Below are 281,370 nucleotides of genomic sequence, written 5' to 3' on the forward strand. Positions count from 1 at the left end.
TACTCCCCAGAGGAACCTTCACCCTCACCAGTGTTCAGAGCTAAAGAGCGAGATGCACTCGGGGGAATCCTGCACTGCCTGCCTGGTCCTCCTTGTCTGTCTGGCAGTCACCCATTCCCTCTCTGCCTGCACGTTCTTCAGCAGCGGGGTGACCACCTCCTGAAACGTGCTATCCACGTAGCTCTCAGCCTCGTGGATGCACTGCAGTGACGTCAGCTGTTGCTCAAGCGCCAAAACCCGGAGCTCGAGCTCCTCCAGTTGACAACACTTCCTGCACCTGTGGCTGTCCAGGACACGGGCAGCATCCTAGAGTTGTCACATGGCACAAGATGTGCAATCGATGGGACTGAGGTGCTTTGCCATGTCTCTATTTATCCAACTCAAATTAACAGAAATAAACTAAAGACTTTGGGCGCTAAATTGGGCCATGTAGCACCTGTTGTTTTGGTGCTACACGGCCTCGCCGACATCCAAGATGGCGTCTTGGATGCAGACGCATGTTTCCAGCATGACGTGCGCCGGACGCCATCTTAGTATAGGAGTTAGTGCAGGCGCAGATTACGAACACTGGAATCATGTAAAGTGAGGAGAAAATGGCTTCAATCAGTGTGCAATGCTGATTTAAAGTGATAGACACCATTTTGGGACTTTATGCTCAACTCAACGCACAGTCTTAACCCCGACCATCTGAACGTGTCTTAGAGTGCCTGGTGGACCCCCCCACCGGCACTATTTAAAGGGATCATGCAGGATTTAAAGGTTAGTGGCTGGATTATTGCTTCTGGCTGCCAAGACATTTGTAACGGTTTTTGGATGTCTCCTAGACTTCAATACTGGGACGTGAGGACAGGACGTGCAGGAGTAAAGTTAGAAACGTTCCTACACGCAAAGGGTGGGAGACATTTGGAATACACTTCTGCAGATGGCAGTTGATGCTAGCTCACTTGTGAATGTTAAATCTGAGATTGATAGATTTCTGTGTACCAAGGGTATTATGGGATATGGGGCTAAGGCGGGTATATGGAGTTAGGTCACAGGTCCACCATGATCTCACTGAATGGTGCAACAGACTTGAGGAGTTAAATGCCACTGCCACTGGCTGACTCCTGATATGCGCCACCTTATCCTGTAAGAAAGCGAGATGTGTGTCTGGATGATGTGCCTGTCATGTTGAATAGCTGCCGGTGTGTGTGGTCTGAGAGTTGTGGGTGGGCAGCTTGCAACAGTGGTAATGTGTAAGGGTGAGAGGAAGCATCTGGTTGGAAGGGTTGAGTACTGATGGAAAGAGTTTGTTGGTATGTGGGTGATGGGGGGTGTAGTGGGTGGTGCAGTTGGTAGGAGACACCACTTGACAGTTGACCTCACTCACCTTGACCACGAAATTCCTCTCTGCACCCCCCCCCCCCCGCCCCCCCCCCTTAGGCAGTCAAAAACTAGTCCAGGATTGACCACACTCATCTTACCTGGTATTTTACCTTCCTTTTATAAGATGTGATCTCCACCTTACCGAGGAACTGGTCCAGTTCTCTTTTGAAGGTTTTCATAGAATTAGCTCTCACCGCATGAACTGGCAATTTGTTCTAAAGGTCTACTATGCTCTGGGAAAAGAACAGCTGCCTAACATCTAACGTAGCCCTACCCTTACTTAATATATACACATGACTCCTTGGTCTTTTCAATCTATGAAATTGAAATAATCTATCAATAAGAATACAATCTAGTCCTTTAACTGTTTCATATAACTCTGTCAAATCATCGCTAAGTCTACGCATCTCTAAAGTGAAAAAGCTAGGGGGAAAATTTGGTTAAGGGTCCGTTCTGGGCGATGTGCTAACACCCCGCACCCGACGGACCCTGGGCAGGCAAGACGCAAGTTTGGTCCCAAGGGAGCACTTACCTGCAATCGGAGTTCCTTTCCAGGCCTTGCACATGGAATGAATGCAATTCACACTTTCCACCACCAGAGGGAGCTCCATCTCTTAAAGGGAAGATGTTTCTTAGAAAGCTCTTAAAGGTAGCTGGTACCTCTTATTTGCTGAAAATAACAGTCTACTGTCTGCATGGAGTCTGAACAGAAATCAGACATTGCATACATAAAACACAGATGCAGATCCCATCCCAATGTTTACACACTGATGAGTTATATTAAAACATTGAATAAAGGTTGCGCATTACTAAATCCCACATCCTCCAATCTGCACACCAGACCTCACCAATCTGCCGATCTGAGTTGGTACCAGGCCTGCGAGAGTGCATGCACCAAGGCTCTCTGCTGATGCACTAGAGACTTTGGTGCAAGAGGTGGACAGAAGGAGGGACATCCTATATGCGCAGTTGGGGGGGGGGGGGGGGGGGTAGGGGGCAAGAGGCCCTTCAGACATATACTCAAAAGACAGTGGGAGGCAGTGGGGGACAAAGTCAATGCCAGGCGCACAGCATCATGAACATGGATGCAGTGCAGGAAGAAGTTCAATGCTTTGACATGAGTGGTCAAGGTGAGTGAGGTCAACTGCACCACTCACTATACCCCCCCATCCCCCACATACCAACAAACTCTTTCCATCAGTTCTCAACTCTTCCAATCAGATGCTTCCTCCCACCCTTACACATTACCACTGTTTCAAACCGCCCACCCACAACTCACAGGTCACACACATTGACAGCTATTCAACCATGACAGGCACATCACCCAGGCACATGCCTCGCTTTCTTGCAGGAGAAGGTGGCACATTTCAAGAGGCAGCAAGTGGCAATGGCATTTAGCCCCTCGAGCCTGTTACACCATTCAGTAAGATCATGGTGTACCTGTGACCTAACTCCATATACCCGCCTTAGCCCCATATGCCTTAATACCCTTGGTTCACAGAAATCTATCAATCTCAGATGTAATATTCACAAGTGAGCTAGCATCAACTGCCATCTGCAGAAGAGCATTCCAAACGTCTCCCACCCTTTGTGTGTAGAAGCATTTCCTAACTTCACTCCTGCACGTCCTGGCTCTAAATGTTAGGCTATGTCCCCGCGTCCTAGTATTGAAGTCCAGGAGACCTCCAAAATGGTTACAAATGTCTTGGCAGCCAGAAGCAATAATCCAGCCACTAACCTGTAAATCCTGCATGGTCCCTTTAAATAGCGCCGGTGGGGGGTCCTCCAGGCACTCTAAGACGTGTTCAGATGGTTGGGGTTAAGACTGTGTGTTGAGTTGAGCGTTAAGTCCCAAAATGGGACTTTAAATCAGTGTTGCACACTGATTGAAGCCATTTTCTCCTCACTTTACATGATTCCAGCATTTCTTCCCTGCGCCTGCGCACACTCCTATACCAAGATGGCGTCTGGCGCATGTCACGCAGGAAATGTGCGTGCGCATCCAAGACACCATCTTGGATGTCAGAGAGGACGTCTAGCGCCGAAACAACGGGCGCTACACAGCCCAATTTAGCGCCCTAGGTCTTTAAGCCTCTCTGAGTAAGTAAGGTTTTTTAGGCTAGGAATCATTCTTTTGACCCTCCTGAACTTTTGCATAGCGTCTATAACACCTACCATATGAGGGAATCAAAATTTGTGCTTTGTTTTATAATAGAAGTCCTATTAATACAACCTAATACCCTATTTGCTTTGCCTACAGTTTCTGGGCATTGGTGATAGAATCATAGAATCATAGAAAATTTACGGCACAGAAGAAGGCCATTTGGCCCATCATGTCCGCGCCGGCTGAGAAACAAGCCACCCAGCCGAATCCCACTTTCCTGCATTTGGCCCGTAGCCCTGCAGGTCACAGCTCTTCAGGTGCATATCCAGGTATTTTTTAAATGAGTTGAGGGTTTCTGCTTCTACCACCCTCTCAGGCAGTGAGTTCCAGACACCCACCACCCTCTGGGTGAAAACATTTTTCCTCATTTCCACTCTAATCATTCTACCAATCACTTTAAATCTATCCCCCCTGGTTATTGACCCCTCCACTAAGGGAAATAGGTCCTTCCTATCCACTTTATCTAGACTCCTCATAATTTGTACACCTCAATCAAATCACCCCTCAGCCTCCTCTGTTCCAAGGAAAACAACCCCAGCCTATCCAATCTGTCATCATAGCTAAAATTCTCCAGTCCTGGCAACATCCTCGTAAATCTCCTCTGCACCCTCTCTAGTGCAATCACATCCTTCCTGTAATGTGGTGACCAGAACTGTACACAGTACTCAAGCTGTGGCCCAACTAGTGTTTTATACAGTTCCAGCATAACATCCCTGCTTTTATATTCTATGCCTCTGCTAATAAAGGAAAGCATTCCATATGTCTTCTTAACCACCTAATCTACTTGTCCTGCTACCTTCAGGGATCTGTGGACATGCACTCCAAGGTCCCTCACTTCCTCTACACCTTGCAGTATCCTTCCATTTATTGTGCATTCCCTTGCCTTGTTTGATCTTCCCAAATGCATTACCTCACACTTCTCCGGATTGAACTCCATTTGCCACTTTTCTGCCCATTGATATCTTCCTGCAGTCGACAGCTTTCCTCCTCAACCACACGGCCTATCTTTGTGTCATCCGCAAATTTCTTAATCATGCCCCCTACCTTTAAGTCCAAATCGTTAATTTATACCATAAAAAGCAAAGGACCTAGTACCGAGCCCTGCAGCACCCCACTGGAAACAGCCTTCCACTCGCAAAAACACCCGTCGACCATTACCCTTTGCTTCCTGCCACTGACCCAATTTTGGATCCAATTTGCCACATTCCCTTGGATCCCATGGGCCTTTACCAATCTGCCATGTGGGACCTTGTCAAAAGCCTTGCTAAAATCCATGCAGACTACATCAATTGCACTACCCTCATCGATCCTCCTTGTCACCTTCTCGAAAAATTCAATCAAGTTAGTCAGGCACGACCTCCCCTAAATAAATCCATGCTGACTGTCCTTGATTAGTCCATGCCTTTCTAAGTGACAGTTTATCCTGTCCCACAGAATTGATTCCAATAATTTGCCCACCACCGAGGTTAGGCTGACTGGCCTGTAATTACTCGGTCTATTCTTCGCTCCCTTTTTAAACAATGGTACAATGTTATCAGTCCTCCAATCCTACGGCACTACGCCTGTATCCAGTGAAGTTTGGAAAATGATTGTTAAAGTCTCCGCTATTTCCTCCCTGGCTTCTTTTAACAGCCTGGGATACATTTCATCCAGCCCTGGTGATTTATCCACTTTCAAAGATGCTAATCCCCTTAATACTTCCTCTCTCACTATGTTTATCCCATCCAATATTTCACACTCCTCCTCCTTAACTTGAATCCCTGCATCATCCCTCTCCTTTGTGAAGACAGATGCAAAGTATTCATTAAGAACCATACCCACATCTTCCATCTCCACACATAGTTTACCTTTTTGGTCTCTAATAGGCCCTACTCTTTCCTTAGTTATCCTCTTGCTCTTAATGTATTTATAAAACATCTTTGGATTTTCTTTGAATTTACCTGCTAATATTTTTTCACGCCCTCTCTTTGCTTTCCTAATTTCCTTTTTAACTTCACCCCGGCACTTTGTATACTCCTCTAAACTTTCAGTAGTATTGAGTTCCCAGTGTCTATCATAGGCTTTCTTTGTCTGCCTTATCTCACCCTGAATGCTTCTTGACATCCAGGGGGCTCTGGATTTGGCAGCCCCTCCCTTTTTCATGAACCTTTAGAGAATTGTGAACTATAACACCAAGATCCTTGTCCTGCTTAACTGATTACAGTTGTGTTCCATGTAAAGTGTAAGTAGTCTTGGTGTTACTCCTGCCCAAATTCATAACCTAGGTTAATGGTTATCTAGGTTATTTAGATTAAACCTTTTGCCAGAATTTGGCCATTTCCCCGAGGACATCTAAATCTGGCAGAGATTTGTTCTCCTCCACAGTCCTAATACTTGCACAAATTTTTGTATCATCTGCGAACTTGCGGACCATTCCCCAGCACCCACACCTAGATCATTTATGAAAATGGTAAAGCACAGTGGCTCTAACACCAATTCCTGGTAATATCGCACTCCAAGCAGATCCACAGCCATCAATAACAAGTTTCTGCCTACAGGAATGTAGCCAATTCTTAATTCATTGCGCAATTTCCCACTAATTCCACAAGATTCTGTCCTGTAGAGTAACCCCTTGTGAGATACCTTATCAAATGCTTTCTGTAAATCCAAGTAGACAATATCCACTGGGATACTCTCATTCACTAACCTAGGGCACGATTTTAACTGCAAAGTCCGGGTGCGTTGGGAGCGGAGGGGGCAAACAAAATCGGGCATTTCTGGACCGGGAAGGAATCCCGGCTCCAAACCGTCGAAAAACGCGTATAATCCAGACCCACCTGGGCAATTAAAACCAGCAGGACGATATTTAAAGTATTTAAAGTACATGAAATCTACATTAATGTACTTAATCATGCTGGTAAGTGATTTCAACGCTGTCTCATTGTCTTTCCCGTGCTGTGTGAAGCACGTCATCTTCACACAATCCTGAATGTTACAAAGACCCAGGTGAATACCTATATGACCGTCACTGCACTTCAAAAGCAGTTCATTAAGTGAAACACTTTGAAGTGTTTCTGTGAAGGTGAAAAGTGCTGTATAATTTCAGGTATTTGTTTTACCTCTGTAGACGTGCTGGTATCTCCAGAAATGCCGACACTTGTGATTTTGTTAACGATTTAGGTGGGATGCAGCCGGCAGCCATTTGGCCATTTAAATCCTTGTTTGACAGATGGGGATAAAAGGTGGAGTTATTGCAGCAGGTCACTCAGTTCTCTCAGACAAACTTTTGGCTGGGAGATAGAATCATAGACTCATAGAAAGGTTACAGCAAGTAAGGAGGCCATTCGGCCCATCGAATCTGGGCCGGCTCTATGCAAGAGCAATCCAGCTAGTCACACTCCCCCGCCCTATCCCAGTAGCCCTGAAATTTTTTTCTTTTCAAGTCCCTTTTGAAGGCCATGATTGAATCTGCCTCCACCACCCCCACGGGCAGTGCATTCCAGATCCTAACCACTCAATGTGTAAAAAAGCTTTTCCTCACTTCACCTTTGGTTCTTTTGCCAATGACCTTAAATCTATGTCCTTTGGTTCTTGACCCTTCTACCAATGGGAACAGTTTCTCTCTATCTACTCTGTCTAGACCCTTCATGATTTTGAATACCTCTATCAAATCTCCTCGCAACCGTCTGTTCCAAGGAGAACAACCCCAGCTTCTCCAGTCTATTCATGTAACTAAAGTCCCTCATCCCTGGAATCATTCTAGTAAATCTCTTCTGCACTCTCTCTAAGGCCTTCATGTCTTTCCTAAAGTGCGGTGCCCAGAACTGGACACAATACTCCAGTTGTGGCCGAACCGGTGTTTTATAAAGGTTTATCATGACTTCCTTGCTTTCGTACTCTATGCCTCTACTTATAAAGCCCAGGATCCCGTATGCTTTTTTAACCACTTTCTCAACCTGCCCTGCCACCTTCAACGATTTGTGCACGTATACCCTCAGATCTCTCTGTTCCTGTAACCCTTTTAGAGTTGTGACATCTAGTTTATATTGCATCTCCTCGTTCATCCTACTGACATGTATCACTTTGCATTTTTCTGCATTAAATTTCATCTGCCACGTGTCCGCCCATGCCACCAGCCTGCCTATAGCCTCTTGAAGTCAATCACTATCCTCCTCACTGTTCATTACCCTTCCAAGTTTTGCATCATCTGCAAATTTTGAAATCGTGCCCTGTACACCCAAGTCCAAGTCATTAATATATATCAAGAAAAGCAGTGATCCCAGCACCGACCTGTGGGAAACACCACTGTACACCTCCCTCCGAAAAACAACCATTCACCACTACTCTCTGTTTCCTGTCACTTAGCCAATTTTGTATCCATGTCACTACTGCCCCCTTTATCCATGGGCCGCAATCTTGATGATAAGCCTAACATGCAGCACTTTATCAAACACCATTTGAAAGTCCATATATACCACATCAACTGCATTGTCCTCATCTACCCTCTTTGTTACCTCATCAAAAAACTCAATCCGTGCCGGCTTTCCCTAATCAATCCACACTCATCCAAGTGACTGTTAATTCCGTTCCGGATTATCGTTTCTAAAAGTTTCCCCACCACTGAGGTTAAACTGACGGGCCTATAGTTGTTGGGTTTATCCTTACACCCTTTTTTGAACAAGGGTGTAACATTTGCAATTCTCCAGTCCTCTGGCACCGCCCCTGTATCTATGGATGTTTGGAAGATTTTGGCCAGTACCTCCGCAATTTCCACCCTTACTTCCCTCAGCAACCTAGGATACATCCCATCCGGACCGGGTGACTTATCTACTTTAAATACAGCCAGCCTTTCAAGTACCTCTTCTTTATCAATTTTTAGCCCATCCAATAGCTCAACTATATCTTCCTTTACTGAGACTCTGGCAGCATCTTCCTCCTTGGTAAAGACAGATGCAAAGTATTCATTTAGTACATTTGCCATCTCCTCTGCCTCCAAGAGTAGATCTCCTTTATGGTGCCTAATCAGCCCCACCCCTCCTCTTACTATCCGTTTACTGCTTACAAGCCTGTCGAAGACTTTTGGATTCCCATTTGTGTTGGCTGCCAATCTATCCTCATACTCTCTCTTTGCCCCTCTTATTTCCTTTTTCACTTCCCCTCTGAACTTTCTATATTCTGCCTGGTTCTCATTTGTGTTATCAACCTGACATCTGTATATGCCCCTTTTTTCCATTTCATCTTACTCACTATCTCTTTTGTCATTCAGGGAGCTCTGGCTTTAGTTGCCCTACCTTTCTGCCTCCTGGGAATGTGCCTAGATTGTACCCAAACCATCTCCTCTTTAAAGGCTGCCCACTGTTCAATTACAGTTTTGCCTGCCAATCTTTGATTCCAATTTACCCAAGCCAGATCTGTTCTCATCCCATTGAAATTGGCCCTCCTCCAATTAAGTATTTTTACTTTAGAGTGGTCAGTGTCCTTTTCCATAGCTATTTTAAACCTTATGATACCATGATTTCTGCTCCCTAAATGCACCCCCACTGACACTTGCTATACTTGTCTCGTCTCATTCCCTAGAACCACGTCCAGCAATGCCTCCTTCCTCGTTGGGCCGGAAACATTTTGGTCAAGAAAGTTATCCTGAACACGTTTCAAAAATTCCACCCGCTTTGCCCCTTATATTATTATTATTATCCCAGTCTATATTAGGACGACACCACACAACCCTGCCACGGTAACCTCTGCAAGACATGCCAGATCATCGACACAGATACCACCATCACACGAGAGGACACCACCCACCAGGTACATGGTTCATACTCCTGTGACTCGGCCAACGTTGTCTACCTCATACGTTGCAGGAAAGGATGCCCCAAAGCATGGTACATTGGCGAGACCATGCAGACACTGCGACAATGGATGAACGGACACCGCGCAACAATCGCCAGACAGGAGGGTTCCCTCCCAGTTGGGGAACACTTCAGCAGTCAAGGACATTCAGCCACCGACCTTTGGGTAAGCATACTCCAAGGCGGCCTTCGAGACACACGACAACGCAAAATCGTCGAGCAGAAATTGATAGCCAAGTTCCGCACCCATGAGGACGGCCTCAACCGGGATCTTGGGTTCATGTCACGCTACACGTAACCCCACCAGCGAACAAATGTTATCTGTTTTTAATATAACGGGTCATTTGCTGTCTTTCTCTTCCTTCCGGATGTTTCTATGTTTCTGCCTCTCTCTGGTTTTTTTTTGTGGTTTGTATATTCGGTGGCCTTATAGGTAACACCTCTCTGTCTGCACACTGTGATTGCCTTGGCAACGGGCAGTTGGAAAGACTATCTGTAATCACCAGGTATTGTTCTGTGATTTATAAATGCGAAGGGTTCAAGGATTTCATTTCCACAACATTCACCTGAGGAAGGAGGAAGCCTCCGAAAGCTTGTGAATTTCAAATAAAATTGTTGGACTATAACTTGGTGTTGTAAAATTATTTACAATTATATTAGGATAGTTGAAGTCCCTCATTATCACTACTCTATAGCTTTTTCACCTCTCTGTAATTTCCCTGCAAGTTTGCTCCTCTATATCCTTCTCACTAGCTGGTGGCCTATAGAATACACCCAGTAGTGTAATGGCACCTCTTTTATTTCTTAACTCTAACCAAATAGATTCTGTCCTTGACCTCTCCAGGACATCCTCTCTCTCCAGTACTGCAATATTCTCCTTAATCAATACCGTCACCCCCCCACCCCATCCCTTTCTTTCCTTCCCTATCTTTCCTGAACACCTTGTATTCAGGAATATTTAGTGCACAATCCTGCCCTTTTTTGAGCTAGGTCTCCGTTATCGCCACAACATCGTAATTCCCATGTGACTATTTGCGCCTGCAGCTCACCAACCTTATTTACCACACTTTGTGCGTTTACACACATGCACTGCAAACCAATCCCAGACTTTCTTTACTCTCTCCTAGTCTGACCTCACCTAATACTGTACTATATCTTGCTCTAGTGCTATCCTTCTATCCCGATCCTTTGTGTCCCTTGTTTCTCCTGTCCAATGCTACATCCTGGTGCCCATCCACATGCCAAATTAATTTAACACCCCAGCCACAGCACTAGAACGTGATACCAGGAGTACTCCGGAGATTACTACCTTTGAGGTCTTGCTCCTTAATTTCTTTCCTAACTCCTTGAACTCTGCCTGCAGAGCCTTATCTCTCTTTCTACCTGTGTCGTTGGTACCGATACAGACCATGACCTCTGGTCGTTCACTCTCCTCCCCCACCACCCCCCCCAGAATGTCCTGCAGCCGCTCAGTGACATCCTTGACCCCGGCGCCAGGGAGGCAACATACCATCCTGGAATCACGTCTGCGGCCGCAGAAACGCCTGTCTCCTCCCCTAACTATTGAATCCCAATTCACTATTGCTCTCTTGAGCTTTCTCCTCCCCCCCTGTACAACTGAGTCACCCACAGTGCTATGGACTTGGCTCTGGCTGCACTCTGCAGAGGAACCCTCTCCCTCACCAGTATTCAGAACTGAATACTGGTTAGAGAGCGAGATGCACTCAGGGGACCCCTGCTCTACCTGCCTGGTTCTCCTTGTCTGTCTGGTGGTCACCCAGTCCCTCTCTTCCTGCACTCTCTTAAGCTGCGGGGTGACCACCTCCTGCAACGTGCTATCCACGTAGCTCTCAGCCTCACGGATGCACTGCAGTGACACCAACTGCTGCTCAAACTCTGAAATCCGGATCTCAAGCTCCTCCAACTGACAACACTTCCTGCACCTGTGGCTGTGCAAGACACGGGAAGCATCCTGGAGTTCCCACATGACACAGGCCATGCAATCGATGGGTGTGAGCTGCCCTACCATGCCTCGATTTATTACATTGTTTACTAAACAAGATCTTTGTGTTGTTTAGACTGAAAATTCTTGGTTTCCACTCAGAATAGTTCTGTTTGCACATATTTACCTACTTTTTGGACCCCCTCAAATTAACAACATCAGGATGGAGGGCGTAATGGCTGCATTCACCAGTACATCTGAGGAGGAGGAACATCACCATCCTCGCCAGGCACAGCATGCATTTCCTCCACTTGTAGTACCACAACATAGAGGTGCACACAGGGACCTGCACAAGAGCAGAGAGGGAAACAACAGAGGGACTGACGTTGCAGGAGACACTACCCTCGTCAGAGGGTCAACAGACCAAGGCTGAGTTCCTGGACCTCTCTGAGGAGCAGTGCATAGGGAGACTGAGAGTCAGTCCCCAGGTGGTCGCAGACATCTACGGCCTTCTTCGTGTCGAGCTGCTCCCGGCTGGGCCTGGAGGCATTGCATTGCCTATCGCAGTTAAAGTGACCACTGCCCTCAACTTCTTCGCCTCTGGATCATTCCTGGATGCCACCGGTGACATCACGGGGGTCTCTCAGCCGTCTGCCCGCAAGTGCATAAGACAGGTCACCGATGGATTGTCTCGCAGGATGTCCAACTATGTCAACTTCCCATGAGCGACCTAAGCCAGACGGAGAGGGCAGTGGGTTTCTACTCTCTGGCTGGCTTCGCACGGGTACAGGGTGCAATCGATTTCACACATATAGCAATTCCAGCACCTCCACACAAGCCAGGACTGTTCATCAACAGAAAGGGGTATCAATCCATCAACGCCCAGCTCGTTTGCAACCACCGGAAAAGATTTCTTCACATGTGCGCAGATTCCCTGGCTGCTACCACAATTCATTCATTCTGAGGGAATCCAACATCCCGGCCCTCTTCCACACACCAAACAACCTTAAAGGATGGCTCCTCAGAGACAAGGGATTTCCCCCTACACACGTCGCTCTTGACACCTGTGAGAAACCCCATCAGCAAGATATAGTGTCGATATAATGACTGTCATATCACCACCAGACCCATCATTGAACATGCACTAGGACTACTGAAGATACGATATCGGTGCCTGGATCAGTCTGGGGGAGCACTTCAATACGCACCAGTGAGAGTGGGTAGAATTATAGTTGTCTGTTGTGTCCTGCACAATGTGGCACAACAGGGAGGGTTACTGGTTGATGAGGCTCCATGCCCACATCCAGCATCCACGTCTGCCATCAACATTGAGGAGGATGAGGAGGAGAATGAGAAGGAGGAACCCATTGGCAGAGCAGCGGCTCACCTGGCTGCTCGTGAGGCCAGGGAGTCACTAATATTTGAACGATTCTCTTAAGGACATCTGTAAAGTGAGGATAGTCCAGTCCACAGACCACCTAGAAAGAGCAGCACCGACACCAGCGCTCCCCCACCCCCTGCACAAAACAGTCCTACAACTACACAGACACCCACTGTAAACACACCCGCTGGGTAGCATCAAGTCTTGCTGTTCATGATGAAGCACATGAAAGGGCGCTTTCACAAAAAGCAGTCAAGAATGGGCAAGACGTGGAAGTAGTGGTGAGAATGCTAACATTTAATGTGAATGGCTCACTAAGGTATGACGGTGCACCCTCAGAGGCTGGGAGCTCCTCTGAGGAATCGCCCTCTCCCATCACTGCGGTCGTTGAAGGGTCAGGAAGAGAACAGAAGGGAATATTAAGTATCATCACAGATGTATCATGTTGCGATGAGCATACTGAGGTGTTCAACATGGCTAGCGTTGTTAACATCAATTCATATTGTGTGTGATGAATGTTAAAGTTGTGTCACCAGATGTTTGTGGGGTGCCAGTCTTGGCGTCCCCGACGGACAGACACTCGAGGGTGCGGCTTATCTCCAGGACCTCCTCCTCCGCCTCTGTGAAGACCACTATTTATTGCAGCCCTCCTCCAGTCCTCACCCTCTCGCATGCATTTTGTGCTCTCTTCTCCTATAAGGGGAGAAAGTACAGATGTGTGAGTGAGTGAGGGTGAAGTGGTCAGCCGATGAATGCATTGCTTTGGGTGAGGCTGACCGTGAAAGAGGTGCATCAGAGGGTGAGTATCAGACAAAGATATCACATTGGATCAGGATTGGGTTGAGTGGTAGTGGTGGGTTCACAAATGGGGAGGTGAGGAAGTCCTCAGGAAGTGAAGGTAAGTTGAGGATGAGCCTTCAGTGGGTGTGAGGAGTGATGTGATGGAGTAGTCTTAGCAGTGCAGAATGATGTGAGGTGGTGGGGTGATGTGCAACACGGAATGCAGGAGAATCAGTAAGTGTACTTACTTTTGCTGACCTAGTTAGGTCATTGAAACGCTTCCTGCACTGGACCCAGGTGCAACAGATGTTGGTCCTGCTGGTGACCTCCTCTGCCACCTTGAGCCAGGCCTGGTTGTTGGCAGAGGCAGGGCATTTCCTCCTGTTGGCCGGGTAAAATAGTTCCCTCCTCCTCCTCACCCCAGCCAGCAGCACCTCAAGTGAGGCGTCACTGAATCTTGGAGCTGGCTTGCCCCTGTGCTGCTCCATTCTGTGTCCTTGCTCTTTGCTCCAGCAAAAGCCATTGGTGCAATGGCCCTTTAAATCCAGATACTCCAGCTGACAGCAGGAATGCAGGTGCACAGTCCACCCACTGCGCAGCTTTCGGACGGCAAATCCGGAAACAACATTAAGGGCCATCAATTAAGTCACGATCGGGTGGGGAACGGTAAGATTTTATTTTTCGGGTTACCCGTGCGCCCATTGACCACTCCCCACTGCTACCATCCCGCTGGCATTTTAAAATCGTGCACCTGGTAACTTCTTTTAAAAAATTCTAACAAATTAGTAAGCAAAGTAAAATTAGCAAATATCTTGTTGTTAAATTGACTCCTAAAAATGTTTTATATGGGTTATTTATTAATGAGCTTCATAATGCCCCTTATGTGAATGGTTGTATCATGTTAGTGTTAAAAACGGACTCAGTATTGTATTTATAATTTGTTATGTACGTTCTACATTACAGAAATACCTAGGTCAAGCTTCAATAATTCATGAGCACAACCTGTAACCATGGAACTTGCATGGCAACTAATATGACAGCCAACAACAAAACAACATATTACAGTAGGATGCAGCCAACTTTCAATCCCTTTAAAATTTCATCTCCTTCAGCTTTCAGACTCTAGGCAATTGCCAGCAGTCAAGTACTGGAAAAAATCTGTTTCAATTTAACTCATTTTATAACTTATTTTGTTTCTGTGCGTACGTGTTTGTCTATGTGTATGTGTATGAATTAATTGCTCTCGAGGTAGTACAAAGAAGGTTCACTCGGTTAATCCCGGGGATGAGGGGGTGGACATATGAGGAGAGGTTGAGTAGATTGGGACTCTACTCATTGGAGTTCAGAAGAATGAGAGGCGATCTTATTGAAACATATAAGATTGTGAAGGGGCTTGATCGGGTGGATGCGGTAAGGATATTCCCAAGGATGGGTGAAACTAGAACTAGGGGGCATAATCTTAGAATAAGGGGCTGCTCTTTCAAAACTGAGATGAGGAGAAACTTCTTCACTCAGAGGGTGGTAGGTCTGTGGAATTTGCTGCCCCAGGAAGCTGTGGAAGCTACATCATTAAATAAATTTAAAACAGAAATAGACAGTTTCCTAGAAGTAAAGGGAATTAGGGGTTACGGGGAGTGGGCAGGAAATTGGACATGAATTTAAATTTGAGGTTAGGATCAGATCAGCCATGATCTTATTGATTGGCGGAGCAGGCTCGAGGGGCCGATTGGCCTACTCCTGCTCCTATTTCTTATGTTCTTATGTTCTTAATTGTCAAAATGACTGATAATTTCCATTGCCAGCCTTGTTTTGTTTTATTGATTTATTCATTAATATTGGTTTAAGAAAAGATCATTAACACCTGTTGTATTATGATTTTATAGATTTATATAATACATGGTTGTCAGGCTAAGGGTTAAAATTACAGGACAATAAGAAAAATGTCAAAACCATCATCTAATGAAATATTGCTTTCTTGAATGCAGCTGGATTCTTCAGCAATGGATGCATTTTTTTGGTTTCATTATACATATGCTTTGCTGATCTGATGGCACAATTTGTAACAGTGGCGAGGTGAGGGAATAAAATAGATAAAGTTGAGGTAAAAAAATTGTGCAAGAATACTGGAAAAGGAATGAAAAGAAAAAAGGGGGAAAGGGGAATTAAAATTAAAAAGTAGAGATTTGAAAAACAAAGTTCCTGAAAAAGCAATAAGTGAAATGGCATTTCCTCAACCAGGTACTAGGGATATCAGAGGAAACCGGGATCGAGGTTATTCGGCACATTTTGTGCCAGTCCAAAGAATTTTGGCTTTGCAGTGCACAAGAAGGTTAATTTTGTGAATTAGTATTCCCGATGCAAAGATTTGTGTGGGGGGTGTACATTTTGGGAATTCGGTGATGGAGGTCATTGTGCCCCACAGGACTTTCCATCCATTAAAATAAATGGATGGAAAATCCTGCAAGACGTGCTGAACTCTGTGCCTAAATTTGTAAATCCTGCTCTAAAATTTACAAAGCAACAGCTTAATCTTTAAAATTAAAGCTTAAAGAGATAATGATTGGTCCACTGTACAGTCTTTATGTTTTGATTCTAGCAATTTACCAATATTAAAAGTTTCACAAAGATTCTGGAGGAAAAATTCAACTCACAGCCCTCTGTTTTACTGGCATAAAATCAGCATACATTTCACATCGTGATCACTCATTCTCAAGTGACGCCATATTGACTTGAGCAACTTTTAGTCGTCCAGGGCGCCCGTCTGAAAGCAGAGGGGGCCTAATAAATATATGCAAATTAAGTTCCTGCGCTTAAAACCTGCCCATAAAACCTTGGCGACAACAGTTGGGAAGGAGGTTGCACCAGTGTTATTTAAAGGGATCCTCAGCTGTGTTCAGGTAAGTCTCTGGTTAGTCGTTCTAGACTGCTTGTGGACATTTAGGCCTATTTCTGGCTGTGTTGGCTGCTGTAGTCGAGTTTAGAAATGATGGAGAGTTATTTTTTGGAGCTGCAGAACAATCTCTGCCCAGGGGCTTGTGCACAAAGTTACTCCTCCAACACGGGTGTGCTGTTTGGTCTGCCATTGGGGCTGGAGGATGAGGAGGATGAAGAGCAGCAAGTCAGAGTGCAGAGACCTGCAGCTGCTGGGAGAAGAGGGTATTGGAGGGGAGGATGAAGGACGTGAGTGTAAAGGAACAAAACAGCTCACCTCCAGTTAACTGAGGAGCAGTGTGTCCAGTGAATCTGTTTCATTGGGGAGGCTGGGACAGAGCTATGTCACCTGTTGTAGCACCAGCTGCAGCCCAGCACCAATCACACATTTCATTACCTGTGGCTCTGAAGGTTACTGTGGCTCTGACTGTCCAGACCTCAGGGTAATTCCAGGCTGCAACAGATGACATTAACAACATCAGACAATTTGCAGTGCATTGCTGCATCAAGCAGGTGATGATGTGCTCCTCATTAAAAAATACAAATTCATCGGGCTCGATTTCCCCGGGAAATTGCGGGTGGGGTGGGGGCGGGGGGGGCTCCGAAAACCAGGGAAATCCTGTTCGGGTTCGAAGTTAAATCACAAAATCAACCTACCTTTCCACCCTGCTCCGAGGTCTGATGTTTCCCTCTCTGATCTCCCCCTCTTCAACACCCCCCCCCCCGATATCCCCCTGATCTCCCCCTCTTCACCCCCCCCCCGATATCCCCCTGATCTCCCCCTCTTCACCCCCCCTTCGATATCCCCCTGATCTCCCCCTCTTCACCCCCCCCGATATCCCCCTGATCATCCCCCTGATCTCCCCCTCTTCACCCCCCCGATATCCCCCTGATCTCCCCCTCTTCATCCCCCCCTATATCCCCCTCGATCTCCCGTTCTTCACCCCCCCTCGATCTCCCGTTCTTCACCCCCCCTCGACCTCCCCTTCTTTACCCCCCCTCGATCTCCCCTTCTTCACCCCCCCCCCGATCTCCCCTTCTTCACCCCCCCCGATCTCCCCTTCTTCACCCCCCCCCGATCTTCCCCTCTCCTCTCCTCCCCCCCGATCTTCCCCTCTCCTCTCCTCCCCCACCCCGATCTTCCCCTCTCCTCTCCTCCCCCCCCGATCTTCCCCTCTCCTCTCCTCCCCCCCCGATCTTCCCCTCTCCTCTCCTCTCCTTCCCCCCCGATCTTCCCCTCTCCTCTCCTTCCCCCCCGATCTTCCACTCTCCTCTCCTCCCCCCCCGATCTTCCCCTCTCCTCTCTTCCCCCCCCACCGATCTTCCCCTCTCCTCTCTTCCCCCCCCCCCGATCTTCCCCTCTCCTCTCTTCCCCCCCCCCGATCTTCCCCTCTCCTCTCTTCCCCCCCCCCGATCTTCCCCTCTCCTCTCTTCCCCCCCCCCCGATCTTCCCCTCTCCTCCCCCCCCCCTCTCCGATCTTCCCCGTTCCAGCCTGTCAATCAGGCTGGCTGCTGGGCATGAAACCCGGAGGCCATGTTAATCACCATCAATTACACTGCGATCGTGTCGGAAACAGTAACTTTTGTTTATTTGGTTTGCCACGTGCACTTTCACCCTCGCCTTCCCCCCACCACCACCTCTGACAACCCACCAAAGGCTGCATAATTGAGGGCCCCGCAGTATTGTGGATAGAGGTGACCACATACTCCATGACTGACTGCATTGTTCCCATACCCTTTGTGATGACCCACATAAGCTGGAGGTGGACTCCTTCATACTGTCCAACATTGTGTGTAGACTCGCTGATGGGTCGTCCAATAAACTGCGAAGTTGCTGGTGCATACCCATCAATCTTCTTCTATAGGCTGAGTCCTGAAGTCAACATCGGTGCCCTCCGGCAAGCTGGCTCCTGGGCTGTTCTATCCTTCTGCTCTTGCTCCTCCGCACTTGGGCTCAGTGAATCTCCCAATGCAGACGCTTCTAACTGACCTCCTAAACTATATGGGATGCCATTTTCTGAATTGATGCTTGCAAGGGTATGACTCCAGGCGGGCTGTCCTCCTCGTCCTCTGCTACAACTGGGCCCATTACATGTGATGGACATGGAAAGGGAAGAGGGAGACAAGGGTTTGCAGTTAGTGACAAGGGTTAGCTGAGACAGATGAGTGGCAGCTCAAAGCAACATCACCTTGTTATGCAGAGTGTGTAAGGGTGAGAATTCAGTGAGAAGAGAAAAGGACGGTAAGATGCTCAAACACAATGTGGAGCGTATCCTCCAACCTCGCCAGTCGCAACACCCTTGGCGTGCCCACTGCCCAAGAGTTTCAGTGCAGCCTCTTCCAGTGGGCACAGGACTTATAGGGATGGCAGCCCTCCTCCTGGCCTCGTCTGCTCCCTGGTATTGTGTGTCAGCTTGTTCTGCAAGAAGAAAGGGAGTGTGTTAGTGTGTGGCTTGCTGAAAGGTTGTAGAGATGTGCATGTCAGGGTAGAATAGTGTGGATGGTGTGTGAAAGATACCACAGGTGTGGGGAAGTGATGGAAGTAATTTGAGGACAACAGGAGGTGTACTGTGTGCAAGTAACCGCAGAAGATGGTTCAGTGAAGTGTGCTGCTGTGATTGAAGGAGGGGGATGAGAAGCAGGGAAGGGAAGGCTTGTAAGTGCTGGGGCCACAAGTGATACAGGGCTAAGCAGAGAGTAAGAGAGATGTAAGTAGTGGTCTTACCTTAGCAGTTCTGGTCAGATCATTGAATTTCTTGTAGCATGCAGTTGGGTCCTGAGCAATGCTCCTCACATTAACCTGCTCTGCCACTGCTGACCAATGCTGCCGGGCTATTTGCTTTGGCACTTTTCTCTCGTCAGCTAGAAAGAGCAGCTCTCTCCTCCTGGTCAACTCTTCCACAAGGGTCTCCAGAGCAGTGTCTGAAAATTGGGCCGCACTTATAGAGCTTCTTCCAGCGCCATTATCACTTCATCATGACCAAGAGCTATGATTAAAAACAGCCAAAGTGCTCCTCCCCTTTAAGAGGTTTCAGGCTGTTTTTAAACAGCATCACTGCCACCCGATTTCCCAACCCCCAAGTGATGAGCTGTCAATAAACAGCATGAATAGCCCTGGCAGCTCACCAATCATAAAGAAATGAGGCACGAGCCAAATTGGTACTCGTGCCTCTCACCGACGTCATTGGGCACGCATTATTGGCCGGGATGCTGATTTTCAGCGCAAATTGAATTTCTTCCCCTATGATACCAGAAAGCAGAGTTGAGTGCATGTGTTTAAATAATCATCAGTGCCCTGTCTTGCCCTGACTATGAGTGCAGAACCTGTAGTGTACACTGCTTTAAAAGCATGTATCAGTGTTAAAAGCTACGTGTAGTCTCAAAGTGTAATGGTTTCTGTTAACCATTAACAGAATGGTACCACCATTTAAGGCATCACTTCAGTTTGATATGTGGAATAGGGAGTAAAAATGTTTGATATTACCAGTAAAAACTAAAAGAATTGCATGCAGTCTGTGCATTGTATGAAAGAAAATACAAACAGAACTTTCATATTCTAAGCATAAGGTATTACAATGACATTTGGAAACAGGGTGGCTTGGTAGACAACCACTAGTTATACAGTTCATTGTTTCTGATAGATGGCATAATTAGTGCTGCCATTTGTTTAAATCTTGCAGTTTTATTTATTGTACTTACAAATGGTGGAAGGCAACACATTAAATATATAATTCGAATGGTGAATCCATGTGCAGCTTTTGCCTCTGTGTGGCAGTTTGGAGCCACTGCATTTTACATAAAGATTATCTGGAATAACTAAATAGGAGATGTGTAGTCACCAAATGGTGTATTCCGTCTTTGGTTCCTCCAGTTTTCTCCCTTTTACATCCCTCCTCTCTTAAAAGAGTGACTCCAGGTGGGATACAGGTCCAAAGGTGTGGACAGTTTTCTGGTACCTCGAACAGATAGCCATTCTTCATATATGAGCGTAGAATTATATGGGCTGTAAATCTGCTTTCAAAAGGAGCTGAATGATAATCAGTAAATAAATGAGGATCGATCTGAATGATAAATTCTCTTCTGAAAACTATCTTTCACTTTCTTTTTAAACAAGGATTGTAGACTATTTCTATGTAGCAGCATACAGCCTCATTGTTATTCATCATGCCACACTCAACAGAATCATGGGACATTAAGCATTTTCTTGTGCTAATGATTACTAAAATGTATTATTACAGATTACTCAGACTCTCTGAAGTGTTTTGTAGCACAGCTTAGATTGTCTATGTGCCACAAATCACTCAAGGTATTTGATCGAGGTACTACAATGTTGTAGTTACTCTTGGCACTGGCAGGACTGAGACACATTAAACAACAGCACCTGACTCATGCTAGCAGGGTTATAATAATCTGTAGCAATATGTTCTTGAACTCACACACACATGCTTAAAGTCACACAGTGAGACGCTGCGTTTTAGAGAAAACTGGAATGCCCATTGTGTCTAATTGCTTTATTGGACACATACAGTTTCATCCGTTTTACCCAAGGGGGGAGTGGGTCATTCATACTAATAAGTAGATTGGCTATTAACTTTCAAAGTACAGTATAAAGTCAGGTAGGATGAAGAACTACTGAGGGACTTTCTTATGCTGTGTAGTTTCTGGTACAAACATTGTTGGCTCTGTTTGAAGCTGTATGAATGGATAGCTTTCTGGTAAAGAAATTCTGGCCCTGATATTTCCGAGGAGGTGGTGAGGATGTGGGGGAGCATGATAGCTCGGGGAAAATTCAGCAAGGCCGGGGACACGGAAGTCATGCCAAATTTAACAGCAGGACCTTATTATAATTTTTTTCTTCTGTTTCCCGCCCGGCAGCTGACCAAATCAACAGGCTGGCCAGCTACTGGGTGGGAAAACCAGCGGCAGGAGGCCACAGGTGGAGACCCTTAGAGATGGGAGGGGGAAAGGAGCAAGAAATCAGGGCTTGGTGAGGGGAGGTCACCAATCGCAGGAAGGAGGGAGGGAGAAATTGGGGCTTGCGGGGGAGGGGGAGATCAGTGATGAGACTGGCAGACTGGCTTCATCCAATACAGCTGGAGGCATTTTCCAGGATCAACTACATCAGATACGGACTGACACCACAAAGAACAGTGTTTTAAATAGAACTAATGTTAAATGAAGATAATGTACTCTCTCTCTTTATTTAAAATAGTAATAATTTGCTCCATCTGAATGAGGCTAAATAACTTCTGTTTTAAATAGAATTTATAATTTATATATAGAATCAAAAAATGAAAATGTCATTGCTAGATCGTCTTCATAAGAGTGATTAAACAATATTTTCCACCATATCTCAGGATTGTATTACTTTCTGACTTCTTTTATACTTATCAATGCTGGGTAATGAACTGTATTTCTGTGTGAGCACCTCAAGCATTCCCAGGTTATGGATAGCCCTGGATAGATGCAAAGTAAAGCTCCCTTTACTCTGCCCTTATACCGTGCCTTAATCCTAAACATATCCTCCATTAAGCTAGTGTGCCATTTCCATCCCCCGTACTACTTGTTGTTTGGCCTTTCTGCATAAGATTGCTAATTTATAGTTCCAAGTTATGACAATTTGTGCTATGGGCCCACACACATTAGGAATTGGGCTGCCATTATTCATTGTATCAACCAGTCCTCAATTGCACCATGTCTAAAGTAATGCAAGATCAGAATTCGAATCTGTTTAATGAATATAATAAATGGAGATGTGTCTAATGTGTTCCCTAAGCTGCGTATCTTGAATATATTGTACTCCCAATATCATATTTGATCAGCGTATAATAAAACAGCGAATGTGACAAACAGTGAGTTATCCAGAATACTTAGAAGAAGCTGTGGAGGAGAGAATTTATTTTAAAAAGCAAGGAAGATCTTGGTAACTCACACAATAATCATCAAAACCATCTTCACAAGTGGAATGAATTCAATTTTCTGCCAATTATTTAGTTTCTACCAACTAAGAGTGGAGATGGCACTTTAATTCACCCCCGTAGATCATATGAGTTGTTCCCTGTCTCTCTCCAGAAAGTAGTGTGTATCTTTTTGAAAATCTCCATGGTAGAATTAAGGTTAAAGGTCATTGTGGTACAACATGGAACATTTTGCCGAAACAAGACACAGAACTAAGATAAATTGAACTGATAATAATGTGTTTTCATTCTGTACTTGAAAACCTCTTGCATTGTGCCTTTATATTGAGTTGTAGAACTAAAACGTCCACCGATCTAATGAGGGAATACATACCAATTTGGGCAGAGATAGCCCTGTGAATTTCTGCTGTAGCTGTTGTGGGCAGTTAGTGCAGATATAGTTCTGATTGTTACATCAATTCAACACATGGACTAAATTCTCTGTTCAACAGATGCAATATCACAAAAGGTTGGTCCATATTTTCACTGGCTACACAAGGTCTATAAAAAAGCTATGAGATGGCATGTTTGTTTCTTAGAAGCTAAAAGTAAATATGTTTGTTATTTAAAAGACAAAACCATTGCCTCGGGTTGAAATTCTCTCCACTAATTTTAAAGAAAGAATAGCCTTGAGCAAAAGGTGATGTGTGCCAGTAGTCATCCATATCTAATGTTGCTCTGAAGATTCATGCCCCTCCATATTGTAAGGGGTTTTGTTTCCGGGGCTTATTATAGGTCAGCCAGTTATGTTTTCCTGAGCTGCCCTGCCCGCCGTGCGGTTTTGAATCGCTTTCCCCTTCCTGATTCTGAGCTCAGGACTTATTGAGCGGTAATAAGGACAGACGAACAGACCAGTGGATTGGTGCAAGGAAAACCAATGTTTATTAATAAGAAAACTAAAACTACAAGGTAAACAGTATTATACAGAAGATAAAAGGAATCGCTATGGATGCAATACAGTCTTACACTTAACGGGGTGGAAGAAACTGACACATCGAGGGAAAATTCTAAAATCACAGTTTTAGCAATACCCCTTTAACTCCCACCCTTACACCTAGCTAGGTTGTCTTGTGACAGCCAGAAAAAAAATAATGCTCACCGATGAAACAGATGAAACGGCCTGGCCCCTGTGTCCTGCAGCTGTCGTCGACACGTGGTTGCGATGTTTACTGGACGGCCTTCCTTCTTGGTTGCTAGCAGGCAAGCAGGACACTGGACCGAAGCGAAGAGAGAGAGAGGTTCTGGGACGCCCCAGTTATACCCTCCTGGTAACAGGTTATTTTCGCGCCTCATCAGTTTGCTCCATTGCTTCTTCCGATGGGTCATTGTTAATTCCGATTTTTAAAGCTTGTCACACAAGGCTCCCCTTTGTATCCAATGTCCTAGGTGTTGATGGGCTTTGCTTTAAAACAAAGGCATGGCCCTACCATGTCTGGAGCAGTTACCTCTTTCAATGGCCTGTGAGTGTTGACCACCTGCTGTCGGTTTTGCATTAAAACAGAGACGTGTCTGAAGCAGTAATTCTCCCACATTCCATGTGTGTGTTGTGGATTCGTCTGGTGACCTCTCACCTATCCTTCCATCTTAGGATTTCAGTCAATGGCCAAAGTTTTTCCATACTCAGGGAAAAAGTGAATTTCTTTAGGGTTTTTCTCCGAGTTTTGGGGGATCTGTGAATTTTGAGAATCTTACACTATATAGCAAATATCAGCAAAAAGATTTTTGTTTGTTAAGGCATTGTTAAGGTAATTGATGACGAATTTGTAGAGCAATCTACTGTTGCATAGTTAAATCTAAAAGTATTTTACTCCAGTTTAGGCCTGGAATTATTGAGCATAAAGTTTGAAGTATCACCGCAGGCAGAGGCAGAGGCTTAGGAGCAGTTCTTGGATTCAATTTGTTGGCCAGAAATTGAGCATAATACATACCGTGAGGAAGAGGAAAAACACTAAAGAACGAAAGAGTTGATTTTTAAGCTCGTTAGTAAACTGATGGCTATTTCAATCTTATCTAGACCCAAATATAATGGGCTGATTTCCAACTGCAGAGCCCCCCCTCCCTCCCTTTCTCTTGCCTGAAGAATGGGTGGCCGACAGTGTAAAATTGGGCAGGGACCTCGGCCGTCTCCTGGACACCCAAGGCCCATCTGATGTAATTTTCAGATGGGCCTGTAAATGGGTGCACCACACACCTGCTCAAAACAAGTGGGAGGCTGCTTACGGTAGTCTTAGGACCCTGTTTGCAATTTTCAGCTAGTAATGAGCGGAGAGTTTGCCGCATACATTTGTACCAGACAGTAGGTGACCTTTCTAACAGTCCTTAAAGGGACCACTGGAGGTCACTCCAAAACAGCTTGGAACTTTCTCAGGAGCAATTTTTGTGGAGCCAGGAGGAGCTGGAATGCCGGCCACTGGGTAGGAGCCCACGTGAGACCCTCACTCCTTGGAACCCCCGCTATGTGCCTTCCCCCCAAAGTACCTCCCCACTTTTGTATAACTGATTTACAGCTCAGCTGGCCCATGGAGCCACTGGATTCTGCACCCCCCCCCCTCAACCCCCGATGTGGCCAGCTGTCCACCAGCACCCATTGAGCAGCTCACCTGAATTATGCTGCTGAGGCCTGAACTTAAAAATGGTTCGGGCCTCCCAACGTTGGCCTTAGGCAAACAATGTGGCTGCTCCACCAACTTCATGCCCATTTTGGACAGAAGTTAAAAATCGCCCCCTACGTATTTTCATGACTGGTTATGGAACTAGCTCTGTGACCCCATATCAACTTTCATACTGTAAAAATATTTTAAAGCTAGTTCAGCATTTCCAATTAAAACAATTGATGCAAGTTCTGAAAGCAGTGGTATAAGTGCCATTTCTGGCATTCATATTTCCAAACAAATTCAATGCTTGGTTATAAAAGGAAAGGGCTGCAGCATCCAATGAGAACAAGTTTTGAATTAAGTTCTGTAAAACCTGATCAGGTCTATTTCTAGGTTACTGAGCTGGACTAATTGTGTTCACAGAGTTTTAAGAGGACAAAATAAATCTTACTGCTTCTGGATGGTAGATTGTTAAAGTCAGTAATGACAAAGTGATCTAAGTACTGAAGCTAGGAGAGCCTGCCATGAAATATTATAGTTGGTGGGTAGAGACAGAAACCGGGGCTTCATTTCATTTCCAAGTTAATAAAGTTTGTCTGTACAGTAAACAAAAACCGTGTTAACAGCACACATCCCAGACATTTACCAAAGGACTCAAAAATTAATATGGGAGATACTAATCCTCCTAAATCTGCCAAGGGCGACACAAATATGAAAACTGTAAATACAGGATTAAAGCTTCTGATCTCCTAGTCAAGCTGCCTCCCTTTTCATATAACTTTTCCTAGTCCAAAAATTTTGGACAATTTAAAAATGGTCAATTCTTTGAAGACTGATCGCCACATGATGGCATCAAATACACTGGTGGTAGAAGTTCACACCAGATAAGCCCCTGTTAACCCATTCAACAAGTGATAAAATAAAGTGATAATATTTTTCTGTGTTAGGTTTTAAATGTTTTCAAAATAATCTTTCTTTCAATTAGTAACTGCACCATAAAATCCTGAAGTTACTATTATTGATTCTATAAAATAAACATCTAGGTTTTATTTTGCAATTTTGTCAGACTGGAAAGTAAAAATAAGGAGGTTAAAAAATAAAAATTCCATAAACTCTGTAGTACGCTGCAACCAACATTATTCATACTCCAATTATCTACCTTCATGACTACCTGCCAAAATTTTCACAGAACGAAGTGATGCATTTTGGAAAGATAGAACAAGGAGAGGCAACATAAACTAAATGGTACAATTTTAAAGGGAATGCAGGTACAGAGAGACCTGAGAGTTCACTTACATAAATCTTTGATAAGGCTATTAAAAAAGCTTATGGGATCCTTGGCTCTATAAATAGAAGCATCGAGTACAAAAGCAAGGAAGTTATGCTAAAACGTTATAAATCACTGGTTAGGCCTCAGCTAGAGTATTGGGCTCAATTTTAACATTGAAAAACAGGTGGGTTGAGGAGGGAGGGCATTGAAAATTGCCACCATTTCAGACCTGCCCCCAACCCGCCCATTTCCGGTCTTCACCGGGGCGGGCGACCAACCCACTCCCAGGAGGCAAGTCGTGCCTTAAAACCTTTAAAGACGGCATCAGGCCTCCATTTTTCTGGACTTCCCGATTTCAACCCCGGGAAGCTGGGATTCCAGGGCCTTCTGTTTTACGCTCGTGAAAGGAGGCGAGAAGGCCTGAGACTATCAGGTAAGTGCCTAGAAAGGTACAGCTTGTGGGCCCGGAGGAGCAGGTGTGCTTCCCCCAGGCCCAAGAAGCTTACCTGCACCGACCCCCACTCCCCACCAATGATCGCGCACACCCGACCCTCAATCATGGATCCAACCCCACCCCCCATTTGCGGATCCTCGACCCCCAATTGCAACGCCTCGACTCCCGATCCTCCCCCCATTCCATTCCTCCGATCCTCCCCCTCTCCCGACCCCAATTCTCCCCCATTCCGAACCTCCCACCCCCGACCCCCGGTCCACGCCCCCACTCCGATCCTCCAACCCCTGATCCTCCCCCTCGACGATCGCAGACCTCTGCGATGACCCCTGATCCCGACACTCCCTCCCGTGACTGACCCCCGATCCAATCCCCCTTGACTCAAGACCCCTGTGCCAACCTATGCCCATCCAAACCTCCCATGCTCACCCATGCCCCCCCCATCCATACAAACAAAGATATACCTGCAGACTTGCCTGAAGACGTTCTTTCCCTGGCTGGCCTCCCATCCGTCTGAGACCAGCCTGTCAATCAGGCCAGTCAGTCGGAAGGAAAATCGACAAAAAAAATAAAAGATGTCCCTACGTCAAAATCGTAAGGACGTCCGGCAAACCCGTACTAATGGGTTTCCCGACCTCAATTTGCATCCCCCCCCGGCCCCGTTCCTGGCTCCGTTTTAAAATTGAGCTCATTGTGTCCAACTCTGGGTCCCACATTTTAGGAAGGATGTCAAGGCCTTGGAGAGAGTGCAGAGGAGATTTACTAGATGGTACCAGGGTTCAGGGACTTCAGTTATCTGGAGAGACTAAAAAAGCTGGGATTATTCTCATTAGAGCAGGGAAGGTTAAGGGGAGATTTAGCTTGGGAATTAAAATTATGAAGGGTTTTGATAGATAGGGAGAAACAGTTTCCACTGAGGGGAGATGAGGAGAATTTTTTTAATGCAGCGAGTTATGATCTGGAATGAACTGACTGAAAGGGTGGTGGAAGCAGATTCAATAATAACTTCAAAAGGGAATTACAAATATACTTGAAAAGGAAAAATTTGCATGGCTAAGGGGAAAGAGCAGGAGAGTGTGATTAATTGGATAGCTCTTTCAAAGAGCCGACACAGGAACAATGACACTATGATTGTATGATTCAAAGCCCTGTGCAAGACGTCCTCATCGTACAATCCACTAGCACCAATCTCCTCCTGTATGACCAAACTCAGTGCTAATAACTCAAAGGAAAATCAAGTGGTGCATGGAAATTTTAGAGGGGAAGCAAAAAAATGGAGTTAGAAAGCTAAGAGTGGGTATGAGGAAAGAATGCCAGGATATGTAAAGGGAAATTGAAGTCAATGGGAATTGGGGAAAACTGTCCAGTGGCTGGAGTCATATCTAGCACAAAGGAAGATGGTAGTAGCTATTGGAGGCCAATCATCTCAGCCCCAGGACATTGCTGAAGGAGTTCCTCAGGGCAGTGTCCTAGGCCCAACCATCTTCAGCTTCTTCATCAATGACCTTCCCTCCATCATAAGGTCAGAAATGGGGATGTTCGCTGATGATTGCACAGTGTTCAGTTCCATTCGCAACCCCTCAAATAATGAAGCAGTCCGAGCCCGCATGCAGCAAGACCTGGACAACATCCAAGCTTGGGCTGATAAGTGGCAAGTAACATTCGCGTCAGACAAGTGCCAGGCAATGACCATCTCCAACAAGAAAGAGTCTAACCACCTCCCCTTGACATTCAACGGCATTACCATCACCGAATCCCCCACCATCAACATCCTGGGGGTCACCATTGACCAGAAACTTAACTGGACCAGCCATATAAATACTGTGGCTACGAGAGCAGGTCAGAGGCTGGGTATTCTGCGGCGAGTGACTCACCTCCTGACTCCTCAAAGCCTTTCTACCATCTACAAGGCACAAGTCAGGAGTGTGATGGAATACTCTCCACTTGCCTGGATGAGTGCAGCTCCAACAACACTCAAGAAGCTCAACATCATCCAGGACAAAGCAGCCCGCTTGATTGGCACCCCATCCACCACCCTAAACATTTACTCCCTTCACCACCGGCACACAGTGGCTGCAGTGTGTACCATCCACAGGATGCACTGCAGCAACTCGCCAAGGCTTCTTCGACAGCACCTCCCAAACCCGCGACCTCTACCACCTAGAAGGACAAGAGCAGCAGGCATATGGGAACAACACCACCTGCACTTTCCCCTCCAAGTCACACACCATCCCGTCTTGGAAATATATCGCCATTCCTTCATCGTCGCTGGGTCAAAATCCTGGAACTCCCTAACTAACAGCACTGTGGGAGAACCTTCACCACACGGACTGCAGCAGTTCAAGAAGGCGGCTCACCACCACCTTCTCAAGGGCAATTAGGGATGGGCAATAAATGACAGCCTCGCCAGCGATGCCCACATCCCATGAACGAACAAAAAAAAGAAAGGATTTTATAAAAACAAAAAAAGTAAAAAATAACTAAAGAAAAGGTAAGGTAGTTTCAAGATATAGGTAATCATCTTACGGAGGATCAAGGAATGCTACAGCTACTAAATTAGTACTTTGCCTCAGTTTTCACCGAAGGTTGTTGTAGTGGGAATGAAAGGTACAAGAAGAGGACCCACCGTCAGATCAGGACATGACTCAGGTAATCCCAGTTCAGTTCACCCTGCAAATACTTCTTCACCGACACCCAGAAACTGGTGCTCAAGTTGGCAGAGCTGTCTCTCAAAATAGTCAAGCAACAGCCAGACATAGTCGTACTCACAGAATAATATCTATCAGTCAACAGCCCAGACTCCTCCAGACTTTCAAATAGCAGAAGTTTTGACCACAATCTTTCAAACTTCCTTGGTTATGGAAGTTGTGTCAGAGAGCAGGAGAGTTGCTATTGCAACACCTGTATTCAAAAAGGGAGAAAGGGATAAACCAAGTAACTATAGATCAGTCAGCCTAACATTGACAGTGGGTAAGTTTCTAGAGTTCATAATAGAGGATAAAATTAATATTCACCCAGAAAAATATTAATTAATTAAGGGCAGCCAGGATTTGTAAATGACACGACATTTCTGACAAATTTAATAGAGTTCTTTGAGGAACTAATAGTGTATTGAAAGAGGAAATGCAGTAGATGTTACGTATATTGATTTTCAAAAGGCATTTTATAAGGTGCTGCATAGGACTTCTGTCAATAAAATTAAAGTGCGTGATATTAATGGAAGGTGACAGAATGGAAAGGATAGGAAACAGAGAGTAGCAGTTCATGGTTGTTTTTCAGACTGATGGGATGTAAATAGTGGTGTCACCCAGCGGTCAGTGTTGGGACTATTACTCTTCTCAATGTATATATAAACGATCAGGACTTGGCTATGGGAGCACAATATCAATATTTGCATATGACAAAAACTCAGGGAGGGTGGTTAATTGTAAAAAAACCGTGTGACTTACTTCAGGAAGACAAAGAAAGATAAGAAAGAAAGAACTTGCATTAAATACTTTAAGGAGTAGAAATTCATTTAGGCCAGTTTTCATGTGCCAAATAGGTGCAGAGATCCCTGCACCCGAAAACGGAGGCCTGAGTATCATGAGAAATTGGTCCTTGGGCAGCATCTAAATAATTGCGGAAACTTCCTGTCGTGCCTCCACAGGTAGCTTGCCTGACTGAATAAGTGAATTCTGTGCCACCTGTTTCCTCAGGTAAGTCCCGGGGGGAAGGACAGTGGAAGGGGGGCCAATCGTGGCTGGCAGCAGCACTCAGGAGTGTTATGGAGCTGGGAGGAGCACATCTGTTCCTCCTGGCTCCACATCAAATTTTTTAAAATTCAATTTACAAATTTAAATTAAAAGCGCTGCACATGCTCAATATACTGATTTAATATAAGGGTCACAATGGGTTCTCATACCTTGCCTGACTTGGTAAGACCATTGAACTCTTTTCTGCACTGCTTCCATGCGTGCAGTATTGTGGAAGTGGCAGCCACACTGGAGGAAACCTCTTCCCATTCCCTGGGCCATTCTTCTTTGAGGCAGTGAGTAAGTGCCAAAAAGTGTACTGTTCCCCTTCCTTTTCCTCACTTCTTCAATTAGCATTTTTTCTGCCTTGGAGAATCTGGCCACTCCTTCCAAACATTGTTCGTGCCAAGCAAGCTTGCTGCTTTGCGGTTTTGTTACGGATGTCTTCCCCTTTAAGCTGCCATAAATCTTTAAATTCTCAAGCAGTTCATGATTTCTTGCCCACTTAATGGGCAACCTCACAATGAGATCATTCTCTATACCAGAAGCTTGCCTGTTATATGGTAACTCGGCTTGTCCTAGAAATTTAGCCAGAATCAGCACATTATGAGCTGGGTGACCATGATTTATGCATCACCTAACTTACGGTTGGGTTTATACCCAATTGGAAGCTCTTAGCCACCGGGGACCACTGGATATTAATTAGGATCAATTATAAACCCTCACCATCACTGCCATGCCAACTAAGATCAGCTAATTCAGTCCCAGTTAGAAACTGGCACCTAAGCCTTCAGAACAGCTCAGTAATAATGCCGCCATAAACCTTGCTGTAACTCAGCCATACAAAGTCCAGTGTTTGCTATTTGTATACTTCGTGTGGTTTCATTTTGAATGTGAGAATGGAACACCTATTTACTTAGCACCTAGTACCAACACCAGATTAGGTAGAACATTTGTCAGTGCAATTGAATGCTCAATTTCTATTAATCAAAGAAAGTGCTTAACATAGTTTCAGAGGCTCACTTATTACTGCTCAAATATGATTATTTTCCATTCCTCATTAGCTACCTTTACAGCTTCTGTTCATGAAATTGGCTAATTAGATACAATTATGCTAAATTTGGAGGTGCTTTTATACCACGGGAGCCTAGTTTGATAGTCCCCAACTCATCACTTTGGATATCTAACATCAATTGCAGAAAGGAGGCCGTCATCCCATCTCTCTAAAGATGTTGCTTCCTTAAAAACACAGCAGCTTTCAAGAGGGAAGAATCTTATCCTCTATCAATCCTCTCTGGAAAATTTGGAAATATTCCGTGAAGCCTTCTTTAGTATTTCTGCTATTTTTCCAAATCCATTGCTTGGCTGAAATAAACAATGCTGCTTTCATATCAGCTTTTATCAGGCCTCACTTTTTCTGTCCCGGAGAATCAGGCCACTCCTTCCAAACATTGTTCATGCCAAGCAAGCTTGCTGCTTTGCAGTTTTAAGTTACGGATGTCTACGAAATGGTTCTATAAAATGTGATGAAGCTTTGAAACCATTTTTGAGTCATTTGAATTCCATTATTTGGAGGCAAATTAAATGGATTAACAAAGACAGGTACAAACTACTCTATCCATTTTCTTACAGTGGATAGTTTACATCCAGTCTGGCATTCCTGATTCTTTGAATGTAATTTATCTTCCACATAGTTTAGGATAGTTTAGGAAGTTTAGGAAGTTTTGTACTCTCTGAAGTCATGTGATTTTTCCCAATCATGCTGCATAAAAGCTCCACCATGTGCCAGTTGAGTTCTCTTTGATGGAGGAAGGTTGTAGTTATAGACTGTGATTACACAGTAAAGAACATTTGGGATTTTCCACTTATTCATAGTCAATTGACAGAAAATCTAGCCAAATTTGTCAGAATTAAATAATAAATCAGAGCTTGAAACAATGGGCAAGGAGGGTGGGGGAGAAGAGATATATGAAGGATAAACTGAGGATGGATAATCTTGTTTTCCTTCCGCATGCGTTCATGCTCTGTATACCTCAGAATTATGCTACAGCAGTGCCAAAAAATGAGTATAAATTGACCATATTTAATGTTAAGGTCTGCCCCATTAAAAACTATTCTTCAGTGCATTCAATCGTGCATTGTAAAAACATGAAAGTTCTTTCTTGTGGAAGATTCAGAAGTGACTTCTTGTTGTTGGCCCATAAAAATGGTCACAGTGACTTGCTATCACCCGTTTTACACTATTGCACAAAATCAAGATCAACCTCAAGGTTTGTTAGAACATTTTTAGTAAAGTCTCACTTCACTTTACACCATGATGTGGAGATGCCAATGATGGACTGGGGTTGGCAAATGTAAAGAATCTTACAACACCAGGTTATAGTCCAACAATTTTATTGCTGGACTATAACCTGGTGTTGTAAGATTCTTTACACTTTACACCAGTCACAATATAACTACAACCAGTCTAAAGGGAAGTTTTAAAAGTCCTTTGGACTACTTGAACACTCAAAAATATTATAAAATAAGTTTATAGAGTGTAAACTGGGACCATGACATGGAGACATAATTTGAATTGGAAAAATTGTCCTTGCGTTGCTTTTTTCCCCACTTTCCCCCCTTCTTCTCCCGGAGATGCTAACTTAGATCCCTGGCTATGGAATGGCAGAGAGTTGACAGCGTAACTTGGATCTGCTGCTTTCCATCATCTCAGCAGTACTGGTCTCAAAACAGTCCTTGCAGTACAGAAATGCCGTATTTAGTGCGAGACAACACCATAATAGAATATTCTCATTAAAATATAGGCTAGCGTAGAGAAGGTGCTAAACATTCCAGCTTCAGGCATTTTTACGAGATCCCCTTTATTGTAAAGAAAACATATATTTTACACAAGTTTTCATTGTTTTATAAACATTTTAATACAATGTGTACCTCAGTCAGATAATATTTTCTGAAATATAGTAAGAACATTTCTGATACTATATAGATTATTGCATAACTACAGTTTTGACTATGTGCTCAATTCCTAATAAAGTGTTTGTATCTAAATACATTTGACATTATTGTAATAAATGTGCAAAATCTATCAATATAGTTATTGATTTGGTAAAGTGTTGTTTAAGATACAATGTCACTATGCTATTGTTTGCCGCCTTGTTGGACTAGGCTCCCAATTTTTCTCCAAGCTGTCTGATCAGTTCAGCCAGATCTTCTGTGTTTTGTGATTTCTCTTCAAGGAGTTCATATCGGAGACTTGAAATGTCTTGTTTGATTTCCTTGAGTTCACCTTGGAAATAACAAAAAGCAAACAAATGAACAAACTAAAGAAATTTTGCAACAGAAATGATTTTGAACGGAGACTTTGGAATTAAGATAATAAGGATACAAGATAAATACAATATTGAATAAAAATAACCTCTGCTCAGGACTGAAATTCACAAACACACGCTCTAGTTCTAAGAACCATACACTGATAACAGCTGTTCAAAAAACTAACTGTACCCTGGTAACATAAAATAAAAGCCATCATAATAATATACAATCTACTTGATCATCCCTTTTAGACTAATCTATTAATTATTTTACTAGTTTGTCCTTTTGCTACTGTAAATACTATAAAATCATAAGTCTAGCACCTATGAACTCCCCCCAAGAGATACTGATGTGAATATTGGTATTTAAATTTTCTGCCATTTCTTGAAATGTTTTTCCAATGGTAAAGGAGCTTTCTCCTCTCAAGCTACTTGATGTACAGTTTTTGTCTTTCTTAATTTTTACAGTATGATTTTATTTTGTTTAAAGTTTTGGGTGAATTTTGTGCTCATGAAGGTGAAATATGTTAGTGCTTGGGAACAGAATATTTTTCTTCAAGTACTCCCAGTTCAGGTACAGCACTATTAGGTGCAAACAAAATCTTGCTTTACTCTTCTCCAAAAATGTGCCTAAGACCCAGTCAGAATGACACTCCGACTTGCACCATTATGACACTTTTCTACTTCTCACACCAGCCATCCTTTTGGCTTCTCTGTTGCTGTGGGCCCATGACCATTGGGTACTGAATTAAGACTGTGCAAATCTATTTCCCAAAAAGTAAGCAGCTCTTTAGTTTAATATACTGTCTAATTTGCAGCGAGTCTATGGCTTAGTGGTAGAATTCCTGCCTCTGAGTCAGAAGGCGAAGGGTTAAAGGCCCCCTCCCCCCACCAGACAACCCCAGTGAGTGGACACTAATATGGTCTCTAAATACTGTGTTGGCATCCAGCAGAGTACTTGCATCTGGATGGAGTGACCACTTTCTCAATGGTAGTATTCCCGCCTCTGAGTCAGAAGGGTTGGGATCAGGCCTCACTCCAGAAAACCCCAGCAAGCGGAAGCCAAAGTGCCGGCTCTGAGTATTGAACTGAATCGCATATGCGATTTGAGAACCTCTCATTCACTCACTCACCTGACGAAGGAGATAATCTCCGAAAGCTTGTGATTTTAAAATAAAATTGTTGGACTATAACCTGGTGTTGTAAGATTCCTTACATTAGTACAAACATGTATAAGTACAATAAAATAAACTCAAAAATTTCCTGAAAGAAATGACTTTAGAATTAAATATTGATGTCATTTACCCAGACGATTCTTTATCCTTCTCCCCACAGTCTATGTTACTTTATTTTGGATAAATTCAGCCTGTTCTATTTCACCAGATGAGAGATGACGGCCCTGATATTAGCGGGGAGGCAAGTTGGCAGCAGCGGGGGGGGGGGACTGGGCGCGTGGCAAATACGCATGAACCAAATTTACCATTTCCGACGAGATCGCACATTGATTGCTGATGATTAATGTCCTCCCTGTGTTTCACGCCCGGCAGCCAGCCTGATGCCATCAGGAGCTGCAATGTGAGGGGGGGTGGGGGGTTAGGAAAGAGAGAGAGCCAGACGTCATCCAGCGCTGGACTGGAAGACCGGTGGGGGGGGGGGGGGCGGTGGGGAGGAGAGAGGAAGACCGGGGGTGGGGGGGGAAAATCAGGGGAGAGATCAGGGGAAGATCGGTGGGGAAAGGGGAAGATCAGTGGAGGAGATCGGAGGGACATGGGGGGACATCGGGATGGTGAAGAGGGGGACATCAGAGCGGGAGACATCGGACATCGGAGCAGGTTTCAAAGGTAGGTTCATTTAGTGTTTTCACTTCATCATTGCATTTTTTAAAATTTAATTTATTTAGTTTCTTTCTCCCTGATCCGGCCCTTCACGGTGGGCAAGCCGCCCAGGTAAGTTAAAAATCTTTCTAATCACTTACTCTGTCACAGGTAAAGTGCCTTAAGTACCTCAATGAGATACATTTGGCTCTTTAAACTGTCATCCTGCCGGCTTTAATTGCTGGCGGGACTTCCGGTTTCGGGTTGTCCGCACGCACACAGGTGGGTCCCTGGGAAACTCGGAAGCCGGCGGGTTGGAACCGGCTTCCGAACCCGAACGGGATTTGTGCGATTTTCGGAAACCTCCCCGCCCCCAACCCACCCGCAATGCCTCCAAAAATCACCCTCGACATGTTCCAGCAATGTTCCATGACTTAACCGTAACAAGGTTTTCAAGCAAAAACGTTTGAAGTGGAGCATGTTATTCAGAATAACAAATTATAAAACTTTTTTTTGGACTAACAGATTGTGGGCTGTTATTTTGCATTACTCTGGGTCACGTATCCCATCTGGAATTTTTCACTTGGAAGCTGTGGAGAATTATTGTTGTACTTTTGGTGAGAAACTGGAATGTTATGAGCTGAATTTTTCCAGAACAGCTTATATTGAGGGGACTGTGTTGGCAAGATAAGCAGAAATTTTTAATGTATATTTATCACAAATCTATCAACCATTCCTAATGTACGAAGATGACTCCAACTTACCTTCATTGACTTCATCATTTTCCCTATCCATTTGTGCTTTCAGTACATATCTCTTGATGAGACGTTTCATTATTTTCTGGAGGAAAGAATTAAGGAGCCTGTTACTGAACTATGAAGTTCTGGCATGTACTGCACTAGACGATCTGACGGCATAGCATCAAAACTGGCAGTCCATTAATGTAGTTAGTCAACTAACATCCAATTTGCCAATCAGATTCTAAATACTGCATTTATAGGTTAGAAATTATATAAGTCTAAGTTTTTCTTCAGCAATCATATTCACTACATTTGTATAGCAGGAAGTTGTGCAATTCCAACTGCAGCTCCAAGTACAGTAAAAAACTGTCCCATTTATAACATAATCTAACACCTTTCTAACTCAGTCAAATGAAATGGGTATCAGAGACTCATACAATTTAGTCAGACATCAAGACCCTGGATACCTGCAATGTGTTGGGAACATCTAGAGTGGTAGGTGAAGGCAGAAATTGGGACGGGGCCCTGTTACACTGGATCTTTACCCCATTTACCCTGCTGCTGACCCATAGTAGCCTCAAAGTCAGTGACAAGGAAAACAATGCGATGATGAACACGTAATCTGTGCTGATCACCAAAAGAAGTGGTATTAGCCTCCATTTCCATTGGCTGTGCTGCCTTTCAGGGCAATATAATTACTTGCCACCAGAGGCAGCCATGATTTCTTGTTGGGGCAGGGGGAGTGGCCGAATTGCTCAGGTTTATTCTATACAGGTCTGCAAAGTATTTTTTATGCCACTCCCCTGTACAAAATCTCCATGGCCACTGTGGAAAATAGAAGCCCCCAGAAAAAGGTAATTATGGCTGATTTTTCTGGGAAGAGCATCCAGCGAGCATTCATTCCCCAGGCGCTAAATACAGGAAAAAGGATTGGAGATTGGCAATATGCTCAGGAGTTCTGGGACTACTCCCAAAGGGGACACTGACTGCCTGCTCCTGCAGTAGATGCATGGTTAAGGCAGAAATTTAAATGAGGTGGGAGAGGATGCTCCTAGCCCTCCCTCCTCGTTCTTCTCGTTGTATACTGCTGAGAATCCATTCTGAGGGGCAGAAGCAGCCAAAAGGCCCCAAACCAAGACAGCCATTGCTGCTGCTCCAAGCCTGAAGCAACAGCCAACTTTGCTGCCCTACTTTCAGGTGCTGGGCCCTGCTACAGTGTGGGCCTGCAATGACCTGGTGTACCAAATTTGGGCGTCCTGAAGCCTGCTCAGGTGTAGCACACTTTGGGTACATCGCGTTTGTCCAGTGGCCAGACAGAGGCAATCAGGAAAACCAGCCGCATTGTTTGTGACTTTAAAACAAATAAGTGTGCGTAAGAGCACACATGCACATTTAAATATGGAAATAGTGTTGCAGGAACCGCCCTACGATTTAATAGAACCATCTTTACTGCATTAGAAGCTATGGTCATTCTCACATAACTGCTTTCTGAAGTAGGCCTGCAACATAAATGCAGTGTAAAAAATAACCAGACCACTCAACTAATCCCTCGTTCTGCATTTGAAAAAGATCAACAACAATAGAGATTACACATTTTAAAATAAAGGTAAACAATTTTATTGCAATTTCTCAAAATACTCTCATATAATAAAACGTAACAACTCATTTGGCAAGATTCAGCTTTAAAGTGAACAATAACATTTTCCTAAAAGTGTAATTTATCCACCATTAAAAAGGCTTCATGGATAACTACATTGTATTTTTACAGCAGTCCAAAGGTGGTCTCAGAATCATTAAATTCAGAAAGATCTTCAGCTTTTCTCATTTCTTTTTCAATTCACACTTTGGAATAAATCCACTTCCACCTTGTTGTACAATTATGCCACAGATCACGGTAACCTAGCATGCTCACTTTGCAACGAGTTAGACAGACTTCTTATTACAGAATGTCTTCCAATAGAAGTAGTTGTGTAATGTTCCGGACTTGTGGTGTTCTGCAGCTCACGTCATTTACTTTGCAGAACAGATTTCACAGCAATGGTGACAACAGAGAAAAATCTTGCATGCGCATGCAATTGTTTGAAAGTTGTGACTTTCATTTCTGGCAGCAGAATTTACCCAATATCTGGGGGAAGTGTATAGAAGCCAGTACAAGACAAACTGCACTGTCAGCCTGAGCAGGCAAGCTGAGCAATTAGCCTGCCTCTGGCTACAAAAAATGGCAAGAGGTGCCAATAATGGCAGCATTTATATTTACCCAACAGTAGTGCTCCAGAGGAGCCTGGGGAAACCATCTCTTGGTGTATTGCTTCACACTCCAGAGGCGACAAGTGTGCCTTCTTTACATTACAGTCCTGACATCAATATTAAGGAGGCACAAGGGGGGTTAAATTGGTTAACCCCTGAAAACGAGCGCTGGGATTGCAGTGCGCGATTAATCCTCGCCCGGTCGTTGAAATGCAGGCAGCACGTAACATTCATGGTGTCTGATGATTTCTATGATTGCTGCGTACAGCCAGCGCTACCTGCATTGTTGGTTGGCTGCAGGAACCAATAAGGGGCTCCGATATCGGGAGTGGCTAGCACTACTTAAAGGCAGCCTGCACCTTTTAAAGGGGAGGTGCACTGAGGAATGGCTGGGCCTGCAAGAGAATGTGCACCAAGATTCTCCAACGACACATTAGAGGACTTGGTGCAAGAGGTGGATGCACGGAGAGGCATCCTTTACCCACAAGGGGGCAGGAGGCCCTCCAGACACATACTGAAGAGGCAGTGGGAGGCTGTGGTGGATAAGGTGAATGCCAGGAACATCGCATCATGCACATGGATGCAGTGCAGGAAGAAGTTCAATGATTTGACACGCGTTGTCAAGGTGAGTGACTTCAACTGTCAAGTGGCATATCCTACCAACTGCACTACTAGCCTCATCCACTGCTCCACACACTACACACCCCATCACCCACCTACCAACAAACTCTTTCCATCAGTAAACAACTCTTCAAATCAAATGCTGTATCTCACCCTCACACAGTACCACTCTTGCAAGCCGCACACCCACAACTCACAGGTCACACACATTGGCAGCTATTCAACCATAACAGCCACATCACCCAAACATCTTGCAAGACACTTACTGACACACTTCCCTCTTTCTTGCTCATAGCAACAAGCAGCAGGAAAGACCTGGGGGAGGACAGACATGCCTACACGTCCTCACCCCCATAGAGGAGACAGTACTGGCCATCGTCCGGTGGGCCCTGGCTATGGCTGTGGCCACTGGTGCTGCTGGAGGTATCGATGATGAGGGTCTCTGCATACCTAATCCTCCTTCTCGCTCCCCACTTCTCCCTCGTCCCACAATCTTTTCTGATTCACGTGCTGCAGATGGTGTCAGCACGCACGTCTTACTTTCTCCTCTCCCCTCACCACAACTCAATCCGTGTCCCTTTTCATTGCAGATACCCAAGAACTGGAACTGACACCGTCAGAGGAGGCAGAGGACGAGGATAGTAATGGACACATTGTCATTCAATCTTACACTCACAGCCACCAGCTCAGAGACTGACACTGTGCGTAGTTTAGAGGCTAAGATAGAGGAGGGATCTGTACAGGGTGAGACAACGGGCATAAGTGTGCAGGAGCCGGGGCAGGGGAATGGGTACTGCAGCTGCCAGCTTGCCGGAGGGCGAGGTCGCACATTGATTCTGCAGCCAAGGATCATAGAATCATAGAAGGTTACTGCACGGAAGGAGGTCATTCGACCTATCGAGTCCGGGCCGGCTCTATGCATGAGCAATCCAGTTAGTCCCACGGCCCTGCCCTATCCCCGTAGCACTGCAAATTTTTTCATTTCAAGTACTTATCCAGTTCCCTTTTGATTGAATCTGCCTCCACCACTCCCTCGGGCAGTGCATTCCAGATCCTAACCACTTGCTGTGTAAAAAAGTTTTTCCTCATATCTCCTTTGGCTCTTTTGCCAATGACCTTAAATGAATGCCCTCTGGTTCTTGACCCTTCCACCAATAGGAACAGTTTCTCTCTATGAAGGTGAAAAGTGCTGTATAATTTCAGGTATTTGTTTTACCTCTGTAGACGTGCTGGTATCTCCAGAAATGCCGACACTTGTGATTTTGTTAACGATTTAGGTGGGATGCAGCCGGCAGCCATTTGGCCATTTAAATCCTTGTTTGACAGATGGGGATAAAAGGTGGAGTTATTGCAGCAGGTCACTCAGTTTTCTCAGACAAACTTTTGGCTGGGAGATAGAATCATAGACTCATAGAAAGGTTACAGCAAGTAAGGAGGTCATTCGGCCATTCAGCCCATCGAGTCCGGGCCGGCTCTATGCAAGAGCAATCCAGCTAGTCACACTCCCCCGCCCTATCCCTGTAGCCCTGAAAATTTTTGCTTTTCAAGTCCCTATTGAAGGCCATGATTGAATCTGCCTCCACCACCCCCTCGGCAGTGCATTCCAGATCCTAACCACTCGCTGTGTAAAAACGTTTTTCCTCATGTCACCTTTTTGGTTCTTTTGCCAATGACCTTAAATCTATGTCCTTTGGTTCTTGACCCTTCCACCAATGGGAACAGTTTCTCTCTATCTACTCTGTCTAGACCCTTCATGATTTTGAACACCTCTATCAAATCTCTCAACCTTCTCTGTTCCAAGGAGAACAATCCCAGCTTCTCCAGTCTAACAACGTAATTTAAGTTCCTCATCCCTAGAATCATTCTAGTAAATATCCTCTGCACCCTCTCTAAGGCCTTCACATCCTTCCTAAAGTGCGGTGCCCAGAACTGAACACAATTCTCCAGTTGTGGCCAAACCAGTGTTTTATAAAGGTTCATCATGACTTCCATACTTTTGTACTCTACGCCTCCATTTATAAAGCCCAGGACCCCATATACTTTTTTAACCGCTTTCTCAACCTGCCGTGCCACCTTCAACGATTTATGCACATATACTCCCAGATCTCTCTGTTCCTCCACCCCTTTTAGAATTGTGCCCTCTAGTTTATATTGCCTCTCCTTGTTTTTCCTACCGAAATGCATCACCTCACAATTTTCCGCGTTAAATTTCATCTGCCACGTGTCTGCCAATGCCACTAGCCTGTCTATAGCCTCTTGAAGTCTATCACTTTTCACTACCTTTCCAAGTTTTGTGTCATCCACAAATTTTGAAATTGTGCCCTGTACACCCAAGTCCAAGTCATTTATATATATCAAGAAAAGCAGTGGTCCCAGCACTGACCCCTGGGGAACACCACGGAACACCTCCCTCCAGTCCAAAAAACAACCGCTCACCACTACTGTTTCCTGTCCGTTAGCCAATTCTGTATCCATGTTGCTATTGCCCCCTTTATTCCACGGGCTCCAATCTTAATAGCAAGCCTACCATGTGGCACTTTATCAAATGCTTTTTGAAAATCCATATACACCACAACAACTGCATTGCCCTCATCTACCCTCTGTTACCTCATCAAAAAACTCTATCAAATTGGTTGAACACGATTTGCCTTTAACAAATCCGTTCTGGTTTTCCTTAATCAATCCACACTCGTCCAAGTGACTGTTAATTCTGTCCTGGATTATCATTTCCAAAAGTTTCTCCATCACCGAGGTTAAACTGACTGGCCTATAGTTGCTGCGTTTATCTTTACACCCTTTTTTGATCAAGGGTGTAAGATTTGCAATTCTCCAGTCCTCTGGCACCACTCCCAGATCTAATGATGATGACTTCAATGGGCCAGGCTGAAGGGTATACACAACCAAATGCTTCGTGCACTGGAAAGCCTGCCAGAAAGCCTGCGCACCATGTCAAGGAGCACGAAGGAGTCCAGTTCCAACTTGGCGCAGGGCTTTGTGCAGAGCTTGGAGCCCATCCTTTCCCACATGGAACGGGTGGTCACCTCCATCAGCACACCTGTGGAACCCACCATGATACAGCGTCTAATGATCGATGTCACAGCTTCCATTTCAGCACAAACATCTGCCATTCAAGGTCAGACTGCTGCGTTTGGAGCTCAAGACTGCTGCTGTCATGGCTCTGGGTTCCACTGTGGAACGAGACTTCTAGGGCATCACAGCAGTCCAGCAATCTGTTCTCCAGCGGATTGCTGAGGCACCGCCCCAGGAGAGTGGCAGTGGCGCCATGGAAGATGAACCTAGAAACATAGAAAATAGGAGCAGGAGTAGGCCATTCGGCCCTTCGAGCCTGCTCCGCCATTCAATATGATCATGGCTGATCCTCTATCTCAATACAATATTCCCATTCTCTCCCCATACCTCTTGATGCCTTTTATGTCTAGAAATATAATTAGCTCTTTCTTAAATATATTCAGTGACTTGGCCTCCACAGCTTTCTGTGGTAGAGAATTCCACAGGTTCACCACCCTCTGAGTGAAGAAATTTCTCCTCATCTCAGTCCTAAATGTCCTACCCCATATCCTGAGACTGTGACTCCTTGTTCTGGACACCCCAGCCAAGGAAAACATCCTCCCTGCATCCAGCCTGTCTAGCCCTGTCAGAATTTTATATGTTTCAATGAGATCCCCTCTAATTTTTCTAAACTCGAGTGAATAAAGGCCGAGTCGACCCAATCTCTCCTCATACGACAATCCTGCCATCCCAGGAATCCGTCTGGTGAACCTTCCCTCTATGGCAAGTATATCCTTTCTTAGGTAAGGAGACCAAAACTGCATACAATACTCCAGGCATGGTCTCACCAAGGCCCTGTATAACTGCAGTAAGACATCCTTGCTCCTATACTCAAATCCTCTTGCAATGAAGGCCAACATACCATTTGTCTTCCTAACTGCTTGCTGCACCTGCATGTTTGTTTTCAGTGACTGGTGTACAAGGACATTCAGGTCCCTTTGTACATCAACATTTCCCAATCTATCACCATTTAAATAATACTCTGCCTTTCTGTTTTTCCTTCCAAAGTGGATAACTTCACAGCTATCCACATTATATTGCTTCTGCCATGTATTTGCCCACTCACTCAACTTGTCTAAATCGCCTTGAAGCCTCTTTGCATCCTCCTCACAACTCACGATCCCACCTAGTTTTGTGTCGTCAGCAAACTTGGAAATATTACATTTGGTTCCCTCATCCAAATCATTGATATATATATTGTGAATAGCTGGGGCCCAAGCACTGATCCCTGCGGTACCCCACTAGTCACTGCCTGCCACCCCAAAAAAGACCCATTTATTCCTACTCTGTTTCTTGTCTGTTTACCAATTTTTAATCCATGCCAGTATATTACCACTAATCCCACGTGCTTTAATTTTGCACACTAACCTCTTGTGTGGGACTTTATCAAAGGCCTTCTGAAAATCCAAATAAACTGGTTCTCCCTTATCTATTCTACCAGTTACATCCTCAAAAAACTCCAATACGTTTGTTAAACATGATTTCCCTTTCATAAATCCATGTTAACTTTGTCTAATCCTATTATTATTTTCGAAGTGTCTTGTTATCACATCCTTTATAATAGATTCTAGCATTTTCCCTACTACTAATGTTAGGCTAACAGTTCTGTAGTTCCCCTGTTTTCTCTCTCCCTCCTTTCTTAAACATTGGGGTTACATTTGCTACCCTCCAATCTGCAGAAACCATTCCAGAATCTATAGAGTTTTTGAAGATGACAACCAATGCATCCACTATCTCTATAGCCACCTCTTTCAAAACCCTGAGATGTAGATCATCAGCTCCTTGGGATTTATTGACTTTCAGTCCCATTAATTTCTCTAGTACTATTTTTTTACCAATACTAATTTTTTTCAGTTCCTCATTCTCATCAAACCCTTGGTTCTCTAGTATTTCTGGGAGGTTTTTTGTATCTTCCGTGAAAACAGACACAAAGTATTTGTTTAATTTCTCTGCCATTTCCTTATTCCCCATTATAAGTTCTCCCGTCTTTGTCCGTAAGGGACCCACATTTCCCTTCTCCAGTGTTTTCCTGTAGAAGACTTTTCGATTTCCTTTTATGTTGGCCGCCAGTCTATTTTCATACTCTCTCTTTGCCCCTCTTATTTCCTTTTTCAATTCCCCTCTGAACATTCTATATTCTGGAGGGGTGGGGGGGTGGCAGTATTGATTAAGGAGAATATTGAAGTATTGGAGAGAGAGGATGTCCTGGAGGGATCAAGGTCAAAATCTATTTGGTTAGAGTTAAGAAATAAAAGAGGTGCCATTACACTACTGGGTGTATTCTATAGGCCACCAACTAGTGGAAATTATATAGCAAGCAAATTTGCAGGGAAATTACAGAGAGGTGCAAAAGCTATAGAGTAGTGATAACTGGGGACTTCAACTATCCTAATATAGACTGGGATAACAATAATAATAAGAGGCACAGAGGGGGAGGAATTTTTGAAATGTTTTCAGGATATCTTTCTTAGCCAGCCAAACAAGAAAGGAGGCATTGCTGGATTTGGTTCTAGGGAATGAGGTGGGCCAAGTGGAGCAAGTGTCAGTGGGGGAGCATTTAGGGAGCAGCGATCATAATATCATAAGGTTTAGAATAGCTATGGAAAAGGACACGGACCACTCTAAAGTAAAAATACTCAATTGGACGCGGGCCAATTTCAATGGGATGAGAACAGACCTGACCCATATAAATTGGAATCAAAGATTGGCAGGCAAAACTATAATTGAACAGTAGGCGGTCTTTAAGGAGGAGATGGTTCGGGTACAGTTTAGGCACATTCCCACGAGGCAGAAAGGTAGGGCAACTAAATCTCTGGATGACAAAAGAGATAGTGAGTAAGATGAAATGGAAAAAAGGGGCATATGACAGATGTCAGGTTGATAACACAAGTGAGAAACAGGCAGAAAATAGAAAGTTCAGAGGGGAAGTGAAAAAGGAAAGAGGAGCAAAGAGAGAGTATGAGAATAGACAGGCGGCCAACATAAAAGGGAATCCAAAAGTCTTCTATAGGCATGTAAACAGTAAATGGGTAGTAAGAAGAGGGGTGGGGCCAATTAGGGATCATAAAGGAGATCTACTCGTGGAGGCAGAGGGGATGGCCGACGTACTAAATGAGTACTTTGCATCTGTCTTTACTAAGGAAGAAGATGCTGCCAGAGTCTCAGTAAAAGAAAATATAGTTGAGATACTGGATGGGCTAAAAATTGATAAAGAACAGGTACTTGAAAGGCTAGCTGTACTTAAAGTAGATAAGTCACCCGGTCCAGATGGGATGCATCCTAGGTTGCTGAATGAAGTAAGGGTGGGAATTGCGGAGGTACTGGCCATAATCTTCCAAACATCCGTAGATACGGGGGTGGTGCCAGAGGACTGGAGAATCGCAAATGTTACATCCATGTTCAAAAGAGGGTGCAAGGATAAACCCAGCAACTATAGGCCAGTCAGTTTAACATCAAAGGTGGGGAAACTTTTAGAAACGATAATCCGGAACAGAATTAACAGTCAGTTGGAAGAGGGTGGATTGATATGGGAAAGTCAGCACAGATTTGATAAAGGCAAATCATGTTTAACTAAACTGATAGAGTTTTTTGATGAGGTAACAGAGGGTAGATGAGGGCATGCAGTTGATGTGGTGTATATGGATTTTCAAAAAGCATTTGATAAAGTGCCATATGGTGGGCTTGCTATTAAGATTGCGGCCCATGTAATAAAGGGGGCAGTGGCAACATGGATACAGAATTGGCTAAGGGATGGGAAACAGAGAGTAGTGGTATTGTGGTGTTTTTTGGAGGGAGGAGTACAGTGGTGTTCCCCAGGGATCAGTGCTAGGACCACTGCTTTTCTTGATATATATTAATGACTCGGACTTGGGTGGACAGGGCACAATTTCAAAATTTGCAGATGACACAAAACTTGGAAGGGCAGTAAACAGTGAGGAGGATAGTGATAGACATCAAGAGACTATAGACAGGCTGGTGACATGGGCGGACACGTGGCAGATGAAATTTAACGCAGTAAAATGCAAAGTGATACATTTCGGTAGGAAGAACAATGAGAGGCAATATAAACTAGAGGTCACAACTCTAAAAGGGGTACAGGAACAGAGCGATCTGGGGGTATATGTGCACAAATCATTAAAGGTGGCAGGGCAAATTGAGAAAGCAGTTAAAAAAGCATACTGGATCCTGGGCTTTATAAATAGAGGCATAGAGTACAAAAAGTATGGAAGTCATGATGAACCTTTATAAAACACTGGTTCGGCCACAACTGGAGTGTCGAACCAGTGTTTGTGTCCAGTTCTCGGGACTGCACTTCAGAAAAGATGTGATGGCCTTAGAAAGGGTGCAGTGGAGATTTACTAGAATGATTCCAGGGATGAGGGACTTTAGTTACATGGGTAGACTGGAGAAGCTGGGGTTGTTCTCCTTGGAACAGAGATGTTTGCAAGGAGATTTGATAGGGGTATTCAAAATCATGAAGGGTCCAGATAGAGTAGATAGAGAGAAACTGTTCCCATTGGCGGAAGAGTCAAGGACCAGAAGGCATAGATTTAAGATGATTGGCAAAAGAACCAAAGGTGATATGAGGAAAAACTTTTTTTTACACAGCAAGTGGTTAGGATCTGGAATGTACTGCCTGAGGGGGTGGCGGAGGCAGATTCAATCATGGCCTTCAAAACAGAACTGGATAAGTACTTGAAAGGAACAAATTTGCTGGGCTAAGGGGAAAGGGCGGGGGAGTGGGACTAGCTGGATTGCTCTTGCATAGAGCTGGTGCGGACTCGATGGGCCGAATGGCCTCCTTCCGTGCTGTAACCTTCCTATGATTCTATGATTTTGTTGACAAAAATCTGTCGAGTTCCTTCTTGAAAAGCATTAAGGTTTCTTATGCCACCACCCATGCTGGTAATCTATTTTTTTTTCAAGGCATAGCCAGTTAGGTGCCATTTACAGATGCAATTGTTACAATGTAATAACCCCATTAAATGATTAAAACAATGGCAAAAGGCCAGGCTATGTCAAATCCTACTTTAAATCCATACCTCCCTCTTTTGGATGAGATGTTAAAACAAGGCCCCATCTGCCCTCTCAGGCGGATGAACAAGATCCCAGTACACTATTCGAAGAAGAGCAGGGGAGTTCTCCAGGTATCCTGGCTAACACTTATCCCTCAAAACAACATCATCAAAACAGATTATTTGGTCATTTACTTCATCGCTACTTGTGGGACCGTGCTGTGCACAAATTAGCTGTCATATTCCCCGACGTTACAACAACGACTAAACTTCAAAAGAAAATCCTTGGCTCTAAAGCACTTTGGGATATCCTGGAATCTTGAAAGATGCTTTATAAATGCAAACTCTTTCTTCTTTCTTTCTCTTTAGATTGGCAGAGGTAATTGCACTTGCAGTAGGGTTGGATTGCATTACTAAGAAAATTCATATTTTTATTTGTATATATAAAAATGAATAATCAAAAGTATATGCATTTTTTAAAATCAAAATGAAGTTTGAGAATGTTGGGGGCTAAATTGGGCCACGTAGCGCCCGTTGTGTAGATGCTACGTGGATGCCTAAGGACCGAAAATGGCGTCCTCGATGCGCGCACACACTGGCAGCTATTCAACCATGACAGCCACATCACCCAAACATCTTGCAGGACACTCACTGACACACGTCCCACTTTCTTGCAGGAGAAGGTGGCACATAACAGGAGGCAACAGGCGAGAGTAGCTCCATGGAACATGAACCTGCTGTCCTCTCTCAGGATGACAGCATTCCTGTCCCACCCCTGCCACTCCATCAGTGCCCTTGCTGTTGCCTGTCAGCTAGCCAGCCCACTCCCTGTAGAGTATTGAAATTTTATTATAGGAAAATAGGAAGACAGGAACAGGAGTAGGCCATTGGTAAAGGCATTTGCGCATGCGCAGTTAACGAACGCCAGCAGCATGTAAACTATGGAGATTATGCGGTAGATCAGTGCGCAATGCTGATTTAAAGGGACAGATGAGATTTTGGAATTCCACACTCCAGCCAACCTCGCACAGCTTGGAGGACCCGCCCCAGCAGCACTATTTAAAGGGATCATGCAGGAGTCACAGGTTAGTTGCTGGATTATTACTTCTGGCTGCTGATGCATTTGTACCTGTATTTGGAGGCCTCCTATACTTGAATACTAGGACTAGGGGACATAGCTTAAAAATTAGAGCCAGGACTTTCAGGAGTGAAGTTAGGAAATGCTTCTACACGCAAAGGGTGGTAGAAGTTTGTAACTCTCTTCCGCAAATGGCAGTTGATGCTAGCTCAATTGTGAATTTTAAATCTGAGGTTGATTGATTTTTGACAACCAAAGGTACTAAGAGAGATGGGGCTACGGTGGGTATATGGAGTTAGATCACAGATCAGCATGATCTCATTGAATCGCAGAACAGGCTCGAGAAGCTAAATGGCCTACTCCTATTCCTATCTTCCTATAATAAAATTTCAATACTCTACAGGGAGTGGACTGGCAAGCTGACAGGCAACAGCAAGGGCACTGACGGAGTGGCAGGGGTGGGAGAGGAATGCTGTCATTCTGGGAGAGGACAGCAGGTTCATGGAGCCACTCTCACTTGCTGCCTCCTGTTATGTGCCACCTTCTTTTGCAAGAAAGCGGGACGTGTGTCAGTGAGTGTCCTGCAGGATGTTTGGGTGATATGACTTTCTTGGTTGAATAGCTGCCAGCGTGTGTGGCCTGTGAGTTGTGATTGTGTGACTTGCAGCAGGGGTAATGTGTGAGGGTGAGATGAAGCACCTGATTGGAAGAGTTGAGTACTGATTGAAAGAGTTTGTTGGTATGTGGGTGATGGGGTGCGTAATGCATGGAGCAGTAGATGCAGCCAGTGGTGCAGTTGGTAGGAGATGCCACTTGACAGTTGAACTCATGCACCTTGACCACTCATGTCAAAGCATTGAATTTCTTCCTGCACTGTATCCATGTTCGTGGTGCTATGTGCCTGGCATTGACCTCGTCCCCTACTGCCTCGAGAGCATATGTTTGGAGGGCCTCTTGCCCCCCTGCGGATATAGGATGCTCCTCCTTCTGTCCACCTCTTGCACCAAGGCCTCTAGGGCATCGTCAGAGAACCTTGGTGCATGGTCTCTCATAGGCCTGATACAAACTCAGATCGGCAGATTGGCGGGGTCTGGCGAGCAGATTGGAGGATGTGGGATGTAGTTGTGAGCAACATTTATTCAATATTTTGAAAGATCGCAACAGTTTGTAAACATAAGGATGTGACCTGCATCTGTGTTTTATGTGTGCGATATCTGATCTCCATTCAGACTCCGTTCAGACCCGTATCTTATATTTTGAAAAAACAAGAGTCCCGCAAACTTTGAGCAGCCAAATTGTTGCTCATTTAAAATTCCAGAGTTCCCATCATCACCATGCTGCACTATATTGCAGCACAGATTCACTTCACTATTGACTTCCACTACTTTCTGCAGCCACAGTGCACCTCCCCTTTAAGAGGTGCAGGATGCCATTAAATAGGGCTAGCCGCGCGCGATATCTGGGCCCCCTGCTGTTGAGCAGCCACTCAACAGTGCAGGTAGGGCTGGCTGCACGCAGCAATCATGTAAAACAGCAGGCAGCATGATTGTTCGTGCTGCCTGCCTCTCAATGACTGGGCATGGGTTAATCGCACACCGCGATCCCCACGCCCGTATTTGGGGGTTAACCAACTTAATCCCTGTTATGTCTGAAATGCAAAGATAATGCTTCATTGTAAACACTGCTTCCCTGCTATTATGTATGCAAATAGCTTTCATTAATATATGCAATTGATACAGTCAATCAAAAGATGACACTATCTGCACCAAGTGCATGGAGAATTAGCATAAAACTATAAATGACTTTTTTTCTGTAAATGAGAAAACAATTTACATATTTATAAAACAGCTACATGAATACATGAAGACAATAGATTAAACAAGGGATGGACTTGGTCTGCACCTCATGCAGATAATTCCTAATATGAACAGGAGGAATATGTGCTCTACCAAGCACTGGCTAATTGAGACAATCATTTTACAAGAGGTGCTGGCTATAGGCATTGTTGTGATCTTTATTTTTCTATAGTAACGTAGCCAGTCAGGGAAAACTGTCGCTATGTTCAATAGATGTGCAGATTTTCAAATTTTTTGTGCCTAAATATATAGGGAGAGAACCAGATGTTTCTTTTTTAGTGTTGTGCATTGGTTCAAGTGGAATTTATTAAGAAGGAGTACTCACTCTCCCATCCTGTGACTCTGCCCCAATAACCTTTGACCCCCACCCCCAGAAATATTTACCTCCTTCAATCAGTACCTATCACTTTCAAATGTAATGATGAATGCTTGGTGCATGCAGCTGAAAGCAATTGTTACAGAAAAAATTTGTATGGTTTAGCAATTCTTAACAGTATTTGAATCTACATGAAAGGGCTGAGTGGAGTAAGATTGTTTACACTGCTGATTCATAACAAGGTAACCCCATCATTGAAGTACACATGCAATATTGCTAATATGCAAAATGAAAAAAATCATTTAGTGGAAAGAACAGAATGGATGGGCCAGATATAGCAGCACCTATGGGTATTATTTATATTTTATATTGCCTCCTAATTGGTTTAAGTATGAAATCAACCTCACACCTAGCAACAGGTTTACTTTATATAAGGGTGAATTTAGAGGGCAGATTTCAGCAATTTTACTCTGTCATCTGGTGGTTTGACTTAGTTTTCTGTGGGTTCGCCTGAACACTGAGGATTAATTCTTAATCATTCCTGCTGTCCGCTACAAACTCTACTGTGATGGACATGTAATGAAACAAAGAATAAAAATATGCTCCTTCTTACTTCATGTATTCCTATTATCTCCCTTTACCCAAATGTAATCACTCGAGTGTGGGCAAAGCCACTGGATGTGAGCCAGAAGCAGGAGCAGTGAGGCCACCAGGTTGCACAGAGAACTTCTAAGAGGGGGCAGGCAGGTGCTTCGTTCACCAGCCCCCCTCCAACCCAAAGTCACTTTTAAAAGCATGTCTGGTAGGTTCCTGGGTTCTCTGGAAATCCTGTCAGATACACCACTTTATTGTGTAGTGAGTACTGCATGAAGCAGGCGTATTTGCTGTACAGGGTCACGATGCCATATTCAAATTGCAATATGGGACCAGAAGCCAAGAAGATTAGATCCAATACAGTCTTCTGCCAGTACGGCCTGTTACCTCCCCCCTCCCCAAAACAGCACCAGGGCATCGCTCCAAAATCCCCTAGTCTGCGGGGTTGATGCCCTAGTGGTGCTGACACTGTTGTGAGCACCTGCCCCAATGTGTAAATGACCCTATCCGTAGGATTTGGTGCCACCAGAATTTCTGGATTTAAATATGTTTATAGATAATTGTAAGAATGGTAACACTCACAACACTCACTCAATCCACTTACTGGATTTTACCTACTTGGTATGGTGTTGGTGAATTTCTGACGCTGTGTAAACTGTGATCTTCAGTACTTCGAATACTTGAATGTTTGCTGTGCCTGAGCTGAGGAGAAAAATAAAATGGCTTGAAAATGGCAGAATATAGCTCTGAGGTCTCATTATTTCAGTTTGCTCAACAAACTTATTGTAAGTCCTGAAATATCCATCATGCGATAACTCAAACTGGATGGATATGTTGTGTGCACCTTTTCCAAAAGAAATCCTAATAGTCCCAAGAGAGGTGGTAGTGGAATTGTTACTCATGCTGTCTCCAATCCTAATTTAATGCATGCTATTCTAAGGTTTAAATAGATCACAGTCTACTGAGTCAGGACCAGACTTGAGTCTATATTCATGTTTTGATCAGAGAGCTGACTTTTCTATAGTTAAGGTAAGATCATCTATTCTTCCTTTTATTTTATCTAGGATAAAATAAGTCCAACCATCTCTCCTGAAGAAGAAGGACTTCCGCCACCTTCTGAGGGAAACTAGGGATGGACAATAAATGCAGCATCACCAGTACTACATTGCAGTGAGTACTGTATGAAGCAGGCATATTTGCTGTACAGCATCACAAGGCCATATTCAAATGGCAATGTGGGACTTCCCAGAAAGGGAGCAGAAGCCAAGAAGATTGGATCAAATACAGTTTTCTGCCAGACCAGCCTATGACCTCCCCACCCACCCCCTCCCCAAAACAGCACCAAGGCTTCGCTCTGAATACTGGTGATGCTGCATTTATTGTCCATCCCTAGTTTCTCTCAGAAGGTGGTGGAAGTCCTTCTTCTTGAACTGCTGCAGTCCTTGTGGTGATGGTACTCCCACAATGGTGTTAGGTAGGGAATTCCAGTATATTGACCCTGTGATGATGAAAGAACAATGATATATGTCCAAGCTAGAAAGGTGTGTGAAAAGGAGGGGGACTTAGTGGTGATGGTGTTCCTATGACTCCTCTGGTCCTACTCAGTAGTACAGGTCACAGGGGAGGAAGGTGCGGTTAATCCAACCATGGTCTGTTCCTGCAGTGCATCCCATAGATTGTACATACTACAGCCACAGTACACCAATGGTCAAGGAGCTGGATATTGAGTGCAGTAGCATTGACACTGATCAGGAGAATTGCTCTGTCCTGGATAGCGTTGAGCTTCTTGAGTATTGTTGTGGCTGTACCCATTCAGGTAAGTGGCCTATTCCATCACACTCCTGACTTGAGTTTGTGGATGGTAGACAGAATTTGTGGGGTCAGGAGGTGAGCCACTTGCCTCTGTCCTTCTCTTGTAGCCACAGTGTTGATATGGCTGGTCCATTTAAGCTTCTGGTCAGTGATGACCCCCAGGATGTTGAAGGCAAAGGTCTTAGCAACGTTGGAGCTATAGTCAGGAGAGATGGTTGGACTTTCTCTTGTTTGAGATTGTCATTACCTGGTATTGATGTGGTCCAATTGTTACCTGCCACTGGTCAACCAAAGCCTGGATATTGTTTAAGTCCTTTTGTAGACAAGCATGGGCTGCTTCATTATCAGAGGAGTTGAGAATAGAGCTCAACACTGTGAAATTGACAGTAAACAGCCCATTCCTGATTTTATGATGAAAGGAAAGTCATTGATGAAGCAGTTGAAGATGGCTGGGTCAAGGAACTCCTGCAGCAATGTCCTGGAGCTGCAATTTTTGGCCTGCGACAATCACGGCCATCTTTCATTGTATCAGGCATTACTCCAGTCACTGGAGAGTTTTCCTCTTGACCCCCATTGACTTCACTTTGGTTAGGGCTCTTTGCTGCCATACTCAGTCAAATGCTGCCTCTATGCTGAAGGCATTCAGCTCTTGCATCCATGTCTGGATCAAGGCTTTGATGAGGTCTGGAACAAAGCAGTTTTGGCAGAAACCAAGCTGAGTGTCAGTGAGCAGCTCGTTGGTGTGTATATAGATGCTAGTGTTAAAGCCGTACAGGAAGAGCTTGGCTAGGGGAGCAGTTAGCTCTGGTGTATCGATCGTCAGAACTTCAGTTGGGATGTTGTCAGGACCCATAGCCTTTGTCATGTCCCGTGTACTCATCTGTTTCTTAATGTCATGTGGAGTGAAACAAATTAGCTGGACACTGGCGTCTATGATGGTGGGGACTTCAGGAGGTGATTTTTAGATCATCCACTCGGCACCACTGCCTGAAGGAGCTTGTGAAATTTCAGCCTAGTCTCTTGTACTCGTGCAAGGCTCCACCATGGTTAAGGAAAGGAATGTTCATGGAGCCTCCTCCTTCTGTTAGTTGCTTGATTATCCATCATCATTCTTGACTGTCTGTGATAGGGCTCGGCTCTGATCTGTTAGCTGTGAGACTGCTTTGCTTCTTTTGGTGTTTAGCATTCACTTAGCCCTGTGGTGTTATGGATAGGCTTCACTAGGGTGGTGCCTCAGTCTAAGGTTCTCCTGGTGCTGCTCCTGAAAAGCCCTTCTACGCTCCCCATAGAATCAGGGTTGGTCTCCTGGCTTGATGGAGATGGACGGATGAGGGATTTGCCAGGCCATGAGGTTACAGATTGAGGTGGGAGACAGTTCTGCTGCTGTTAATAGTCCATTGTGCCCGAGGCTACATAGTTTTGGACTGCTGGATCTGTCCTCAGCTGTCCCATTCAGAACCGTGGTAGTGCCAAACTACATGATGAATGCTTTCCTCAATATGGGGACGAGACATTGGGCATGATTTTTACTTAGACCAGAGAAGAGAGAGGCTGGGTAGATTTTCACGTGGGAAACCCGGAAGTGAAGTGAGCGTGTCGGAATCTGCGATCGCAACCAAATTGAAGGCAATTAATTTTACTTCCGGGTTTTGCGTCTCCAAGCTGTGCAGTGGGTGTAATGCACACTCATAATGCAATCTGAAGTCCACTATTTAAAGAGCCAATGAAAAAATGGATTTTGGAGGAAAAAGCAGGAAATACTGGAACGGCTTCAGGAGAGCACCCAGGTTTAATGATGGTTCACTGGAAGTACTTCTGGGTGCAGTGATAAGGGAGGTCATTTACCTAAGTGATAGGAGGAAGAAACCTAGTTCTACCACTAAGAAGGCATGGCTGGAGGTGGCAGAAGAGTTGAGCAGCAGGAGCACAGTGCCCAGGTCTTGACTGCAGGAAGCAGCTTAATGACCTAACCAGGTTAAGAAAAGTGAGTACAGTTGCTAATTCACCCACGTCCTGTGGTGTACAACACTCCCCTCTCACTCCGTCTTGGAAAGCCTACTCCATCACAATACTCCTCACATCCACTTAAGTGTCACCAGCAACCATTCTTCTCTTTCTATGCACTTGCCCACCTCCCCATTTATGCACCACCACTGCCACTCACCCCAATCCTTATGCAATGTGACGCATCTATATGATAGTCAGCCTCATCCAATGCACTGCATCCATCAGGTGAATACGGCATCTTCAGTCACTCACAGGTTTGCTCTTTCACCCCTTGTAGGAGAAGAAAGCACAAAACGCAAGGGAGAGGACGAAGACTGGAGGTGGACACCACAAATAGACCAGCTCACAGAAGCGGAGGATGAGGCCATGGAGATAAGGTGCAGCAAGCAGTTAGGAAGACGAATGGTATGTTGGCATTCATTGCAAGAGGATTTGAGTACAGGAGCAGGGATGTCTTACTGCAGTTGTACAGGGCCTTGGTGAGACCACATCTGGAGTATTGTGTGCAGTTTTGGTCTCCTTATCTGAGGAAAGATGTCCTTGCCATGGAGGGAGTGCAACCAAGGTTTACCAGACTGATACCTGGGATGGCAGGACTGACGTATGAGGAGAGATTGGGCTGACTAGGCCTATATTCACTAGAGTTTAGAAGAATGAGAGGTGATCTCATCGAAACATATAAAATTCTAACAGGACTAGACAGACTAGATGCAGGGAGGATGTTCCCGATGGCTGGGAAGTCCAGAACCAGGGGTCACAGTCTCAGGATACTGGGTATGCCATTTAGAACAGAGATAAGAAGAAATTTCTTCACTCAGAGGGTGGTGAACCTGTGGAATTCTCTACCACAGAAGGCAGTGGAGGCCAAGTCATTAAATATATTCAAGAAGGAGATAGATATATTTCTTAATGTTAAAGGGATCAAGGGATATGGGAAAAAAGCGGGAACAGGGTACTGAGTTAGACTATCAGCCATGATCATTTTGAATGGCGGAGCAGGCCCGAAGGGCCGAATGGCCTACTCTTGTTCCTATTTTCTATGATTCTATGATTCTATGTTGTCGGGGGGAAGTTCACATAATTGGACGCCCTGACAAACAAGCCGTCCATCATCTGCCTTATACACTTATGTGCAGACGATTAAGCCACCCTGCAGATATCACCAATGGTGCCCTGGAAGGACCCAGAGGTGAGGAAATTGAGGGCAGTGGTTACTTTTACTGTGACAGGCAATGCGTGGCCACCAGGTCCAGCAGTGAGCATTTCTTCCTCAAGGAGGCTGCAGATATCTTGCGACCTCTTGCCGAATCAATCTGAGCCTGTGTAGGTTCTGCTCCTCAAAGGTCCTGGAAGCTCAGCCTCTGCCTAAACACCCTCTCATGGGGGTAGTGCCTCCTGCAATCTCGGCCCCTCTGTTGCTCCCCTCTCTGCTGTACTTCAGGTCCTTGTTGCGCACCTCTGTCTCGTGCACCTGCAGATCCCAACACAGCATGATGTGGCTGCCCTGGATGGTCATTTTCCTCCTCCTCAGATGTCCTCTGGAATACATCCATTGTACCCCCCCATCCTGATCTTGTCAGTTTGAGAGGCTTCAAAGTTTTCCTAAAGCTGTCTCAACACAAGAACTCTCAGCCAAACGTTTGCCTGAGAGAACTGAGAGACCAGCTGCAATACCTGAGCTTTTTTTGAGATAGGTCGATCACAGGGTTAAAGGGTCAAACCAACTTCTGCATGAATCTCGCCTCCGTGAGATTCAGAAAGCCATGAGAAACCTGTGCAGGTGAAGTAAAATCTGTTTCTGGTTCAGAATCAATTAAAAATTACCTAACTCAAGCAATTCAAGTAGGTAAATTGCCCAATTAACGATCTGCCCACCAGCATTAATTGGGGACGCGACTTCCTGGTTTCAGCAGCCCATGCGTGTCCAAACACGCCACCACACTGGAAAAAGCTGATATTTTTACTTCCCACCCGCCCCAAACCCACCTGTTCTTGGGGGTTAAAATTACTCCCTTTGTCTTCCCAAGGTCTTTGTGGTGCTCACTCCTATCAATGCCATCATGGACAGACATGTCTGTGACAGTTAGATTGGTGAGGATGAAGTCAAGTAAGTCACTTTCTCATGTTGGCTCCCTCACCATCTGATACAAGCCCAGTCTGGCATCTATGGTAACAACACTCTTGTGCAAAAAATCCCTCCCCAACTCGAGATTAAATTCACAATAGTCCCATTTCATTCTGCATTTAATCTTAATATAGTATTGGCTCTAACTGTCTCACTTTGTGTTCAATATTTGGAATTACTGCATATTTATTTATGTTTATTGTTTCACCTGAGTACGAAGAATGATAGATTCCCCACTTCAATCTTATTATGTGTACATTATTCAAAAATTGTTGACAAAGAAACATCCAGTGAATGAATTAATTACTTAAACTTTACCTTGTCCATTTCTGCATCTTCCTGATACTGTCCTTTTCTACACCTCAAAAGTCTGGTCAGTGATCTTTTAATTCTCAGCAGGAGATAGAAGAAGGACTTAGGGCTTGGCACCAAGTTAAATGGCACTGCAAGTGTCCGTCCTTCTTCAAAATAGGAAATCCATAGTTTGGCTCTGGCAAACTTCCATTCCACATCAGCATCGTCCTACAAAAATCAGGAAAATTAGGTTTATAATAAAGGAATAGAAAAGCACTAACATCCAACTGTGTGATGTGTACAGGTGTGTCTCACGGGCAATTTAAATGCAGAGACCAGAGACCAAGAAGTCTGGACTGAGCAACTGACATTCTTGTGTAGTTATCAATCCGCACAAATGGACTTTACTGTTGCTATTAAGTCACTTCCTATTAAAGTGCACAGTTAGCAGTAATGATTACAGTCTACTGTAATATCCAAGATTACCATGACTGGAGTCTCAAAAGGTACACAAGTAAAGCAATATTTGAAGTTAGTAATAGTAATATTCACAGTAATAGTAAATCTCCTGTGGTGCTACTCATGGCATCTCTTCTGTCCCTCTAATTTTTGTGCATCTTTGATGCTGTCCCCCTTAGCTTTGTGCTCGTCTCTCTGTCCCCTTCTCCTATCTCTGCTTCTTTGTAAGTTGATCTGTCGCTATCCTACAAAGCCTCTACCTGCCCTACTTTTTTGTCACCAGACTTGTTCTCCCATCTCTGCCCCTGTGTTTTGTCTGTTATCTCTCTCTTTCTTCCTCCTGACCTTTTTTTCAAGATGTCTGCGCCTCCATAACAACATCGACATTTGGTTCAGGATGCTCTGACTTTTTGTTGGACATCTCTATCTGTTGGCCAAATGGCTGAAATTAAATACAGGTGATGAAGCTGGGACATGGCCAGTAGGGCAAAATAAATTCCATTTTGTTTGGCTTCTCAGCCAAAGAAAAATACAATGAAACATTTTTCCATCCCCGAGTGAGAGACTGAACGCAAAAGTGGGCACTCATGATCAGTAAGTGGGATAAAAAAAGCCAAGTCTGTGGCCAGGAACTTGGGAAGAGGGGTATCCGGGTGAAAAAAAAGCAGCAGATTTTCAATACGGCCAGCAGCATTCAGGGAATATGGGGTAAAATTAAGGGAGGGCGAGAAAACATTATGGCCAAGAACCTAGGCAGAAGGCCAGTGGGGGTGGAAATAAACAGCACAGGTTCAATGCAACAGTGGCATTCGGGAAAAGATGGGGGATGGCCTGCAACCCGGGAAAAAGGCCAATGGGGCAAAAAAAATGTGGATGAACGCATTCAGGAGAATACAGGACAGTATTAGGTGACAGAGAAGATGGCGCAGTAGGGAACCTGAGAGAAGGCCAGCAAGGCTGAAAAAAAGCAGCACTGGTTCAAGATGGTTGGTGCATTCAGGAGAGGATAGGGCAGTATTGGAGATGGAGACGAGGGGGTGGCATTTCATACTATTTTTTAATCTTGTTTGGTTCTAAAGGTGGATTTAGTATTTTTCCTTTAGGTGTCCCTGTCACGTAACGTTACCTTCACAGTGGGGCCTACAGGTGTGATATCTTTGGAATATTGAGACCACTCACTTTTTTTTTAATACGCGATAGATATTGAAACGATTTAAATTACGTAATTTTGTTTTAGAGTTCAGATAACAGTTCTAAGCTATTCAAGCTTTGGTCTTACACAGTTAGAAATTTGTCTTTGGCGGCAGTGCAAAACAGGTGGCATCGTATGGACAACCTGTTATATGACCCGCCCGCTATTATAGTCAATGCAACTGACTATTGGACGGGGCGTGTAACCGGCCTGTTTCGCACTGCCGCCCAAGACAGATTTCTACCACATGATATTTTTGAACTCATTCATTCCTTTGTTACCTCCAGACTCAACTATTCCAATGCTCTCATGGCCGGCCTTCCACCTTCCACCCTCCGTAAACTTGAGCTCCTCCAAAACTCTGCTGCCCGTATCCCAATTTGCAACAAGTCCCGTTCACCCATCACCCTGTGCTCGCTGACCTACATTGGCTCTTGGTCTGGGAACACCTCAATTTTAAAATTCTCATCCTTGTTTTCAAATCCCTCCATGATCTCGCCTCTCCCTATTTCTGCTACCTCCTCCAGCCCTTCAACCCTCCGAGATCTCTGCGCTTCTCCAATTCTGGCCTCTTGCGCATCCCTGATTTTCATCGCTCCGCCATTGGAAGCCATGCATTCAGCTGATTAGGCCCTATGCTCTGGAATTCCTTCCCTAAGCATCTCCACCTCGCTACCTATCTCTCCTCCTTTAAGTTGCTCCTTAAAACCTATCTCTTTGACCCAGCTTTTGGTGACCTGTCCTAATATCTCTTTACGTGGCTCAGTGTGAAATTTTGTTTGATAACACTCCTGTGAAACACCTCGAGATGTTTTACTATATTATAGGTGTGATATAAATGCAAGTTGTTGTTGTTTGTTGCGCTGTTATCTGTCCTGAGTATCCATTATCATATCTCCAATTTGTGCCAAATCAACAAATCTCAAATGGAGTGGCAGTGCAGGTGCTACATGAAGCTTCGGTGTCCAACGTGAAGGATGGGAAAATCAGACAGGGTTCCTGCTCTTCATTGATTTCCACCAACCCTTGCTGGACGTGCGTATGTGCAGATATTGGGTGAGGATAGGATTGGCCTCGGCTGTGGCTATTCCAACATTCAATGTCAAGGCTCACACATGAAGAAGGACTTCTAGGTGAGGCCCCTAAGGGCAATCAATGCCCTTGGAATTGTCCCTACCATGGAGTTAGCACCATTCGGAGTGGAAAGGAGGGGAAAAGTACCAAGAAAAAAAATACATTTTCCATAGAACTCTCTGGTAATTATCTATTAATTATTTCTCAATAAATTTGCAATATTAACATTAAAATGATCAATTGATCAATGTGCATGTCTTCACACACCAATGACATGGAATGTATTCATACTGGCTGCTGCCACTGCAAATAAAAATGATGGAAGGTGAATAAAATCACTACCAAAGTAAAACATTATAAATTAGATTAACTTAGTGACAACAAGTATTTTTATGCAACTAGCGTAAACTTTATAAGCTCACTGGTATTAGTTTAAATAAAAGAGGTAAATTTTGTGCTTCACTCCCAACCGAGTCTAAAGGAAAAAATATCTGCTTTACAAGTTCTTGCTGGGCTCAGTTTCCTTTCTACCTTTCTTCAGAACAGACTGCCTTACTCTCTACTTCAAGGCTGCGAAACTTCAGTCAATGGGACTTTTTATTTTCCTGCAGCAGTCAGCCTATCACTCACTGAAAAAAACAAGCAAATCACTTTAGAGGTGCTTTTTGATAATTGAGCAGTAAGTCATCAGAGTCATCAGGAAACTATGGGGGAAAAATTGGACACGGGCCGTTTTCGGGCGGGGAAAGCGTGATGCACTAGTACCCTGTGCCCAATGGCCCCTATGCAGGCTGCACATGAACTTCGTGCTGCCTGTTACATACCATGATATCTCCGTACAGCCGGCGCTACCCGCGCTGCTGAGAGGCTGCACGGAGAATGAGGAAGTTGGAAATGGGACGTGCACAGCGCACGTCATCGGCAGCCTGCACCTCGTAAAGGTGCAGGTGCACATTTCAAATGGCAGAAACACAGTTCACTAAGAGGAAGGAAAGATGGCCGCAAGCGTAGCAGGACCGGCGCGAGAGACGGCTCCACGCTTCTCCGATGATGCACTAGAGGCCCTGGTGGAAGGGGTCGACGAAAGGAGGGCCCACATGGACGCGCAGGGTGGCAGGGGACCATCCAGACTGCAGCTCCGCAGGCATTGGCAGGCTGTGGCGCAGGAAGTCAACGGCAGGAGCTTTGCACCACGCACGTGGGTCCAGTCCTGAAAGAAGTTCAATAATTTGACACGAGTGGTCAAGGTGAGTGAATGCAAGTGTCAAGTGACACATCCAAGCAACTGCGCCACTGCTCCATGCATCACAACCCCCCGTCACCCACCCACCAAACACTGCCCATCCATATGCAATGCTGCACTCAGCATGCTGCATCTCACCCACACATAGTACCACACAACCACCACTCACAGGTCACACACAATGGCAGCTATTCAACCGCGACAGGCACATCACCCACACACCTTGCAGGATACTCACTGACACACTGTCCTCTGTTTTGTAGGAGAAGGTGGCACAGAACAGCCGGCAGCAGGAGAGGCCTGAGGGTCGACGGGGACGCTTACACATCCTCACCCCCCTAGTAGAGACAGTGCTTCAGATCATTGGGCGGGCCATCGCTGCAGCCATGACAACATGCCGCGCTGGAGGTCCTGATGAAAGGGGTCTCTGCATGTCTAATGCTCCTTCTCGTTTCCCACATCTCCCTCCTCCCATAATCTTTTCTGACTCACATGCCGCAAATACTGTCAGCACGCACGTCTTACTTTCTCCTCTTCCCGCTCTACAACTCAACCTGTTTCCCTTTGTCATTGCAGATACCCAAGAACATGTGGCGGCACCGTCGGAGGCGGAGGAGTGGGGGGACACTGAAGCCGCACCGTCACTCGATCTGACACTTGCTTCCACCAGCTCAGAGACTGACACTGCTCGTCCTTTAGAGGCTAGGTTGGAGGAGGGATCTGTACGTGGTGAGGCACCGAGCACAACTGCGCAGGAGCAGAGGCGGGGAGAACGGATACCACAGGTGCCAGCTCACCGGAGGGCGAGGTCGCTCACTAGCTCTGCTGCAGAGGAGTCAGATGAGGACTTCGATGGGCCAGGCTACAAAAGTTGGCTGATGGGCGTACACCATCAAATGCTTGGGGCACTGGAAAGCCTGCGCGCAATGAGAGGGGGCATGGAGGAGTCCAGCTCCAACTTGGCACAGGGCTTTGCGCAAAGCTTGGCGTCCATCCTTTCCAACATGGAACGAGTGGTCACCTCCATCAGCATACCTGTGGAACCCACCTTGATACAGCGCCTGATGACTGATGTCACAACTTCCATTGCAGCACTAACATTTGCCATCCAAGGTCTGACTGCTGCATTTGCAGCTCAGTCTGCTGCCTTGGAAGCTCAGTCTGCTGCTATCGTAGTTCTGGGGACCACTGTGGAATGGGGCTTCTAGGGCGCAACAGCACTCCAGCAATCCGTTCTCCAGCTGATCACCAGGATTGCTGAGGCGCCGCCCCAGGAGTGTGGCAGTGATGCCATGGCAGTTGGACCTGTTGTCCTCCTCTCCCTGCCACTCCACCAGTGCCCCTGTTGTTGCCTATCGGCCAGCCAGGCCAAACTGCTACAGCCCATGCTGAGATGGTGCCGGGCCCTCCTGGCCCAGAGCTGCTCAAGGTCGTCCTCCAAGGCCATCAGCAAGCTCCTCTATTGAAGGCCAGCAGCCTCCCACCACCCATGCTCCAGCTACTGGGGAAGCTTCTCGTAGGAGCACTAGGATAGGTGAAGGCACACGGACAACAGGCACTAAGGGAATGCAACAAGGATGAATAGCTCTGTTCTGTTTCCATAATTTCATTTATTCATTGATAAATGTGACTTTGAATTTGCATTTGATGATTTTTATTTGTGCGATGAGCTGAGGGGGAAACTAATGTGCAATCAGATGGAGGGCAATTTGATTGTCATCTGGGAGGGGAAAAGTGGGGAGTGTAGGAATGTTGGTGAGTTGGGAGATGTAGTTGACATTATTGATAGCGGGCACGGATCAGGCGAGCACGCAGAGCCCTTGCAGAAAAGGCGTGTCGTTCCTGTTGCACCTTGCGTCTTCCTTCACTTCCTCTTCTGGCACCTCCTCCTTCTCCTCCTCAGCCTCTTCCTCCTCCTCCTCCTCAGCATCTTCCTTCACCTCTGGCTCAGGGTCTTCTCCAATCATTGGTGACAAAGGCTGGTCTCTCATTATGGCAAGGTTGTGCAGCATGCAGTATACCACCATTAATCTGCCCACCCACTCAACGAAGTACTGCAGGGCTCCTCCAGACCGGTCCAGGCAGCGGAAGCATTGTTTGAGGAGGCCGATGGTGCGCTCCACGATATTGTGTGTGGCAGCATGGCTCTCATTATGGGCCTGATGTGCACGTGTGTGTGGGTTCCTGACCAGAGTCATGAATATTGGCGTGAGGGGATAGCCCTTGTAGTCCAATAGCCAGCCTTTGATTTGCCGAGGCGGGTGAAAGATAGCTGGCACGTTGGACTGCCGCGTGACGAAGGTGTTGTCACTGCTCCCAGGGTAGCGGGCATCGACCTCCATGATCCGATGCGTGTGGTCACACACCAGCTGCACGTTGAGGGAGCGGAAGCCCTTTCGGTTGACAAAGATGGCCGAGTCGATGTGCGGGGCATGTAGGGCAATATGCGTGCAGTCAATGGCACCCTGCACCATGGGGAAGCCAGCAATGCGGACGAACCCCCCGTGCTCACTCGTTCTCCTTGACTCTGTTGAGAAGGAAGGTGATGAACCTGTTCCTCATGTGGTACAGTGCGTCTGTGTCCTCCCTTATGCAGCAATGCACTGCGTACTGCGAGATGTTGCACATGTCACCAGCAGAGGCCTGAAATGATCCTGAGCCGTAGAAATTCAGTGCCACGGTGACCGTCACAGCCACAGGCAATGTTGTCCTCGCCCTGCTCTGAGGCTGCAGTTGTGGCCACACCAGCTGACAGATCTCGGTCACGACTTCCTTGGTGAACCTCAGGCATCAGATGCAAACCTCCTCGGTCATGTTGAGGAAAGAGAATTGGTCCCGGAAGGCCCTCATTGGATATGACCTCCTGCTCAGTGCACTGCCCCTCCTCGTCCTCCCTCTCCTCACAGTTTGACCTGCTCTGCGTGGCCTCTCTGCATGCTCCCAGTCGTGCTCAATGCCCAGCGGTTGCCAGGAATGTTGTTCAACCATGGTTGCAACTTTCCGAACCGTAAGGCAGTACCTGCCAAACCACTCTCAAATGTACTCTAGCAACTCTCAGTAAGTATAGGGAGCTTCTAAAAATACTTCCTATTCCACCAGCAGCCAGAAGCAATAATCCAGCAATTAACCTGCAACGCCTGCATGGCCCCTTTAAATAGTGCTGGTTGGGGGCGGGTCCTTCAGGCACTGTAAGACACGTTCAGATGGTCGGGGTTAAGACTGTGCGTTGAGTTGAGCGTTAAAGTCCAAAATGGTGTCTATCACTTTAAATCAGTGTTGCACACTGATTGCACGCATTCTCTCCCTACTTTACATGCTTCCAACGTTCGGTATTTGCGCATGCACTAACTCCTATACCAAGATGGCACGTCAAGCTGGAAATGTGCATGTGCAGCTAAGACACCACCTTGGATGGGGGAAGAGGCCGTGTAGCACCGAAACAATGGGTGCTACGCGGCCCAATTTAGCGCCCTATATGCTGCATAGCTATTTAAAATCAATGTTTTATAGGTGAAAGAATATGCTTAATGAGGGAACACTGCTTCATTTGTGGGGTACACCAATACAGGTACATATTTTTCCATTACATTGCTGAGACAAAAACATAACAGCAGTTGCTCTTTATTGGCTGAACTCAGCCCCCAAATCCCATTTTAGTTCATAGGTCTTGATTCATAGAATCATAGAAAGTTATGGCACAGAAGGAGGCCATTCAGCCCTTGGTGTCCGTGCCAGCTGAAAAAGAGCTATCCAGCTTAATCCCCCTTTCCAGCACTTGGTCCGTAGCCCTGTAGATTACAGCACCTCAAGTGCACATCCAAGTTCTTTTTGAATGAGTTGAGGGTTTCTGCCTGTACCATCCTTTCAGGCAGTGAGTTCCAGACCCCCATCACCCTCTGAGTGTGAGTGAAAAAATTTCTCCTCAGCTCCCCTCTAATCCTTCTACCAATCAATATAAATCTATGCCCCTTGGTCACTGACCCGTCTGCTAAGGGAAATAGGTCCTCCTTACCCACTCTATCTGATCCCGTCATAATTTTATATACCTCAATTAAATCACTCCTTGGCCTCCTCTGTTCCAAAGAGAATAACCCCAGCCTATCCAATCTTTTCTCATTGCTAAAATTCTCCAGCCCTGGCAACATCCTCGTAAATCTCCTCTGTACCCTCTCTAGTGCAATCATATCTTTCCTGTAATGTGGTGACCAGAACTATGTGCAGTACTCAAGCTGTGGCCTAACCAATGATTTATACAGTTCTAGCATAACCTCCCTTCTCTTATATTCTATGCCTCGGCTAATAAAGGAAAGTGTCCAGTATGCCTTCTTAATCACCTTATCTACCTGTCCTGCTACCTTCAGGGATCTGTGGACATGCACTCCAAGGTCTCCTTGTTCCTCTACACCTCTCAGTATCCTCCCATTTATTGAGTATTCCCTTGCCTTGTTTGCCCTCCCCAAACGCATTATCTCACACTTCTCTGGATTGAATTCCATTTGCCAATTTTCTGCCCTCCTGCCCAGTCCATTGATATCTTCCTGCACTCTACAGCTTTCCTCCTCACTATCAACCAACCATGGCCAATTTTTGTATAATCTGCAAACTTCTTGATCAAGCCCCCACATTCAAGTCCAAATCATTAATATATTCCACAAAAAGCAAAGGACCTAGTACTGAGCCTTGTGGAACCCCACTGGAAACAGCCTTCCAGTCATAAAAACACCCGTTGACCATTACTTTTTGCTTCCTGCCACTGAGACAATTTTGGATCCAACTTGCCACTTTTCCTTGGATCCCATGGACTTTTACTTTTTTGACCAGTCTGCCATGTGGGACTTTGTCAAAAGTCTTGCTAAAATCCATATAGACTACATCAAACACGTTACCCTCATCGACCCTCCTTGTTACCTCTTCAAAAAATTCAATCAAGTTATCAGACACAAACTTCCCTTAACGAATCCACGCTGAATGCCTCCTCCCCAAAAATTCACATCTAGTTGCTATTGGCTCTTGAACCCCTCCTAATTTATAGAACTCTATGATTCAGAGCCAAATAGTTACATGCAAATGTACTAACACTGAGAGCTGTTCTCTATATTAATTTGTGTTAGCAATTGTTTTCTGGGACATAAATAGATTTCCTTTCTGCACAAAGCACCATTCTGGGGGTTTTTCGGAAACCTAAATAATATCCCTAAGTTAACCGATCTCAGCTGAGGTGGAGTTGGAGTTCTATCGTTGACCTCAATGCTCCTGAACTAGGGAGGGGAAAATCGGTCAGTGTTCTTTAGCAGAATGCTATGTAACGACCCCTACTGGAAAGTGTGCTTCATACATATCAACCCAGAGTACTAGCAAAAGTTGGTCAACAGCTTCACAAAAACAGACAGAACCCCAGAAAAACTAATGGCTCAAAGGCCTTGTGACACATGAAGATGAGGCACTGCACTGAAAGCTCATCGGGACATGGGCAGGGAACAACTTAAGCTGCAGCTAAACCCAACATTCAATCAGTTTTATTGTAGTGGGAAAATCCTAAAGTATATAAAAGAGCAGTTGGCAACAATGGTGAAGATAGAAACTACTGAAGGGGAATATGAGTGCTGAAGGTGTCACATTTATTTTCTAGGAGATCCGGGAGCATATTCCCGAAGAAAGGTATGATTTTCGATACTTTATATTGTGCATTTCCCAGCATTTTGGAGCCAGCTGTAATTCTGCCTTTCAAGTCAAAAATAATTTTTCTGGAAGGGTTACAGATATTTTAAATATTTAAAAAAAAAGATATATTGATCTCATTACACTTTATAATGTAATGCCAAAATAAAATAGGTTAATGCTAGCCATTAAAATAGCACATAGAGGAATCTAAAGACAAATCTGTTAAGCATTCATCCACTATTACTTCAAACATTAATTTTTGGCCTACATTGCTTTCTTGAAAATGTTTATTTTCTTCCACTATATATAATGCCATCATTAAAAAAAGTATAGTGCCTAGAAATATAGGCCCCGATATTACCAGGGAGGCAGGGTGGCAGCGGGGGGGGCGACTGGGCGCGTGGGTGACCCGCCCAGTAAAATCTGTCCATTCCCCACGCGATCGCGGGTAAATTGAAGCCATTTACCATGGCTTCCGGGTTTCCCGTCGGAAACCTGCGCAGCGGGCGGACTGCGCACCCGCATTACAGGCTGTCAGCTGGAGGAGCTCTACTTAAAGGGGCAGTCCTCCAATGCTGGTCCTGCAACAAAGAACCAAAATTATAGAATGGAGCAGCCCAGGGGAAAGGCTGCTTCCAGATTTACTGATGCTTCACTCCAGGTCTTATTGGATGGGGTGAGGAGGAGGAGAGATATTTTCTACCCGGTGGATGGGAGGAAGTGGCCTGTCTCTGCCATCAAGAAGGCCTGGCTCGAGGTGGCAGAGGAGGTCACCAGCAGGAGCAACATCTCCCGCGCATGGATCCATTGCAGGAAGCACTTCAATGACCTAACTAGGTCAGCCAAAGTGAGTACACTTACTCATTCTCCTACCCTCTGTCTTCCACATCACCGCTCCCACCCCACAACTCCTTCTGCACTGCCAACACTACCCTATCACATCACTCCTCACACCCACTCAAACCTCATCCTCAACTCACCTGCACTTACTCACCTCCCCAGTACTCATCCCACCACTACCATTCAACCCAATCCTCATACAATGTCATGGCTCTGTCTCATACTCACCCTCTGATGCATCTCTTTCACGGTCAGCCTCACCCAAACCAATGCATTCAGCGGTTGGCCATGTCACCATCCCTCACTCACGCCTCACTACTTTCTCCCCATATAGAGGAGAGCCCAGAATGCACGGGAGAGGGCGAAGACCGGAGGGGGGCCGCAACATCAGGTCGTCCTCATGGACGCGGAGCAGGAGGCTCTTGAACTAAGCCGCACCCTCGAGTGCCTGTCCGTCGGGGACGCCGAGACTGCCACCCGACAAATGGCCGGTGACAGAACTTTAACATTCAGCACTCACAATAGCAAATGATGTTAACATGCCTTGCCAGCTTCAGCACCTCAACATCTGTCATCATGCTTAATATTGCCTTCTGTTCTCTTACAGGGCCTTCAGCAACCGCCGTGTCGGGGGAGGGCGATTCCTCAGAGGACCTGCCGACCTCTGAGGGGGCACCGTCATATCTGAGCGAGCCATCCACCAGTGCAGATACACACACCTCGGTGGGTCCCTGTCCTCATTTAGTTGGGGTCGCACATGGTGAGTCACCACACACATGTGAGCACGAGCAGACACTGGTGGTAGGGGCAGCTGCGGAGAGTCCTCAGTGGGAGCATTCTTCCCCAGGCTCTACTCAGCTGGACACAAATGCTGAACACTAGGTGCCATCCTTTAAAAGAAGAATGATCGAGGAGCAGCAGGACATTTGCGAAGTGCTGGAATAGGTGCCACGCGCACTCTCCACAATCGCGCAGAGGATGGAGGAGTCCAACTCCTGCATGAGTGGAATGGTGGCACAGGTATGGGAGGGAATCTCCAAGATACCATCACAGGAATGTGAGGGCATCTCTGAGATATTGTCGCAGGTAAGTGCGGGAGTGTCTGCGATCGAGGGAAGGCTAACCTCCATCGAGCTTCAAGCACGGCTCACCAATGAGTCCATTGAGGCCCTGACAACGGCCCTTCGGACTCAGTGTGAGCAACTTTCTGCCGCCTTAAACAGGCAGGCAGATACACTAGCACTGGCATTACAAGGCTTCACACATGTCCTCCAAACTGTCGTCCAGCAGGGTGGTAGGAGTAATGTGGGCCTGGCCCAGGAGAGGGATGATGGTGAAAGGGGACATGGAAGTGGGGACGTCACTCGAAGTGCTCCCACATCTCACCTGTTGCCCCCCTCTCAACCAGTACCCCCAATGCTGCCTCCTCTCCAGGTGGTTGAGTCTGCCCCTGCACAGGTGCAGATGGGGCAGTCTTTGGAGGGGCCATCACGGACACCGAAACACAGAGGGCGTAGGCTCAAAGCATCTAAACAGTCAGGGCATGAACAAGAGCAACCTGCCACTACTCTGCTGCAGCCACAGGGGAAGCACCAAGTAGGAGTAGTCGGAACCGTAAGGCAAAGGTTTTGTGAGCGCAAAGGGGATGCACAAGTGTGTTTGACGTTTTGTCATGTTTTTTATTTATCTTTGATTTTTGTTAATGGCACATTAAATATTATTATTGTCACCACTACTGCCACGTCTTGGCTATTCTTGACTGGCTTGTGTAATAAGTCCCTTTCGTGAGGTTCACCGTGAATATCTACACTTGATGCCACCCATTGGGTCACCCTACAATGGGTGTACGTGTAGTTGCACGACTATTTTGTGCGGGTGCCTGTGGCGCAGCACTGTGGTGTGGAGCTCCACGTGATGGAGGTGGACGGTGTGCCTGGCGAGGCTGGTGATGTTGCTCATCCTCAGATGAAGTGATGAATGCAGCGATGGTGCCCCCCCTCCTGACGGTGTGAGTTTGAGGGGGTCCGCAAAGTAGGTAAATGTGTTTGCACAGCAGAGTTTAGGGTATAAATTAAGAATTTTGAGTGGAAAGACAAAGGTGTTGTAACCAAAACTTTGTCTGAAGTGACAGATTGCCCTGCTGCAATAAATGAGGTTTTCCCCCCAACCGTCAAAAAATCCTTTGCATCTCCCACTGGCTGCTGGCTGAAACACGTCTGTTCCAACAGGGAGTGTTTCCCACAGCACGGGAAACAGGCTGATGATCCTTCAAAATTGCACCCCTGCCAAAATCTCCACACAATGAGGTCTGTCAAGTACCTCAACTAGCTAAATAAGTATTTAAATTATCATCCCGCCATCTTTAATTGCCGGTGCGAGTCCCGCATGCGGGAGCTGCGCGCACACCCAAACGGGTCATTGGGGAACCCGGAAGTGAGCAGGTTGGAGCCGGGCTCTGAACCTGCTCCCGGATTCCGCCATCTTAGGAGCCCCCCCCCCCCACCGTCCCCAACGCACCCGCTCGGCCATCCGAAAATCGGCCCCATAGTTTCCAGGGACAGGCACCGGGAGCTGAATTTTATGCTCTTCAAACAACTGATTGCTTCAGTCTGGAGGTGCGTATTATATTCTTACTGATTATTAACGCCAGTGAGGACTCTTTCATAAATAAAAACAGAAAATGCTGGAAAAGCTCAGCAAGTGAGGCGGCATCTGTAGAGAAAGAGAAAGAGTTAACGTTTCAGGTCGAAGACCTTTCGTCAGAACTGGAAGATGTTAAAAGAGTTAAAGTTTTTAAGCAAGTACAGAGCCGGGGTGGGGGGGGGAGGGAGGAAAGAACAAAAGGGAAGGTCTGTGATAGGATAGATGGCAGGAGTGATTAAATGACAAAAAGGATGATGGTGCAAGGCAAGAAAGGTGGTAATGGGACAGGTTAAGAAACAAAAGATTGGTCAAGAGTGGCTGTAAATGGCAACAACAGAACCATTACCAGCACCTGCTAACCGAAGAAATGGGAGCAGTGGTTATGATCTGAAGTTATTGAAATCAGTGTCGAGTCTGGAAGGTTGTAAAGTGTCTAAACGAAAGATGAGGTGCTGTTCCTCGAGCTTCCGTTGAGCTTCATTGGAACAGTGTAAGAGGCCGAGGACAGAGAGGTCACAGTAGGAGTGGGCCGGGGAATTAAAACGGCAAGCGACCGGCAGGCCAGGGTTACGCTTGCGGACAGAGCGGAGGTGTTCAGCAAAGCGATCACCCAGTCTGCGTTTGGTCTCCCCAATGTAGAGGAGAGTGCATTGTAGACTCTTTCCCCTGTTACTCCATGACAATAAAGGGATCTCAACCATATGTCCATAAACTAATTAAAAACAGCTAAGTTACAAAACAGAACTGGGCATTGCAGCTTACACACAAACAAGACAATTGTCTGCTGCAGCCGCTGGAGCACCCCCAAGGTCTCGATGAAGTAGTCCTGGACAGAGGTGACTGACAGAGTCAGTGCCAGCAGCATCACCCCCAGGACCTGGGTTCAATGTAAGAAGAGGTTCAGTGGCCTCACGAGCGCAGCAAGGGTAAATACAGCTCTTCACCTCCCACTTGTCTCAACAGCACCTGCAACACTCCTTTCACCTTCTCACCCAGCACTCCAACAATTCCCTCCCTCCATCACATCCTTCAGCATATAATCACAAGGGCACACTGCAACACCTCTCTTTCTCATTCCAAACACACTCAACTCTTCCTTTGCTCTCTTCACACTGCACACTAACACCATTCTCATCTCACATCCTACCACTTGATTAGCCATCAACACCTTCCAGCACTCCTTCCTCATTACACACACCGCATGAAATGACCATCACATTATGCGATGGAGAGTACCAAAATGGGGGGAGGAGTTGCCAATTTCATCGCCATCCTAAGCAGAGCAAGAAGCCCTGGAGATCAGGCCTAGGCAAAGCATTGGAGAAGGCAAGGCTGGCAGCTTACCTGAGCAGGGTGTCTGTATATTATTTGTAACCCTTCGTTCACCTCAGCAAATATTCAGCAAGCTTCACAACTTTCAGCTGCATTCTCAAGACAAATGTTTAGTTTTTATCTGCCATCCTAACTTTTGTCCCTTTTCTCTTTCTCATAGGTCTGTCTCGACAGCAAAAGCCTCATGGAGAAGACAACTTGAAGGAGGACAATCCTCCTGAGGAAGCAATGTCAGGCACTCCATCCCTCCCAGGTACCAGCTCAGATATTGGCACTCTGTGTGGGTTAAATCGTGAGGCCGAGGTATCTGCATGATGTGAAACACAACACTAATGAGAAGCAGCAGGTACATGTAGCAGGGATAGCCCAGGAGACAGCTCGCCTGAGGGCATGGTCCTCTCCCAGCTCTGCTGAGCTGGACAGAGATGACTACATCAGGAGCCCAGCCATGAAAAGAAAACTGCTGGCCTCACACAAGCAGCTATATCAAGTAATTGATGGCCTGCTAAGGAGTTTCAGCACTGTGGCTGAATGTATGGAGGTGTCTGCTTCCAGCCTGTTTGGTGTCATATCTCATGGCATAAAAAGATAAAGAATGGTCTTGGCTAACAACAATGGTGGAGCCAAATGGCCAACTCCTGTTCCAGGCCCGAATTGGACTTATAGCCAACAAGTCTGAAAGCTGTCACGTAGCCTGCTTAGATCAAATCCACCAACTCAAGCTAACAAGTTTAATTAATGTTTTTTTCCAGACAGTTTTGCAACCATCTTTTGAGATCAGAAACTGGTGTTGGAAAATTGCAATCTCTGCCCATAATGAGTGAACAGACCGACCCATGCAGCACAGCACTATCTGGATGTCTTTCTACTGTCAGAAACAATTCAGACATGCAGTCTAAGGTCCTAACTAAAAGGTGCTTGAGGATGTTTTAACCTAATTTCTACCTGATAAATGTATCCAAAAGCACTTAGATGCTTCTGAAAAGTTGCTGATGATTTTTCACCATTTTCAAAATGATGTGAACTTACCTTCCCATCGACTCCACCCTCCATTGATATCTCCATGATGTGAACTTACCTTCCCATCCACTCCACCCTCCACCGATATCTCCATGATATGAACTTACCCTCCCATCGACTCCACCCTCCATTGATATCCCCATGATATGAACTTACCCTCCCATCGACTCCACCCTCCATTGATATCCCCATGATGTGAACTTACCCTCCCATCCACTCCACCCTCCATTGATATCCCCATGATGTGAACTTACCCTCCCATCGACTCCACCCTCCACCGATATCTCCATGATGTGAACTTACCTTCCCATCGACTCCATCCTCCATTGATATCTCCATGATGTGAACTTACCCTCCCATCGACTCCACCCTCCACCGATATCTCCATGATGTGAACTTACCTTCCCATCGACTCCATCCTCCATTGATATCTCCATGATGTGAACTTACCTTCCCATCCACTCCACCCTCCATTGATATCCTCATGATGTGAACTTACCTTCCCATCCACTCCACCCTCCATTGATATCTCCATGATGTGAACTTACCTTCCCATCCACTCCACCCTCCATTGATATCTCCATGATATGAACTTACCCTCCCATCGACTCCACCCTCCATTGATATCTCCATGAAGTATGCAGGGAGATTTCCCAAACACTCAGATTTTCTGATTAGGATACAATGAATCGTAGACCAGCTATTTACATATGGTGTCACTACCATTTAGGAGTGTTAACAGATAAGTCAGCCATCTTCTTTTTCATTATACAAGCCCTAACAATCCATTACTGGATTACTTTTACCACGCACACTCCCCCCTTCCACCCAACAAAAAGAAAACTGCCTACTGGCAAGGTCAGTTGTGGCAAGAAAGAACTAAGTACTTTTTAAAAATAATTTGTAAACTTAATTTACAGTTTTTAAATATATAATAGCTTCAAGGGGTAGGAAAAAGTGACTTTCAAAACTTAGGGTAGAAATAATAAATTAGAGGGAGTAAATAAAATATGGTAAGATCAGAGTCTAGAGTCATTTGTGTGACCTGCATGATGTGAACCTTCCTGGACTCACATACCATGCACAATGAATAGATATGTATGAAGTATGCGAAAGTTGCACTTCTCGAACAGGAAGTTGCACAGCTAGAGAGTCAACTGGACACACTCTGCAACATTCAGGAGGAAGAAAGTTTTCTGAAGCAGGCGATCCAGAGGGTGATAACCCCATAGGTTGCTAGGAGCAGAGAAGCTGGTAAGGGAGACTGGGTGATCATCGGCAGACAGGGCAGAAAGCGACAAGTGACAGTAGATAGGGGATTATCTGTGCCGCTGGATTTGCCTAATAGGCATATCTGTTTTGGTACCAGTGATGTGGACTAAAGTGCGACACAGAGGAGGGTAACCATGAGCACTGGGAAGCGAGTGGTTACCCATGGGGGAATAGTACAGGTAGTAAGAATAGGTGAGTGGTGACTGTGGGGGATTCTATAGTCAAAGGGTTAGATTTTGTTTCTTTGTAGAGTTTTGAATGGTATGTTGTTTCCCAGGTGCCAGGGTTTGGCACATCACGGAGTGAATACAAAAGGTTCTAGAATAAGAGGTCATGCAGCCAGAGGTCGTGGATCATGTGGGAGCCAATGACATAGATAGGAGTAGGTTTGCAGTTCTGCAAAGGGATTTCAAGGAGCTAAATTCTAGATTAAGAAGCAGAACATCCAAGGTAGTAATGTCTGGATTACTTCCACTACCACATGCTGGACCAGACACGGAGAGAAAGATTAGGATTGTCAACTTGTGGCTGGAAGGATGGTGTAGAAGGGAGAGATTCAAATTCCTGGGACACTGGCACCCATGACCTTGCAGAGAAGATAAATAGGGCAAATAGGACAGTGGAGAAGGATTTAAACTAGTTAGGGGTTGTGGGGGGGGCGGGGGGGGGGGGGAAATCCACACTAAGTCAAGAAGTATGAGATAAAGACCAGTCGTACATATGAGCAGGGTGAGGACAGTTACCCAGATAAGAGTTCTGTACACAAGCACATAGCAAATGAAATAAAACAAATGAGTCGGAAGCACAAGTTCAGCTCAAAGGGTACGATGTAGTAGCCATTACAGAGACCTGGCTGCAACCTGAGCATGATTGGGAGTTAAATATTCCAGGCTATAGAATCTTTAGAAAGGACAGGGAAATTGGGAAAGGAGAAGGAGTAGCAATGTTGATAGAAGACACAACTATCACAATAGAGAGCAGGGATTTCAGTAAGGATGTAAGACTCTAGTAGGAGTTGTCTACAGATCTCCTGATCTCCTGACAGTAGTTGATGTAGTGAAGGAATATATACATATGGAGATCAGGGAAACTTTTAGCAAAAACAAAGTGGTTATAATGGGAGATCTTAATTTTCATGTAGTCTGGGGAAAGCAGAACAGCTCAAGTAGTAAAGGTAATGAATTTCTAGAATATATTCAGGACTGCTTTCCAGAACAATGGTTTAGAACTGTCAATGGAACAGACCATACAGCATTTAGTGATGAGTAACAATCCAGAATTAGTTAACAATCTGATGGCAAAGGACCATTTTGCAAATAATGACCATATGATTGAATTTGATATTGGGTTTGAGAAGGAGAATGGAGAGTCACAAACCAAGGTTTTAAATTTAAGTAAGGCAAACTTCGAAGGGATAAGAAATAAATTGCTATTGAAATAAATGGGCTAACACCACTAGTAAAGTTGCAGAGAAAAGAATTTTGAATAAGCATACTAATCATAAAATTTACAGTATAAAAGGAGATTGTTCAGCCCATCATACCTGTGCCAGTGGTAACCCTTCAAAGCTGTTTCTAGTTGAAGAGCTAGCAGCAGCACAGACATATTAAATTTCCATATTAAATCATAGTATCCCACAGCATAATGTCAGAGCCATTATCTTAGGATTTTTCACTACAGCATCCAACAATAGACTGTTTTTACCAATAACATTAAACTTAAAGCAATTAAAAAAAACTAGAACTTCACCTCAATCTCCTGAAAAGAGCTATTAATCATCGCAATCAGCATATTTAGAAGGACAATGACCATTGTCACATGATATACGCCATACAAAACGTAGCCAATGTTCTCAATAAATTTGTGTCCATAATTGATGACCACAGACTTGACTTCTGATAATCCAAATATAGCCCAAAACAAGGTTTTAAAGCTTTCTTCAACACTGAAAGAAAAGCAAGAAGAAATAAAAAACACAATTGGATCCATTTGCATATCAATTCAATAAACATTTCTTATAAATTTCAAACTTAAAACAAAAGTTATTTGCAATATTGTTTAGGTGAAAACTGTCTGTTACTTGCCATTAATACACAGCTTTAATTTTATATCTGACTAGAGAAAATATGTGTGGGGGACTTTTACCTTGAACACTCTCATTCAAATTACACTTTTCTGGCTTCTAATTTGGACCCGTCTTACTCCCCTCTGGCTTTTTTAACATCTTTTCACAGCCTATGTGAGATGATCTTTTGACATCATCCAGCATTTTTGACATTTTTCCAGCGTTCGAAAAAACTTTTCAAAAACTATTAAGTTTATTGACTGCCTCACTGTATTTGATCTGTGATTTTCTTTACCTGTTGCTCCCCCCTTCACTCTTTGTTTTGGTCAGTCCTATGGGCTCACTGTCTTTGTTAAGTGCAAATGAAGGGTTTCTATCTAAAATCCATTTTTTTTCTTTTCAGATGTTGAGAGACCTGCTGTTTATTTCCAGCATTTTTTGTTTTTATTTCAAATTTACAGCATTTTCTGTTTTTCTCTATATCTTTGAATTTTATTATGTACGATATCAGCACTCTTAACTTTTCCTTCAAAGGATTTGATAGGGTAAAGAGAGAGAAACTATTTCCTCTGTTGGGGGAGTCCAGAACAAGGGGGTACTTTTTTTACATTTTAATTTACTCTTGGTGGTAAATTAAGTCATCCAGTGGAAGATTAGATGTAATTATGCAAATTAAATAGCTCAACAAAAGTACATGTCTCTTGACATTCAGTAATGAGTTAGACTTTATTTCTGGTTCTGGTAACACAAACAAGAGGCTATGTAAAATCCCACTAATGTGGAAGTTACATTTTTTTGAAGCATGATCTTTATACTTTCAACTGAGGAACTTATAAAGCTAAATCAGGAAATATTATGGACTCACAAAGTCACATGGCTACACCAACCAAGTGTTAAAATGCCGAGGATAAGCCTGTATGACAAAATAGCTTCCAACACCAAGCGGGATGCAGAGGGACTGCAGAAAGTTTGTTAATAACTAAATACGGGTGGAAGGAGAGATGCTAGCCCTTCATAAAGTGTCATGAAACAAGGCTTTAGGTTTAGTCAGGCCACTCCAAAAATTACCCTTGCTGGCGCAAATAAAGTTGATTGCATAGTTGCATACATTGAGAGAGGAGGAAAGCACGTCCACTCAGTCCGGTAAATTGTCTATATTTTGCACTGCTTTGGCATTCCTTTTAACCCTGGTTGTACCACCAACAGTTAACTCATCAAGACATGATCTTGTTGCCTGGGCAATGAAGTGGTAGTTTGTCTTTAACATGAGAAAATCACTACGATACACAGTGAACATAAGCCACATCAATCTGCTTCTTACAATTTTAGCACTAGGTTTATTACTTGACAGATTAAAGTGTAATATGATCCAGCGCTCATTAATAATGAATTCAGCCTTTAAATAATCTAAAGATGGCAGAAAAGATTGAGGATGAATGGAATTTCTCAATGTTAATCAACCAGTCTTTGTTTAATAAAGATGAGAAATTGATGAGTCTGTATAAGGACACAAAATAGGAGTGTTAGATAATTAAATGTTGGCCACTTAATCTTGAACACAGATGTGTTGCTACATCTGGGTACAACATGTACTGTACCAGGAATCTCCTTGTCATGGTTAGGGTAATGCATGTTTTAGTCAAAGTTTTGACATACATAAGTGATGCTGTCATTTTCCAACATAAATTGCTGCTCCAGAATGCTGTTTTGTGTGCCACAAAATCCATCAAGATACATATTTGTCTTGGCTAACATCTAACACACAATTATACAGAAATTGTACAAATAACCTGAAAGCCTTTCTGGAGTAAAAGCAATAAACAGTGACTGTTTCAGAGTAAAATTAAAGTATGTGGGTCAAATTCACTCAGCTTCCTTCCTCTATACCAATTTACAGTAATTAATGGAGTAAATTGTTTTCCTTTTATTTATGTGTGAGAGTATAAAAATCACATTTCCTCTCCGTCCCAGACTATTACCCACAGACAGAAAGGTGAATAGGCAACCTGTTCCCCGTCTCCAACAATGCATCTCTGAACCAACCATGGATAGTGCAAGTGCAGCCCAGGGGAAACTGTTTCTCCGATTTTCCTTTCCTATCGCAGGAAGGAGCTGATCTCCCCCCACCTCCCCCCCCACAACTCATATTCTCAATATAGAGGAGATCAGGAATTCAGCAGAATGAGCAGATTGAACCAGTGGGGTCAATTTTCACTTTTGGCTGACCAACTGGCAGAGTGCGCCAGTCGCTCGCCTGTACCTGTGGCAAAGAGGCGGCCATGATTTTGATGCACCAGCTCCATTTACATCACACCAGCAAACTGCAGAGCGCCGAAAGGCATACCGATGCAGTTCGCCCAATGTTGCCTTGGCTGCTATCAAGGTAAATGAGATGGGGAGGGCATACACTCCGACTGTTTCCAACCAAAAATGGTCTTAGGACCCCGATTTGCATATTAAAATGAGCCTGCCGCCTGAAACAGGCAGGCGCTTTGGGCACTCTTTCAAAGTGATGCCGACTGCATCGTCAGGGTTAACGGGGCAGTAAGACTACTGACCTCATTTTGATGCTGATACTGCCCAAGGCGAAACAAATTAAAATTGACCCCAGTGTCTGACCCTTCTGTGGTACGGTGTGTTGGTGTTCCAGTGCACTGTGTCATTGCACTGCCCTACAAAAGGAGGAAATTAAGTGACTCTAATTTATTAGAGACATTTTAAATCCCACGAAGCAGGTGAATTTTTAGACCCACAGTGGGTGAAATTGGTCTTTGGCAAAATCACGAAACGGGCGATAGTAAATCAACAACCTGTTTTACACTGCCCGAAGTTCAAAAATCGGGCATGGTGTAAAATGGGCTGCCGATCGCCATCATCCATTTCACGATTTCACCGAAGACCTATTTCACTCCATAGATTGAGGTAAAGCACACATCACTTAATTTTTATAAATAAACAGAAATGCTAATAGCCATTTGAAATTAATTTGAAATACAGTACACACAATGCTGACATTCTGCATTTCATTTGCATCACACACTTATCATTCTGGATTGCATGCCATTTCTACATGCAGAGATGAGCACTATTTGTATTTATCACATTTGATAGAAAATTAAAGTCTGGGAATTCCTGCTGACATTACAATGAATGCAAATGCTACTTATGGGTTAAACAGTGGCAATGTAAGAAGTGTCTCATTATTGCATGCTGCTAAATTACTGTCAGGAAGAAGTGGCTTTTCAAAGCTATATTGCTCAAGTCATGCATCAGCCTTGTTGAACTCATTAATGCTCACATAATTGGTGGTTAAACCAAGCTTGGAATGTTTTACAAGCCTCACAATTTGCAAATAATTGCATTCCTAACCCTCATTTAAATCTGTTCAGCAGAGGCGGCACATTACTTGGCTATAATGACAGGTGATCTGATAAACAACTGAACTATTAAATATTTTATCTGCAGAGGGCATTGGATACAATGCTCCACTAACATTGCGATTGGTTAAGGAGCATCAGCAAAAGGAGTAAAGGGCTGCCCACAAGGTCCCGCCACTACCCAATGCATTAGATCTATCATTCCAGGCACAGCTACCTGGGAGTGACTGAAGAGTAGTGACTTAGGAGGCTGAGACTATGGCACCTTTCATGACCTCAGGACATCCTAAAGTGCTCGAAAGTCAATGAAGTACTTTGAAGTGCAGTCTCTGTTGTAATGTAGCGAAATACGGCAGGCAATTTGTGCACAGAAAGGTAACCATAATGAGATAAATAACCAGGAAATCGGTTTTTAGTAATGTTGGTTGGGGAATAAATGTTGGCCAGGATACTAGCAGAACTCCCCTGTTCTTCTTTGAATAGTACAATGGGATCATTTTTAAAAATTCATTCATGGGATGTGGGCATCGCTGGCGAGGCCAGCATTTATTGCCCATCCATAATTGCCCTTGAGAAGATGGTGGTGAGCCGCCTTCTTGAACCGCTGCAGTCCGTGTGGTGAAGGTTCTCCCACAGTGCTGTTAGGAAGGGAGTTCCTGGATTTTGACCCAGTGACGATGAAGGAACGGCTATATATTTCCAAGTCAGGATGGTGTGTGACTTAGAGGGGAACGTGCCGGTGGTGTTGTTCCCATGTGCCTGCTGCCCTTGCCCTTCTAGGTGTTAGAGGCCATGGGTTTGGGAAGTGCTGTCGAAGAAGCCTTGGCGAGTTGCTGCAGTGCATCCTGTGGATGGTACACACTGCAGCCATGGTGCGCCGGTGGTGAAGGGAGTGAATGTTTAGGGTGGTGGATGGGGTGCCAATCAAGCGGGCTGCTTTGTCTTGGATGCTGTCGAGCTTCTTGAATGTTGTTGCAGCTGCACTCATCCAGGCAAGTGCAAAGTATTCCATCACACTCCTGACTTGTGCCTTGTAGATGGTGGAAAGGCTTTGGGGAGTCAGGAGGTGAGTCACTCGCCACAGAATACCCAGCCTCTGACCTGCTCTTGTAGCCACAGTATTTATATGGCTGGTCCAGTTAAGTTTCTGGTCAATGGTGACCCCCAGGATGTTGATGGTGGGAGATTCGGTGATGCTAATGCCGTTGAATGTCAAGGGGAAGTGGTTAGACTCTCTCTTGTTGGAGATGGTCATTGCCTGGCACTTGTCTGGCGCGAATGTTACTTGCCACTTATCGGCCCAAGCCTGGATGTTGTTCAGGTCTTGCTGCATGCGGGTACGGATTGCTTCATTATCTGAGGGGTTGCAAATGGAACTGAACACTGTGCAATCATCAGCGAACATCCCCATTTCTGACCTTATGATGGAGGGAAGGTCATTTACATCCATCTGAGAGGGCAGACGGGGGCACGGTTTTAACATTTCATCCAAAAGATGACACCTCTAACAGGACAGCACTCCCTCAGTACTGCACTGAAGTGTCAACCTAGATAATGAGCGCAAATCTCTGGAGTGGGGCTTGAACCCATGACCTTCTGACTCAGAGGCAAGAGTGCAAACACCTTGGCTCAGTAGAAGCACTTTTGGAGGCTGTGACAGAGCTATGCCATTTCAATGACCATCTCCAGACATGATCAACCATCCATGTGGCACTGTAGGTGCCTGTCAATCTCATTATGGCTCTCAATTTTTATGTGTGGGGGTCCTTCCAGACTAGCATTGATATCATAGGTAGTAGTAGTGCCGGTTTGCTGTCCACATGTGTATCAAGAAGGTGACACATTATTCAGCAAGGTCAACAACTTTATTACTTTTCCTACTGACCAACAATACCAGCATGATAAGGCAGCACAATTCTCCAGATTAGCTGGCTTCCCAAAAGGGTAGAGGGTCATTCATTGTACACATATTGCAATTGGGGCCCTTGTACACAATGCTATCTCCTATATGGCTTTTATTCCATCAATGCGCTGCCTTGTGACCACCAGCACAGGATCATGCAGATGAATGCCTGCTTCCACAGAGACTCCCATGCTGCCTTCATTTTAAAGCAATCATCAGTGTCACCCTAATTTGAAGGGGGAAGGAGAGTAGAAGAATGGCTCAGAGGCCATGATGATGGCAACAGTTTCCTTTAAGTTTGGCAGAAAAAAATTAGCTCAAAGTGTAATGTGCTTTTTTTAAAATTTAATCACTCAAAACAAATATTCTGCAAGGTATACATTTTAGTTTGTATTTAAGTGAGGAACTCATTTCAAGGATGTAATTATATTAAATTTGTTTTGGCATGGCTTGTGACACTCTTCCATCAACCACAGAAAGAAGCAGGGCACAGGTACAACAGGCTCCTGCTACCACAAGAATGATTATCGAGTGGGATCTTGAAGTAGTGCTTCAGCTGTCTCAATAGGTCAGAGGGCACATAGTACTCACCAGAATCTCAAGAATAATCTGCCTCATCACTTCAGTCTATAAACAGGCCTCATTTGGAGGAGGAACTGCAGAACCCCAAAACCATTACAGAACAAGAGGGCAGCATAACAATGAGGAATCAGCTGCTAAAACCACCACTACAGTAAGGAAGACTGGTGCATCAGGCACTAATTCAAGACAACATCTTCCAATAAGTGCTTGAGCAGCTCAATGTCTTTAACCTGCTATCCATGTATGCAAAATAACCATCTCCAAATCACCTTCTCCTATATAGTTCCTCAAATGCCATTTATTCCCACCTTTTCCTGTAGTCTTGCATTATTCTAACCAATGATGTATAAATACTCAGCACAACTTTCAAATTATGTGCAGGCATTTCTTTCAAACATTGTGAGTTCTGTGAATGTCGACAGGTTGATTAGCAACAATGCTTCCTTTTCACTTGCGGGGCTTTTTTTGAAGCAGGCGACCCTTCAACTGCAACTTCTCAGAGATTGTGTATTGAAAGGACAAAGTGTGCTGGCTGTCTGTAGGGTTCCATTGCCAGCCTGCCTGAATTCTGGCTATTGTAAACAATTTTACAACACCAAGTTATAGTCCAGCAATTTTATTTTAAATTCACAAGCTTTCGGAGGCTTCCTCCTTCGTCAGGTGAACGATGTGAAATTCTGGCTGCACGAGGTATGCATTCTGATGGCTATACATCGGAGTCAGCCACGTCTGGTACTGCTCTGGCTGCCTGCTCCTGCCTGGGTTTTCAGATGTTGGTTGTCACTTGGATACATCATGGACTAGATGTGGTGCCATCCTGAGAGCCAACTGCCAGATCCGTGCCTGCTATACACATGCCCTGCTACTGGACACTCCCTCAACATGTCACTGATCTGTCTGTGAGTGAAACTTTGAGCGGTTACGAGGTCTGTGAATCCCTGCCTTAAGATTTATGAATATCCTCTCCAAGCTGACAAAGAAAGAATCTTTGGATTGGAGCTCAAGGCCTCCATAGCAGGTGTGCAAGCAATCATGAGATATAGTCCCACTGTGCCCATAGCCTGCATTAGTGAGTGCTTCACTACAGATGTCACTGAAGGCGTCATGCACTCCATGGCAGACTGCAGTGCCGACAACCATTTATCTATGACTATACAGATCCTGGAAGTGGACGCCTTCGTATTCTTCCTAAGACCTTGTTTTGCACAGATGCAAGTAACCAAGTAATGTAAGAAATCATGCTCAGACACCAATCTCTGTTTATAAGCAGGTCCTGTGAGGCCTGAATCGCTAGGTACTACAGTAGAGCCAGGAACCATACTGGATCACCAGCAACAGGTGCCTGGTATTGAGCAACCAACACTACATGTTTCTCCTCACTTGTGCACTGTGACTCATCCCACACTTTTTCTCAACCTCACTATCTAAAGCTTCCAGGGTGTATGTAGGTGCACTGGTGCTTGGGAGAGGTGGTGAATGTAGCTTGGGGTGCCGTGAGGTGTGGGCTTCCACGGTGACACTGGCTGTATCTTCACTCCTTTCCTTTCCTTCATTCCTGGGAAAAGGCAAAAGAACAAAATGTGAAAATGGTCAGCACACCAAACTGAAGCACTATTTTCATTGTGTGGCATTCTCTATGATGCTAATCAATTTGAGCATGTACCTGTAACTCAGTAGGAGAATGTTATATATGAATATTATTGTACCAGCCATGACTCTGGGGGAGCCTCCAGCTTTGCTGAACCCCATTCTCAATATCCTCCAGGATAGTTTCTTTGACTTGGTCAAGAGCTTGTTTTCCTCTTCTACCAGGGTAGCACAGCTCCCACTGATTAAAGACCATCTCATCCTGCAATTTGAAGATGATTTAAGTACAGAAAGTAGATAGATCAGTAACAATTTCATGACCTGTACATTTTCAGTGGCACATTGCATGTATCCATTAAACTGGCATCACCCTACTAGGCTGACTTACCAGCAATAATTGTCCAGCAATGCCTCGAGTTTAAAATTCTCACCCTCGGTGTTCAAATCCCTCCATGGCCTTGTCCCTCCCTATCTCTATAACCTCCTCCAGCCCTACAACCCTCCGAGATCTCCACGCTCTTCCAATCCTGGCCTCTTGCGCATCACCGATTTCCATCACCCCGCCATTGGCAGCCGTGCCTTCAGCTGCCTAGGCCCTAAGCTCTGGAATTTCCTCCCTAATCCTCTCCACCTCTCCCTCTTCCTTTAAGACGCTCCTTAAAACCTAATTCCTTGACCAAGCTTTTGGTCACCTGTCCTAATATCTCTTTATGTGGCTCAGTGTCAAATTTTGTTTGATAATGCTCCTGTGAAGCACCTTGAGAAGTTTTACTACGTTAAAGGTACAATATGAATGCAAGTTGTTGTTGAACCCCAGTTAAGAATTGGTGCTGTGCACACAGATTAGCTAATGCATTCATAATTGTATTTTTTCCAAACATAAACCATTCTGTTATGTTAAGCATTCATTACTCTGTTTTCTTATCCCTGCACTGCACTGCACTTCTTAACATCTTCAGGATGGTCTGCATGGGGAAGCAGGAGTGGTTGAGAAGTTTGGAAGAGCTACTGGTGCATATTAGGCACATTAATAACACTGCCTTACCTTAGCAGAATTCTTGAGTTCTACCATCTTCTTTCCCATATCCTGCTAGCTGCTGTGGATTCTGGAAATAACATTCACCTACTGTGCGATTTCCTCCCATTCTGCTGCACCAGGTGCTTCTAGGAAGCAGAGGAGACAAGTTGTCCATTCCATAGATGATGCAGTGCGTCCAATGATTGGTCATCAAAACGGCACTTCATTTGCTTTCTACACTCCACAGTATAGGAAACCTGCAGAGTTAACAGCTGGCCTGGTCTTCCAGATACTATTTGAAGGGTTCACATGGCTGATTAGCACTGTTAAAAGATGCTGGCCTAGACAATTGATCCTGTCACTCAATGGCATGGTCTACTCTGTGGTCATCCTGGCACCAGCTATTACTCAGTTAGGAAAGCAGTAAAATCATGGCTTCAAGGGTACACTTAATTTTCTGGAAAATCTTGAGCTATCATCACTTAATCCTTTAAAATGCAAAAACAGCAACTTAGCCTTAAAAGCCAACTCTTCGATCACCAACACAGCCTTCGGCTCAAATATCATCTTGTGTAGCTAGCTTGGATCAGTGATGTGCAGGAGTGATACACAGCATGACACAGATTGTACAAATCTGAATAAATTTACAATATTTACTTAGTAAGTACTATAAGTCAGGATTATGCAATGTATCATAACAATGTGAAATATTCATGTAACCATGGCTAACAGGATCAACTGACTCAATTTTCTTCCAGTTTTCTCCCCATCACTCATCAAGGCACTGATTCTTGCCATGGGGTGTTTCCATGGGGTAGACCAACCTCTGATACCTCACTCAAATGGCAATCCTTCATGTGTGAGCCTAGACAGTGAGTATCCCCAGACTACTGAATCAAAGAACCAAATGAAACCATTTAACTGTCTTTACAAATTATTATAGTAACCTAGAGCTTTAAGAAAAAAATGGTTACACAGGAAAATTATCTTAAAGTGTAATGCTTCAATAGCCTGCACCAGAAATTTTACAATCCTCTTTGGAGAGAAACTGTGTATCTTCTTTGGGCTCTGAGATAATAAAAATTATTATTTTTTCTCAATTTGAACCAAACTTGCTTTAAGAAAATAATTAAATATATACAACATATATGCAAATGTAAATGCTAATCCTGGTCAGTAAACTAGAGTTCTAACTGGCCAAACTTTTAAGCAACATTTTTTTTTAAGAGAGAGGAGTTTTAATAGACGTACAGGTACATGATAATCTTATTCATTATCTAAAAGGTTTACAAATACAAATATGGAAACAGTTCATTGAAAGCACTGAAACCTGTGCCAGTACTTACGTTGTAAAGGCATTGTTCTGTTTTGCTCCAAGGTAGTGTGAATAAAGATTAAACATTCCAATCATGAAGGCCACAAAAACCATGATGAATATGACCATGAATTTGAATATGTCTTTCACGGTTCTTCCTAGGGATATTTGCAAAGGCCCAAAGCTTTCATTGGCTGGAAGAATGTATGCAATTCTGGAGAAGCTCAGCACAACTGCTATTGCATAGAGGCCTTCTGATATAAGTTGGGGATCAGACGGAAGCCATTTCATTCGAGCTGGAAGAAATGTTTAAATTACAGAACATTAATTCTGCTACATGTCACTCTAGGAACAGGAGTAGGCTATTCAGCCCCTGGAGCCTATTCCGCCATTCAATTAGATCATGGCTGATCTATATCTTAACTCTATCTACCCACCTGGGTTCCATCAACTTTAATACCCTTACCTAATATAAATCTATCAATCTGAATTTTGAAATTTTCAATTGACCTAGCCTCAACAGCATTTTGTGGGAGTGTGTTCCAGATTCCCACTACCCTTTGTGTGAAAAAGTGCTTCCTGACATCTCCCCTGAATGGTCTAGCTCTAATTTTAAGGTTATATCCCCTTGTTCTGGGTTTCCCCTCCAGAGGAAATAGTTTCTTTCTATCTATCAACCCTCTCTACCCTATTAACTCCTTTAATCATCTTAAACACCTCAATTAGATCACCCCTTAATCTTCTATACACAAAGGAATACAAGCCTAATCTATGCTAGGCAGATTCAAACATACCCCATAACCTACCCTTATGTTAACAATATGAACTCAAATCACACTTTTTATTTTTGGTGAGGTTACCAGTCTATTTTATTTTTCAAATTGCAGTATAGCACACACACAAGAAGCAACTTATATCTGAAACTTTTGTCACGCTAATACAAATTCTTCCACCACAGCTACATGATACATGTTCAGCTATTAGCAGATAGAATGGGCACATGTTTGTCATTGTTGGGTAAGTTTTGGGAAGCTGTGCTCGAGAGGAGGGCTACAACACTGTCACACTGATTCGCCAAACTGCTCTCCCTGAGAGCACAGCTCCCCACTGGGAGCACAGAATCAGTGAGCTTATTTTTGTATGTATTGCTTAAACTTACATCTGAAAACTACTTCCTTGTTTTCATAATAAGATGGCACATAACAAAAGGGAACAATTCCCATTTAGAGGACAGCTCAGAAATTACAAGCTTTTGACTGCCTTTGAGGAAGCCACCTTAGATGTTTTTGGCAATGAGAGGATCTAGAGTAGGAGATGAAGCTGTAGCCATCCCCCAAGTTGAGGGCTACTAATAACCTGTCTTGTCCCTTTTCTCACTCACAGACACACAGGCACAACAACACCACGAGAACATCACATACAGTATATTGCAATACAAGCTCTGTTTGAAGGTGTCTCTTGGAGTCAACATTATAGCATATGTTCCTCTTCTGTTATTGAACACCTGGAAGAACAGGCTGTCAAGTACGACCAGGGTCCAAGCAAGCCGGCATGTCTCAGCACCGGTAACATTGATGTTACTGTTATTAATGATCGCAAGCACCAGCAGAGCTACACACACCCTGGAGGATGCTGATAATAAGCTTGAGGAGGTATCACCAGGTGTCTCCCAGTCAAGAGGTAAGAGAAGTAGGTGCCAAAGGAAAAGCAGGGACCTGATGAACATATGGCCACATAGATGGCATCAATGACAACCTGTAGGTTGGGAGTTCCAGTAGTGTGTTGAAACTGGGCAGTACTGTGACACTTGTGCTGCTATTCAGTGGGAAAGGAGGATGAAAGAGTTGGCCCTATTCAAGATTGTCACATGTTTAATTATCTGTGGGTTGCAACTTAGATGATGATGCAGATGCTCCCTTTGTTAGTCTGGAAGGATACAGAAGCATAAACGTTGAGGCTGAAGTTCAGCTTGATTGCCACTGGAAGTGTAGTTCTTATGGTCCATTGAAGTCAATGAAAAGGCAAATCAGGCAGGATGTATAACAGGCGGCCAATCGCTATCGCCCATTTTTCGCCCCTGCTGAGATTGAATTTTACCCCCCTTGAAACCTCTGTCATTGTGGCCAATAGTTATTCTAGGATCAAGATTTTGAAAGATAATTACGTTTCTTGGGAAAACTCTTCTCTGTGTGCTGTTGGTAATAAAATTATAAACCAGTTTACAAAGAACAAGTTTACAATTTCATTACATGTAACGCAAAGAATCTTCCCTCCCTCCATGTCTGATCTTGATTATATGGATGCTCTTGTACTTCGATGTACTTTTTGATTCAAGACTTTGAACTTCAGATGATTTTTCACTAAATATTGTGTTCAATAAACAATAACAGTTCTAACAAACTGGAAGGAAAATGGAGTTGTGGCTCCTCCCAGCACTGGGAAGTTAGGGATACAAGGCAAAACCCGAAAGGAGAGAGAGAGAGTTTTGTGTTTGGAGATTTGTTTGGAAGAAGTTGAAGACCTTGATATCCAGTGTTTATGTTGGTCTACACACTCCACCACCCCCCACTTTTCCAGCAACGTGAAGTCCAAAAATTCAATATATTGGGCCAGATGTTGCTGGAGCAGGGCGTCTAACAGCATCTGCCATTAATTAGTCTTGCACCTGCACCCTTCAGCTCAAAAAAGTTTTGTCCACAAAGTTGCTGAAAGTATGAGCTGATAAAGGCGAATCGAGGGAAACAGGGCATCTGGCACCTGAGTGAACAAGGCAAGCAACAGGGTATCTCCTCAACCATTTAAGGATTGGGAAATAAACACAGGGTAAATTAAAGGGGGTGAATTCAATGTCAAATCAGGTACAGAAAGAGAAATAAAGAGCTCAATTTAGGGGGCAACTGCGGGTGTGTTGGAGCTGTGTGGCTGGCGGGCGACCCGAAACTGGAAGTCCCGCCGGCAATTAAAGCCGGCGGGATGACAGTTAAAGAGCCAAATGTACCTCATTGAGGTACTTAAGGCACTTTACCTGTGACAGATTAAGTAACTAACGATTTTTAAACTCGGCTTGTCCACCACTTCTGATACACGCTTGGCGAAACCAGGCATGAAGGGCTGGATCAGGGAAAAAGAAACTAAATAAATTACATAAAAAAACCATAGAAGGAAGTTAAAACACAAAATGAATCTACCTTTGCACCCTGCTCCGATGTCCGATGTCTCGCTGTCCAATCTCCCCCACTTCACCCCTCCCCCCAATGTCCTCCTCTTCACCCCAATCTGCCCCTCTCCCCCCAGACCTTCCCCTCTCCCCCCCAGATCTTCCCCTCTCCCCCCCAGATCTTCCCCTCTCCCCCCCGGATCTTCCCCTCTCCCCCCCGGATCTTCCCCTCTCCCCCCCGGATCTTCCCCTCTCCCCCCCGGATCTTCCCCTCTCCCCCCCGGATCTTCCCCTCTCCCCCCCGGATCTTCCCCTCTCCCCCCCGGATCTTCCCCTCTCCCCCCGGATCTTCCCCTCTCCCCCCCGGATCTTCCCCTCTCCCCCCCGGATCTTCCCCTCTCCCCCCCGGATCTTCCCCTCTCCCCCCCGGATCTTCCCCTCTCCCCCCCGGATCTTCCCCTCTCCCCCCGGATCTTCCCCTCTCCCCCCGGATCTTCCCCTCTCCCCCCGGATCTTCCCCTCTCCCCCCGGATCTTCCCCTCTCCTCCCCGCCCCCAGTCTTCTGTTCCAGTGCCGGATGATGTCTCACTCTCTCTCTCTCTCTCTCCCCCAACCCCCCTCGCGTTGCAGCTTCTGACGGCGGGTAGCCTGTCAGTCAGGCTGGCTGCCAGGCGCGAAACCATGAGAGGACGTTAATCATCAGCAATCAACATGTGATCACGTTGGAAACGGTAAGTTTTGTTTATTCGGGTTTGCCATGCGCACCTCCCCCCCCCACCCCACCACTGCCTACCCGACACCATTTCAAAATCGACCCCAAAGAGAACGAAAGAAAGATTGGATTGAGAGAGCGAATAAAAGAGATAAAAAGGAAAAGTAAGAAAAAAAATTAAATTTAAAGCTTGTACATTTTTAAAATCGCCCTGAAAAATTCAAAACCTGAAGGAATGTTTACCTGAGGAAGGAGGAAGTCTCCAAAAGCTTGTGAATTTAAAATAAAATTGCTGGACTATAACTTGGTGTTGTAAAATTGTTTACAATTGTCAACCCCAGTCCATCACCGGCATCTCCACAACAGTGAGGCAGACAATGAAATGCTGTTTTCGCGAAGCTAACCGTGGAGCGGCGCAACCCAGACAGCAACTTTTGGATATTGGCATTTAACCGTGCATCTGCCCCTCGCCTGAACTTGCTGCATCATTTGCACATAAATAACGGCGAGCGCCATTAGCCTCACTGTTATTTTGATAGCAAATTCTGACTCGTTATTTTTCCCATAAGGAAGTAGTAAGTGATGCAACCTGCTAATGTTTCCTCCCATTTTTGCTTCTTGGGTCTTTTGCATCACGCACCCAACCCTGGCCAGGAGCATACATGAAGACAAAGATAAGAACTGAGGAAGCCATTGGGACGTTCAAAAGAAGGTAACGGTGTCTAGGTAGGTGGCTTGCAATATATGCCAAGCACTGTTTCGTGAATTATGGTAACATCTTGTGTGATTCACAACTTCGTAATCAGGAAAGGACTGATAGTAGATGTCCAAGAGGAAGCCCGAAGTCTGAAGATAACACAGTTGATACTGAAGACTTGACACATGAAGAACAGGAAGTAGGTGCAGTGACAAGAGCTGTGAGACAGTTGAGAGACAGTCACATTTGGCAGCCCTTTACAGATGAACGGAACACTACTGTTTGAATGTCTCAACCCATCAAAGATCTGCTTCCTCTCACCAAACTGTCTATGGTCTCAGTAAAATCCTTGCTCCTCAAGGCTAGCCATCACGTCCTATTCCTGGTTCTCAACATCAGCACATTCCCTGTCTTACAAGGAAATCAAACAGCAGTCCTTACATCAGATATTCCAGCGATTTATTTTAACTATTTATGAATTACTTGGTTTTGTCACCGTGCACACCCCTTGTGACCATGCTAGCTTTTCTCTGCTCTATTCTAACATTTTTTTCTACGTGTCACTTGAGGGCATGGGGTCTGAGATGTAGACAACTGCTGCAAAATATTACGAGCCTTTTGGGATGGAGTTGGCCTTTCTCTGAGGGCCCCCAACTCCTGGGATGGACATGAGACAGGCTGACCCTTTGTCATGGGATCCTTGGCAACCTAGTCTTACAAAATTAAAGGCTTCAGTCAGAGCTGATGAAGTGCTTCTCCGTGTTGCAGCCATGACGGAAAGCCGCCTCTGAGCGTGAGCACCGCTTCATCACTGGCTTGTGGGAATAGGATTCTGGTTATCAGTGATCAGTGGGAGATCAGACCTCATGGAATCAAAAAGATTCTTTAATCCAAGAGTAAGTCAACCAAATATCCCTTAGTACCTCCAAGATGTTGCCATGTATATTTTTTAATCTAGTTACCATAGACCTCCAGAACCTAGGATATGAGACTTTAATATGCTAGTATGCATTATAGGATGTGAGACACTTTACATAACTGCTACCAAGTGACTTTACTTCTGGGACAAGGAACATGGTGCCATGTGATACTCTAAAGGGCAATCCTTGACTATTTTTCTAGGGAATACTCATGTGCTTCTCTATGATTTGGTTATCTGCCCTATCATTCATCTGAAAACACTCTTTGGCTGACCTAGTGAGGTCATTAAACTTCTTTCGCCATTGCAAGGGGGTCATTGGAGCTATGGGGGTTCCACTCAAAGCCACCTCCTCAAGCATGGCCAGTGCTCCTACATGTGATGGCTTCTTCCTTGGCGCTCCAACTATTTCATCATTCCTTTCTCTAATTTGAGCCAGAAGTACTTCCACATCAGCTTCTGAGAAGTTAGATGCTTGCCTTTTTTTTCTTCTTTAGCCTTTTCAGTACCTCTCCTAAGAACTTGCTCAACTTTATAATTGCATGGACCCTTTAAAGATGGAAGTCACACCTTTGCTCTGCCCCCTTCCTGAACTTTCCCGGTTCACCCAGCAAATCTGGCTCCCTGCCGGCATGACCCTCACACTTGTACTGCCAGCATTATTTAAATAAGCTGACCCACAATTAACATGGCAATAAAACGTGCTATATTATGGATGTACTCCCCGTTAAAGAAACAGTTTGTCACAACAACAGTGACAAGCTATTTTTAGTACTGAGATAGTAAAATCACCATGTGAGGTATCACATGTTCTGCCACTCTATGAAACCATGAAATTGGGGTTTTAATGTATACAAGGCATATTCCATATATACTTCAACAGGAATTTTTTACCAATATTACTAAGTTCTATTCTTACAGCAATTTTAGGTAACAATTAGTAAGATTCGATTAAACAATAAAGGACCTGACTACTTGATTTATGTAGCTACTGAGCAAATTAATCAGCATAATAAAGACTGATAGTAAAATGCATCAAACTAACCAAAGGTGTAGTACTCTATTTCTGTTGGAAGAGTCACATTAACTAAATCCATTTTGATTTTTTCATCCACAAAACTCTGTGCCTTGGAGGCATGCCAAAAGGCCATAAATCGTGCTATGAATGATGCTGCAAAGATGGTTAACATTCCAAAGTCCAATAAGTTCCATAATTCCAGTACATATTCCCTGGGGCCTTGTGACCACATTTTTTTACATTCTGACCAGATCATCCCTGTGGAAAGGAAAAACAAAAGATTAACTTTGTCCATTTATAAATTACAAAATATGGGATTGTGTTAGGTGACGGATGTGTAGAACGGTGGGTTGGAGTTGAAGGAGAGCCATGCACCTTATCGATACATCACTATTACCAACCATTTTACAGTTCATATGTAAATACAGACTGTCAGTAACTGTTGAAAACACTTCTAACATACATAAAATAATCCACCAGGAATGAATGTCATTTCATCTTATGTATTTTGAACTTTGATTAATTTTAATAACTCTTCACCTACATTTAGGTAACTGAAGTCCCTCTAGATTATATGGGTGTATAGGCAATCTCTGGAACAGCCTAATGGCATGTCGTTATTTTTAGCTGTGACAGAATATAAATGGCATTTCCTACAGCACAAACAGCACTCCTCGACTTACATGAAAGTCCACGTGGCAGTGATACTCAGTAGTGGTGCTGACATGCTGCACTTTGAGTTGCAATTCATTTTCTTACCTTCCTGGGAAAATAAAACTAAGACTGGCGAACAGGCATGTTGTTTACACGTCACCCACCAACTCAAAATGGGCTAGTTTTAAAAGAACACAAGAGTTATATTATGAAGCAATGTGAAAAGAATATTACACTGTTTCTGTCTTTTCAATTTCCAAGTAATTAAAAAATATATACTTTGGGCACCCGAAGGGAAACTGCATTTACTTCATCACCCTTCAACAGATCTGTGACCTCCCACATTGAAATCTAAATGGGGTATTAGGGGAAACAGTTGCAGGCAGATTAGTCTGATATCAAGGCCTGTATGAGCCAAATCTTCATCCAGTGGAATGAGCAAAATTGATGGAACTCCCAGCAGCACCTCTATTCCTCTGGCCTCAATTTCATTCATGTCATCTGGTGCCGAGTCAGGAAGTGCAGAACTTTGGTGTCCTGTTTGACCTCAAACTCAGCCTTCTCCCCCACACCTGCTCTATTACTAAAACTGCTTTCTTCAATCTCTGCAATATTGCCTGCCTCTGCTTCTATCTCTTTTATTACACCCCCGAAACTGTTTGTCCATGCTTTCATCACCTCAAGGCTTGACAATTCCAACTCTTTTTTAACTGACCTCCCTGCATCAACCTTCCACAAGCCTCATCTTATCCAAAATGCCACAGCCCACATCCCCACTTCCACTATTGCATCATCCCGTCCTCTCCACTGACTTCTTGCATTGATTTCAGAATGCTTGTTGTAAGAGAATTACCTACAATTTTCCTCAAAAGTCTGTAGTCAGACTGAATGCTGGGAAAAGAATGTGCTGATGCCAATTGAACCATGAAGGCTTATACAAACAAAACATTTCCTACTAGAGGTTGAACACAAGCCATCAAGACCACAGGCCCAGAGACAGCTCGCTAAGGAGGATATAAAGATGTCCTGCATAGACCTGAGAGGCTAGGGAGTAAACGAGCGACCTGCCATGTCTAGGTGGTGGTGCTTCTTTGATTTGGAGGTCATCAGGTGTACCTCTGTGTGAGGTGATTGACACCAAAAGGTTTGAACTATTATAACGCATGTAACATTCAGATTGGTCAATATAATTGAGGAGATTTCTTTGGAAATTAAGGATATATAAGAGGGTGTGTTTAACACTAAAGTTTTTATGGAGTGAATTTCTGAAGGGGTTCTCCCGCTCGTCCATCGGAACTTCGGCAGAAGAGCTGGGGAATCCCCAGAAAACAGCATTTTCCAGGGTTCCTGCAGAGTTATGGCAGATGTGTGGGAGAAACCAGAGACTCTCTTAGATCTTAGTTGAGTTCCAGTTTTTTTTTTAGTAACACTTTTAATAGTTGCCGCAGTAGAACATTTAGGAATTCTTTGTCTGGTATATGCAGAAGGATCTCTATAAAATGAAGAGGTGCAGCTCTGACAGAGAGAGAGAGAAATGTTAAGACTGTATGGCTATACCAGCCAGATACAGGCAAATTTAAGTGTGTCATTTAGATGTACAAGCATCCCTGAGATTAATCCTCTTTACCCATCCTTCATGTCCAATGTATCACTTTCTTCTTTATTGTAAAGTGCCCTGAAACATTTCCTGTATGTGAGGGGTTCCAAATAAATGCAAATTGTTGTTGTAAAATTATCAGCTTTTATTTCATGGCCACTATTAGCTCGAATATTGCAACAGCAATTCCTTGAAAATGACTCCTGAAATTTGAAAAGCAGAAGTATTTTTTTCTTAATATTAAGAAACTCAAGTGAAGAGTCAAGGTCCACAGTACTGAACACGACCAAGGTCGAAAACAGGAGAAGATAAGATAAATCAGGAAGTTGTGGTCAGGTGACACCAAGCTTGGGTTTTGAAATACTGTACATTGCAAAAGGAAAGAAAGAGGTTCCATGATAAAAAAAGACTAAAATTGTTATCGCTACAGAGGAAATCTCATGAATTATGGAACTTCTCTGCATTTCTCAAGTCATACTCAATTACCCCCATATTATTTTTCTTTGCAATGTAAATATGGTCCAGTTGCAAATTAAACTTCAACTAAAGTAGTCACCTAATATGATATTACTGCTTTGATGGTACTCAGCTTGTCTCATAATCATAAGTGTATGTATTATTAATATCTATGATATATGACTGGTTACTTTAAAGTGTTACTATAGGTTTAATATCACTGGGTGGGGTAGAATCCACATCGTGTAGAAATTGCTTTGTGGGTAAACCAGGTCCACAGACAACACAGACACATATAGTTGCCATGACACTCGTTGGACTTGATATGTTAACATCTTTTAATTGCAAAGCCGTTCGTGCCGATCTCACCAGAAGCAGCTTCTGATAACTATCTGCATAGTTATGTCTTTTGAATCTGGCTGATTGTCAGCTTGTCCCTTCGATTGGCTGGCAGCAGGTTTCTGATCTCGAAGGGCTCATGATGGACAGCCACAAGCTACTGATTCTGATGGATAAATGAGGCAGTCTTTCCCAGCTCATTAGTTTATCTGGGTTCCTTGAAAATGAGATGAATGGATGAAGACTCCATCGTGGTTAGGTGAAACTAATATATAAGTTTTATATTGTGGCGCTGGTTCTTTGTATTCAAGAAAGAAAAAGTAAAAAATTTCTGCAATGAAATGAAATCTGCTGTATTGACTTTATGCTACTGTTTAATCATTAATTTCCATAAGCCCAAATTGTATTTTATAGCTGAAGTCGCATAACTTGATAGTGTACTTATTCTTCCACTTTCTGAAGATTAAAATAACACAGGGTGGTTGGGGGGTGGGGGTGGAGTGCTGAATATAATGACAAGAATTCTGTTCAACTTCTTTGCAATATTACAGTACCAGATATTGTATATATAAAGTCTATTTCAGTTCATTGGGAGCAAGGGTTCTCTTACGGGTAATCTTTAGTGCTAAGCATGTTAAATATCTGCGTAAAGCTTCACAATATAACAATCTCCTTCATGCAGGAACCATCACATGCTACCTGATCAAGTAAGTCATAATATAATAAGCCAGGTAACCTAAAAATGATAGTGTTTTATATTTTCAATTTACCATGACTCTTAAATTTACCATGTTTATCCTCTAGCTATTTTAATATAGGTACTAGCCATAAGCCAACAGAATTAAATGCTACATTTTCTCTAGAAAATCGGTGCAGCTTCTGACTTTTATAATTATAGAATTAACATTATTGCAGTAACAGTAACAATTCCCATTCTATAGTAAATCTATCAATTATCGACATCAGAGAGCTTACCAGAATTTACCAGCTTTTATCAAAACTCTTACAAGGTCACACCATTTGATCCAGAGATGAATTAACATTCCCTGTAAAGCTACCACATGAGCCCCCACTAAAAATTCCACATGTTGGGATAAACCAGGGTATTGTTTTTTTTTTAATTGGTAGAGTTGGGCTACCCACATATCAAATTTAGTGTCCTACCAAATTATTGCTAGCTGAATCATATGTGATTGCATTGGCTGTACTTCTGAAGCCATTATAGATCCCCAGAGAGAATACAAGGAGCACATTTTAATAACGGTCACTCTCTGAAAACTGGAACAGACTTACCAAAATGAAGATTCCCACATGCTAAAATGTAAAGGCCAATTAGATTTCTAAAATTTAAAGTTTACTCTAACATATTTTATTAGCCTGGGATATTGTGACTTTATACCTGCACAAACTAAGTAGGTGCAAGATAGGTAATAATCTTCCCCACAATAATCATTTCAGCTCATCCTTTCTTTCCCCTCTTGTCTTTCCACCCAAAAAAAGTAGTCTTCAAACCATCAAGAAAAGACTGCCTCTGATTCTCAGCACAGGTGACTTTTTTGTCTGTTTAAAAGTGAGTTTTGATGTGAACAAAAGTACTTGAACAAGACCCAGCTGCGTGAGCAAATAACTAGGGCCCTGAAATTCCATGCTGTTTTCAGAATTTCTGGGGCCTAAAATTGGGGCAGCAGCTGTTTCCCATGGTTTTCTGCCCCAAAAACAATGTGTCCCAATTCGTGACCCACCTGCCAAGTCCCCATTTGAGCCTGATTTGCATATATTAAAATGAGGGCCAGTGGGACTGCAGCCCTGAACTTCCGGAAGTTCCACTCTCAATGAACTATGGGTAAGTTAGAATGGGAAATATAAGGAGCATTTATTGCCAGGATCAGCTGAGATTAATGGAAGTGAGGAGCTTTTGAGCCTAAAGACTGCTGAAAGTTTGAGCACTGTTCACTGCAGCTGGGAATGAGGTTATTGAGCAATTTTTGCTTTGAGTCTAGACAGCGTGGTACGTGCTTCTCACCGCCTCTGACACTGAGAACACAGATATTTTGTCACCCACCCCCACAGTGAGAGCTTCTTAGGAGCAAGTAAGGGATTCCCAATGGGTATACCTTTGTATCCCATTTTCATGGAGGAGGAGGAAGAGCAAGCGAGGATGGAGGAAAGGAGAATGAGGCAGCATTTGAGGACGATGCATCCTTCAAGGTATTACCACCCCCCCCCCCCCCCCCACTCCAAAGAATATGCAGGAAACACATTTCCTATGAAAATTTAGTGAGGAGCTGTGTATTGGAAGAATACTCTTCACCAAAGACGAAGAAAAGGAGCTGCGCCAGCTCCTGCATGGAGACCTGCAGCTACCGCTGTCTGCCCACACTTCTCTGGTTGTGGCTATGACAGCTACGATTGAAGTCACTTTTTATGACACCGGGTCATTTCTAGCAGTTCCGGGGATCTCTGTAATATCAGCCATGGTGCCATTCAGGTGCATATTCATCAAGCGGCTGACAAATTTTTCTGACCAGCTGGGGAATTGCCTCACAGCAAAGGGAGCAACAATATAGGGCCATCCAGTTTTACAGGATTGTTGGCATTTCCAAGGTGCAGGATGCAATAGATGGCACCCACATTGTTTTGTGAACTCCCACCATCAACCCCCTCAACTTCCTCAATAGAAAGAGCTACCACTCACTAAATGTCCAGATCAAATGTGATGACATGGATAAAATCCTCCACCTCAACACAAAGTTTGCTGCAAGTTGTCACGATGAATTCACCTCTCCAAGAAAAATAATGTGAAGAAATGGCTGCATGCATTTCTTGGCGGTTTCCTCTTATGGAGTTCCAGCAATTTCTCTTTGCTGAATCTCCTCGAGGAGGGTTTGGAGGTCTGTCTTGTTGAAACTGTGCTTTTTCTGTGCCTCTTTGCCATGCCCTGCTCTCTTTGTTAGCACTGTATCACATTTTCCAGTGGAAGACATTTCTTTTTTTAAAGTGGCACAAAATTACACATGAGCCATCCAGTGCAAATGTGGCACAATTTGTCACATGGAATTTTAGGGCCAAACAGTTTATCTGAAGCCTGCTCTAACTAATACTCGACAAGCAATCATCTAAAAGTCAGCTGTGACTTAGAATGGATGCATCTTCCCTGAATATATAAATCTATTCATGTAACAATTTGGTTGTGAGGTGCTTTTATTTCAGAATACTCTGGGGCCCTTAATTTTCAGAGCAATTAAGTTTCACATTTTGCAAATTTAAATAAATTCCCAGCGATTAATTACATTTCACAAATTAAGTTTAATGTGAGCTTTACAACCAACTGAAGTATCATTAAGTTGTTGCTGATATTGTTGCTGAGAAGAGTGATTTCTAATAGCATGGCAGTGCCACTAACAGGATTTTAGCAGTAGTACAGCCCCGAGTTTGTTGCAATATTGATCCATTATTTTTTTTGGGGTGCTCATCCCTTCATCAGAAGCTACTACCTTTAATGTTTCACATAATGACCAGTAAGGCTAAATATAACTGAACAGTTATGATTTGACAAGGAAGAACTCGACAATTTTCTCCACCTCTCCATGCCCCGGCTTCCTCACTCCGCCCTCTCCTCCCCTGAAGATGCAGACTCCTAGCTGACTGATTTTCTCCCCCCTGATCCAGAGACATTGAGGCCAACTGTATCACTCCTATCGCTGCACCAGCTGAGATCAGGTAGCTCAAGACAAACCAAGCACTGCAGCTGGGAAACTTCTGATCTGTATTGCATACCTACTCACTGAATAAATTGCAACTATGCACCTGTCAGTATCGAGCTAACCCTAGACAATCGATCCCCTCACCTCAACACTAGCATTACAACTCCTCCTTCTTTGGTGACCCTGAACTTGCAGCCTTCATTTGAAGACAGCTTACCCAGTTTATCTCCAAGAATGAAAGCTCTATCGCTTCCTCATCGTTGCTATGGGAAAGCGCAACCATAGTCCTCAGGGACCACTTAATGCTCCCAGCCAAAAATTGTAAGAGGCTCCAAACTCAGAAGGACCTGGAACAGAGGACGGATGAAGTAGAATCCCTTTCACAAAAGGCTCCACAAGTCAAATGCTGGAAGAGCTTTACCCAGGTGAAGGGAGAGTTAATCAACCTACTCTTTGCAGGCGTTGAACGAAGGCTCCATTACACCAAGGCTAAATGCTGCCAAAAAGTGCTCAAACCAGTAAAACTTCTAACATGTACCCTGCGCACGCAGACACAATAGAACCATTGCCTCAATCCTAAAATCAGATGGCTACAGCACCAGTGACTCCACTGAGATAAAGAAAAAGTTTTTCAGGTGCTGTGTTTCCCTCTACACTCTGAGATGCAGGCCACACAACAGGAAATGGTACTGTTTCTTGCCAACCTCCCATTCCTCCTCGTAAAGGAAACCTCACAGGTGCTAGATGTCCCACTCTCAGCTACTGAAGACCAAAAAGATGTCACAAGTCTACAGTCCAGCAAAGCAAGCACAAGATGCCTATCTCTTGCTCTGGTCTAAGATAGCCATTATGTATTTCGGATTGTAAGTTAGGCATATTAGCTATGACAATATCATAGAGTCATAGAGTTATACAGCACGGATAGAGGCCCTTCAGCCCATCGTGTCCGCGCCGGCCATCAAGCCCTGTCTACTCTAATCCCATATTCCAGCATTTGGTCCGTAGCCTTGTATGCTATGGCATTTCAAGTGCTCATCCAAATGCTTCTTGAATGTTGTGAGGGTTCCTGCCTCCACAACCCTTTCAGGCAGTGAGTTCCAGACTCCAACCACCCTCTGGGTGAAAAAGTTCTTTCTCAAATCCCCTCTAAACCTCCTGCCTTTTACCTTGAATCTATGTCCCCTTGTTATAGAACCCTCAACTAAGGGAAAAAGCTCCTTAGTATCTATCCTATCTGTGCCCCTCATAATTTTGTACACCTCAATCATGTCCCCCCTCAGCCTCCTCTGCTCCAAGGAAAACAAACCCAATCTTCCCAGTCTCTCTTCATAGCTGAAGCGCTCCAGCCCTGGTAACATCCTGGTGAATCTCCTCTGCACCCTCTCCAAAGTGATCACATCCTTCCTGTAGTGTGGCGACCAGAACTGCACACAGTACTCCAGCTGTGGCCTAACCAGTGTTTTATACAGCTCCATCATAACCTCCTTGCCCTTATATTCTATGCCTCGGCTAATAAAGGCAAGTATCCCATATGCCTTCTTTACCACCTTATCTACCTGTTCCGCCACCTTCAGGGATCTGTGAACTTGCACACCAAGATCCCTCTGACCCTCTGTCTTGCCTAGGGTCCTCCCATTCATTGTGTATTCCCTTGCCTTGTTAGTCCCTCCAAAGTGCATCACCTCGCACTTTTCCGGGTTAAATTCCATTTGCCACTGTTCCGCCCATCTGACCAACCCATCTATATCGTCCTGCAGACTGAGGCTATCCTCCTCGCTATTTACCACCCTACCAATTTTTGTATCATCAGCGAACTTACTGATCATACCTTTTACATTCATATCCAAGTCATTAATGTAGACCACAAACAGCAAGGGACCCAGCACCGATCCCTGTGGTACCCCACTGGCCACAGGCTTCCAGTCACAAAAACAACCTTCGACCATCACCCTCTGCCTTCTGCCACTAAGCCAGTTTTGTATCCAAAGTGCCAAGGCACCCTGGATTCCATGGGCTCGTACCTTCTTGACCAGTCTCCTGTGGGGGACTTTATCGAAGGCCTTACTGAAATCCATGTATACCACATCCACTGCATTACCCTCATCCACATGCCTAGTCACCCCCTCAAAAAATTCAATCAAATTAGTCAGACATGATCTTCCCTTGACAAAGCCATGTTGACTATCCCTGATTAATCCTTGCTTCTCCAAGTGGAGACTAATTTTGTCCTTCAGCCCTTTAAGGAAAATCATACATCCTTCTCAGCATAATTAAATATAAATTAGTGAAAAATAAATTGAAAACTGATTCAAAAGAACTTCTTTACACGAAGAGTGATAAATGTTTGGAATAATTTGTCAGCTAGAAGAAAAGAAATGGAACATTAGGGACTTTCAAAATTCAGCTGGATGTTAGAATTAGGGAGCTGGAAAGTTGAGCTTCGTTGGACCAAAGGTCGATTCTGCAGCCACACAACACTGGTAGTGGAGGGAGTGGATAATGATTCCACTGGCAGGGTCGCCGATTAACCCGACTGCTTTGTCCCGCATAGTGTTGAGTTTCGTAAATGATGTGGCTGCACCCATCCAGGTGAATAATGAGTATTTCATCACACTCCTTACTTAAGCCCTGTAGATGGCAAAGGACTGCTCTTGTTGTTACTGTGTTGGTATGCCTGGTCCAGTTAAGCTTTTGGTCAATGGTAACCCTCCACCTCGCCCTGCACTCTCCTAGATATGGATAGTGGAATTATCGGCAATGAAGAAGGTCAGGGACAGACACTGGAATAGTTTGGCTAGTTCTGGTGTGCAGGACTTCAGCACTACAGCTGGAATAGTATCAGGTCCTATAGTCTTTGCTGAGTCTAGTGCACTTAGCTACTTCTTAATGTCACATGCAGTAAATTGAATTGGCTCGACACTTGCATCTATGATGGTGGGAACCTCAGGAAAAGGATCATTCATTAGATGACTTTTGCTGAAGAGATATCCAATCCCATATCCTTTCCATCATAAGGCTTGCCTATTTCCACTTTTGTAACATTGCCTTTGGCGGCTGTGCCTTCACCCTGTCTAGGCCTTACTTTATGTAATTCCCTCCCTAAAACTCTCTGCTCTTCACCTCCCTCGTTTCCTTTAAGACCCTACAAAAACTTATCTCTTTGATCACGCCATCTCGTATCTTCTTCTTTGGCTTGGTATCAATTTTTGTTTGATTGTGCTTCTATGAGACACCTTGGGACTTTTTCCTACATTAAAGGCACTACATAAATGCAAGTTGTTGTTGTTATTAATTGATCTCATCTTCCTTCCCACTTTTTTAAGCATTGGTGATGTCCTCCACAATGACTTTTAGCTCTTCACATAGGTTTCTCAATAATAAAAGAAAAGTTCTATTGAGAGCTGAGGCCAACTATGCAGCATTTAAAATGGCAAACACCTCTGCTAATGCAGGTTCTTCTGTTTCTGTGAAGGTGCGGCCATGCAAGTTGTTTATCATTCTACACCTTCTACATCCCTAATAGAAAATTGCTTTACTGGCTTTACGTTGCTCAGTTTGTATTAAAAAGCTTTGATAATGAAGTTCAATGTGTCAGGTTCTGATGTGATGAAAATCAAAATGAATTCCTACCTATTACCCAGGAAACAATTAAAAGTTCCATCCACGTGAAGCCAGTTGTTTTCATTCTGAAGAGCTGTCTAGGGTGATCTGTAATCGACTCATTTGGCAGGAGTTTGGTGCCTTCAAATCTGTCAGCTGCATTCATGATCAGCAGGCCAAGAAAAATAGTGAAAGAAGCTCCATGTGCCACAAATTTCATAAATGGTGCTCGCAGGATCTTCCCCAGCTGCAACACCACAAAAGATGTTCACAGTTTACAGCATTGTTCACCTCACTAGTAAAAAAAAAACAATCTTAAAAGAAAACCGGAAGATCTCAATGAAACAAATCTCAAGGTTCTAAGAAAATTGATGTAGAGATCTGCCTTGCCATTGTAATTATGTATCATTGGATGCTCATTTTCCTCACTAACCCCTGCAAAACATTTCATTTTTACGAGCAATTCTCTGTTTTTACAACCTTTCATTTTGTGCGAGACTCACTCCCTTTTACTGACCTCCTTGTGTATCCCTGCAGATAGACCTATTCTTTATAGTCTGCCCTTTATCCACTGATCCATTTTATTGCATCATAAATTTGTAATCGTAATTTATGGTTTGAATATTGCTAGATCAAGATATTTGATAGTTTGAGATATTCCCTCCCAAATACAAATCGGAGTCGAGCAAAAGCTACAAGCATAAAACATTACCAATCAAATTCTATTGCCCAGGGAGTGATATATTGTAGCTTGCAATAATTGGAAGTCATGATAGAGCCAGCAATAATTAGAGTTGATGCCTGCTTGTACAATAGCAAAACACTACTGGTAGAAATGCAGTAATGGTAGAAGGCTGAGGGAAATATGTGGAACGATCAGTAAAGAGGGTAAAATAAATAAATGAGTGCTGCAGTAATTAACTCTCAGTCAAATAAAATTGACTTGCCTCCTATGAAATACTTTATTTAAATATTCAAGTATCTGCTAAACGAAACACTGGTGTAAGAGAAGTATCAAATTTAGCCAGTAGTGGATTCCAGCCCGAGCTAAAGGCAGAAAATGCACAAGCAAATCATTGCAGAGGTGGAGACTGGGAAGGATTATACTCTTGTTATATATCCATAGCACAACATTCTCTATTGGAAATAAAACTGGAACCTTTACACTCGATCGGGTGGGGTCGCTCCCCCCACCCCCCTACTGAGAAGAGCTTTTAAAGTTGAAGATGACTAACCTTGCTGTAGGGCGCAATCCAATAGCACAAGGCCAGGAATGGCAGGCCAATGGCTACAGCAAGCACTACCAGAAACTTGGTTGCTATTGGCTGCTGACGTAATCCTGAGAGATTTTCGTACCAGATAGACAGAAGCTGCTGTTGACAGTTCGGATGAGCTACAAACTTAAAGAGGAATTACAATAATATAAGTTAGAAATCAAAGTGAACGTTATTAATGAAACTAAAAAAAAGTTTAACCTTTTAAATATGATGCAATATTTTTCTTACTTTTTCACCAAACAGATGAGTTGATAAATTTATTAATGGTGTAATCATATAAAATCACAAAAGTGTTAATGGTGATTGTTAAGGCAAAATATTTTAATTCCGAAAACTTGAAGGTGAGCATTTTTCAAATTGGCAACCTTTTTAGATTAGGTTACTCTAATGTTTGCAAAAAAAAAAAATCAACATTTCAAAACCTAGCCATTAAACTGCTAGCAGTTCCAACAAATTCCAAACTGCCTGTAGAAATATAGGTGAACTACTTTACATTTTCAGCCGATACAAAGTGGCACTCCTGTACAGTTGCACCCTTGACCTGTCCCTCTGATTCAGCTCCCTTATCCTCCATCGCAGCCAGGAATAAGGGGATTCCTGGGGCAAAAGTCATAAATGACTGGCTTTGAGCAGGATAGGATAAAGGGGTTGGAAGGTCAGAGGAAATGATGATTGATCCTTTACAGTTGATATGCTAATACTATATCCTGCAGGTAACAGAGGTGGGCTCATTATAATGAAGTGAAGAATAAATGACAATAGGGACACTCAAACAATGGAAACAATAGCACAGCTATAGGCCTCAATATAAACATTGAACGATGAATGCCTGTGTTATAGAGGGTGAGCACTCCATTTGGCGTCCAAAATGGCAGGGAGGGAAGCGGAAGTCACAGCAAATGATGTCATCCTTGAGGAACTGACACTTCTCTGACATGGCAAAACAGAGGGTGGAAAATTGCACTGTTGCATTCTGGGGCACTACTCCAGAGTAGCGTGATCCCATGCTGATTTCAGTCCCACTTCCACTCTTTCTCCCATGTGAGAAGAACAGAAAGCCCAGGCCACTGTGCCTACAGTTTCAGCCTCCAATCCAATATCTAGTGAAAGATTTTTATCTTAGAATCATAAGGGGCGATTTTCTCCCTGTTTTTGAGAGGGACCAGGGTGGTAGGAGGTAGAAATCCAGGGCACTACTTACTGCCTCATTCCCTCTCATGTCCAGCCCAACGCAATTTGGGAACAGGTCAGGAAATGGGAGAAAGCCTACCTGAATAGGCAAATCAGGATCCTACAATGTATGTAGGACCCCAATGCAAATTTCAAGTACCAATGGATGTACAGGGTCCTAACCAGTGCTCACAGAGTGATGATAGGCAGCATGTCGATGTAATTAAAAAGTTGTAAACAATTTTACAACACCAAGTTATAGTCCAGCAATTTTATTTTAAATTCACAAGCTTTCGGAGGCTTCCCCCTTCCTCAGGTGAACGATGTGAAATGAAGTCCTCAAAATGAAATCGCACTTCATTTCACATCGTTCACCTGAGGAAGGGGGAAGCCTCCGAAAGCTTGTGAATTTAAAATAAAATTGCTGGACTATAACTTGGTGTTGTAAAATTGTTTACAATTGTCAACCCCAGTCCATCACCGGCATCTCCACATCATAATTAAAAAGAGGCCTCACCATAAAAATAGTACGGGCCTCTCACTGGTACCTTCAGGTGGGTAGTGTGATTGAGCTCTGCGGGCACCCGCAAGATGTGCACCCAATAGGATTAGTAATCTGAAAATTGGCCTAATGGCATGTTACAGTATAAAATGGACCATTTGGTCCATTGAATCAGCACCTATGTATTTCTCTACATGAGCCACTGGGTATAATCACACTCTCTGTTCAATCCTCATACCTTTTAATATTTTTCTTTTTCAAGCTGCTATCTAATTCAAATATCTGTTACTAATTCATCCAAGTCTGTGTATGAATTCATCCATCACAGTTTCTATTTCTAGGCTGATTACTTAAGTGTAATCATGTAATTAAACACTACAACAATAATCAATGAACTTTTTAAGTATTATCTGATTGATTCTTACTAATCCGATTGTTGCATGGATTTTAGAGGTAACAGTCTACAGCAGTACAATATTACTGCACACCAATATAATGAAATATTTAAACCTGAAGTATAATTTTATTTTATTCTTTGATAACAAGATGGGCTACCTAGTCATAAAATAGAATAGCCCACCAAAAGAACAGGTATCAACCGATCAAATTATCATAAAGCAACTCATTCAGTCTTTCTCCTCTCCCACTTCTACAACGCATAACAACCTTCACATATTACATACTTGTATTATGACATTTTACAGCGTGTATTTGGTGTACACATGTCAAAGTTCCACTGCTAGAACAATACAATTAGTAAAACTAGTCTCATTAGATGAAACAATTATGTATTTCTAACTTAAAAAAAAAACACAGGCAGTCAGTTAAGTTTCTAAAATTTGAAGCGTCATAGGCTTATTTATATTTCGCAGCCTCAGATTGAGCCTTGTGGATTACTGTCTTCTTGTTTCACCACTGAAAATAGTCGTTTCAAAATCCTGTTATTCTGCTCTAAAAAGGTAAAGTCAAAATAAATTCACGATTGCACAGAAAAATGTGATTAAATAAAAATGTATATTACAGAAGCATATTAAATTAGATTTTTACAATGCTTCATACCTTTTTGACCTCACATTTAATGGCCAATTTTAGCCGACTAAGGCTCGGCCGAAAATGCAGGTTACTGTTGGGAGTGATCTCCACAGTCCCGTTCAAAATAGCTTCTACTTCTTCAGTAATCCGGCACAAGTCTAGAAGTCCAACAACAAAGTCTTTGCATTGCATAGATAACTTTTTATAATCGTTCTGGAAAAACACAAATTTGAAGCAATTAAACTGTAAGGATCCTTGACTTTAATACTCAAGCACACGTACACTTCCACTGATACAATGTTAGATTTATAGATCCTGAAATTTCCCAGCACATGATCCCAGAGGTTATACTGGAGATTGTACCCGCCGGTGCCCTCCAGTCCCGACCCGGCTGAAGTTCACAAGGTCAGTGAGAGGGCACCTAATTTGCATGCGACCAATGGGCTGAAGCGTCAGGACAAGCATATCTCCAGCACCCACCTGCCCCATGCAGCCAGAAATTCCACAGATTATATATCGTAGATTATGTAATGATTCTATGGTTGCTATTTTAGAAATGATACTTTTGCCCACATGTATATCTTATAGCGTTTTTAAAAGAGTATTGAATGTTTAAAGGCATAGCAGGAATAAAGTTTTTTTTCATTCGTTCATGGGATGTGGGCATCGCTGGCGAGGCCAGCATTTATTGCCCATCCCTAATTGCCCTTGAAAAGGTGGTGGTGAGCCGCTTTCTTGAACCGCTGCAGTCTGTGTGGTGAAGGTTCTCCCACAGTGCTGTTAGGAAGGGAGTTACAGGATTTTGAGCTAACGACGATGAAGGAACGGCGATATATTTCCAAGTCGGATTGGTGTGTGACTTGGAGGGGAACGTGCAGGTAGTGTTGTTCCCATGTGCGTGCTGCCCTTGTCCTTCTAGGTGGTAGAGGCCGTGGGTTTGGGAGGTGCTGTCGAAGAAGCCTTGGTGAGTTGCTGCAGTGCATCCTGTGGATGGTACACACTGCAGCCACAGTGCGCCGGTGGTGAAGGGAGTGAATGTTTAGGGTGGTGGATGGGGTGCCGATCAAGCGGGCTGCTTTGTCCTGGATGGTGTCGAGCTTCTTGAGTGTTGTTGGAGCTGCACTCATCCAGGCAAGTGGAGAATATTCCATCACACTCCTGACTTGTGCCTTGTAGATGGTGGAAAGGCTTTGGGGAGTCAGGAGGTGAGTCACTCGCCACAGAATACCCAACCTCTGACCTGCTCTTGTAGCCACACTATTTATGTGGCTGGTCCAGTTAAGTTTCTGGTCAATGGAGACCCCCAGTATGTTGATGGTAGGGGATTCGGCGATGGTAATGCCGTTGAATGTCAAAGGGAGGTGGTTAGACTCTCTCTTGTTGGACATGGTCATTGCCTGGCACTTATCTGGCGCGAATGTTACTTGCCACTTATCAGCCTAAGCCTGGATGTTGTCCAGGTCTTGCTGCATGCGGGCACGGACTGCTTCATTATCTGAGGGGTTGCGAATGGAACTGAACACTGTGAAGTCATCAGTGAACATCCCCATTTCCGACCTTATGATGGAGGGAAGGTCATTGATGAAGCAGCTGAAGATGGTTGGGCTTAGGACACTGCCCTGAGGAACTCCTGCAGCAATGTCCTGGGGCTGAGATGATTGGCCTCCAACAACCACTACCATCTTCCTTTGTGCTAGGTATGACTCCAGCCACTGGAGAATTTTCCCCCTGATTCCCATTGACTTCAATTTTACTAGGGCTCCTTGGTGCCATATTCAGTCAAATGCTGCCTTGATGTCAAGGGCAATCACTCTCACCTCACCTCTGAAATTCAGCTCTTTTGTCCATGCTTGGACCAAGGCTGTAATGAGATCTGGAGCAGAGTGGTCCTGGTGGAACCCAAACTGAGCGTCGGTGAGCAGGTTATTGGTGAGTAAGCGCTGCTTGATAGCACTGTCGACGACACCTTCCATCACTTTGCTGATGATTGAGAGTAGACTGATGGTGTGGTAATTGGCCGGATTGGATTTGTCCTGCTTTTTGTGGACAGGGCATACCTGGGCAATTTTCCACATTGTCGGGTGGATGCCAGTGTTGTAGCTGTACTGGAACAGTTTGGCTAGAGGCGCGGCTAGTTCTGGAGCTCAAGTCTTCAGCTCTACAGCCGGGATGTTGTCGGGGCCCATAGCCTTTGCTGTATCCAGTGCACTCAGCCATTTCTTGATATCACGTGGAGTGAATCAAATTGGCTGAAGACTGGCTTCTGTGATGGTGGAGATATCGGGAGGAGGCCGAGATGGATCATCCACTCGGCACTTCTGGCTGAAGATGGTTGCAAATGCTTCAGCCTAGTCTTTTGCACTCACATGCTGGACTCTGCCATCATTGAAGGATGGGGATGTTTACAGAGCCTCCTCCTCCCGTTAGTTGTTTAATTGTCCACCACCATTCACGACTGGATGTGGCAGGACTGCAGAGCTTTGATCTGATCTGTTGGTTGTGGAATCGCTTAGCTCTGTCTATAGCATGTTGCTTCCGCTGTTTAGCATGCATGTCGTCCTGTGTTGTAGCTTCACCAGGTTGGCACCTCATTTTTAGGTATGCCTGGTGCTGCTCCTGGCATGCTATTCTGCACTCCTCATTGAACCAGGCTTGTTGGTAATGGTAGAGTGAGGAATATGCCAGGCCATGAGGTTACAGATTGTGCTGGAATACAATTCTGCTGCTGCTGATGGCCCACAGAGCCTCATGGATGCCCAGTTTTGAGCTGCTAGATCTGTTCTGAATCTATCCCATTTAGCACGGTGATAGTGCCACACAACACATTGGATGGTGTCCCCAGTGCGAAGACGGGACTTCATCTCCACGAGGACTGTGCGGTGGTCACTCCTACCAATACTGTCATGGACAGATGCAACTGCAACAGGTAGATTGGTGAGGATGAGGTCAAGTAGGTTTTTCCCTCGTGTTGGTTCGCTCACCATCTGCCGCAGGCCCAGTCTGGCAGCTATGTCCTTCAGGACTCGGCCAGCTCGGTCAGTAGTGGTGCTACCGAGCCACTCTTGATGATGGACATTGAAGTCCCCGACCCAGAGTACATTCTGTGCCCTTGCTACCCTCAGTGCTTCCTCCAAGCGGTGCTTAACATGGAGGAGGACTGATTCATCAGCTGAGGGAGGACGATAGGTGGTAATCAGCAGGAGGTTTCCTTGCCCATGTTTGACCTGATGCCATGAGATTTCATGGGGTCCGGAGTCAATGTTGAGGACTCCCAGGGACACTCCCTCCTGACTGTATATCACTGTACCGCCACCTCTGGTTGGTCTGTCCTGCCAGTGGGGATGGTGACGGAAGAGTCTGGGATGTTGGCTGAAAGGTATGATTCTGTGAGCATGACTATGTCAGGCTGTTGCTTGACTCGTCTGTGGGACAACTCTCCCAATTTTGGCACAAGTCCCCAGATGGTCGTGAGGAGGACTTTGCAGAATCGACTGGGCTTGGTTTGCCTTTGTCGTGTCCAATGACTAGTGGTCCGATGCCGGGTGGTCCGTCCGGTTTTATTCTTATTATGACTTTTTTTAGCGAGATTTTTACAACTGAGTGGCTTGTTAGGCCATTTCAGAGGGCAATTTTAAATCAACCACATTGCTGTGGGTCTGGAGTCACAAATAAGCCAGACCGGGTAAGGGCGGCAGGTTTCCTTCCCTGAAGGACATTCGTAAACCAGATGGGTTTTTACGACAATCCGGTAGTTTCATGGCCACCCGTTACTGATACTAGTTTTGTTTTTAATTCCAGATTTTATTTAATTAATTGAATTTAAATTCCCCAGCTGCCGTGGCGGGATTTGAACTCATGACTCCGGATTATTAGCCCAGGCCTCTGGATTACTGGTCCAGTAAAACACATAGGGGGAAAAAAGTTGGATAGGGGCCGTTTTTGGGCATAGGTAGCGTGATGCGCTATTACCTCCGCGCCCAATGGCCCCTGTACAGGCAGGTCGCAAGTTTCAACCCACCCGAGGATTTACCTGCAATCAGCGTTCCATTCCAGGCCTTGCACGTGGAATCAATGCAATTCTCACTTTCCACCACCAGAGAGAGCTGAATTTCTTAAAGGGAGGATGTTTCTTCAAAATCTTTTAAAGGTAGCCGGTACCTGTTACTTGCTGAAAATAACAGTCTACTGTCTGCACGGAGTCTGAACAGAGATCAGACATAGCACACGTAAAACACAGATGCAGGTCCCATCCCTATGTTTACACACTGATGAGTTATGTTAAAACATTGAATAAAGGTGTGCACTACTAAATCCCACATCCTCCAATCTGCACGCCAGACCTCACCAATCTGCCGATCTGAGTTGGTACCAGGCCTGCGAGAGTGCGTGCACCAAGGTTCTCTGCTTTTTTTTTTATTCGTTCACGGGACGTGGGCGTCGCTGGCGAGGCCAGCATTTATCGCCCTTCTCTAATTGCCCTCGAGAAGGTGGTGGTGAGCCGCCTTCTTGAACCGCTGCAGTCTGCGTTTATGCACTAGAGACCTTGGGTGCAAGAAGTGGACAGAAAGAGGGACATCATATATCCGTAGTGGGGGGTGTGCATGAGGCCCTTCAGACATATACTCAAAAGGCAGTGGGAGGCAGCGGGGGACAAAGTCAATGCCAGGCGCACAGCATCATGAACATGGATGCAGTGCAGGAAGAAGTTTAATGCTTTGACATGAGTGGTCAAGGTGAGTAAGGTCAACTGTCAAGTGGTGTCTCCTACCAACTGCACCACCCACTACACCCCCCATCACCCACATACCAACAAACTCTTTCCATCAGTACTCAACTCTTCCAACCAGATGCTTCCTCTCACCCTTACACATTACCACTGTTTCAAGCTGCCCACCCACAACTCACAGGCCACACACACTGGCAGCTATTCAACCACGACAGGCACATCAGAAGGACACACATAGAAACACAGAAAATAGGAGCAAGAGTAGGCCATTCGGCCTTTCGGGCCTGCTCCACCATTCAAAATAACCATGGCTGATCCTTTACTTCCTTGGTTAATGAATGGTGGTCGATGTTTATAAGTAAATATACACGTGAACTAATCTCTTCTATTAGCCTCGTCTACTCCTCATCAACTACACCTGCATCTTTTAGCAGGATTTTTAAATGTTGACAAACGGTGGGCAAATTTTCTATGTAACTTAAAGACATTTTTTTTCTCTCTTATCCTTATTGCCTGATGCCTAACACGCTGGTGAGAATTATTAAGGGGATACAATAATGCCCTGACTGGGTAAACTGCAAATCAAACGAGATCCTAAAAATGATTGCCTCATCGTATTCCACGTCAATGCCTTTTTCATGGAAGTTCACGAGAGACCACATCCGTACTTATAAAATGGCTTATTCCAACTATCTTACATGGAATTACTACTCTCGAGTGACCTCAAGGTGTTGTCATCTCCAAACCTAAAACATGTAGAACTTTTATATTCCTTAACCTTGCATCGATCCTCATTGTTTAGTGACTCAAGATAACATTTTAACCAATCTACCCGCATACAGTTGAAGTAAATGCACTAACACCGCACAATTAAAGGAATCTGTGACTACTGCATTCATCACATGATTAAAACTCAGTGGCCCCGATATTAGAGTGGAGGCGGGATGGCAGCGGGGGAGGGGTGTGAATCAGCGTGAGAGTAACCCGACCAATAAAAAATGTCCGTTTCCCACACAATCGCGATTCAATTGGTGCCACTTATCGTGGCTTCCGAGTTTGCCGTCCTAAAGCTGCGCAGCGGGCGGACTGTGCACCCGCATCACAGGCTGTCAGCTGGAGGAGCTCCATTTAAAGGGGCATTGCTCCAATGGCTTTTCCTGGAGCAAACACCCACACAGCACAATGGAGCAGCACCGGGGCAAGGCTGCTCCAAGATTCAACGATGCCTCACTCCTGGTGCTACTGGATGGGGTGAGGAGGAGGAGGGATTTGTTTTACCCGGTGGATGGGAGGAAGTGGCCTGCCTCTGCCACCAAGAAGGCCTGGCTCGAGGTGGCAGAGGAGATCACCAGGAGCAGCAACATCTCCTGCACCTGGGTCTAGTACAGGAAGCTCTTCAACGACCTAACTAGGTCAACCAAAGTGAGTACACTTACTCATTCTCCTTCGCTCAGTCTTCCACATCCCCGCCCCTAACCCCCAACTCATTCTGCACTGCCAACACTATTCTATCACATCACTCCTCACACCCACTCAAACCTCATCCTCAACTTATCTGCACTTCCTCAGCACTTCCTCACATCCCATTAGTCAACCCACCACTACCACTCAACCCAATCCTGATCCAATGTCATGGCTCTGTCTCATACTCAACCTCTGATGCATCTCTTTCACGGTCAGCCTCACCCAAACCAATGCATTCATCGGTTGGCCACTTCACCATCACTCACTCACACATCTGTTCTTTCTCCCCTTCTAGAAGAGCACGCAAGAGGGTGAGGACTGGAGGGGGGGCCGCAACTAGTCGTCGTCCTCACAGACGTGGAGCAGGAGGCGCTGGAGCTCAGCCGAACCCTCGAGTGCCTGTCCATCGGGGATGCCGAGACTGGCACCCGACAAACGTCCGGTGACACATTTAACATTCATCACACACAATATGAATTGATGTTAACATGCCTTGCCATCTTCAGCCCCTCAGTATACTCATCGCAACATGACACATCTGTGATGATGCTTAATATTGCTTTCTGTTCTTTTACAGGGCCTTCAGCGACCGCTGTGACGGCAGAGGGCGGTTCCACAGAAGACCTGCCGGCCTCTAACGGTACAATGTCACATCTTAGCGAGCCATCCACCAGCACAGATACTCGCACCTCGGTGGGTCTTAGTCCTCAGTTAGTTGAGTTGGCACCAGGTGAGTTACCACACACGTGAGCATGAGCAGACACTGGCAGCTGTGGAGAGTCCGCGTCTGTGGGAGCACTCCTCTCCAGGCTCTGCTCAGCTGGAAGCAGATGCGGAACCCTGGGGACCATCCTTTAAAAGGAGAATGATCGAGGGACAGCAGCACATTTGCGAGGTACTGGAACAGGTGCCATGCGCACTCTCCACAATAGCGCAGAGGATGGAGGAGGCCAACTCCTGCATGAGAGGAATGGTGGCACAGGTATGGGAGGGAATCACTGAGATACTGTCACAGGAACGTGAGCAACTCTCTGAGATACCATCACAGATAAGTGCGGGAATGTCTGCAATGGAGAGAAGGCTAGCCTCCATTGAGCTTCAAACAAGGCTCACAAATGAGTCCATTCAGGCCCTGACAACGGCCTTTCAGACTCAGGCTGAACAACATTCTGCCGCCTTAAACAGACAGGCAGACACACTAGCACTGGCCTTACAAGGCATCACACATGTCCTCCAAACTGTTGTCCAGCTGAGTGGTAGGAGTGATGTGGGCCTGGCCCAGGGGAGGGATGATGGCATAAGTCATAGAGTCATAGAGTCATACAGCACGGATAGAGGCCCTTCGGCCCATCGTGTCCGCGCCGGCCATCAGCCCTGTCTACTCTAATCCCATATTCCAGCATTTGGTCCGTAGCCTTGTATGCTATGGCATTTCAAGTGCTCATCCAAATGCTTCTTGAATGTTGTGAGGGTTCATGCCTCCACAACCCTTTCAGGCAGTGAGTTCCAGACTCCAACCACCCTCTGGGTGAAAAAGTTCTTTCTCAAATCCCCTCTAAACCTCCCGCCTTTTACCTTGAATCTATGTCCCCTTGTTATAGAACCCTCAACGAAGGGAAAAAGCTCCTTAGTATCCATCCTATCTGTGCCCCTCATAATTTTGTACACCTCAATCATGTCCCCCCTCAGCCTCCTCTGCTCCAAGGAAAACAAACCCAATCTTCCCAGTCTCTCTTCATAGCTGAAGCGCTCCAGCCCTGGTAACATCCTGGTGAATCTCCTCTGCACCCTCTCCAAAGCGATCACATCCTTCCTGTAGTGTGGCGACCAGAACTGCACACAGTACTCCAGCTGTGGCCTAACCAGTGTTTTATACAGCTCCATCATAACCTCCTTGCTCTTATATTCTATGCCTCGGCTAATAAAGGCAAGTATCCCATATGCCTTCTTTACCACCTTATCTACCTGTTCCGCCGCCTTCAGGGATCTGTGAACTTGCACACCAAGATCCCTCTGACCCTCTGTCTTGCCTAGGGTCCTCCCATTCATTGTGTATTCCATGTCCCCTTCCATAAGGGGACATGGAAATGGGGACACCACTCAAAGCGCTCCCACGTCTCACCCATTGCCCCCCTCTCAACCAGTAACCGCAATGCTGCCTCCTCTCCAGGTGGCAAAGTCTGGCCCTGCACAGGTGCAGGTGAAGCAGTCTTTGGAGGGGCCCTCACAGGCTCCAAAACTCAGAGGGCCTAGGCCCAAAGCATCTAATCAGTCAGGGCATGAACATGAGCAACCTGCCACTACCTCTGCTGCAGCCACAGGGGATGCACCACGTAGAAGTAGTCGGAAGAGAAAGGCAAATGTTTTGTAAACATGAAGGGGATGCACAAGGGTTTTTGACAGACTGTCATGTTTTTCATTTATATTTGCTTTTTGTTAAAATCACATTATTATTATTGTCACCACTGCTGCCATGTCTTGGCCATTCTTGACTGGCTTTTGTGATCGGACCCTTTCATGAGCTTCACCATGAACGGCGACACTTGATGCCACCCATTGGGTCACTTTACAGTGGGTGTATGTGTAGTTGCAGGACTGTTTTGTGCAGGGAGGGGTGTGGGGGCTGGTGTGGGCGCTGCTCTTTCCAGGTGGTGTGAGGACTGGACTGTTCATAATTTCTGATGTTAGGAGAACCGTTCACATATCAGTGACTCCCTGGCCTCACGAGCAGCCAGGTGAGCTGCTGCTCCGCCCATGGGCTCCTCCTCCTCCTCCTCTTCAATGTGGGTGGCAGATGTGGATGGGGCCTCCTCAAGCCGCACCCCTCTCTGTTGTGCCATGTTGTGTAGGGCACAACACACTACTATAGTGCGTCCCACTCTGTCTGATGCGTATTGAAGCGCTCCCCCAGAATGATCAAGGCACCTAAATCGCATCTTGAGCAGCCCTATAGCATGCTCAATTGTAGACCTGGTGGCGATGTGGCTGTCATTGTATCGACGCTGTTGCTCAGTGATGGGGTTCCTCAGAGGTGTCATGAGCCACGTGTGCAGGGATATCCCTTGTCCCCGAGGAGCCAGCCCTTAAGGGTGTTCGGTGCGTGGAAGAGGGGTGGGATGTTGGATTCCTGGAGGATGAAGGAATCGTAGCAGCTGCCAGGGTATCTGGCGCACATGTGAAGGAATCTTTTGCGGTGGTCACAAACGAGCTGAGTGTTGATGGAGTGATAGCCCTTCCTGTTGATGAACAGTCCTGGCTCGTGTGGAGGTGCTCGTATTGCTATATGGGTGCAATCGATTGCACCCTGCACCCGTGGGAAGCCAGCCACAGAGTGGAATCCCACTGCCCTCTCCGTCCGGCTGAGGTCGACCCTGGGGAAGTTGATGTAGTGTAAGGCCCTGCGAAACAAGCCGTCGGTGACCTGCCTTATGCACTTGTGTGCAGACGACTGAGAGACTCCGGCGGTGTCCCCGGTGGCATCCTAGAATGATCCGGAGGTGAAGAAGTTGAGGGCAGTGGTGACTTTGACAGCGACAGGTAAGGAGATGCTGCTCGGCCCAGCCAGGAGCAGCTCAGCATGAAGGAGGCTGCAGATGTCTGCGACTACCCGGTGACTGACTCTGAACCTCCGTATGCACTGCTCCTCAGAGAGGTCCAGGAAGCTGAGCCTCAGTCTGTAGATCTTGTGGCGAGGGTAGTGCCTCCTGTGACATTGCTCTCTCTGTTGTGGCCCTCTGTGCTCTTGTGCAGGTGCCTATGGCACAGCACTGTGTTGTGGAGCTCCAAGTGGCGTAGGTGGATGCCGTGCCTGGCGAGGCTGGTGTTGTTGCTCGTCCTCGGATGTGGTAGTGAATGCAGCCATGGCGCCCCCCCCATCCTGACGGTGTGAATTTGAGGGGGTCCGAAAAGTAGTTAAATGTGTTTGAACAGAAAAATTTTGAGTGGAAAGTAAGAATTTGCAGTGAAAACACACAGATCTTGAAGCCAAAACTTTGTCTGAAAGAACTGAGTGCCCTGCTGCAATAAGTGACCTTTTCTCCCCATCTGTCAAATAAGCATTTGAATGTGCAACTGGCTGCTGGCTGAAACACGTCTATTGCAACATGGAGTGTTTCCCACAGCACGGGAAACAAGCTGAGGATGCTTCAAAATCACACCAATGCCTCAATGTGGAGAAAACTAAGTAGTTCAACTACTTAAACTATCTCATCAACCGTGTGTCAAGTATCATCCCACCGACTTTAATTGCTGGTGGGACTCCCACATTCGTGAGGCATGCACGCACCCAGCCACGAGAGTGGGGAACCCGAAAGTCTGGGGGTTGGAGCCGGGTTCCAAACCCAATCGGGATTTCCCCGATTTTTGGAGCCCCCAACGTACCTGCAATTTCCCTGGAAAATTGAGCCCCTTGTGACCAGTATAATCTTTTCATATTCATCATTATCTTCAACCTCTTCCTCATTATCCTTATCATAGAAACATAGAAACATAGAAAATAGGAGTAAGAGTAGGCTATTCGGCCCTTTGGGCCTGCTCCACCATTCAAAATGATCATGGCTGATCGTCTAACTCAGTACCCTGTTCCTGCTTTTTCCCCATATCCCTTGATCCCTTTGGCATTAAGAAATATATCTATCTCCTTCTTGAATACATCTAATGACTTGGCCTCCACTGCCTTCTGTGGTAGAGAATTCCACAGGTTCACCACCCTCTGAATGAAGAAATTTCTCCTCATGTCAGTTCTAAATGGCATATCCCGTATCCTGAGACTGTGACCCCTGGTTCTGGACTCCCCAGCCATCGGGAACATCCTCCCTGCATCTAGTCTTTCTAGTCCTGTTAGAATTTTATACGTTTCGATGAGATTATCTCTCAGTCTTCTAAACTCTAGTGAATATAGGCCTCATACTTCAGTCCTGCCATCCCAGGAATCAGTCTGGTAAACCTTTGTTGCACTCCCTCCATGGCAAGGACATCCTTCCTCAGATAAGGAGACCAAAACTTGACACGATACTCCAGATGTGGTCTCACTAAGGGCCTGTATAACTGCAGTAAGACATCCCTGCTCCTGTACTCATATCCTCTTGCAATGAAGGCCAACATATCATTCACCTTCCTAACTGCTTGCTGCACCTGAATGCTCGCTTTCAGCGACTGGTGTACAAGGACACCCAGGTCTCATTGCACCTCCCCTTTCCCAATCTATCACCATTCAGATAATAATCTGTCTTTCTGTTTTTATAACCAAAGTGGGTAACCTCACATTTATCCACGTTATACTGCATCTGCCATGTTCTTGCCCACTCACCCAACTTGTCTAAATCACATTGGAGCCTCTTTGCATCCTCCTCACAGCTCACATTCCACCCCAGCTTTGTGTCGTCTGCAAACTTGGAAATGTTACATTTAGTTCCCTCATCCAAATCATTGATATATATTGTGAATAGCTGGGGCCCAAGCACTGATCCCTGCGGTACCCCACTAGTCACTGCCTGCCATCCGGAAAAAGAACCGTTTATTCCTACTCTCTGTTTCCTGTCTGTCAACCAATTCTCAATCCATGCCAATATATTCCCCCCAATCCCATATGCTTTAATTTTGCACACTAACCTCTTCTTCAGAATTACTTTCTTCATACGTCATTTCAAAGACCCTGCGTCTTTGCTCTGGGCAATTTGCCTCATAATGATACTTAGATTCACATCTAAAGCATCCACTGATTTTTTCCTGGGCATTCCTGGGATTTATTCACCTGTTATTACTGTCCCATTTTTGTCTTTTTGATATAACTGGATTTGCTCCACCTGCTTTCATCACCAACCTGGCTGTCTTTAATCCTTCCATTATATCTTTTGGTGTCCATACTTAAGAAAAGACATACTTGCTCTCGAGGCAGTACAAAGAAGGTTCACTCGGTTAATCCCGGGGATGAGGGGGTGGACATATGAGGAGAGGTTGAGTAGATTGGGACTCTATTCATTGGAGTTCAGAAGAATGAGAGGCGATCTTATTGAAACATATAAGATTGTGAAGGGGCTTGATCGGGTGGATGCGGTAAGGATATTCCCAAGGATGGGTGAAACTAGAACTAGAGGGCATAATCTTAGAATAAGGGGCTGCTCTTTCAAAACTGAGATATGAGGAGAAACTTCTTCACTCAGAGGGTGGTAGGTCTGTGGAATTTGCTGCCCCAGGAAGCTGTGGAAGCTACATCATTAAATAAATTTAAAACAGAAATAGACAGTTTCCTAGAAGTAAAGGGAATTAGGGGTTACGGGGAGTGGGCAGGAAATTGGACATTAATTTAGATTTGAGGTTAGGATCAGATCAGCCATGATCTTATTGAATGGCGGAGCAGGCTCGAGGGGCCGAATGGCCTACTCCTGCTCCTATTTCTTATGTTCTTATGTTCTTATCTAGTAATTTAAAAGCTAATACCAATCCAGGGATTCCCATTTAGAACTTTGTCAATCTTTTGTACAATTTGTTGAAGTCCATGATATACTCGTCCATTGAATTGAGGCAGATTCAATCATGGCCTTTAAAAGGGAACTGAATAAGTACTTGAAAGGAAAAAATTTGTAGGACTACGGGAAAGGGCGGGGGAGTGGGACTAGCTGGATTGCTCTTGCATAGAGCCGGCTCAGACTCAATGGGCCGAATGGCCTCGTTCCATGCTGTAACTTTTCTATGATTCTATATCGACGCCTACATCTGGTCTCTTGAAAATTTTGAAACCTGGACTGGCGTCTGCATTTAATATCTGGAACATTTCAAAACCTGGTAACCGTCGAATCTTCCATTCTGTGTGTCACAACGGAAGATCCCATTTGTTCCATGCAGGCTGAAGGGAATGTCCGTTTCCCCAGGATTTTTTTTTTAAGGCAGCAGACATTTGATCCAATAGGGTCTCCTTTTCCGAGAACTGGACGTCAGTTAGGACCAGTTGCCTGTCCATATGAGACACCTTAGCGCAATCTAGTGATTTAAACGCTAGTACCGATCCAGGGATTCCCAATTGGAATTTTGTCAACCTTTTGTACAATTTGTTAAAGTCCATGAAAGACTCTTCCGTTGAATGACCATCCGTTTTTCGAAATCTATCAAATGCTGACCGGGCCTCATAGGCACTTAACAGGTCATCTTTATTGTAGATTTAACTCAGAAATTCTATTGGAAAGGTAAAACCTTCATCATTATCCAAAAGATCTGCATCCATCTCAGAAAATACCTTACTTCTATTTTACTTTGTCCAGGAAGTGACAACACCAAGGCCATGCCTTGTTTTCCCTTTGGTAGAGTACTAACCCGTGTCTACATATCAACCTCATTCTTCCACTGGTTATACAGTTCAAACTCTGAGAAAATCGGAGGGAAATAGTTCCTCAACGCTTTACACTTGCTTTCTGCCATTTTCGACAATGGTCACTAGGCTTTCAAGTTTTATTTCAAGTCTAAAAAAAATGTAGTTTCCAACTTCCACCTTTAGGCAACCATGTTATAAATTGGATGACCAGGTGGTGAAGGATAGAATACTAGAGCCACATTACCCCCATTAAAAAAATCTAGTTGCTTCCAAGCCTTTATTCACAGAGATCCACATTACACCCACACCACACCCTAGATCAGCTCACTTATAAATGGATACAAGAGTTCCCAATTGATACGCACCACCTGAAATAATTAACACTAATTGATATAAATCACATGGATACAATTAACAATAGTGATTGCTGGACTGCTGTTGGACACAAAGCTGCGAAATGAAAAGAGCCAACCTAGATTTCTCACACCAAGCTAATAGCAAGGACGTTTGTTTGGAGAATCAGTAGCACAAAGCCATTTCCTAACACTCAACAGCAGAGTGCACTGCAGCACCAACGTGCTTGACTTCTGTGTCACCTCCACATATTATAGTTAGAAATATTTTACAATCTTTATCATTAGTTACATTACATTAATGTACTGTATATAACCCAAGGGCAAGATGAATATTGCTAACCCTAGTTTACATGAACTGCCCATTTTCAGAATCTCCTTAGCTACACTTTGCAAGATTAAATATGCTTAAGTATGATAATGACATTTCATGCTTCACGCAGAAGATTTTTTTAATGGGGGTAATGTGCAACATCGTTGCTTGGACGGTAATGTGGCGTAGCAGATCGCCCAGCCGGTACAGCAGATCGCCCAGACGGTACAGCAAATCGCCCAGACGGTACAGCAAATCGCCCAGACGGTACAGCAGATCGCCCAGCCATAATAGCAGATCGCCCAGACGGTATACCAGATCGCCCAGACGGTCATGATAGCTAACAGTCAACTGAGTGAGCCGAGCTCTGTTCTTTACTTACCGGGTGCACTCCCAGGCTGCTGTTGCAATCATCAGCCAGAACTGGCTTTTTAAAGGTTGCACTCTAATTTCCACACACCCCAGCATATTACAACATCAAAAATTTGCATTTATATAGCGCCTTTAATGCAGTAAAACATCCCAAGGCTCTTCGCAGGAGGATTATCAAACAAAATTTGACAACGAGCCACATAAGGAGATATTAGGACAGGTTACCAAAAGCTTGGCCAAAGAGGTAGATTTTAAGGAGCGTCTTAAAGGAGGAGAGAGAGGTGGAGAGGTAGAGAGGTTTAGGGAGGGAATTCCAGAGCTTAGGAGCTAGGCAGCTGACGGCATGGCCACCAATGGTGGAACGATTAAAATCAGGGATGCACAATAGACAAGAATTGGAGGAGCGCAGAGATCTATGAGGGTTGTATGGCTAGAGGAGGTTGCAGAGATAGGGAGGGGTGAGGCCATGTAAGTATTTGAAAACAAGGATAAGATTTTTAAAATCAAGGCATTCCTGGACTGGGAGTCAATGTAGGTCAGCGAGCACTGGGGTGATGGGTGAATGGGACTTGGAGCGAGTTAGGATACGGGCAGCAGAGTTTTGGATGAGCTCAAGTTTATGGAGGATGGAAGATGGGAGGCCAGCTGGAGGTGCAAGTAGACGGTCTTGGTGATGGAGCAGATATGTGGTTGGAGCTCAGCTCAGGGTCAAATAGGACGCCAAGGTTGCGGATGGTCTGGTTCAGCCTCAGACAGCGGTCAGGGAGAGGGATGGAGTCGGTGGCTAGGGAATGAAGTTTGCGGCGGGGACCTAAGACAATGGCTTCAGTCTTCCCAATATTATACTCCCGTTTGACACAGGTTTTACAGCAATCACTATCCAAAGGATATGCAAATGAACTGACCCGGGAAATTCTGATGTAAATACCCCTCCAGACCATAACTCATTTTCATTGGTGTAAAGCAGTTCAAAGACTCGCTTAGTGCTGGTGGTCAGAAGGTGCACCTGTTGACGTAGTGTAACCTTAGACATCTCAACAAACAAAGCACCTATGGACAAAGTATAGATGGGAGAATTGCGATTCTCAGTCTATTTGAATATGGAGTTATGGAACATATACATGGAAAATTACTGGAACAATAATAGCTTGGTGCGCATTAGGATTCAAGGCTATGATCTAGTCATATATATGTTTCTACATTGTATTGGAAATACATTAAGTACATCAATTGCCCAAAGATATCAAGATTCACTCTAATATTGCAATTGCAACCTCACTATTTGAATATTTACCAATTTATTGTAGAACTGAGGTATATGTATCTCCAGTCAAGGCAGTAATTATATAAGCAGTTGCTAGCACTGACGTATAAAATAGGTTCTTTTGACATGCAGAAAATAAGTTTGCATATTGCAGAATTATTGGTTGATTCTGATTACTATTACCTTAGGATTTCCACCCACTATTGATTCAGTACAAATAGCAGGAGGTCACAATACCTTTTTTTAAAAGCTTTAACTCACCTTAAATTCCTTCTCAATATTGGCCAGCACACTGAGCTCATTACTGAGCTCCAGAGCTGAAAGTACTGGGTCCTCACTGGAGAGTGACAAGTAGGCAGGGCTTGCTAAGCCTCGGTAGGCATTTATTCGAGATCTGGAGTGGCTAAAGGAGTCATTCAGCTGATTCTCAGTACACAACTTGCATTTGCAAAAATAGCTGTGGGGCCGGTCAATACGGGCCCCCCTTCTCAATAAGATGTGAACTATTTCATATTCTTGACAATGAGCTGCCAGGGTGATCGGAGTGACATCGTGGGAAAACCTGGTACCATCTTCATCATAGGCATAAAAATCATCGTACTCTGGTTGATATTGCTCTGGACTCACAGCCAGCCTATGTTTTGCAGCAAACAAATGATGATTCAAGATGGCCTCCACTATGCGCACATATCCCTTACTGATGGCCAATAATAAACCATCCCCAACACGTGACAGGTTATCAATCTTCAGCAGAAGCTCTATGACCTCTAAATGCTCATTTGCTACAGCCAATTGCAATGCATTCTGACCCATGTAATCAACACAATTCACGTTGAGTGATTGAGATTCTTCCAGCATCCTTCTGACCACAGGAACGTTTCCATATTCCGCTGCATCTAGAAATCTTTCTTCTTCAAGAGTTAGGTTCGTGGACCTATCATTAAACATGTAGGCTGGCCCTCGGAATGCCTGTCTTCTTCCTTTTTGCACCGTCTGCCGTCGTGGCCTGTCCCCATTGAAACGACTGCTAAATAGGGGGGGAAATATTAGTTAGATCAGAAAGATAGTTCACATCATGATCACTTAACATGCCTAATTAATGAAAAATTTCAAAATCCATTATTCACTTACATTTCTGTGTGAAATTTCAGAAACAACACAAGATGAAAGAGATAGCGACATTGGCAGTTCATTAACAAAGAATGCCCAAATTACTTGTGATGAATTATTACAAGGTTTGTATTATTTTTATTTCACTATTACAGCCTTAGTCATTTTATGTACACAAGAAATTATTCCATGAAGTATTTTATGAGGCTTACAAAACTAAGACGACCAAGTGATCATATTTCTGGCCAAGTTCTAAATTATGTACTATAACTCTTTCATCAATTTACAAAAATGGGAATAATAATGAGACTGCATGATTTTCACTAACAAATATGAATCAAGCCATGCCAATCCTTTCTATCTAATGGACCATGTATTGTTTCCACAAAACTAAATTTTTTTGCCCTAATATGACCACCCTGAAAATGGCATGGAACAACTTACCACCCTGTTGCTGCCATTGCTGTGGGCATCTCAATTTTGTCAGGGTCCTTTGAATAGGTGGCCCAGGCAGACGTCTGGAGAGGGCACACAGCGGATTTACATATTTAAATCAGGGTCCTATGATGTCAATAGGACCCCAATGCTATTTTAGGACTGAACTGGACAGACAGTGCGCTGTGCTTGCTCTGCCCAGTATCAGCTGACGGCTAGGCCAAGGAGGAGCTAACAGGTAATTTTCACCTTATTTTTATGGGAGGAGCAGGAAAGATGCCCTAGGCTCCATAAAACCAGCCTGGGCTGCTGCCACTTCAGCTTCCTCCTCCCGAGATCACAGCCCCCTCCACAGACCTATCTTCTTCCGCCCTGGAGGCCAGCACAGCCGACCAATATTGCAGCGGCCTGGAGCCTGTGCGCTCTCCCGCAGCACTTGATTTCCACCTACAGCCCACCAGCCTAATGAAGCCCTGCACTCAAAATGGTCTGGGCCTCCCTCTGGGGCTATCGGTCGGCCAGCCATCACAGTCCACTGGCCAGCTGCCCGAGGTCCGTTTGGGGGGAATAAATTGAAAACTCTTCCCATAGAAAAGTTCAAAACCTTTCCTGAAAATGTCTTTCTATTCGCAGAAAGATGTCCTGAAAACCTGCTTCTAAAAGCTATCCGGAAACCACCTTGATGCAGAAACTTGACCTGAGAAACCCTTTTTTGTCTTGCAAGAACCCTGACCTAGTCACTAGAGACTAGCACCAGCGATTAATTCAGAATTGAGTGAACTAAATGAATTAAATTAAAATTCTGCCAAATTTCATTTCCGATTCTGGTTGGCGCAGTGTATGCATATATCCCACTACTGTGCTCATCTATAATTATCATGACAGGCAGCATCTTAAGTCAAAGATAGGATAACAATTTATTTGGTTATTTTAATATTTTTTATATCTAAACTAAAAGACATATCTGATTCCTAACAGTTTGTTGAAGAATGCTGTTCCTTTTTAATTTAAAGCCAAATGTATTCATTTTCTACGTTAATTGGCCCAGAACTTGCTGGAGCCGGGCATCTCGCAGCTTGCCCCATTAGTTAGCCTTTTCTCCTTTCCCTTTGAAAAATTTTTACGCTGCAATTTGCTGGAAGTGCGAGCTGATAATGGCAACAGGGCAGCTGGGACCTTGGTGAATGATGGGACCAACAGAATATCTCCTTAACCAGTGAGATTTAATGATTGAGAAAGAAACAGAAAAATGGCAGAGAAGGAAATAGGGTGAATTAGAGTCAAATCAGGTACAGAAAAAGAAATATAGAGAGGGAAAGAAAGATTGGATTAAGAGAGAGAGAAAAAGGGAAAAGTAAGAAAAAAAAGTTTCAAATGTTAAATTTTAAAAATCTCTAACAACAATTTGCCAGCTGCAGAAATAAGACTCCACGATTTCAATTGTTCCCTTTATGGGCTGGAGAGGATAAATCGTGTCAATAAAATGGTACTTACACTGTCAAATACCAGCCCTAACTTTCTGCAGCGAGTTTAATTGGTAATTAGAGCGCAAATGCAGCAATTTCTTGAAACTCACGGGGAGGTTGATGGCAAGCTGCCATTTTTGTGAGGCTAATGGTGGAGCAGTGCAAATTGTCCAGCAATTTGTGGCGATTTGCAACTCAGAGGGGTATCTCTTCCTTGCCCCAAATTGCTGGACGATTTACACATTAATAACAGCGTGCGCATTAAACTCGCCATTATTTTGCCAGCAAATTCTGGCCCAATCAAATGTCCATGCTCAGTGTACATTTATTTCAACAGCTGCAGCACGACAGCAACTTGCATTAATATAATAAGTTTAATGTCCCAAGGCACTTCACAAAGGGGCTGGGAGGAGAAAAAAATAAAGTAGGAATAGACAAGGCAATGGATGCCAAGCCATAGAAGGGGAAATTTGCAGGATAACTGGAAGTTTGGCCAAAAACAATGAGTTCATGAAAGTTTCTAAAAGGTACAGAAGTGGCGAGAAGTGGGAGGGAGTTTCAAATAATAGGCCAAGGCAGCTTAAGACTCTGCCATGAATTGTGAGGCTAAGGGAGGGTGGGATGCACAAAAGGCCAGAGTCAGATAATCAAAAGGTGCGACAGTGGATATAAGGCTGGAGGAGGCAGAGAGAAGATGGAGTGAGTCTGTGGAGGGATTTGAAAATGAGGATGAGGATTTTAAATCTAAAGCATTGGGGACTGAGAGCCAATGTAGTTCTGCTAGAAATCATGGTTCATCTGTCTTTCGGATGAGACGTTAAACCAAGGGCCCGTCTGCCCTCTCAGCCCTTTCTTTCCCATCCCAAATCCACCCTTAAAACCAGGTGATAATACAGAGAACAATCCAGGCCAGTTAGTACAATTTTCCCTACTAACCTACTAAAGACAGGAAAGCAAATCTATTTTCGGAATGTCTATTGACACCACTGTGTCAGCCAATGAGTTGGAGGCAGGGCGGGACTTATGGCAGGACTTATAGCAAACAACTGTATTTTACAGCAAACAAAGTTTATTTACTCAGCAAACAGCAAAGCAAAGTCTATTTACAGAGTCTATTTAAAAAAGAGTCCCTACGAACTGCAGCAAACATAACTCATGTAGAAGCTGCAGCAACTTCTCCCGATAAAAGCACCGTGATTTCTCCAGCAAAATGCAGTGAGTGGAGGATAGTTACATACAAATTATGTGCGTAAAATCAATCCCAGTCACTTACAATAGAGTGATCTCCAGCCGTGATTAATGGGGGAATTACGCAATCATCTCAATTCTGGCTGGGAATAGTGCTGTCACTACATGCAGCCATGGGTTTTGAGTGGGAATTGTGGACTATTATCAAGTTGGAACTATTGCTAATTGTTATGCTGGAATGTTCTTCCATTTCTAATGTTACTGCATTTCAGAATCTGAGGAATGAATTGATATGGGGCATGATTTTTACCTGGAGCCAGGAAGAGAGCTGTGAGGATAGATTTTCGCGTGGAAAACCCGGAAGTGAAGTTGGTGGGTCAGAATGTGTGATCACGACCTAATTGAATTATTACAATTTTACTTCCAGGTTTCCCACGTGCCAGCCGCATTGACAGGCTGGCTGCCTGTCGGGCAGGAAAGAAGCCAGAGAGCGGATGCCAGGTAAGTCTGACATCACGGGGGGAGGGGGGGGGCAGACGGACATCACGGTGGGGGAGGCCGGACATCACAGGGGGATCTGTCATCGTGGGGGGGGATCAGTCATCAGGGAGACTGCAGACATCGAGGGTTGTGGACATCAGAGGCTGGAGACATCGGAGCCTGGAGACATCGGAGCAAGGTCAGAGACATCGCAGGGAGGGTCGGACAATGGGGGGGGGGGGGGGGGGGTCTCTGACATCGGGGAGGTTCGGACAATCACAGGGGTCCAATCGCGGCAAGGAAGCTTGTTGGGCCTGGAGGAAACACTCCTGCCCCTCCTGGCCCATAAGCAGTATAATAAAGGCACTTACCCGATGAACCAGCCCTTCTCGCCTCCTTTTACCTGGTGAGATTCATGAGCCCTCGGAAGGCCGTCCTGGAGGCGTTAAATTTAAAGCTTAGTTAGCTTCAATTAAAAAAAAAAGCTACTTAACGTCTCTTGAGGATGATAATTGCCCACTAAATACACGTCTGCTGGCACTCATTGGGGACGCGACCTCCGCGATTCGGCTGGGGAACTGCATCAAATGCACGCATCAAAACGCGCCCACATTAAACCCGGAAGTGGACGCGTTGGAAACGGGTTGTGGTCGTAATCACCAAAACTACTGTTTCCACCTCCCACCCGACTCCACCCTACACGTTCTTAGGAGTTAAAACTCCCCCCCGGTCTCTGCAGGATACAGCTGCTCTCCTTTCTGCTTCAGTCAGTATTTTATGTCATTCAGCTTTTTTACACTTTTTATCATTCTTGATTATGTGGGACATTTTAGTAACTCAGCTAACTTTACTCAGACACTTCAATGCCAAGATGATTTTAGTAATTTGTTACTGGCTCCAGTAATGGATTCTTGACATCTTATGGACTATTTGTCTAATGGGCCACTTACAAATAACCCAGGCTTTCACACCATTTTCTAAGATTTAGCATGAGTGCACTTGTCAACAAAGGTCAAATGTTTCATTTCTGATTGTTAAGGTGGTACATTTTCATAATTTCTCCTACCTTGCTACTAGATTGCTTAAAGTACTACCAACAGTAAGTTGTCATACAGGAATGAGCTGAACATGTAGCACTACCAGTTTAGCAGTAACTACCTGCAGTTTGTGTAATATTGCAGTCAACGAAGCTTCAAAGTACTCGCACAGGATTATTCCCCTCTCTCCTGCTGTTCTTTAGGGTCAAACAATTCTTCTTTTAATAACAATAAAGAATGAAGCTCCAAAAGTCCACAGCAAGTGTGATCCTAGCATTTATGGGGGGATTGAACTCACCACAGAACACCACCACTGACCCCACCAAAGTACATGGGATTAGGAGGAAGGGCCTCCAGGAGTAGGCCTTTGGCATTGTGGAGGCATATCTGTGGCAGAGGCCCCCCCACCTCCGCCGAATACTCAGAAATATGAGTGAAGCTTGCCAGCCTGCAGCAAGTGCCTGGACACCCACCCCAGAAAGGCGCATCATGGCCCCAGTGGCTCCCTGTGTCAGGTGTATCCCGGTCCTGGTTGAGTTTGCAGCTGTTCTGGTGGCCTCCCACCAAACTTAAGGTGGGAGTCCGCTGCAATGGATTTTTGGAACCTTATTTTCTAATTCAGTTTATTAGTAGTGTCCTGATTATTTTCCCCCAGTTTTCTCTCCCGCTCTGACCGTTCTGGTGAACCATTCCACACCCCCTAGTGGCTGCTGTTCCAAGCAACCATTCTCCATATACTAGCCTAGGCACTGAATGTTGGGTAGGCTGTTCCACCATAGGTACCATTACCGTTGAGTCCAATCCTGCCCTCAGCTGAGATCCACACACACAATCTCCAGCACAGGTCAACAGATTGCGGTCAGAAGTGGAAACACTGATTATTTTTGCCTTAGTGGCTCTGAGGCCTATTGTATCAATCCTATGCCAGCATGTCTGAGATCAGCTACCTCAGCAAAGACCAGTCTTAAATCTGCAACCTGCTCATTGTGTGTGGTAGGGTCCATACAGTGACAGTGCATTTACCACCTGAACCATCAGGGAGCCCAAATTAAGGATAATAACGAAGATTTATAACTACAGATCTGTTTGTAAGAGATTTGAATGTGAAATAATTATTTTGAAAAAGGCAGCTTTGCTGTAAAAGAGAGAACATTTCTTTAAATGACCTATTGATTCATACAAAGGAACCTACTAAACGATTTATCCCGCCACTGAATGGTAACTCAGGTAACAGTGTAAAATGTGAATTAGAACAATAAAATCAACCACGCGAGGGATTAAATTATTACCATTTATTGTGTGCGGTGTTGCAGTAATTAAGATGAACCTTCCGTGCACTGCAGCAAAAAAAAATTATGAATTGATATGGGAAATTTTACATGATTCCAGAATGGGATCCAAGTAGAAACATCAAAGGGCTCAGACCCAAAGGTTTGTGAATATTAACCACGTGCGATAGTTTGTCAAATCTGCCTTCCCTGTATTTGTGAATGTGGGCATGGCTCAGTAGCATATGACGCAGCGGTTAGTAATAAAAAGAATACTTAATGCATTTATTATTTTAATCCATTCCTATATGGTGCTGACATATGGCTGTCCAATCCATTCAGTTCCTTTAAGTCAATGATCACTACTAATAACATCATAAATATTGCGACAGATTATAGTTCACTCATTGTGAGTAATTTTGACTTTGTGCAATAGTGTATAATGGGTGATAGCGAATTGACAGCCAGTTTTACCCCTCTCCCACCTTTTATTTTCATTGGCGACAAATGCTACCACCCATTTCACACTATCGCAAAAAGTCAAAATTACCCCCATTGTCTCCAGCATTTGTTCGAACTTTGCTGAAAAATTTTCAGAACTACTTCACACAAGCATTCTCGTTGCTGAAAGAAATGAGATTTGGCCATGGACCTAAGCTTTTCAATAACACCCTTGAAAATGTATTACAATTCTGGCCTTTGTGTGGAGAATCTTGGGTTTTTTAAAGATTTTTATGACAGCATTAAAACTTGTTGTTTGAAATGAGATGATTCTTCTTGCTTTTGTCAAATGAACAGTCAGTCCGTCCCCACTTCAATTCAGGCATTTTTTTGTACTAATCAAGATGAGGGATATTAATGCTGGAGAATGGAATGCTTTCCATTTAAGGCAGTGTTGAACATTTCCAGGTTATGTACAGATGGACAGATTCAGAGCAAAGCTCCTTCTACTCTGCCCTCATAACTTGCCTCATTCCTAGCTCAGAAGAGCAGCCCTGCTTGGACCAGTGTGTCAGTTTTCCATTTCCTACACCAGCCATTCTGTAGTTTCTCTGAATGATATTGCCAATTTAATACCATATTAAGTTTCATGCTATAACCCATGCAAACTAGGAGCTGAGTGTAGACTGCCCAAACTCATTTCACATATGACTATTGCAACCAGCAAATAGAGAAAGTGGTCATCCCATTAGTCAGAATTGAATTTGCTGACATCATCTCATAAAGCAAACTGAACTTACATATAGGATTGCTTAGCAATTGAAAATGTAGGGAAGTCATCGTGAGTCTGAATTGGAAACTAAGCTAAGCCAAAACATAACCAGAAATTCTAATATTAATTACTCTCCAAATTCTTTAACTAATTCTTCATAAAATAAATTCTCTATCCATCCTTCACCTTGCAATATTAGGAGTCCATTCTATACATTACAAAATAATAAATTATCTTGAAATTCAAGCTTCTCCAAGTGTTTCTGCTCCCATGAATATATTTTCCTTCTTTGTTCAAAACCAAGTATTTACTCTATTTTTGGTTGAGTTTAATGTAATGCTAATTAACATGGTGGAATTCCTGATTTTACTTCTGGCAGTTTCAACCAATATGAATTTGAAAATGGGAATAACAGAAAACCAGCCAATCGCAAGGAACCTGCCATAATGGTAATACCACACGTTGCAAGTAGCTAAATTGGTATTTAACTGACATAAATGGCAAATATGTTGTTCATCCATCAGCAAAGTACACAAAGCTTAGTCAAGAAAGGCCAACAAGTATTTTGCAATTTACTGACCAAGACATAGAGGTTATGTTAGATAGCTTGACTGAAATGCCTGATGCTCCTACCTAGCTCCTGAGGGGTAATTTTAACCCCAAAGAATGGGTGGGTTGGGTCGAGCGGGTGGGTAATCAAAATTATAGATGTTAGCAGCGGAACTGCAACCCGGCTCCAACGTGCCCACTTCTCTGTTTTACAACCTGGTATACGCTCCTTAATCCTGACCTGAATCTGCAGCCAGCTCCTCATGCCCTCCTCCCCATGCAGCCTCAATGCAATATTTTTGAATAAATAATTTTGAACAGTAAAAATCATTTTAGAAGTCTACACAGGCATTTGGAGATGCTTTTTCACTAAACTCCCATTATCGTAAACTTGGTTTGTTGCCAGGAAAGAAAATGCAGTGGAAAATTTGTGAGTGGATAATGCTTGGATAATAGAAATCGGTGGATAATTGAATCACCATAAATGTTTACCTTGCATAGCAATATCCTAGTGATGGGAAAGGATGCAGACAATACAAAGTGAAAAACATAGTATTTCTTTAACAAAAAAGGACAGAGTACAAATAGCTAATGAAATATGATCAGGCTGCACAATAATCTAACATCTCACATTTGTCCATGAGAATTCTGGCCGATAATTGGGCAGGCAGATAACTAAAGTGCAGATAACGGAAGATCCACCGTAGTGTCTTTTTTAACACTGTTTGTTTATCTGAGCAAAGCAGAATTCTGAATCTAATCTAAACTTCATGGACACCTAGCAATTTTTTTGGTCAGAAATCTACATCAAATTGCACGGCACTAAATTTTCATTTTGCTTCCTTGTAATTTTTTCCCAACTGAAACCTAGAGATAAGGCAGCTTGTTTTCCTCCAAATCCAGATCGAATGCACAGTTAAACAGCAGGTTTTCTGTTTGAGGTTGTGCACAAATTAATATCAACCATGTGAGTAACATAGACTGCTGCCAGACACAGACTGAGAACTCACTAAAAGCAGTGTTATTCAGTGACTGTCCAGCACCTCATTTTATTACACTTCCTGCCACCCTCTCAATTTTTCTATAAGAGTATGGCAGAATAGGATGTTGTGGTCCTGGACTAATAATCCATTGGTGGTGAGTTCAAATACCAAGTTGTGAACCTGAATTCTGGAAAAAGTAACTACGAGAAATGTAAAAAAACATTCACCCCGAGACCCTTCCACAGTGGCCGACCCCCACCCCCCACCACGATTTCAGACTTACCTGGCATTTGCTCCCCAGCTGCTTTCCCTCCTGACAGGCAACCAGCCTGTCAATCTGGCTCGCTGTCACGCAGGAAACCAGAATGTAAAATCAATTGCCTTCAATTGAGTTGCGATCGCAGATTCCAGCACGCTCACTTGACTCCTGGGTTTCCCACACAATAATCTACCCACCTGCTCAGTTCCTAACTCCGCGCTAAAATCATGTCCCTACTCTCAGCAAAGTACCCAAAGCCCCACCTGGACTAAAATAGCTAAGGATGAAAATGAAAGAGACCTAGGAGTCTTAGTGGAATCAATGATCAAAATGTCCAACCAATGTAGAGCAACACTGTGGGGAAAGGCAACCATTTAGAGCCTTCCCGCCATTGTGTACCGAGGGGCTGAAATCAGGGAAAAACCCCCAGGGCAAAATGTGAAATTCAAATTGCTGTAATGTACCTGTAATAAATCTGTAATCAATAATCTGTATTGAGTATAATGCAATGAGACACCCCAGAGTGTCATGAACTGTAATTATGTACAATATGTGCATTGAACTGTACTTGATGTAACCTGCAAATTGTATAATCTGTATTGTGTACATTTGGAATGTGATATGACAACTGTACACAAGGTATGTTTTGCTGCAAATTTTATGAATAAAGTATATCTTTGAAAAAAAAGGTAATTAGAGTGTTGAACTACATAGTCAAACCAGGAGAATGCAAATCAGAGGCAGTTTTAAACAAACTGCATAGTGCTCTGGTCAGACTGCACCTTGAGTACGGTGTACAGTTGCAGCAAAAAGCCACCAGGCTGATCCCTAGTGTCAAAGGTATGAGTTATGAGGAAAAACTTGGGCTTTTCAACCTGGAAAGGAGGCGTCTGAGAGGTAATCTTAGAGAGACATATAAGATACTTCAGGGAATAGAAAAGGTAAATCCAAAACATTACTTTAAATTATATTACATGAGTAGGACAAGCGGACACAAGTTCCGACTAGTAAAAGTTAAATTTAGGACTGATGGTAGAAGGTGGTAGTTACTGTTGTAATGTAGGAAATATAGAATGTGTGATAATATTAAAAATATTATCATTTTTTTAAATATGAACAAAATAAAATATAGGTTGAAATGAATGAACTTGTGACTGGCACAATAGTTCAGATTGCAGCTCTTAGTGGGAATCATTTGGGTCAGGTCAGAGCTTCCAGCAAGAGTCGAGTTGCAGGAGTTGAGTCATGTTAAAGCTGCCAGCAGGAGTTGAATTACCGTAAAATCTGCCACTGATTATTTTTCAACAATAGTGGATAAGAGTGTTGATACATCCAAATCTTAAATAGTTTTTGCATTACTGTTTTCAGTAGAAGTTCAGAACTCAATTTTTATTTCTATTCCCCCTCTGAGCAATGATTTAATCGGCTTTAACACAACTTTCATAAGAATTTTCTTCTTTTTTTAAAAAATTGCCTTTAAGTCTTTTTACAATGGGATCAAGCCACACAAGTCTGGATTTATTTTGAAGTGCAGTCACTGTTGTAATGTTGGCAAACACGGCAGCCAATTTGCACACAGCAAGGCCCCACAAATAGCAATGTGATAATGACCAGATAATCTGTTTTAGCGATGTTGGTTGAGGGATAAATATTGTCCAGTGAGAACACCCCTGCTCCTCTTCGAAATAGTGCCATGATTGGAGAGATTTAAACATGGAGTTGCAGGAGCAATGGTCACAGATTTGGGAGGCGACAGCACATTGTAGGACTTTGGAAAGGAAAGGCAGATTGGAGATTGAGCAGTAGTTTGCAAGGGCAGAGGGATCGAGGGTGGGTTTTTTGAAGAGGGAGTGATGATGGTGGTTTTGGAAGGTGGGGAGACAGTACCTGAGGAGAGGGAACCATTTACAGTGTTAGCTAGCATGGGAGCCAGGAAGGGACGTTAAGTAGTTAGCAATTTAGTGGAAATGGGGTCAATGGAGCATGAGGTAGGTCTCATGGACAAGATGAGCTCAGAGAGGAGATAGGAGAGAACCTAGAGAATGTCATAGGGAGATGGGTGAGGAAAAAGCACGTGCACATTGTGAGAGAAGCTAAGACACACGGGGAAAGGGAGAGACAGGGGCAGACATATATCATAACTGAGCTACGAGGATAGATACAGAAGCAGAGATACACAAGGCGATAGAGAGAAGGGAACCTCAAATACACACGGGTATATATCTACATAGACCGAGAGAAGGGAAGTAGAGCTCCACACAGGAACAGGGATTAGTTTTGGTTATTTACAGCCATGGATGAACTGGTCACTTGATTGTAGCCGCACATGAGGAAATGCTTACAAAATATTAATAAAATCATATTGCTTCAGGACTTCAAGATTTTGCTCCAAGAAAAGTGGGTGAGCCCACCCATGAGAAAGTTCCCCCAAATCATCCAAGAAAACATGGTTGTTGTTTTCATATCTTCACTCTCTTCCCTTGGAGAATAGTGGGAAGCAGTGGAAGGATTTGCAGGCTGATTAACAGACTGACAGGCCATGATACAAGTACTGCTTCCATGGCCCTAACCACCTTTAAACCAAGCGACAGGGTGGTTACTCCTGTACAACAGGAGGGTTTTATAGGCCCCACAACCCATATGATGTGGGGTGGGGGAAACACCCACACCTATCAAACGCAAGTATCCCATTGGATGTCAACCCAGAATTCAGAGCCGGAGCTGCAGTCTCCACTCGCCGGGACTGTCTGCAGCAAGGTTCAAACCCTACACCTACCGACTCAAAGGCAGGAAATGCGAACACAAAGCTAAAGGCTCACTCCAAGAAAACAAATAAAAGAAAAACACACCCATAAAAAACTTCTATTAAAGAAAAGCAATAGATCAATATTTGTAACACTCTCCACACACTCAAGGACTATGAAGGGACTCCCACCCTCCACTCCAACCCTGTCATGACAGTAGCCTATTTTCCTGGGTCGGGATTGCTTACGCATGGCAGGCAGGAACCCGCCAGTGAGCAGTACCCGCCACTGCCAACCCAGGAAAATTTCACTACAGCAGCACTTGAAAAGCGGAGACAAGCTTAAAGGGGGCACAAGATCAGAGTGCTCTTTTACTATTAGGTCTTGGACTGAGTCAAGGCTTAACAAAGGTTAACGGTATGCGGCCTAATGGGAGAGAGAGATGCCTACTACAGGGTCCTCTTCCCCCTAAATAGTGCCTCAAGAAGCCTTCCACTGCTGCTTCAAGAAATTCACGTCACCCTCCCTTGGTGGTCCCTGAAGGCAACAGGGGTACATGCGGAGGGGAGGGAAATGGGGAGGCTTCCCAGGGCCTGCCTCCCTACTGTAATTTACATGTGCTAGACGAGCAAGAGGGTGGCTGTCATAGGAGGGGCAGTGGGAGCAAAACCAAGGTTGGGGCAGAGGGTGAAGGAGGAGGGGTGGGTGATGATATGGCCTCACCGCCCTATTTTCCTGCTGTTTCTGTCGTTATCCCAATTTGGCGGGGGGGGGGGGCGGGGGCAAGATAGCAGAGGAACATCCAGGCCGGTGATTCAAAATACTTTGTAAGCATTTCCATGCAGTACTTAAGGCCACACAAGAGAAAGGCAAAAAAATTCTCAATGTCTAAACATTTAACAAATAAAGTAGATGATGTGTAAAGGGCATAGACTAGAGAAAAATTCATGCTGATTAGCACTTCGTTTATCATGAAGTTTTGAGTCGTAAAGAAAATATTTGCTGCGTCTGTACATGTCACCTTTAGATGATGAATTAGCTGCTGAACTACAATGGGCTGTATTTTGTAGCAGCTTTTATCGTTGCTGCTGTTTTGAAATTCTTTAAGGTTTTTTTTCCATTGCCACAATTATGATGGGTGGGATCAGGCTAATCCTACCCATTACTTGAACAGAAGTCTGGTGCCTTGCTCCAGCATTGTCAGACCCATACGCAGAAGGATCATTTATATTGCCCTGAAACTCTGGATTCATTTCTGGACAAAGGACTTGGCACCATCCAGTGCTTACTGATCACTTCAGAAACTGCTAGCCTGGATTTTCCACTGTGACCTACTCAATTTTGGATTGATATCAGAGCAGATAATGGGAACACTGCCCACTTTGTAGCCTAATGTAGTTTCCGGTGGGTTGTATCAGCTGTAGTGGAAACGCCCATCTCAAACAGGTGGGCACTTTGCTTCAATATTAATTTGGAGGCATTTTGGTTGTGCACACTATTTCTCACCATTCTGGTGTGCAGAAGGTCTTCATAAGCCTTTGTGTCAATTGCTGCATATTATTTATTTTTACCCTCAGAAATATTAACAGTACCAATGGATTTCCCAATGGAAGTAGAAGGACCTACAGAGGGTTGCCAGTCAGTTCAGGTCACATGAAAGATGATCTGTGCCCGCCCGCTGACACCCGGACACCCACAGCTCCAGACAGTGGTGAACATACCCTACTTTGGCAGATGATTACTGCAAGTGGATGCTTCTATTCTAAAGTAAGCTGGGACAGCAGACTCAATGGCACCGCAAAATATATGAATACCTGATTGACTGTAATGTTGGCTACTTCCTCAGAATCACCACATTCACACTACGTCTTGCTTTCAGTGGCACGAACGAAGGCATGCCAAAGTGATCAACAGCCAGTGCAGCCTGATTGGCTGAACCCGACAAGATGGCACCAACCATTTCTCAGGCCCTGAATCATCTATCTACCAGAGACTGGCTCAGCCGAAAGGCAGATTCAGAGCCATATCATATGGTGCAAGGAAATCTTCAGGATCTGCAGACACCATGCAGCATAAGGCTAGCACATCAAGTGACAATAATGGTCAGCTGTGGCCTGGAACCTGAGTCCTCCTTCTTCCAGACATTCTGCAAGGATGGTCTACGGTGATGGTGGTGCGGAGTGTCACCTCATGTAGCACCACCTCAACGTAATGAGGCATCAAACAGGAAACCGGTATTGCACTACTTGGTCATTTGCCTGCAGACTCAAATTTGTACCTTTGTTACCTTTCTCTACATATTTACTGGCCTCTTCTTAATCCCCTACCCCTTCAGCCTTGACAAAGCGTTTCCACATGCCTTCAGAATAAGCCTCTGCTTGCTGTGGCTGATGTTCCCCGCCACCAGCGCGCATTAGGAAAATTACCACCTTTAAAGTATAGCTGTGTCAGCTATCAGTCTCAGTTCTGCTTGTACACCAACTACAGTGACTCATGTATAAGGGGGTCAAACATTGCATGAATCTCGAGTTTTATGCACAACTATATAAATTACCTTTGCATCTTAAAAATAAGATGCCAGAGGATAATTAGGAATTGCTAATAGCTGAGAAATTTGTATTGTGATTCTAAATAGGACATCACTGTTAATGAGAAAACATGCTCAAAATTGCTTTTCCTGTAAAACTTATTCCTTTTGATCTGCCAAAGTTGATCTCCTAAGGTTGGATGCCCTGAGGTTAGATCTGCTAAAGAACTCTAGTAACAACATGAAACTGTGAGATACAGCCTATTGGTTTAGGTATTCCTAGAGTTGCCACTTTTCCTCAGTCCAAAGCAGGACAGGAGTAGGACACAGGCACAAAGCACAGCATCATTGCTTGAATTTTGACATTTTGCTTTACCAATGATGAATATTAATAGATAATCTTAAGAACCTCAACATGCCTCCAAATTACAGAAATAAGTAATAAAAGCATGTTTTATTTTTTTCAAATTATTTTTGGTGTCCATTTCCACTCAAAATCAGATTGTCCCAGCTAAAACCAGACTGATAGAAACCCTATCAATAGTCAGAAAACCCTAATCAAACAGAAAAATTAAAACCTGGATGTGATATTCCCCACATAACCGTTGATGATTTTTGAACGCAACAAGGATGTCCCTCAGAATGAGTTACTAGTACAGAATGCTTGAAGGATTTAGGCAGTGATCAGATGAGTGGTAAGTAATCTACACTACTATGGAGAGAATTAATATGCCTTTCTTGGAACAAGTTGTATTTCATTTTTAATCACATACAGTGCAACCAAAGAGATTACAAAAGTGAAGTACAACATTCATATTTAAGTAAATGATCATAGAATCTGCAGTTTACACTGGAAAACCTTTTGTTATCATTTAAACTGTAAATCTGCATTTGGACAGCAGGAATACAGCATCACCAGGCAAGTATTTGGTCGCTTGCTTGGGTTCCATCTTTGAGTCATTTGAAGTGGGTTACATCTTCACCAGTCCTGCCGAACATCCCTTGAGGTCTAACACCAAAAACAAACCTGCGGCACTTACTACAATCACTCTCAATGCAAATGATAGATGATCTTTGACTAAGGGCCCAATTCTCAAATTACAGTATCTCAAACAATTTCTTACACAATTTTTCCCCTGCATTTTTAACATTCAGTACAGTTATTACATGCATGTTATTTTCTCACTTTTCTTTAGCCTTTTATTTGCTATTTTCCTCCACCTCCAATTTTCTCCCCTTATCTCCAGAAGGCTTGCACTGATGTTCGACGGACCCCAGCCACCATCATTTACCTTGCCCAAGTGGTCTTTCTTCGTATCTGAATCTAGATACCAAGAGGTAAATTTTAACGCCCAAGAACGGGTGGGTTGGGGGCTGGTGGACAGTGAAAATTGTTGGTTTTGGGAGTGGAAACGAATCCTGGCTCGAATCCACCGATTTCCGGGTTTTCTGGGTGCGCTCGCGCTTCTGAATACCCAGAAGTCCGGCTGGCACTTAAAGCCAGCGGGCCGATATTTGAAGATATAATTAACACCATTGAAGCAGCTAAAGGGGTTACATTTTTGTGTATTCAGCCAGACAAACGATTTAAGTCTCCCTTAACATGTCTCCCGTGGCCTCTGAAAGATGTGGAAATGGAGGCAAGTTGCAGCCAGCACCCATTTGGACCTTTAAACCAGTGATTGACACGTGAAGAAAAGGTGAGTTTTTGCAGCAGGGCAATCAGTTCTCTCAGACAAACCTTTGGCTGGGAATTCGGTGTGTTTAGGCTGAGATTTCTTTGTTCACACTGAGAATTCTTATGTTCAGACATATTTACCTACATTTTGGACCCCTCAAACTGACATCATCAGGATTGTGGGGGGGGGGGGGCGGGGGCGCAATGGATGTATTCAGCCGTACATCTGAGGAGGAGGCACATCACCATCCACGGCAGGCACGGCGTGGAGTTCTGACAGGCAGGCAGGGTTAAAATTTCCCCTTTGAGCTCACAATCCAGGCTGACACTTCAGTGCAGTACTGAGAAAGTGCTGCATTGTTGGAAGTGCTGTCCTTTGGATGAGATGGTAAACCGAGGCCCCATCCAACCTCTCAAGTGGATTTAAAAGATCTCATGGTACTATTTGAAGAACGACATGGGAGTTCTCCTGGTGTCCTAGCCAACATTTATCCCCTAACTAACAAAAGCAAAACAGATTATCTGGTCATTTATCGCATTGCTGTTTTGTGGGACCTTGCTGTGTGCAAATTGGCTGCCGTGCTTCCTTATATTGCAACAGTCACTACATTTCAAAAGTACTTCATTGACTGTGAAGCACTTTGGGACATCCTGAGGTAGTGAAGGTCTTTTTTTATTTCTTTATAGTTGCATAAACCAAGGAAAAACTCCGTCTGAAGTGGAGCTCTTCAGGTACCAGCACCGCCTTGTTTATATTAAAGTGCTGCCTATGGAGAAGGGACTGCATTCAGAAGCAGTGCTGTAATATAAATGTAGCATAAGTAAGAAAATTATAGAAAGATTAATTTTATAATACAATGTTGATTATCTGCAAATTAATTTATTATCTGTTATGTTACAACAGTCCACTGCCAAGAAAAGACTAATAAATTATTCATCATTTGTTTGTCTAAACTGTAATGACTTTTTAAACAATTCACTCAGCAAAGCTTTAAATCTTGCCTCTGAGTCAGAAGGTCGTGGATTCAAGCCTGATTCTAGTGACTTAAGTACATAATCTAGGCTGACACTTCAGTCCACACCGACGGAGTGCTACATTATCGGAGGTGCCGTCTTTTGGATGAGACATTAAACCAAAGCCTCGTCTGCCCTCTCAGGTGGGCATAAAAGATCCCATAGAGCTATTCGAAGAAAAGCAGGGGAGCTCTCCCTAGTGTCCTGTCCCGTTGTAATAGTGACTACACTTCAAAAGTACATCATTGGCTGTAAAGTGCTTTGGGATGTCCTGAGGTCATAAATGCAACTTCAAAAGTTAATTTAACAAAATGCACATATGCTTTCAGTCACGGTGAAAGGTGCTGTTTGATAAGAGCTAGTGAATATCTTTATTTGTACATTAGTCACGACAGCCACAAAAATCTGCAAAGGGGAAGGGGCACATATTGGCATAAGTGCTGAGATGTGCCTGCCTGAAAATGACACCACTGATCCCAAAGTTTGCGGAGTCAGGGGTAGGTCTCTGTTTAATATGGCAATGGTTGGTGCCTGCATTTCTAGAGGTACATGTGGGGCACCCACCACGTTACAGAGGACAAAAGGTCCAGAGCAAGAGGTCCGGGTGGAATGAGGGTGTGGCTTCTTAGTCCCACCCCCTTCTAGAAAAGAGAGATAAATACCACTTCTAAATATTTAAAAAAATAAACCCCTGACTGGTTGATGAGGCTGTTGCTGCTGCTCCTCTTCCAATTGTTCCTTCATCCAAAGCAATGAAGCAAAAATGGTACCCATGATAAGCTGTGAGAGCTCAATCAGGGTGAGAAAATCTCACCAATGCTTAGAGACTTCTACATGTGTGTAGAGCTTTGCTTTCATTGATTAAAGAATGGTGCAAGCAGGCAGTATAACTCCACGCAGTCCACTCATACTACTCCAAAAATAATACCAATAATAAGAACATAAGAACATAAGAAATTGGAGCAGGAGTAGGCCAATCGGCCCCTCGAGCCTGCTCCGCCATTTAATAAGATCATGGCTGATCTGATCCCAACCACAAATCTAAAGAACACAAGAAGTCGGAGCAGGACCCGGCCACATAGCCCCTGGGCCCTCTCCGCCACCCACAGGGCATTGACCGATCCGAACTCAGCTTCATGTCCAATTTCCTGCCCGCTCCCCATAACCCCTAATTCCCTTTACTTCGAGGAAACTGTCTATTTCTGTTTTAAATTTATCTAATGATGTAGCTTCCACAGCTTCCTGGGGCAGCATATTCCACAGACCTACCACCCTCTGAGTGAAGAAGTTTCTCCTCATCTCAGTTTTGAAAGAGCAGCCCCTTATTCTAAGATTATGCCCCCTAGTTCTAGTTTCACCCATCTTTGGGAACATCCTTACTGCATCCACCCGATCAAGACCCCTCACAATCTTATATGTTTCAATAAGATCGCCTCTCATTCTTCTGAACTCCAATGAGTAGAGTCCCAATCTACTCAACCTCTCCTCATATGTGCGCCCCCTCATCCCCGGGATTAACCGAGTGAACCTTCTTTGTACTGCCTCGAGAGCAAGTATGTCTTTTCTTAAGTATGGAGACCAAAACTGTATGCAGTATTCCAGGTGCGGTCTCACCAATACCTTATATAACTGCAGCAATACCTCCCTGTTTTTATATTCTATCCCCCTAGCAATAAAAGCCAACATTCCGTTGGCTTTCTTGATCACCTGCTGCACCTGCATACCAACTTTTTGATTTTCTTGCACTAGGACCCCCAGATCCCTTTGTACTGCAGTACTTTCCAGTCTCTCGCCATTAAGAAAATAACTGCACCATAAGAAAGATGAAACAGAACAACAGCAACTTGCATTTATATAACACTTCCAATGTGGAAAAACATTCCAAGGTGCTTCACAGTGAAAGAAAATGGATGCTGACAAAGAGGGAGAGATTAGGAGGGGAGACCAAAGGCTTGTTCAAGGAGGATCTTAAAAGGAGGACATGGAGGTGGAAAAGTGCAAGGGTTTAGGGAGGAAATTCCAGAAAGTGGGACCTTGGTGGCTGAAGACACAGCGAAAGGAGGGGGAATACATAAGAGGCTGGAGTCAGAGGAACAAAGAGTAATGGGGTAGAAATAAGCCTGGAGAAGGTTACAGAAATAGGGAGGAGCAAAGTAATGAAAGAATTTAAATACAAGGATGAGAATTTTTAATTTCAAGCCTTGGAGGACCAGGAGCCAATGTAGATCAACGAGGACAGGGATGATGGTGAATGGGACTTGGCGTGGGATAGGATACAATTAGTAGAGTTTTGGATGAGCTGAAGTTTACAGAGGGTGAAGAATAGGAGGCTGGCCAGGAAAGCATTGGAGCAATCGAATCTGAATGTGACAAAGGAATGAATGATGGTTTCAGCAGAGGAGCAACTGAAAATCAGAAAGAGATTTGAGAAAGAATGTGAAAGAGAATGAGACAAGATGGTCATGCAGTTAGGAAATGTAAATAGATGAGGCTCGTCCAGAACCTGTTTACTTAAGCTTTGAAACATTTAAGCTGGAAGTAAGTAAAGGGGGAGGAAGTGCAGTGAGGACAACATCAAATGGCAAATGGTTTTAAGAAATGGGACATCCCCAAATGTTTGATATTCTCTCTCTGGGAAGAGCAGGTGCTTCTAGACGTACCAGTCCCAGATTAGAGCCAGGAAACAAGTAATGAGCTCCATATTTTTCAGCACTGAGATGTCTGAAGGAAAACACTAGGAGCTTCTTCATTCTTTAGTCTGTTCCCCATTCCATTGCCATGACAGTAGGCTTTGGGAAAAGTAGTTACAGGGAGGAAACTATTGTTGTAGGCACTCTTGAGAGAGTTTGATAAGCAACTTACAAGACATCCTATTTAGTGTATCTAGATTCAATTTGAAAAATTCTCTTTTTTCTTACAAGATATCGAGTTAAGCATGACCTTTTCTTTTGGTGTCTCTCCTGGCTTTTCTAATTATTACCAAATTACCAGGTTCACTGATGTACAGCTTTGTACACCCTTTAGTAACTTAACCTGTTACTGTGCACGATTCAGAAGTAATTATTTGATTGAAGTTCCTCTGTTAGTTGTGTATGTAAAATGAAGTCTGCTGAAACAGCCGTAATTATTGAGATCTCATCCAGGATGACATGGAGTCTGATTGTATTATGTGACAGTCTACTTTTCTGTGCCTCAATAAATTGCTTTTCTTTAACACTATTTGAATTTGGTAACGTAAAGAGAAAAGTCGGTCAATGAGAATTTCATAATTAACCATAGAGTAAGCAGTCAGGATGAGGGAGGTGAAACATTAAGTGACCTGGAGGTTAAATTCAATAAACAAGTGCCTGGTAGTAGGGATTGTTACAATAGGTGATAACCATAAGTGATTTTACACCAGCATAAGGAACATGAAGATTATGTATTTCAACAAAATTTAAATATAATCAATTTACCTATGATCTGGTTGAAGCCTGAGAATTAATGCGAGCTGTATATAATGGAATCTAAAATGTTTATAAAGGACTAGCAAAATAGATTTGGAGAGGAGCAGTATTACCATTAAGAGAGGGTCTGATAGTGATCAAGAGAGATGAACGGAAAAATTAATCCGTTTCAGTGCAAATTTGTGACAATACAGGAAATAAATTAACAGTTGGAATTTGTTTGACTTTCAAAACAATGGGAGGGGATTGATATCAAATTACTGAAGCAGGTAAGGACACCATTGGACAAATTTTGATTGTGCAGAAATAAGTGGGTTGAAAAGTGGGAAGCAAATAAGAACATAAGAAGTTTTGGAATTAGAACTAGGCATTCAGCCCACCAAGCCTGCTCCTTTCTCAGACCATGTACGTTATTCTTTATCATGGATTACCCCTCCTATTTAATTTCCTGAAGGAACATTCTGCATTGATTCTTAGTGTTTCCCAAGAGCAATCACACAAATCTCCAGAATACTTATCAATCCCAAACCATTGTTTAACTCTGAACTACTGCCCTCCACAGACCACAGTCCCCTCCATCCCTACCCCAGCAGCACAGAAGACATTGTATCCCTTTGGAATGTGTAATCAGCTCACAGTGTGTCTATTTTCCTATAACCACAAATGCTACTCCCAACCAAATATTTATTCAGATTCTTCTGATGGATGCAAGGAAGGATATCTTTATCATGATACTAGACAAGGCACATTTCTTATTCTAGTGTTTCAGAGACATAGTGTGAAATTTGGAGGACGATCATAATGGGCCATAATTTGAAGTGGCAGAGCATCTAATGGTGTCTGTCGTTAGTTAGACTTGTCCTTCCATGTTTAGGTTTTTAAATTGTTTGCATGGTAAGTTACTGAAAGTGCAAACTGATAACGTCGCAGTGAGGGAAACAGGGCATCTGGGACCTGAGTGAACAGGGCAAGCAACCGTGTATCTCCTTAACCAATCAGATTGAAGAATTGTGAAATAAACAGTGCAAGGACTGAGAAAAAAAGTGTGAATTAAGGTCATGAATTCAATGTTAAATCAGGTATGGAAAGAAAAATAAAGAGAACAAAGAAAGACTGGATTAAGAGAGAGAAAACAAAGAGACAGTAAGGAAAAATAAAAAGAACTATTTAAAAAAATTAAATTTGACATTTTTAAAATCTCCAACAGCAATTAATGCCTGAAGGAGTGAGACTCCACATTGTAATAGTTAATTTTCAGTGCCAGAAAGGTTGATTGGTACTTATTATAATGTTATAAGGTCATTAAAAGATTATTTCAACTTGAAATGACAAGACTTAACTTTCTGTGGCAAGTTTAGTTCATATCTATGGCGCAAAAAGCAACTTCATGCCTTTCAATGCATTGCTTTGCTGAGTAAGACAGCGAGCTGCTGTTTTCACTAAGCTAACAGTGGAGTGGCGCAACTCGGACAGCAACTTTTGGATATTTGCCTTTAACCGCATATCTGCCCCTTGCCTGAAGTTGCTGTAGCATTTGTGCATAAATAACAGGGAGTGCCATTAGCCTCATCGTTATTTTGACAGCAAATTCGGGCCCAATGTCCTTAGATCAAACATCAGTGTAATGGGCAATGAAAAACAGTTTTCTCTCTTCCTAAACATCAGGTCTAATATATTAGTTTGTAGTATTATATAAAAATTACACTCCACCCAGTATTCCAATTTCTATCACTTCAGAAATGTTTGAGTTGGTCTTTTCTCAAATGATTCTCTTTGTGCACTGACACTCACTGCTACCAAGGGACTCACTCCAGTGGCTTGAAGCTGTGGGACATCCGATGATTTGCTGAACTCACATCAGGAGCAGCTACAGCCGGAAAACTACATGAATAATTTTATAGCAGAAAGCTTGGAAAACGAAACTTTAGAAATAACAACCTTCAAAAGGATAATAAGTTCATTTATTTTTCTAGAGAACTAATATTATATCATGGGTCGTTCAGGATGAGACAAAAAAAATAAAATTCCGTATTTCCAAATAATTTAAAATATATTTGATAAATTTATCAGACATGTACAGATTAAACTTTAACAATCCGTTAAATCTTAATATTCAATCTTAATAATTGGAAGAACGTTTGTAAGAACGTTTATGACGGAAGTTTCAGAAATAACAAGTGTTTCATATTGAAGAGTGCACTGCATGTTGTTACTATAAGTGAGGCTAAACAAAGTAAGTGAATTTCTGAAACTTAAATCAGAGATCACACTTTATCACAGCGTGTGCGGTGAAGGTGAACGCCACAAGTAACGTTGTAAACCCTGCTTAACCGGGAGATGACGCTGTTTTTGCCCCAAGCCATTGGAACTATCAAAATTCAGTTGACAGGATTTCTAAATGAAATATTTTCTTGTTTAAATCTTATCTCATGTAAAAAGAGAAACACTGCCTCAGACTATTTACGGTGCATTGCTGATGTTGCTACATGATCAAAATAACATAAGCTAAGGATCAGTCAGTTTTTAAAAGTCAGCATGTGAAAATAACATTTGTGCGGCAATCACAAAATTATCAATGACATTCCAGTGCAACGTGTTAACAACTTCCCGATGATTTCCTTAACTTTTTAAAATAATTCTGCACACTTTAATGGGTATCTCCAACTTAATGTTGGAAATGGACAAAAGTAATGTTCTATTAACGCGCTCCATGCTGAAATTGACACGATCCATACTGAAATTGACACGATCCATACTGAAATTGACACGTGCTCTGATTACTTACGAGGAATAGTGTCCATACCGAGGGGTGTAGTTTTCTTTATTGATAGCCGTTTTCATTAGAAGATAATCTTCCCTTCCACTGGCTGGACTTGAGATGGTCACTGAATTATTCGCACCGACCCACGGCTTCCTCTCACTCATCGCTTCGGACTTCTCTCATTCCGAGGTTTGAACTGTTTTTTACCAAGCAATTTTACCCCCGAAAGCCTGCGATTTGGTGACGTCCTCAAGTGACGCTTCCGATGCGTCAGGTTTTCTATATATTTGTGTGTCGGACACTTTCCTGTCCGAAATGTTTCTCGCTGTGTTGGTGCTGGATTGGACAGGAGTTGTCTTCATAAAGTGAAGTGGGAGACAACACGGATTTCATATCAGTTCAAATTCTTTGTACGATGCCTTATTCTAAACGAGAGGCTGGGCACTGATTAAATAAATTAGACTTATATCAAACACTTGGAATTCACTTAACTGATTCATTTAGGCAACATCCCCTATTTCGATTACAATTCTGCCGTGGAAGTTAAATCAGTATCAAATTGAAATGATATATTAATACCTTAATATATTCGTATATCCAACCACTCACGTCATTAATGATAAGACATGTTTTCGTGCATATGTTGCACTGAGATCAGTCGCTTAAAGACACATTCTGGTTACAAGGAGCCAATGTATAATGTGTGCAGCTTTTGGATACTGCATCAGACAATTATATACTTTCAACAGATCAGGTCAAGGCTCTGCAGTCCTGCCACATCCAGTGCCCAATGATGGTGGTGGATAATTATGCAACTAACTGAAGGAGGGGGCTCCATAAATATCCCCCCATCCTCAACGATGGCAGAGTCCAGCACCTAAGTGCAAAATTGCAAGGCTGAACCATTCACAACCATCTTCAGCCAGAAGTGCCAAGTGGATGATCCCTCTCAGCCTCCTCCTAAGGACTCCATCATCACAGATGTCAGTTTTCATGCAATTCATTTCACTTCATGTAATATCAAGAAACAGCTGAGTGCACGGGACACAGCAAGGGCTACGGCTCCCGACAACATCCCAGCTGTAGTGGTGAAGCCTTGTGTTCCAGAACTAGTTGCGCCTCTAGCCAAGCTGTTCCAGTACAGCTACAACACTGGCATCTACCCAACAATGTGGAAAATTGCCCAGGCATTCCCTATCCACAAAAAGCAGGACAAATCCAATCCGGCCAATTACCACCCCATCAGCATAATATCAGTCATTAGCAAAGCGATGGAAGGAGTCACCAACAGTGCTATCAAGCAGCACTTACTTACCAATAACCTGCTCACCGATGCTCAGTTTGAGTTCCACCAGGACCACTCGGCTCCAGACCTCATTACAGGCTTGTCCAAATATAGACAAAAGAGCTGAATTCCAGAGGTGAGATGAGAGTGACTGCCCTTGACATCAAGGCAGCATTCGATGGAGTGTGGCATCAAGGAGCCCTAGTAAAACTGAAGTCAATTGTGATCGGGGGGAAACTCTCCAGTGGCTGGAGTCATACCTAGCACAAAGGAAGATGGTTGTGGTTATTGGACGCCAGTCTTCTCAGCCCCAGGACATTGCTGCAGGAGTTCCTCAGGACAGAGTCCTAGGCCCAACCATCTTCAGCTGCTTCATCAATGTCCTTCCCACCATTATAAGGTCAGAAGTGAGGATGTTCGTTGATGATTGCACAGTGCTCAGTTCCATTCGCTATTCCTCAGATAATGAAACAGTCCATGCCCACATAAAGCAAGACTTAATAAGCAAATTTATTTTACAAAAATGAACAAGCACACAAATATATTTATATTTACAGTAGACAGCCTTCCACCTAATGCAAGTTGACAAAATAATAAAAAGATTGTAATTGGAAGAAGTTAATCCTTTGAAAATAACTTTGAAATAATACATGGTTTTTCTTTTCCTTACATTTTTTACCATAGTGTGAGGTTAATTAATTAAAATTGTTTCTTGGATACTGATTTTTCTCTCTTTTATGAGTTTCAAGCTTATCAGTTCCTACTCTGAGATTTCAGACTAATTGATTTGAAAAGAACAATCTTTTTATGTCTCAGAAACGAGTTACTGGCACTTCCTGAATTTTGTTCAAATTCAAAGTCATATACAAACTTACAGGAAAGCGTGACACCTTTAATATTGAAAATACCTATCATAGCCCAACTATAGGAGTAACAGGTACTTATAATGAGTTTTCGATGAAACACATGCCTCGTGTAACAAGAAAGTTTTGGACACTAAAAGCATTAAGGATAGTTGAAGAACCAGGTCCCATTGGTATTCGTTTTGGAAGAGTAAGAAATTATTGTCAGAAATATTGAGGTGCACCTTGAAAATAGGAGAGAAATCTGACTGGAAGACATCTCAAGGTGATATTTTATCAGTATTATTCTTCAAAAATACCCTAGAGGCATATCTAGAACAATCCATTGTATTTCTCCTAAAGATGGTACAAAACTTCAGTAATTTATCTGGATACATGGTTAACTGATACAATCCTCAGGGAATACTTTGGGCTCAACTCTTCATTATTCCTTATTGATGATAAAATTAAATAAAATATTTGGGAATACTTGCCTTTGCCAATTGGATATAAAGTGATTTCAAAAATAACTACTTTAATCAAGAAAGTGACTTACTGATTGTTGGGTGCCTCTTATTAAGGTGAATATGATAGAGATGGGTATTATATTTCTCAAATTAGTCATAACATCAACGATTCCACTAAAGGCGACTTTTATTTAAATCAACTGATTGATCACTGACCTAATTTGGCTGAAAAAATACCCTAGAATACAATGAATCTCTGTAACCTCAGATGTTACCTAGATGTCCAGGTGTGGCTTTTTAATTTGTGACTATATAGCCTCGCAGAAAAAAAAAATAGCCATTACGAAGTGACTAGCTCCAGTTGACAATTATGACCCATGCTCATTATTGCACTGAAATTCAAAAGCTGTTCATGAACCCAGTTTTAGGAACTGACAAATGGATCTTTAAGTCAAGTGTTTTGAAGTGTTAGACAGGCTAAGTGCAATCCATCTGCACATAATGCAGATTAACAGGGATCACCTCCTGAAATACAGTGAAGGTCATCTAACCATGTCATGCACATGACACACAGTAAAAGTGTTGAAGGATAATTTAAACTGGACATATTTATGTTAATTATAGTCGCAATTATAGTACAACAGGCTCGGCCCCAAAAATAAGGAATTCATTTAATGAACTGAACCAAAATAAATGTGGAGGAAAAGGTAAGGAGATTTGTTTGAATTAGGAACACCTTTGCAGTATTTGATTAAATTAATAAGCTGGATACAGGACATATATTAAAAGCCTAACTATAATAGTTCCTACAAACTCCACTCTAAATTATTTAACACAATTTCCAAACACAGTTATAAGGAGAAACCACAAAGAATTAAGTTACCTTCTCAATGGCAACCAGGGTTGGGCAATAAATGGTGGCCTTGCTAGCGATGCCCATATCCCAAGAATGAATTTTAAAAATGCAACTTAAATTATCTTTACAGACTTTAGGAAAACAGTGCAGGGTAAATTTTGTGGCGGGCATAGGCTGGGCAGAAGGGGTTGGGAATGTTAGGTAATCCTGGGGATAGGTCTTGTACATATTCAATACTGGAATCGTACAGGCCAGCCTTTTACAATCAGATTGTGGTGCTGTTGCTGGAGGCCCTTGAGAGTAATGCAGGACAACCTCATTAGAGACTCCTAAATTTTGCTGATATGAGTGGGGTTTCCCTACCCTTTGCCCCAGAGAAGTGACATCATGGCCCGTTTTGGGCACCAGTAGGTGGGATCCCAGCATGGACCCATGAATTTTTGGGGTCGCAATTGCTCAAACGCTCCCTAAACACTCTCACATCTTTAAGAAAACTCACTCTCAAAGGCCAGTAAGTGAGTTTCCACTCATTCCACTTATAACAGGCACCAGCACAGGTAAATTAGCCTTTGAGGAGTGAGTAGCTAATGAAATCTGCAATGAGATGGGGGCTCTGCTACTTAAGCGACAGCTGCTGCCAATTTTTTTGCAGACACCTACAGAGGCAGAAGAGGAACAAGTATTAAAATGGAATCAGCAACACAGTCCTTGTTAACAATGTGACTTGCCAATACATGCTGTGACATGATGATGAAGTGTATGGCAAATATTTTTTTGTATTTGTTCCTGGGACGTGAGTGATGCAGCCAAGCATTATTATGCATTCCTAGTTATCCTGAGGACAGTAAGAGTCAACCACATAGTGTGGGACTGGAGTCGCGTGTAACCCAGACTAGGTAGGGAGGGCAGATAGAGATAAGCATCAGTGCTGGGTACTAGCCTGCAGGTATTCAATACCCTCTTGATTACCACGACACATTCTGACCCCACTAATTGGAAGATCATTTCTTCGAGCCTAGTTAGGAGCTTCAGATTGGATGATCCACCTCCTGTGGGCTGAAGCTCTTGTTCTAGGCTTTTTCTTTCCCCCTGCAATGATAAACAACTTAAATTGCTGCAAACTTTCAGAGCCCTGAAATAGAAAAGCATTTAGATTCCCTGAAGGATGTTAGTGAACCAGCTGGGTTTTTACAATCCAGCTATTTTTTGGTGCTAGCCTACAAATTATCAGATTTTTTTTAGTTTAATTTCACAAGTTGCGTTGGTGGGATTTGGACTTATCATATCTGGTTTGTCAGTCCAGCACCATAACCACTAAGCTACCCTACCTTTGACCACCTGATCACCTGAAAGACATTTGAGACCATAGGGTAAATTTTATGAATTTTTGCACTTATTGCAGAACTTTGGGTGCTGGGGGTGCTTCTCAGAAATTCAAGTGGAGAAGTCTGCGACCTTCCCCACACAAATTCCCAATATATGCTCCCAGCATTCAGAGCTCTGTCCCAGGAGCACAAATTGATAAAATCTACCCTGATGAGTATGCAACATGGAACATTCCTGGGCCTAAGTTTACTGATAAGTGAGCTACGACATTACAAGCTTTCCTTGAGATGCAAGTTGTTTCATACATTAATATGGGGTGCCTTGTGATAGTGTGAGTAAGGCTAGGTTTCCCAAATGAGAGACAACATACACCTGCAAAGACAAGCTGCAGACGACTGAGATGAAAATGTAGGTTGCATTCATGCCATACCATTTAACTTGAAGAAGCTAAAAACTGAATTCACTCATTTTGGTAAACTTCCTGAAGTTGGAAAAATTTTTGTGTATCAGAGTAGTTGGCCTCCTCAGTCTTATGAAGAGGGTGCCCTTCAGATCCAAATGTGACAACCCTCCTTTGTTGAGCCTACCACAGCAACACCTGTAGGTCCTTCTTAGTAAAGAAAGCAGTCTTCCTTCTAACCTGCTGCTCAAACGTCACTTTTCTTGTTCCTTCCTAACTTGGCAGCTCAATTGATGGACCAGTTATACACTGGCCAGTTCTCCTTTAAGGCACAACAACAACCCTTTAAACCTGTTGCTGTGCCAAATATCCTGCTCCCATAGTAACTGCACCCCGTGTGCAGCACCCAATCCATGCAGGGAGTACTTGAATAATATTTGAATGAGCTGATTTCACAAGATACTGGGATGCAAATTGCACACACTTGCCAACAGCACCTGGTTATTCCAACTTGATGGCAAAATGTAGCCTTTACTTTTAAAAATATATAGTTCAGCCACCTGATGGCTCGGTGGCTTAAGCCATACAGATCAGAAAGATGCCAGCTTTGATCTCCGACCTGTATTGAGCAAATTAATTCCAAAGATGGTGACGTGCTGTCATTAAACCAAACATCATTTGGCTGCGGAGAGCGGTAGGGGAGAAATCAGCCAGTGTTCCTGCTTCTGATCATTATCCATTACCCCCTGCTGAAGTGTATGTGTAGATATTGATGGTCAGGGTTGCATCAGCTGTGATGCCCCCCATGCTATGATAAGCACATTGACATTCACAGTGCAGGTTTACACATGAAGAACAGCCACTGGATGAAGTACCAGAGGCCACTGCTACTCTTGGAACATAGTCCTATAGGAGTAATTCACTGCCTTCAAAACAGAAGACAAAATTAGAGGGGAGATTGGAAGAGGAAAAATAGCACACGGTCCCTGCAAAGACCATGTTAAATATAACATCCAATGGACAGTGACTGCATTTGGGACTAGTTTGCTAGGTTAAATAATACCAATGAGGCAAATGACCTTTCCATATTCCAAATATGTATATTCCTACAAATATTGTGGGCAAATGTAAAATTTCTGTTACATTGAATCATAGAATCACAAAGTTTTATAGCACAGAAGGAGGCCATTTGGTCCATTGTACCTGTGCTGGCTCTCTGAAAGAGCAATCCACTTAGACTCATTTCCCCAACCTTTTCCCATGCCATTTTATACTTTTCTTTTTCAAATATTTATCCACTTCCCTTCTAAAAGCAATTATGGATTCTGATTCCACATTGTTTCCAGTAGGGCATCTAATGTGCTAATAACCTCTGCATAAACAACCCTCTGCATAAGCAAATTTCGCTTAAGCTCTCCCTTCATTCTTTTGGTGATGATCTTAAATTAATGCCCTCTAATTACCAACTCACCAACTTGTGGAAATAGCTTTTCCCTATTTACCTTATCAAAACCCTTCATCATTCAGAACAACTCTGTCAGATTTCCTCCGAACCGTCCCTGCTGTAGTGATGAGCACCCCAGTCTCTCTAATCCCTCCTCATAACTAAAATGGGGGCAAGCTAGGCCAGCAGCAGCCTGCAGTGTTGCTGTGGAGCCAGGAGGAGGACTCCAGCTTTTCCTGGTTCCAAATTAAGGTAAGTTGTAAACAAAAAAGTTACTGTTTTGTTGGTGGCCTCTAGCAGTCCCTCTAAGGACCCCTGGTTAAACAACTGAAGAACCCAAAAAACTGAGTGCAGCATACCCAGCACATGCTCTGCTCAGTGCTGCCAAAATTCAGAGTGGGGTCGTGAATCAAGCGTTAGGCCCCTCATTAGTTTATGTAAGGGGCCTAACGCCTGTTAGAGACAACCATCAGAGACGCCTAATATTACCCGGCCCAATATGGCATTGGACGTACTTGCAGCACCATTCGGGCAGATGACAACAATTTAATGCAGTTTCCAGCAGTCACATAATTTTGAGCAGATTTTTTCCCAATAAATTTAGATGTTTGACTACTCAATGGGAATTGCAGGACGCAATAATCTGGAGTTCAGAAACACAAACCTGATATGTGTGCTAGCAAGTCAAAAGAGCATTGAGAGAGTCAAGCATTCAAAAAAAGCACGAGAACTAGCAAAGCAGCAAGAAGTATCGGGAGAGCGGAGCATTTAAAAAGAGTGTGAGAACCAGCAGAGCAGCAAAGAGCATCGGGAGAGCGGAGCATTTAAAAAGAGCATGAGAACCAGCAGAGCAGCAAAGAGCATCGGGAGAGCGGAGCATTTAAAAAGAGCATGAGAACCAGCAGTAAAACAAACGCAGGGAAAAATCTGGAAAAATGACATACAGTCAACGCTGAGGGAAGAGTAACGGAGCCCAGGGAATTTAAGGTAAGTGTTTAATTTATTATACACACTCTAATTTTAACTATAAACCAATCTATAAACTTTAAATAAATAAATAATCAGGGTGATTAATTACTAATTAATTTGAAATCAAGCTAAATCCATCTACTAAATATAATCTAGACCTCAAGTGATTCTATTAGTCCTAGAAATAAATTACTGCTAATCATTAAATAAATAAATAAAGCTTAGAAATGGCAGCACAAGCAGTGTTCCAGGACTATAGTAAGTGGGAATTTGTGGACAACGAGACTGTCCCGGATTGTCACATCTGCAGGAAATGTCTTTGCCTTGAGTCCCTCTGGCTCAGAGTCATTGAGCTGGAGTGTGAGTTGTGGATACATAAGGAAGGGGGAGGAATTTCTGGATAGTTTACTCCAGAGTACAGTCACATCTCAGAGGATAGCACAGGTGCAGGAAGGGGAGTGTGTGACTGTCAGTCAGCAGGGTATGGGTAACCTAGGGGAGGCAGAGAAGGAGGTACTGCAGAAACTGATCCTTTTCAACAGGTACGATGTACTTGCTACCTGAGAGGATAAGGCTGAAGGCTGCAGGAAGGATGTCCAGAATGCTAACCATGGTATTGTGGAGCAGAAGGCAGTACAAGGTGGGGGGAGGGGAGGAGCAGAATAGTACAGTTGTAGTCATAGGGGATTCAATAATTAGGGGGATAGATGGCATCCTCTGCAGTCACGACCGAGAATCCAGGAAGGTGTGTTGCCTACCTGGTGCCACGGTAAAGGATATCTCGGAGCCATTGGAGAGGAACTTATGATCCATGTTGGGACTAATGACATAGGGAATAACAGGGAGGATGTCCTGCTAAGGGAGTATCAGAAGTTAGGAACTAAATTAAAAAGCAGGACCCCACGATTGGTAATCTCGGAATTACTATCCAAGCTACATGCTAATTGGGAATTAACAAATCAGGAAGGTTTGTTCACCGTGGCTGAAAGACTGGTGTGGGAAGGAAGGATTCCATTTCGCGGGACACTGGCACCAGTACTAGGACAAGAAGGAGCAGTACTGGGATGGACTCCACCTGATCTGGAATGGGATCGAGGTCCGAGTGGAAAGGATAAATAGGGCTGTGGATATGATTTGGGATGACGATGACCCAAGGGCCGGGGCATTAAGGAGGAGCGGCAGGGTCCCACGGCCAAGGGCGCTGTGGACGCCTCCTTACTCGCCGGCCGTGAACTGAAAAGGGCCCTGGCGAGAGGAACCTTAGCGGAGGCACCCAGCAGTACGGAAGGTACTGTACATAGTTTTACTGTTGTATATAACAAAGCCAGAGTTTTGTTCTTTGTAAATATGATGGAAGTGTGTTATTTTGTGATCGAAGAACAGAACCTGGAGTTGTGAAAAGTAATAAACGGTTTGGTTGGGGGCCACGATGCTTTCCACAGTGGAAGGTACACGGATGCTCGATATTCCAGTGTGGACATTGAAATAACAAAGGGGAGTCTGTAAGCATCAGCGCAGGCCCAGGATTTACAAACAGACATTTTGTGGACTTTTGTGTTTTAAGACTTTTCTGCTGAAAAAAAATAGCAGCCCGTTTGAAAAGTGAATGTGGCCCAGGTGTGTGTAATGGACAAGGGATTCCGACCAGACCCCTAAGCCAATTAAGGAAAATGTCTGAGCGGACAGAGTTTCTCCGGGAACACAATGAGCCAGGAAGGGCAATGTATACGGTAATTGGCAGGAGATGGAGACACCATTGTTAATCAATGTTAAACCACTTAACCCAGGACCGGGTGCAAAGTGAAACCCACTGTCAGCCATTACCACCATTGCCTAGATGAGGTAACCCCGAAGGGCGGGAAACCAAACAAAGGAGGGCCATCAAAATCCCAGACTGGTTGAAAGCAAAAGGACATCACTGTAAAATTACTGACTACACAAAAACAGCAGGCTGTGAAAAAAGCACCGCAGGATAAGGAACGGTTCATTTTTTTTGGCGCGAAGAAATTTGGAACTTTGTGGGGTATAAGAGGAGGCAGTTTTGGGACTTTTCGCTCTCTTGCTTCCTCGCCTGCTCTTGTCTTCGCTTGTCCTCACCTTCACAACAAGAACCAAGCACTCCGCCTGGGATGGAGAGAAGAAACCACCACAAGAAGCAGAGCCTCGATCTTCAACTGTATGGACAAAACTCAAACTGAGACTTGAATACTGTGTCGGCAGTACAGAACCAGGAGACACATTTTCTACAAGGGGAGGCAGCGAGAAAGTCAAGGGATAATCAGGGTGAGCAATGTCCAAGTCCACATCCTTAAGACCACCAGTATTGTGTGAAGGGGTGTTGTGTGTTCCCAACCAAGCCATAGGGGTTTAGTGGGAAGGTTCTGCGGGTGGGGTATAGCGTATACTCTACTCTGGGTAGTGACGTAGTGTACTGTATTGTCTTACGCCACTGTTTTTTTTTGATATATTGAAGACAGTGGTGTGTGTTAACCTTAATAAACACTGTATGATTGAGTCCGCGAAACTTGTCCGTGAGTCAATTCTGTTCACCGTAATTCCCGTCGTCTAGAACTGTGTAAAGGGGGGGGGGTGATTCGAACCACCAAGGCAAACCACTTACAAAGATAAACTCATAGGTAATTCAGTGAAATGGCAGAAATATTGAATTGTTACTTTACCTCAGTATTTACTAGGGAGACTAACAAGGTGGACATGACATTAGAAGAAGAAATCAAAAAAGATAGCAAGACATTTAAGACAGAAAGGGAAGAGATAATTGATAAACTATTCAAACTTTGAGAGGATAAAATGCCATGTCCAGATAGATTGCATCAGTACATACTACAAGAAGCTAGGGAAGAGATAGCAGAGGCACTATTTTATATATGTATGTATGTATGTATATATGAGTATATATACAATAGAAAAGGGAATAGTGCCAGAGGGAAAAAGGGAAATAGAAGAAATCCAGGAAACTATAGACCAGTTAGCTTAACATTGGTGGTAGGAAAGATAATAGAATCTTTATTCAAAGGTGTAATAGAAAAACATCTAGGAACCAATATTATAATAAAGAATAGCCAGCACGGATTTCAAAAAGGAAGGCCATGCTTGACCAACCTTATTGAAGAAGTAACAGAAAGTATAGACAAGGCTAATGCTGTGGATGTAATGTACTTGGATTTTCAAAAGGCCTTCAATAAATAGACTCATGACTAAGGCTAGAACATCTGCAGTCAGGGGACAAGCAGCAGAATGGAAACCAATCTGGCTACAAAACAGAAAATAGAGAGTAGGGGTTAAAGGTGGTTACTCAGACGGGCAGAAGGTGGGAAGTGGTGAATCAGAGGGATCGGTGCTGGGGCCGTTGCTGTTCACCATTTACATAATTGATTTGGACTCGGGAATCAGAAGTACAATATCAAAATTTGCAGACAACACCAAATTGGGGGGTATAGTTAATACTGTGGAAGACTGTGTCAAAATATAAGAAGACATTAATAAACTTGCAGGATGGGCATGTAATTGGCAAATGAATTTCAATATAGATAAGTATGAGGTGGTGCATTTCGGTAGGAGGAATAGGGAGGCCACATATTTCTTGGAAAATAAGAGTCTAAATGGGATAGAGGAGCTAAGGGATCTAGAGGTACAGATTTACAAATCATTAAAATAGCAACGCAGGTTAACAAAGCCATAAAAAATGCATGATGTGGAGATGCCGGTGATGGACTGGGGTTGACAATTGTAAACAATTTTACAACACCAAGTTATAGTCCAACAATTTTATTTTTAATCCCACAAGCTTTCGGGGGCTTCCTCCTTCCTCAGGTGGTGTGGAAATGACATTTTCGAATCCTTCGCATTTAAAGATCACAGAACAATGCCTGGTGATTACTGCCCATTGCCAAGGCAATCACAGTGAGCAGACAGAAAGGTGTCACCTAAAAAGGCCACCGAATATACAAACCCCCAAAAAAAGAGAGAGAGAGAGATAAGGAAGACAGTCAATGACCCGTTATATTAAAAACAGATAACATTTGTTCGCTGGTGGGGTTACGTGTAGTGTGACATGAACCCAAGATCCCGGTTGAGGCCGTCCTCATGGGTGCGGAACTTGGCTATCAATTTCTGCTCGACGATTTTGCGTTGTCGTGTGTCTCGAAGGCCGCCTTGGAGTACGCTTACCCGAAGGTCGGTGGCTGAATGTCCATGACTGCTGAAGTGTTCCCCGACAGGGAGAGAACCCTCCTGTTTGGCGATTGTTGCGCGGTGTCTGTTCATCCGTTGTCGCAGCGTCTGCATGGTCTCGCCAATGTACCATGCTCTGGGGCATCCTTTCCTGCAACGTATGAGGTAGACAACGTTGGCCGAGTCACAGGAGTATGAACCGTGCACCTGGTGGGTGGTGTCCTCTCGTGTGATGGTGGTATCTGTGTCGATGATCTGGCATGTCTTGCAGAGGTTACCGTGGCAGGGTTGTGTGGTGTCGTGGACGCTGTTCTCCTGAAGGCTGGGTAATTTGCTGCGAACGATGGTTTGTTTGAGGTTGGGTGGCTGTTTAAAGGCGAGTAGTGGAGGTGTGGGGATGGCCATAGCAAGGTGTTCGTCATCATTGATGACATGTTGAAGGCTGCGGAGAACATGGCGTAGTTTCTCCGCTCCCGGGAAGTACTGGACGACAAAGGGTACTCTGTTGGTTGAGTCCTGTGTTAGTCTTCTGAGGAGGTCTACGCGATTATTCGCTGTGGCCCGTCGGAACTGTCGATCGATGAGTCGAGCATCATATCCCGTTCTTACTAGGGCGTCTTTCAGCGTCTGTAGGTGTCCATCGCGTTCCTCCTCGTCTGAGCAGACCCTATGTATTCGCTGGGCCTGTCCATAGGGGATGGCCTCTTTGACGTGGTTAGGGTGGAAGCTGGAAAAGTGGAGCATCGTGAGGTTGTCCGTGGGCTTGCGGTAGAGTGAGGTGCTGAGGTGCCCGTCTTTGATGGAGATTTGTGTGTCCAAGAAAGAAACTGATTCTGAGGAGTAGTCCATGGTGAGCTTGATGGTGGGATGGAACTTGTTGATGTTATCGTGTAGTCTCTTTAGTGATTCCTCACCGTGGGTCCATAGAAAGAAAATGTCGTCGATGTATCTGGTGTATAGTGTTGGTTGGACGTCCTGTGCAGTGAAGAAGTCCTGCTCGAACTTGTGCATGAAAATGTTGGCGTATTGGGGTGCGAATTTGGTCCCCATGGCTGTTCCGTATGTTTGGGTAAAGAACTGGTTATTGAAGGTGAAGACATTGTGATCCAGGATGAAGCGGATGAGTTGTAGGATGGCGTCTGGAGATTGGCTGTTGTTGGTGTTGAGTATTGATGCTGTCGCAGCGATGCCGTCATCGTGGGGGATACTGGTGTAGAGTGCCGAGACGTCCATCGTGGTGAGAAGTGTTCCTGGTTCAACAGGTCCGTGGGTACTGAGTTTTTGTAGAAAGTCTGTAGTGTCGCGACAGAAGCTGGGGGTTCCCTGCACGATGGGTTTCAGGATGCCCTCGATGTATCCAGAGAGGTTCTCACACAGGGTTCCATTGCCTGATACGATAGGACGTCCGGGTGTGTTGGCTTTGTGTATCTTTGGGAGGCAGTAGAAGTCTCCCACGCGGGGAGTACGTGGGATGAGAGCGCGTAGGATGTTTTGAAGGTCTGGATCGAAGGTCTTGGTCAGTTTGTTGAGCTGATGGGTGTGTTCTTTGGTCGGGTCTGCGGGTAACCGTCTGTAGTGTTCCTGGTTGTCCAGTTGTCGGTATGCTTCTTTGCAATAGTCCATTCTGTTCTGTATGACGATGGCTCCTCCTTTGTCCGCTGGTTTGATGACGACGTTGCGGTTGGTCTTGAGAGCTTTGATGGCGTTGCGTTGTGCTCGGGTGACATTCTGGACTGTCTTCCGAGTGCGGCTGATGAATCTGGCATAGACGCATTTCCTGACAGCTTGAGCATACATGTCAAGCTGAGGGCAGCGACCCTCTGGAGGAGTCCAGTGAGACTCTTTCCTCTTCGGTTGCTGTATCGCGGATCCCTCTGTCTGCTGTTCCAGATCGTTGATTGTCTCATTGGGTTCGCTGCTGAAATTTTGTGGTTCGTGGTAGAATTCCCGGAGCCTCATTCTCCTGATGAATTCCTCTGTGTCTGCCGCGAGACTAGTGGGGCCCATTTTGGTAGTGGGGCAGAAATTGAGCCCTGGGCTGAGAACTTCAATTTCGTCTGGTTGAAGGGTGTGGTCGGACAAATTGACAATAGACTTCCCTGTGGTTGCAACCGTGGTACCAGGGGAAGCTTGGTCGATGCTGGTGGTGATGCCGAGTTTCTCAAGCTTCCTGCTCTTGGTTTTCATGTAGGCAGTGTAGTTCCGTTGCCTCGTCTGTTTGGCGGTATATCGTAGCTGGTCTGCTGTGTCCTGAGTACAGGTTGAGAGTATGGACTCTATCTTAGTTTCGAGGTTGTGGCGTCTGCTGTAGAGTTGGTGTACGAGATGGTTGCGGAGTGTGCGAGAGGTACGGCGGCAGAGTCTCTCAGCATAATCCGAGTTGTATGTGGACTTGAGTGGGTTTGTGATCTGTAGTCCTTTCGGGATCTTGTCTGCTTTCTTGCAGCTCTGTAAAAACTTGATGTCTGTGTCTAAATGCGTGATCTTCTTGGATATCCTTTCCACTGTGAGCCGGCAGTTTGTGGTGTCGATGGTAGCCATGATGTGGAGATGCCGGTGATGGACTGGGGTTGACAATTGTAAACAATTTTACAACACCAAGTTATAGTCCAACAATTTTATTTTTAATCCCACAAGCTTTGCCTTGGCAACGGGCAGTAATCACCAGGCATTGTTCTGTGATCTTAAAATGCGAAGGATTCGAAAATGTCATTTCCACACCACCTGAGGAAGGGGGAAGCCCCCGAAAGCTTGTGGGATTAAAAATAAAATTGTTGGACTATAACTTGGTGTTGGAAAATTGTTTACAATAAAAAATGCAAACAAAGCACTGGGGTTCATTTCTAGAGGAATCGAATTCAAAAGCAGAGAAGTTATGTTAAATTTATATAGAACTTTGGTTAGACCACACTTAGAGTACTGTGCTCCGTTCTGGTCTCCATATTACAAAAAGGATATGGAGGCACTGGAGAAGGTGCAAAACTGATTCACAAGGATGATACCAGAACTGAGAGGTTAGAACTATCAGGAAAGACTGAACAAGCTGGGGCTCTTTTCTCTGGAAAAGAGAAGGCTGAGGGGTGATCTAACAGAGGTCTTTAAAATTATGAATGGGTTCAACAGGGTCGATGTAGAGAACATGTTTCCACTTGTGAGGAGTCCAAAACTTGGGGCCATAAATATAAGATAATCACCAATAAATCCAATAAGGAATTTAGGAGAAACGTCTTTACTCAGAGAGTATTTAGAATGTGGAAGTCGCTATCACAAGGAATAGTTGAGGTGAATAACATCGATGCATTTAAGGGGAGGGAAAAAGGAATAGAAGGGTATGTTGATTTGGTGAGATGAAGTATGGTGGGAGGAGGCTTGTGTGGAACATAAACACAGACATAGACCTGTTGGGCTGAATGTGCCTGTTTCTGTGCTATAAGTACTATGTAATACTATGTAAAGTCTTAAAACCCTATAAAATAGAATGCATTTTTCTATCAAATGAGAAAGTTGCACATTTTATTGTCCAAAAGCAAAATCTTGTTTTCTTTCTTGAAAAATCTTTCTGTCATAGATGGTACAAACCAGACAGTGATAATGAGAAAAAATTGGCAGCAATAATACATAATCCAAATTCTGATGGTAAGACTTAAATGGGAAAACTTGGGACTGGAGAAAAATTAAAAACTGTATAAGGAAAGGTCTGTTTCTTCAGTCTATAACTTAATTCAAATGCCTTGAATGTGTTGTAATTTTGAAGCACACTTCCAGCCATGTGTTTTCCTTTGTATGAAATATACTGAGACCTGTAAAATACTCCCTTTCTCTTTCCATAATACTACAGTACCTGTCATGACTCACTGCTGTTTTATATAATGGCTTATCATATCTCTCAGAAACATAGAAATAAACAAACACATCAGAATGCTTCAAATGCACCAGCACATTCAAAAAGTTAGAGAACGAACAATTCAGCAATGCTATATTACAGCAGTATAATAACATACATTTATATATAATAGCAAATAGTTCCTTGTAAGATTAAATAGAATGTACAGCACAGAAACAGGCCATTGAGCCCAACTGGTCTATGCCGGTGTTTATGTTCCACATGAGCCTCCTCCCACCCTTCTTCATCTAACCTTCTATTCCATTCTTCCTCATGTACTCATTTAGCTTTCCCTTAAATACATCTATATTATTCGTCTCAACTATTCCTTGTGGTAGCGAGTTCCACATTCTAATCACTCTCTGGGTAAAGACGATGATCCCGAGTTCCCTATTGGATTTATTAGTGACTATCTTATATTTATGGCCCCTAGTTTTGATCTCCCCCACAAGTGGAAACGTCTTCTCTACATCTACCCTATCAAACCCTTTTATAATCTTAAAGACCTCTATCAGGACACCCTTCAGCCTTCCCTTTTCCAGAAAAAAGAGTCCCAGCCTGTTAATGTTTCCTGATAGGTATAATCTCTCAGTTCTGGTATCATCCTTGTAAATCTTTTTTGCACCTTCTCCAGTGCCTCGTTATCCTTTTTATAATATGGAGATCAGAACATACTCCAAGTGTGGTCTAACCAAGGTTCTCTACAAGTTTAAAGTAACTTCTCTGCTTTTCAATTGTATTCCTCTAGAAATGAACCCCAATGTTTTGTTTGCTTTTTTTATGGTCTTATTAATCTGCCATGCTAATTTTAGTGATTTGTGTATCTGTACCCCTAAATTCCTTTGCTACTCTACTCCATTTAGACTCTTATTTTCCAAAGAGTAGGTGGCCTCCTTATTCTTCCTACCAAAATGCACCACCTCACACTCATCTATATTGAAATTCATTTACCAATTACATGCCCAATCTGCAAGTTTATTAACGTCTTATTGTATTTTGTTGCAGTCTTCCTCATTATTAACTACATCCCTCAATTTGGTGTCATCCGCAAGTTTTGAAATTGTACTTCTGATTCTCGAGTCCAAATTATTTATATAAATGGTGAACAACATTGGTCCCAGCACCAATCCTTGTGGAACACCACCTCCCACCTTTTGCCAGCCTGAGTAACTACCTTTAACTCCTACTCTCTGTTTTCTGTTTTGTAGACAGCTTAATATCCATTCTGCTACTTGTCCCCTGACTCCACATTCTCTGACCTTGGTCATAAGTCTACTATGCGGTACCTTATCGAAGGCCTTTTGAAAATCCAAATATATTACATCTCCTGCATTGCCCTTGTTTACTCTTTCTGTTACTTCTTCAAAGAATTCAACAAGGTTGATCAAGCATGAATTTGCCTTTTGAAATCTGTGCTGACTATTCTTTATTATATTTTCGGTGTCTTATCACAGATAAAGCTGTGATTCAATCTCAGTGAACATCCACAACTCACTTAAGTTTTACTTTCACAACATATAAGGGTAGACTTTCTGATCAGTTCTATCAGTTGCACAGCCATGGAATGGATGTTGGCAATCAAAAAATTGAGCAAGCTGGCCTCAGGCATGTTTTTGGTCAATTCCTTCCACCCATGATTTTCCATTAGACTGCATTATGTGTGCTAGAGTGCTGGTGCACATTTTGAGTTAAAGTTTCATTTTTAGTGCTCCTGTGCAATGCTGGGAAGAAACCTTGGGAATTCGGGTGTGTGCCACTATAATTTCTCATCCATTCATTTCTTTTCCCAATGACATGGCCTTCGAATTTGACCTCACTGTTAAATTTTTAATAGTACATGGGCTCATTGTATGGGCCGTATGGCCATCCGGCCAATAGGTGCTGCTCCTCCTCTGCTGCCACCACTAGCTCTTCCTAATCTGTTCACTCAGTGTTAGCACATCATCATCTTTTGGGATGTGAGTGGTTGTGCTGGTGCTCACAAGCATTCATGAGGGGGAAGCAGGGTGCTGTCCACTCTTGTTCTGGACTACTGTCAGTGCTGAGAAGGCTGCTGTTTCAGGTCTACAATCACAAAAAAGGAACAAATGTTGGAATACTGGCTGCAAGAGATACCTTCAAGCAGAGGTTGCCTTGCAATATATGCTGTAGGGCTGATTTCCCACTTGTATAGCAATAGTGGGTGATGCTTCCCCTACATTACATAGAATATACAACACAAAACAGGCCATTTGGCCCAACAGGTCCATGCCAGTGTTTATGCTCCACACGAGCTCCTCCCACCCTTCTTCATCTAACCCCATCAACATATCCTTCTATTCCTTTCCCCCTCATGTGTTTATCTAGCTTCCCCTTAAATGCATTAATGCCAGTCTTCTCAAACAAATAGTGAATGTACTTGCCAGTTTTAAAACTATTTTCAGCCATTTACCTTAAGTGACCACATCCTTTTAAATTTTCCCAGCAGCACTTTGGTAGTCAGATATTCTGCTCCTTCCAATAACGTGCTCCTGAATCTGGCCCAATGTGTGCGGGAAGCATGAAGGACTTATTCAATAAGTTTGTCCTCAGCATTTCCAGCGAGGTTATCTCTCCAATGAACAGGTGCTCAGTGCATGCACTAAATTCAAATCCACCTGCACTGTGCTGAGACTGGAATTTATTCCTCTGATATATTCTGATCCTCTTGATGACTTACAGGGATTTAATCCATCTTAGGCAGTATCATAAAATGGGCGATAGCAAATCGGTAACCCATTGAAGGAAATCAGGCAAAGTGCAAAAGGGGCTGCCGATTCGCTGTCGCCGGTTTTGTGTTACCGCTCAAATTTGTACCCCACAGTTTCAAACCTTTATTTTACTTTTTGTGCCAATTTCCTCTCCTCCATTTCGTACTCTGAAGGCATTTCCTCCATACTGGAGTATGGTTTCCTAGGGGCCAGTCAGGCGCTCCTACCTTTTCCAAGTGGCTATTATTTACGTGTAAACCTTAACAGTGACTGACAGCTACTCAACTACATGGGCATCACAGGCAAGACTGATGTCCTTACATGCTTCCTTCCAGTTAGGCACACTGAGTATTGATTGAGAACTGGAACCCTGGCTTTTTTTTTTGTCCTATACGGATAGGTCCTACATCTGCCATTCAGCAGCCTGGTATGCCATGTGTATCAGCCACTGATGATCCAACCATTGGCTGAGAAGGTGAGAATACAAGAACTCCCAGTATTAGGAGCCCCCACCCCTGCTCCTACTCCCCGTGCACCAGTGGGCATGTGTGGAGCAGATGAACTTCTCTGCCCCCCACCCCTCCCAACAAGGGCTATAGAAAATTCCGGGTATCTGGATCCCAGCCTATTTTGCAGACCTTCCACCATACTCCTGCTGTGGGAATGCTCTGAATGGCCATGAACTTTCAACCCCAGACTAATAACTGGTTAGCTGTGTATTACAAGGCTATAACATGCAATAGGCGAGGAAGGTTAAGTAGGTGCCACAAGATCATGGTGATTGTAAAATCATTTGGAATCCAACATGTGCTATAGGCTTGTGACACATATTGGAAGCCAATTGTTAAGACTTCTAATATATAAATTACATACATTGTTTCATTCATTAATTTAAATTGTGCTTACTTTGCAGTGCTATTTCTAGGGGATTGGTTGACTGTTATTGCGCAGACTCTGTTGCAAACACATCTACTTACACTCTGCAGGCAGCATACATTTCACTTTCATTATTGCCTCTGTATGATCAAAAATTTAAGCATTTAAAGCTTTCCTGCTGCGATTGTTCAAAATGACTTCCAAACAGAATTTGTAATGAAAACTGTTGTACTATAAAAGGACCTTGGGATTCCCCTTGGAAATGCTGCAGCAAATCCATTGTCATTTATCTTGCCGGTCATTGATAGAATTAATTTTCATCTTTTGACAGTATGAGGTGGGAAGGCCTTTCTGGAAAAATACTCACATGGAGACTTCACAGGGGGAGAAGGTCAAAAACATGTTTCACACGGTATTGTTTGCAGTCTGTTGCAAGGAAATAAAGTGGACTTCCATTATTATAAACTGGTATTCCAACTTCCTCATTATAATAAACTTCACCTCTGGTCCCAGCACAAGTTCAATTATAATGGCAGAGAAGCCAAAATCTTGAAACAATGAGCTCTTGATAAGAAAAGCACTTTGTCAGATTCTACAGGTCTTTAATAAAAGGGATTTGACTGTAATGTAGATAGTGCATGTATAATGATGAAAACTTTCTTGTGACATTGCATACTTCTTATTTGTGTCAAAGGTTTTGCTAATATTATTGAACAGAGCAAAATATAGCCACTTGTGGTGTACATTTCAGCTCTTTGACAGTTTAGAAACACGTCACATAACTGTTAATACATAACAAAGTTATCCATGTGAAGGACATTGGAAAATTTATGAGATATAATAAAGCACTACATGAATTCAAATTCTTTTTAAAAAGTTGCATTGGAGATTCAGGGCATTATAATTACTTCTAGTTGTTGCAAACTTCTGAAGGCATTGTCTTTGAAATAATATCGGGCAGGAATTGCTTTTATGTATTCTAGTATTGCTGGTACAGTAATGCACTTTTGGTAGACTTCCAAATGACTGTTTTCAGGAAATTATAAAATAAGTTTGACAATGCTTTGGAATTTATGAGTAGGTATATAATTAAATTTGACTGTTGCCTGTGGCACAGTCTAGACAAGTCAAGAAAAGAAACACTGATACTAAAAAATATAATTAGTGTCACGGTTTTCTTAAGAATTCCATAGCAGCCTTACATATTATATCCATTTGGTCTGAAATTCCTTTCTCTGCAATTTTAGTGGAAGCTTTAAGCCACTTATTTTAAATGAGTTAGCACCTCCACTAAAATAGTGAAAAAAAAATTCAGACGAATGCATCGAGCGTATGTAAGTTAGAATCCCATGGGTGCTAAAAATGGCATGACTGCCATGCATAATGGTCAAGTACATAGTACAATATGACATTATCTTCAGATGACAGCAGTGACTCAGTGGTAGCACCCTCGCCTCTGAGTCAGAAGGTTGTGGGTTCATATTCCCACTCCAGAGACTTGAGCAGATAATCCAGGCTGACACTCCAGTGCAGTACTGAAGGAGTGCTGCCCTGTCAGAGGTGCCATCTTTCGGATGAGACTTTAAACCAAGACCCCCTCTGCTCTTTCAGGTGGATGTAAAAGATCTGGTAGCACTATTCTAAAAAGAGTAGCAGAGTTCTCCCGATGTCCTAGCCAATATTTATCTCTCAACCAACGTCAATAAAACAGATTTTCTGGTCATTTATCTCATTGCTGTTTGTGGGAGCTTGCTATGCACAAATTGGCTGCCGCATTTTCTACATTACAACAGTGACTTCACTTCAAAAGTACTTAATTGGCTGTAAAGCGCTTTGGGACATCCTGAGGTCATGAAAGGCACTATATAAATGCAAGTTCTTTTTTTTCTTTAGATGTCTCCTGACATCACATATTAAGTGCAACCAAACTATTAAAATGATGATGCTCATGGGGGAGAAATTAGACCTCATTGCGCCTACATTCTGGGTGGAAAACGGCTGCAAAAAGTACCAATTTCTGGGGGCAAGATCCAACGCTCCAGGGATGCCTGAAAGACGTACGATCCTATATTAGGTCAGCAATTTTTCAGTCATCCCTGGCGACCGTCTAAATCAGACTTTAGGCTCCTTACCTATGTAATCGAGAAGCCTAACGCCTGTTTTCGGTCCCCTCTGTTGAATTGGTCGGTGCTCAGCAGAGGTATCAACCCCATAATCACCTCCATCACAAAGACTGCCTATTTCCATCTCCATAACATGTCCGCCCATGTCTGCCCCTACCTCAGCTAATCTGATTCTGAAACCATCCATGCCAATGCTCTCCCGGCTGGCCTCGCATCTCCCACCCTCCATAGACTTCAGCTCATCCAAAACACCACTGCCCATATCCTCTCCAGCACCATGTCCCATTCATCTATCACCCCTGTTCTTGCTGACCTACATTGGCTCCCAGTCCCCAAAACCCAAATTAATATTTTTACCTCTACACGTCCCTTTCCTATTTTAAGACCCACCTCTTTGACCAAGCGTTTGATCATTCCTCCTATTTATTTCTGATTATGCCTCTGTGAAGAGCCTTGGGGCATTTTTCTAATATTAAAGGCACTATCTAAATGCAAGTTCTTGTTGTGGTTGCAGTTGCTTCTGTAGGTTCTAAACTGTTAAGAGGCTTTTGGCATTGCAGTTGTTTCTTGATGGGGGACCTTCTAGAAATCTCACTCTGGGAGGAGGAGGAGGAGGAGCAGAAGGGGGAAGAACTAGAACAGGTGGAAGGAGCAAACTGAGTTGTAGATGCAAGGAGAGCAAATAGAAAGAAGCGTGCTCACAAGAGTCCTTACCTTCCCAACAAAATTTATAGGCCCAGTACAACATATGCACTGCTTCTCAGAGAATTGCAGATAAGAAGGCTTTGATTTTCTAAGGAGACAGAGTTGTCTCACATCCAGCAAGAAGACATGAATCCGAATGTTGCAACCAGCAACATTTCTCTCCTCCACCCTGAATGTGGTTATATGATTCCATAGATGGCAACATCCCTCAGGTACCTTGCGAAATTTGTCATTCTTCATATGTGGGCCTAAAGAGTGAATGTTAGGTAAGTTTTACAACCTTAGGGGTATCACAGTTGAGCCTGATCCTGTCCTCACCTGTTGTCAAAATACAGGCACTTTCCATCTGGGGTTTCCAGATAACAATCAGAAGTGCAAACGCTGGCTGGTTTTTCCTTCCTTAGCACAGAGATGCTGAGGCCAATTAGAGCCCTGCCAGCTTAGCTCAGATCAACTAATTCACCACAAACCAGGAATTGAGCCTGGAACTGTCCTGATTTCTATGGCTCAATGGTTACTACTGACCCACTGGAAGGGGGGCCATTTTTGCCATTCCTAAGAGTGAAAAGATACAGTTGCTCTTACTATACAAACAATTATCAGCAAATTTCTGGTTCAAATGCATTTTTAACAAGTTCCTTTTTGTTCCTGACACATTAAGTACTGCTATAGCTATTTATAGCTGTTTATGCACAAGTCTGGTTATATAAAATCTTAACAGGAAAAACTGTCACAATTTATTGACGTACTTTGCAAAAATATTTCAGAATCTTGGATATCAAGACCAATGCCTTGATACTCAAAAATCTTCACTACTTTTAAACCCTCCCTTCCAACAAGTCATTATGACATTTTGACCCGTAACTAATCCACACTGCAATGATGCAGGTAGAAGTGCTACAGTTTGACTTGTACATTGTGGATGTTAATATGAGAACCTCTCAAAATTACAACCTTTTTATTTTTTTTTTATTCGTTCATGGGATGTAGGTGTCGCTGGCGAGGCCAGCATTTATTGACCATCCCTAATTGCCCTTGAGAAGGTGGTGGTGAGCCGCCTTCTTGAACCGCTGCAGTCCGTATGGTGAAGGTTCTCCCACAGTGCTGTTAGGAAGGGAGTTCCAGGATTTTGACCCAGCGACGATGAAGGAATGGCGATATATTTCCAAGTCAGGATGGTGTGTGACTTGGAGGGGAACGTGCAGGTGGTGTTGTTCCCATGTACCTGCTGCCCTTGTCCTTCTAGGTGGTAGAGGTCGTGGGTTTGGGAGGTGCTGTCGAAGAAGCCTTGGCGAGTTGCTGCAGTGCATCCTGTGGATGGTACACACTGCAGCCACGGTGCGCCGGTGGTGAAGTGAGTGAATATTTAGGGTGGTGGATGGGGTGCCAATCAAGCGGGCTGCTTTGTCCTGGATGCTGTCGAGCTTCTTGAGTGTTGTTGGAGCTGCACTCATCCAGGCAAGTGGAGAGTATTCTATCACACTCCTGACTTGTGCCTTGTAGATGGTGGAAAGGGTTTGGGGAGTCAGGAGGTGAGTCACTCGCCGCAGAATACCCAGCCTCTGACCCACTCTTGTAGCCACAGTATTTATGTGGCTGGTCCAGTTAAGTTTCTGGTCGATGGTGACCCCAAGGATGTTGATGGTGGGGGATTCGGCGATGGTAATGCCGTTGAATGTCAAGGGGAGGTGGTTAGACTCTCTCTTGTTGGAGATGGTCATTGCCTGGCACTTGTCTGGTGTGAATGTTAGTTGCCACTTATGAGCTCAAGCCTAGATGTTGTCCAGGTCTTGCTGCATGCGGGCACGGATAGCTTCATTATCTGAGGGGCTGCGAATGGAACTGAACACTGTGCAATCCTTGTTTTATTGAAAATGAAAGGATTTTGTGCAGAAACATATAAATATGGAATTAAATATTCAGGGTACTAAGTTGCTGTTTTCATTCCACCACCGGAAGTGGGTGGCACTTCTGGCGACTAACTGTAAAGCCTGCTGACCTCATCCCAAATTTTGGGCACAGGGCAATAATCAGGGTGAATAGTCCCTACCTGTAGAAATATAACAGAGGCATTCACCCTGAGTACCTGGCGGAAAATTGGAGTGCCACCCTATCACTCTGACAGGGGTTGTTAGACGTCTTTAATGGACCTCAGCCTCAAGGGCTGCAACACCTTTGAGATCTTCAGAAGGTCTGGTAGGCAACCCATGCCTGCCCTCAACAGACATGGGATCCTCTGGGCCTAACAGTGGTATGTTGGTCAGAATTCCCAGGGTAGCCTGAGAACAAAAGCAGTGTGGCCCCTAATCAGAGTTTCAGATGCAGCTTTACTGAGACACAAACCTAGCAGATCCAGATTCTGCCCCAAATTCTTGTCTCACTGTGGTAGATCCTCCCAAGTTTTGCCTGCCAACTCCAATTTCAGGACCTCAGATTCCTCATAGATAGGTATGCTGACAGTTGGCATTTCTACTCCAACCACGTACTGGACTGTCCAGAGTGTTATTAACAATAACCAGTGCAGATACCAACAAGGAACCAAAGTTCACTTTTTAGATGAGGCAAAAAACCGGAATAATTGATTATCTAACAACACCATCTCCCTCAACAAAACACCTTCACATGATGACCTAAACATGGCAAATAACAAGTGGAAGCAGGAAGGAGTAGGGATTACTCAGCCTGAGCGCTCTTCAATGAGCTGCTGCCGAAGAGCTCTGGCTGCAGGCAAAGGTTGGACTGTACTGCTTCCTTGCATCCTCTATGTCATCGGTGTCCTCTCCCTCATCATGAAAAAGGTCCTTCTCTGATGGCAGCTCCATGTGTTGTTCCCATTGCAGAGCAAGGTTATGCAGCATACACTAAACTACAATCATACAGGACACTCTGTGTCTGGGCAGTGGAACCATTCCTTAAGGACTCCAATGGTCAGCTTGATGATGGCACTAGCTCAGTGTTGTCCAATACATTAGCCACTAGCCACATATGGCTAATTTGGAATCCAGATATGGCAAATTGTATTTCTGATTAACAAAAAAAATTGAGTAATAGACATCGTAGTTGAGCATGTGCTATCAATACTCACATTCTCACAGTGTATGCACAAGTACTTTAACCTTTTTGTACATTTGTTGGCAAAATGGTAAGGTGAAAAGCACTGTGCGAGTGTTCTTTCACTATTGTGCGTGTTTTATTTCCTTGGGTACTGAATGGTGGTAGATGTTTGTTAAGTAAATATGCACATGTAAAGTACATTTACCTGTATTGTGTATATTTACCTGTAATGCATTTTCTGCTAAAATTAGTGCATATGGCCTAAACAGTGTTGCCGTAGTGACACCTGTGGCTAGTCAGCAATTTCTATTGGACAACGCTGCTCTAGCTGTCCCATGGATCTGATTGTATTGCAGTTCAACTGCTAAGCGTAGATTTCAGAGGGAAATCATGAACCAAGTGTGCAGGGGATAACCCTTCACCTCAAGCAACCAACCACTCACTTGCTGTTTAGGGGCAAAGAATGGGAGTGGAGGATTGCTGCAATATAAAAGCATCATGATGGCTGCCAGGAAAACAGGCACAGACCTGCGTGACGTGCTGTTGGTGATCACACACGTTAATGGAGTGGACGCCTTTACGATTCATGAAGGTAGTGGGTTCATGCGTAGAAGTCGCAGGGTGACATGGTTACAGTTAACGAGGCTCTGTACTTGTGGGAAGCCTGCAATCTGTGAACCTCAGAGACCTATCCTGCTGCTTGTGGATGTTCATAGGGAAAGTGATGAATGTGAATGGCACCAAGTCACCTCCTTAATGTAAGCATGAACTACAGACCAACTGATATTATTGAAATCCCCTCTAGCAGCCTGGAATGGGACAGAGGCAAAGAAGTTCTGGGCTGCAGCGATCTTCACTACAACAGACACTGATGTGCTAGCTGTGGAAGTTGGTTGCAGGTCTTGTTGAAGAAGGTGACATAACTCTGTGACAGCAATCCGAGAGAAGAGAAGCCTCCTTATGCACTGCTCCTCAAGGAAATGCAGTATGTTGTCCTGGGCCTATAAACACTGTTGGGAGGGTAAGGATTGCTGTGAACATTTTTTTTTATTCGTTCACGGGATGTGGGTGTCGCTGGCAAGGCCAGCATTTATTGCCCATCCCTAATTGCCCTCGAGAAGGTGGTGGTGAGCCGCCTTCTTGAACCGCTGCAGTCCGTGTGGTGACGGTTCTCCCACAGTGCTGAAAGGAAGGGAGTTCCAGGATTTTGACCCAGCGACAATGAAGGAACGGCGATATATTTCCAAGTCGGGATGGTGTGTGACTTGGAGGGGAACGTGCAGGTAGTGTTGTTCCCATGTGCCTGCTGCTGATGTCCTTCTAGGTGGTAGAGGTCGCAAGTTTGGGAGGTGCTGTCGAAGAAGCCTTGGCGAGTTGCTGCAGTGCATCCTGTGGATGATACACACTGCAGCCACAGTGTGCCGGTGGTGAAGGGAGTGAATGTTTAGGGTGGTGGATGGGGTGCCAATCAAGCGGGCTGCTTTATCTTGGATGGTGTCGAGCTTCTTGAGTGTTGTTGGAGCTGCACTCATCCCCTTCTATTTGCTCTCCCTGTGGCTGAAGCTCTGTTTGCTCCCTCTGCCTACTGCTGCTGCTCCTTCTCCTCTTACCAGAATGGAATTGCTAGAAAGAGCCTCATGAAAATAAATGCATTTCTAGAAACCCCTTGAGATTTTATAATGTTCTATAACCACTGCAAGCGCTTAGAAATGGTCTAAGTCGCCAAAAGCCACAATCTGATACAAGCAAAATGTCTCTCAAATCTTTCCAGCGTTTAACCTGTCAGCAGCTGAGGATCCCTTTAAATATTGTCAACGTTTCAGGTCAATGACCCAGGTCGATGAAGGGTCATCGACCTGAAACGTTAATTCTGTCTCTCTCTCCACAGCTGCTGCCTGACTTGCTGAGTATTTCCAGCATTTTCTGTTTTTATTTCAGATTTCCAGCATCCGCAGTATTTTGCTTTCCCTTTAATTATTGCTCAAAATGACTGCCAGCTGACTTGTCCCACCCATAGTTTGTAGGCAGGATGAGGAACTGGTGGTAACAATGCGAGCAGAGACGAAAATTAAGTTGAGCGTCTTGACAATGTCATTTGACCCCGATTTGCATATATTCATTGGGCCCCTCCCTATTTCCAGCAGGAACTCTGGCCACCAGAATCAAGGTCCACCTGAAAATCTGAATGGGCGGACAGCCAGTGGTAAGTCGATGTTTTTATTTCAAATGCAATTTTTGTATTACTACCACCCAGTTTTTAGGTGTAAATGTGAAAAGAAAATAAAGACTTGCATTTATATTGTGCCTTTCATCTGCTTCCAAAGCACTTTATAGCCAATTAAGTACTTTTTAAGTGTAGTCACTGTCGCAATGTAGGAAATGCAGCAGCCAAATTGCAAACAGCAAGCTCCCACAAACAACAATGAATTAAATTACCAAATCATCTGTTTTAGGTGTTGGTTGAGGGATAAATGTTGGCCAGGAAACTAGGAGAACTCCCCTGCTCTTCTTCAAATAATGCCGTGGGATCTCTTATGTCCACCTGCGAGGGCAAATGGGGCCTCGGTTTAACGTCTTATCCAAAAGACAGCACCTCCAACAGTGTAGCACCCTCTCAGTACCGCACAGATGTGTCAGCCTGGATCTTGTGCTCAAGCCTTTGAAGTGGGGGTTGAACCCACAGCCTTGTGACTCATAGGCGATAGGGCTACCACTGAGTTAAGGCTGCCATGTGGTGGTAGTATGACGAAAGTTGACCCCATAGTGTTTGGTTAACCTTATTGTTGCTTATATTTTTAAAAATGGAAAATTCATAGATGGATCAAATATTTTGCTGACTTACTCTTGATTACCCAATTCCACTGTTCTGCTGGTATTGGATTAAATCATGGAAAAATAACTTTATCCAATAGTCTCTGTCAGCACCATGTTAAACCATGACAAAATTGAGTCAGTTTCCTGACTGCAAGAGGAACATGCAGTGTGTTTCATTTTTTCAAAGTATTCCTAAAATATTCATACGGAGTTCTGTATATCTTACGTTTGATTCAGCAAACCCTGGAGGTGACATTAACCAAAGGGACTCTCGATAAGTACATCTGCACCTTAACATGGGTATCATTGGGTTACTCTGTTTTGAGATTGATGGGAGGGCATCCATTTTTTCAGATGTGATAAAACATAGGAAATATCTCTATACTTCAAAACAAAATAATATATACATCTGTATCTCTGATTTTAGTAGATTGGTCATATGGAGTAAGGTAAATTCACTAGTAATCTCCATATTTCCTGCTACAATGCTATTCTACTTTCAATGTAACAGTGAATTCAATCTCCATAAATGTGGACATCCAAACAAAAGGTGCAATTTAATCTCCTTAACAACCAAGGTTTAGCCATTCAGATTTTTAAATAAGCCTAGCACAATTTCCACTAGCAGTGTATTTTGGAAAATGGTAGGTTAAAAACAAGTGAAAAAACAGAAACTGTGGGGGGGAAAATTAGATAGGACCTGTAATTGGGCAGGGGTAGCGCGATCCACTATTACCCCGCGCCCAATGGCCCCTGCGCAGGCAGGACGAGACTTTTGTGAGCCTTGAGGACTTACCTTCAAGCTGCGTTTTGAATCAGCGTTGACACGAAGATTCAATGCAATTCGCACTTTCCACCAGCAGAGGGATCCCCACTCTCTTAAAGGCAGGCTGTCTCTTTAAAAATCTGTTAAAGGTAGCTGGTACCTGTTATTTGCTGAAAATAACACTGAGTCTGAACAGAGATCGGACATCACACATGCAAAACACAGATGCGGCTCCTGTCTCTATGTTTACAAACTGATGAGTTATGTTAAAACATTGAATAAAGGTTGCGCACTACTAAATCACACATCCTCCAATCCACACGCCAGACCTCACCAACCTGCCGATCTGAGTTGGTACCAGGCCTGCGAGAGTGCATGCACCAAGGCTCTCTGCTGATGCACTAGAGACCTTGGTGCAAGAGGTGGACAGAAGGAGGACCTTTAACCAGGGGGGGGGGGGGGGGGTGTAAGAGACCCTCCAGACATATGCCCAAAAGGCAGTGGTTGGTAGCGGGGGACGAAGTCAATGCCAGACGCACAGCATCATGAACATGGATGAAGTGCAGGAAGAAGTTCAATGTTTGACACGAGTGGTCAAGGTGAGTGAGATCAACTGTCAAGTGGCGTCTCCTACCAACTGCACCACTAGCCGCATCCACTGCTCCACGCACTACACCACCCATCACCACATACCAACAAACTCTTTCCATCAGTACTCAACTCTTCCAATCAGATGCTTCCTCTCACCCTTACACAGTACCACAGTTGCAAGTCGCCCACCCACAACCCACAGGCTACACACACTGGCAGCTATTCAACCATGACAGGCACGTCACCCAGACACATATCATGCTTTCTTGCAGGAGAAGGTGGTGCATATCAGGAGGCAGCAAGTGGCAGTGGCATTTAGCCCCTCGAGCCTGTTCCGCCATTCAATGAGATCATGGTGGATCTGTGACCTAACTCCATATACCAGCCTTAGCCCCATATCTCTTAATACCATTGGTTCACAGAAATCTATCAATCTCAGATTTAGAATTCACAATTGAGCGAGCATCAACTGCCATTTGCAGAAGAGTGTTCCAAACTTCTCCCACCCTTTACGTGTACAAGCATTTCCTAACTTCACTCCTGCACGTCCTGGATCTAAATGTTAGGTTATGTCCCCTAGTCCTAGTATTCAAGTATAGGAGACCTCTAAAAACAGTTACAAACATCTTGGCAGCTAGAAGCAATAATCCAGACGCTAGCCTGTAAATCCTGCATGGTCCCTTTAAAAAGCGCTGGTGGGGGGGGTCCTCCAGGGACTCTAAGACACGTTCAGATGGTCGGGGTTAAGACTGTGCGTTGAGTTGAGCGTTAAGTGCCAAAATGGTGTCTATCACTTTAAATCAGTGTTGCACACTGATTGAAGCCATTTTCTCCTTACTTTACAAGCTTCCGGCGTTCAGTATTTGCGTGTGCGCTAACTCCTATACCAAGATGGTGTCCGGTGCACGTCACGCTGGAAACGTGCGTGCGCAGCCAAGACGCCATCTTGGATGTTGGAGAGGCTATGTAGCGCCGAAACAACGGGCGCTACACAGCTCAATTTAGCGCCCTGTAACTTTATCTGAACTAGTCCTGTAAGTTTTAAATAACTAATCCTGTTGATAATTCTGTTATGTTGTTTTACATCTATGTAGTCTTGTTTAAAGGACTGATTTTAGGGATTAGTCATCGAACAAGCCTAAGTTGTCACATTGCATAGTTTAGGTATTTAGATGCAAAAGCACTAAAACTAGTCAACAGCAGATTAATCACAAAACCATAATTTCAGATAAACAGGGACACTGAGAACTTACCATGGCTAATACGAGATGTAAGGAATCTTACACCAGGTTATAGTCCAACAGTTTTATTTGAAAATCACAAGCTTTCGGAAGCTTTCTCCATCGAGAAAGCCTCCAAAAGCTTGTGATTTTCAAATAAAACTGTTGGACTATAACCTAGTGTTGTAAGATTCCTTACATTTGTCCATCCCAGTCCATCACCGGCATCTCCACATCATAATACAAGATGTATTAGCTATAGCAAATGTATCAGTATTAGTTCATTAGAACCTTTCTTTCAATTTTCTTCTTTGATAGAAAATATTGACTCGGTGTTGCTGAATACAAGGATTCCAGATCTTGCAATCTGACTGAATCCATCTGTTTAAAATCTATACGTTTCACAGCACTTTGATAAATGGTTGAATCACTTTCATTCGCCTCAGTCGACACGTCCCTTTCAGTTTTATGAAACATTAATAACTGAAGGTTGATCAGTAAATGTAGACTGTGGCCAATAAAATGCTTGTAAACAATTTTACAACACCAAGTTATAGTCCAACGATTTTATTTTTAATCCCACAAGCTTTCGGGGGCTTTCCCCTTCCTCAGGCGGTGTGGAAAAGACAATTTTGAATCCTTTGCATTTTAAGATCACAGAACAAAGCCTGGTGATTACTACCCGTTGCCAAGGCAATCACAGTGAGCAGACAGAAAGGTGTCACCTAAAAGGCCACTGAATATACAACCCCCCAAAAAAAAAGAGAGAGAGAGAGAGAGAGATAAGGAAGACAGTCAATGACCCGTTATATTAAAAACAGATAACATTTGTTCGCTGGTGGGGTTACGTGTAGTGTGACATGAACCCAAGATCCCGGTTGAGGCCGTCCTCATGGGTGCGGAACTTGGCTATTAATTTCTGCTCGACGATTTTGCGTTGTCGTGTGTCTCGAAGGCCGCCTTGGAGTACGCTTACCCGAAGGTCGGTGGCTGAATGTCCATGACTGCTGAAGTGTTCCCTGACAGGGAGAGAACCCTCCTGTTTGGCGATTGTTGCGCGGTGTCTGTTCATCCGTTGTCGCAGCGTCTGCATGGTCTCGCCAATGTACCATGCTCTGGGGCATCCTTTCCTGCAACGTATGAGGTAGACAACGTTGGCCGAGTCACAGGAGTATGAACCGTGCACCTGGTGGGTGGTGTCCTTTCGTGTGATGGTGGTATCTGTGTCAATAAAATGCTGACATGGGATTTGTGTGTTCTGGCATTTCCGCCTACTGAAGATGTCCTCAGGCAGCAAATGCATGGCCTGTAAAACTGCTTTGGTATTGAGAAACAATCACAGGGAATTACATTCCGAGGCTGGAAACTCAATTACATGGCCTTCCGCGGCCAGCGGGCACTGCAGGGACTGGAGTGTTTGCTGGACATAGGCAATAATATTATTTAATTTATAAGTTTCCTTTGTTTTACGATTTAATTTTCTATTAGTTCTGCCCCTTTAAAAGGGGGCACTTTTGTTTGTTTTTGTTTTATGACACGGGGGCAACCCAGTGTTTCCTTATTGTTTGTTAAGAAAAGGCACGTCCTTTCTGAAGATGAAAACACGACAGTTCTATGAATAACAGTAAATAATATCCTTTGGGAGCTGCTTACAGCAACAACAGATGAAATAAATGTTGTGCAGATGGCAGCTGTAGGAGATCAGTCACATTTCCTTTTTTAGCTAACAGTTATGTCCTGAATATTATGGACAGTTACCTGGAGATCCAGTGATGTAACATGTCCTTTATCTGATATCTGGATAAATAAACCAGGACATCTCTGTGTTTTATACGTCAACATGGAAAGAAAAGGGGGAATAGCCTGCCACTGACATCTTAACAGTATTTATTTCATCAGTGCACTTTACTGCTGGAAGCATTACCAGGGATGTCATTTTCCACTCTATTTCATTTAGACCATAATGTTTCTACTCCTCAGCAGGGATGTATAGCTGAATTTCCAGTCACAGAGCATAATTCCAAATTGTCTACTGAAAGGTTAGACTGTCAAAAAGAAATGAGTCCTAGCAGTCATAGTGTGAGGACCCATTGGATTTTTCATTCAAATGTAGGTAATTGCAAATTATATTGTTCTTGCTCATACACTGACATGTAAAGTTTAATGTTATGGAAAAACATGTAAATTGAGTTTATCTTGATAGGTAGCACTGTAGAATAGTTAATGCAACAATGAAAAACTGAATTGAACTTGATCCATGACCATAAAAACTTTTTCCTATTTTCCACTATGTACACCATCCACACTGAATTCACCAACAATCGTGATCATGTGATGGTCCAGAAACTGTGATTCAAGCTTTCACAATAGTAAGTTCCCAGATAATAAAACAATTATGTTGATTTAATTTTAGTTTCATTATTAGTCGGTATTTTCTGACTGCTCATTCCTAATTGATAGTTTTCATACCTGCTTGATTGGTAGTTTTGGGACCTGTTTGCTACTTATTTACTGATAGCTTCCCTACCTGGTCAGTTTTAATTGTATTTTATGAATGTGCTATTTGAGCCAACCATATGCAAGTGTAACATATACTTTTGACTTGTGACACTGTCATGTATGATGTTTTTTAAGTGTGGCACTTTGAGTTATAATGCTGGGAGATGTGATGGCTGCATGCTAGATGCTAGATGCTAGACTTTTATGTATAAAGACAATAGGAGTTGCTGTTAAAATTGGATAGTCATGTGGTGAAGTATAGAATACTAGAGCCTGGTATTTCAACCTTTATTCACACCAATTCCCCTGAGACACACACCACACCCTAGCTAAGCTCTCCTATCAAAAGGATGCAAGAAAGTCCCCAATTGATACCCACCACCTGAATACAATTAACACTAGTTGATATAAATCATCCAATTAACAGTTGCCCTTTACAGAAAAAATCCATCAGTGAGTCAGGTGTTCATAATGTTTTCTGAGCTATGTGCTTAATGTCACTTACTAGTTTATTTTCCAGTTAACAGTCACGTTCTGCTGCTGCTATGGTGTAGCCTTTATCGAACCAACAGAAGGCAGTAGAGTTATAAAACCTAGAAAGGGGAAATTAGTTACAAATTCAATATCCTTAATATATTCTTCTAAAGGACCATGACCACTGCATAAAAATTGTGACGTAAATTTTTCCGTGGTGTTTGTACATATGCAATGTGAATAATAAGATCTGCATAACGAATTGTTTCGTGAAACAGTTCTGGTCACCCTATTATAGAAAGGATATTATTAAACTAGAAAGAGTGCAGAAAAGATTTACTAGGATGCTACCGGGACTTGATGGTTTGACTTATAGGGAGAGGTTGGATAGACTGAGACTTTTTTCCCTGGAGAGTAGGAGGTTGAGGGGTGATCTTATAGAAGTCTATAAAATAATGAGGGGCATAGATAAGGTAGATAGTCAAAATCTTTTCCCAAAGGTAGGGGAGTCTATAACGAGGGGGCATTGATTTAAGGTGAGAGGGGAGAGATACAAAAGGGTCCAGAGGGGCAATTTTTTCACTCAAAGGGTGGTGAGTGTCTGGAACGAGCTGCCAGAGGCAGTAGTAGAGGCGGGTACAATTTTGTCTTTTAAAAAGCATTTGGACAGTTACATGGGTAAGATGGGTATAGAGGGATATGGGCCAAGTGCAGGCAATTGGGACTAGCTTAGTGGTATAAACTGGGCGACATGGACATGTTGGGCCGAAGGGCCTGTTTCCATGTTGTAAACTTCTATGATTCTATAATGAATAAATTACTTTTTTTTAAGTTAGCATTTCCCTGCGAAAGCTTCATTGTAAATGTTTGCATCAAAACAGATACTAGTGCCAGAATTTTCCAATTTTCCACTTTTCCCAGCATATCTGAGGCAAGCTTTTGCCAAAAACATCTGTTATTTGCCCACCTGTTTGTCCCAGCACTGAGCCCAGCCAGTTTCCCAGGGTTAAACTGAATTTAATGTTTCTGCTAGGCTCCTGGCAATGTTTCTACCTGTGTCAGGGAATTTGTCTCTGGGGAGCGTAGAAAATTACTGCTCCAAGCCTCAGATGCCTCCAGCAACAGAGCGTGTCGGGAAGTTTCCAGGGCAGCTGAAGAGAAAGGCAGCTTTTTTTTAAAATCCTGTACCGCAGAAGTGTCATCAATCACATCATGATCATTACAATCGCTTGGGTAGAGTTATATTTTAACTCCCCCTCTGCTTGCCATGGCCGAGGATTTATAAAGTCTACCTTCCAGTGTCAGCATCAAGCTTTCCTACTTCAGGTGTAGCCTGAGTACTCTGCCACTATTTTATGCCTTAACCTCAATCTGAGACGAGGACCCACTCTGCTGCGTTACTGTCAATCTTTCCTTTTCACACACCAGCCATCTTTCATTTTTTAAAGCTTTCTTACATCTTAGTAAATATTAGCTTTTGTGGATGCCACAAATGAAAGTGTATCAGGCATGACACCAGCTTAATGAGTTTGCTGACATAAGGTTTTATTTTTGTTAGCCTGTTTCCTGACTATGTTTCATTAGCTGCAGTTTGAAATCTGTAGTTACACCTGTCCATAATTTATTATTAATAGGGTCATTCTAACAGATTTTTTCATGAATTATATGGCCTGCTATAAAAACAATCCTCCAAATTGCCTTTAAATTATCATTTGGATACAGGCATACAAATCCTTCACACCTTTGTCTGATATTCCTCTCCCCACTGTGTCAGCAAAGACATTAAGCTATTTATTTTAAAAATCCTGCCTTTTCTATAATAATGGGGAATGGAATTTCAGACAAAGGAGTTAAGAATTTGTATGCTTGTTTTGTGATAAATTGCCATGTAGGATGAATGCATTTAAGTGAAACGTCATTTAGAAAGAAGAACCAATTCACTTATGGGATAATATTTATTTTTTGTGAGTGCGGTGCAGTAAGATCCTGCTCCATATTTTAGGCAATGGATTCATGGCCCGAATAGCAAGCCCTATTAGAAAAGCTTTAATCCTAACTTTGCGGACATTTTATCATGAATGAAAACTTGAGTGATTTTTTTCCTAATTAGATTGAAGGGTCAAGGAAGTTTTAAATTTTCATGGAAATACTTTAAAATCTATTAATTGACCAAAGTACTGTAAATACAAACTGAAACCTATTTGGATAGTTTCCATTAATTGGCAGTCTTAGTTCCAATTTACGCCAGTATGTTTTCATTCATGCACCACTACATTAACAATTAGATTATGTGTGACAGTTTGTCATAAACTTAACACTGTGACTGAAGTTGCCATAATTCTTAGTTTGAAAATTATTAGAAATTGACAGTTACTGTTTGAAATGTATCTCCGCAGCTATTGCTATTAAATAAATCATAATAGTGAGACTGATGATGTGGGTTTGATTTCCTCTGTGGGCTGATTTCCAGTGCACCACTTGGCGCATTCACATAAGTTCCTGTCTACAGTATTTTAAATTAAATGGTTTGAGTGCAGCTAAGAATTTACACAACCTTGTTAACCAGTGTGCTAAGAATAGCACACAGAGCATGTCAAGCTGTATAATTAACAAAATGACTTCTAACAAACATGGGCATCTGTAGAGTAAATTTCCCCCCCAAAATGTTAATACATTTTTCAACATAATATACATCCTATATTCCAGCTAACACACATGACAACAATTCCTACTTACACATTTTTGTGAAGTTTGTCTGATGATTTTTAATGGAATCAACTATTTATTATTTGTGTGATATATTTGACAATCAGTATGCTGCGTTAATTATATTGGTCTCCATGCCCATTTCAGGCCAAATATTTAAAGTTACAATAATGGGAAACATTGTTAATTACAATTGAGAAACTAACACCTTCAATAAGGTACCGCATAGTAGACTCATGACTAAAGTCAGAGCATGTGGAGTCAGGGGACAAATAGCAGAATGGATAGCAAGCTGGCTACAAAACAGAAAACAGAGAGTAGGGGCTAAAGGTAGTTACTCAGACTGGCAAAAGGTGGGAAGTGGTGTTCCACAAGGTTCGGTGCTGGAACCACTGTTGGTCACCATTTACAGAGGGATCTGGGGGTACAAATACACACATCACTATAAGTAGCGATGCAGGTCAATAAGGCCATAAAAAAAGCAAATTGGGGTTCATTTCTAGAGGGTTAGAATGGAAAAGCAGAGAAGTTATGTTAAACTTATAGAGAACCTTGGTTAGACCACACTTGGAGTACTGTGAACAGTTCTGGTCTCCATATTATAAAAAGGATATAGAGGCACTGGAGAAGGTGCAAAAAAGATTTTCTAGGATGATACCAGAATTGAGAGGTTATACCTATTAGGAAAGATTGAACAGGCTGGGGCTTTTTTCTCTACAAAAGAAAAGACCTCAAGGGTGACCTGATAGACGGCTTTAAGATTATGAAAGACGAAGAGTAGATGTTTCCACTTGCGGGGAAGACCAGAACTAAGGGCCATAATTATAAAATAGTCACTAATAAATCTAATAGGGAATTCAGGAGAAACATCTTTACCCAGAGAGTGGTTAGAATGTGGAACTCGCTACCAACGGCAATTGATACTAGCTCAATTGCTAAATTTAAATCTGAGATAGATAGCTTTTTGGCAACCAAAGGTATTAAGGGATATGGGCCAAAGGCAGGTATATGGAGTTGGATCACAGATCAGCCATGATCTTATCAAATGGCGGAGCAGGCACGAGGGGCTGAATGGCCTACTCCTGTTCCTATGTTCCATGTTCCTATAAGGAGCAGTTGAGGTGATTAGCATTAATGCATTTAAGAGGAAGTTAGATAAACACATGAGGGAGAAAGGAATAGAAGGATATGCTGATAGGGTTAGAGGAAGTAGGGAGGGAGGAGGCTCGTGTTGAGCATAAACACTGGCATGGACCTGTTGGGCCAAATGGCCTGTTTCTGTGCTGTACATTCTATGTAATTCTGTGTAAAATGACTTTATTATTGAGAAACCTAGGTGAAGGGCTGAAGTCTATAAAGGACAACATAAAGGTTGAAAACAGGAGGAGAGAATGTCAGGAAGTTGTGATTATGTGGCATAAAGCCTGGGATTTAAAAGATTGTATATTATAGAAGGAAGGGAACACTGGGAGATGTAAAAAAAATAAAGTCCTGGGAAATAATTAGTTAGAGTAGGAGGCAGGTCACTAAATTTTGATTGCAGACAGTGGGGATTTAGGGACGGAGAAGAGAGAGTGTAAGACAGCATGTATGGAGCTTTGGAGGAACAGGAAAGTAAAGATTGATATTTGTGTGTCGTCTCAGCTTATATAAGTATGGTATCATTTATTGCAAAAGATGGGGCATGTTTCATCTCCATTATGCCCTCTGTGCTTCAATGTATGGAGATGTAATAGAGTGGCAAATTTGCAGAGACCTGTTCCACTGGAACTTCAAGTTTGCAATGTGCACACATGTCCTGTTGCTAAAAAGATTGGTGGCAACAAGCTCACACCTGAAACAGGTGGGAGCTTCATAGTAACATTATAATTAGTGGAGATTGACTTTATTTTGTCCAGCATGCCATTTTCTAACATTGCAGAACGACGTTTGCATTTCACACCCACATTAATGGGCATCTAGGGTTGCTCGGAAATCCAGCTGCACGCAAAAATTTATTTAATGATCATCGTAAGAAGATTCAGCGAGCTGTTTCCAAGCCATTTTTCAGGTTCTGTTAGGAGTTCAGGTGCACCTTCCTTGAATTTCTAATCATTCATTTTCGTGGATGAAAAATCATTGGGCATGCCTGCCCAAACTGTCAGTATGTGCTTCCGGCAGGCGAAGCCCCACATCAGGAGTACAAAGTTGTAAACTTATTCCTAATTCTTTTTTCTGGCTCTTAAGCTTTGAGAGGTTGTCCATCCCTGATATAGATGTAAGGAATCTTACAACACCATTGTTGGACTATAACCTGGTGTTGTAAGATTCCTTACATTTGTCCACCCCAGTCCATCTCCTGATATAGATGGAACTGTTGATATAGTCTGTGAAATAATATAACTTTAAAGTTTTGATTAAGAGCATGTTGATTGCTAAGAATAGGGCTCCGATATTAACGCAAAGGCGGGTTCCAAGCCGGTGGGGGGGGGTGAGCGGATTTGCATGCATGAAACCCGGATTGTCCGATCTCATCTTGATTGAATGATCGATTCTTTCCTTCCTGGTTTTGCGTCTCCAAGCTGCGCAGCGGGCATGATGTGCACCTGCATGACGTGATCTGAAGGCCACTATTTAAAAGGCCAATGCAGAAATGGAATTTGGAGGAACCAAGAGGTCTTTACCATGGATTCATGAAGAGCAAGGCCAGCACCCAGATTCAATGATGCTTCCCTTGGAGTACTACTGGGTGCAGTGAGGAGCAGGAGGGGCATCATTTTCCCCAGCAATGGGAGGAAGAAACCTGCTGCTCTTACCAAGAAGGCGTGGCTGGAGTTGGCTGAGGAGTTGAGCAGCAGGAGCAGTCTTGGATGCAGTGCATGAAGCAGTTTAATGACCTAACCAGGTCAGGAAAAGTGAGTACAGTTGCTGATTCACCCACAGCCAGTAGTATACAAACCCACCCCCACCCCCCCCAACTACGTCTTGCCAAGCGTACTCCCTCACATCACTCCTTTCACCCACTTAAGTTTCAGCAGCATCCATCCTTCACTTTCTATACACTTCCTTACCTCCCCATGTATCCATCCACCTCTGTCACTCACCCCAATGTGATGCATCTGTCTGATGATCAGCCTCTCTCAATGCACCACATCCATAGGGTGATTACATGACCTTCATTCACTCACAGGTCTGTTCTTTCGCCCCTTGTGGGAGAAGAGAGCATAAAAAGCAAGGGAGAGGGTGAGGACTGGAGGTGGCCCTCCACAAATAGTCCAGTTCACAGATGCAGAGGAGGATGCCATGGAGATAAGTGGCACATCAGCATTCCTCTCAATTGGAGATGGAGAGACTGAGTACTCGCAGATGCCTGGTGACATCTTTCACACGCATGATGGCTTTATTTCATCAATTTCTGAACAATGAGTAGCCTGAGACTGGAGATTGTCAATATTGTTACTTCCAAAGCCTTCACGCATAGAGCAAGAGTCTGCGGAGATGCATGACAACGATTCCTCAGAGGACCTCATTCCTTCTGAGGGTGCACCATCATGGGACATACATCCCTGCACCAGTGCAAATACTTGCACTTCAGTGGGTCCAGTTAAACAGTTAGTTGGGTTTTCACCTGGTAATTCACAATTCACAACTGAGCACGAGCAGACACTGGCGGCAGGGACTGCTGTGGAGAGTCCATGTCAGAAGGCGCACTCCTCTCTAAGCTCTGCTCAGCTGGATACAGATGCTGAACCCCAAGGGCCATCATTAAGTAGGAGAATGATAGAAGCACAGCAGCAACTTTGTGAGGTACTGACAGATATGCCATGCACACTCTCCACAATAATGGAGAGGAGGAGGAGTCCTACTCCAACAGTAGTAGATTGGTGTCGCGGGTAATTACGAGAATGTCTGCCATGGGGAAAGTGGCCGCCTCTGTAGAACTTCAACCATGGCTCTCAAATGAATCTATGCAGGCCATGACCACGGGGGTGCAGGAGATGTCTGCTGCCTTTAACAGGATGACAGATACCTTATCCGTGGCCTTGCATCGGGTCACTGATCTGCACCAAGCTGCTCTCCAGCAGAGTGGTAGGAGTGATGGAAGTGGGAACTCTATTCAAAGTGCTCCCACGCCTCACCTATTGCCCCCCTCCCCACCCCCCACACCCCCAACCAGTACCCGACATACTCCTCATCTCCCGATGGCCAAATCTGCCCCTGCACAGGTGCAGGTGGAACATTCTTTGGCGGGACCCTCACGGGCTCCGAAACCCAGAGGTCGTGGGCCTAGAGCATCTCAGCAGTCAGGGCTGGGATCTGAGCAGCCTGCCTCTACCTCTGCTGAAGCCACACAGGATGCACCACATGGAAATGATAGGAAGCATAAGTTAAAGCAATTGTAGTTCACCAAGGGTAGGCACATGGGCACAAGTTTCCTTTTTTTATAACAGCACGTAAAAATTATTGATTAGCACCACTTCCATGTCTTGCCCATTATTACATCCCGAGTGCCAACTCGCCCTTTCATTTCCTTCATGATGAATGTCAAAACATGACAGGACTCATTGGGCGGATGTGCAATGGGTGTATGCGTGGTTGAAGGACTGATTTGTACAAAGAGGGGGGAGGGGCGGGGGTGCGGTGCTGGTGGTGGTGGGAGTGGGCCAGAGGATTTCAATTTTTATTTTTCCCAGTCTGACTAACTAACTGAACCTTCGACATACGAGGGCAGCCGTGGCATCCCGGGCAACAATGTATGTGGCTAGTCTGGTGATGGGCACCCCATCTTCTTATTGCTCATCATCCTCCTCCTCTTCTTCAATGTTCTCGTCATCAGAAGATGATTGACGAGCGCCTTGATCATCCTCCACCCCCAATCATCTCTGCTGCGCAATGTTGTGCAGGACGCAGCACACCGCTATGATTCTGGGCACTCTCGCTGGCGAGTCCTGAAGGCGCCTCCAGACCTATTCAGGCAACTGAAGTGTATCTTAAACATGCCGATGGCTTGCTGAATGACACACCTGGTGGTCATGTGGCTCTCGTAGTGCTCTTGCGCCTCATTGTTGGGGTTCCTCACAGGTGTCATGAGTCAAGTTTGCAGGGGGTATCCCTTGTCTCCTACGAGCCAGTCTTAAGTCTGTTTCTTGGTGGGAAGACCATTCTTGGAATGTTGGACATGCCGCAGTATAAGCGCATCATGACAGCTCTCAGGGAATCTGGCGGACACCTGCATGAACCTCTTCTTGTGGTTGCATTGATGGAGTAAAATCCCTTGCGGTTGATTAAGACTCCTGGTTCACTTGGTGGTCCTCAGATTGCCATGTGTGTGCAATCGATTGTACCCTGCACCTGTGGGAAGCCAGCCAGAGAGGCGAAACCAACTGCCCGCTCATTCTGGCTCTTGTTCTCACGGGAGAAGTTGACAGAAGTGGATGACCTGGCAAAAAACCCATCCATCATCTGCCTTATACATTTATGTGCAGCCAACTGAGAGACCCTCAAGATGTCTCCGGTGGCGCACTGGAAGGAGCCAGAGGCAAAGAAATTAAGGGCAGTGGTGACTCTGACAGCGACGGGCAATGCATGGCCACCAGGTCCAGCAGGGAGCAGCTCTTCTTGAAGGAGGCTGAAGATGTCTGCGACCACCTGCTGGCTCAATCTGAGCCTGTGTAGGCACTGCTCCCCAGATAGGTCAAGGAAGCTGAGCCTCTGTCTGTACACCCTTTCAAGTGGCTAGTGCCTCCTGCAACCTCGGCCCCTCTGTTGCTTTCCTCTCTACTGTTCTCCACTCTGTTCTCCTCTCTACTGTTCTCCACTCTGTTCTCCTCTCTACTGTTCTCCACTCTGTTCTCCTCTCTACTGTTCTCCACTCTACTCTCCTCTCTACTGTTCTCCACTCTGTTCTCCTCTCTACTGTTCTCCACTCTACTCTCCTCTCTACTGTTCTCCACTCTGTTCTCCTCTCTACTGTTCTCCACTCTGTTCTCCTCTCTACTGTTCTCCACTCTGTTCTCCTCTTTACTGTTCTCCACTCTGTTCTCCTCTCTGCTGTTCTCCACTCTGTTCTCCTCTCTACTGTTCTCCACTCTACTCTCCTCTCTACTGTTCTCCACTCTGTTCTCCTCTCTACTGTTCTCCACTCTGTTCTCCTCTCTACTGTTCTCCACTCTGTTCTCCTCTCTACTGTTCTCCACTCTGTTCTCCTCTCTACTGTTCTCCACTCTACTCTCCTCTCTACTGTTCTCCACTCTGTTCTCCTCTCTACTGTTCTCCACTCTGTTCTCCTCTCTACTGTTCTCCACTCTGTTGTCCTCTCTGCTGTTCTCCACTCTACTCTCCTCTCTACTGTTCTCCACTCTGTTCTCCTCTCTGCTGTTCTCCACTCTGTTCTCCTCTTTACTGTTCTCCACTCTGTTCTCCTCTCTGCTGTTCTCCACTCTGTTCTCCTCTTTACTGTTCTCCACTCTGTTCTCCTCCCTACTGTTCTCCACTCTGCTCTCCTCTCTACTGTTCTCCACTCTGTTCTCCTCTCTGCTGTTCTCCACTCTGCTCTCCTCTCTACTGTTCTCCACTCTGTTCTCCTCTCTACTGTTCTCCACTCTGTTCTCCTCTTTACTGTTCTCCACTCTACTCTCCTCTCTACTGTTCTCCACTCTGTTCTCCTCTCTGCTGTTCTCCACTCTGTTCTCCTCTCTACTGTTCTCCACTCTGCTCTCCTCTCTGCTGTTTTCCACTCTACTCTCCTCTCTGCTGTTTTCCACTCTGTGTTGTACACCTTTGTCTTGTGAACCTCTCTCTTGTACACCTGCAGATCGCACTACAGCATGATGTTGCTGCTGTGGATGGTGATTGCCTTCCTCCTCCGATGTCCTATCGAATACATCCATGGTGCTCCCCATCCTGATATTGTCTGTTCGAAAGCCTCCAAACTCCTGAAAAACTTGTTTGATTCCAAGAACTTTCTGCAAAACATTTACAAGAGGGAACTGAGAATGCAGCTATAAGCCCTGAGCTTTTATTCACATCGGGCAATCATAACGAAACACTCCAATGAAGTGCGGCTCAATCTTGCCTCCGATTCACTGGCGAGTTTCCCGAGCCCCGGGAAACCCGTGCTGGAGGCATTAAATTCAAATGCCTGCTGAAATCAATTCAAAATCATTATCATGTGCTAATCATGTAAACAGCTGTGCTAATTACCACCCCTGGTCCTAATGATGGACCGGCCTCCAGCGAGCAGCCAAACGCACCTCCGTTAAATCCAGAAGTGGGCGCATTGGAGCCAGGTTGCAGTCGGACTTCAAATTTCTACAATTTTTACTTCCCACCAGATCCTAACCCACCCGTTCTTGGGGGTTAAAATTCGGCCTAGGTGTTTAATACTGTGTACTTCTGTAGGAGTTGTTTAATGTAGCCAGTTCTTCATTCTTCATAGCTCTATCATAATGAACACAGTTAAATAGTCTGATCAATTTCTTGGTATCAGTAGACACGCAGATATTCCTTGTAAGAGTGTTAAAAGAATCATAGAATAGAATCATAGAAGTTACAACATGGAAACAGGCCCTTCGGCCCAACATGTCCATGTCGCCCAGTTTTTCCCACTAAGCTAGTCCCAATTTCCTGCACTTGGCCCATATCCCTCTATACCCACCTTACCCATGTAACTGTCCAAATGCTTTTTAAAAGACAAAATTGTACCCGCCTGGTGGCTACATGATCTAAAATTGAGCTGAGATAATTATCAGTAGATATACAATGGAATTAGATATTTACTATATTTCAGATCTAAAGGGAATACTTTAAATTTGTAAGTTTAAAAAAATTCTCAATGGTGTTGTGCTGACTGTGTGCGTATAGAAAACTGATTTGACCTCTCTAAGAATGAGGTTTGTACCTGCAATGGTGTAATTGGTGTTACTGTTACATTCAGTAGAGGTACAGTACGTGATAATTCATCATATATTGACTGTGTCTGAAGACTTGAAATTATCAAGATTAATTAGAGATCTTGTCATTTCAAGTCCACAGACAACAAACACAGGCATAATTCTGAGAATCTGATCAGACCATTGGAGGCTAAGTAGGCTGATACAGTATAGAAAACATTGGTAGTTTTATTTTTGGAGCTTTCCCATGACTTTTGAACTCCCTTCTTTGACCTCTGAACCACCACTGTCGTCATGATTTCCTGCCAGGTTCAGAGGTGCTTCTTCCACCTATATTCCTCTGGCAATAGGTTATTCCCTAGATCAGCCAATCCACAATATGGGTAATTGGTCCTTTATTGTTGCTAATGGTCACAGTGTATTTATTTTTTTCTCCATTGAGCAATTTTACATGTAGTCCAGCTGAAAGCCAACAAAAGTCTTTTGGTTCTCACATAAAAAACCTATAGTTGTAAGGGAATTAATACTACAATTATGTTGTTCAGTGTTTTGCCTTATTTTTCAAACGAAGTAATGATGTTATTCCACTTCATCTGAATTAAAGTGACCATTTCTGAAAGTTGAGCATTACTTCTAGAATGCCAGTAATGAAGTATATAGTATAACTAAAATGGGATAAGAGTAATATTAATTATCAATGAACAAAAAATGGGCAGAAGCTGCCCTTGAAGTGTCTGTAATTTGTGACTGGTGAAGAATTCTATTTTGGGCAAAAACTAATGCCTCAAAATCCATGGGGCCCCACTCCACCAACACGAGGGGGTAGATTTTGACTTTGTGCGATAGTGTAAAATGGGTAATAGCGAATAGGCAGCCCATTTTACATCTCTCCCAATTTTTATTTGCATTGAAATTACTTCTTTACCAATTTGCTGTATTATCCATCTACCATGTGTAGCACCTCCTTTCTGCTGTTCTCTTACTCTACCAGTATCTCTATAGCTGCATCTGTAAACTTTGCTGGAGCTCATGTTGCCCACAGACATCTTCCTGCAGCTCCACACTATTGCTTCTCTCTTTTGGTAACAATTAAAGCATCTCCCCTTTAAGATACTGCAGGCCTTTAAGAACCTGCAACAGTGCCTGATTTCCTGCCTCCTAATTGGCAAGTTGCTTATGGGGAGTATGTTTCGCACTGGAAGTTGACCTCCACCATGCTAATGAGGGGTGGCCCAGAACTGGGCCAGGTCCCCCGCCGACTCCTCTGGGCATCTGCTACTGTCACTCCACCCACCTCCCACACATTTCCTGCTGGTAGATGAAAATCCATTTCCATGGCAACTACCCTTTTGTTCTAACAGTTGAGTTCATTTTACTCTTTAGTCTGCTGAAATTTGACTTGAATACACAGTACAAATCCTTCTGTAGTAGATTAAAAAATACATTTCCTGAAAGTAATCCTTTTTCTTTATTCTGGAACAATTTATAAAAAAATGATAATGGTGCACAGAAGTGTTTGCCTTGATTTCGAGAATGCTTTTGCCTCAGCTCCCTCAGTTAACTATCTGGCCATCACCTCTCATTTGCACAGCACAAGAGAAAGGCTTGAGAAAACATTTTCAAAACAAGTGCAAGTGTATCCATGCACCGACATAAAATTATAGACAAAGCCACACTTTGGTGTTGCCTTAGTTTAGAGTCAGACAGAAGGAAACAGGAAACAGCCCCTGCCTCCAAACCTTTTGCCAGTGCAAATGGTGGACATTGGTCTTCTATATTTTTGTTTGCACTGCTTGAGTGCTAATTTCATTCATTTGTTTAAACAGTAAAAGCAGATGCATTATGACAGAAATATTCACCAGATTATAAAAGTATTACCAGTAATGAGAAAAAAAGGAAATAAAGATAACTTCATAACTGTCAAAACTTTGTGCTCTATCAAAAGCTAGTACATCATCTCAGTGACTTGTGAAAGGAATTTATGAGGTATAATCATGCTGTAACGAAGAACACAGCAGTTATCCTCACTTTCCTAATGTGATTATGCATAAAAAGATTAAATCATATCATCAAGCTTAAATTATAGCGAACAATTATTAAACAATTGTGATTTTCTTTATAATGGGCCTGAATTTGCTGCAGCGGAGCATCTCGCAATGTGCCCAGTGAGTTGGCTTTTTTCCTCATCCTTCAGCTCGAAAAATGTTTGCACCGCAAATTGCTGGAAGTGCGAGCTGTTAATGGGGCATCTGGGACCTTAGTGAATGACAGGACCAACGGTCTATTTCCTTAATCATAGAATCATAGAATGGTTACAGCACGGAAGGAGGCCATTCGGCCCGTCGAGTCCGTGGCGACTCGCTTCAAGAGCAATCCAGCTGGTCCCACTCCCTTTAATGACTTAATCAATGAGATTTAAGGATTGAGAAAGAAACAGAGGAATGACGGAGAAGGAAATAGGATGAATTAGATTCAAATTCGATACAGAAAGAGAAATAGAGAGGGAAAGAAAGATTGCACCCTGCACCCGTGGGCCAGCCAGAGAGGCGAAACCGGTTGACCTGCTCTTGCAGTTCAGAGAGCAGATCACAACAAATTTCCAGGTGACGGGTGTCCCTCCCCCTAATTTGAATAGCTATTGATGCATAAAAAGTTTGCCCAGAGAGTTTGGTCTGTAGTACACTTGATTAGGGAGAGAAATATTTATTGACTGTGAAGCACTTTGGGACATCCTGAGGATGTCAAAGTTGCTATCTAAATGCAAGTTCTTTCTTTATTTCAAAATCTAGCAAGCAGCGTTTAATGGTTTGAAACTCACTATTAAAGGCCAAGTTATGGTGACAGAAAAGTTAACTAATTGTTCACAATGGTACAGTGGAGAGAGTCGGGCACCACTGTTCTTTTTGATGCTAAAGATTATACGGTCTCACTGCATGAGGTGCACCAAAGGAGGGTGATTCTATTTGGGGATGAAGGCCACTCTCCAATAAAAGCACAAATGTGAGCTGCATGGAGGAAGGTCACCAATTGAGTCAATCCAGTCATTCCTATCCCTTGCACCTGGCTCCAACTGAACAAGATTGCTGATATCAAGAGAAAGGCGATAGAAACCTTACACAATTTTATTCACATTTCTCGTGAAAATCATCAACCAGAGCACAAACCTTGGTTGGGAACTGGCACATCTTCTAGGAGGTACCACTTCAATCACTGTACTCAACCACTGCCGTTGAACACATACTCACTGTGCCAAAGCTACATGGCACTTTTCTTGAAGATGGCGGTGGCAGCTAAAGAACAGCAAACAAATGCTGAGGCATCTAGACCAAGATGCCCTCTGCTGTTAGGGAGTTTCTCAGTGAGATCAGTAGATATGATGCAGGAGATAGCTCTGTCCTCCTAAGAACCACATCTCTCCCCCCTCCTCGCTGTGTTTCTTCTTCTTTCAATAATTCAGGTGCTGTGACCTCCTGCATAGTGAAGGCGTCAAGGCTGCTTCCAGAATAATGGCCATTGATATGTATAGTGATAGTACTGTGGTCAGATACCAACTATACAGTAATTAAGTGACAACCCTTTGTGATCACGTCGGCTATGAGGTTGATGTTAGGAGCCGCTTTGGCCACTTTTGACACCCAGCATTCAAGGGAACTCTGCCATCCCGTGGGGAAACTCTGTGCCATGTCCCTCTATTGCCTCCTTTCCACAGGATAAGCGATGAAGGTGTTGCTGCTTGCAAACACAGCGTTTGTCACATGCTTGATTCATGTGTGTCCTGCAGAGTGCTTAATGTGGCAGATATCCCACAGTGGCTTGACTGGATTCAATAGTATAAAAGCTTCATGCTGTGGAAAGGTTCACTTCTGGTTTTATCGTGTACTATCGCATGATCTTCCTTGACTTCAGAAGGCAGAAGAATAAGATTGTGACTTGGGCTTTGACTGCCAAACATATTTATTAAATAGTAAAAGAATAAATGAATAGTAACAATGATACAATGTAGATTTTACAGTAGATATTAAGCTTTAGCTATCTCCTTGAGTAAGTAGAAAATAAATAGCCACGATTCCTGTACTAAACTGTTATCTAGGGCTGATTTTAACTTTTGGAGATGTCAGATTATGGGCAGTAGTGGATCAGCCACCTATTATACACCCCGTGCAAATTTGCATTGATTTCAGTCACTTTTGAAGTTTAAAATCAGTACTTCTGTCTTCAGAAGCTACGCAGAGACTCTTCAGGCTGAGAAATATTTTCCAGCAAATGACTGGGACTAAACATTTAAATAACTGTCTGTTTAATTCAAAAAAGGTGCCAATCAAATATATAATTGAACAAAAATCACAGCCGCTTGTATTTGCATTGAATGGCTTGAGTCCCCCCTCATACACCTGGCTGAAACAAAATGACTAAAAGAATGTAACGTTTGTATAAAAATAAACTAGAGCATGTGAGTGAGACTGGTTTATAACACCTTATGTAATTAAAAAAGCCAATGCCAAGCTAAATCGTAACCAAAAAGGCTTAATTTTATCACAGAGTTGTCTTTATTCCAAATATTGTTTGCAGGTCATTCTGTAGCAGATAGTATAACTATATCACAGCTTGTCTTGTGAGGCAGAGACAGTGAAGTCATGTTTGATTTGCCACGTCAAGGGTTATTAAATACAGATCCTGAGGTTAGTGCAGACAAAACAATTCAAGTGTTATTGCATCTGCATTTATTGGGCCCTGGCAAATTCCTCTCTCCCATCTCAATACTACAATGCATTCAGGGCCCTTACTCTTACCACTTTGTACGGTACAACTTAAGGTGCGTCAGCAAGCAAGAATATTGAAGGAAAGTATTGGCAAGAAAAGAAAAACAAAAAAGAGCAAATATGGTGGACCACCCAGCAAAACTAAGTAATGCGTTCAGCAAAATGCAGCAAAATATCATTAGAAAGTCAAAAATAAAATTTCATCAACTGATGAGCGGCATCTGGCTTTAAAAAATCTACTTGAGCGGGTGAGGTCCCAGGGCTCCGCAACATACTGAGTATAAATGGGCTAGAGAACGCTGTGGTTGGAACCACATCCACAGTTATGATACTCTGGATGGGACCCAACTTTAGATTAATTACATTCTAATGAACTTGCAGCACAGCCTCATTTTTTTCTGCCAAAATCCTACGCTAGGAGATGCAGTGTATCAGGAATGGCAGGTCATTACGTTTTGTAATTTCCACCATCGTGTGTCTCTGTGCTTCGATTCGTTAAAGCAAGGACCTGTCTGCCTGTTCAAATGGTCTTCAAAAATTCCATGGCAATATTTTGAAAGAACAGGGAGTTCTCCTGGTGCTCTAGGAACATTCCTCCCTCAACCATTATCACCAAAACAGATTAACTGGTCATTCATCTCATTTACTGGTAGGACCATCCTGCATAGAAATTGGCTGTTGTATTTGTCTCCATAATCATAGTGACTACACTTCAAAGGCAATTCAATGATTATGAAGTGCTTTGGGTTTTTCTGAGGCTATGAAAGGCACCATAAATGTAAGTTCTTTCCTCTTTCTAATCAAGGTCAGCCACTCTGTTGACGAAGCATGAGATTTAATCAATGACAGTTTTTCGAACTTGATGTAAAAGGTTACAACTTTTGATCAACACATTTGGTGTCAAAATCATCACTACTGAAAATGATACTGTGTCTTGTCACTAACACTTTGCTCACATATTATCAAACATATGCCAGGCACATTAACAATTTAAAAAGTGCTAAACCTGTCATTCTACGTGTTAATCAATTTCGTGGAAAATTATCTAAGCCTGCTCCACACAGTTTGAGAAGATAATAATGTAAGTCAACACTACTCTATGTTTCGATTCATTCACAGTTCATAACCCTTCCCCGTTTATTATCAAATCGAGATGGAGTGCTTCACACTGTGCAATATAAGTGAAAGCTGATTATTAAAACCATCTTCAGCCAGAAGTGCCGAGTGGATGATCCATCTCGGCCTCCTCCCGATATCCCCACCATCACAGAAGACAGTCTTCAGCCAATTCGATTCACTCCACGTGATATCAAGAAACGGCTGAGTGCACTGGATACAGCAAAGGCTATGGGCCCAGACAACATCCCGGCTGTAGTACTGAAGACTTGTGCTCCAGAACTAGCTGCGCCTTTAGCCAAGCTATTCCAGTACAGCTACAACACTGGCATCCACCCGACAATGTGGAAAATTGCCCAGGTATGTCCTGTCCATAAAAAGCAGGACAAATCCAATCTGGCCAATTACCACCCCATCAGTCTACTCTCAATCATCAGCAAAGTGATGGAAGGTGTCGTCGACAGTGCTATCAAGCGGCACTTACACACCAATAACCTGATAACTGATGCTCAGTTTGGGTTCCGCCAGGACCACTCGGCTCCAGACCTCATTATAGCCTTGGTCCAAACATGGACAAAAGAGCTGAATTCCAGAGGTGAGGTGAGAGTGACTGCCCTTGACATCAAGGCAGCACTTGACCGAGTGTGGCACCAAGGAGCCCTAGTAAAATTGAAGTCAATGGGAATCAGGGGGAAAACTCTCCAGTGGCTGGAGTCATACCGAACACAAAGGAAGATGGTAGTGGATGTTGGAGGCCAATCATCTCAGCCCCAGGACATTGCTGCAGGAGTTCCTCAGGGCAATGTCCTAGGACCAACCATCTTCAGCTGCTTCATCAATGACCTTCCCTCCATCATAAGGTCAGAAATGGGGATGTTCGCTGATGATTGCACAGTGTTCAGTTCCATTCGCAACCGCTCAGATAATGAAGCAGTCCGAGCCCGCATGCAGCAAGACCGGGACAACATCCAGGCTTGGGCTGATAAGTGGCAAGTAACATTCGCGCCAGAAAAGTGCCAGGCAATGACCATCTCCAATAAGAGAGAGGCTAACCACTCCCCTTGACATTCAATGGCATTACCATCACCGAATCCCCCACCATCAACATCCTGGGGGTCACCATTGACCAGAAACTTAACTGGACCAGCCATATAAATACTGTGACTACAGGAGCAGGTCAGAGGCTGGGTATTCTGCAACGAGTGACTCACCTCCTGACTCCGCAAAGCCTTTCCACCATCTACAAGGCACAAGTCAGGAGTGTGATGGAATACTCGCCACTTGCTTGGATGAGTGCAGCTCCAACAACACTCAAGAAGCTCGACACCATTCAGGACAAAGCAGCCCACTTGATTGGCATCCCATCCACCACCCTAAACATTCACTCCCTTCACCACCGGCGCACTGTAGCTGCAGTGTGTACCATCCACAGGATGCATTGCAGCAACTCGCCAAGGCTTCTTCGACAGCACCTCCCAAACCCACGGCCTCTAACACCTAGAAGGACAAAAGCAGCAGGCACATGGGAACAACACCACCTGCACGTTCCCCTCCAAGTCACACACCATCCCGACTTGGAAATATATCGCCGTTCCTTCATCGTCGCTGGGTCAAAATCCTGGAACTCCCTTCCTAACAGCACTGTGGGAGAATCGTCACTGCAGCAGTTCAAGGAGGCGGCTCACCACCACCTTCTCAAGGGCAATTAGGGATAGGCAATAGATGCCGGCCTCGCCAGCGATGCCCACATCCCATGAACGAATATATAAAAAAAAATTAAAACACAAGGAAAGTTGTTTTACTTGGGGTTCAGCATGAGCTGCTAACCAATCTAGCACAGCATGCTATCCATCACCATCTTGAGTTTTGTTATAAGAGGTTTCTAGCAACCTCCCTGATTCCTCAGTTTGGCCTATAACTGTAACACCTTTATCAGACACACTTATACATGGTTACATATGATTTAACCTCATAATCTCTTACCTTTAGTACCTTTGGTCAAGAATGAATGAACAGTTTGTATAGTGGAAGGTATCCCAAATGGAACAGCATTATTTGATCATAACATTTATCTCATGACTTACCATCCCCTTTTCTGTGTGTTTACTCATTATTACCCATTCCCTACGTAACACCATTGTGGGAGCACCATCACTACAAGGAGGACAGCGGTTCAAGGAAAAAGCCCATCACCATCTTCTCAGGGCAGGTAGGGATAGACAATGAATGCAGCCTTGCCAGTGTTGCCCACTTGGAACTAATAAAAAATGTAATACCACAGGTCTAAATTTGCAATCCTAATCTTCCAGTAGCGATGCATGTTCACAGGAAATGTGAGTCACAGCATCAGAGCTACAGTATTGTAGTCCAGTTTGACCTGCACTCCCTTTGAGTGTGACTAACCCATTGAAAGCACAGGACTGTGGCATTAACCTTTACATTCTAAACAGTAAAGGGTATTATTTGTCAAGGGCCATAATGCTTTGCAGAGACTTGTGTCTGGGCAACTTGTTGGCAAGCCTCTGCCCATGTTGGTTTTGAGCTGGTTACTAGGAGGTATACAAGAGTAGGTTGATGGTAACTCTTCCTCTGATTTTCCTTCCCTCTCTTTTTGGGAAATGTCTGCTCCCCACAACATGACAAGTGAAACTTTGTTCCTTGAAATGTTATAATTGTTTCATATTTATTTTGTAATGTATTCTAAATATTTAAAGCAGCTGCATTCCTTTTATTAATGGATAGTCAATTGTGTGCACAAAAAAAAAGCAGCAAAGTGGTTAAACGAAATAAGTATAATCTTGAAAGGAACAATGGGCCGGATTTTCCTCTAAATATAACGGCAAGGCTAATAGGGCTCACCGTTATTCCTGTGCATCTGATACAGCAACTTCCGGCAACCGCACATACGCAGTTTAACACGGTAATCCGGAAGTTGCTGTACCAGATACCCTGCTCCTCCGTTAACTCCGCAAGAATGACATCTCGCTGGTTGACTCACTGTTTAAATGAATGAAATGGTGTGAAGTTCCTGCACTGACCTGATGGATACGAACTAATCTCGCCAAAAAAGGTACGTCAAGTCATTTAAGTCTAAGCACACGTTTAACAGTGTGGTAAGTCTTAATGACTGCTAATAACCTATCTGGCACTGAAAATTAACTTCTACAAGTATGGAGTCTCATTCCTTCAGACTTTAATTGTTGTTGGACATTTAAAAAATGTTTTTTTTACATTTACTTTCGGTCTCTTTTATTTCTGTCTCTTGATTCAATATTTCTTTCTCTTTATTTCCCTTTCTGTACCTGATTTGACATTGAATTCACGATTCTAACTTACACTTCCTGGTTCTGACTCTTTGCTGCTCATCAGATGCTTTAATCTGACTGGTTATGGGGATAGACAGTTGCTTGCCCCGTTCACACAGGTCCCAGATGCCCTGTAAAGGACTCTGCATTGGTTTGAGCGCCCGATGAGAGGAGGGTGCCGTGCAAAAGCCCATGAAAAGTCTATGGGCAACTGCAAGTCTACCGAACAGTGGGCGCCGTTCATTCATCGCTCACAGGAAAATCTGACCCATTGTTTCAAGATTTTGGCTTCTCTGCCCATTATAATTGAACTTGTGCTGGGACCAGAGGTGAAGTTTATTATAATGAGGAAGTTGGAATACCAGTTTATAATAATGGAAGTCCACTTTATTTCCTTGCAACAGACTGCAAAACAATACCGTGTGAAACATGTTTTTGACCTTCTCCCCCTATGATGTCTTCATGTGAGTGTTTTTTCCAGAAAGGCCTTCCCACCTCTTACTGTCAAAAGACGAAAATTAATTCTACCAAGATAAATGACGAAGAATTGGCTGCAGCATTTCCAAGGGGAATCCCAAGGTCCTTTTATAGTACAACAGTTTTCATTACAAATTCTGTTTGGAAGTCATTTTGAACAATCGCAGCAGGAAAGCTTTAAATGCGTAAATGTTTGAACTTGCAGGGGCAATAATGAAAGGAACTTGCCGTGAAAAACAGCAAGAAAAGTTTATGGGTGAGTCCAAGTCTAAAAAGCGGCGGGCGCCATTCATTCGCCACTGAGAGGAATGTCCGGGCCTATACCATTATTCGTGTTTGGAGGGGCTGGAGGCGTTTGAGTAAAAGTTTTTTTTAAGCAGAATCTTTTATTAACACTACATTCTGTTGTGGAGATAGTCAATAAAGAAGGAAAGATGCAAATTAATTTAATCTTTTCTCACGTTTTATCATTTTGATCCTAACTAAACTCACACTCTAAAGTCATGGGACAGTCTGCTTATGTAGGTTGATCACGCTGTACTAACCTTTGAAAAGAGCCATAACTTGCAATATTTTTCCTCAAAATGTTACATTTTAATACATCTAACTATGAAAGAAACATAGAAAGAATTATAAAGCATAATGGCCCAGAGATTACTCACCCACAGACGCTGTCCCTGACTGGCGTCCTCTCTCTCCGCCGGCGAATCAATTGTGCAAGTTCGCAAATGCGCACATGCACAGTAAAACCCCAAAATCGCAAACTTGCTCCCATTGGTTTGCCGACGGTTTGACAGTTCCTAATTAAAGGGACATGTAACACTAAAATCATAGAAATCATTAAACATTCATAAACTTACCCATCTGCCCAGCTGGAACGAAGATACTTACGCCACCAAAAGGTATACTGGAAAATACCAGCCCTACACTACTTTTTAAAAACGCGGTGACTGTTATTGAGTGCAAAATAACAAAAATTTGAATTTTAAAAACGTGGAATGTCAAATTACTCTTATTTTAATATTTTTTGATCATAAAAAAAATTAAAATTAAAAGTTATTTTATTTTACTTTTAACTTCTGTAAGTTTCATTTAATCATTTGCTTGTCTTATTATAAGATATGTTAATTTTTTATTTAAACTAACATACAGAAGTTTACTTTAAGTGAACGATTTGTACTTGCCCGCTTGTGGGCGGGACTTCTCTTCTTGACAGAATCTGTGGGCATGGCTTCCATTCCCACAGTCTCTATCAATACGCAGGAAGCTGCGCTGAATTCACAGCACTGAACTAAAAAAAAATTGCTAAAGGAGCAAGTGGATATCGGAGGCCACGAGGTAAGTATTTTCGTAGTCTTTGTCCGCAGGATGTGCAGGCAGCCTTGCCACGCCGGTCGGAGCAAGTTCCAAACCAATATTAATGTTTAAAATTGAAAGAAATTAAAGGAGGGAGCTGTAAAGCAGGAATTCACATGATTTTGCTTATGTAACACCATGTCAGGTAAATGTAGATTTTTATAATACAAACCAAAAGTCATAGATATATTATGAGAAAATGCCTATTTTCTAAACTCTGCTTATTTGGTATTGTAGCTGGCAGCGATGGGCTGGCCTCAGTGAAATCATCTGTATGGCTAAATAAAAGTAATTGTTTTAACCACACCTTACTAACTCCCATGCCTAATCGAGAGAGAAAAATTTGTCAATATACTGAAAAAATAAATATAATAAAACAGCTGTAGAAATACAGTTCAGAAAATCTGTGTGGAAATCTTTGTTTCATAGTGGAAAGCAGAAGTGCCTTTTCACCCCTGTGACAACAGGGGTGGAATCTATTATGCTACTCTCTTAACAAACATGACACATCAATTGCATTCCTTCTTATAACATTGCATAAAGGCAAGATCAAAGTCACTCACTTTCCCTGATGGCTGTCAAACAACATAAAACTGGAGCACTGAAATGTTGAACACTATTTAGTATCATAGCTGAAGTCCAACAAAAAGAAAAAGGACTACAAAAGAAACCAAGTTTGAAAATACATTGCAAATAAACCCCTGGCTGCTTCCAGAAGGCTTTACACAAAGGCTGAGAACACAATCCTTCAGTCCAATCACCAATCAACCTTTGTCAGACCTTTGTCAGAGCAACCTCACCAAATAAATAATCCTTCTTCCATTGTTGGAATATCCAAAATCCATCACCATGGTTACCCATAGGAAATAGCATTCATTTTCAAGAGAGGTTGGCCCCGATATTAACATGGAGTTGGGAACAGAGCAGTGGGGGGGTGGGGGGAGATAGCGGGCGACGAACACGTAAGATCGTGGGACGGGTAAGAGTGGCCGATTTTCACAGGAATGCCTCATTATAATTTTCCTTCCGAGCTTTGCATCTCCACTGCGACTATTTCACCTCTACTATTATATGAGATGAAATGGAGGAAGAGGTTTGCAGGGTTGAATTGGCAAAGAAGAAGCAGGAAGTTGAACCATGAGTAGGAGAAGAGGAAAGGCTGCCCCATGCTTTTCAGATGCATCTCTGGATATGCTGCTGGAGGCAGTAAGGAGCAGGAGGTAGGTGCTATTCTCAGTCTATGGGAAGAAGAAGCCTGCTGCCACCACCAAGAAGGCCTAGCTGGAGATGACAGAGGAGGTCAGCAGCAGGAGTGTGACCCCGAGGTCCTGGATTCAGTACCACAAGCAGTTCAATGACCTAACTAGGTCAGGAAAGGTGAGCATATGGCCGTATTCACCCTGATCCTGCATTGCATCCCCTCTCACTTTGTCTTGTCAGGCGTATTCCATTCACACCACTCCTCACCATCACTCTCATCACAACCAATCAGACCAAATCAATGCACCTCCTCCCTCCCTCACTCCCTTGATATATTCACCTCCCGTTTCCTCCCTTCATCACTGTCAGTGACCACAATCCTCATCTCATCTCATCTCATCTGACCTCAGTCACCTCCAACCAATCTCATCACACATCCTGAAATGGCACTGTTACCACAATCCTCAAAGACATGCCACTCACACTCCCTATGCATGTGCCTGATTCTCACCTTCACTATTTGCACTGTATCCGTCGGACATACACATTCTTCAGAGCCACTCATAGGTATGCTGTGCTATACTTGCAGGAGAAGAGAGTACAGGATGCCAGGGAGAGGGCGAGGGCTGGTGGAGGGCCACAAGACATTGTTGAAATTTCCCCGGCAGAGGAGCAGGTATTGGAGATAGACATCTCAAGCTCCCTCAGGATTGGTAGTGGCGAGGCTGGCGGTCCAGCAGATTAATCTTTCATACCCACATCTCCCACAAAGCAACTTCACCTTCAGTGGACCTCAGAACATTAACAACTCTGATGAAATATTTCATGTGCAGATCAACATTCTCAAAGTGCCATCACTTAATATTATCCCTTTCTTCTCTCCTCCAGGGCCATCACATAAAGATCAAGAACCCCTGATGGGAGAGGACGAAGACTCCCCACAAGAGCTGATACATGCTGAGGATGGATCATTATCATGACACAAGTGTTGCAGACACCAGCGCAGGTACCAGCACCATGGTTGGGCCTCATAGATGGGTAGATGGGACTGCACATGGTTACTCTCACAGCACAAGTGAGCAGGAGCAGAGGATGGTGGAAGGGACAGTGATGAGATTACGCACTGGAGGGCACCGTCGTCTCCAAGCTCTGCTGATCAGGACAGAGACGCATAACCCTTGGGGTCAGCACTAAAAAGGAGAATACTAGAGGCACAGCAGCCACTGTGTGAAGTATTGGCAGGCCTGCCAGGCACACTGACAACAGCGGCAGAGAGAATGGAGGAGTCCAACTTGAGCATAAGTGGGGTGGTGATGCAGGGCTTTTCAACTCTGTAATCGACCATGGAGCATGTTGCGAGCTCTATGGAAATTGTAGCCGGCCACTCACATGAGTCAATGCTGACAGCTGTCGTGTCCTGCATGCAGGCTTATGTGTAATGTATCCAAGTTTGCTGATGATACAAAGCTAGGTGGGAAAGTAAGCTGTGAGGAGGACACAAAGAGTCTGCAAAGGGATATAGACAGATTAAGTGAGTGGGCAAGAAGATGGCAGATGGAGTATAATGTGGGGAAATGTGAGTTTATTCACTTTGGTAGGAAGTTTAAAAAAACAGAATATTTTTTAAATGGTGAGAAACTATTAAATATTGGTGTCCAGTGAGACTTGGCTGTCCTCATACTAGAAATACAAAAAGTTAGCATGCAGGTACAGCAAGCAATTAGGAAAGCAAATGACATATTGGCCTTTATTGCAAGGGGGTTGGTGTACAAGAGTAAGGAAGTCTTACTACAGTTGTACAGGGCTTTAGTGAGACCTCACCTGGAGTACTGTGTACAGTTTTGGTCTCCTTATCTAGGGAAGGATATACTTGCCTTGAAGGCGGTGCAACAAAGGTTTATTAGATTAATTCCTGGGATGAGAGAGTTGTCCTATGAGGAGAGGTTGAGTAGAATGGGCCTATACTCTCTGGAGATTAGAAGAATGAGAGGTAATCTCATTGAAACATATAAGGTTATGAGCGGGCTTGACAGGGTAGATGCTGAGAGATTGTTTCCCCTGGCTAGAGAGTCTAGAACTAGGGGGTAAAGTCGCAGGATAAGGGGTCGGCCATTCAAGACTGAGATGAGGAGGAATTTCTTCACGCAGAGGGTTGTGAATCTTTGGAATTCTCTAACCCAGAGGGCTGTGGATGCTGAGTCATTGAATATATTCAAGGCTGAGATGGATAGATTTTTGGACTCTAGGGGAATCAAGGGACATGGGGATCAGGCAGGAAAGTGGAGTTGAAGTTGAAGATCAGCCATGATCTGATTGAATGGCGGGGCAGGCTCAAGGGGCTGTATGGCCTTACTCCTGCTCCTATTTCTTATGTTGTCAGACGGCGGCTCTGCAGACTCTGGGCACGAGCATCTCTACCGGTCTTGACAAGATCGTAGAGAGACTAGATCGGGGCTTCCAAGGTGTCACTGATCTCTTCCACTCTGCTCTCCCACAGACAGGTAGGACTGATATGCTACTGCCCCAAAGGAGGGAGGATGGCGGAATGAGTGAGGCAAGTGCAGACTTTTCTCAGAGCTTCTACACGTCACATCCATTGCCACCCTCTCAACCAATGGTGATGGTTCAACAACGAGTGTACCATTTAATAACTGGGAAAAAGGGAAGGGAATGCATGAGGTCCAAAGACATATATAAAATGGTGCTGGTGCCTCCACTCCAGCTGGCCCATACTGCCTCTGCACAACTTCAGGAGCAGCAGTCAGTGGCAGGGCCCTCACAGGTTCCAAAATTCAGAGGTCGTCAGCCACGAACAACGCATGGCACTGAGAAAGGTGAACAGCAGCCTTCTACCATCTCCGCTGAAGCCGCAGAGTAAAAGTGGTAAGCGTAGAAAGAGAAACACGTGGGTGTCATTTTTAAAATTCTTAATCCAATGAATTTGTTCACCACATTAAACATTTGTTATTCACACCATTCCCGTGTGTCTCATTATTGGATGCAGACTTCATAGTCAGGTTTTCATTTAATGGAAGGTGGAGAGAGGTTTTGAATCTCACAAGTTGGGGATGTTGGACCAGTGCATTGAGAGTCACATGGCTGCTTGTGCGAGGGGGTATGGTTGGTGGGGCGACAATGGTGCAGTTGACATTGGTCTAACTGAACCTATATGCTGTTAAAGCATCCCTTGTGTTACGGGCAGCAGTATGTTCCACTGGCCATGTGTCTGGGTCCCCGTCTTCTCCATTATCATAGTTCTCCTTGTTGGCCAGGGGCTGCAGAAACTACTGAGTTTATTCCAAACTGCTGACACACAGGCAAAAGCAACTTTTGAACTGAAGTAACCTGAGTTCAGTCGCTAGCCTGAGCTGGCTGGAACTGGTTTGAATTAGCTAGGTTTTGTGAAAGACAAAGGAGATGTGATAAGTCCTTATTTAGAAAAGGAGTAATGAGGTAATGCTACCTAAGTCCTTGGGACAGAGCCAATGAGGAGAAGACATGGACTAGGCGAGCAAGCCTAAACCAACGGGAGAGAGAGACAGCACAGCTTGAAGAGATAAGATTTGGAATAAGAATGAAGAATCTCGGGCGTGGAGCCAGCAAAGACTTTGGAGACCAACCATCGCGGAAGTGGAAGAACCTATGTCAGGGACGTAGAGACGACGTCGAAAGAGAGAGAGAGAACGGAACGCCTGGCCAGCATCAGATCTCCTTTTCGGGTATTAGCTTTATATTCTGTGATCACTCAGGGAGTGTCAGAGAAACCTAGTGGGTGTGCGTTTAGATCTTAGTTTAGGTATAAAACTGTATAACCTGGTGCAAACTGCATGTCTATATCTAACCAGACATATAAGCTATATGTATATGATCTAACGACGTGAATAAAGCAAATTGAGAGTTTAGAGAGAATTGATCTTCTCCTCTTTGTACTAAGCCAATAACCGTAACCGGTGACCTCCGGTCAACATCCTCATCCTGCTCCTCCAGACCTCCTCTCTGCGCTGCATGCAACAATGATCCGTGACACTCTGGCTGGTGAATACTGTAAAGAACCTCCAGACCTGCCTGGCACCTGAACCATAACTTCAGCATTGCTATGGCTTGCTCAATAACATATGTGGCTGGCGTTGTACCTCTCTTGCAGTTGAGTGGAAGGGTTCATCAGAGGTATCATGAGACATAGTTGAAGAGGGTATGTCTTGTTCCCAAGCAGCCATCCTGTCAGGTGGTTCCAGGTAGAAACATCGTGGGGATTTCAACTGCCACAGTATGAGGTATCATGGCAGCTCCCAGGGAATCATGTGCAGACCTGCAAGAACTTCATTTTATGGTTGTAGATGAGCTGAATATTGATGGAGTGGAACCCCTGGCTGTTCACAAATGCCCCTGGCTGGTCAGGGGTGCCCTGATTGTCATGTGCATGCAATCTATGGTGCCCTGCACCTGTGGGAAGCCTCCCAGAGATACGAACCCCAATGCTCACTCTGTCTGACTGTCTTCATCACACGGAAACGTTATATATCGTTCACCCTGGAAAATAATCCACCCATCACCTGCCTGAAGCATTTGTGTGCTGCCGACTTCGACACCCTTGATATGTCTCCTGTGCGCAGCCTGGAAGGAGGCAGAAACAAAGAAATTCGGGGTGGTGGTTACTTTAACTGCCACTGGCATGGCATGGCCGCCAGATCCAGCTGGCAGGCTGGAGGCTGCAGAGGTTGGCAACCACCTGCCGTGTTATCCTAAAGCACTGCTCCACCGAGAGGTTAAGGAAATGAGCCTCTTCCTGTACACCCTGTTGGATACGTTTGGCATTCTGTGAGCACAGGCCCTATGTTGCTGACTTCTCTGCTACCCACCTGTAGCTTCCTCCTCAGCTCACTCTTGCTGCTGGTGCTCCTCTTCATCAGTCCAGAAGACTGCAGCAATGGCAGAAACCATAATGGACCTCTCCCTTGCCAACTCTAGAGTCTCAAAATCACTATCTGAAGCCAAGTACTGTAACAAAACTGTAGCCCACAATGAACTAAGGAAGCACCTGTGAGTTCAGAAACTTTCACATGGGAACTCATATTTAAGCACCTAAATAAACATCCTGCCAATCCTGCCTCCATTTCCCTGGCGACCTTGCCGATCCGCGGGAAACCCATGCTCCAGTACTTAAATTCAATTCGGGGTCCTTATTGCGTCATAGGACCCTGATTTAAATATGATTAGTAGCCTCCTGCCTCTCCATAACAGGACACTCGTTGACCCCGCTGACAGCCGCCATGAAAATTGCGATAGCCGCATTGGTGGTGGGTTGAGGACAGGCTGGCTGATTCTTACATTTTATCCAACCACCCGACCCTCTCCCACCTGTTGAGGGGTGGGGTTGGGGGTGCTAATATCGAGGTTGTTAAGTCAGATCTGTGCCAAGGAGTAACAATGGGAAAGTCAGTTTTGATCTCAGTTTTCTGCTCCCTTTGCGCTCAGGAGGCGCCTGCACCATGGAAGTGGAATTTCAGCCCATAAGAATCTGTAAACAGCAGAGTAAGAGTTAATTTGTGCATTCTGTATACCCTGCAAGTTTAGCAATTATGCTGTACCTTCACAAATACATATAGTAAGACTACATTGCAGTTGAATCCAATTGTCTTGTTCCCATTGCATTTCTTGTCTTCTTTGTCCTGTATGTTTACTTTCTGTGGACAAAAGCAGCATATGACAGGTGTCAGGTTGATAACACAAGTGAGAACCAGGCAGAATATAGAAAGTTCAGAGGGAAGTTAAAAAGGAACTAAGAGGGGCAAAGAGAGAGTATGAGAATAAATTAGCGGACAATATAAAAGGGAATCCAAAAGTCTTCTACAGACATGTTAACAGTAAACGGGTAGTAAGAGGAGGGGTGGGGCTGATTAGGGACCATAAAGGAGATCTATTCGTGGAGGCAGTGGGCATGGCTGAGTAACTAAATGAGTACTTAGCATCGGTCTTTACCAAGGAAGAAGATGCTGCCAGAGTCTCGGTAAAGGAAGCTGTAGTTAAGATACTGGAGGGCTAAAAATTGAGAAAGAAGAGGTGCTAGAAAGGCTGGCTGTACTTAAAATAGATAAGTCACCCGGTCCGGATGGGATGCATCCTAGGATGCTGAGGGAAGTAAGGGGGGAAATTGCGGAGGTACTGGCCATAATCTTCCAAACATCCTTAGATACGGGGGTGGTTCCAGAGGACTGGAGAATTGCAAATGTTACACCCTTGTTCAAAAAAGGGTGCAAAGATAAACCCAGCAACTATAGGCCAGTCAGTTTAACCTCGGTGGTGGGGAAACTTTTGGAAATGATAATCCGGGGCAGAATTAACACTCACTCGTGTTTAACCAACTTGATAGAGTTTTTTGATGATGTAACAGTGGGGGTAGATGAGAGCAATGCAATTGATGTGGTGTATATTGATTTTCAAAAAGCATTTGATAAAGTTCCGCATAATAGGTTTGTCATCAAGATTGAAGTCCATGGACTAAAGGGGGCAGTAGCAGTGGGGATACAAAATTGGCTAAGTAACAGGAAGCAGAGAGTAATGGTGAACGGTTGTTTTTCGGGCTGGAGGGAGGTGTACACTGGTGTTCCCCAGCGATCAGTACTGGGACCATTGCTTTTCTTGATAGGTATTAATGACTTGGACTTGGGTGTACAGAGCACAGTTTCAAAATTTGCAGATGATACAAAACTTGGAAGGGTAGTGAACAGTGAGGAGGATAGTGATAGACTTCTAGAGGACGTAGACACGCTGGTGGCATGGGCAGACATGTAGCAGATGAAGTTTAACACGGAAAAATGCAAGGTGATGCATTTCGGTAGGAAAATTGAGGAGAGGCAATATAAACTAGAGGGCGCAATTCTAAAAGGGGTAGAGGAACAGAGTGATCTGGGGGTATATGTGCATAAATCGTTGAAGGTGGCAGAGCAGGGTGAGAAAACAGTTAAAAAAGCATATGGGGTCCTGAGCTTTATAAATAGAGGCATAGAGTGCAAAAGCAAGGAAGTCATGATGAACCTTTATAAAACACTGTTTCGGCGAGGGATGAGGGACTTAAATTACGTGGATAGACTGGAGAAGCTGGGATTGTTCTGCTTGGAGCAGAGAAAGTTGAGAGAAGATTTGATAGATCAAAATCATGAAGGGTAGATGGAGAGAAACTTTCCCCATTGGAGGAAGGGTCAAGAACCAGAGGGCATAGATTTAAGGTGATTGGCAAAAGAACCAAAGGTGACATGAGGAAAAACTTTTTTACACAGCGAGTGGTTGAGATCTGGATTGCACTGCCGAGGGAATGGTGGAGGCAGATTCAATCATGGCCTTCAAAAGTGAACTGGATAAGTACTTGAAATGAAAAAATGTGCAGGGCTACGGGGATAGGGCGGGGGAATGGGACTAGCTGGATTGCTCTTGCGTAGAGCCAGCGCGGACTCGATGGGCCGAATGGCCTCCTTCCACACTGTAACCTTTCTATGATTCTATGATTCTTGTGACTACACCCCTTCCCTCTACCCTAGTATGTGTCAAAACCTTAACAACAACCTTGCACAAAATGTTCCTCCCTTTTATCACTTTATCTTCTTCACAATATGTGTGTCGCTTTTTGTTTCCTTAACTTCCTACGACTGCAGACTGTACTCTCCCTTTCTCTTGTACACATTTCTTCTCCCAGTGTTCTACTGAGGACAAGCCTAACCCATCTATCTTACATCAACAGACTTCTACTTACTGTCATTACAGTATGTTACATCAACAACAGTTGCTTACTGCCACTGCAACACAACATTATTTAACATACAAATAAAACTTTAAAGGCTGTTACAAATGAATGAAGCCACTAAAATACATTCTAGACCATTATTTTACATTACCAACACAGGGATAAATTCTCAAGCCAATCCTTTGTTTAATAGGCAAGTTACCATATTTCATATTTTTACAGACATAACTGAACAGAGCAGTCAGCAGGAACAGCCCCGCAAGCCTGACCAATAAACTATAACGCCACTTCATAGTTTTTTGTGCACATACACTACAGAGCTGATTTGTCTGGATGCACACTCCAGGTGTGGAGCTTCGCCTGGCAAGAGCACATATCAGGAAATCATGAGTGCATTCTCCAGGATTTTTTTAATGGATGTAAAATTCATGGGGAGCACATCCACCATTTCCTGATATGCGCTGCTGATAGCCACGGCTTTGTGTCAGTAGCGCATATTCAGAAAATTATCCCTTACAAGTTTAGCACTGGTGCGAAGCAGGCACTAGCCCTAAACTTATGTGGTGTAAATCTGGAGTCAAGTTGACCTGACTCTGGATTGAAAGGGAGTGAGATTCTTTGCTCCAGGGGTCTCATTCCACTTCACTCCAGTGTCAGATCAGGCCCTGACTCTAGATTTAGACTACATTACTATACCTGTAGTATCAGTGTGAAGCAAAGCCTGCACTTGCAACCTTGCACAAATAGCTTTGTCAACACATATTAAAGTTATATATGTATCTATAACAAAAGCAGAAAATTCTGCAAATACACAGCCTTCACCTCAGCCTTAAACAATAGCCAGTCTTTTTTCTTTTCAACTGCTGAGGGACTTGCTTTGCATTTCCAGCAATTTATTTTGCTTACTTTAGATTTCCAGCACTGTCAGTTTTTTTCTTTATATTTCCACTCTGTATCTGATAGCTATTTAAATAAAACCTGGTTTCTTTTTCTGGGCTACAACTAACACAGACCTGTTTCCTCATCCTTAGATAAAATCACTCTGTGTAAATGATAAAAAGCCTATAAAAATCCTCCATGGACAGGTTATTCTTTATAATTCATTTTGTCGGCCTTTTTGTAGATTCTTGTTTCCCTTTCAGTTATGTTGGTATAAGTAACGTAACCTCATTGTTTGCTCATAATTAAATCATTTAGATAATATATATATATTTGAGAATAAATATTCATTTAATACATGTTCTGCCAGTCAGCAGAGATGGAATGCAGTGCACGGCTTTTTAGTATATAACAAGCTTAAAAGTATACACAGTGGAAAGGTTTAGGAGGTTGAAAGTAAACAAAGCTCCAGGCTCTGACAATTTCCATTGAAGGGTACTAGTGCAGTTGTTTGAGAAGATTACAAATCCCCTCGTTCATATTTTTCAAAGCCAATTAGAATCGGGTATCTCCCAATGAATTGAAAGTAGTAAATGGGGCCCTGCATCTTTAAAGAGGGGCAAAGGATGAACTCTCAAATTACAGACCTGTGAGTGTTACCTAAATTGTGGGGAAAGTGTTTGATACTTTGACAGCATAAGGGATCATCTGAAAGGACAGGGTCTGATTAGAGAGAGCCTGTATTGCTCAGAAGGGGCAAGGTGTGCCTGGTCAATTTACTAGATTTCTTTGAGGAGATTACGGATCTGGTGGATAAAGGTAAGGCAGTGGGGGTCGTCGACCTGGATTTCAGGACGGCATTTGATATTGTCCTACAAAACAGAATGATTCACAAAGAACCTGCCGATGGGATAGATGACATTAGGCTGGATTAATATGTGGCTAAAAGGTAGCCAGCTAAGTGTGGTAGTGTGTGGGATGTGTCCAAGTGGAAGCCAGTTTCCAGTGCAGTCCCATAGGGATTAGTGTTTGGGCCACTGCTGATTGTAATTTTTATAAATGACACAGTGGATGAAATATTCTACAAGGTGTCTATGCTTTAGGGGTGACACAAATTGGGTGCAATGGCCAATGATGCTAACCAATGTGTGAAAATCCAAAAACATCTGGACAAGCTGGGTCAGTGGGCAGAAGGGTAGCAAATGGATGCAATCATCAGAGATACATATTTGATTTCCTTTGTTCCTGGTTAGAACTTCAAAGGAGTTGTAAAGTATATCTTGGGCAGATTTCCCCAATTTGGAGTCCTTCAGAAGGATTAGAGAGAGGGGTAAAAGGATCAATGGAAGTTTAGCAGCAAGCTCTCTTGTAAAGTTACGGTCAGGAACTTTATTTTAGGTTCAATTCTACTGTGAGTTTTACCGCAGGAGACACAACTGCTTGATTTTCTATTTTGCAAGGGGGGGATTAGCTAGGTTCTCCCTATCACTGCAAGTCTGCTGTTATCTTTGCTACTGTTTATTTACTGTATCTATTCCTTGTTAATGAATCTGTTTGGCCATTTATAACCTAAATCATGGTCTGATGGAGTGTTTATTGTACCACCTTCCAAAGTCAGTGAGATCTCATAGGGCTAAATCTTCCTGGAAAAATAACGGCGAGTTCTTGACCAATTCGGCCAGCAAGTTCAGGGGAGGATGAGATATGTCATGAGATGCGAATCTTCATAACTTGCTGGTCAATTTTCGCCACTCCTCAATATGCTTCGCACAAACAGCATCTCAGTCTTACCTTCCCCGTTATTTTTAAGAACTTGCTGGATTTGCACATTAAGTGCCCATTAAACTTGCTGCAGAAAGTTATGGCTCATAATTAACAGCATAAGTACCCTTTTAATTGTTAATGCGATGCCAATCAACCTCTCCGGCCCAGAAAACTGTGGTGTCTCATTCCTGCATGTAGTAATTATTCTTAGAGATTCTAAAAATGTAAAATTTAAAATTTTATATTTTTTTCTTACTTTTTCCTTTCTATCTCTTTTTTCTCCCTCTCTTAATCCAATCTTTCTTTCCCCTTCTTTATTTCTCTTTCTGTACCTGATTTGACTTTAATTCACCCTTCTCCGTTGTTCCTCTGTTCCTCTGCAGGGAAGTGGGACTAGCTAGATTGCTCTTGCAGGCAGCCAGCACGGGCTCAATGGCCCCCTTCTGTGCTGTAACCATTCTATGATTCTTTCTCACTCCTTATATCATTGGTTAAGGAGATAGACTGTTGGTCCTGTCGTTCACTAAGGTCCCAGATGTCCCATTGTCCCCGCCGCACCATTAACAGCTCGCACTTCCAGCATGTCATGGTGCAAATTATATTCGAGCTGAAGGGTGCAGGAAACAGTCCAACTAACGGCGCAAGATTTGGCCCAATATATCCAGTACGCTATATACAATGACAAGAGTTTCTGTTTGACCCCTGGGCTCACTATGATCACCCGGATATTCGGCAGGTAAAGGTACATTCCATTTTATAGGGAGCAAGGGCTCACCCATGGGAGTAATCTTTGGCACTAAGTATGAGGAAAATATCTGAGGGAAAAGTCCATAAATGTAACAGTTTCTTTTGTTTATGGGTTGAAATCATGCTGTGTGATATTCGTGACAAACATCTTAACGTGTACATTATTAATGTTGCACAGTACAACTTACCCTATTTAATTTATTATAATAATGGTTGATTAATTGATTTGGATTTCTGACACTTAAATTAATCATTGGATAGGAATACTGTCACTTTTAAAGTGCAGAGATGCGTCATATATTCAAATGGTGATATATAGTGATGTTCTTTAGGCTCTGTTGATACAAGCACTGTTACCTGGCAATCCATCAGGATTATAACTTAAAGAGTGTGCAGTTGCACAATCAGTGACATGATAATGTCAATACTTCCTTTGTTTTTTGTTTTCATGTTCATCACTTGCTTGTGACCACTGGACTGCCTTTCCTTGGTCCAATACTTGCTGATATCATTAACTATTGCTTTTCCACAAGCATTGTTACCCATTCAGAATTTCTGTCAACACTCCCTTCCTTAAAATGTCCACCTTTCACCCCTCCATCTCAACAGCTACCTCCACATATTTAATCTCTCTTCCCCCTCACATGCATTGGTGTCACGCAACTCCAGGTACACTTGTCCCACCACACCCTGTTCAAATCACTTCAGTCTAGTTTCCATCCCATCAACAGAACTGAGACCACCCTTTGAAACATCACCTGCATCCTTTGTGACTGCGACTACTGCCTGCTATCGCTTCTTGTTGACTCTAACCTCTTGGTGGCCTTAGAGTCTATTGCTCACTCCACTCTTATCCTCTGCGGCCCACATCTATGATACTGCCCTCTCGTTGTTTCACTACTATTTGTCCCAATGTAGCCACCACATCCCCCACAATGGCTCCTCCTACCATGGCCGCACTATGCCCAAGGCTCCATCTTGATCCCGCCCCCTTTTCCTCGTCTTCATGTTCCCTCTCTCCAGGATTATCTATAAGCATGTGAGATTGTTCCTATATATATGCCGATGACACTCAACATTACTTCCTACCACCAATTTCAACTCCATGATTATTGCTATGCTGTCTGATCTCTTGTCCAACATGAAGCTGTAGATGATCCATAACTTTCTCTGAAAGAAAGAAAAGAATGAGAGAAAAAGAGAAAAAGAGAAAAAGAGCTTGCATTTATGTAACGCTTTTCACGACGTCAGGAAGTCCCAAAGCACAATACAAACAATGAAGTACTTCTGAAGTGTAGTCACTGTTGTAATGTGGGAAATACAGCAGCCAATTTGCACATATCAAGGTCCCATGAACAGCAATAAAATAAATGACCAGATCATCTGTTTTAGGTGTTGGTTGAGGGATAAATGTTGGCCAGGACACCATGGAAACTCCCCAGGTGTTCTTCAAATAGTGCTGTGGGATCTTTAACATCCACCTTAGAGGACAGGCAGGGGCTTGTTTTAATGTCTTATCTGAAAGACTGAAGTGCCAGCCTACATTATGCGCTCAAGTCACTGGAGTGAGGCTTGAACCCATGATCTTCTGACTTAGAGGCAAAAGTGCTACCACTGAGCCAAAGCTGACACCTCTATAATATTAGCAAAGCCAAAGCCAACCTGTTCAGTTCACACAAAAATTCCTCTCCCTTGTTCCCCAATTTCATCTCCTTCCTGGCTGCTCATTCAGGCTGAATCTTGGTGTCCTGTTTATTCTTGAGCTGAGCTTAAAGCCCAATATTCTATTATCAAGACTGCTATTTCCATCTCTATCCTTAGCTCACCTTTACCTCCACTGAACCTCTCATCCGCAACTTCATCAACTCCAGCCTCACCATCTCTTCTTGCCAACCTCCATAGTTCCATTCTACACAGACTCCAACTAATCAAAAACTGAGCACACTTATCCTGTCTCTTACTGACCACACTCCACCCCCCCCCCCCAACTCACCAGTCTTCATTGGCTCCATGTCCTTCAGCACATCAAATTCCTCCACGGTATTAACCCACCCTACTTCTGCAACCTCTTCAGGTTCTATCCTCCACTTCTCTGACTTTGGTCTATCGTGCATCCCTTCCTTCAACTTCACCATCGGTGGCATACCTCACCCACAATGCTCCAACACTGTTGAATTCTCTTCCTAAATCCTTTCACCTTGCTCCTTTTCTCATCTCTTCCAAGAGTCTCCTCAAAAGCTATCTATTCAGCCATGCTTTCAATCATCTCACTTAGCTGTTCTCCTAACTTCCCCTCTGTGTCCGCTCCCCCATGATGCACCTTGGAGAATTTTGCTATGTTAAAGACATACATGCATGATAATGTCGTTGTATCATGACAATTTTTTTAAGTTTAATAATAAAATGGCACAGAATCCAAAAAATAGATGATAAGTTTGTGCCACAGAAGATATGCAGTAAATTCAGCGGCCCATGCTCCAAGTATGAAGCCACCTTTAAAAGGAGCACAGGTCAGAGATAGGGTTACCACACTGTAGCTCTTGTTCTCCAACCTGTGTAGCCTTTGAGCATGGCTCAACACTGGGAGCGCAGGAGCACTGAATTTACTCAATAGCATCTGTTTCAGCACTAAGTTACCCCCTATGACTGATTTCGAGTACATTGTTGAAGCAAGCCTTTCTTGACTGTTTTTGCCTGAAACTGTCTTAATGGTCAAGAATATTCCTTTTTAAGTTTCCTATTTGATCATCAATCATGCCATGATTAACCTAGGAAGCATTCGACAGAATCCATTTTCTACAGTATGTAGTTATAGTCTTGGGACCTGGACTGAGGAGGAGGGTGGGGACTCCACACCCATAGTGACAACCTACTACACAAGGGAAATTAAATTCCAACTAACAGCAAAAAGTTACTTGTTTGGGGAGAGGTTAACCTCAATCTATCTAAGAGTAGAAAAAACTGGGATGGAGCTTGAAGTATACGGGAGCAAATAGAATAACCCGCAAAATTGTATTCTGCTCCAAGTCATTCAAAGGATACAAAAAAGTCAATCATTTTATTTTAGAAATAGCTGCAAACTATTGAAATAACTCTGGAAGTAGTATTACATATTTATAGGGAAAGAAGGCAGGAAACAGAAAGAAAATATATGTGAGCATAATCGTATTTTTGACAATGCTTTACTCTCTTGTTTTTGTCCCTCTTTTTCTCCTCTGTCCTGATTTCATGCTGATCATGTCTCTGAACCACTTCTGTGTTTCAGATGTAAGCAGCTTTCTCTCAAGCCTCTGCTCTCCACCAGGAGACACACAGCAGCTGCCCAGTGATGACTCTACTTATGATTTTTTTTTTCCCAACAGTAGCACAGTTAAGATCAGGAACTCAGTACTCCAATAAACCATCACCTGAATGCTTCACTTAGGTGTAACTGTACTCAATAAAAGTTTTACATCAGTCACTTCAATCAGTTGTTGAAGTTCTATTTCAACTTAAAAATGAAAAAATATAAATGATGGGTTACACATTGTAAAGTTTATCATCTGTATATTTTCAGTAAATAGAATTTCCCTTTTTGATTAACGATTTTAAGTGAGTTTGAGTTATAAAGTGCAAGGCCACAGGAACCTGATTTACAATTTTTGAGGAGTAAGTTATTTTGGTTAATGGGAAGGATATTTTAAGAGATAAAGTAAACTGTATGCCTTAAAATAAACTAAGAATCCAGTCATGGGAAAATAATGATTGTCCATATTTTAATGAATCCACCAGCTGAAAATTAGTTATTTTTGTGCTGCCATTTGATAATAAATCCTGCATTTCACTTTCCTTGAAAAAGTGTCAAAATCTCAAATAGAGGCAAGGAAAAATTGCTTTCTAATTAAATATTGAACAAAACAAGTAAATACCTCCTTTCAAAATGGATCTCCAAAACTATAAGAGCCTATCACAAAGGTTTTAAATATCTACAAAATGCACAATTTTCCATTCGCACAGTCTTTAGGTGCATTATTTTTGGTTTGATTTTAAGAAACATATTTCTGGAGCTGCATATTTCTTATGGAAATAAAATTTACATTAATCTGAAGCAATGCCAGTAGAGCTTAGCACATACACAACAGTCAGAGAACTGTGGGCCAAATTGGCTAGAGACAACTGCAGTCCATACGATTTACCCCACAAAATATCAACAAACATTGTATACTTCTGTTAAATTCCTTTCTAATAACAATAAAGGGAGAGAGGAAAAAGCTATTATGAAATAGTTGTCTAACTTTGGGTTACTTTCCTCGACTAAACAGATATCTGGATCATTGAGAGACAGAGGTTTAATGAATAGCATGTGTTGGACCAATTCCCTTGGATTAGATAGGATACAACCTAGGTAACAACTGCAGAAATAGATAAGACTGGTTAATACTTTTATAAATGCAAAGGCCATTTCTGAAGACTGAGGACAGGTTAGCGTATATTATTGTGATAATCAAAAAAATGTCATGATTCTAGGAATTATGACCACTTAATCTAAGATCAGTAGCAGCAAAAATACTTCACAGCATTTTACAGAAATTGTAATTGTCAGCCTGGTTATAGAACCTATGGATCATTCCTCACAACCCTTTTAGAATTCTTTGAGAAAGTAACCACATCAGTGAACAAAACCTATCCAGTAATTTAGAAAGCATATGATAAACATCCCCATATGAGGCTTTTAAAGAAGATAGATGTGTGAAATTAATGGCACATTAGCTAGCTGGATTTAAAACTGTCTTACCATTAGAAATCAGAAGATCATGATGAACAGTCAAGGCTCTGTCTGGGAGGCAGTGACTAGTGGGCCTCGATGGTGGTCCATTCTGCATTTAATATTTCTGGTAATGGTACAAGCTATATGAACAAGTAAATAGTAGAAGAAACCAATAACATTCGAAGAGTCTCAGACAATTTAGTAGATGGACTAAAAGGAATGGCAGGTGAAATAATTTGTAATGTACAGTGATGCATTAAATATGAAATGTACGTAATAGATGGGTGTCCTTTGGCAAAGGTGCAAAAGATAACGGGGTGAAATTTACTTTGGCAGTAGCACAAAACAGGCGGTAGTGAATTGGCAGTCCACTTTACACACCGTCCGATTTTCTTTTTCGCCAAAGTTCAATTTCACTCCCTTGGCATTTTAAGATTAATGGACATTTACTTAAAATATCCAGCCAATGTGAAGTTATCAGTAAATGAATTAAATATTGGGATTCCTATTTTTAATTATCTCAAAACCAAGTTATTTTAACCTTATGTGAGTCATTCATAGAATCATAGAAATATAGAATGATACAGCACAGAAGGCGGCCATGCCCATGCCGGCTCTTCGAAAGAGCTACCAATTAGTCCCAATCCCCTGCTCTACCCCATAGCCCTGCAATTTTTTTCCCCTTCAAGTATTTATCCAATTCCCTATGAAAGTTACTATTGAATTTGCTTCCCCCACCCTTTCAGGCAGTGCATTCCAGATCATAACATCTCGCTGCAAAAAAAATGTTTCCTCATATTGCCTCTGGTTCTTTGTCAGTCATCTTAAATCTATGTCCTCTGGTTACCACCAGTGGAAACAATTTCTCCTTATTTACTCTATCAAAGCCATTCGTGATTTTGAACACGTCTATCAAATCTCCCCTTAACCTTTTCTGCTGTAAGGAGAACAACCCCAGATTCTCTAGTTTCTCCACTTAACTGAAGTCTTTCATCCCTGGTACCCCTGCACCCTCTCTAAGGCCTTGCATCCTTCCTAAAGTGTGGTGCCTAGAATTGTCCACAATACTCCAACTGGGACTGAAACAGTGTTTTATAAACATTTAGCATAACTCCCTTTGCTTTTGTATTCTATCTCTCTATTTATAAAGCCAAGAATCCTGTATGCCTTTTTACAGCCTTCTCAACTTGTCCTGCCACCTTCAAACACTTGTGTACGTATGCTCCCCAGGTCTCTCTGTTCCTGCACCCCCTTTAAAATTGTACCATTTGGTTAATAATGTCTCTCCTCACTCTTTTACCGAACTGCATTACTTCACACTTCTCTGTGTTAAATTTCATCTGCCATGTGTCTGCCCATTTCGCCAATCTGTCTATGCCCTCCTGAAGTCTGTTACTATCCTCCTCACTGTTTACCACATTTCCGAGTTTCGTGTCATTGCAAACTTTGAAATTAAGCCCTGTATACCCAAGTTCAGGTCATTAATATGTATCAAAAAGAGCAGTGGTGTCAACACTGACCCCTGGGGGACACCACTTCACACTTCCCTCCAGTTCACCAATACTCTCTGCTTTCTGTCCCTTAGCCAATTTCATATCCACGCTGCCACTGCCCCTTTTATCCCATGGGCTTCAATTTTGCTAACATGTCTATTATGTGTTACTTTATCAAACGTCTTTTGAATGTCCATATACACAACATCAACCGCATTACCCTCATCAATCCTTTCCGTAACTTCATCAAAGAATTCAATCAACTTAATCAAACACGGTTTGCCTTTAACAAATCCATGCTGGCTTTCATTTATTAAGTTCCAAGTGCCAAGTAATTTTGTCCAGATTATTGTCCCTAAAAGTTTCCCCACCACCGACGATAGGCTGGCCGGCCTCTGGTTTCCGGGTTTATCCCTCTCCCCTTTTTTGGAACAGGGGTGTAGCATTTGCAATCCTTCAGTCCTCTGGCACTGTTCCCATATCGAAGCAGGATTGGAAGATTGTGGCCAGATCCTCCGCAATTTCCACCATAACTTCCCTCAGCAACAGAGGATGCATCCCATCCGGACCGGATGACTTTTCTACTTTGAACACTACCAGCCTTTTAAGTACCTCCTCTATATCTATTTTTTATCCGATCCAATTTCTCTACTACCTCCTCCTTTACTGTGACATTGGCAGCATCCTCTTCTATAGCGAAGACAGATGCAAAATACTCATTTATTATCTCAGCGGGCCCTCTGCCTCCACAAGGACATCTCCTTTTAGGTCCCTAATCTGCCCCACCCTTCCTTTGACTACCCTATTACTATTTATATGTTTATAAAAGATTTTTGGGTTCCCTTTCATGTTGCCAGCTAATCTATTCTCATACACTCTCTTTGCCCTTCTTACTTCCTTTTTCAGTTCTCCTCTGTACTTTTTGTATTCAAGTTGGTTCTCTACTGAATTATGAACCTGATATTTATCATTAGCCTCCTTTTTCTGTTTCATTTTAATCTCTATACCTTTAGTCATCCAGGGAGCTCTAGCTTTGGATGCCCTTCCTTTCCCCCCATGGGAATGTGTCTAGTCTGTACCCGAAGTATCTCCGCTTGATGGTCTCCCATTGTTCATTTACTCCTTTACCTGTTAATCTTTGATTCCAATCCACCTGGGCCAGGTACCTTTTCAACTCATTGAAATTGGCCCTCCTCCCGTTGAGTATTTTCACATTAAGTATTTCTTGTCCTTTTCCATAACTATTCTAAACCTAATGATATTGTGATCACTATTTCCCAATGCTCTCCCACTGAAACATGCTACACTTGCCCCACTTCATTCCCCAGAACTAGATCCAGCACTGCTTCCTTCCTCATTGGGCTAGAAACATACTGATCAACAACGTTCTCTTGTACACATTTCAGGAATTCCTCCTGCTCTTTGCCCTTTATACTATTATTTTCCCAGTCTATATTAGACTAATTAAAGTCCCCCATTATCACTACTCTAAAGTTCTTGCATCTTTCCGTGATTTACCTGCAAATTTTCTCCTTTATCTCCTTCCCACTATTTCATGGCCTATAATATACACCCAGCAGTGTAATAGCTCCTCCACCCCCACCTCCTTTATTTCCTTCTCTATCTTCCCCATCTTTCCAGAAATATTAAGTGCCCAATCTTCCCTTTGTTTGAGCCAGGTCTCCGTTATTGCTACTATATCATAATCCCATGTCACTACTTATGCCTGCAGCTCACCAACCTTATTTACCATGCTCCGCGCATTTACACACATGCACTCCAAACCCATCTTAGTCTGCCTTGCAATTCCGCCCAGTTTTATCCCTCCTATTTATGAACTACTCTTTATTCTAATGCTGTTTTCCTGTCCCAGTCCTCTGTGCAACTTGCATCTCCTCTCTAATACTTCATCCTGGTGCCCCTCCCCCTGCCAGTGGTGACATTCGGAATATTGTATGCAGTTTTGAGCACTTTATCTTCTAAAAGGACTCGATACAATGAAAATAGTTCAAAGAACAGCAACAAAGAAGATTCCAGAATCTGTGATTTAAAATCTGTAATTTTAAGTTAGGAGGGTAGAATGGCAGAACTGAACCTTTACCTTATTGTAGAAAAGAACATTTGAACAAAGGCATAATCCAGATCTAAATAATGCAGATGAAAACCAAATTATTTGATTTAATTTTTCAAAACTAAACTACCTGTCTACAATATGACAATCATCGAATGAAACTACGGATTAAAGAATGTTTCTCCCCATAGAATATTAGATATAGGTACTAATATCTACAACATGGATCTAGCAGGTTCCAATCAAAAACAACTAATGTTGTGTCAATTATCTCCTTCAAAATGAAGTTGGGTTAATGATTGGTGAAAATGGGATTAAAGATTTTAAGATATTTAGTTGATCAATCTTTTATGAAACATTATACATCCAATACTGCCAGAACATAATAATATTATCTATGGAATGTACCCAATTAGGGTTGACTAATGGAAGTTGTAATTAATATCCTGAAGTTTCTGCTTAATTAGCTGGGGAGGGATGTAAACTTCCCAAATCGATCTCCTCTTACCTTTGGTTCTGCAGCTTTGGGCAATTAAATATAAACCGGCGTACAAATCTGTATGGTTGAAATATTCCACTTCAAAACCCTTTGAAAAATTCAGTGTCAATCTATCTCAATGGGAAAATGCATCATGAATGGATCAACGTTTACTTGCAGTACCTGTTATGCCTGTTGGTGACGCTGTGAGCTAATGTTACATGATGGCCTAGCCATCAAAACCTGGAAAATGAGGAGCAATAAAAGATGGGGGGAAATGGGGACCACTACAGAAAGGCAAAAAATCAGAGCCAGTGAATCTTTTTAAAAACTGGGACCTGTAAATTCTTATTTTTAATAAATATTGGCCCTTTATTTGAATGTACTGTTTGCTGCCCTGCTGGCTGCCTTTGGTAACTGTGGCTTTTTGGCTCAATACTGACACCTCATTCACTGGCCCAACCCGATATAAATTGTGAATACATTTTTTAATACAAGATTTCACTTGGTAGTAAAGTTCACTTCCCTGCCCACCTGCGATACCGGCGATCCTTAGTCACAGTCCCAGCTTCCCATGTGGATGGCCTCCCTGCCTCATTAAAGGTGGCAGCCCATTCTCAGCTGGTGCCACCAGCTGATCCCCCACTACTCTCCGATCTGCAGGCCCTTTCTGGGCCCGTTCTGCTACCAGCCTGTCTGTGCTGGTGTCATTTCAACTCCCGTTTCCTGGCCCCAAGGCCCCCTCCACCTTTGCTGAATGCAACAGCCTGTTCATGCCCTCGCTGGTTCCTCTGCTTCTCCATCCCCTCCCGCACAAAAAACACTGTGAGTGTTCAAATGAAAAAATCATTTTTTCCTATTTATTCCCATAATATATTTCTGATATATTGTTAATAGTTAGGTTGAAACTGCAGGGAATCTACCTATAATACACTTTGAAATAATCTTTAACTACATCTCCATGAAAACATTGTAATATTACTTGACTCCACTAAATATACCTTAGAGGAAAATAATTCCGCTCCTTGTAATTCCTCATTTGCTGCAATCAAATATCACCTAAAGCTTGCAGCTTTTGACTGACCTCTGATTAGGAACACATGTTCAAGTACACCTTAACCCTTTAAATGCCAAGTGCTACCAGACCACAGGACAATGAAAAAGTTCAGCCAGTTAAAAATGCATCAAAGGTTGTTAGGGTTGTATGTATGAATTGACTATGTAAATCTTCAGGGCCTTGCCACTTTAAGGGCTAAAAGCCATGCTCTACAGCCAGCGTGTCAGATGTCAAATTTTTAAAAGTTGCTCCAACCTCTAGGAAGAGGGGATTAGAAGAGAAGAATTACAAAGAAAAAAGGACCACAGGACAAGTACAGCTTATGCATCAGTGAAAATAAACAAACTAGTTGGCCCGCAGACATGAGTTTTCCCAAACATCCTGGTAGTCTAAGGATTAAAAAGAACTATAGCATATACAAGACTAGTATAGCACAGCAATTCTCTCTTTTTCCCATTAGGTATTGCTATTATAAACATGGCCTAGTATTCAAACTCCTTTCAGTGTCTTAAAGTCTAATATTACACCCACCCACAATTTCTATTTAGTAATTAATTTGCTTGCATTTCATCATTGCCCCTTAACAGATAATCCAATTTAATCAGGAGATTGAATTCACGTCATTGGGCCGCAGCTTTTGAGTATTAAGTAGGCCCCCACTTCCTTTCAGCAGGATCCTCGTCAATGGCATGATTCGCTGTCATAAAAAATATATAGATGATGTAATTCTCCCTTGACTGCCAGCACCATAATAACTAAGCACCTGGATGCTGAAGGAAAGAAATTGGCTAGAAATAGGATCTCATCGCTCCCGTTTTACACTGTGAAGTATCAGGAAAGATTACCAGACTTGGATCATTTTGTATTAGGCACTAGGGTTGACAATTTCCTAGCTGGAGGATAGCCTAGAGAATAAAGCTAAGTCACCTGTCTTGTTTATGTAGAAGAATTTGCAGCTATAAATTATAAACTACTGGATCTTGCATTGTAATAACAAATACCAGCAGCCTGTCTATATGCTCTCCTGTTGTGACATTGATTTATTCTGATCTCTTGTCATTTAGATCGTTCCACAGCCATATCTCTTCCTTCAACTGTAACAACCACACATTACTTGCCTGGACAAGTATCCTGTGGCAAAACCAACTAGCACAGCCTGGCTGTAGAGGTCTCTGAACAATGACAAAAGGTTGTTACAAGCTTCCAGTGTATTCAGGTAAAAGAGGCAAGATAATAATCATGTAACAACCTCAAAACAAAGTGACCCAGAGTCATGTATGAGTCAACCACAAAATGCTGACTGTCATTCCTCAATAGAAGGGAGAGAATATTAAAAGGTGAGTCAATCTGTGTTATTGTTGCATACCACCCAGTGACTAGTGCAGAATTTGTTTTTAATTCATTCTCAGGATGTGGCCATTTCTGGCAAGGCTGGCATTTATTTCCCATCCCTACTTGTCCTTTAGAAGGTGGTGTGGTTTAATACAACTGAGTGGCTTGCTAGGCCACTTCAGAGGGCAGTTACTATCCATACCGTGCTATGTTGGTATGGGACTGGAGTCACATACGGGCCAAACCGGGTAAGGATGGCAGGTTTCCTTCCCTGAACCAGTTGGGTGTTTATGACAATTCATCAGTTTCGTGGTCACTTTTATAGATACCAGCTTTTTAATTTCCAAATTTTAAAAAAAGACTAAATTCAAATTCTCAAACTGGTGGGATTTGAACTCACATTCTCTGGATTACTAGCCAGTAACTCAACCACTACACTACCATACCCAATATTAGTATAGAATTAATACTGCAATGAACTAGGAGAAGATCACATTATCATACCCATCCAGTCAGTGGACAGCTGAGAGTTTGGTGAGTTTGGTGAGTGTGGGAGTTTAAGGGTTAATCTCTTTAAAATCTAGTGTAAATTGCTATCAACTGTTTAAGTTCAATTTTAAAGTTTAAGTTTTTAAGTTTCTGTCAGGCTGAAGCAGAGAGAGCTGCTGTAGTTAGTTAATTGGTTAGCTGGATTAAACTGGTTCCTGAAATAGGAGCAGGCCTGACTCATCTGAGTCACAAACAGTAGAAATACAGGGGCCTGTAGTGCAACCAGCACTGAGTGCAACGGAGCACCGAGTGGTCAGCTGAGAGTTTGGTGAGTGTGGGAGTTGGGGGAAGGAGGTGCTGCTTTGCCTTGCTTTTCCTAACTTTTTCCGCAGAGCGGCGGCGGACCTGAGGAGCGGAATACTGAGAGTGGGGATTAAAGCAGCAGCAGATCTGCAACAAGAGAAAACTACTGTGCGACGTCACAGGTGAGGCAGGAGAGTCCGAGAGGTGAGCACAGTGTAAAAGGAGAGACAGAGAGCAGGAGGAGAATCTGAGAGGTGAACGCAGGGAACATAAAAACTGACTGTAAAAGCTTCTATAAATATGTCAAGAGAAAAAGATTAGTGAAGACAAATGTAGGTCCCTTACAGTCAGAAATGGGGGAAACTATAATGGGGAACAAAGAAATGGAAGAACAATTAAACACATACTTTGGTTCTGTCTTCACAAAGGAGGACACAAATAACCTCCCGGAAATGTTAGGAAACCGAGGGTCTGGTGAGAGGGAGGAACTGAAGGAAATCAGTATTAGTAAAAAAATAGTGCTAGGGAAATTAATGAGGCTAAAGGCTGACAAATCCCCAGGGCCTGATAATCTACATCCCAGAGTACTAAAGGAAGTGGCCCTGGAAATAGTGGATGCATTGGTGGTCATCTTCCAAAATTCTATAGTCTCTGGAACAGTTCCTACAGATTGGAGGGTGGCAAATGTAACCCCACTATTTAAAAAAGGAGGGAGAAAAAAAACAGGGAATTACAGACCAGTTAGCCTAACATCAGTAGTGGGGAAAATGCTAGAGTCCATTATAAAGGATGTGATAACAGAACACTTGGAAGGCATTAACGGGATTGGACAAAGGCAGCATGGGTTTATGAAAGGGAAATCATGCTTAACAAATCTACTGGAGTTTTTTGAGGAGGTAACTAGTAGAATAGATAGGGGAGAACCAGTGGATGTGGTGTATTTGGATTTTCAGAAGGCTTTTGATAAGGTCCCACACGAGAGGCTAGTGTGCAAAATTAAAGCACATGGGATTGGGGGGAATATACTGGCATGGATTGAGAATTAGTTGACAGACAGGAAACAGAGAGTAGGAATAAACGGGTCTTTTTCCGAGTGGCAGGCAGTGACTAGTGGGGTACCGCAGGGATCAGTGCTTGGGCCCCAGCTATTCACAATATATATCAATGATTTGGATGAGGGAGCGGAATGTAACATTTCCAAGTTTGCAGATGACACAAAGGGGTGGAATGTGAGCTGTGAGGAGGATGCAAAGAGGCTCCAATGTGATTTAGACAAGTTGGGTGAGTGGGCAAGAATATGGCAGATGCAATATAACGTGGATAAATGTGAGGTTATCCACTTTGGTCGTAAAAACAGAAAGACAGATTATTATCTGAATGGTGCTAGATTGGGAGAAGGGGAGGTGCAACTATTCCAGAAGTAAGCCAAGAGACAAACAATTCCCAGAATGTCGGCTGGACAGTTCCCCTTAGCGAGAAAGCCCTGGCGGTCACATTGAGGGAAACTCTGGCAAAAAGGCATGCCATTTTTGCTTATATGGGGCACCTTCCTCAGTAATATGTAGTCAGTGCACCCTGGGAAGAGGTTCCTGAGCAGGTCATGGTAGTATCTGCAGTTAATAAGACAACCTACTACATGAGGAAGAACATCAGCACCCTCAAGAAGTTTGCAAAGTTAAGTGAATCTTATCTTTTATGTTATGCAGTTGTCTGCAATGGTATGCCTGTAACATAGACTCTCCCCTTAGTCAGCTGCATACTCACATGGGCTGTTTTCTTATCTTTATACACCCCTTGGTTTGAACCCCTTCACTGATGGCAGGTAGATCCATTAAAGACTCCCTCAGTACCTATTTGCATGCCACCTTTCTTGTATTCTTCTTTAAGGAAGCGCAATGGGTAATTGACTAGTTCTGATAGGACTCAGTAAACATCAGTAATTCAGTACAATTTTCTCATTGCAGACCAAGGAAACCTAAACATATGGACTTGATTTTTAAAATATCATGTATGCAGAATTATATCAAAGCAGAACCAGAACCTACATGTTTACATTGGAAGTTGAACAAATTGATCGCCAGGTTCATTTTTTAAATAAAAACTCCGTTGGATTGTAATTTTCATTAGGCTGCTTCACTTTTTACAATTATAGAGACAAATATGAAAGTCAGAATGTTGAGGCTTGTTAATGCTGCATTCTTCAATTAGATTTTATTTTCATTGAGCTTACACATTTCATATGAGTTGTAAGGTCTATTGAAATCCCATTTTTAAAAAATAACAAGATAATACAGAACAGCCATTAAATGGTGTTCTCTGAAGCTAGATTTAGTTTGAATTCTAAAAGGGCTGATAAGTGTACACCTGTTGGTGAATTTGACTCGCTGGTGTTTTATGGCTGTCTATTTTTACCTAGAAGAACACAATCTCATTGCTTGCGCCTCAGGTATTTTGTTGAAAGACCTTTCTTTGCTATGTTTTTAGCACAGAGATCGTTGTTATTTGTACTCTGAAAGGAAACAAATTCTTTAGGAGCTCAAAATTATTTTCAGCGTCATTTAAAAGTATAAGTCTGATTCAGTGACTGCATTATAAAGTCAAAATCATGCCACTTACACTATTTTTCAGTGGCAGCAGTGTGAAAATTGGCTTAAATACAGGAAAATGGCGATGGCCATTGATTTCAATGGGGGAAGAGCTATGATAAATACCTTCCAACTGTTTTTGGCAAGGGTAAGGGCAGAGTGGCGCAAAAGTCCCAGGAAGATATGGAGCGGCATAATTAATTGCATGAGTCATTTACTCCATGATTTCCTCTTCTGCACCGTTCAAAGGGTCCAGATGTGTAAATGTCCCATTACAATGGCGCAAGTCCCCAGGAAAATCTGAGCCATAGAGCACAAGAGTAAAGAAGTAATGATAAATTTGTACAAAACATTAGCTAGAACACAGTTAGAGTACTATGTGTGGTTTTGAGTGCGCCATTACAGAAAGGACATAGAAATCATAGAGAGCTAACAGCGTAGATTCATCAGGATGATGTCAAGGATGGGAACTATAGTTAAGAGGTGAGACTTGAGATACCAGGACTTTTTCCACTGGTGCAGAGAAGGCTAAGAGGAGATCTAATAGAAGTTTTTAAAATTATGAAGGATTTTGAAAGTGAATAGGGAAAGATTATTTCCTTGGTTTGGGAAATCAGTGATGAGGTGTTATCAATTTAAAATTATCACTAAGATACTAAGGAAAAAGGTGAAGGGAAATTTCTTTACACAGAGGGTTGTTGGAACACAGAGTGCTTTGCCGCAGGGATTGTTTGAGGCAGAGACCATTTCATCTTTTATTCAATTTTCCCTTAAATATTTGAAGCAGAGGAAGACACAGGGCTATGGGAAGAGAATGGGGCAGTTGAATTAATTTTGGAATGCTCAAGCAAAGAGCTGGCAGAAACATGATGGGCCAAATGGCCTTCTTTTGTGCTGTAAACGTCTATGGTTCTGTGGCTATCTGAAGAACAGGAACCAGCAGGGCCAAAGGCAGAAGCAGCATCCACTTCAAGCCACACCGCGCCATTCAGTCCACCTGCCACAAGCATCTGCCCAGGACTGTCCATCTCTGGGCATGAAGTAGAATAAGAGTTTCAGCAGGGAACACTGAGTGAAATATACAACATGCATGAGGGGGAACAATTGCATGTGGCAGTAGAAGAGGGCCAGCTCCAAACTGCCCTCAGATGGTGAGTTCCGTAGTGACGCCATCCAGAACCTGCCTATAAAACTGACCAGATTTGATGCAAAAAGCCCAGCTCAATGTTGATCAGAATGCTGAGTTTGTGTGCCACCCTAATTAACTTGAGCAAAGTTTCTCCCCAAGGTAATTAAGCAAAACTCCAGAATATGCATCTAACAAGTTATGTTCTTCATGGAGTGATTGCTTTCCATGTATCACACTTCAATGGTCCCAACAGTTTCAGAACCATGCGTTCCATACAATATTTGATCCTTTCTGTCTGTATTTAACCATAAGACTTTCAATCCTGTTAATAACTAGACAATCGTCAAACTCTTTTTAAAGCAGTAAGTAGTATTAATTGCTTTTCTGGGATGTCTGTTCCACAAATCTGGGAGAAAAAGTCTTCTAACCTCTAGATATGTTTGGGGTTTGTTAATTTTGTACTTGTACCGCACCAAGTCCCGTTCACCCATCACCCCTGCGCTCACTGAACTATATTGGTTCCCAGTCTGGGAATGCCTCAATTTTAAAATTCTCATCCTTGTTTTCAAATCCCTCCATGGCCTCGCCCTTTCCTATCTCTGTAACCTCCTCCAGCCCTACAATCCTCCGAAATCTCTCCGCTCCTTCAATTCTTGCCTCTTGCACATCCCCAATTTTAATCGCTCCACCATTGGCGGACGTACCTTCAGTTGCCTAGGCCCTGAGCTCTGGAATTCCCTCCCTAAACCTCTCCGCCTCTCTTCCTCTCCCTCCTCCTTTGAGACACTCCTTAAAACCTACCTCTTTGATCAAGCTTTAGGTCATCTGTCCTAATGGGCCCGATGTTACCAGGGCTGTGGGTTCTCGGCGGGGGGGCTATCGGGCGCGTGAGTAACGCGCCAGGCGAAATCAGTCAGCCACCCGCGCGATCGTAGCCTAATTGGATCCACTTACCTGCTCCTCCGGGTTCCCCACTGCTGATCTGCGCATCGGGCGGGCTGCGCATGCGCAGTAAGATCTGTCAGCTGGAGGAGCTCTATTTAAAGGGGCAGTCCTCCACTGACAGATGCTGCAACAAATAGAAAAAATTACAGCATGGAGCAGCCCAGGGGGAAGGCTGTTCCCAGTTTAATGATGCCTCACTCCAGGTATCATTGGATGGAGTGAGGAGGAGGGGGAGGACAGAGATCATCCCCCTGGCGGGCGGGAGGAAGCGGCCTGCCTCTGCCACCAGGAAGGCCTGGCTCGAGGTGGCAGAGGAGGTCACCTGCACCACCAACATATCGCCCACCTGCATACAGTGCAGGAGGCACTGCAATGACCTCAGTAGGTCAGCCGAAGTGAGTACACTTACTCTTTCCCCTACACTCCGTCTGCCACATCACTGCCCCCACCCCACATCTCCTTCTGCACTGCCAACACCACTCTGTCACATCACCCCTCATACCCACTCAAACCTCATCCTCATCTTACCTGCACCTACTCACCTCGCCAGTACTCATCCCGCCACTACCACTCAACCCAATCCTCATACAATCTCATGGCTCTATCTCATACTCACCCTCTCGTGCATCTCTTTCACGGTCAACCTCACTCAGCCTGCCACTACCTGTGCTTCAGCCACAGGACATGCTTCACATATGTGCAGTAGGCAGCGTAAGGCAAATGTGTCATGAGCATGAAGGGGATGCACAAGGGTGTTTGAGGGTTTGTCATGGTTGTTACTTATATTGGATTTCTGACCAACTCATATCACATATTATATTGTCACCACTACTGCCACGTCTTCGCGAATCTTGTCTGGTTTGTGCAATAATGCCCTTTCCTGAGGATCACTATGAAGACCCACAACTGATGCCACCCATTGTGTCACTGCAGAGTGGGTGTTGGTGTATTTGCAGGGCTCTTTTGTGCAGACGGCTGAGAGACGTCGGCGATGTCCCCGGTGGCACCCTGGAAGGATGAGGAGGAGAAGTTGTTGAGGGCAGTGGTGACTTTGACAGCGACAGGTAAGAAGATGTTGCTCGGGCCAGCCAGGAGCAGCTTGGCATGAAGGAGGCTGCAGATGTCCACGACTACATGTCGAGTGACTCTGAGCCTCCGTGTGCACTGCTGCTCAGAGAGGTCCAGGAAGCTGAGCCTCGGTCTGTGGACCCTGTGGCGAGGGTAGTGCCCTCTGCGACGCATCTCCCTGCAGTAGCCCTCCATCCTGCTGTACAGGTGGATGTGTCACAGCACTGTGTTGTGGAGCTCCACGTGTCAGAGGTGGACAGCGTGGATGGCGAGGCTGGTGAGGCTGGTGAGGCCGGTGATGCTGTTCGCCCTCCAAAGAGGTCATGACTGCAGCTACGGCGGCCCCCATCCGGAAAATGTACATCTGAGGGGGTCCACAAGGTAGGTACATGTCTCTGGACCCCGGGGTAAGTGTGCAGGTTGGTGACTTTGATTGTCAGGAGGAGGGTGGTGGAGGCCAAACTTTGTCCCAAGTGACAGAATGGCCTCCTGCAATGAGTGAGGGTCTCCCTCCACCACCTGTCAAATGGACATTTGCAGCTGCCACAGGCTGACAGCTGCAACAGGTCCATTTGAACTGGGAGTGTTTCCCCCAGTGTGGGAAACAGTCCCAGTTTGCTTTAAAATCCCACCCCTCCTCACATAATCCCTTAATCAGGTCAGTTAATGACCTGAACAAGCAAAGTAAATAGCTTCAAGTGGCATCCCGCCGGCTTTAATTGCCTGCAGGATTCCCACATGCGGGGGCTGCGCGCGCACACCGGCGCGTCAGTGGAGAACCCGGAAGTGGGCGGGTTGGAGACGGGCTCCCAACCCACTCCGGGATTCTCCGATTTTCGGAGCCCCCCCGCCAGGAACGCACCCGCTGGCAGGTGCTAAAATGATGCCCAATATCTCCTTATGTGGCTTGGAGTCAAATTTCGTTTTAAAACATTCCTGTGAAGCGCCTTGGGACGTTTTACTACATTTAAGGCATTATATAAATGCAAGTTGTTGCAGGAGCTGGAAAGCAGAAAAGAACAGTTCATTATGGCAATAGAAATATAGGCATTGTTGATCCTTTTAACAGTAGAATAAGTGTCCAATGCAGTTACCTAGAGATTTAAGACTGAGTACTATAACATCTTGCAAGGATTCATTGGGCATGATTTTAACATTGAAAAACAGGTGGGTTGGGGACAGAGGGGCATTGAAAATCACAATCATTTCAGACCCGCCCCCAACCCGCCCATTTCCAGTTTTCACCATGGCGGGATGAGGGGCGGGCAACCAACCTGCTCCCAGGAGGCGGGTTGGTGACTAAAACCTTTCAAGAAGGCTGCGGGCCTCCATTTTTACAGATTTTGCAATTTCAACATCTGGGGGCTGGGATTCTCCTTCACGCCATGTGCGAGGAGGCGAAAAGGCCTGAAACTGTAGATAAGTGCCTTTGTGGCACAGTTTGTGGGCCCGGAGTAGCAGGAGTGCTTCCCACAGGACCAACAAGCCTACCTTCAGCGACCCCCCAACGGTCATGGACCCCCCCAATCTCTGGCCCCCCTCCCCAATGATCACAGAACCCTCCCACCCCTATTTCCGACCCACCCCCAATGATCGCGGACCCCTACGATGACCCCGGCGATGACCCCTCCGCAGTTGTGGACCCCCAAGATGACTCTCGACCCCGACGCCCAATGAGCGCAGACCTCCACGATGATCCCCGATCCCGACACCCCCCCCCATGACTGACTGCACCCATGCCCATCCATGCCCATCAGTGCCTGTGCCCAACCATGCTCATGCCCACCTATGCCCCCCATGCCACCCCATCCATACAATCAAAGACATACCTGAAGACTTACCTTTTCACGTCCTCTCCCTGGCTGCTCTCCCGTCCAACTGAGGCCAGCCTGTCAATCAGACCGGCCAGTCGATCGGCAAACTGACAAAAAAAAAAGACATCCTTACGTCAAACTCGTAAGGATGCCCGGGGAACCCATACTTCTGGGTTTCCCGTCTGCAATTCGACCCCCTTGCCCCCTTCCCGGCTCGGGGTCAAAATCATGCCCATTATCTTGACAAGTAAAAAATGCTAGTTTATGTACATTGAATATTTGGCTTGAAAACAATACTTCACTGTGATTCATGAAACACAGTTTATATTCCCACTCATAGTGATAGCCTCATAACCATCAATTTGTCTTTTAAGAATTATGGGGCACCATCACTCATGGGAATATAAATAAGATGTCAAAAATCATCATAGCTTCTCATCTTGAAGCAATAAACTATTCCTAGTAGTATGAGATACAGTATATATAGTTCCTATAGAGAGAGTTTGCCATTCTTTGAACGGATGCAAACAATGTTTTTTTTTAGCAATTTACAAGTTCTGTAATAAAACAGAAGGCTGGGCTCATTCCTGCCTAATTCAGTAGAGGTATGAATTCTTCCTAGAGGTCACTGCCCTTGAGTAAGGAAAAAAATGTTCCCTTGGAGGAAAATTGTCTTTCAGCTGGCCTCAGATTAATGAGAAGATTGCAGGAATTTTTTCCCAAGGAGTGTAATTTTAGAAAGTACAGTGTGTTTCTTTTTCTTTGGCAAGTGAATTATTGAACTGCTTAAGAGGTTCTTACCTTCAAGTATACTCTGACAAACAGGCAAGTTCTCTGCATTGAAATTATTAAAGTGAGAAAGTCACAGAGCCACTGTCACTGTTCTGGCGCTGTCAGATAGGGAGGCACAGTATTGCAGATCTTAAACTTTATTCATTTTATGCTACACTAAGGATGGGGGAGGATTTTAACTACCAGTTGGTTTCCGGTGGGAATCGATTCAGTTAATTTCCCGACAACTTGCAGCAGTAAAAGGCCACAACGATTTTAACCACTAGACCTCATTAACATGCCACTGGTCCACTACTCCACACCCAGAGCGAGCGGGAAGTGGATGAGAAGAGGCTGCTGGCCTCCAGAAAATAGTGCAGCCCTTAGCCGCCCGCCAGCATTCAGGTAAGTGTGGGAAGGGGGGTTTCCAGGGTTTTTACTGTATGGAAGAGGGGTTTCCGGGACAGGGGATGGCTAAACTTCCCTTATGGGGCCCGGTGGAGCACTCCTGTTCCTCTTGGCCCCATAATGGAAAATTAAAAACTTACCTGGAGGGCCTCTTCAGCTTCTTCACACTGCCCTTCACCTGACAGGAAAGCTGCAGTGGTTTCCTTGCTCAGGCCAAAGTTAAAATCACTGTCAGGGCCCAATGATGTCATCAGACTCCAGTTAGCATATGTGAATTTGTACCCTACCGGCTTTGGGCAGGCGGCTTAGCCACCTGTCCAGAAGCATCCATCAAAATCGGAAACGAGCGATCTGGGCAGCTTTCTAGTGGGTAAGTAACCCGTGGCATGTTAACTGCCCACATGCCTGGTTCCCACCAAGCGCTTAGAGGTAAAATACCCCCCAAGTATCAATCTTTATAGCCTACACAGATCTAGAATACAGATAACTTGAAATAAATGACAGCCTATAACAGGCACTAAATTAATTCATAATGTACCCCGATTGAAATGAATGGGCTCTGCATCAAGCAGTTACCCTACATCTTCTGTTCACTTCCTATTGTTTCTAGTGAAAGACTGTATGAAGAGCACTAGTTAATCCAATGTGCAAGAACTGCCATTCAAAAAAAAAAATAACCAACGCTTTTTGGAAAACACAGTCATTTTGTTTCTTTTCAGATCTTATAGTTGCAAATTTTTTTCAAAATTTTTCTTGCTAAAATTCTATTAATGAAAATGCTTTCCTTTTATTGTGGGCTTGTACGTCCCTCACCTTTACCCACAACAGGCCAGTCAAGAACCTGCTACAATCTTCTTTGAAAGCATAATATTGTATCTTTTATGCCAATTCTGTGTAGCCTCTGACGAAACCCTCTGACGAAACCCTCTGCTATTCATTAACTCCGGAACCCATGCAAAAGTGCAACTCACGTGAATTTCCTGAATTTACACCCGTTCTGAACGGGCTGTAAATTTTCGCCTAAAAAGGTCATGGGCCTGATTTTGCGGTAAAAATAACGGTACCGTTAGTCATGTGCAAATCGGACAAAAGCTTCCTGCCACCGCACATGCACAGTTAAACGTGGAAATCCAGAAGTTGCTGTACCAGATGCGAGCCTCCTCCATCATAAGCTCATCGTCTGGCTCCCCATTCAAATGAATGGAACTGCGTGAAGTTCCTGCACTGACGTCGTAGATACAGACTAATCTCGCCAGAAAAAGTTAGGGCTTTTCCATTCTGATGTAAGTACCCTTTTTAATGGCATGGTAAGTCTTAATGACTGCCAAACAACCTCTTTGGCACTAAAAATTAACTTTAACAAGTGTGGAGTTCCATTCCTTCAGATTTTAATTGTTGTTGGACACTTTTAAAAAAAAATTTAAATAATTTTTTTTAACTTTTTCTTTCTGTCTCTTTTATCTCCATCTCTTAATTCAATGTTTCTTACCCTCTCTTTATTTTCCTTTCTGTACCAGATCTGACATTGAATTCATTATTCTAACTTATACTTCCTGGTTCTGACCCTTCGCTGCTTATCAGATGCTTTAATCTGATTGCTTGTCCCATTCACACAGGTCCCAGCCATGTTTTTTGGCTCTCTAGTTTACAGGAAGTTGCTGTGCAAAAGCTCATAGAAAGTCTATGGGCAAGTGTGAGTCCAACGAATGGCGGTTGCTCACAGCAAAATCTGGTCCATTATTTCTGGTGCTTTATAGTAATATTTTTCATCAATATTTTTTTTAAAAATTCTCCTCACTGACACCTAAAATATATTTTCTGTATGTTTGAATGCATCTTTATGGCAGCAGAGTGATTTGCGCTAAAAACTGAAAAACTTCTACAATCGCATTTTCGTAAACATTCTGTTCCTAACTGATAGTTTAACGGTGTTAAACTTTAATTTTCAGACATAAAGAGGGACTTGAAGAAGGAATATGGCATCTGTTCGGAGCTTTCCCCGGACCCCGATTATTAACACTGATTTCTGTGGGTTTTTATGTTCTGGAGTATGCTAATGAGATTGTCAGAAAATTTTGGCGTTACGCTTCAAAGGGAAGATTGGCGTAAATATCGGTGTAACGTGCCGATATTCCAGGTCATCCTGTTGTGAAAACAAAAGTGCATTTAAAAGTAGCAAAGGAATTTGAGTGAACAGGGGATTCATCAAAGCCCCCAAACAATTACTAACCATACGATGCTATCTTTTAGAGCTGACCAACAAACCACACATCCTCATTTTCTCCAAGTAGATACAGAAAGTGGGCATTAATCAATATTACTTTTTCTAACTAATGAAGTGATTAAATAATCTGTTCATTATCTGGTGTCGTTGCATAAAACACCTAGTGCTTATCAATCAGTTAGCCTATTTTAAACTCAGACACACAGCATTTTATCTTCTAGATTTTCAATGGAAATCAAAATGTTTATGTTTGATGTTATTTATACAAAGTGAGTCTGAACATGCTACATTTTCCGTAGCTCTTTTGTGAAGAGAACTTCAGCTGTACAATCCATGCTCTCCTGCATTTTTCTTGTGATATCTTCTGGGATTTTTCATCTTAAAGTTAATAAAAATTTATTTTATTCATTATTGTAGGCTCTGAACCATAAAGTGGCTTTTGGCATTGCATTGGAATCCTGCCCTGGGGAGAGGAGGAGGAGGAGGTGGAAGGAGCAAGCAAAGCTGTAGATGGAAGGACAGCTAATGGAAGGAGGCATGCTTGGAGGAATCCTTGTCCTCCCTAAAGATTTTATAGGCCTAGAAAAACATATCTGCTGTCCTCCGAGGAACATTGCTGAAGACGGCTTCAATTCCCCAGGGAGTCAGTGACAGAGGATGACGAGAATGCAGTAACTGTCCAACAGTTGCCTGAGGCCAGAGTATATGGCAGGAGCTCATTGAAGAGAACACATCAGACATCTCCAACATATGTCAATCAACAGCATCTACCAAAATTGATATTCATGACTCCTAACATTGCAGGATCACCAGCTACTACAGGAACAATCTCTACACACAAGAATTTCAAACAGCATTGTGAATTTACTGGCTCGCAGAAAGGCCAACGCACTATTTGTTAACCTAGTGTAATCTCCTAGTGCCTGTCTGAAGCCTTCTTCAGCAATGTTCCTCGGAGAACAGCAGATATGTTTTTCTAGGCCTATAAAGTCTTTAGGGAGGACAAGGATTCCTCCAAGCATGCACCCTTCTATTTGCTGTCCTTCCATCTACAGCTTTGCTTGCTCCTTCCACCTCCTCCTCCTCCTCTCCCCAGGGCAGGATTCCAATGCAATGCCAAAAGCCACTTTATGGTTCAGAGCCTACAATAATGAATAAAATAAATTTTTATTAACTTTAAGATGAAAAATCCCAGAAGATATCACAAGAAAAATGTCTCTCTATATGGCTTTACCTGAGAGCAGCTGAGCATCTCTTTAAATACCATTTGAAATAGCTGCCTCAGAATTTGTACCACCCATCGACTGATGGTTGGTGGGCAGGAGCAGGAAGTGATGGCAATCAGACAATAAGATCGTAAAATGGCGTCAGTGTCATAATGATGTCACTTGACCCTGATTTGAATATATTTCAGATGGGAGCTCCAGCCACCAGGAATTATGTCCTCCGTAATATCAGACAACTTGTAAAAGCAGTATTAAGTGGGCGGAAGGAACTGACAGTTGATTTTACGAGTACAAACAGGGTGGTGAGGAACCAGAATCACAGCCATGTATTCTTCACATGAGTTAACTAAACTGTATTTTCATAAACCAAAGTTCTTGGCAACATATCAAAACAGACTTCACATAACAGGACACTTGAGAATGCTCCTCTTTACAAATGTAATATTGAAAGTAACATTGTGTGTAATAAGTACAAGTGCTTTATTAGCAATATTAATAACAAATAATGACGCATTTGTTAATTCAGATATTTTATTTAATTATCAGTACCCGGCTCCCACAATGGATCAGTAAGTAGATTAACACAGCAAGAAGTTGAGCTGCACAGACCAGGAAGGTCCCAGTTCTGATTTGGATCTGTACTGGGTTATCGGAGTCCTTTTGGGGCAATGGTGCAGTACTACATTTGGCCTCAGTGCTCTTAATTTAGATAGGGGAAAATTGGCCCTAGTACCCACACCCACCTGATACCCAGCGACCCCTGTTGGGAATGTGCTAATACGAATATCAGGTGAGATCAGGTTTGGACCTGGCTGGGATAGCATCTGTCGTCAAATAGCCTGCCGACAGTCACGGCTACACATGGAAAATGGTCAGAGGGTGGCTGGCAACTGTAGAATCATGTCCATTAAGAAGTCAGGAGAACGGGGAGGAATGATACTTGATGAGAAAAAAAGTGCTAGTTACTAATCATACAGTTTATTAACTTTCCTATTCTCAAATTAACCTTGATAGTTTCACAGGAATGCTTTCTAGTTAAGATTATGTGCAGGTTTTTAAAGCAATAAGCACCTCATTAGCAAAATGAATGCACTGACCCAAAGGAAAAAGCTGGTACTAAATACAAAGTACTATTAAAATAATTAATAATACAAATCAATTTTACATAGCTAATTCTTTCCTCTACCCACCACCACTCCCCTCAAACCTGCAAATGTTCCCAGTGAATATCTTAAATAGTTACATTTGGACTCCAAACTCCAAAGGGTTTGTAAAAGTCAGGTAATATGACCAACATCAGCTGCACTATTTGGTTCTTTATAATAAACATTTTTTTAAATTTTTCTCTCTCTCTGAATTCATTTTTATGAAAAAGTAATTGTACACAAACAGGGGTACAATAGAAAGTCCAGCGAAGGTGTGATAGGCTAAGCAGCCTCCCTCTGTGCTATACTTTCTGTGATTCAATACCAGTAGAAAGTGGTAATGGATTATTGGTCCACTTGTAATGCTCCCATTGAAAAATGGGTTCAGGGAACATAGACAGAGCCACCCCTCCAGCTTTACACTTGTTGATGCCTTATTAAATTCCAATCAACAGTCCAACCCATCCACAATTACATGGGTTCGTTTGCTTACTCAAGTGATTCTGGGTCCCCCACTTTGTTTCTTAACCAACAGGATATAGGCAGTTCACTGATAGGAGGGTTAATCTTTTCATTACTTTATCCCATCTGAATATGACTTTGGGTTTACAGCAGATTTCAGTTATTAATGAATTATACTATAAAATGCACAAGACATAGACATAGTTACATGTCTGTGACCTTCCCCTTGAACAAACTCTTAAATAACTTTTTATGTTAAGAGTTTGAAATGGTACCTTGGAAATGAAATACACCTTCATTTATTTAAATATAAATGTATAATATTCTATACTAAAAAGCTCTACCAATTACTTCTTAATTTTCTTAATGGAGCCCAGGATCACTATTATTGTGATCATCTCATTGTCAAAAAGTTGCAGATCTTGGGATCACCATTTTGTGCTTCCTTTGATCCAATGATACTCATAATACGAACCCAGGGGCCATTTGTGAGTCACATCCACCTCAATAAAGTACATTTTCTCAGGACTCAACAGCTCTGGGCTGTTGCCGATGATGAGACTGGATATGGATATAAATATATTGGGATAGATATTGAGATTGTGACCTTCAAGAAAAGGGGAGTAATCCTAGGTTGTGATATATTCTATTAACATCTTATTGAGATTACAATGAATGTAAGAAAACTAATAAACAATTCTTAATTAATGTATCTTCACTTTTTATTAAAGTCCTTCATCTTATTTTGCTTTTCTTTTTCTGGAAATAAATGATTTTGTACAGCCACAATTGTCATTTCCGGTGAAACCTAACTATAATTGCAACCAAATTCTAGGGGGGAATAATTGGATAAGGGCCGTTTTTGGGTGGGGGTAGCGCGATCCACTATTACCCTGTGCACGTTGGCCCCTGTGCAGGCAGGACGAGACTTTCATCAGACCTGAGGACTTACCTGCAATCTGCGTTGGAAATCAGCGTTGAACGAGGACTCCATGCAATTCGCAATTTCCACCAGCAGGTGGAGCTCCAATCTCTTAAAGGCAGGATGTCTGTTAGAAATCTTTTAAAGGTAGCTGGAACCTGTTATTTAAAACATTGAATAAAGGTTGCGCACTACTAAATCCCACATCCTCCAATCTGCTTGCCAGACCTCACCAATCTGCAGATCTGAGTTGGTACCAGGCCTGCGAGAGTGCATGCACCAAGGTTCTCTGCTGATGCACTAGAGGCCTTGGTGCATGAAGTGGACAGAAGGAGGGGCATCCTATATCCGCAGGGGAGCAAAAGACCCTCCAGACATATACCCAAAAGGCAGTGGGAGGTAGCGGGGGACGAAGTAAATGCTAGGGGCACAGCATCATGAACACTGACACAGCGCAGGAAAAAGTTCAATGTTTTGACATAAATGTTCAAGGTGAGTGAGGTCAATTGTCAAGTGGCATCTCCTACCAACTGCATCACTAACCACATCCACTGCTGCACGCACTACACCCCCCATCACCCACGTACCAACAAACTCTTTCCATCAGCACTCAGTTCTTCCAATCAGATGCTTCCTCTCACTCTTACACAGTACCACTGTTGCAAGCCGCGCACCCACAACTCACAGGCCACACTCACTGGCAGCTATTCAACCATGACAGGTACATCACCCAGACACACGTCCCACTTTCTTGCAGGAGAAGGTGGCAAATATCAGGAGGCAGCAAGTGGCAATGGCATTTAGCCCCTCGAGCCTGTTCTGCCATTCAATGAGATCATGGTGGACATGTGACCTAACTTCATATACCAGCCTTAGCCCCATATCTCTTAATACCCTTGGTTCACAGAAATCTATCAATCTCAGATTTTGAATTCACAATTGAGTGAGCATCAACTGCCATTTGCCGAAGAGCATTCCAAACGTCTCCCACTCCTGCACGTCCTGGCTCTAAATGTTAGGCTATGTCCCCGAGTCCGAGTATTCAAAAACAGTTACTAATGTCTCGGCAGCCGGAAGCAATAATTCTGTAAGTCCTGCATGGTCCCTTTAAATAGCGCTGGTAGGGGGGTCCTCCAGCGACTCTAAGACACATTCAGATGGTCGGGGTTAAGACTGTGCGTTGAGTTGAGCGTTAAGTGCCAAAATGGTGTCTATCACTTTAAATCAGTGTTGCACACTGATTGTTTCCATTTTCTCCTTACTTTACATACAGCCGGCGTTCGTTATCTATGCCTGCGCTAACTCCTATGCGCATGTCACGCTGGAAACCTGCGTGCGCATCCAAGACGCCATCTTGGATGTCGGAAAGGCCGCGTGGTGCTGAAACAACGGGTGCGACATGGCCCAATTTAGCGCCCTAGATGTCAGGAAGCTGATGTGCGTATGGTGGAGGCTAGGTAATTGGTTTGATAAGGTCGATAACTAAGTCATAGGGGAGAAGAAAACCTCTATCTAATGAGATCATAAAATCATTCTTTATAAACAGGTTTACAATTTTATTACAGATATCGCACAGAGGAAATCTTTCTCCAATATTTAGACAATACATTTTAATCCTGTAGTTAGATCTAAAGAGGCAGTTTATTCCTCCATGGTGGTTTTTATCTTGGCAAATGTTATGGTCTCTGTCATTGTTGTTTGATATTTTATGTTTAATACTCACATGAATTCAAATTCAGTTAAATATCTACTTACAGTTAGATTGGAATTTGGTTAAATTCAATTCAGGAACATCAAAATCACATCACAAGATGATAAAGCAGAGAAAACAGGAAAGAAGCACGTTATAAAATCTTTAAGGTAGACCAGAGCTGTCATTTTAAAGTACAGCATTACATGAATAAGCATGTAAACAAAGACAGATGAGGGAGTTCTTCCAGAACTCCTGGCCCAAGTAAGATATCAGAATGTGGGGAAATTAGCCTGATTCATATTCATCCACAAATTTGTGATTTTCAGGTTAGGCTGTTTGGTGATGCCATATTGATAAAGATTGTTCAATACAAATAAAATGCACACTGATTCGCCCAAGATGAAGGCCCAATTCCAACAATGCAAACAGGAGAATTAGAAGTACAAAGGTAGTCTCTGCAAAATCAGTATTCCACAGAATAATTCTGTTAAAGAAAAAATAAATCTATCCAACATCTGTTAGGGATGAGAAACAGCAGATGGATTTAAAGAGGATTGGGGTCGACAGTCCCCTGCATTGAAATAAAATCTTGTTAAGCCTGGGTACAGAGATTTCCCACAGCCAAGATTTGGAAATGAATCTTGAGAAAACAAAGGGAGCATCGTACTGCTTTTAACACATGAATCTGCAGGGCCAATTTAAGTGGGGGGATAGTCTGTGCATTCAGATGGGCCAAAAATAAGTTTGTAGTTTTAAAAATGTTATTCCTTCCATTTTGTACCATTTGTGTCAATTTGTAAAATTATTAGCCTAGATAATCCTGTTAGTACTAGGTGTACAAACTGAATTGCTTTTTAATATTAATATTTAAGTGATTTGTCAGCTCCTGATGTGTTCAAATATCATTAGAGGGATTTGCTATCAAGTAGTCTCCCTTGTTGCAACTTGACCTAAGTTCCCCAGTATCTATTTATCACTAGTGATATAAATAATAATGAATATTATATTTTTAACTGCTGGCTACTTCCTGTGGTTCAAAATGCACTATGTGCTGGTTAGGTGAGTTACCACTGGTACTAACCCACAATCAGCTGCCAAATGGAATACTCAGCCCCATCAGTTGTTCTGTTTACCCCTTTAGATCACCCACTGCTATCCCTTACTATTGCATTCTTCCTTTACCAAGAGCCTGAACAGCTTGTTTCTCCATGACTACATTCAGTGCTACATTATCATCAGCTGACAGCACTTGAAATTTGATTTTGTTTCAGTAATGAATAGAAATTAATGCCCAAGGGCTTGTTGTTGCTGGCTGTGTATTTTAAGATTGTTACATTACCTGAATAATTTACCTTTCTTTTGAATATAATTAGCTCAGATAAATGACTGTTGTGTATGTACAGCTCTCCCACTCTACTACAGTTCGTATTAACAATCTGAGAATAATATTTGCATTCCTGCACCACGTTCAGATGTTCCAATGTTGCTTTCTCATTGCAGACAAGACTTCCTTCCCAACCTTCACGTCTCTTCTTTCTGTAATATTATTCACTGAGCAAAGTGGGTCCTAGGTCATAACATCTGCTAGGGTTAGGATTGTCAGTGGGAAACATTCCACCATGCATATTGGAAATCGTTTCTAAATTGTTTGGAATGGTGACTTCTCTTTGGAATGAACTGCCCCTTTTGCACTTGCACAAGTATATACAGTATACAAGTAGTGTTAAATTAAACTGAAGTAGATGGGAGGCGTGATAAGTATTGGACAGAAATAATTTAAGAATGAAAAGTAACCAGTATAAAATCATTAAGACATATCAACAAAAAGTTTGCATTTCATGACAAGTACTTGTGCATTGATTGCAAACACTGGGGGTGAAATTGGTCTTTGCTGTAGCACAAAATGGGCAATAACGAATCAACAGCCCATTTTGCACAGATTTGAAGTCAATGGAAAAGAAAATCAGGCAGGATGTAAAACAGGCTACCGAGTCGTTATCGACCATTTTGTACGACTGCCGAAGACCAATTTCACCTCCATTGATTCAGTGAGGCAAAATCATTAGTTCATAATCTGTGAAATTTTAAATAATTGTAATGATTTAAAAGCATTAAAATAAACCATAAACCAGCACAATGCTTCCTAAATATTATGAAGACTCCATTTTTTGTGTGCACATTACTAATTGCAATGAATATAAAATGCAGTGCAAATATTGCTCAGCCATCTCCCTTTTTAACAATCAATTCAATTTCAAGCAGTGTAACAACATACCTGCGATCAGTTATAATTAAAGATACAACTGATCTTTGAAGAGTTTATGTTCAGTAATATTGAGGCTCTGCAGAATTGACTTCAATCACCACTGATTGCATTAATCTTTTAAGTGCCACATAAAATTAATACCTATCAATTAGAATCATAGAATCATATGGCACGGAAGGAGGCCATTCAGCCCATCATGCCTGTGCTGGCTCTTTGAAAGAGCCATCCAATTAGACCCACTCCCCTGCTCTTTCCTTATAGCGATGTAAATTTTTCCTTTTCAAGTATATATCCAATTCTCTTTTAAAAATTACTATTGAATCTACTTTAAATGTTAGCCAGGATGTCCTCTGGAGTAAATAGGTAAACCAATCAAAAGCACTCTTTATTGTGAAATTCAATAACCAAATATGAGCATATTAAAGTTGCACAAATCCTATTTTTTAATTCTAATTTCATGTTAAAATCTACAGCTTTTTTGCATCTTAACAGTATTTTGTCTGGATAGCCCTCTTGAGTCTCTCATTAATTGTTTATTGATGGGAGAGGGTGAATCAGATGGGAAGTGAAACACTCCCTTTTTTTCACCTAACTAACATCACAGAGCTCAGACACAATAGGGTAAACCTCCCTCTACACTGTTCAATTATGTAAACTTAACCTTGGAAGAGTTGCACTAGTGCAGCCTTCAATTTCAATCAGCCATTTTTGTGGCTGTTGTGAGTGATTTTGCTGAATCACAAATTCTCTAGATTCATATCCAATAGGAAGTGGGTTGAAGCTGACCAAACGCAATTTTGTGAGGCCTTTCTCAAAACTTAGAACTCCAAGTACCAGAATTATCAGTAACACTCTTCTCCGAACCTTCTTCAATGCATTAGTGTTCTTTTGAGAATAAGGCACCCAAAACTATACATAATATTCAACATGCCAGGAATCTATAGAAGAATAACTTGTTTAAACATGAAAGGGTTAATTCTCGGAGTCCTCACACATGGCAAGATACTTTGCGTACCACAAGCGCACATTAGAAAATCACAGGCTACCTATGCATGATTTTTCTTCCATCAATTTCAACGTAAGGAAAATCCCATGATTTTCTGAAGCACATTAGCAGCATGCAAAATCTATTGCCGCATGTGAGAACTCAGAACATATACCCTATATTCAAATTTGCACCCTGGTGTTTAATCAGTTTTGTTGATGGCAGCTTCACAGTGACTGGAAACTCTCAATAATCACATTCTTTTCCACTTTTGCTAATAGATGTCCCATTAATGGGATCCATAGGTCATGATAAATAGAATTAATGGACAGGTCTCCTCCAACTGCTTGTCCGCATTACCAGCTTTAGTTCATGCCCAGATGGGCCGTGAACACCAATATGTGGTGTCTACCAGTTCACTGAATGCCCTTTGTGAACACTGCATGGAATTTTCATTTTCATTTCCCCATGCCTCACAGTTTCATTTTAATTTGTTAAACTTTGTTGAAAAAATCAGAACCTCCTTGAAAAGTATAAATGAGAATACACATGATTGTACCCGATGTTTGGCTTGGCTTGTCTGTCTCTACATTCCCAATGGTTCACTTTAAAATAGGATACCTTCATTGTGTATTTACAAAATAGAATCGTATTGACGGGGAAATGGCAAATAAATAGTATTAGCGTAAGATAGCAGTAGTTGAAGAACTAACAGTGGCCAATTGGCCTCCTTCTGTGCTGTGATTTCTATCATGATATGGCATCCCTTTGATTGTGCACGTTTGCTGTTTCATACTCATGTTCCAATATGTATTATTTTACATTTACTTACATCAAAATACACCTTCCATTCCTTAGCCCATCTGTTTCATTAGTCCAGATCTTTTTAAATGCTGTTTGGCTCGGAAATATTTTTCACCTAGCAAAAAACCTTGGTCTAATCAGCAAATGTTATAATATTAAAATAAATACTCCACTCCAAATCATTTATAAGTATTCATCTTTGCTACCAGTTTCAAAAAATATAATGTTCTTGTTCTTTAATAATGTAATTGGGCTTGTTTTGAGTGTGTCGGAAGATATGGCAGTCGAGTCTGACCAGGATCAGTTTGTTCTTTCTTTTACAAAAGTTGCCATATATAACAGTAGGTTCCATTTAGAAAATCAGATGTGTATCAGAATAATAATCAACTCCAGAATCTCAAATGTAGTCAGCAAAAAAAGCTCCATGTGATTTTTCTGTTTATTCAGCAGTCAGGAGAGGGGAGGGAATTTAACCCCCCCCCCTCCCCCACCATCCCCACGACGGGCAGGAGGGGGGTCAGGGGTGGAGGGGTTAAATCGATCAATATGTGAAACCAGACCCCAACCCACCGCGAAAGCACCTACTTCCAGTTTAACCACGGCGGGTTTGGGGGCGTCCGAGTAACCCACTCTGGAGAGGTGGGTCCATAGTTATAATATTTAAAGTAGGCAACGTTGCTCAGATTTTGGGAGCCATTTGAATTTAACGGTTGCGAGCCAGGTTTCCCGGGTCTTGGGAAACCTGGCAGCTAAAGGGAGGTGGGAGCTGCAAGATCCAGCAGATAACTGCTTTTTAGAGCACTGCTTGTGGACCATGAGGAGTAGAAGTGCTTCCCCTGGCCCCTCAAGCAAATCTTCTGCCGTGATATTCAGACTCCCCCTGCGATCTTCAGGCCCTCCCGCGATCTTCAGACCCACCCGTGATCTTCAGACTCCCCCAGCGAATTTCAGACACCCCCAATGACCTTCAGCCTCTCCCGCAATCTTCAGACCCTCCCACGATCTTCAGACCCACCCAAGCAATCTTCAGACCCTCCCACTGACGATCCGGATTCTTTCCCCTCAGTCTGGTTCAGTAAAAACTGAAGTCGAGTACATTTTAAAGTTCATCACAACTTTAATAGCAGGGTTCTTAGTCTGCAGCATTGATTTGGACTCCTGATAGAGTCCCTCTATGCTGGCAGAGCAAGAACAAAAACATACAGAAATCCACACGTTTTTATACAAATCAATAGGGTTGGAACATACTTAACGAGGGTCAACACCAATCATAAGCCGGGCACAGGTTGCCATGCGAGGTTACATTATTTCCGGCCAATCATAGATCTTCCATGTGCTGATCATGCTGCTGTTAGACATCAAAGGGGATACTTCCTCACCTTCCAACTTGGAATGTTCTTCCCTGTCCCTTCTGTTCCTTATCTCCCAACCTGGAATGTCTTTCAACTTTGGCTAAGCTCGTTACCTATATTGATCTGCCATAAACATGGAGACATTCAGACCAGTCCTTGAATCACATCAAAGACTCTACATTGCTAAGACCATGCAAACCTGCTGACTACGCAAACATATGGCCCAGCAGGAGGCCAGGCCACCTGTACCAATCTCAGTTACTAACTAATTAACCCTTTCTAACCATTTTGCATTCTGCTTCTTTGCCACGTAGGCATCTTAATATTTTACCGAAAACTGACCACGTAGGGATTCTCACCACAATCTTCAGACCCCCCCCCCCCAGTGATCTTTAGACCCTCCCGCGATCTTCAGATCCTCCCGCAATCTTCAGAACCCCAGCGATCCTCAGACCCCCCCCACGATCTTCAGACCCTCCCGCAATCTTCAGACCCCCCCAGCAATCCTCAGACCCGCCCCCACGATCTTCAGACCCTCCCGCAATCTTCAGACCCCCCCAGCAATCCTCAAACCTGCCCCCACGATCTTCAGACCCTCCTGTGATCTTCAGACACCCCCAGTAATCCTCAGGAACCCCCCCCCCGTGATCTTCACACCCCCCCCAGCGATCTTCAGAGCCCTAGTGATCTTCAGACTCCCCCCCGAGATCTTCAGATCTTCAGACCCTCCGGAGATCTTCAGATCCCCCCAGCGATCTTCAGACCTCCCCCGCAATCTTCAGATCCCCACAGGGATCTTCAGACCCCACTGCAAACTTCAGACCACCCCCACGGTCTTCAGACCCCAACAATCTTCAGACCCTCGCAACCTTCAGACCCCCCCACAATCTTCAGATCCCCCCCCCCACAGTCTTCAGACCCCCCCCCCAGCGATCTTCAGACCCTCTTGTGATCTTCAGACTCCCTCAGCGATCTTCAGACCCTCTTGTGATCTTCAGACCCCAATGCAATTTTCAGACCATCCGTGATCTTCAGACCCTCTTGTGATCTTCAGACCCATCCAGCGATCTTCAGACCCTCCTGTGATCTTCAGACCCCACTGCGATTTTCAGACCATCCCGTGATCTTCAGACCCTCCAATAATCTTCAGATCCCTGCGATCTGCAGACCCCGCCATGATCTTCAGACCCTGCCATGATCTTCAGACCCTCCCAATAATCTTCAGACCCCCGCGATCTTCAGACCCCGCCATGATCTTCAGACCCCAATAATCTTCAGACCCCCGCGATCTTCAGACCCCGCCATGATCTTCAGACCCCAATAATCTTCAGACCCCCGCGATCTTCAGACCCCGCCATGATCTTCAGACCCCAATAATCTTCAGACCCCCGCCATGATCTTCAGACCCCAATAATCTTCAGACCCCCGCAATCTTCGGACATCCGCCATGATCTTCAGACCCCCCCAATAATCTTCAGACCCCAATAATCTTCAGACCCCCGCCATGATCTTCAGACCCCCCCAATAATCTTCAGACCCCCGCAATCTTCAGACACCCCCACGATCTTCAGACCCCACAATCTTCAGACACTCCTAATAATCTTCAGATCCCCGCGATCTTCAGACCCCTCCCCGTGATCTTCAGACCCCCGCAATCTTCTGGCCCCCCCCTCCCAAAATCCTTCAGACCCCTGCAATCTTCAGTGCCCCCCCACAATTTTCAGACACCCCCACGGTCTTCAGACCCCCCCCACGGTCTTCAGACCCCCCCCCGTGATCTTCAGACCCCCTCCATGATTCAGACCCCCCCGTGATCTTCAGACCCCCGCAATCTTCTGACCCCCCCCCACAATCTTCAGACACCCCTACGGTCTTCAGACCCCCCCACCCCCGATCTTCAGACCCCTCCCCAGTGATCTTTAGACCACCGTGATCTTCAGACCCCCCCTCGCGATCTTCCGACCCCGCCATGATCTTCAGACCCTCCTGCGATCTTCAGACCCCCCAATAATCTTCAGACCCCCATGATCTTCAGACCCTCCCGTGATCTTCAGACAACCCCACGATCTTCAGCGCCCCCCCCGCGATCTTCAGACCCTCCCACGATCTTCAGACACCGCCATGTTCTTCAGAGCCCCCTCCAGCGATCTTCAGACCCTCCCACGATCTTCAGACCCCGCCATGATCTTCAGACCCCCACGATCTTCAGAGCCCCCCCCCACCCCCGTGATCTTCAGACACCCTCCAGCGATCTTCAGACCCCCCCCCCCACCCGATCTTCAGACCCCCCTCCACGTTTCAGACACCCCAAGCGATCTTCAGACCCTCCTGTGATCTTCAGGCCCCCCCCCAGCGATCTTCAACCCCACCATGATCTTCAGACACCCCCCAGTGATCTTCAGACCCCCCCCCCCCCCCCGCAATCTTCAGACACCCCCACGATCTTTAGAACCCCCCCCTCCACTATCTTCAGACACCCCCGTGATCTTCAGACCCCCCCCCCCCCCGCGATTAGCCTCCTTCCCCGCGAGTTTGACCTCCCCAGCGATCGCTCTCTCCCTCCTCGCTGCTGCACTCTGAGCCCTTCCCTCCCCCCATCATTCCCAGATCATCTCCGATTGCCTGGACCGTCCCTGGCTGCAGCCTTCTACCACTGTCATTCCCAGAGTAACGGACTAAAAAAATGATAAATTTGGCAGGACCTCCGCGTTCCCGGCATTTCTGGATTTCCCGGCCGCAGACACGCTCCCTCCCCACCTCCCCATAAATATCAGGGCCAAGCAGTCGATTACTTCAGCTGCTTGAGATTCTGAAATGTATCACTAAGTTATACTACATCATGTACCTGTAAGCCAATTACAGCTCCACCATAGTGTTATGCTGTTGATGTAAAATTGCCGATGTGTTGATTATTACCTTCTTTAAATGCAAGACAGGTGTCACATGACTGAACTACAATCTAATGAATTCAAATACAACTTGGAAATTTGTGGATATAGATTTTTGGTTAATTTACTTGGTTTATCTTTAGGTTCATTTGGAAACTTTGAACATCCTTTTCTCAGGACAGAAATAGGCAGAAATTCCTCTGCATTATTTTTGACAATTTGCTTAATGCATGTGGGTGAAATTTCTGTTGGAGGAATGGACTTGATTAGAGTGTGTAAGCAATCATATATTCTTAAAGGAGAACAGCTATCAAGTGAAATGTTTTGCATGACTATATTACCTCATCACCAATCACATAATTCCTGATTACCTTTATATTTGATTTTTAAATTTACACTTTCATTTCCCCCTCCTTTTTTGTCTATCAATGCTGCAAACCATTGCCAGGCAGATAGGCCAACAGGCACCATTCTCCCATTGCTGCTTGAAGACTGTCAACTATGGGGAGTGCAAGACTGGCCCAGCTGACTCATCCTGAGAGTTTTCCCTCTCTCCCTATTCGGACATGTCTCCCCCTGATATTCTAGCTAAGGTTGGAAACTCATTATTTGTAGAATTGGATGCACAAGCCAATGTAATGCTACTTCATAGTGTATCATGTTGGTGCACTAAGTGGACAATCCTCCCAGTTTCTGAAAAAAATATTTTAAAAAATATTCTTTTTAAAAATATTTAAAAGCTAACAGTTTTTGCCTCCCCCAAGAGTTAGCATTAGTCAGAGAGGGTCCAACAGTCTTATCTCATCCGTCTTTCGATATGCTCATAACAACAAAAACACATCGCCAAAATTTTGTTTTCCAGAAGCTATAGTATTTGTGCAATCTATGAACCTCTATAACGCAGTAGCATTAATTTCAAATCAGGCAAACAGCAGGAATTAATCTGCATTCCTTTGAGATCTGAAGTTGTCTCTCTGTTGGGTTTTGTTTGATAGTTGAAGAGCAAAGATTGCTCTCGTACTGGTCTGACTAGTGGGATACTATGGATAACAGCTCACTGAGTGAAAAGTTAAAAGGTAGATCACTTTATTATTGACTTTTTAAGGAACAAATAAGTAAGACTTCAATTAACAGCTGAAATTGTTTCCCTCCAAAAATACACAGTTAAATGGAACATCATTTACGTATCTCAGTCCCTTGGGAATGTATTTAATGATTAAATTCAAGCCCTGATAACAGTCACTTTCATGTCTCTCCATAGCTTTTACAGTTAGTACTGTAAATAAAACTATAAAACTGTAGAATCCCACTGCCCTGCTCTATTCCTCTATCTTTAAATCCTGCTCTGTTCCAAATGTTTATGTACTTTTCACTTAAAAAATACAATGATCTCTACTCCAACTATCCCCTGTGGCAAACTATTCCATATTCTAAAAACTATCTTCATGAAGACATTTCTCCTAACCTCTCTCCTCACTCTCAGAACCCCTTGTCATTGAATCCCCAAGCAGAGAAAATAGTCTTTTCCTAATAGGAAATTTAATGAATGGAAAATCATGGACTAGGAGTGCACAACTTCCCTAATATGCGCTTTAGGTGTGTGCCGGGGCACTGAAGCTGAAAATCTCTCTCTAAAGTGCATCCGCCACCTGTCTGCCCGCTCCTTTGACCTGTCTACATGCTACTGAAGTCTTTTAGGGGCTTCCTCACTGATTGCTGACCCTTCTACTTCTGTGTCATCACCAAATATCAATATTATGCCCCCTGCGTAGTGATCTACAGACCACACCACCCTCTCGATGATATCTCAGAAGAGGTTTGCTAGGAAGGAACAGTGTGTCCCATTGCAAACTGACCTCACGGATCCTCTCAAACACAAAAAAGCAAAGAACATACTTCATACCAACAGATTTCATATCAGAAAGTGGTTTTACTGTACACATAAACATTCACAGGAAGTGCTTCTTTTTAGCACCGTGCCTACTCTTTATACTGTTCTTAAACCGATCCTGGGGCTCTGAGATTATATCGAAGAGCCAGGGACCCAGTGATGCTCGGTTGCACTGTGGTGTCACGAGCCTTTTGGGATCCAGTTGGCTCTCAACTTAGGACTTCTGAGTCCTGGGGAGGCCTCTTCAGCAGGCTGTGTCACCAAAGGGACCGGTGCCCCAGCATCACATTGAATGACATGGGCACCCACCCCAATTATGCAAATGACCCCAACTACTGAACAGTACTGATGCAGCCTGGGAATTTGGTTGCTCTGTGTGTGCTCAGACTGCACAATCTGAACTCAGCTCACAGTGCCACAGCTCTGGGCAAAAGTATCAAGTTCAAGCCCAGGTTTTTGTGAGAGGCTGAGGCCTTCAAGTAAAATCTTTAATGAAGATATTAAAATGCACAAAATTAAAATTTTGTTTAAATTATTTTGGATATCAGATTTTCAGTTACTGAGAACAAATAGTGGATGAATAAATTTCACAAATTATTTTGAGTGATTTGTGGGGAAAAGATAATATACCACCACCTGGTGGCCAGAGTCTGTAATCACATAGTGACAAGAACCAGTTGACAGATGGGGCATGATTCTGATGGAAGTACAGGTTTCCCGGATGTCCTTACGATTTTGACATAAGGACATCTTTTTTTTGTCGGTTTCCCTTCTGACTGTCCAGCCTGATTGACAGGCTGGTCTCAGTCGGACGGGAGACCAGCCAGGGAGAGGACGTGTTCAAGTAAGTCTCCAGGTAAGTCTTTCTTTGTTTTTTCCTACTTTCTCTAACTGGACACCAAAAAAAAAAGAAACGGCTATGGAGGCCAGCGTATTCCGGCATTCACAGCAACAGTGAACACTATAGGCCAACACTTTCAATATAGTGATTTCATTAACGTCGTGACTCCAGAGAAAGAAAGCAAGAGAAATGCTGAGTATTACCTTAAAGTTCATACATGAGGGAGATTGTGATTCGCAGGTGGGAAGGAGGGAGATTGGATGAAACTTTTGCAAATATGGAAAGCTGATAGACTTGTTAACTTATCGTTTATTTCATATGCTGATGGATCTGCTGTGCATTTCTAGCATTTTCTGTTTATATCTCTGTATGAGTTACTTATCATCTGTTCCTAGACGTCTTAAGGACACGTAAGCAGCAGCGTACAGCTTTATGCTTAAACACACAACCTCTTTGTACCTTCAACAGCTTGGAATCACTGTATACTTTGTCACAGAATTTTAGTGGACTGTCACTTCACTGAACGAGCTAAAACTGGCAAACAGACAGCAGTAAGAAATCATCACCCTCAGTGATGAGGCATATCTGTTCCTCCAGATAAAGTACGATAACTTTGCTAAGGAGAAGAGTGAATTATTTATTTTAAATTAATGAGAATCTTACCATGGATAAACTAATGGTCCATTAATGTTGCACCATATTATTCAGTTTTTAAGTATAAAATATTGGTATTAAGAATCCTCAAAGATTTGCAGTTTAAGTTCTTATACTGTGGGGGTGAATTTCCTCAGGGTTTCTCCCACTCTGCCACCGTAACTTCAGCATACGCTCAGCGGAAATCCTATTTATGGTCATAATAACCCCATTTTTGGCAAAGTTACGGTGGCAGAGATACAGTGGTGGAGTTATGGTAGAAGAGTTACGGCGATGGAGTTACAGAGTGGGTCATGGCAGTGGAGTTGCGATGGTGGGTTACAGCAGCGGATTTATGGTGGTGAAGTTACTGTAATGGAGTTACTGTGGCGGAGTTATGGTGGTGGTTTACGGTAGTGGGTTACAGTGGTGGAGTTACTATAGTGGAGTTACGGTGGTGGAGTTACGGTGGTGGGTTACAGTGGTGGAGTTATTGTAGTGGAGTTACGGTGGTGGAGTTACGGTGGTGGGTTACGGTGGTGGAGTTACTGTGGCGGAGGTACGGTGGTGGGTTACGGTGGTGGAGTTACTGTGGCGGAGTTACAGTGGTGGGTTACGGTGGTGGAGTTACTGTGGCGGAGGTACGGTGGTGGGTTACGGTGGTGGAGTTACTGTGGCGGAGGTACGGTGGTGGGTTACGGTGGTGGGTTACGGTTGTGCAGTTACGGTGGTGGAGTTACCATAGTGGAGTTACTGTTGCGGAGTTACGGTGGTGGGTTACGGTGGCGGAGTTACGGTGGTGGAGTTATGGTGGTGGAGTTACTGTAGCGGAGGTACGGTGGTGGAGTTACTGTAGTAGAGTTACGGTGGTGGAGTTACTGTAGTGGAGTTACTGTGGCGGAGTTACGGTGGTGGAGTTACTGTAGTAGAGTTACGGTGGTGGAGTTACTGTAGTGGAGTTACTGTAGCGGAGGTACGGTGGTGGGTTACGGTGGTGCAGTTACGGTGATGCAGTTACGGTGGTGGAGTTACTGTAGTAGAGTTACGGTGGTGGAGTTACTGTAGTGGAGTTACTGTGGCGGAGTTACGGTGGTGGAGTTACTGTAGTAGAGTTACGGTGGCGGAGTTACGGTGGTGGAGTTACTGTAGTAGAGTTACGGTGGTGGAGTTACTGTAGTGGAGTTACGGTGGTGGAGTTACTGTAGTGGAGTTACTGTGGCGGAGTTACGGTGGTGGAGTTACTGTAGTAGAGTTACGGTGGCGGAGTTACGGTGGTGGAGTTACTGTAGTAGAGTTACGGTGGTGGAGTTACGGTGGTGGAGTTACTGTAGTAGCGTTACGGTGGCGGAGTTACGGTGGCGGAGTTACGGTGGTGGGTTACGGTGGTGGGTTACGGTGGTGGAGTTACAGTGGTGGAGTTACGGTGGTGGGTTACGGTGGTGGAGTTACAGTGGTGGAGTTACGGTGGTGGAGTTACAGTGGTGGAGTTACGGTGGTGGAGTTACAGTGGCAGAGTTACGGTGGTGGGTTACGGTGGTGGGTTACGGTGGTGGAGTTACAATGGTGGAGTTACGGTGGTGGAGTTACAGTGGTGGAGTTACGGTGGTGGAGTTACAGTGGCAGAGTTACGGTGGTGGAATTGGAGAAGCCAGGAGGAAATTCATAGTTTTAAGCCATTTTAACAAAGTGAGTAAAAGAAAGTAATGAAGGTCAGGTGTTTGGAGGAAGAGCAATTTGAGGAGAGATTACAAACTTCACGCATTGAGAGTGACAAATAACTTAATGTTAATCATGACAAATGAAAATACAAAATTTTGAAGATTCTGGTTTAGATGACCAAAGTGCGGGTCTGTATATAAAAATGAGTCTCTCTAGAATTATAGGATATATGACCTCCACCGAACACAAACTCTCTCACACACACACACAAATCAGGCCACCTGACAGGGAGAACATACATATTCTGTCTCTTTCTGCCTCCCTTTTGACTTAGTTGGTAAAGGCAGTGTGTAGCTAAGCCGTGAAGATGAGTATGTCCCAGGTCTTTGTTAAGTTAGTTGATCTCAGCTGGATTGCCAGCAGATGTCCTACGATTAGCCTTAGCATCTGTGCGTTTGGGAAGGGAAATCAGATGGAGTTCCTACTTCTGATCACTATCAAATGCCTCCTCCTAGAAAGTGAATGTGTGTGGACAGATGATCAGGCTCAGCTGTGATTCCTTCCTCTGGCTAAATAACCTGCCAAAACTCTGTTGAGACTCACTCATCAATACTAGCCACTTGGACAAGAGGGCAACTGGCATCCATAGAACTGTAGCCCCAATAAGAAATGAATGTCATTAGCAGAAGAAGTGTGGACAAAAATTAGCAACAGAAAAAAATTTAAGTAAAGCGTAAACCTCAAATTTGCTTGACTGTTTGTGGCGTGGAGTCTTAAATGCCTGAAACATGGATCAGAGAATCAGGTGTGAAGGTTAGCCTGATATACAGAGCATCTGATTTTTCTGGTCACTCTGATTTGTGACATTTTTAATTTTCTGACTATTGATCATAATGGCCAAAAAAATGAAGACCACTGTGAATCGGGCACACTCGCCTCCACATCTGATTCTCCAATCACTGCTTCAAGTGAGTAAGCTCTCACCAACAATGGTGTCTGGCACTTTCAGAGCTATAGTCTGTCACTAGATATTGCAAGTGATCAGAACCTCTTCTTTCTCCCACCCAAATGGACCATCAGAGAAAGTGGACTTCCATTCAAATCTCCTTCATACTGCTCACCCCATCCCTTCTGAGTGGTCCATCCCCACAAGGAGCCAAGCAGGCATTTATGAAAGGGCTGTCAAAACTACCATTGAAAAACAGGAAAGCATTACCATTATTAGTCTCTTCCTGTAATTCTGATTGATAATGTACCTTCTCCCTTAGTTAAATTAGAAAGGAAAAAACATCATAAGCTGCCATAAGCCTGAGGGGACTGGCTGTTGCCAAAAGTTGTTCCTGAAATACTAGTTCAATTTCATCTGAGAAGCAATTTCTATTAAAAATCATTTTTTCCAGCTTGGTGCTCAAAGAAGAAAGGTTACTGAGCATTTCATTTATTCCAAAATGGGCTCTGGCACTTCATCATTATCTTCTGATGAGGACTCTGACAACACTAATGGAGTTGATGTGTCCTGTGACATAGAGAGAAGAATCCATTTCATAATGTGATGGATCACTGATTCACTGATCCAGTTCTATAATTATAATATTCAGTGTTGTCATGTTTATCTGCGAAATTGAGAACTGTGAGGTAAGATTGATCCAGATAACTAGAAAAAAGGAGAGAAAGGAATTCCAGATCCTTGCACAGGCAGACTAACAAAGAAACAAGATAGGAAAATGATGGAAAACTGTAAGAAAGGCCAGTTGTAAAGAATAAAAGATAAAGACCAAGAAGGTACGCAGCATCTAAAAGGAAATGGAATTCAGAGCATTGGGAAGAATGACATACAAAGGACTTAAAAGTATTCCTGGGAAAAAAAGATTTTATGCAATGTTCCTGACCAATGATGCTGTTTTTCACAACAGCATAGAGTCTGAAGAACTTTGAAACAGTGATCAATAGAGTCCAGGAGAAATATATCCCATTAAAAAGCAAGAACAAACTAGCCAATAATGATACACCATGGATGAGTAAAGAAATAAGAGCAAAATTGAAATTAAAGAAAAAGCATAACCCTGCATGAGCTCCACATCATTCCCCAGAATTTTCAACTTTAGCGGGGGGTATCAGATTGGTCGCCCGTTATAAACTCAGTCTGATTTTCCTTTCCTTTGAAGTCAATGGAAACATCTTTTGAAGCAACTCAATAGTTCTGTCAAGAAAAACTGTACATCAGTTGCATAAATCGATGGACTTACTCAGTGGCTGTTTTTAAATTTACTGCATTTGTTATAATAACATTCATTGAAGGATTTTAAAACATTAAAAGTTGAAAGCATAATTTCCAGACATGGTAAGTAAACAGAGAACTGGAAGATTAATGATTAAAGCAGGAGTGTAATAAAGAAAAACAAAACAAATGTCCCTTTTAATATGCAAATCGGGCTCCTATAGTGTACACAAGACCCCGATTGCCATTTTAGGATAGAACTGGTTGGAGCCTGCACTTTGTGGCTGTCGCGGCCAATCTGAGCCACCCAATATTGGGCTGGTCTGAATCAGGTGAGCTGCATCAGGATGCCCGTTCCACACCCGCAGCTCACCAGTTCCATTTAAATTGAGGCTGGGGCCTCAAAGTGCTTCTGGCCTCTTTGCCCCCGAATCAGACAGGCTGCCACACACTCCGCCAGTCGGCTGCCCAAAAGTTAAAATCAAACCCTATGGGGTGGAATGCATCTTTGCCAAGGTTGCAAAATGGGCCAATATCAGGCGGCCCAGAGGGAGCTGAGACGGTAACAAGGTAAGCCCGTGGGTTGTCGCAATCATGGAGAGGGGAAGGAATCTGGGGTAGAAGCAGCCCAGATTATTTTTGTGTGGCCCAGTAGAGCGCACCTGCTCCTCCTGGCCACACAAAAATAATTTAAAACTTATCAAATGGCAGAGCAGGCTCGAGGGCACAAATGGCCTACTCCTGCCCGTAATTCATATGTTTGTATCTTTCTGGGCCTATTCGGCTGTATCACCAGAAAAACAGGTCAGGAACTGCAAGGTGCAGGCTCCAACCAGATCTGTCTTAAAATGGCAATTGAGGTCCTGTGTACACTAGAGGAGCCCAATTTGCATATCAAAAGGGGCATTTGCTTTGTTTTTTTTATTACACTCCTGCTTTAATTATTGGGGTAGAAATCGCTCAGAGTGGTGAACCAACACTCCTCGCCACTCCATAGATTTATACTAGCCCACTAACAGCCACTTCCTCTAATAGGAAGCAGAGAAGAGTTCAAGTGAAGCCAGGACCCTGGGAGACGATCAATCTCTCCCCTCGACCAATCTGACCACAGCATTTTTGACAAGCTGCGTTCACTGTCTCTGCAGGCTTGGAATGTTAAACCAGGAAGTAAAAGGTTCAACATTTTAAATCAATGTAAAAACAGCTGTAGACAGCGAAAAAAGAGAGGGTAAGAAATAATTGAATTAAATAAAAGTGACAGAAGGGAAAAGTAAAAAAAAAATTTTAATTTTTTAATTTAAAAAAAAAAATTTTAATGACCAAAAACTATTAAAATAAGGAATAATGAGGTTCCATGTTTTTAGAAGTTAATTTTTAGTTGTGTGGTAGTCATTAAGGCTTACCGTGCTGTTAAAACTTGGTTTAGACCTGGTATTTTTAAGCATACCTGTTTGGTGGCATAATTAGTTACTTTACAGCTGGGCAGATAAGCAAGTTTACGATTTTTCAATGATTTCTCTGATTGCAGCGTGCGATGTCCCTTTAATTCAAAGCTGTCATATCGCTGGCGAACCACTAGGAGCAAGTTCTGGATTTCGTCCATTTCGCCACTAATGATGTTGAGCTCTCCATTATTTCGGGAGTGATTTCTGCCTCAATATTCTTCCAGTTCTTTGTTTACTTACCTTGTCTGAGAATTCTGCTTTGAACTTGTAATGTTTTAAAATCCTTCACCGAATTTTATTATAACAAATGCAATAAATTTAAAAACAGCCACTGAGTAAGTCCATCGAGTTATGGAACTAATCCACACTTTTTCTTGACAGAACTATTGAGTTATTTCTAAAGATGTTTCCATTGACTTCAAAGGAAAGGAAAACCGTTTATAACGGACGACCAATCCGATATCGCCCGCTAGAGTTGAAAATTCCAGGGAATGATCTAGAGCTCATGCAAAGTCATTTGGATGGTTTATTAGAAAAGTTATTCTCGCCATCCTCACTTGATACATTAATACTCAGAGTTGATCGGAATTTATTCCAAAGTTCTATTCGAATGAAGTTTTCATCCTTGAACTTGGCATTTCAGCCGCCCATTACACACCCCACCCAGTTTTCTTATCCATTGACTGCAATGGCTGATTCACTATTGCCCAGTTAACATGACCCCCATTGAGTGATAATTCACAATTGATTACTGAAAAGGTCTGTTCATTACGGTCACTAGATTCCTGCAATGCTCATTTTCATTTTCAACATCTGTGAATTATTTATTTTCGAAAGTACTTCAAACACGTTTCAATACATTTATTTTACATACATTGCTGATGTTCTTCAACTACAGCAGTGTGTAATAAGTTGTGAGTTTGACTGCCCCCTACTGATATTAAAGCTGTTTATTTTAACCTTGATACAATGTAGGCTGGATCTGTATTTAATAAAGTAATAATTGCGTTCCCTTAGTTCTGTTTCATGCTGAAAAGCTTCAAAGCGCTTCACATGATTAATTACTTTAAGAAATGCAGTAATCTAGTACAATTTTTCAGCTTCTTTATATAAATGAGTGCCTGCGTTGCCAACTGAAAAAGGTTAGAGTTTATAAAAGAAAGGAGTTTGTTTTCAGAACATTTCATCAAGGACCATTACCTGTAAATAAATATTCCCTCTTTAAAACTTCAAACTTTATCTGAAAATATCAACAATGTTTCAAAGTATGATAACAGCACCTGAATAGTAAATATTCTAGCCATCTGCAGAACGCAATTCAATATTGTTCCCATTGGAAGCTGTTGCTGTCTGGTTCAAATAGCATTAGTTATTTTCTAGCTTTTGTGATGCTCGCTTTTTCTGCTTGTGCTTTGCTTCAACATCTGAATTTTGCTTATGCAAATGTTTTCCTTAATGTTTACAGACAAGTCTTTATACATATTAATAAGAAGAATGTTTCTATTTCCTTATATGGAATTTATGAAATAATGACACTTACAGATAAGAACAACAACTTGCATTTATACAGCGTGTTTAACATAGTAAAACTTCCCAAGGCGCTTCACAGGAGTGATAATCAAACAAAATTTGACACTGAGCCACATAAGGAGATATTAGGACAGGTGACCAAAAGCTTGGTCAAAGAGGCAGGTTTTAAGGAGCGTCTTAAAGGAAGAGAGAGAGAGGTAGAGAGGCAGAGAGGTTTAGGGTAAGAATTCCAGAGCTTAGGGCCTAGTCAGCGGAAGACATGGCCACCAATGGTAGAGTGATTAAAATCGAGGATGCACCAGAGGCAAGAATTGGAGAAGTGCAGAGATCTCGGAGGATTGTGGGACTGGAGGGGGTTACAGAGATAGGGAGGGGCGAGGCCATGGAGGGATTTGAAAACAAGGATGAGAATTTTAAAATCGACGTTCCCCGGCCAGGAGCCAATGTAAATCAGCAAGCACAGGGGTGATGGGGGAACGGGACTTGGTGGGCGTTAGGATTTGGGCAGCAGAGTTTTGGATGAGCTCAAGTTAATGGAGGGTGGAAGATAGAAGGCTAGCTAGGAGAGCATTGAAATAGTCGAGTGTAGAGGTAATAAAGGCATGGGTACGGTTTCAACAGCAGATGAGTTGAGGCAGGGGTGGGGACGGGCGATGTTACGGTGGTGGAAGTAGGCAGTCTTGGTGATGGAATAGATATGTGGTCGGAAACTCATCTCAGGGTCAAATAGGACACCGAAGTTGCAAACGGCTGGTTCAGCCTCGGACGATGGCCAGGGAGAGGGATGGAGTCAGTGGCTAGGGAACGGAATTTGCGGCGGGGACCAAAGACAATGGCTTCGGTCTTCCCAATATTTAGTTAGAGGAAACTTTTGCTCATCCAGTCAGACAAGCAGTGTGACAAATGAGAGACAGTGGAGGGGTCGAGAAAGGTGGTGATGAGGTAGAGCTGGGTGTCGACAGTGTACATGTGGAATCTGACGTGTTTTCAGATGATGTCGCTGAGGGGCAACATGTAGATGAGAAATAGGAGGGGCCAAGGATAGATCCTTGGGGGACTCCAGAGGTAACGGTGCGGGAGCGGGAAGAGAAGCCATTGCAGGTGATTCTCTGGCTACAATTGGATAGATAAGAATAGAACCAGGCGAGCTCAGTCCCACCCAGCTGGACGATGGAGGATAGGCGTTGGAGGAGGATGGTGTGGTCAATCGTGTCAAAGGCCGCAGACAGGTCAAGAAGGATGAGGAGGGATAGTTTACCATGGTCACCATCACATAGCATGTCATTTGTGACTTTGACAAGGGCTGTTTCAGTACTGTGGCAGGGGCGGAAACCTGATTGGAGAGATTCAAACATGGTGTTGCAGGAAAGATGGGCACAGATTTGGGAGGTGACAATACGTTCAAGGGCTTTGGAGAGGAGAGTGAGGTTGGAGATGGGGCCATAGTTTGCAAGGACAGAGGAGTCAAGGGAGGTTTTTTTGAGGAGGGGAGGTGATGACGACAGATTTTAAGGGGAGAGGGACAGTACTTGAGGAGAGGGAACCGTTAACAATATCAGCTAACACCGGGGCCAGGAAGGGAAGTTCGGTGGTTAGCAGTCTGGTGAGAATAGGGTCGAGGGAGCAGGAGGTGGTCAAGATGAGCTCGGAGAGGGCATTTTTTTTATTCGTTCATGGGATGTGGGCGTCGCTAGCGAGGCCGACATTTATTGCCCATCCCTAATTGCCCTTGAGAAGGTGGTGGTGAGCCGCCTTCTTGAACCGCTGCAGTCCGTGTGGTGAAGGTTCTCCCACAGTGCTGTTAGGAAGGGAGTTCCAGGATTTTGACCCAGCGATGATGAAGGAACAGCAATATATTTCCAAGTCGGGATGGTGTGTGACTTGGAGGGGAACATGCAGGTGGTGTTGTTCCCATGTACCTGCTGCTGTTGTCCTTCTAGGTGGTAGAGGTCGCGGGTTTGGGAGGTGCTGTCGAAGAAGCCTTGGCGAGTTGCTGCAGTGCATCCTGTGGATGGTACACACTGCAGCCACGGTGCGCCAGTGGTGAAGGGAGTGAATGTTTAGGGTGGTGGATGGGGTGCCAATCAAGCGGGCTTTTTTTTTATTCGTTCACGGGATGTGGGCGTCGCTGGCGAGGCCGGCATTTATTGCCCATCCCTAATTGCCCTTGAGAAGGTGGTGGTGAGCCGCCTTCTGCTTTGTCCTGGATGGTGTCCTGGATGGTGTCGAGCTTCTTGAGTGTTGTTGGAGCTGCACTCATCCAGGCAAGTGGAGATTATTCCATCACACTCCTGACTTGTGCCTTGTAGATGGGGAGATAGGAGAGAAACTCGAGAAAGATGCAAGTTGAGGGCTGGGGCAGAGGGGAACCATAGGGAAAATTTGGCTTCATGGGCTGGAGAAGGGAGGGAAGCGGCAGAGGCAGCTGAACAGATGTTCTCAATCTTAGTGACAAAGAAGTCCATGAGCTCCTCGCACTTTTCATTGGAGGTGAAGGTGGAGGAGGCAGGGGAGAGGGGTTTAAGAAGATAGTTTGTAGTGGAGAAGAGAAGTTGGGGGTTATCTTTGCATTCCAGGATGATCCTGAAATATTGAACCATTTTGGCAGAGGAGAGCAGGACCCGATAGTGCTTTATGTGATCCAGCCAGATGGCTAAACCAGTTGTCCACCATAAACGTTCAAATCTGTGTCCCTTGGACTTAAGGGACCGGAGATGAGGGCTGTACCAGGGGGAATGACCAGGGTGAGAGTAATGGTTTTAATGGGGACAAGTTCATAATGTGTATTCGGGACTGTTTCTTAGAACAATACATTGTGGAACCAACCAGGGAACAGGCCATTTTAGATCTGGTAATGGGTAATGAGATAGGATTAATTAATGACCTCAAAGTAAAGGATCCCTTTGGAAACAATGATCATAATATGATAGACTTTCACATCCAGTTTGACAGAGAGGATCTTGGATCTGAAACTACTGTATTAAACCTAAATAAGGGCAATTACAATGGCATGAGGACAAAGTTGGCTAAAGTGGACTGGGAAAACAGATTAGAAGGTATGATGGTGGATAAGCAGTAGCAGACATTTAAAAAGAAATTTTATGACTCTCACAAAAATATATCCCAGTAAGGAGGAAAGACTCCACCAGAAGGATGTACCAACCATGGCTAACTAAGGCAGTTAAGGATGGTATCAAGTTAAGAGAAAAGGCATACAATGTGGCAAAGATTAGTGGTAAGCCTGAAGATTGGGAAAACTTTAGAAACCAGCAAAGGAGGACTAAAAAAATAAAGAGGGAGAAAATAGATTGAGAATAAACTAGCAAGAAATATAAAAACTGACAGTAAGAGCTTTTACAAGTATATAAAAAGGAAGAGGGTAGCTAAAGTAAATATAGGTCCCTTAGAGGAAGAGATTGGGGAAATAATAATGGAAAACAAGGAAATGGCAGAGGCATTGAACAGATATTTTGTATCTGTCTTCACAGTAGAAGACACTAACAACATACCAATAATAGTAGATAATCAAGGGGCAAAGGGGAGGGAGGATCTAAAACAATCACTATCACTAGAGAAAAAGTACCAGGTAAACTAATGGGTCCACAGGCTGACAAGTCCCCTGGACCCAATGGCTTGCATCCGAGGGTCTTAAAGGAAGTGGCTACAGAGATAGTGATGCATTGGTTGTAATCTTCCAAAATTCACTAGATTCTGGAAAGGTCCCAGCAACTTGGAAAACTGCAAATGTAACACCCCTATACTAGAAAGGAGGGAGACAGAAACCAGATAACTATAGGCCAATTAGCCTAACATCTGCCATTGGGAAAATGCTAGAATCAATTATTAAGGAAGTAGTAGCAGGACATTTAGAGACTCAAAATAAAACCAAGGAGAGTCAACATGGTTTTATGAGAGGGAAATCGTGTTTGACAAATTTATTAGAGTTCTTTGAGGAAGTAATGAGCAGGGTGGATAAAGGGGAACCAGTAAATGTATTGTATTTGGATTTCCAAAAGGCATTCGATAAGGTGCCACATAAAAAGTTACTGCACAAGGTAAGAGCTCATGGGTGTTGGGGGTAATATATCAGCATGGATAGAGGATTGGCTAACTAACAGAGAACAGAGAGTTGGGATAAAGGGGTCATTTTCAGGATGGCAATCTGTAACTCGTGGGGTACCGCAGGGATCAGTGCTGGGGCCTCAACTATTTACAATATATATCAATGACTTGGATGAAGGAAGCGCGTGTACTGTGGCCAAATTTTCTGATGATACAAAGATAGGTGGAAAAGTAAGTTGTGAGGAGGACACAAAGTGCCTGCAAAGGGAAATAGATAGGTTAAGTGAATGGGCAAAAATTTGGCAGATGGAGCAAAATGTGGGAAAATGTGAAGTCATCCACTTTGGTAGGAAGAATAAAAAAGCATAATATTATATAAATGAAGACTACAGAATGCTGCGGTAGAGGGATTTGGGTATCCTCGTGCATGAAACACAAAAAGTTAGCATACAGGTGCAGCAGGTAATTGGAAAGGCAAATGGAATATTGGTCTTTATTTCAAGGGGGATGGAGTATAAAAGCAGTGAAGTCTTGCTACAGCTGTACAGGGTGTTGGTGAGAGAACACCTAGAGTACTGCGTACAGTTTTGGTCCCCTTATTTAAGGAAGGATATACTTGAATTGGAGGCGGTTCAGAGAAGGTTCACTAGGTTGATCCCGGGTATGGAAGGGTTTTCTTATGAGGAAAGATTGAGCAGGTTGGGCCTATACTCACTGGAGTTTAGAAGAATGAGAGGAGATCTTATTGAAGCATAAGATTTTGAGGGGGCTTGACAGAGTAAATGCTGAGAGGATGTTTCCCCTCATAGGGGAATCTAGAACTAGGGGGCATAGTCTTAGAATAAGGGGTCGCCCATTTAAGACGGAGATGAGGAGAAATTTCTTCTCTCAGAGGGTTGTGAACCTTTAGAATTCTTTGCCCCAAAGAGCAGTGGAGGCTGAGTCATTGAATATATTCAAGGCTAAGTTCGACAAATTTTTGATCAGCAAGGGAGTCAAAGGATATGGGGACCAGGTGGGAAAGTGGAGTTCAGGCCAGTATCAGACCAGCCATGATCTCATTGAATGGCGGAGCAGGCTCGAAGGTTCAAATGGCCTACTCCTGCTCCTATCTCTTATGTTCTTATCAAAGGTGGAAGTGAGGGTGTGATTGAGCAGATCAGTAGCTGCAGAAATATCGTGGTGAATGGAGGACAATTGGAAGAGTTCACATTATACAAATGAGCTGCGCTCCCTACATGTGCAATCTGGTGGTAGTGAGAGACAGTAGAAAAGGAAAAGAGAGACTAATGCATGAGAAGTTCTTTGAAAAGGAGATTAATTTTCTGGTGGCATAGACTGTGAAATGGCATAAGTTAAATAAAAGCTCCTAAGCCAAAGATAGACATGTTGGGGGTAATTTTAACCCCAAAGAACAGGTGAGCGGGGAGTGGGTGTGTAATCAAAATTGTAGATTTTAGCAGTGGGACCGCAACCCGACTCCATGGCACCCACTTCCGGGTTTAACCCAGGCGCGTTTGGTCGCGCATGCACATCCAAAATCCAGAAGTCCCGTCCCTACTTGAAGCCAATGGGTGCATTGTTAAAGGGGCAACTTACCGACTTGAAATAGTTGAGGTACTTAACTTTTTATTGATTCTACGGCTGAAACAAATTTAACCTCACCTGCACGTGTTTCCCATGACTTCTCAATCTCGCTATTAAAACGGAGGTGAGATTCATGCAACAGTTGGTTTGGCCTTTTAAACCTGTGATTGACACATCTCAATAATAGCTCAGGCATTGCAGCTGGTCTCTCAGTTCTCTCAGGCAAACGTTTGGCTGAGAATTCTTTGTGCTGAGACTGAGAGTTCTTTGTTGAGACAGCTGTAGGTAGACTTTGGAGCCTCTCAATCTGACCAGATCAAGAAGGTGGGGCGCAATGGATCTATTCCAGAGGACATCTGAGGAGGAGGAAAATGACAATGTACCGCAGCCATATTGTGTCATGTTGGGATCTGCAGGTGCACAAGACAGAGGTGTGCAATAAGGACCTTTTCTTTATTTGTTCCTGGGATGTGGGCATCGCTGGCAAGGCCAGCATTTATTGCCTATCCCTAACCTGAAGAAAGGCAGAGAGGGGACCAAAAGAGGGGCTGACGTTACAGGAGGCACTACCCATGTGAGAGGGTCTGCAGGCAGAGGCTGAGCTTCCTGGACCTCTCTGAGGAGCGGTGCCTATGCGGGCTCAGATTGAGTTGGCAGATGGTCACAGACATCTGCAACCTCCTGGTGGCCATGCATTGCCCATCACAGTGAAAGTCACCACAGTCCTCAATTTCTTCGTCTCTGGGTCCTTCCAGGGTGGTACTAGTGACATCTGCAGCGTGTGTCAATTGTCTGCACATAAGTGTATTAGTCAGTGAACAGATGGGTTGTTTGCCAGGGCATCCGATTACATGAACTTCCCCCGTGACAACATCAGCCAGAATGAGTGGGCAGTGGATTTCACCTCTCTGACTGGCTTCCCAGGGGTGTAGGGCACAATCGATTGCAAACACTTGGCAATCCAAGGACCACCACATAAGCCAGAAGTCTTCATATACCGAAAGGGCTATCACTCCATCAATGCACAGCTTGTGTGCGACCACAAGAGATTTCTGCAGGTGTGCGCCAGATTCCCTGACAGCTGTCTTGATTCATTCATTTTGCACCAGTCCAACATTCCAGACCCCTTCCAGACAGGAGACGGACTTAAGGGCTGGCTCATTGGAGACAAGGGATACCCCCTGTAATCGTGGCTCATGACACCTGTGGGAAGCTCCAGCAACGACGCACAACAGTGATACAACCAGAGCCACATGACCACCAGGTGTACCATTCAGCAAGCTATCGGCATGTTGAAGACATTCTTCAGGTGCCTGGATGGGTCTGGAGGAACCCTTCAGTACTCACCAGTGAGGGTCTCCAGAATAATCATGGTGCACTGCATCCTGCACAACATAGTGCAGCAGAAAGGTTTAACGGTGAGGGAGGACGATGGCACTCGTCCATCGTCATCTGGTGACAGCAACAATGAAGATGAAGAGGATGAGGAAGACGAAGAGGAGGATGAGGAGGACGAGGAGGAGGATGAAGAGGAGGAGGAAAATGAAGATGGGCACCCATCGCCTGACCATTCGTGCTCATTGCTATGTGTGATGCCCTCATCTCTCACCGGTTCTCAAAATGAGAGTTGCAAAATAAAGAAAGTGATATACTAAGGCCACCTGCCACAACCACCACCAACCTCCCCCGCGGCCCCCCACCCCACCCCTCCCTTTGCACAAAACAGTCCTGGCAACCTCGCATACTCCCATTGCACCACAGCCCATTGGGTAGTGTCTTGTACTGGCATTCATGGTGAAGCAAGTGAAAGGGTGACTTTACACTCGAGACACAATAATGGCCAAGACTTGGAAGTGGTGATAATCAATAAATTTTATGAGCCAATATAAGAAAAAATAAAAATTATCAACATAACATTTCATCAAATACCCTTGTGCAAACCCTTGGTGAACTAAAATTGCTTCAACTTACACTTTCTATCACTTCTACATGGTGCATCCCCTGTGGCTTCAGCAGAGGTAGAGGCAGGGTGCTCAGATCCTGGCCCTGGGTGCTGAGATGCTCTTGGCTTATAACCTCTGGGTTTAGGAGCCCATCAGGGCCCCGCCAAAGAATGCTCCACAAAGCGGGCAGACTCAGGCATCGGGAGAGGAGGCACTATTTCGGGTACTGAATGAGGGGGGGGGACAATGGGTGCGATGTGGGAGCGCTTTGAGTGGAGTTCCCACTTCTATGTCCTCTTTCGCCATCAACCCTCTTCCAGCGCCACATCACTCCCACCTCGCTGATGGATAGCAGCTTGACGCAGATCAGTGATGCGCTGCAAGGCCACAGATACGTCACCTTGTTTAAGGCGGCAGACATATTGGCATCCAAAGTCTGCACGGCCGTGATCATGGCCTGCATAGACTCGTTTGAAAGCAATGGTTGAAGCTCCATGGAGGCGGCCACTTTCTCCATGGCAGACATTCTCGCACTTACCTGCAACAACATTCCACTAGTGTTCAAGTTGGACTCCTCCATCCTCTCCATTATTGTGGAGAGTGTACGCAGCACATTTTCAAAGGTGTACTTCGATCATTCTCCTTGTCAACGATGGCCCCCAGGGTTCAGGATCTGTGTCCAGCTGAGCAGAGCTTGGAGTGAATGCGTTCCCTGACGCTGACCCTGCCACCAGTGTCTGCTCGTGCTGACTTGTGAGTGGTGAATCACGAGGTGAAAACCCAACTAACTGTGTAAGAGGACCCACAGAAGTGTGAGTATCTGAGCTGGTGCATGGCTGGATATGAGGAGATGGTGCACCCTCTGAAGGAATGAGATCCTCTGAGGAATCGATGTCATCCACGTCTCCAAATTCTTCTTCTACGCATGAAGGCCCTGAAAGACAATAGAAGGCAATATGAGTTAGTCATGGCAATGTAACAATCTTGCCAATGACCATACTTAGGTTTCTCATAGTTCACTCATTGATAAAATTAAGTCATCATTTATGTGAAAGATGTTTAAGTTCTGTCACCAGGCATAAGAACATAAGAAATAGGAGCAGGAGTAGGCCATGCGACCTCTCGAGTCTGCTCCGCCATTCAATCATGGCTGATCTTTGACCTCAACTGCACTTTCCCGCCCAATCCCCATATCCCTTGATTCCCCTAAAGTCTAAAAATCTATCTATCTCAGCCTTGAATACACTCAAAGACTCAGCATCCACAGCCCTCTGGGGTAGAGAATTCCAAAGATTCACAAGCCTCTGAGTGAAGAAATTCCTCCTAAATGGCCGACCCCTTTATCCTGCAACTATGCCCCCTTATTCTAGACTCTCCAGCCAGGGGAAAGAACCTCTCAGCATCCACCCTGTCAAGGCCCCTCAGATGCTTATATGTTTCAATGAGATCACTTCTCATTCTTCTAAACTTCAGAGAGTATAGGCCCATACTACTTGCATCTGCAGGTTCCCAATCTCTTCATCTCTGATGGATAGGGATGCAAGGTTCAAGCATGAATAATGGCTAGAAGGCTGAGATACAGAAGTGGAAACATACCCAGCAAGAGAAAGAGGAGGCTGAAAAATTTGAGAAAAGAGAAAATAAAACACAACTCCAGATAGGGTGAACTGAACTCCAATGTAATGTTACGTGGGGAACAGGAAGTGAATATGAGGGTACGGTAGCATAGTGGTTATGTTACTGGACGAGTAATCCAGAGGCCCAGATTAATAATCTGGAGTCATGAATTCAAATCCTGCCACAGCAACTGGGGAATTTAAATTCAATTAATTAAACAAAATCTGGAATTAAAATACTCATATCAGTAATGATGGCCATGAAACTACAGGATTGTCATAAAAACCCATCTGGTTCACTAATGTCCTTTAGGGAAGGAAACCTGCCGTCCTTACCCAGTCTGGCCGATATGTGACTCCAGACCCACAGAAATGTGGCTGATTCTTAACTGCCCTCTGAAATGGCCCAGCAAGCCACTCAGTTGTACAATCTCGCGAAAAAAAGTCATAATAAGAATAAAACCGGACAGACCACTAGGCACCAGACACGATAAAGGCAAACCAAGCCCTGTCGACCCTGCAAAGTCCTCCTCACTAACAAATAGGGAATTGTGACAAAATTGGGAGAGCTGTCCCACAGACTAGTCAAGCAACAGCCTGTCATAGCCATACTCACAGAATCATACCTTTCAGCCAACGTCCCAGACTATTCCATCACCATCCCTGGGTATGTCCTGTCCCACCGGCAGGACAGACCCACCAGAGGGGCGGTGCAGTGATATACAGACAGGAGGGAGTGGCCCTGGGAGTCCTCAACATTGACTCCAGAACCATGAAATCTCATAGCATCAGGTCAAACATGGGCAAGGAAACCTCCTGCTGATTACCACCTACTGCCGTCCCTCAGCTGATGAATCAGTCCTCCTCCATGTTGAACATCACTTGGAGGAAGCACTGAGGGTAGCAAGGGCACAGAATGTACTCTGGATGGGGGACTTCAATGTCCATCACCAAGAAGTGGCTCGGTAGCACCTGAGCTGGCCGAGTCCTGAAAGACATAGCTGCCAGACTGGACCTGCGGCAGGTGGTGAGCGAACCAACACAAGGAAAAAACGTACTTGACCTCGTCCTCACCAGTCTACCTGTCGCAAATGCATCTGTCCATAATAGTATTGGTAGGAGTGACCACTGCACAATCCTCGTGGAGACGAAGTCCTGTCTTCGCACTGAGAACACCATCCAAAGTGTTGTGTGCCACTATCACCGTGCTAAATGAGATAGATTCAGAACAGATCTAGCAACTCAAAACTGGGCATCGATGAGGCGCTATGGGCCATCAGCAGCAGCAGAATTGTATTCCAGCACAATCTGTAACCTCATGGCCTGGCATATTCCTCACTCTACCATTACCAACAAGCCAAGAGATCAACCCTGGTTCAATGAGGAGTATAGAAGAGCATACCAGGAGCAGCACCAGGCGTACCTAAAAATGAGATGCCAACCTGGTGAAGCTACAACTCAGGACAACATGCATGCTAAACAGCAGAAGCAACATGATATAGACAGAGCTAAGCGATTCCACAACAAATGGATCAGATCAAAGCTCTGCAGTCCTGCCACATCCAGTCGTGAATGGTGGTGAACAATTAAACAACTAACAGGAGGAGGAGGCTCTGTAAACATCACCATTCTCAATGATGGCGGAGTCCAACACATGAGTGCAAAAGACAAGGCTGAAGTGTTTGCAACCATCTTCAGCCAGAAGTGCCGAGTGAATGATCCATTTCAGCCTCCTCCCGATATCCCCACCATCACAGAAGCCAGTCTTCAGCCAATTCGATTCACTCCACGTGATATCAAGAAATGGCTGAGTGCACTGGATACAACAAAGGCTATGGGCCCCGACAACATCCCGGCTGTAGTGCTGAAGTCTTGTGCTCCAGAACTAGCTGCACCTCTAGCCAAGCTGTTCCAGTACAGCTGCAACACTGGCATCCACCCGACAATGTGGAAAATTGCCTAGGTATGTCCTGTCCACAAAAAGCAGCACAAATCCAATCCGGCCAATTACCGCCCCATCAGTCTATTCTCAATCATCAGCAAAGTGATGGAAGGTGTCGTCAACAGTGCTATCAAGCGGCACTTACTCACCAATAACCTGCTCACCAATGCTCAGTTGGGTTCCGCCAGGACCACTCTGCTCCAGACCTCATTACAGCCTTGGTCCAAACATGGACAAAAAAGCTGAATTCCAGAGGTGAGGCGAGAGTGACTGCCCTTGACATCAAGGCAGCATTTGACCGAGTGTGGCACCAAGGAGCCCTAGTAAAATTGAAGTCAATGGGAATCAGGGGGAAAACTCTCCAGTGGCTGGAGTTATACCTAGCACAAAGGAAGATGGTAGTGGTTGTTGGAGGCCAATCATCTCAGCCCCAGGACATTGCTGCAGGAGTTCCTCAGGGCAGTGTCCTAGGCCCAACCATCTTCAGCTGCTTCATCAATGACCTTCCCTCCATCATAAGGTCAGAAATGGGGATGTTCACTGATCAGTTCCATTCGCAACCCCTCAAATAATGAAGCAGTCCGTGCCTGTATGCAGCAAGACCTGGACAACATCCAGGCTTGGGCTCATAAGTGGCAAGTAACATTTGCACCAGACAAGTGCCAGGCAATGACCATCTCCAACAAGAGAGGGTCTAACCACTTCCTCTTGACATTGAATGGCATTACCATCGCCGAACCCCCCACCATCAACATCCTGGGGGTCACCATTGACCAGAAACTTAACTGCACCAGCCATATAAATACTGTGGCTACAAGAGCAGGTCAGAGGCTGGGTATCCTGTGGCAAGTGACTCACCTCCTGACTCCCCAAAGCCTTTCCACCATCTACAAGGCACAAGTTAGGAGTGTGATGGAATACTCTCCACTTGCCTGGATGAGTGCAGCTCCAACAACACTCAAGAAGCTCGACACCATCCAGGGCAGAGCAGCCCGCTTGATTGGCACCCCATCTACCACCCTAAACATTCACTCCCTTCACCACCAGCGCACTGTGGCTGCAGTGTGTACCATCCACAGGATGCACTGCAACAACTTGCCAAGGCTTCTTCGACAGCACCTTCCAAACCCTCGACCTCTACCACCTAGAAGACAAGAGCAGCAGGCACATGGGAACAACACCACCTGCACGTTCCCCTCCAAAACACACCTTCCCGACTTGGAAATATATCGCCGCTCCTTCATCATCGCTGGGTCAAAATCCTGGAACTCCCTTCCCAACAGCATTGTAAGGAATGTTACAACACCAGGTTATAGTCCAACAAATTTATTTTAAAATCACAAGCTTTCGGAGATTATCCCGGAGATTATTCGGGGATAATGTCCGAAAGCTTGTGATTTTAAAATAAATTTGTTGGACTATAACCTGGTGTTGTAACATTCCTTTCATTTGTCCACCCCAGTCCATCACCGGCATCTTCACATAACAGCACTGTGGGAGAACCTACACCACACGGACTGCAGCAGTTCAAGAAGGCGGCTCACCACTACCTTCTCAAGGGCAATTAGGGATGGGCAATAAATGCTGGCCTTGACAGCGATGCCCACATCTCATGAACAAATTTTTTAAAAATCTTTCAATTGAAAATATTCATGCTATATACATCAACTTCAGGAGTGTCACTTAGGTCAATATTAATATCATTTTAAAACCTATTGCTCCATAAACGCTGGCCACAATTGTTACTCACAGCTATCTACTTTTGTAAGTAGAATTATATTTGGAATCAAAAAGAAGTTATTTATTGATTGCACCGGAAATTCTCTTGTAGCTGAAGGTTTGTGAATAGATAATGATCACTAAAGTTGTACTCAGGACCAAATTATTTGATATTGAAGTCAAATGTCAAAAGCAAGTATCACTGTCCAAAGACATTAATTGCACTCTGGTGGAAATGAGGTCATCTTTGTTGCAATGGGGCAGAAATTTGTCTTGGGTGGTAACGAATCGGGCAATAATGAATTGGGTGATAACGAATCAGGTGGTAACAAAATGGGCAATAACGAATCGGGCGATAACGAAACTGGTGGTAACAAAACGGGTGGTAACGAAACGGGCGATAGCGAATCGGGCGATAACGAAACTGGTGGTAACAAAACGGGTGGTAACAAATCGGGCGATAGCGAATCGGGCGATAGCGAATCGGGCGATAACGAATCGGGCGATAACGAAACTGGTGGTAACGAAACTGGAGATAGCGAATCGGGCAATAACGAAATAGGCGATAGCGAATCGGGCGATAACGAAATAGGCGATAGCGAATCGGGCGATAGCGAATCGGGCGATAACGAAATAGGCGATAGCGAATCGGGCGGCAATGAATCGGGCGATAACAAAACAGGTGGTAACGAATCGGGCGATAACAAAACTGGTGATAACGAATCAAGCGATAACGAAACAGGTGGTAACGAATCGGGTGATAACGAATCGGGCGATAGCGAATTGGGTGGTAACAAATCAAGCAATAATGAATTGGGCAATAACGAAATGGGCGATAGCGAATCGGGCGATAGCGAAACGGGTGGTAACAAATTGGGTGCTAATGAAACGGGCGATAATGAATCGGGCAATGATGAAACAGGCAATAGCGAAACAGCCACCCATTTTACACCCTGCCCGATTTACATTCCACCCATTTTACACTCAGCCCGATTTACACTCCACCCAATTTTCTTTTCCAATGGATTCGCTAACGCCTGTTTTGCATTAACGCCCAGGATGAACTTGTACCACTGCACACTCCAAATACACTTACACTGCAAACTTCACTCCAGATTCACATCCATACAGGCTCACTCAGCTATGAAACTTGTCACGTGAATTAGGTTATAATTACAGCCCCTGCTTTCTGATTGCTTGCAGTGATAATTATTAATTGGATATACAAGCAGTGATTTAAAAGTGATTTTGTTGCATCAACTTCAAACAGTGTTAAACAGAGGTGGAAATGGCCATTTCAGAGCAGATAAAAGTTCTACCAATGGGAATGTTCTGTTCCAATCAATGATGTAACAACATGATTAAAAAAAACCTGAGACCCCAATTTGCTAATGAAGTGTAGGAGCAGAGCAACAGCACAAACACAGAGTGAAAGTATGTTCTTGCATCTCATGAATCTGCCTCATTTACTGTACCTAGTGATTGATATTCACCGAGAGTAAGAGAGGCTGTGAGGGGGGGGGAAACTGTGTAGAATGAGTTGGTACACTGCCCTTTCATGGGATGGCAACCTTTTGCCTGGTGCTAAATTGGAGAGGGCAGTGTTTAGAATGTTTGACAGCAATCGCACATGAAAATAAACAGGAGCAAACAACACATGTATTTTTGTGTCCAGCAATGTTATCCAGAACTTAAGAATGTGGATTACATTAAAAAGGTCGAACCCCCCCACAACCCCACTTGCAATGTTATTCATTTAATGATTTGTACAGTAATTTTTTTACTTATTCTCTGGCTGCTGGTGACACTGGAAACGCTGCATTTATTGCCCACCCCTAGTTGTCCTGAGAAGGTGGTGGTGGGATTTCTCCTTGAACCACTGCAGTCCTTGTGGTGAGAGTGTATCCACAATGGTGCTTGGTAGGAATTGAAGAATATTGACCCAGTAACGCTGAAGGAAACCCAATATGTATGCAAGTCAGGATGCTGTGTGACTTGGAGGGGAACCTTAAATGGTGTTCTCATGATTGTGCTGATCCTTCCCTCTAGTCCTATGCCACTGACAAACCCTTCCATCTACTGTACCTGCCAGGTGTAAGTACACCCTCTATTGGGCTGCATGCTGATGCATGGGTATCCGTCTACACCCTCCTACAATTTCAATTTGTCAACCCCTTCACTCTATTTGCAGAAGACTGCATATGACAAAAGTGAGAGAAGGTGGCCCAGGAGATCCATAGCACAGACACCCACGGAAAATAGGAAGTGTAAGCTCAGGCTTTGTACCAAATTTCTGCTCGTTTTTCCTATTTACACTCACAGGAACTAAACCGTACTATGAAAGGGTTTGATGGGGTAAACGTAGAGAAGATGTTTCTATTTACAGGGGAGACCAGAATTAGGGGCCGTAAATATAAGATAATCATTAATAAATCCAATAGGGAATTCAGGAGAAACTTCTTTACCCAGAGAGTGGTTAAAATGTGGAACTCGCTACCACAAGGAGTAGTTGAGGCGACTAGCATAGATGCATTTAAGGGGAAGCTAGAATAACACGAGGGAGAAAGGAATAGAAGGGGATGCCGACAGGGTTAGATGAAGTAGGGAGAGAGGAGGCTTGTGTGGAGCACAAACACTGGCAATGACCTGTTGGACAGAAAGGCCTGTTTCTGTGCTGTACATTCTATGTAATTCTATGTACAGTACATTTCCACCTTAGTCATTCCTGCAAAAAGCTGCACCTCAAGATTTGTCATGAAGATTGTTGTAACATTTGTTCCTTCTCTTTATCTCGGTGTGCCACATTCAGCTGAGTCAGGATCCAGTGAACCAGAAGTAGTCAGCATCTCACAGCGTGCATTGTCCCTCCCTCTAAACCTACATGGACATTCACTGGGGGGGATTTTAAAGAGTAAGGTTGAAGAAGAGTAAGGTTGAAGGTTGAACAGAGCACGAGTGGACAGCAAATGGGAAACAGGGATCTGCTATCCAGAGGGTCAGCTCATGTCCATTCTCAGCTGATGACATAGAACCATACCTCAGTTGCCAATCTGTAACTGTACACAGTGATCACATTTGAAGCAATAAAATATTTTAACATGCAGTTGTATTGTCTCCAGAGAGTGTTCTTGTTATAGTGTTGGATACTGTATCAGCAGGTAACAAGAATGGTAGATTTGGAAATTCAGTAGAAGGTGAATATAATGAGGTGAAGGCGCTTTTATTAAGGAGCTTGAAGGAAATTACTTGCCTCCAGACCTCTGTGTTCTGTGGAACATAAGCAGAGATTCCTAAAGCTGCCACTCGCTCCTGGCAGCTCTGTATTGTTGAGATGCCCCCTCTGTCATTGCCACAAATGTTTCCCACTTTCCGAGAAGCTTTGCTGTGCCCTCATATAAGTTTGATGCACCGCTACCATCTTTCTTTTCATGGCAGGACCCCCCCCAAGATCATCATGCAAATGTTCTTCAGCCATGCGCTGATTTTTTCCTTGGCCTCTGCTCAGGAACATTCTTCTCCACTTCCACTATCTTGTCCATTGGCTTCCTTGTATATCGTGCAGCACCCAGTGTCCACTACTCACCTGAACCATCTATATCCCCAAGTGACACTATCTGGGTTAGTGACTGCAAATAAGAGGACAAATCACTGTGTAGGGAAATTTCTGCAACCTGTCCCTACTGTTGAGGGTTCGATCATTGGTTCAGATTCTCTGTCTGCTCCTTTTTCCCTGCTTCCAGCACCGATGGAGAGAAAACATCAGAGAAATGTAATGAGTTTCCTCCCTGTCACTATTTCCTCATGTAAGAAGTTCCTCAGGGTATGAGTGTCAGAAAACTGAAACCTTTTAAGCATTTGCACAAACCAACTGTGGTTGCAGGACCTCCCGTGTCTCCTTCCCCATATGCCTCAGCTGAGTGTGATCCCAGTATCTCAATTGCCTCCTCCTGCTAGGTTACTGTACAAATTCTGTTGTTCCCGTGAACTAGGTGCAATTCTTTTCCTGCACGAGAACAGAATGTTACTTTTATTTGACAACAATTGGAGAACTTGTATCACTTCTCTGATAGAGATCCTAATAGGAAAATAATTCTTCAAAGGGCACATAAGCATTGCAGGATTCTCCAGTGATGTAGTTGTTCCATGAAGGAATCTGTAATTGTTCAGCATGAAGAAGTCTGTAATTGTTCCGTGAGAAGGAGTCTTTAATTGTTCTGTGTGAAGGAGTGTGTACAGGTCATTTAGTTCACAGGTTTATACCCATAAGTTTGTTACTGCACCATTAGGGTTGTTTTGGTCTGTGGTCTGTAAAATTTAAAATATAGATGAATGGCAGCATGCAGCCATCACATGTACCTCTGTTGACCTTGTGAAATCATTAAACCCCTCCTGCACTGGAGGGAAGTCCTGGGGGTTAGAAGTTGCCACTCACAGTCTGCGCCATCTCCTTCCACATGGTTTTGATTGCTGTGTTGGCAGGTCTCTTGCCAACCGTTCACACTAGTCCATCCCTCCTTTGCCTAATTTAAGTTAGGAGAATATTTATGCCACTATAGATAAGTTTGAGCCTCTCTTCTTATTGGTTGCTATTAGAGCCATGTCTTCACCTTGCTGCCTGCTGGTTCTACCTCAAGAGCAGTCCAGCTTTAAGTGGTATAGCTACACTCGTAGAAGCATTTCTTCCACCGCCCCCTTTCCCCCCACACAGTTTCCGTGTATCCCAGGCATATTGCACCAACTGCTAGTGGTACATGTGTCTTTGTCCATATTAATATTAGCTGACCCTGCAATTTCTGACAGGGTCAAAATTTGGGTATTGAACAAGTGGAAGTCGTGCCCCACTGCACTTCTGGTGGCAGATTAGGGGACTGCCAATTTCTTTAACCAGGCATTCAGACCCTCTGCCCCATTTCCCCTTTTCCCTCCTAAATGTTCACTGGTTTCAATCATCCCCTAAAGCATTTTGGGACATTTTCCTGTATGTGAGGAGCACTACAGAAGTGTATATTACGATATAATTCACTCCTGTTAATTTTCCTAACACCGCTTCAACAAAAACAGCTGAAGTTCAGTCCTTAATATCTGCACTACTAAGTTTCAATATCTTTTTTGTACTTACTGTGTTCAATTATGCTGGTATGTTTTTCTTAGCTGTTGATCAGTTATTTTGGAACTTGTGCTGAATTCTGCCTTACAAGAGCAACAAATACGAACAAACATACAAATTAAGAGAAGTAGGCCATTCGGCCCCTCGAGCCTAGTCTGCCATTTGATAAGATCATGGCAGATCTGATTGTGACCTCAACCCTACTTTCCAGTCTACCTACTATAACCTTTGATTCCCTTGTTAAGCATAAATCTATCTAACTCAGCCTTAAAAATATTCAATGACCCTGCCTCCACCGCTCTCTGGGGAAGGGAGTTCCACAAGCTCACAACCCTCTGAGAAAAAATGTCTCCTCATCTCCATCTTAAATGGGAGACCCCTTATTTTTAAACTCTGTCCCTAGTTCTAGTCTCTCCCACGAGGGGAAACATCCTCTCCGCATCTACCCCTTCTAGTCCCCTCAGGATCTTATATGTTTCAATAAGATCACCTCTCATTCTTCTAAACTCCAAATGTATACAGGTCCAGCTTGTCCTACCTTTCCTTATAAGATAACCCCCTCATTCCAGGAATCAGTCGAGTGAACCTTCTCTGAACCACCTCGAAAGCAATTATGTCCTTTCTTAAAACTGCACACAGTATTCTAGATGTGGTCTCACCAATGCCATGTACAACTGCAGCAAAACATCTCTACTCTTATATTCCATTCCCCTTGCAATAAATGACAACATTCCATTTGCCTTCCTAATCACTTGCTGTACCTGCATACTAACTTTTTGTAATTCATGTACTAGGACACCCAGATCCCTCTGTACCTCAGAGTTCTGTAATCTCTCTCCATTTAAATAATATACTGTTTTTCTATTCCTCCTGCCAAAGTGGATAAGTTCACATTTTCCCACATTATACTCCATTTGCCAATTTTTTGCCCACTCACTTAACCTATCTATATCCCTTTGCAGACTCCTTATGTCCTCTTCACAACTTACTTTCCTACTGCCTTTATGTCATCAGCAAATTTAGCCACCATACATTCGGTCCCTTCATCCAAGTCATTGATATAGATTGTAAATAGTTGAAGCCTGAGGCACTCCACTCGTTACATCTTGCCAACTTGAAAATGACCCGTTTATGTCTACTCTCTGCTCCCTGTTAGCTAAACAATCCTTTATCCATGCTAATATGCTACCCCCTACACCATGAGCTCTTATATTGTGTAGTAGCCTTTGATGTAGCACCTTGTCAAAAGCCTTCTGGAAATCCAAGTACACCACATCCACAGGATCCTCTTTATCCACGTTGCTTGTTACTTCCTCAAGGAACTCTAATAAATTAGTCAAACACGATTTCCTTTCACAAAGCCATGTTGACTCTGCCTGATTGCATTGAAATGTTCTAAGTGCCCTGCTATAACCTCCTTAATAATAGATTCTAGCATTTTCCCTATGACAGATGTTAAGCTAACTGGCCTGTAGTTTCCTGCTTTCTGTCTCCCTCCTTTCCTGAATAGAGTTACATTTGCAATTTTCCTATCTGATGGGACCCTTCCAGAATCCAGGGAATTTTGTAAAATTAATACCAATGCATCTACTATCTCTGCAGCCACTTCTTTTAAGACCCTAGGATGAAGGGATGAAGTCGATCAGGACCTGGGGACCTGTCAGCTTTTAGTTCTAATAATTTTTTCAAAACCCTTTCCCTAGTGATTATAAATGTTTTAAGTTCCTCCCTCCCTTTCACCTCTTGATTCACAATAATTTCTGGTATGTTATTTGTATCCTCTACAATGAAGACGGACGTAAAATATCTGTTCAATTCATCTGCCATTTCCTTATTCTCCATCATTAATTCCACAGACTCACTCTCTGGAGGACCAATGCTCACTTTACTTACTCTTTTCCTTTTTAAATACCTGTAGAAACTCTTACTATCTGTTTTTATATTTCTAGCTAGCTTTCTCTCATACTCTAATTTCTCCATCCTTATTATTCTGCTAGTCATTCTTTGCTGTTTTTTATATTCTGACCTGCCACTAATCTTTGCGGAATTGTATGTTTTTTTGTTCAATTTGATACTAACTTTAACTTCCTTAGTTAGCCACGGATAGTGCATCCTTCCCTAGAGTCTTTCTTTCTCACTGGAATGTATCTTTGCTGAGTGTTATGAAAATTCTCATTAAATGTCTGCCACTGCATCTCTACTGACATATCCCGTAACCTAAGTTCCCAGTTCACTTTAGCCAGTTCTGTCTTCATGCCCTCATAATTGCCCTTAAATAAGTTTAAAACACTAGTCTTAGACTTACTCTGCTCGCCCTCAAACTGAATGCGAAATTCAATCATATTGAATAATAAATGTATTTTATTATTCTTAAATGCTTAAATGATGAAACAATTGTTTTGTCAAGAGTTATACATG

The 281,370-nt window shown here is 43.7% G+C and overlaps 1 protein-coding gene and 1 long non-coding RNA gene across 2 annotated transcripts; one reads left to right on the plus strand and one right to left on the minus strand.

The window, feature by feature from the left end:
- Positions 1–14,428: 14,428 nt before the first annotated feature.
- LOC137322539 (uncharacterized) lies at positions 14,429–72,592 on the plus strand. The gene is made up of 3 exons (XR_010963163.1): positions 14,429–14,524; positions 71,901–71,993; positions 72,493–72,592. It is a non-coding gene; the product is annotated as an uncharacterized lncRNA (long non-coding RNA).
- LOC137322538 (short transient receptor potential channel 6-like) lies at positions 33,291–146,833 on the minus strand. The gene is made up of 12 exons (XM_067985461.1): positions 146,694–146,833; positions 122,773–123,538; positions 106,741–106,926; positions 103,968–104,132; positions 102,763–102,979; positions 92,410–92,640; positions 85,911–86,175; positions 75,782–75,977; positions 57,321–57,524; positions 51,677–51,760; positions 36,287–36,362; positions 33,291–33,683 (listed from the first exon to the last, which is right to left on the minus strand). Exons 1-12 carry the CDS (start codon positions 146,831–146,833, stop codon positions 33,559–33,561), a joined length of 2,655 nt encoding a protein of 884 aa, XP_067841562.1. The 3' UTR covers positions 33,291–33,558.
- Between the last annotated feature and the right edge of the window lie 134,537 nt (positions 146,834–281,370).

This window comes from Heptranchias perlo, chromosome 6 (assembly GCF_035084215.1).
Source record: "Heptranchias perlo isolate sHepPer1 chromosome 6, sHepPer1.hap1, whole genome shotgun sequence".
NCBI classification, from domain to species: Eukaryota; Metazoa; Chordata; class Chondrichthyes; order Hexanchiformes; family Hexanchidae; genus Heptranchias; species Heptranchias perlo.

What these genes read in the sequence shown, in the direction of transcription:
- LOC137322538 (XM_067985461.1), bottom strand. Translation starts at nt 146,833, where the DNA reads ATGAGTGAGAGGAAGCCGTGGGTCGGTGCGAATAATTCAGTGACCATC. An exon ending in TTAAATGTGAGGTCAAAAAG is followed by an intron (nt 104,133 to 106,740) that starts GTATGAAGCATT and finishes TTCCTCTTTAAG; the next exon opens with TTTGTAGCTCATCCGAACTG. An exon ending in ATTCACCAACACCATACCAA is followed by an intron (nt 36,363 to 51,676) that starts GTAGGTAAAATC and finishes TCTTTCCTCCAG; the next exon opens with AAAATAATGAAACGTCTCAT.